This window comes from Meles meles, chromosome 5, assembly GCF_922984935.1.
Source record: "Meles meles chromosome 5, mMelMel3.1 paternal haplotype, whole genome shotgun sequence".
Classification (NCBI taxonomy): Eukaryota; Metazoa; Chordata; class Mammalia; order Carnivora; family Mustelidae; genus Meles; species Meles meles.
Window position 1 is genome coordinate 58,560,914 of NC_060070.1, and position 288,358 is coordinate 58,849,271.

Consider the following 288,358-nt stretch of genomic DNA (forward strand, 5'->3'; position numbering starts at 1 on the left):
GTCCTTTTTTTTTTTTTTTTTAAGGCAGTAGGTAGGTCTACTCCTTATTGTGAAACTCATTTGTGAAACATTAAAATGTACACGGTTGACAATTTCAACAATGTCCTATAGCAATACCTTTTATTTTACTTTAAATTCCCAGGGTCCCTTTCACTCCTCTGGGTGATTAAGCTACACAGATGATAGCTTTGCTCTGGAAGTCCACTACATGTATACTAGAGAAGAGAGCATTTTTGAGGAAACCTTTGATTCCTGGCATTCTCTGATTGCCACTGAAGTTTTAGATTTATTTCCTTGATAGGGCACTAAAAGAAGTCTATCTGAGGAGTTAGAACACAGGACAGAAAATGAAAATGGGGATAAGACGAAATGAGAGGAGTATACGTTTTGTTTAAGAAGTATCAAGTATTCATTAAGTATCTATAATATGCATGGTAGGATACTAGAGACTGAGGGGAGATACAAAAGAATGCAAAACATGCTTCTAGGGGGTTGAGATAATCTTTAAGCTGACCTATGTTTGAAAAACAGGTAATAGAGTCCTTGGGGCACAGGTCAAAGTGCTGAAAATAAATAGTATGAGCTAGAGAAACCTCTCACAAGAGGACATGGGGTTAGAGCTTAAGAGGCCAGAAGTTTAGGCACTAACTTACATGGGCACAGGTGACTTGAAATTGGACTGTGTGGTGTTGGGTGGAGGAAAAAAGGAAACTGATCAGGCTAGAATAAAAGATGTTCTTTGAGCAGTTGAAGGCAGGAGTTGAGACTTTACCCATGGACCTTAGTCATTATGGATATCTGAGTAAAGACATAACATTATGAAAAGGATGTCTTAGGAAGAACTATGTCAATAGTTCTTAGGAAGAACTATGACTGGTTTGAGGTGGGAAACACTGGAGGCAGAAAGACTGGTTAGGGACCAACAGAAGCCCAAATGTGCCTATGATGGTAACTGGGAATGAATGGGAAAGACAGGAAGAAAGGATTTTTCGTTTCGTTTTTTTTGTTTGTTTGTTTTTGGATTGTCTGGACATGGACAATTACTAAGATGGAAGGGGCAAAGAAGACTAAAGTTTACAGTCTGAATGACTCAGCCTGAGGGGGTGACCTAGTATCAACCAGGTGATTTAGTAAAGGGGAAAGCCCCAGATTTCAATAAGTACAATCATGGAATCCTGAGGTTTTAAAGCTAGAGAGGGCTCTAGGGATCATTTATTCTAGCCACTTCATCTCGTAGGAGGACAACTGAGGTCAAGGGCAGATATGTGACTCAATCCAGGATAGGAAGTAGGGGAAGGCAAGGCTGTAGCAGCACCCACCTGTTTCACTTCCCTTTCTGCCTACTTCTATCTCTCAAACTCGGGACTGAGGACCAGAGTCCATCTGGGGCCAAATTTGACAAAATAAGAAAAATAGATTGAATTTTTAAAAAAGCTAAATTTATTCATTTAAAGAACAGATCTTTATTCTGTGATTATGTCCTGGCTAATTGTATTAAAATCTCCTTTAATTTAGGAAATGAAGCATTAATAGAAGAGGTGCAATTTTTACTTCTTTCTTAGCACAATAAAAGGCTAGTTAGTAATCTAAGTTCTTTCTTCAGTTTTTTTTTTTTTTTGGTTTTTTATTTTGTTTTGCTTTATATATACTGGTCTTTAAAATCTAAAGGTCTGAGAGTCCACAGAAAAGATCACAAAGCACTGTTTTCTTGTCTCTACCCCCACACCCAAGGCCAGGATTAGAGCCATTTTCTTTGTCCTAGTTCTGTTGCACTGGTATTGAGAGGAGCCCACGGGATGGACACTGGTGCATGGGTGAGCGTACGAGAGATAACCCTCACCCAAGATTCTGAATCTCTCTATCCCGCCTGGGCTCCAATAAAGCTTCACGATGCTTGAATCCTGGTAGGAGCACAATCCCGGGTAGGTCGAACCCTACAAAGGATACTAAGCTACAGAATTCTGGTGCACTGAGTTAGCAGGCAGGAAGGCCTGCGGCAGCGATCTTCAAAGATCTTCAAAGAGAGCTGCCCCGCTTCCTCCTAAGTATGACCTAATGGGAAGAGCACCGCAGGAGAATTAAGGGATTTGGCTGCTTACCCTATAATTTAGGGAGAGAAACACGCCAGTCTGCAAGGGCCTGTTTCCTCAATTCCAAAACTACGGGTCTAGGATTCCTTCCAAGGATACAAGATGCTGAAGTCCAACAAGATTTGGTAGCACTGTCAGGGAGGGCACGTGGATCCCAGTGAAATCCCCTCGCTGGACACGCGAAGCCCAGAACTCCCAGACCCCACCCTCCTGTTTCTCTTGCAGCATTCGCGGGCGGTGTGCGCGTCCCCGCCGAACTCAGCGTGCGCGTCCCCGCCGGGCCCGGCGTGCGCGCTGGGTCCAGTGGGCGGGGCCGGGCCGAGCTGGGCGGGGCCGAGCTGGGCGGGGAGGGGCGGGGCACGCGAGGAGGGCGGCCGCCGGGGGAGGAGGCCGAAGAGCTGGACTGGAGGAGAAAAGGCGGCGGCCCGGCGCGGTGAGAGGCCAGTAGGAGGCGGACCGCAACGGGGGTGTGGGACGCCGAGCGGCCGGGACCGCGCGGACCAGCCGAGCACGGCGTCCTCGGCAGCCAAGGCCTGGGCCGCGGTTCGGCCGCGCCGGGCGGTGAGTGTCGGGAGGCCGGCGGGGGAGGCCACCGCGGCGCGGAGTGCGCCGAGGACAGAGGCGGCGGCCGGGCGGTACGAGGCCTGCAGCCGGGGCGGCGGCGGCGGCCGTGGGTCCCGCGGGCCGGGCCTGGGCGGAGTAAATAAGCAGCGTCCGCGGCGGCGCTGCGGGTCCCGGGCCGGCCGTCCTGGCCGTCCTGGCGCGCGGAGAGGGCGTCCGCCGCGTGGGCGTCCGCGGCGGCGGTCCTGCCTGGCTCGCCGTGAAGGCGGCGGGCAAATGGCGACCCACAGCCGGGGACCGACCCCCGTGTCACCTGGCTTGCGTGTCTGTCTGTATGCGGGGGGTGGGGGGTGGGGAGGTGGTGGCTGAAGCGGGAGGTAAACTTGGAAAGCCCTGAGAACCTTGAAAACGCGGGTTCTGTTTCCTTTTGCCTTTTAAGAACTTGGGGGTGTTTGGGGACAGATGGGTTAAAGTCACATTGGGAGACATCCTCCGCTGTCTTCCCGGGATGAGTGAAGTTAGTAACTTTTCCATTCATGGTAGTGAGCGGATCTTCGTCTTCGCCTCAGTCCTTATTAAAGAGAAACTTCCTGATTTTCTAGATCTGAGAGGTATGGCCATTTCCAAGTTATTTGTGTCCTGTCCCGTGGAACACTGCTTGGCAGGGGGCCATGGAGTGCACGCTGAATTCAAAGTAATCTCCTTTGAGTGTGTTTGTAACGTGTGTCTGCGTGAGACTAGAGAGAGACTGGCAGAGCAGTGTGTTGTTTACCATGGTTCTGGTACTCCATTCCCCTCTCTTGTTTTTCTTTCTGAGCCGTGTCGCAAGTCCCAGATAAAAGATGTTTGGGAAGGAATTGACCTTTTATTCCGTAATTACTCTGTTGACTCTGATCCAAGATGAAGCTATTTATGGGCATTCTGATATCAGTGTAGATGAACTTAAAACTGTTTAAACACTTTAAACATAAAACTTCCCAAACGTTTTGAACTTTAAAATTCTTTCTTTTCTTTCTTTCGCTGCATTTTAATACTGTGTTGTATCCTTTAGAGACACAAGTTATGGAAACAGATTTTGCATTTGTTCATATTAAGGTTTTAGAAAGCACTCCAGTTTTCGACTCAGGAAGGGGGAAAGAATAGCATAAAATGTATGTTTAGGATTTTTCTGAGGGTTCAGTTTTTCCAATATGCAGTTTTGGCTGAATCACTGTTCTATATGCTTAGTCACTGTTTCTTACTCCAGAAGCTTAATTAGGGATAACGTGGTGTTTTGGTAACTTTTAAGTTGCCATTTCGTTCTTATCTAGTACTTTAATGCAGTGACATAAGCTTTTTTTTGTGATTCTGGAGATGGAGGTGGGTGGAGTTTTTTGAAGGTTATCAGAGAACTGAAGTTTCCGATGTAGGCAAACTTTTATACATTCCAAGTGTGCTGGGTATTTAATTTCAACCCAATATTTTGCCATCTCTAGCATTGGAGACTTCTAAAAAATACAAAGTCCTAATAAAATGTTTATTAAAGGGCAGTAATATTTTGAGATAATGTATATACTTAGGTACTTTGAGGTCACCACATAGGTGTTGGTTAATGTGTGTTTACTATTTGATATACTATATTACTGAAATGTGACTTTTAATGGGATAAGCCCTATGCTATTTTTGTATGATTTTGGACACATCTTTTAACTAAGTTTCTATGATTGTTTCATTAAAAGGACATTGTATTTGTAGAATTCTTTGACAAAGTCCTCAATCAAAAGGCTATATAAAATATTTAATTTAAAATTCAGTTTGATGAAATACGTGAGATTGGCATTGGGCTAATGCTTTTTACAGTGTAGGTAGTTAGATAGTTAAATCAGAAAAGCATACCTCAATCAAAACCCAGTCTCTGAAAATCCTTTACAGAAAGGGTATGTCTGTCTATTTATTGAGTGGATACTTTTTTTTTTAGCATTTTTTAAAAAAATTTATTTTTTTCAGCGTAACAGTTGAGTGGATACTTTTAACATAGGTTACTTCCTCATACAGTTGCTTTTTATAAGCTTTATAAGTCTAAATGACCTGATAGAAAAAATAATTTTACATAAAGTTTTGGTTATGTTAACATGGCTGTTGGGTAAAGTGAAGTACATCCCTTTTCTGAGGAATGCATTGTATTCCATTGGACACGCACGTAAAATATAACCCAACCTTTGTAGAGTTCTAAGTTGTTTTCACAGTAGAGTAATTGCCTCAAGGTCACAAAGCTGAGATTCCTTGGAAGCCCATTCCCCAATGCCATGCTGCCCATTTTAATAAGTTGTATACCACCATTTGGGTGGATTATTTTTATCTGAGAATCAGTGCAAACAGGTTCTGGTCTGAGTATTAAATATTTATATTATTTTAATTTCTTTTGTAAGTCTGTAATAATTTCATTTATTTAGTGGAGAACATTGCAAGTAGTTAGAACTTTCACTTTGGAATAAGTTACTCATGACCCTATTTAGAATTAGAAGATATATGTTTTGATTGTGTCATAGCTGGAAGGGTGAAAAAGTTGACAAAATTTTCCATTTAATTAGGACGTCATTCTATTAAAAAGTCAGAACTATAATTTAATAAAAAGAATGTATACAGTGTAACCCATTTAGCCATTTTAGACTCACCAGGAGGGCATGTGCTTTGAGTGGAGTTTAATGATAGTGGATTTTAGATCTTGCCTAGTCACCATGATGCACAGCACCCCCCTCCCCCCGCCCCTTTTAAACCAGTTAAGATGTCCAGCTGAGGTTTATTATGGTCTTTAAAACTGATTGCACTTGATGAACAAATCAGCTAGGAGGTGTTTGTATTTAATATTAATTATACAGTTAGTTGTATTACTCTGACTAGTACCTCCGACTATACAAAAAGGATGAGACTTGCTTAGAGGAGCTTATAACTGATTGCTAAATGTAAAATTTCAGTTATGGACTTACTTTTGTTAACTAATTGAACAAGTCTGTCTATAGGTCCATTTCATCCTCACATTGAAGCAACATTTTATTGTTTAAGTGCAATTGCGTTTCATCTAGTACTATATGAACTGCAGTATTAAGCAGTCGGCTGATACCACTTCCTTTTTTGAGCTTCTTTTCTTAGCCCAGTACCTACTCAGGCACATGCACATGTGTGGACACCTTCACCTCTGCTTTTCTTTTTGAAGCTGATGCCTTCTATAGTCAAGTAACCAGTAAGTAGAGTGCAGAGTTGACTAGGGAGTTAAAATAGTGGAGCAATATACTGGTAAATGTTTACTTCTGTTCCTTTTATGACTATTTTTTAAGATTTTAAAATAATGGAAGGTTGAAATTACCTGTCTCTGACTTATTTTCCCTTTGACTTGCTTTTTTCATGGACAATTTATCTTAACTCTCTATATAATGCTTGGAACATATAGACTTAGGTACTCAGCAAATGTTTGAACACTATTGACTTTTTTTATAGCTGGTACAATAAAGTAATTTTGACTCAGTCTGATTGTGTAATACTAGGTCTGTAAGGTTGTATTTTTTTCATGAAGTGTGTAGTTTTCTATGAAATCAAAAACCTCGTTTTGTTTTGGCATCCATTTAGCTGTTTCTTATAGTATATATCTTTCATTTATTCATATTTCTAAAATAAATGATGCTCCAGTTAGGCACAGTCTGAAATATAGGAAACACAAGAATGGATGGATGAGACAAGAGATGGCCCTGCCTCCTTCATGGAGCTTATAGTTTTCCTGTGGGGTTAGATACTAAAGGATAGTGATTTACTTAGAGTTGTGACTAGTATTACAAGGAAAAATCCAATGTGTAATGAGCACACACCATAATATGGGATCCATACCTTGCCTTTGGTATGTGGAAAGTAACATTTAAACTGAGACTTAAGGATTCTAGGCAGCAGTTGTGGGGAAGGGGTGCTTGTGTGTATGCATGTATCTTGCTAACAGAGGCACAGATAGCAGCAAGCTGTGTTGAGTGCTTTGGATGACTTGACCTAGCATTTTTAACATCATGCTAAGTTGCAGTGCTTCATTTATTTATCTCCTTAATTATTTTAATGAATCTGGAAAAATAAGGAAATGATTTTTTGAAGGCATTATTTTTGTGTATAGATATAACTTCAAATGACAAGGCCTCCTTTCACTGTATGAGAAAATGCCATGTCTTAAAACTATTTTTACGGATTGCTTGCCACAGAGTATGAGTTGGCCAAGAATTTCTATTGGAGAAAATTGAAACTATTGTAAAGCATTTAATCATTTACACATATTTTCTAGTATAATGAGACTTTTCCCAGTCATTCAACTTTAAGTGTGAATTATAAAGATGTTATTTGGAGTGTTAAGATTCTTTTTCAAGAGGGTTTAAGAAAACTTAATATTGAGGAGTGCTATAATTAAGTTTATCTTGAACTTGAAGCCTCAATTTTAGCAACATGTTTTCTAATGGGCCTGCTGTGTCACTGATAAATCAGGGATGATGTTTTCAAACCCGTTTCACAGGATTTATGAGCAATTGTGAAATACCTAATGGAGGTATATTTAATCTGGTAATGATCTTGATTAGAAAAAGGATGGATCTGGAAGTTTTAACTTCTGAAGCTGAGGATTCTATCCCGAGAATACTCTGGTTATTATCTAGTGCTTTTTCTTAACTTACTTCTTAATATATTTACTTGTAAAATGGAATTAAACTTGATTCCTGCTTTATATTGCTGTTTGGAGAATTGCTAAATTTATATTCTTGTTCTGTAAGTTTATACTATTATAAATGCAAATTATTTTAAAAATAGTTTTAAATACTGACATTCAAAGCAACGTTATGTGCTATTGTAATTACAAAGGACCAAAATGACTTTCTTGACCACAGGGGTGATTAAGTGTTGGAATAAACTACAAGCAAAGTTGTGTAACCTCCATTCCTCAAATAACATCTTAAAATTGGATCACCAGTTACTGAAGTGCTGCCTGTTTTCTTAAACTTTTATGAGTAAACATATCTTCTGTTGTCCATTGATCAGATATAGATTGAAGTCCCAGCTCTGCCTCTTAACTAGGGAGATGACCTTAGGGGAGTCCCTTAAGCCTGTCTGAACCTCAGTTTCCTAAGGGTTGTTAAAGAGGATTAAGGGACACTAAGTGAAATATGGTGTATGTAAGGAGAAGACTGGTACATAATTAGTGTGCTTTTTTCCTTCCTAAGTCTACTTCAGTAAATCAATATCATAGGCTCATTGCTGTGAATGCTTTTATTTTTATTTTTTTAAAACATTTTTCTTATTCCAAGGGGAGTATGTGGAACTATTTTGAAGCTTGAGAGGCCTCTGTGTCTTCCTTTCAAAGTTGTTACTCTTTTGCATTTAACTTCATTGTAGCAGTTGCTGTTTTAAACAGTTTGAGTTAAGTGATGTTTTTGAATGTGTTCTGCCTGGAATTGTCATGTGATGTGCACATAACATAAAGTGTTCCTGCAAGTTATGAGAGTAGTGGTTACTTCTTTGGAACTGCTTGTATTTTTAGGTTCTCTCTTAGTAATAGTCAAGTTTATAACCCTCATCATGTGAGATGAACTCCCTCTATTTGTTGCAAAATAAGAAAGCTTCCGCTGTTTTCACAATCTAAGCACTCAGTAAAATTTGTCTTAATTCTTACTAACATTGCTCTTTGAACATTAGCTAATTTACAAATGTTTCTCATCATTAGTCTGTCATTCTTCTATTATGACTCTTAGCGTGTCTGTGTTTAACTTACAGGTTCTGTCTTAACCTATAAAATTTATGGGGTAAACATTCAGAAGTATCTAATTCATAATTTGTAATTTTTTAAATATAATAAAAAATACAGTTTTTTGTTAAATGCATGCCCTGTTCACCCTGCCTCCTCCATGCCCCCTAGCATCAGTAAGTGCCATAATATCAACTCAGAACTTTTCTACTTAATCAGTAGAGATCTGTTAGTATGAGGCAAGCTTTTTTGTTATTGTTTGAGGAAAATCATCCTGGATTGGACAAAAACAAATAGCAATTTCGGGAGTAATTAGTTTACTTTAGCCACCTGAAACCCAGATAGCATGTATGGAAAAATATGCAGAGAGCTAGTAATCTTTTATGCACTGAAGTGAATAAAATAGGCTAAGAATCTACTTCTTCCCCAGAAAATTATTACCTATTACCTAATTACAGTGCAATTTAATTTGGGAAGTGTTAATATGAGTTACTTGTCCCATATCGGGGTAGAGACGTATAATAAGTAATTGACTTATGGGTAGAGATCTGAAGTCTGGGAGAGGGATCTGGGCAAGAGGTAAGTTTTCAGCATATGGGTGGTAATTGAAGCTTTTGAGAAATTGAGAGCACCCAGAGGGAATGAATAGAATGAGCAAGAAATGACATGATCCCTGGAGAAGAGGACTATTTTAGAAAATATTAAGGATTAGAAAAGATTAAGGAATAGCCAAAAATAAAAATAAATATCGTAGGCTCATTGCTGTGAATGCTTTTATTTTTATGTTTTTAAAACATTAAAAAAGGGGGAAAAAAAAAAGGTAGGGAGAAAACCAGGGAAATGTAACATCCTAAGGAAAGAAAAATAGTTCAAAAAGGAGAGCCTGGTCAACATAATGAGGTAAATGGTCAAGGAAGATGAAGTCTGGAAAAAAATGCCCTTTGAATTTAGCACCAAGGATCTCAGAGCAGTTTTAATGACTGTTGGTCACAAGAAAGCCAGATTAGAGGACTGAAGAGTATATGGGAGGCATGAAGCCTATTTGTTGTTGTTTTTTCATTTCTTTTTTTTTCTGGAAGCTTGAAAATTTGGAAATTTTAGGGAGAAGAGTAGCCCCATGCAGGGCTCGATCCCGGGACCCTAGGATCATGACCTGAGCCGAAGGCAGAGGCTTTAACCCACTGAGCCACCCAGGCGCCCCTATTATTTAGGTTTTTAAAGATGAAATAGTTTAAGTTTTTACTGCTCATAGGGACAAGCCAATAAAGTAGTTGAAGGTTTTAGACAAAGATACATTGAATAGGATTAATAATTATAATTAAATCAGTATATTGTGCTGATGCTTTCTCTATTTTTGTATAAAATTTTTCCTGATAAAAGGAAGGACCATTAGGTATCTGTAAATCCCTCCTGTTATTTTATAGATACTATTTCTCTGCTCAAATCTTTATTAAATTCCTGTTACTTAAAGTCTGAACTCATAAGAGTAGTATATAGCACAGTCCTCATGATTTATTTCTGTCATCCAGCCCCATCTCTCAGAGCTACCTAGCATTTCACCTTGTGATTCAGCAACACTAGGAAACTTGAGGTTCCCTGAACATGTTTTGCCACTTGTTTTTTTCCATTTACATGTGTTGTTACTTCAGCACTGAGTACTTCCTTTTCAATTCTTCCCTCCTATGCTTAAGATTTCCCGTCTTTGAAGACTACTGTGAATTCTTCTGTAGCCCCTCCCCATAGTGATGATTATCTTCTCTGTGTTACCATTTTACTTCTGTCAGATTGGTCACATAATAATGAGACATGATTTTTACTGTTGTATCTGCTCCTTCAGAGGAGATACCATGTCTGACTAATCTTTATATTGCCACACCAAACACAGTGCCTGGTACATAGTAGTTAAACAATAAATAGGTGTTGAATGAGTAAACGGAAGGTGTAGCCCTCAGAAGTAAGTGATTTGCCCATAGCCATGAACCCATGAACTGGAGCTGGAACTTAGATTTTCTGGGTAAATTCCATGTATGTTTTAATTAAGGCTTACCATGTTGATTTGTTGTAGAAGGTATTAAGGCATATGTAGAAGGAATTATCAATAGATGAAATCTTAAATGAATTCCTATAGTTAGAGGATATATAAAGAAAACTTATAATAGTTTTAGTTAAGTATATTCATGAAATTCAGATCATTCTCTCAGGAATATGATGATGTCAGTGTACTATGGGGTGCTTCAGAGTTAGTTTAGTTGAAACTAAAAAAGTAAAAGCTAAAGCATTCTTTGAAATCTAAAAGTCAAATATGCATTAATTTGTATTTAACATCAATTTATATACTACATAGTATACTAGAATTGAAGCATTATATTTTGAAACATTTAGCCTCTTAGGCATATTATTATATGTAAAAAATGAACTTTTGCATTGTTATTTGAAATGAGTGCTTAAGTTGTTTCAAAATGAATTGATTATACGTAAAATAAACTTGTTAAGTATGCTTATTTTACATATATTTCTTTATGACTTGATTTTTGTTATTCAACAATTTTTAAAAATCAACCACTTTTTGCCTAACTTCTTTTCTTTTTCCCATCTCAACAACTAGAGCTGGACTGGCCATTATGGAGGAGGAGCTGCAGCACTCGCACTGTGTGAATTGTGTCAGTAGACGGTGTATGATCAGACCAGAGCCTGGGATTTCCTGTGACTTGATTGGTTGTCCGTTGGTGTGTGGAGCAGTTTTCCATTCTTGTAAAGCTGATGAACATCGACTTTTATGTCCATTTGAACGAGTGCCTTGCTTAAATAGTGACTTCGGATGTCCATTTACAATGGCTCGAAATAAAGTTGCTGAACATCTAGAAATGTGTCCTGCAAGTGTGGTGTGCTGTACTATGGAGTGGAACCGATGGCCAGTTAGTTATGCAGATCGGAAATCGTATGAAAATCTAAGCAGAGATGTTGATGAAGTGGCACAATTAGATATGGCCTTGGCCCTTCAAGACCAAAGGATGCTCTTAGAATCTCTCAAAGTAGCCACCATGATGTCAAAAGCGACTGATAAAGTATCAGAATCTAGAGAACAAATCTCAGTTAAATCAAGTGTCCCAGAAATACCACATACTAATGGTTTGGTGTCTGTCGATGAAGAATCTTATGGTGCACTTTATCAAGCTACTGTAGAAACAACCAGAAGTTTGGCTGCTGCTTTAGATATCCTGAATACTGCCACAAGAGACATTGGCATGTTGAGTACAAGTCTTTGTTCTTCCCCAAATGACATGAGTGAAGAGCAAGATCCCAGAGGAAGCTTGCAGAATAGACACTTAAAAGACCAGGACCATTTTTATGAGGATGAGATAGGAGCAGTAGGTGGAATTGACCATAATGACACAAGTCTGAATGTCCAGTCTGAACAAAATGGTTCAAGTGATTTATTGTGTGACCCGAATAGCAGTTCTTATGCCACTTCTGCTCTTTGTAATGGCTTTTCTTTGGAAAATATATGTACGCAGGCCATAGACCAAAATCAGAAATTACATGGTGATTCAAAACAAAGTAACTTAACAAATGGAGAATGTATCGCATCAGATGGCACTTCACAACCTTCCAGTTCACTTTCCGTAGCAGCACAACTTAGGGAAGTAATACCATCTGGTGCTTTGCCTAATGGCACAGTTCAGCATATCCTCATGCCAGATGATGAGGATGAAGGAGCATTGTGTTGGAGAAAAGTAGACTTAGGGGACTTGAGGAATGTGGATGTCTTATCTTTCAGTCATCCTCCTTCATTCAAATTTCTTTCTAACTCATGTTGGTCTAAACCAAAAGAAGATAAAGCAGTAGATACATCAGATTTGGAAGTTGCAGAAGATCCAATGGGCCTCCAAGGAATAGACCTAATCACAGCAGCATTGCTGTTTTGTCTAGGAGATTCTCCAGGTGGGAGGGGTATATCTGATAGTCGCATGGTTGATGTTTATCACGTTGACTTTGGGACTCAGACTTTTTCGCTTCCATCTGCAATATTAGCTACAAATACAATGGTTGGGGAAATAGCTTCAGCATCAGCTTGTGATCATGCCAACCCACAGCTTTCAAATCCAAGTCCTTTTCAGACTCTTGGGCTGGATTTAGTATTGGAATGTGTTGCTAGGTACCAACCCAAGCAGCGTTCAATGTTTACATTTGTTTGTGGACAATTATTTAGAAGAAAAGAATTTTCTTCACATTTTAAGAACGTGCATGGTGACATTCATGCTGGACTCAATGGCTGGATGGAACAGAGGTGTCCTTTAGCATATTATGGTTGTACCTATTCTCAGCGTAGATTTTGTCCATCAACACAAGGAGCAAAGATTATACATGACCGCCACTTGAGGTCATTTGGAGTTCAGCCATGTGTATCTACAATATTAGTAGAGCCTGCTAGAAACTGTGTGTTGGGATTGCATAGTGACCATCTAAGTAGTCTTCCTTTTGAGGTCCTACAACATATTGCAGGATTTCTAGATGGCTTCAGTTTATGCCAGCTCTCATGTGTATCCAGGTTAATGAGGGATGTGTGTGGCAGCCTGCTTCAGTCTCGTGGAATGGTCATACTGCAGTGGGGAAAAAGGAAGTATCCAGAAGGAAATTCATCATGGCAAATAAAAGAAAAGGTTAGTTTAATCTTAACCATATCACCCCCATATTTGACATATAGTAGACACTTAATGTTGTAGAATCAGTAAAATTAAGACCTTGTTGCAAAATTGATCGCCCTTAAAACCTACACTTTAATCTGACAGACATTTTTAAAAATAATGATTAATGAAAAACTGGGTTAGAGTAGTTTGTCATAATTATGTATTTATTGCAGACATCCTAACACTAGGTTCTAATCTAATATGGCTGCAGCCACTTCTGTTTTTTTCATACTGTTTTTCTATACTCAGTTCTTCTATAACAGTTCCTTTTGAGTCCATGTTAACCATCTTCCAGTTTGAGCTCCATCTGAGATGTTTTCATCATAGGACAATGGAGGAAGCAAGGAGAAGGTTTTCTGCTGCTTACAATTGGCAGTTTCTCTTAGAAATTTGCAGCTCTTAGAAATTGGCAGCTTTCTTAGAACTTAGTTATTTCAGGTAGAACTTAAACAGGGAGATAGAATAGTTATAACTGCTGCTACTAGTAAGTGAGCAGTGGAGTATTTGGAGACTAGAAAACATGATGGATGTGGATATGTGTTAGGTTGAAGTGAGGAAAGAATAGGATACTTGGATTTGATATTGGGGGGGGCTCTAGGTTAGAATGGTACAAGAGAGTGTTGCATATTGGAGGCTTGAACTGGAGATTTAGGCAGATCTGGGAGCAAGTCTTATGTCCACCATTTTACTTTTGTGAAAATCCACTTTTGCACTTATTATTATTATTATTATTAGTAGTAGTGGTATCATATTTATAAATAATCTCTACACCCAGCATGGGGCTCAAACTCACAATCCTGAGATCAAAATTTGCATGCTTTACTGACTGAGCTTGCCAGGCACCCTTGCTTTTGCCCACCTTATGTTTGAGGCACTGTCTAGTAGAAACTAGAAGACACTATAAATATCTTTTATTTCAGGAGTTTTTAATATTAGAACATTTATAATATGACATTTTGCATTTTATAAAGTAGAAAAAATTTGGTAAATTTCACCTTGATTGCACAAGGTTCATATTTCTGGATACTTTGTTCTTATCACTCTTAGATTTTCTCTGACTTTTATTCACTGCTCCAGTTCTTCAGAATTCTACATTTTCTGTGTTCTTCTGAAGCTTTCACCAACAAATTAATACCCTATTTATTTTATGATTTTTTTTTTCCAAATAGGAATTTCGGTGTTTCATACTTTCGTACTTGTTGTGTATATTTATATACATATACATACATATATGTGTATGTATACACATACAGAGGACTTGGTGTCTTTCTTCATTTGGGATGGGATACTCTGAGCATAGTATTATTTTTGTCCTTGTCCGCTAGTATTGACCTGTGGGGTGAAATGTTTTCTGGAGATTCTATTTCTGCAGAAAATCTCATCTACTCTTGAAGTTTAAATTGCCATCATTTATACATGTTACTTACACATCTATATCCTGGCCACTTTCTCCTGAATTCTGGAGGATTGTATATAAGTATCTGCTCTTGATTATCTCACTCAGCATGTCCAACCCACTTCACATCTTTATCCCCCCCTTTTTCTTTTAAGGTTTATTGATTTATTTTAGAGAGCTTACATGCACAGTAGAGAGGGGCAGGGGGAGAGAGAGAGAGAGGACTGGGTGTGGAGCCTGTTGTAGAGCTCAGTCTCACCACATTGAGATGACCTGAGCCAAAATCAAGAGTCAGATGGTCAACTGACTGAGCCACCCAGGTGCCTCTCTATCCCTCTTTATCTCAGCAAGTGGTGGGGTGCCTGGGTGGCTCAGTCAGTTAAGAGTCTTGGCTCAGGTCATGATCTCTGGATCCTGGGATTAAGCCCTGCATCAGATGTGTCAGACTTCCTGCTCAACGGGAGTCTGCTTCTCTCATTCTTTCTCTCTGTCTCCCCTCCTCTGCTGCTACCCACTGCTCATTTCTCTCTGTCCCTCTCTCAAATAAACAAAATCTTAAAAAGAGAAAAAAAGCTGGGAAAAAGCTTGATTAAAAAAAAAAAAATCTCAGCAAGTGGCATTATCTATCAAATTGTCTAAACTAAGAATTTGGGAATTAGGGTTGACTTCTTTTTTTTCCCCCTTTATTTTCATATCTAGATCTTCTTCAGGAGAGCCTTCTAGAACCCCACCCTGAAGCTTTCAGGGAGGTGTACGGCTCTGGTTCGTGTGGTGCCCTATTCTCTTCCCCTACTCTGTATACCCCTACTAGAGTACTCTCCATGCTGTTTGTAATTCACTTATGAATTACCGGTTTTGTTAGACTGTAAGTTCCTTGAAAAGTGAGACTCTCTGGGAACCAAAATAGCCACTGCCTAGAACAGCACTGCCATATAGTGGGCACTAAGTAAGTACTTGAGGAATACTTCTGAAAGAAAAATTGGCCCATTAATAAGAAGCCTTGCATCAGGAGATGGGAATCCTCCATTTTTTTCTGAGTTTGTTTCACCAGACTCTTGTGGAAATTGGGAGGCCATCTGTCACCATGGAATCGCTCATGAATTTTTTTCTGCTGAGGCTTAATAGAACTCCTCATTCTTCCTATAGTTTCATAGGTATAGGGATTGTAAGGGAAGCTAGCAATATTTGTAATCTGTTGGTAGCTACTCTCTAGACCTTCATGGACTTCTGAGAAAGAACTCCACAGGAGGCGTAATTGATGGATAACCCTAAGGAATATAGGGAGTAAGTACCCTTTGTGTGGAACAGTGGTGATATCGCCCGCTGAAAAATAAAAGTGTTCCCACAGAGTTCAAAGACATCTAGTCACCTTGGAAGGCATTGCCCTCCTTTCCTGAGAAGCTCTGAGTGCTGAGGGCTTTCCTCAAATTCACAGCCACTTTCTAGAGTATCTGCTGTTTACTGTGCATTTAGTGTGCTCTAACATTTCCTTGTTGATGAGCTTAGCTAGGATGCCTAGGCCTGATCTATCCCATTCATACTTGTTACTTGTGTCTGTCCTCCATTCATGCTTATTTCCTGTGTTCAGATAGCTTTATATTTAGAATTGTAAAGATGAGAAGGGGCCACAGCTGTCATTGCTGAACTAATAAGATGACATTGTTTCAAGGCTTGGAGCTGCTGAGTGGGTAAACGGGGAAGTAGCTCATATTTTTACCAACAGACACATGAATAGGGACAGCAGGTGAATTTTTGCCTAGAAATGCATTTTACAATGATTTAGAATTAAATACGATTCATTTTACAAAAGTGTTCTATGTAAATTTTCGGAAACATTTTGAATAAATTGAGTACCTGTATTCATGAATATTACTAAGTACCTTTGGTACTTATAAATAGTGGAATGATAAGGTACCTTGGTATAGTATTAGTGTATTTTTAAAAAAGATTTTACTTACTTGTTTGAGAGAGAGAGCGAGCCCTGGGGGGTGGGGCGGGGGAGTGAGGGAGTCATGTGAGTAGGGGGAGGGGCAAAGGGAGAGGGAGAAACAGAAACAGTCTGTGCTGAGCAGGAGCCCAATGCAGGGCTTGATCCCAGGACCCGGAGATCATGACCTGAGCCGAAAGCAGATGTTCAACTGACTGAGGCACCCAGGCATCCCTACAAGGTTATGATTTTTAAAGACTTGCTTAGGAGCAACTAGATGGCTCAGTTAGTTAAGCGTTTGACTTTGGCTCAGTTCTGGAATCGAGGTCTATACCGGGATCTGCGTGCTCAGCTGGGGAATCTTCTTGAGAGTGTCTCTCCCTCTCCCTCTACTCACATACTGTCTCTCTCTTTCTCTTCTCAAATAAATGAATAAAATCTTTTAAAAAATTGCTTAATAAGCCAAGTTGGATATAGTTTTTAATGTTGAGTTTTGCTTTTTATTTCTTTCTTTTTGGTTACTGCATTTATTGAAGTTATTAATGTCATAGAAGTGATTATCCTGCAAGTGTTTGATAAACAGATCTGCCTCCAAATGGATTTACTCCTTTTCAGTTTTGTAGCTAACTGCTTGGAACTTTATATTGGATATTTCTCAAACAGTAGAAATGTTTGCAGTTGGAGTAAGAAGTGTATTTTGATTCTTATAAATTGATTTGTTTAAATCTGAAGTAGAATTTTCTTTTAGGTATGGCGATTCAGTACTGCATTTTGTTCTGTTAATGAATGGAAATTTGCTGACATCCTAAGCATGGCTGACCACTTGAAGAAATGCAGTTACAATATTGTAGAGAAACGGGAGGAAGCAATCCCATTGCCGTGTATGTGTGTGACACGAGAACTCACTAAAGAGGGACGTTCACTTCGCTCAGTTTTAAAACCTGTACTTTAAAAACTGTAACTCCACTTGTGCATACATGCAAACACCTAGTATAATTTCTTTGTAATATGTGACACTTTATTAATGTATTAAAGATTACAACTAGCTAAATTTATTGCCACTATGTATATAATGTTTTGAAGTGACATATATTTTTATAAAGTACTGTTTAGTTGGAAACAAGTTGCCTTAATGTTTGAAATGTGTGAAATTTTTGGAACTTGCTGGACAGGGTGATTTTAATTTTTAGCTGCATAATTTCCAGAATTAGTATTTTTAATGGTGTGCATATTTTGGTTTTTGAATCTTTTGTTTCTTAAACTAACAAGATCCTGACCAAACATTTGTCCCTCATGTTTTCTGTGGGTTATAACCCACACATTCAGAAAGCAAAACTTAGATTCAAATTTTTTCAGCATAGGTTTTTCAGATAAGATATTCAATTGCTTAAGAACTGCCCTAAGATCATTATAAGATTTTTATTTTCTAGTGCTCCCCGTATATGATTGTGGATACCTAGATGATCTTTAATATGTATTTATGTAATATTTTAAATCATGAGTAATGTTTGGTAGTACATTTATCATGTTTTAAAAATACCCACAAAAGTGTTTTCACCTTATGTATTTGCAACTCTCATTCAGAGAGTGACCATGTGCAACTTCCTTTTTTCTTAGATGCCACATCCAAAGACTCACAGCAGTGTGTTTTATGACAGGTTAAAGTGAAAACTGACAAAAAGCCTGTGAATTTATTATAATTTGAAACTGTTCATGTTATGATATATTTGCAAGGTTTTTGATATTTGGAAAGAAAGAAATATACCTCATTTAAAGTTCAGATTGGGCATATTGTGTGAATAAATTTCAAATATTTAGAATGCAAGGGGCTTTCTTTCCTAAGTATTTAGAATTTTTGCCTTTTTATGTCTATAAAAATCACAACTATATTGTTTTAAGATGTTTAAGAATGTGAAATTTGGTATCTTTGTTAGATGACAGTCATGAAATAGAAAAACCTGTCTTGGTTGACAATCTCCTTAAAACATTTCCAGGTTTATTTCCCTTAGACTTCTCTACCAAGAGAGTAAGAATTGCATCTTTGTGTAAAGATCAAGATATAAGGGAAAAATATTCAAAGTCCTATTCTTGAAGTATTCTATTATAGTTTTCAAATTGATTTACACTATTATTAACCTGATGTGGTCAGTTAAAAAAATGAATATATCAGCTATTTAGAAATAAATTGCAAAGATGGGGAACACTTAAATAATTTGTTTTAAGTAACTTCTGGTATTTGGTAGTCTGAAATGGTGACAAGTTACCTTGCTATAAATTATCAAACTTCTAGTGTGTCTTCTCTTCCTACATTGGTCCCTGAGAATGCTTTTTGTTAACTAGGGTAATAATACTATGGCAGTCAGATTGGGCAGAGGTGTTCCTTGGGCAATAGAAGGGAACTCTGATTTGCTTTTGATTTCTTTTGTTGGATCAAGCCCTTATTATAGTTGAAAATATAGCATTAAAAACTAATCAATTGTTTTGCCTCTCCTATCATTTCAGTTACTAGGATAATTATTTCTCAGTGCTGAAACTTGGAACTGTGAGGTTGAATTATATAAATAATCTATTTCTGAAAAAGTCAAATAAGATCAAATACTGTAAAATATAACTGCCTTTTAAAGTTTTGCTGAAGAATGTGTCTGGTTAGGATAGCACAAACATTAACTTTGTTTTATGGTCGTGCTTCTTTGGTTTTTAAGTTCAGACTTCTTGTTTCTACACTGGATCATGATATATTTAACAGTTTTCCACCTTATATTTCTTTTACACATCTTTGGCTGTTTTCTTTTTTGTTTGTTGTGCCACCATACAATTTTGTTAAAATGTTTTCTTTGTGCAACATTTGTTCAAATTCTAATAAAATTAATATTTTCTCTTTATGTGGCTCAGTAACTTTAAAGGAAAAACTTTCATATAAATAAAAATTTAATACTTGTTTGACAGATCCCACACACAGTTTTTCTAAGTAAATTTTGTGCATGTAATTGGAGTTGTTTGTTGATTATCATTGCTCACCCATGTTTTACTGGTGAGCATTCATTTTTTTTTTTTAAATATGGAAAACTCATTAGTTACCTTTCTGTGCCCCTTTAGTGTTTTCCTGAAAGTCATCCCTTCTAGGGTATTGAAAGACTGACAAGTTTTTGGCAATATTGTTTTTCTAAAACTTGTAATGGGAACAATCTATCTAGCCTTTTTTTTTTTTTTTTTTTTTTAAGATTTTATTTATTTGGCAGAGAGAGATCCCTAGTAGGCAGAAGAAAGGGCAGGCAGAGAGAGAGGAGGAGAAGGAGGCTCTCTGCTGAGCAGAGAGCCCGATGCAGGGCTCAATCCCAGGACCCTGAGATCTTGACCTGAAGGCAGAGGCTTTAATCCACTGAGCCACCCAGGCGCCCCTCTAGCCTTTTAAGTGTGAAAAGGTTTGTATGTCAATTAAGTTAATTGTCATTTGAGAGGTCTTTGTTGATTTGTTAGTTGTTTTGTTTTAAGATTTTATTTATTCATTTGAGAGAGCACAGAGGGAGAGTGAGAAGGAGAAGCCTACTCCCTACTGAGCAGAGAACCTTCTGCAGGGCTTGATCCCAAGACCCTGGCTCAACAAACTGAGCCACCCAGGTGCCCCATGATCTCTTAGTTTTTTTCTAACCAGCAAGATAAAGGGCAAGTATTAGGATGGAAGACAGTGTCTGTATTCACTTTTATCTGCTGTCTCCTTTGCCAGAACCGCATGTCTTTCTCTCTTGAGAGTGGACTCTTGCCTATTCGCTCTCTCCCTCTCCCTCTTTTTCTCTCTCTCCCTCTCTTTTCATTAATTTAATAACTACAGTCTCCAGTGTCACCTTTTATATAATTTTCTCTCTTCTTTTCCCCTCTCTTCGTCTCTCTCTGCAATTGCCTTTTGAGACTCACAGATCCCTTACAGTAGCGGTTCCCAGAATGTGGTCCCTGAGCCAGTAGCATCAGCATCACCAGGGAATTTGTTAGAAATGCAGATTCTTGGGTCTCTCTGTAGACTTAACCAGAAATTTGGGTGGAAAACAGCAATCAGCTTTAACAAAGGCCTTCAGGGGATTCTGATGCACAGTGAAGTGTGAGAATTTAGAGAAGAGCCTAGGACATGCCAGTCCTCCTGAATGATGTGGTATTGGGGTGGGTATGTTTGTGTATATATACACATGTATATTACAAAATTAAGAGTAGTGGTAATTTATGAATGGTTATGATGTATGTTGTCTCAGTCCTACAGCTATATGAGAAAATACATTGGGTACCATGGTGGCTGGACATTTTTTTAAAAACTAGTATTTACTAGTATTTAAAATTTACTGTTATTACTAGTATTTCACTTGTATTTCTTCTTCTGTACTTCTGTTCAAAGTAAATTTCAGTGCAACTTATAGTTCATTAGCATTAAGCTTTAGATAGCCGTCATTCTCACTCTTGTTGAATGGTTGTAGAGTCGTGTGAACATATAGATTTCTAGGATAAAAAGAGTAGAAGTACACAAATACTGGGTTAAATCCTACAAAAGCATTTGTAAGAATCCTTCCAACTCAACCTAAAGGTTGAGTTTCTGGCTTATCAGAAGTATATGAGTATATAATCTGTTTTGGTCTTTGACCCTGTGCTGCATATCCTATCAATATAGTTGCTATTATTAACTATCCCCTGAGAACGGATATTGGGATCTTAGCAACTTTGAAGATAATGAAATTTTCAATAAAACATACATATCCCTTGAAAATATGGTAGCTTATATTACTATATTGATAACATATTGTTAACCTCTAGCAATCTAAATGTAGTTTTTGGCATTTAGAACCAAAATAGATTTCTTCATACATTGCATCCCAACTAAAGACATAGGATTTATTAATTTTAAATTTTTCCTAAGGAATAGTTATGCAAACATTAAAAAATGTGTTTCATGCATGTCACACCATATTAGAATATGATGTGTTCTAGGACCTCCAGAGACGGATGTTCAGAATTGCAGTAGAAGAAAACAATTGGCCCTCATTCTCTCAGTAGACTGGATGAAGTCTTCTGATGGAAAGAATTTCACTGATAGGTGTCCGGCTGGTTGTCTACTGCTGTAAGTAGTTTTACTTAACACACTTATGAGGCCTAGAAAGTAAGAGAATATTAGTTATCCCTTTAAAGAAAATCAACTCGTCAATGACTCGTCCACTGTATTTAATGTAATTCAGTGATGGGTTTAGTTAGGTTTTGATCTAAATCTGAATTTCAAATAAGTTTTGAGGTATGTTAGTAAGGATAGACTAACTTTAGTAAACTTTGTTCTAAATGAAAGAAGAAGGATGGTTTCTTCCTAGTGTCACCTTTTATGTAATTATTTTCTTTGATTTAAAAGATGAAAGTTCAAAAGATAAAAGCTATTTTAATGATGAAAAAACGGAGGCAGTCAACACTGAGGTACTGATGACTGGGGGTATTTCCAAGAAATGTTCACTTTTCTACTTTACTGATGAAAGAGAAGGGACAGTTAGATATAAGGAAATTACTTTGGAAAATATTGTTGCCTACAATACTTGATTCCTAATATGTATTTTGGAAAGAAATATTGGGTAATACCAAGAGGGAAAAAGGTAGAAATTAATTAAGTATGGGTGTTCTGAAAATCCTTCATAAAAACTGGGTCTTCTGCTGAGTTTTTACAAGTATTTTTTTGTATCTGTGATTGATAAAATTCTATAAATTTATTGTTTATTACATATATTTATTTGCATATATAATCTTCATATATTGGCTAAGTAGATTTTGGTATATCTTGAGATATATTAATGGAGATACATCTTCAGGTGCTTTTTTTGTATCTTAGAACATTTCAGAACTGACATTTTGTATTCAGAATGCTTGACATTCAAATGTGTTATTTGGGGAATGACTTTTCATTAATTTAATAACTACACAGAAATAGGTTATCAAGATGCTTCATGAATGTGCTCTATAGAAATACAGTAAAAGGTCATGATATGAATCTCCTAGTTTTATTTTTATTTTTATTTTTGACATGCTGGTCTGAGTACTGTTTACTATGAAGAAAAGCATTTCTGAAGCAAAACTAACAACATAAGTATGTTTCTTTTCACTAATACCAAAGATTTTAAGCATCCCCTAAATCATTTTTTAAATCTATTTGCATGCAAGTATTGTGACAGGAAATGGTTCTTCAATACATAGCTAGTCTAGTGGCGGTAATATTGTGTGTTTGAAAGTATTAAAACAGCATTTATGATGAACTCTTTAAGACTGACCAACTCACTAAGTCAAATTATCCTTTCCCAGGAAAAGCAAATTCATCAGGTTTAATTTTTATGTTTTTCTAATATAAATTGCTAGAATTATTTTTTTCTCAGACAAGATCCTTTAACAGATAAATAGGTTAATGTATGTGTTGGTTCATTCTTTGGCAAAGGAACTGAATAGAGTTGGCTTTCCTAGCCCCTTTCAGTCAAAGAGTAACATTGTTACATTATTATTCGCTGATCTAAGATAAAAACAGTAGCAATAATGTGTTACTGCTCAAAAGATTGAAGTTGAAGATAGGAGATCCTGCCCTTTGCTGCCTTCCTGGGATTTTATTTTCATTAAAATCCTCTTTTCCATGTTGATTGTCATTACTTCTTCTTTATGCTATGACTTCAATTTTCTGACCTGGTGATCAAAATAACCTAGGTGAAGTACACAGAGTTTTAAAAAACTTATTCTAATCAGCATATGTTGAATAGTTTTGGTCAGTAAGTTTAGATTTGATTAAATAACATATTCAGCTTCTTTTAAAGTCTCAGCTCACAAATTTGTAGTGTTAAAAAACTGAAGTATCAGCATTCAGGTTTAACTATTTGATTCAAAGAAATCAAGCTGTTGAAATGGAAACAATCATAAGTATAACATCTGTTCCAGAGTAGAATTACCCAGTGAATAATTATGTCAATTATGTCTTTTATATCAATTGATAACTTTAAAAACTATGACTTATATTAGATTTGAAGTAGAGAATGGTATTGATTCCCTACAACATTCCAATAGCTTTGTGATTAAAAACTCTGACATAAAGAAATAAACTGCTTTGAATGGTTAATAATTCAGTGGAAATGAATTCTTAAGATTCTTGCGCTGCATGTAAAATGTTAAAGTTATATTGTTCCCTTGATCAGTGTTTAAGCACCAATCAATCCTAAAAACTTGAATGCATTCTGAAAGGTAATTGCACTGACTCATTCACTTACCTCACATGTCATTTAGATTCTAGTATATCTGTTTTTCCCCTGATTTACATCAATAGTTGGTTTTTCCTTAAATGCTAAGGGATATAGTATTTCTTGAAAAATATGCTAAGTAAAAGAAGCTAGATACAAAAGCCACAAATTGTGATTCCATTTATGTGAAATATCCAGAATAGTTAAATCCATTGAGACAGGAATCAGATTAATGGTTGCTAGGGGCTGGTGGGGAGGGGTGGGGATTGTGGAAGTGACTGCTTAATGGGTACTGGTTTTGCTTTAGTAATGAAAATATTCTAGAACAAGATAATGTTGATTATACAACGTTGTGAATATACTAAATGCCACTGAATTGAACACTTTAAAATGGTAAGTTTTATGTTATATGTATTTAACTACAATTGCAAAGTGGAAGTAATTTGCAGTTATTTCAAAAGCCAAAAATTACCTTGTTCTCAAGGTTTGTGAAATGCTCAAGTATGGTTTAGAATTAATTTACAGCATTAGTAATGAGACGGATTTATTTAGGTAAAGGTCCTAATGAAATTCATGAATCCCATCACAGAAGTACGGCTAACAAAAGCAGAAATAAAGTTGTAATTCATCCCAATTTCTTTAATACAATTTGGACAGTGAGCAATTGACTTCCATGTCATTGTTCATATTTTACTTTTTACCTTATGATTCCTTGGGGAACTTCTCAATCACATTTTTTAAAGGTCTGTTTTTAAAATCATGCTTTGAAAAAACAATTTGTATAATTTTAAGGATCTTTTTTTATAGTTTTATACTTTGTGTTCCTTTTAAAGAGCAAATACAGTGATGTATTACATAAGACTAAATTAATAAATTGAGTCATTGTATACATTTTGTATTCTTTTGTATTATCTTATGGGAGAAACATTTGAATCTTGAGATTGGTAGGTACTTTAATGATCATTTAGTGTCTCATATTCTTTTTGGAGAAATCAAAGCTTGAGTTTATCAGTACGTGTGTTCGTTCAACAGGCCTTTGTTGACCACTCACACCAGGTACAGCTGAAGCTTGATTCTGGAAGGTTGTGATGTGCCTAAGGCTACACAGGGAACTGCTACTTCCTTCCCTTCCCCTCATCATCTTTCTCCACCTGCCCTTCCAAATCCTAAAATCAGGTAACTATGCCAGATACATGGACAAATGGAGAAGTTCCAGAGAAGGAAATGCTTTAGGTAGAGATTCACTTTAAATGGTTCTTTGCATAAATCTTCCCCACACACTTTAAAGAGATGTTCTTTTGTGCAGTAAAATAGACATGATCATGAAAAATCTATTACTTAAAGGACACAATTATTAATAATTAAATTTACTTTCATGACTTTGGGAAGAAGTATTTTCATATTACTTTAAGCCAATTATTTCCCACTATTTTCTAAGGAACTGGCTTTCGAAAACTATTGATTGCATTCTTGGTTTAAAAAAGTTAAGTTACTTTGCAAATAACTGTGCCTCTGATATGATTGGGGGCACATATGCCCCTTAAGGTATGTATATGCTCCAAGTTAAGTAAGTATAATAAAATTAACCAAATGAGGGGTGCCTGGGTGGCTCAGTTGGTTAAGTGTCAGACTCTTGATTTTGGCTCAGGTCATGATCTCCTGGGTCATGGAACCCTGGTCTAGTCAGGCTCCACACTCAGAAGGGAGTCTGATTCTCTCCTCCCTCTTCCTCTCCCCTCTGCACACACACGCTGTCTCTCTTCTAAGTAAATAAATAAATCTTTTTTTTTTTAATATTTTATTTTATTTATCAGAGAGAAGGAGAGAGAGAGAGCACACAGGCAGGCAGAGGTGGAGAGAGAAGCAGGCTCCCTGCCGAGCAAGGAGACCATGCGGGACTCGATCCCAGGACCCTGGGATCATGACCCGAGCCGAAGGCAGTGGCTTAACCCACTGAGCCACCCAGGCATCCCAGTAAATAAATAAATCTTAAAAAGAAACAAACAAAAAAAACTTTACAAATTAACTGAATGAGGCTGATGGTGTGAACTAAGCTATCAGAATAAACAGTAAATGAGACTTGCATTCTAATAGCTTTACTCATTGCAACATGGTCTAAAGTCAGAGAATGGGAGGAAGTGAAATAAATGCAATAATTCATACTATAATAATTGTGATATTTGACGATTTCTCATTAACTTGATTTTATAATATTTCTATAATAGTTGGGACTTATTGCCAGATGCATTATCTGACTATATTTCCTTAATCATCACTTCTTATTCCATCCCCTGGAGGCTACATTTCTGTACCATTTCCCAAACACATTATATACTTTCATGTCTCTCACCTTTACTTATCCCTTTCCTTTGTCTAGAGTGCCCTCCCCCAACTTCTTTGTCTGGCAAAACTTTAGTTCATTGGTGAGGATCCAATTCTGATGTCACCTGTTTCTTCCTAGACCATTCCAATCCACCGAGTCACTCTTGTCTATGACCTCCCTCCCCCTGTTTTTGCTTATACCTCTTTTCAGTATTTATCACACTGCACTGCTATTACCTGTTTGCTAGTACCTGTACACTTATATTTTGTGGATCCCTCTAGGTAGAAACCACGTCTTAACTTGGCTTTGGATCCCTCTGCTTGGCAGAGGCCCTTACACACATAGATGCCTGTTGAACTAATCATGAACAATGATTAAATAATTTTTAATGCTGTTTCAGTTAGCTTTTGCTGCATAACATGCCACCCCAAAACTTCATGGCTTGAAGCATGTTTAATTAATTCATGATTAGTTGGTTGGGCTCTTGTCTGACTTGACTTGGCTTGGTTGGCTCACATATCCATGGTCAGTTGATGGGTCAGCTGGGGGTTAGATGATCTAACAAAGCCTTACTGACATGTCTGGCAGTTGGTGATCTTTGGCTGGGGTCATGGGGATGATTAGGCTACATGTCTCTCATCATCTATCAGGACAGTCCCGGCTTATTTACATGAGAGTAGCAAGAACAGTAAGAGAGTAAGTCGCATTGTGCAAACCCACTTCAAATCACTGCTTGCCATATTTGTTGACGTCCCATTTTCCAAAGCGGTTACATGTCCAAGTCCACATTCAAGGGATGAAGAAATAGACTCTACCTCAATGGGAGGAGCAGCAAATTCATGTTGCAAATGAGTGTGTTTATGGGAATGGGGAGAATCATGTCCACTTTAGTCTACCACAAATGCTTAGGAAATGTTCCAGTTTGGCAGACTGTCCTTCCCTCTTTAGATTTTTCTTATAAAAACCCTTGAATATTTAAAACTAGGGACAATTAAAAATCAAAAGTATCCTCTGCTTTTTCTTTCTTTCTTTTTGCACACTGGAGAGAGTAAAAAAGTACTGAATTTTGTTCAGAGAAACTTCAGAATTTCTTGAGGGAGATGGAGTCAGAATAAAAGAATCACATTCTTGAAAGTCCTCTATGTTTCATTCCTCTAGGCTCAAGGGAGGATCAGGAAGTTACCAGATCTTATAGTTTCCCCATACTGGTCCACTGTGATGCAGAAATAGTGGCAAGATTTTCTCTCAAGGATGCTGGAGTAGTATGGGATAAACATGCAAGGCATAGAGAAAAAATACCAGAGCTGGAGAGTGGAGAAAAGTTTGGGCAACTTTGGGGTCCAGAGTATCAGAATGGTAGTAGAGATCTGGGGAAGAGAAGAAAGGTTGTTCTGAGAAATGTTAACGTTGGCTTATGTTGTGGAATTTGTTGATGTTCTTTGGCAGAGAAAAATAAAGCTTGGATTCTTATTCTGAAAACTCATGGACTCATGAATCATGCTTCCTTGAATGTAACTCAGTGTAATGACAACCACATTGAACACCAATTACGTTCAGTTTACAAAATTAGAATAATAGCCCTGGAGATATAACATTGACAAATTAGTAGGCTTCAGATGTATGTTATGAATTGGGGAATTTATGACCAAAATTCATGTATGGGACTAATTCTGAGTAGCAATGCATTTGGGGCTGGAGGGGACTTCATTCCTGAGGGCTGTCTTAGCAGCTGCAAATGGTAGGAGATGATGTGTTGTGGGACAAGGGACTCCTGAGCAGAGGAGCTAGCAGCAGGGAGAGCATTGTGTTAGGAAAGGGACTCATTATACTTGTGTTTACAGGATCTACAGTCATGGTCCATCTTTCATGGCTGATATTAGTAATTTGTGTATCCTTTTTTTTGTTTTTCTTTACCACTTTTGTTAGGGGATTATGAATTTATTAATTTTTTCTCAGAGAACCAATTTTGTCTTTCTTATCCCTTGTTTGTTACATGACACTGACTTTTGCCTCTTCTCATTATTTCCTTCATTTCTATCTTGTGTTTAATTTGCTCTTTTTAAAAAAATATTTATTTATTTATTTATTTATTTATTTATTTATTTATTTGAGAGAGAGAGGGAGCACATGTGTGCACAGGCAAGTGGGGGAGGGAGCAGAAGGAAAGAATCTGAGCAGACTCCCTGCTGAGTGGGAGCTTGATGTGGGACTTGCCATATCCCACCACGCTGAGATCATGACCTGAGCCAAAAGCAAGTGTGGGCTGCTGAACCAACTAAGCCACCCAGGTGCCTCTGATTTGCTCTTTTCCCAGCTTCTTATTGTGGAAACTTAGATCATTGATTTTAAACCTTTTTTCTTTTGTAATATAGGCATCAAAAGATGGAAAATTCCCTCAAATCACTGCTTCAGTGGCATCCCACAAATTTTGATGTTATTTCATTATCAGTTAGTTCAAAATACTTTTTCACTTCTCCTAGGATTCCTTCTTTTATTTATTTAGAAGTATGTTATTACATTTCCAAATTGGGGGAATTTTTTTTTTTTTAAAGATTTTATTTATTTATTTGACATAGAGAGATCATAAGTAGGCAGAGAGGCAGACAGAGAGAGTGAGAGGGAAGCAGGCTCCCTGCTGAGCAGAGAGCCCGATGTGGGACTCGATCCCAGGACTCTGAGATCATGACCTGAGCTGAAAGCAGCAGCTTAAACCACTGAGCCACCCAGGCGCCCCCCAAATTGGGGGAATTTTATAGATAATAGGTGCCCCTGATTTCTGATTCCATTGTGTTCAAACTTAAAACTTTTGAAATTTATTGTGACTTTTAAGGCCCAGCATGTGGCCAATGTTGATGGTAATCCGTGTGCACTTGGACAGAATGTGTATTCTGCAGTTTGGGCTGTAGCAGTGAATAAATGTCATGCAGATGTTTTATCTTCTTACTGATTTCTTTTAGCACTTGCTCTATTAGTGATTAAGAGAGGGGTGTTTTCTTCTCCAACTGTGATTGTGGATTTATTTCTGTTTTCAGTTCTATCAGTTTTTACTTCAGTATTTTGAAGTTCATCATAGGTGTACACTTTATTATTATGTCTTCTGATGAATTGACCTTTTTACTTTTACGAAATGTTTTGCTTGATCTCTGATAAAATATAGGCTATGGAAAGGAAACTCTATGGAAAATAAATAAAAATAGGAGAAAAGAATCAGGACGGAGGGGATGAGAGGCACTTCTCAATTAAAAAAAAGAAATGATCGGAGTAAGCCTTCTTAAGAAGACACCATTTGAGCAAAGACTTGAAGAAGTTAGCAGAGTGGCTATCTAGGGGAAAAGTGTAGTTAGCGGCAAGTACAGATACCCCCGAGACCCAGTGTGTTAAATAGCTTCAAGGAAGGACAAGAAAGCCAGTGTGGCTGGGGCGGAGTGAGTGGTGGGGAAAATAGCAGGGGAGACAGAGAGGTAATGGTGAGTAAGGAAAGGGTTAAGGTACAGGCAGGGAAAGGTAGGGGCCCCTAACTAGGCTCTGAATCTATTCCTGGCAGACAGAAGCACCAGGAGAGAGTGAAACAGAGATAAGTGAATAGACGGCCCCAGATTTGAGGGACTATTTTTCTTTGGGGGCTACAGTATGATCACAGAAAATGATCAGACCTCAAAGAAGTAAGTTATTAAGGATGTTACCATAGTCCTTGCTCAAACCAAGATGGTCCAAGATCTTAAGGCCTCAAGCTTCCTGGTCAAGTTTTCAATAAATGACAGCCACTAAAAGCCCATTTGGGACCACTCTCACTCAAGAGAACTTTTTCTTTCCTTTCTGCTCTCACCTTCACCTAATAAGCTTTCACTTCACTTCACCCTTTTGTGTCCATGAGATTCATTCTTCCACTCCGTGAGACAAGAACCCTACAATCCTGCAACACTGGGAGACCAGATCAAGGGCCTTGAAGGTTTTTGTGAGACTTTGGCTTTAGGAGAAGTGGGGAGCCAGTACACGGCTTTGAGTCCGACTTACTCTATGCTCTAATGTCCTTTTAAAGGGATCATTCTGGCTGCTGTATTGAGTCTAGGTTATAGTGGAGCAAGGAATAGAAACAAGATGAACACAGGGAGGAAAAAAAGGGAGGAGCAAACCAGAAAACAGTCTTTTAACTATAGACAACACACTGGGGTTTATTGACGGGGAGTTGGGCGGGGTGATGGGCTAAATGGGTGATCGGTGTCAAGGAGGGTGCTTGTGATGAACACTAAATTCTACTCCTGAGACTAATATTATACTGTTGGTTAACTTACTGAAATTTAAATAAAACCTTGAAAAAAAAAAAGAATAGCTGTTGTGATGGTTGTGTCCGTGGCTCTCAGATAGTAAAGGACTTTGGCCGAATGTGATAGAGGCACCGAGGGGATTTTTTTTTTTTTAAGTTTATTATTTATTTATTTATTCATTTGAGAGAGTGAGAGAGCAAGTTGGGGGTTGGGGGGAGATGGGCAAAGGGAGAGAGAGAAACAGGCCCCTGGCTGAGCAGAGATGCAGGGCTGGATCCCAGGACCCTGAGATCATGATCTGAGCTGAAGGCAGACGCTTAACTGACTGAGCCACACAGGCCCCCCATAAATTAAGTGAATTCTTTAGCTAGTAACAAAGGTGTCTGATAATATTTGTAAGATTACTTTAAAATCCATGCAGATTATACTACCAAAAGGATAATGGGATTTATAAAGCATCAGTCTCCCTCATGTGGTTCAGAGAAAATACATCATGCATAATGTAGGTATATTCGTGGGAAGTTTTGAAAATGAACACCATAAAATATGTGTTGTTAATGTGAGATCATGAGATAAACCTGCCATTCTAACAAGTAGATGTTTTAAAATGTTAAAAAGTAGTACATGTAAAGTCTAGGAAAATAGACAATATAGATAAAAATGAGAAATATTAACATCAAATTTCTATCATCCAATAGTAATCATACTTAACATTTTCTTTTTTATATTTCTAGATTTTTCCTAAGCATATTTCCCCCACATGATTCTATACTGGAGTTACTTCTCCCAATTAATGATTTCTATTTTCTATTTCAGTAAATTTTTGTCCCACCTATACCCAGGCCATATTCAATAATACCCAATTCTGCAAAATGTTCTTTATAGCTGGTTTGCCCCATGCAGTATCTAATCTAAGCCCACATAGTACATCTGGTTGTTATATATTATAAGTGTCTTTTTAAACTAGCACTGTCCTTTTTTATGACACTGACTTACTGAAAAATCCCGACCAGATTCTGTGAAAATCATCTGCTGCCTTTGTCTGATTACTTCCTCATTTAGCTTTTTCCTGCATCCCTTGTATTACCCGAAAATTGAAAGTTAGATTGAGTTAACCATTTCTGACTAGACTATATCTTAGCAGATATTATACTTATGATGCCTCTAATACTTTTTAAAAATATGATGACAATTATCATAAAAAATTACACATAAAGATAATCCAAATCTCTCATTTAGTCATCAGACTCAGTTCTATCTTCATGAAATTCTTTACCAAAGCAACCCGGGAAAAGTGAAAGATCAGTTTGAATTTTATATCCTTTGCTCTTCTTTTCTCTCTTTCTAATGGATGCATGTGAACAATGAAATTGTACACTGAAGGGCATCAAGAAGGAAAGAAGGAAAGCAAGGGATCTTTTCATTTACAAACTATATAATATATGCTGTTAGATCACAAATTTCATTATTTAAGATTTCAAAATATGAGAGGGACAATATTGAGAATATTAGAGTAAGAACCTCAAATATCCTCTTCTCCATAAGAATAATGAAAATACTGGCAATATAGTCAAAATTAGCTTTTTTTCCAAACTCAGGAAATTAACCAAAGACTTGCAAAAATCCAGGGAACATTTATTCAAGAAAAATGGCTGAATCTCAGTAAGAACAGCAAGCTTTGTGACATCGTCCTCTCTTAAGCTCCATGGAAATCTTGAAAACCAAGAGCTTATAATTATGGTGCAAACCAGCAGCTAGCAGCAACGGGAGGAGGCAGACTGGGTTTGGAGGGATTTCAAAGTCCCTTTCTCAGAGAAATGTAATGATTTAACTTATCCGGCAGTTCCCTGGCAAATTGCACTTGCAATGCATATTTTTATTTGATCTGAAAGATCCCCCAATGTGAACAGCCTTTATCCAAGGGCATTTATTGGAAATAACCAGTGATAGTTTAACGTTGTAGCTATGTGAGGCTGTGATAATAGCTGGGGCAAACAATAATCTAATGAAAATATTTAAAAGGAACGGCTGAGAAATGCTATGTCCATGGAGGGTTTTGCAAAGCTCTGATATATTATTGGGAATCTGTAAGGTTGCTTCAACATAAAATTATTTCATGTGATACACGATATTAATAGAATAAAGGACAAAACTCACATGATTAACTCAATAGCCATAGAAAAAGCATTTGACAAAATCCAACACTCTTTCATGATAAAACTACTCATTAAGGGGCACCTGAGTGGCTCAGTCATTAAGCATCTGCCTTCAACTCAGGTCATGTCTCAGGGTCCTGAGATCGAGCTCCCATCAGGCTCCCTGCTCAGTGGGAAGCCTGCTTCTCCCCCTTCCACTCCCCCTGCTTGTGTTCCCTCTCTCGCTGTCTCTCTCTCTGTCAAATAAATCAATAAAATCTTAAAAAAAAAAACAAAACCCAAAACACACACTCATCAAACAAAGAATTGAAAGGAATTTTCTCAACCTGTTAAAGGGTGTGTATAGAAAATCCACGTCTACTGTTAAACTTAATGGCAAAGACTAGAAGCTTTTCTCCTAAATTCAGGGACAAGACAAGAATGACTAGTCTCACCATTTCTATTCAACATTGTATTAGAGGACATACCAGAACAATTAGGGAAAAAAATTGAAAAGTTAAAAAAATAAGTTTTAAAAAAGAATTTGAAAGGAGTAAGTGGAATTCTCTATTTGCAGACTGATAGATCTAGTATATAAAAAATTCTAAGGAGTGTACTATAGAACTATTTGAATGAATGAGTTTACCAGGTTTGCAGAATAAATCGTCAATTTACTTCAGTTAAGTAAACTAAATAAAAAATTTAAAAATCAATTGTATTTCGGGGCGCCTGGGTGGCTCAGTGGATTAAGCCGCTGCCTTCAGCTCAGGTCATGATCTCAGGGGCCTGGGATCGAGCCCCGCATCAGGCTCTCTGCTCAGCAGGGAGCCTGCTTCCTCCTCTCTCTGCCTGCCTCTCTGCCTACTTGTGATCTCTCTCTCTGTCAGATAAATAAATAAAATCTTTAAAAAAAGAATCAATTGTATTTCTATAAGTGGCAACAAACAATCTGAAAATAAAATTAAGAAATCAGTTTAATTTATAGTAGCATTAAAATAAAAAAAACTTAATAAACTTAACCAAAGAAATACAGCCTACATGCTAAAAGCTACAAAATATTGTTAAAAGAAATTGAAGAAGATCTAAATAAACAGAAAAACATCCCATGAAGACTTAATATTGTTAAGATGGCAGTAGTCCCCAGATTGATCTATATAATCAATATAATTCCTATCAAATCTCCAAAATGTGTTTTTTACAGAAATGGACAAGCTGATCCTAACATTCATATGGAGATGCCAAAACAGTATAGCTGAAACAGTCTGGAAAAAGAACAAAGTTTTTTCTCAACTTTTCCACTTTTCAAGCTTACTATAAACCTAAATTAATCAAGACACTATGGTATCGACATAAAGACAGACATATAGATCAGTACAATTGAGAGTCCAGAAATCAACTTTTACATATATAAATTTTCAACAAGCATGCCAAGACAACTCAATGGGAGTAAAAATAGTTTTTTCAATAAATGGTTTTGGAACAACTGGATATTCACATAGTAGAGAAGGATGTTAGACACCTGCCTTATACTACACACAAAAATTCACTCAAAATGGACCAATAATCTAAATATAAGAGCTAAACTATAAAAACTTTAAGAAGAAAAAAAATAGGAATAAATATTTGTGATTTTGGATTAGGCAATGCTTTCTTATATATGACATCAAAAACTCAAGCCACAAAATTAAAAACAGATAAATTTGACTTCATCAAAATTTAAAAATTTTTATCTCTTGGCATTCTAGAAACCAAACATTTTAATATAATTAAACCATCCTTTGCTAGCACTAAATTTTCCAGCTTTAGATTCTTCAATTTACTTTTACTTAGCATTGTCATATATTCATTTTGCTTTTTCTCAAGTCATGTCAGAGCCTATAAGTAAGCCTTTCTTCTCATTTTTAAGTAGGCTCCACACCCATGGAAAAAAATTTATGTCAAAGTATACTTTGAAGAGAGAGAAAAGACAATCTACAGAATGAAAGAAAATATTTGCATATTATATATCTGATACCTGCAGTATCAAGAATATATAAAGAACCCAAAACTCAACTCTAAAAAGACAACCTGTACAAAAAACGGGGAACGGATTTCAACAGACACTTTTCTAAAGATGATACACAAACAGCCAGTAGCACATAGAAAGCTGCTCAAAATTCTTAGTCATGGGGCACCTGGGTGGCTCAGTCCTTAAGCATCTGCCTTCGGCTCAGGTCATGATACCAGGGTCCTGGGATCGAGACCCCCATCGGGCTCCCTGCTTGGTGGGAGGCCTGCTTCACGGTCTCCCACTCTCCTTGCTTGTGTTCCCTCTCTTGTTGTGTCTCTCTCTATCAGATAAATAAATAAACTCTTTTAAAAAATCCTTAGTCATTAGGGACATGCAAATCAAAACCGCAATGAGATAGCTCTTCGCATCCATTAGGATAGCTATAATTAAAAAGTAGAAAAGTAATGAGCATTGGCTCGTTCCAAGACATTGGAACACTCATACATTGCTGATGAGAATGGAAAATGTTGCAGGCATTCACAACTGGTAAAACTCTCTCTTAATTTTTTAAAAGATTTTCATTTTTAAAAGTTAAAAAGTAGAGCTATTGTACCACCTAGTAATTCCACTCCTAAGCATTTATACCTGAGAGCATTGTGAACATATGGTTACACAAAAACTTGGACACGGATGTTCATGGGAGCTTTATTTATATTTTCCAAAAAAGGAGAAACAACACAAATGTCTGTCAGTGGAGAGGGAGAGGCAGAATATGGTATATCCATACAGTGAAATGTTATTTGGCGATAAAAAGGGATGAATTACTAATACATTCTAAGACTTGGTTGCACCTTGAAACATTGTGTTACGTGAGAGAAGCCACTCATGGGGCCACATACTGCATTAGTCCATTTACACGAAATGTCTGGAATAGGCAAATCCATGCAGAAGGAAAGTTTATTAGTTGTTTCTAAGGACTGAGGTAAAAAAGGGTGGGGGGAGTTACTATTTATGGGTATTGGGCTTTGGGGATAGTGAAAATATTTTGTGAATACACTATAAAGCAGCAAATTTTCCATTAAAAAAATGAATTATATGGCACACCCTACAAATATGTCTCAATTTAAATGATCCAATATGGGGTACCTGGGTGGCTCAGTCGGTTAAGCATCAGACTCTTAATTTCAGCTCAGGTCATGATCTCAGGGTCATGAGATTAAGCCCCATGTCTGGCTTCCTGCTGGACATGGATCTGTTTGGGATTCTCTCTCTCCCTCTGCCTCCCTTTCCACACTTTCTCTCTCTCAAAAATAAAAACTAAAATATCCAATATGTAAAATTTACAGAATTTAATATTGTTAATTTAAAGAGAGTTTTGAAAATTTCACCTGGACCTTGTTTTGTCTGCTTTTCATTTGATCATCGACACTGTGTGTTGTTACAAACAGAAATGTTCAGAACATGAATCTCATTTGTGTGCGGCAAGGTTGATCTACCACTCATAATTTCCTCATTTATCCTTGTCTTTATCTGCATTAAAAATTTGCCCACGTGCAAAATTAAAAATAAAACAACCGATTGCAACATCACAACGCATAAGCACTTTCAATAATTCATTAATCCTGCAAGGGAAAAGGCTCAGCAGCCATTGTCACCCATTAATGAGCGTGGCACAGAAATAGACTTGGGCTATTTACCATTCCCTTCATGTTGACTCTAACATCCTCTCCATTCTTGCTCACTCAACCAAACATTTCTGCAAAGCCAGTGAGGGGGAGTGATGTTTGTACAGGGACGAACTTTAAGCAGTGTGTTCCTGTCAAACTTCGGATCTTTGACACTAATAGAAATTATTATAAGAGACACTGGAGGGGCGCCTGGGTGGCTCAGTCATTAAGTGTCTGCCTTTGGCTCAGGTCATGATCCCAGGGTCCTGCGATCGAGCCCCACATCAGGCTCCCTGCTTGGCGGGAAGCCTGCTTCTCTCACTCCTTCTGCTTGTGTTCCCTCTTTCGCTGTGTCTCTTTCTGTCAAATAAATAAATAAAATCTTAAAAAAAAAAAAAAGAGACACTGGAGTTGAGAGCTTGAGAACAACGCAAGTCTTGGGTTACTGAATATTAGCCTCCTAACATAGCCTCCTAAAATTAGTATCTCTTTTTTGGATGTATTCGTATTGCCACGCTACCATGATTCAGCTCGCTGTGACCTTCACTCAATGCTTTCTTGAAGTTGCAGTCGCCACCTTAGGGAGTTAAAGGTTGGCCTTAGGAAGTCCTGATATCAAAGGTTGTGTGGGGACTTACAGCTCATTGTTCTCATTGCCTGCCGTCAGGGTGCTGATAAGACTGAATGCCAAAAAAGTATTTTTTAGACAAAACACTAAAAGGAATGCAGAGCCACGCAGCTACTCTGCATTGTGATCCCCTTAGTGGGAATGTGCTCCGTTGAACAGCACTCGGTGCTCTGTACCTTCAAATTCTATCTCCGTACTGACTTTCCCTCAGTGTGGAAATAGGATTATCTTCTCCATCTAATGTTAAAGCAGAAACCCCCACCTGTGCTTCACTGCCCTCCTCACTTCCATCGATCCCATCCTATCTCCCAACTCTGTATGTTGAGTCTCTTGAAAGAGCTGTTGGTTCTCACTCTGCCTTAGCTCAGGTCTTATTCATTAAGCACCTTGAACAATTTGATTTCCCTTCAACACAGGCAAATAAATCACGTTCAGCAAAAACCTTTTGGATTATCAATTCCATTAGGATATTTTCATGTTCTTGTCTTACTCAAACTTGACACTTGAAACTCTTGCTCCTATATCTTTCCTTCTACTACACCCTCCTACTTTTCCTTGTATTTATTTTGGTTGCTCTTAGCTAGACTTTTTAAGTGCATGGAACACATCTTATTGCTCTTTCTATTATCAAGCTTAGTGTATCAGACAGAGCAAACACACAAATATCTGTCAAATAAGTGAATAAATGCTCCTTCTCCATCTCAAGACTCTTCTCTAATACCAGCGGACACCAGAGCTTCGTCCTTGGTCATCTTCTTCACACACATTCTGTCCATATAAATGGATAATCCCGTTTACTTTTCACCTTCAGGTATACCAGATTTGGTAGCTCCTAAATTTAAACCTCTTCTAAACTCCAAGTGATTGACCCATTTGTCTTCCAGTTAATGTCTCCTGGATGGCCTGCAAATATCAGAGTTCAACAGGTACAGAGCCTTCCTCATCTGCCTTACCAAAAGCACGCCTTAATAAAAGGGTTGATCAGTTATTAGCAGCAGAGATGCTGAGACTTCTGCTCCCATTTAGTTGTTCCTTAGGTGGGAGTGCTTTGGTTCTTTTCGTTCTCAAAGAGAAACCTTCATGAGAGAAAATTTTTTCTTACCAATAGACTGCTTTTTTATAGTATAACCTGAATGGCTCTCTGAATCTTTTCTCTTTGCCAAAGCCTTAGATTTTCTCTTTGATTATTCTAGTTTGGGATGGACTAGAGACTGAAGGAATTAGTGGGAAGCGGCCGTGTGCGCGAGCATGTGTGTGTGTGTGTGTGTGTACGTACGAGTTCCCATTACATGAAGAAATTTGTTAAGAAAAAAAGACAAAAATCCATTTTGCTACTTATATAAAAGAAATACCTTTAAAAATATTTTTATTTATCTGGAGATAGATACTGAGCATCAAAAAATTTAAAAATCTTGGGGCGCCTGGGTGGCTCAGTGGGTTGAGCCTCTGCCTTCAGCTCAGGTCATGGTCCCAGGGTCCTGGGATCAAGCCCCACATCGGGCTCTCTGCTCAGCGGGAAGCCTGCTTCCGCCTCTCTCTCTCTCTGCCTGCCTCTCCAACTACTTGAGACCTCTGTCTGTCAAATGAATAAAAATAAATAAAAATTAAAAAAAAAATTTAAAAATCTTTCAAGCACGAATGTTATTACATTTTATACCTAAAATCCCATAATTAACTCCTGACAATTGACAGTTACTAAATAATTTCATTTTCTAAAACCTATTCAGTTGCATGTCATTGACCTATCTGCTTGTCTAGAATTGCCTTAGATATTGATTATAAATAATGACGGTCTAATACTAATATACTCAAAGTTTTTATCACTTACTTGTTTAATTGAAAGGTAAATTCGGAAACAAGATGGGATTGGGAGGGAGACAAACCATAAGAGACTCTTAATCTCACAAAACAAACAACAAACTGGGGGTTGCCGGTGGTGGGTGGGGGGCTAGGGAGAGGGTGGTTGGGTTATGGGCATTGGGGAGAGCATGTGCTATGGTGAGTGCTGTGAAGTGTGTAAACCTGGTGATTCACAGGCCTGTACCCCTGGGGCTAATAATACATTATATGTCAATCAAAAAATAAAAAATATGTATATAAAAAGAAGGTAAATTTGTTCAGGGTCGTCTGGGTGTCTTAGTCAGTTAAGCTTCTGATTCTTGGTTTCTCAGGTCATGATCTCATGGGTCCTAGAATTGAGCCCTCTGTGGGGTTCTGTGCTCAGTGGGGAGTCTGCTTGAAAGATTCTCTCCCTCTGCCCCTCCCTCTGCTTTCTCTCTCTCTCACTCAAAAAATAAATAAATAAATCTTTTATTTTTCATTATTTTTTTAAAAGATTTTATTTATTTGATATATAGAGAGAGATCACAAGTAGATAGAGAGGCAAGTAGAGAGAGAGGGGGAAGCAGGCTCCCTGCTGAACAGAGAGCCCGATGTGGGGCTCGATCCCAGGACCCTGAGATCATGACCTGAGCCGAAGGCAGAGGCTTAACCCACTGAGCCACCCAGGCGCCCCTAAATAAATCTTTTAAAAAATAAATTTGTTCACAGCTTATAGATTTGTACAATGTATAGTTCAAATATGTTATTGGTTCTAGAATATTTTACTAGTTACGGCATTTTAATTTATCCAATAGCTTTTCGCTTTGATACTAAACCATCAAAATGTTAAAAATGAACAGATTAGTAATTATATGGCCACATTTATTTAATGTGAAATATACATATAATAATGCAAAAGATGGTTATGTAATGAGAAGTCAAGAGCAATGAAGAACACAATGAGTCTTATACTAGGATTCAGCATCTATTCATCTGTGTGAGATAGACAGTACAGGTACAGTGTAACTGTCGTTGCCCCTATAGTAAAGATGATGCAGCAGAGTCAGCATGACAGAAGCTGAGGATTCTGTAGGAGAATTCATGAGTAAGTAGTACTCCCCAAAGTACTTCAAAAGTATTCATCCAGGGCGCCGGGGTGGCTCAGTGGTTAATCCTCTGCCTTCGGCTCAGGTCATGATCAGGTCAGGTCAGGTCCTGGGATTGAGCCCTGCATCGGCCTCTCTGTTCAGCAGGGAGCCTGCTTCCCCACCCCCCCGCCTCTCTGCCTACTTGTGATCTCTGTCTGTCAAATAAATAAATAAAATCTTACCAAAAAAAAGTATTCATCCATTCTCTGGCTTCCATTTTTGCTATGAGGAAACAGCTGTCAGTCTAGTTATCTTTCCTTTGTATATTACCTTTTTTTATTTTTCCTCTGCCTCCTTTTAAGATAAATTCTTGGTCACTGGTGTTCTTTGTTTTCATTATGATAGATCTAGCTATGCATTATTTATTTGTCCCATTTGGGATTCATCATCATTCTTGAATCTGAAGATTTATATTTCTCAAGAAGACATACTGTAAGTCATATCAAAGAAATGTGAACAATAAATAAAGGAGATGGAGAAAGAGAGGTTTAGTTGGTTTGTTTCAAGATGAGAGAAATAGTAACATAAGTGTTACTGATGTATCTGATCCAGGAAAGAAAGAGAAATTGGTGGCACCATGGGGAAGGGCTATGTCATGCCCTTGAATAGCTGAGAGGAACTGAGATCATGCAGAGTTGGAGTTAGCCTTAGCCAGGAGGAATGACATATACTGTGAGAGAGGGAAGGCAGGGTGTATGAGTCCACATATATTTTATTGGGTAGAAAAGGGAGAAGCAACAGCATCTAGTCCTTTTCCTTTATTTATATACTTTCAATTAAAATTTCTTCAAATTGGATTTTTTATCTGTTGCTATGTAAGTCGACATGAAAGAGCAATTTTTGTCAGAAACTTGTAGGGAATTTAGAAAAATGACTCTTGTCTTGAGTCCTCGTTCTCAATCATGGGTGGTATGACATCCTGGGGGACATCTGGTGACATCTGGAGACATTTTGGTTGACACAACTGCAGATGTGCTGCTGGTATCTAGGGGGTAGAAGCCACAGATGCTGCTAAACTTCCTACAATGCACAGAAAAGCCCCACAAAATAAAGAATTACGTGGCCCCAGAGGTCAATAATGCTGAGGCAGAGAATAGCGCTGGTGTAGAGCAGTGGTGAACAAGCTTTTCTGGAAAGGGTAAGGTAGTAAACATTTCAGGCTTGGAGGCACGTTGGTTTCTGCTGCATGTCCTCAGCAATGCCAGGTTAGTGTGAAAGTAGATGAGGACAATATGCAAATGGATGAACCTTCCTGCGTTCAAACAAACATCATTTTCAAAAGCAGGTGAGTGTCCCATTGACTGTTTTCCTAACCCATGATCTAGTAGAAGCTTTTTTTTTTTTTTTTAAAGATTTTATTTATTTATCTGACAGATAGAGATCACAAGTAAGGAGAGAGGCAGGCAGAGAGAGAGAGAGGAGGAAGCAGGCTCCCCGCCAAGCAGAGAGCCCGATGCGGGGCTCGATCCCAGGACCCTGGGATCATGACCTGAGTGAAAGGCAGAGGCTTTAACCCACTGAGCCACCCAGGCGCCCCTAGTAGAAGCTTTTACTTCTGCTGCAAACACCTAAAACATAGAGGCAGAGTTTACACTAAGTTTCATTGGCAACAGCGATGAAAAGCTCTGCATTCCTGATGAATGTTGGTGCTGTTATCAGTTGGCCATGTGCCTAGTTGGTGCTTAGTGAATGTTTTCAAATCCAGACAAACAATTATAAGTTGGTAAGTCACCTGTTTATTTCAGACATTAAATATCTTCCTATCACTATTTTCTCTCCTGAGATGATCTCCTAGTAGCCACTGTCCTATCCACATCCTTGTGATTTGGGGCTTCTCATGTCTGCTTTTCGCCATGACTAGAGGGATCTCTCTCCTCTATCCCCAGACACATTAGTCTCTCTCTCTCTCTCTCTCTCACACACACACACACAGCCGGACTACATTGAAAGGTGTTTGTTTATTATTGACCTCATTACTCATCTAATGGTTTATTTTTCTTCTGATATTATTAATTAGCACAGGCATACATACTAAACAGATGCAGTTTTTCATTTTATTGAAAACGACTCACGATTCCTTTTAGGATTTGCCAATCCCAAGCATTATGATATTATAGTTTAACCGAATCTTTAAGTCATTCAGAATCAAATCTTCACTGATCAGGCATTGAAATGATATTCCTTATAGAATTATAAAATTAAATTTATTATTTTATAATTTTCAAAAATCAAGAAAAATGCTACCTTTCATCTTTTTTCAAAGTTGTATAAGTTTTATAGAAATCTATCATTCTTGATTTTGAGACACTAAGTTAGAATCATTATCCAGAGTTTTCTTCCTGTGTTATCTTTAGCTTAGCTAGCAATAAAAGAATCACATCTAGATAGAGAGTAGGAAAGTTATCTTGACATTTTTAATATTTTCCACTAAAGATGTGGCTTGTATTATGTTTGGGAACTTATATGTAATTCAACAGTTGAAATCTTTTCCCCTCATACCATAGTAATTAGCTTTGTATTTATTCTCAGCAAGACTAAAGTTCATAATACATATAGATCTTTAAAGTATGACCTTTTTTTTTCTAATAAAGGATCACTTTTAATGTACTGTGAAGGAAGAAATGCAGCTAACATTGTTCAGACATTTCAAAAGAATTTGCCAGAAGTTAAAAACTAAGATAATAAAAGAAGGTAGACCAGAGAGTGAGAAGATTGGAGGAAAATAATGATTAACGTATGGAAATTAGACGGAAGAGTAAAATAGAAAACAAAAGAATTCCTATGCATGATGGGCAATGAGAACCATGACAAAGAATATTTCTTAAAGCTTCTACTTTCAGTGTATCTTTTTTTTAATTAAAAAAATTTTTTTTATTAACATATAATGCATTATTAGCCCCAGGGGTACAGGTCTGTGAATCGCCCGGTTACACACTTCACAGCACTCACCATAGCACATGCCCTCCCCAATGTCCATAACCCCACCACCCTCTCCCTACCCCCCGGCCCCCAGCAACCCTCAGTTTGTTCTGCGAGATTAAGAGTCTCTAATGGTTTGTCTCCCTCCTGATCCCATCTTGTTTCATTTATTCTTTTCCTACCCCTCAAACCCCCAATGTTGCATCTCCACTTCCGTTGATCTCCGTATAATCATATGATAGTTCTCTTTCTCCGATTGACTTATTTCGCTAAGCATAATACCCTCTAGTTCCATCCATGTCGTCACAAATGGCAAGATTTCATTTCTTTTGGTGGCTGCATAGTACTCCATTGCATATATATACTACATCTTCTTTATCCATTCATCTGTTGGTAGACATCTAGGTTCTTTCCATAGTCTGGCTATTGTAGACATTGCTGCTATAAACATTCAGGTGCACGTGGCCCTTCAGATCACTACATTTGTATCTTTAGGGTAAATACCCAGTAGTGCAACTGCTGGGTCGTAGGGTAGTTCTATTTTCAACTTTTTGAGGATACTTTCAGTACATCTTGAAAAGGTTAGGTTACACAGGAGCATTACTCCAAAGATTTCAAGTTTTCTGCTTCAGAATAATACGAAACTCAGTATAAGGTGGTTTAAAAATTTCTCTACCAAAGTGTACTTTTTTCATAGGAAAAATTGGATAGACTTGAGAGGCAAACAGAAAATGTCTTACCTCTGTGAATTTGGGGGTTGAAGTCCTCCTACTTGATTACCTACATTATTGTACTGATTAATATCTACTTCCCCCCATGCCTTGACATTGCTTAAGTTGATTCCCAAGAATGTGAAATTCAACATTTAAAAAATAGTATTTTTATACTTCTTAGATTAAGTCAGCCTCTTTATTGTTAATATTACTTTTTTTTTAGTTTAGAAATACATTTTCAATGTAGGTATAACTTCTATTTTTTAAAGTGGGCCCCCAAATCTCTACTCACATTTTGAATTGTTTTGATAATATCCTCACGTCTCTGTACTATAATTGCGCTGTCAATTAATTTAATATCACTTGAACTGTAGCATTTTTTATGAGGTAGCAGTGAAATTAAAACCTCCAAATATTTTATAAAAAGTATAAGGCCTTTGGAGTCAAAAAGCTTTGGATTTCATACCAACTCAGCCACTTGCTAGCTTGTAACAGAGAAAAATTTAAGTAACCAGTTAAGTTTCAGTGTCTTAACCAGCAAAATGGAATCCTAATTTCTAGTTAAGAGAATTTTATTAGATAATATAACCAAAGTCTGAAGCTCAGTGACTGCAACAATGTAGTTCCCATTAAATGATCACTTCTATTATGACCAAACTATTTGAGATCATCCAAGTATTTTGAAGCAATTAGACTTTTTCCTAAATATTTTGCATTTTTATTCTGATGTTTTGCTTATCTAAACAATGAGATACATTATAGACTGTTCTGTATAAACAAATACTAACCCTGTGAAATTTCTTATGCCTAAAATAGTTTTGTTTTGCATATTTCTGCTTGTAGAAAAATGTCACACTTTCAGTTTTCCAAGTACAAGTTGTCAAACAGGTCCTATCTAAACAAGAGCTGTTTTCTGAAGCCAGTAAATGCAAGGGAATTTAGTAAACTTTTCCCAATTTTACCATTTTTCCATGTTACTTATCAACCAGCTAATACTTCAGAAAAATCTCCTTTTTGTACTAAATTGCCATTAAGATTTGTGTCTGTTGCCAAACTGAAGATCAAATTGGCAATCACAATTTCCCTAAAGGACACAGCTGAAACCTAGCTGATGTTACCTCATCGCCACTAAGAGCCCAATGTTTTCTGCCCATTCTATTTAGAAATACCATTATGTGTTGTTACTTGTGCATAATAAATTCATAATAAAACCTCTGAGACTGGGGCTATAAATGGGAACACATCATGTAGCAAACCGTGCCTCCTTAATATTTAATATGGGCCCGTCCTCCAGAAACTCTTTATTTGCTTTGAGAGCACATTAAATAAAGTATAATATGAGTAAGGTAACAGTACATTCTGTTTTGCCTGGCATGAATCTAGTTTACATCTACTGTAAATCAATTAACATTATTAATTATTTTAACACCTCTTTTCATTCTCAAAATTTATCAGCTTAAGACAATAAGTTACATGGTCACCCTGGGTCTGAAAAATTTGGAGGCAGTTCAGAAGAGACAATGGAAATAACTAGAGAAACAACTAAAGGAGTTGGATTTATTTATTGGTTGAAGAAAAGGGTAAACATAAGGAGATTACATTCTTCAAGGAGAAAATCCAGAAGAAGTTATTCCGAGAGGAATAAAAATCCTCAGCCTGCTTTCCAACTCAGGTCTCCATAGAATTAAAACTTTTACATTGAAGATATGCTGTGTAGAAAGTAGCAAAACAGAAGATGTACCAACTAGATTACACCCAGTAAAGGTTATTGTTCCCTATTTTTAATATTATTTAAAGAACAAATGGAATATGAACATACTTTATGGTTTAGCAATTCTACTTTTATAGAACAACTTATATAGTGATAGGTCCTAGAGAAATTAGTGCAAATGTACAACATGAAGTACATACTAGGCTGTTGATAGCTTTATGTTTATAATAGGGCCATACTGAAAACAATTCACCTTTTAACAATAAAATTTATAAAGCATAGGATATTCAGGCAATGAAATATGCTGCATATGAACAAAAATAATTAAGTTATACTTACATGCCACAACATGTATGTGTTTCAAAACCATAGTGTTGAGAAAAAGACTTCAGTTAGAAAAGAAAACATGCAGTATGGTTTCATTTTTATGAAATTCAAAAAAATAAGTGAAACTTTGTTTGTATGCGTGCCCTAGAAGCAAATCCTCAATCAAGGATTCTGGTTCAGGGATTAATTTGAAACTGATGAAACTACTGATAATCATTTGTGACCTACACAAATGCCAATTATGGTTCCATGAAATAGTTTATTCAGGAAGAAGAGCAGTAGAGGTGGGGAAACAGACAAGGATAGAAGCAGATCATATAGGGACTCTTTCCAAGGTAGTTACCACTGTGGATGACTAGAGCTTAATCCCCTCAGGGAAACTCAAGGGAGCCAGAATTCTGGACATACCAGAATTAACTTATTTTAGGCACAAAGAGGTTAAGATATTTATACATCATTTTCTGTTAATTTTTGTGGGGGGACATGCAGTGAGTACGATGTAGGGCAGATAATTCAGTCAACCCAAGAAGGACACGTGATATGAGTAAGACATACATGCTGGTGGTTTTAAGTCATGGATATTTTGAGGACCTTTGTTATCAAAGCATCACCTAAAAAAAAAAAAAAAAGCATCACCTAATCATGACTGAACACCTAGTGCTTCAGCCTTTTCCAAAAGGCCCACTTGAAGGGAGTGTGGAGAAAGGGAAAACAATGGGGAATATCTCATAGGTTGGAAATGGGGAGGAGAGAGTCAAGTCAAGGGGGTGTTGCAAGTGGTCTTCCAGCTGGGGAGATGAGGAACAGCAAGATCAATCCCCATTTTCTCGGAGGTCCTTGGGAGTGAGGGTGTTGTTCACCTGGAAGGTAAAGTAACATATAGTGAGAATGACATACCTCCATCTCCTGAGTATACAGATCAATGCATTATTTTATTGCAAAGTGTCAAGGACACTCTTCCTTTTTTGGACTGGTTAATTTGAAGGTAGTGCAATAAATTTCTGTACTCTAAAAAACATTAAGATTGCCCTTGAGCATAACCCAGGACAATATAGCTTCCTGAATGATCTCAAGAGAGGGAGTAGGTTTAAAATCCTGGTGATGAATGGAACCATCACATTAAAGACTAATTGAAGATATTCTAAAAAAGTTCTATAATCATATTGTTCACAAAACCAAAATATCACTAATATTTCTTTTCTTTTCTTTTTCTTTTTTTTTTTTTTAAGATTTATTTATTTATTTGACAGACAGAGATCACAAGGAGGCAGAGAGGCAGGCAGAGAGAGAGGAGGAAGCAGGCTCCCCACTGAGCAGAGAGCCCGATGCAGGGCCTGATTCCAGGACCCTGAGATCATGACCTGAGCCGAAGGTAGAGGCTTTAACCCGCTGAGCCACCCAGGCGCCCCACTAATATTTATTTTCTTGAGGAAAATCACTTTTCTCAACATTGGATCATGTATGTTCTGGTGGCTGTATCATTGACACTCAAGGTGACCATAGGAGAGGAATGACATGGAAACAAAAGGAAGTGTGTCTCTCTGATAATCCTTTATGTTTTAGAAAATTAGATGTATAGATGAAAACAAATACATGAGAAACTTAAAACATGTTTTTATAAGCATCCTAGTTCCCTCATATACCAAACAAAGGAACATGGATCTCCTTCTGGTTCTTAGAACTCTGCTGTTCCAAACACAATTGTTCTTTCTTTGGATTTTCTAACTCAGAGCAATGTGGGAAACCAACTATATTAAATTGATTGACCACTAAAGGCATTAATCTGGTGAAATAAATTATATTCTCATTTATTCTTTGGAAGAATTTCTAAATTGATCATAGAATCAATTGCTCCTCCACCTGGGACATACAAAGTTAATTAAACCACAGTATTTTTTTTTTTCAGGTGAATTTACTGGCCTTGCAATCACTATGTTAGAGCCGGACACTTATTGGAAATTAAAGATTCTGAAAAATCAATCCTTTCCTTAAAGTGATAATAAATCACACTTTCTAAAAAGAATGTTACTGCATTCCAAAGATATTTACTTAAAAAATGCAATCTCAGGTACCTAACATCATACTTCAGGAAGTTTGATAGCTAAATGAGATTATTAAATATATATTAGCTTTTCCATGATTAATACTGTTTGCCTGGTAAGCTGGCAGGTGGTGTACTCACATACTCACTGCCAAAGGTAGTAGCAAATAGATTATAACAATTTTCAGTACACTAATTTTTACTATTATAAAATAGCATAATTGAACTCATGTCTTCGTACTGAAACAAAGTGTATGAAATCTTTCACCTCTTGATTTTAATAAGTTTGATATTCTCTCTTTGGACAGTAAACACCCAACACATTTTCTTTTCTCTATTTCCCATTTCTTCATTATAGAACTACCATAATATGCTTGTTTCTCTATTATTATTATTATTTAAAGATTTTATTTCTTTATTTGACAGAGAGAGAGAGAGACATCACAAGTAGGTAGAGGCTGGCGGAGAGAGAGGGGGAAGCAGGCTTCTTGCTGAGCAGAGAACCCGATGTGGGACTCGATCCCAGGACCCTGAGATCATGACCTGAGCCAAAGGCTAGAGGCTTAACCCACTGAGCCACCCAGGCGCCCCTCTTTATTATTTTTAATAGAAATTGTGAAACATATAAGTAAGAATGCAGAACTAGTCTAACATGTAATTGATTAGTGCAGAATATGTCATATAGTTATCTGAGAAAAAACAATTTCTGGGATCTGTATCCTTTGTTAGTCCGACATTACATTAAACATGCTTTGAGATTTTTTGTGTCTCTGCTTTTGTTGCTGTGGTTACCGGTGTACCGGAGTACCAGTGTCCCTTCACCCCTACCTCTTTCTTGTCTTCTGTCCATTCCAAGCTCTGGTTGCAAGTCCTTCATGACCTGACACCAGACCCAACCTGTCCAGGTCCTTGGTGCTTCAATCCTTCTGCGACCTTTATGATGCCTGTTGCTAGTTGTTCATAGCTGCTTGGTGACAAGTAATTTATTATTGTTAAATTTGAAAACAATGATTTTTTGTGTTGTAACAGTTTTCATGTGTATTTCTTTCTAGCAACTATACTGATGAACTCTTTGAGAACAAGAATCATGTTTTATATTTGTTGGTGCGTTCCAAGTCACCTACCCAACGCTGTATACTTCAAAAGTATTTGTATACTGGGATGCCTGGGTGGCACAGTTGGTTGGAGAGACCAACTCTTGGTTTCAACTCAGGTCATGATCTCAGGGTCATGAGACCATCCCCATGTTGGGCTCTGTATCTGGGTTGGAGTCTGCTTAAGACTCTGCCCTTCTCTCTCTGCCCCTTCCCCCTATGCTTGCATTCTCTTTCTCTCTCAAATGAATAAATCTTCAAAAGTATTTGTGTATAGATTGTCTCTTGTGAAATGGTTATCACTTTTGGAAGAAGTTAAAAAAAATACGTACCATTGAAATTCTATGTACCATTGCAAATCAGTACCTCAGTGTATGCTGGAGGGAGCAAATCCTCCTCTTGCAGATTCTTAGGAATTGGGTTTATGTATATTTTCCTTTGAAAAACAGGGGTTCGAGATACCTGGGTGGCTCAGTCAGCTAAGCATCTGCCTTCAGCTCAGGTCATGGTCCCAGGGTCCTGAGATCCAACCTTGAGTTGGGCTCCCTGCTCAGGAGATGAATCTGTATTTTCCCTCTCTCTCTCTCTGACCCTGCTCATGTGCTCTCTCTTTCTCTCTCTCACTCACTCTTTTTCTCAAAGAAATAAATAAAATCTAAAACAAACAAACAAACAAAACAAAAAACCAGGGGTTCAAAACCCAAATGACTTCAAGAGGCCCACAGCTGTTCTAATAGTTGACCTGCTGTTTTTGGAACAGTTTTATTGAGATATTATTCATACAAGTCATCTATTTAAAGTGTACAATTCAATGGTTTTTAGTATATTCAGAGATTTGTGCAACCATCACTACAATCAATTTTAGAATATTTTTAACACTTCCTCTCCCAAACCCTATGCCTTTATCAGTCATTCCTCATTCCCTTCCCTATAGGTTCTGACCTGAGACAACCACAAACCTCCTTTCCATATAGGTAGATTTGCCTATTTGGGACATTTCATGTAGTTGCAATCACACAGTATGTGCTCTTTTGCAACTGGCCTTTTGACTCAGCATAACATTTTCAAAATCAAGCCATGTTATAACATACATTAGTACTTTATTTCTTTTTATGGCCAAATATAGCACATTTTGTTGATTTAGTCATCAGGTGATAGAAATTTGAGTTGTTTTCAATTTTTGGCTATTAGGAATAATGTTGCTATGTACATTCACTTACAAGTTCTGAATGGACATAGTTTTCCATATCTTGTGAAGGAGTGGGATTGCTAGGTCATACAGTAACACTATGTTTTACCTTTGGAGGAACTGTCAAATTGTTTTCCAAAGTGGCTGCACTATTTTGCATTTTCATCAACCTAAATAAAGGTTCCAGTATCTTCACATCATCACTACTTCCTTTTTAATGCTATCATGAAAACTAACAAACAAAAACTCTTGGTGTATCAGGATAAACAGCAACTTGGCCCCAATTTTAGGGAGACAGTGTGGGCATGGTGGAAACTGGAGTGTTGGGAGTTCAAGCCCATCCAAAGGGGGGAGACAGTCCCTTCTCAGCTCCACCCATTGTGTCTTGGAAGCTGTGGCCCCTTCTTGTCAAATCTGTTTTTTTTAAGAGAAGACAAAAATTTGGATATTCCTTTGAAATTTTCCAATATTTATATTTTGGCAAGGAATTAAACAGAAGCCCATGTATGTCTGTTGGTTGTGGTCTGCTGTTTTGTGGTCTCTGCTACAGAAAGTACCAGTGGTTTCTAAGATCCCAGACCAGGGATGTTGCAGCCAGTATGTTATTACCCACAGAGGGAATAACAGTTGCTCTTATAATTTCTGTATCTAGAGGAACTCCTCCCTACCCTTACCCCTACCCTGATTTTGTAAATTCTACAAGCTCTTTTTTGTGTAGAGGTACAGAGAGAATAACACCTCACTCTGGTCACATTTCTACCTGAAATGGAAGGGAAATGTGCTAAGTCAGATTAAGAAAACTTGTTTCTCTCATAATAGCAGTTTCTGGCCTCCTTCCAAGGAAGGAAGCTTTAGAATTTTGGTTTCCTGTTTCGTTCATCTCTTGGAGTTCCCTGCACTACCGAAGGGCTGTGGAGTTTCTGGTGAAGTTCATGCATAACAAAATCTTAGCAGAGAGTGCAGTCTCCCACAGGGCAGACCCCAAAGGCAGATGATATGGTCATAGTGAATGTATATAAAGTCTAGGGTACTATTCTAAATCTAGTTAGATTCATCTGTGTTTGTCCAGGCTGCTGCATATAATCTGTTTACAGCTATAATTTTACTGTGGTTTGCCAACTGGATCTAAACAACTGTAAATTTTTTTTTTTTTTTTTTTTTTTTACACTTTTAGAGTAGGGCTTTAGCTTATATATGCCTTTGCGAGAATTGGAAAAGTTCCCTGCTAGGAGAAGGAAATAGTGAAATGTGTTAGACCTGAGAGATGGCAGCCCCCAAGGCTCTATATGTAGATTTGCCTCGTGGCACTAGGCTTACCCTGGAGCAGACAGTTTATGGGAGGAGAAGGGCACCCAGAACAAAAGGCTTTGCAAGTGGAGCATGGATTGCATTTCAGCACCACCGCCTAGCCGCCCCCCCACCCCATCCCTTCTGCCTAGTGTTTCTGTGCACAACCATGTGCTGAGTCCTTGTCTGGAGAGGCTACTGAGTCAGGCATTCCTGTCTTTGTCATTTATTAGCTGTATGGCCTTAGGCAAATCAGTTAATGCTCAAACAATTTGTGGCTTTTTTGGATAATGGAGATCATAGTTACATCATGGAAATGTGGACAGAATTAGATAAGAGGTGTCTGACGCCCAGCACAGTGCCAAGCCCATTGTAGATAAGAGCTCAATAATCTGGATGTTATTATTGTTATTTTTATACACCGTACAGAAAAAGTACCCAAAACCTAGAATTGAGATATAAGGGTGACTGCCTGTCTTGCGTGTTGGAACAGTACCCTCAGTACCCTCCGAGTTATTTCATCCTCTCCAAGACTATTTGTGCCTGATTTATGTTGCTGTTTACTATTGGTTAGGGCCCTCCCTCCAAAAGCTATTTATTCAATATTGTAGATGTTTATCTGTCTAAAATGTAAGTCATTTCTGGGTGGTAGAATAGATGAATCCAAAGGTTATAGTTTTATTGCCCAGTAGGAAATTAATCAGTTTTGTATCTAATCTAGTAATCTATCAGTCTTTCCGAGTCTATACATATTAGATCAGGAATTCTTTTTGAACCATTTTTGCCATTCTGCTGGTTCCCTCATTAATATATATGAGAGTCATTTTGGAAAATTATACTTTGACAATGCCCATAGTGCATGCTTGGACAAGTATATAGTTTTGAGTAAGTGGTTACTTCCTTTAATTAAACATGAGTACAACTTCTCCCCAACTATTCTGCATTTCCGGGAATCCTTGAGTTCCTAGTATGAACTAGAGATTAGCGGGAGAAGCCCATGGTCTTTATGCAGTTCCTGCTTTACCCTTTCTTTCCTATCAAAGGTCAATGGGGTTTCATTTCAGGCTACTCCTTTCCAGCTATCACCAATCCTTGCTTTCCTTCTGGGATCCTCACCTTTGTCCAGGTGGTTGAAGTAAACCAATGTTTCCAGACCAACCTTCTGTTTGTCCTCCTTTCCCCACGCCAGACATAAGCATCCTAAATGGTGTCACATTTAAAATAGCTTTAGGCTTGATATAAACACATACAATGATTAGGAAAAATAAGCAAAGGATGAATTACAGTATTCAAATTCCTGAAAACTACTTGTCAGGCTTGCCTCCTGCCCCTCCCCTGCCCAGGCTGCCCTCCTTCCCCACCTCAGTCTCAGTTCTTCACTAAAGTATAAATGAGCCTGCTCTGTTTTCAGCTAACTCTATCCCTTTTCTCAAACTCCTCGAAAGTTCCCCTTGGAGTTTCAAATCATCCCTTCCAGCCACTACTCTTTTATTCATAGGGGATGAGTTATTGAGTCTTCTACCCTTTTTGAGAAAGTTGTTAATTAACCTGCCATTCAAATTACCCCAGACCTAGGAAGATCTTTTTCAATCTGAAGGAAGCTCTAAACTGGTATCCCTGAACTCAAGGTCCAGCTAACTGGCCTGGCCCTGTACTTTCGCTAGAAGGAGCCAGTTGGGGTCATTGCTTGACAGAAATCAGGCTCAACTGACCTGTTGAGAAGAGGCATTCAGTTCAGAAGTGCGGAGAGGAGGTGTGGGTTTTACAAAGCGGACAGCAGCCGGTGTGTATGTGTGTGTGTATGTGCGTGCCAGGAAAGGGGCAGGTCAATATCTTTTGAAAAGGCATATGCTTCACTGTAATTTTATACTTGGACCACTTAAAAAAATCAATATTTCTGGGACACCTGGGTGACTCGGTTGAGCGACTGCCTTTGGCTCTGGTCAATTTAAAAAAATCAATATTTCTATAGCATAAATTGCATAAAAATTTGTGACTGACTGTTGGTGATATACTAAAAATGCAGTTCTTGTCTGTATAGTGGGATGGGGTGGGAGGTGGAATTATTGGAATCTCCTGCAGATAGGAGATTTTTATATGTATCAGAAAGGAGCATGGATTTTTTAAATAGTTGAGAAATTGTGGAATTTTTGGACAAAGCTTGGGTATAGATCAAATCTGTCTATTGCTTCAGATCCTCAAAGGGATTTCAAGTAGCTTAACCTACAATTTTCCAACCCAGAAAAAAGTAAGATGCAATATGCAAATTTCTAAGCTATAATCAAATTCTTTCAGGAAGGTTTTGTTGTCTGTTTTTATTTTTTTTATTTTTTAAGCCACAGAATTGGAAATAGTGTATGTGGCACACTTAACTCTTAGTATGTTCTGACAAGTAATAAACTAATGCTTATAACAGTCCCTGAACTATTTGGATGAAATATGGTTTGCATAAATAGTGTGTGTATACATATACAATGTTATAAAGGAAGATTTATGATAACTCACTGACTAGTGAAAGATTTCTTCAGAAAACATAAATTACCATAGTTCTAAATAATGGCTTTCCCTGAGGGAGCTTTGAAAGAATTTACATTTGAATTGGATCCTGAAACTCTAAATGTGAATTTATCACCCATTCTTCAAGAAATATTGTAGTTTTATAAAAGATAGCACTATAGAAATGAAATTCAATGACAACAAATTAGTTTGGTCTTTTAAAAATTATTATCAAAATTATGTTTCTTTACTGAGCTGATTCTTGCTCTAAATTAAGCTTGTCTTTATATAGCATCAAGAATCTAACCTCAAATGGATTCCATAAATAATCACTTATAATAAATACCACAATTCTTTGAACTGTAAGAAGAGATCTGAGATGGAGATTTCAACCAGGAAAAAAAGCGGGGACTAACACAGCTTAATAACCAGCAAAATTCTTCACCTTGACTTTTCTTTCTTTCTTCTCTCTCTCTCTTTTTTTAAAGATTTTATTTATTTATTTGAGAGAGAGAGATCACACACAAGAGCCGAACTGGGGTCAGGGAGGGAGAGGGAGAAGCAGACTCCCTGCTGAGCAGGGAGCCAGACACAGGGCTCAATCCAGGAACCTCAGATCATGACTTAAGCCAAAGGCAGATGCTTAACCAACTGAGCCACCCAGGCGCCTTTTTACCTTGACTTTCCAAATCTGTATTTCCATTGTCAACAAGATAGGTGTATAAAGGCATAACAATGACCATTTTCTGGGGTCTGAGGTCAAATCCATTCTACGTACCAAAATATTTATGTCTTTATAGACTTGTCTATTAATTTAGATTTATCTATTTTGTCACTCCTAAGGATGAAATTGGTTACAGGAAATAATTATAGGAAGTTATTTTTCATTAAGAGCTAGTAGAGAATAACTCATTTAAATATGCTGGGATTGGGCGCCTGGGTGGCTCAGTGGGTTAGGCCACTGCCTTCGGCTCGGGTCATGATCTCAGGGTCCTGGGATCGAGTCCCGCATCGGGCTCTCTGCTTGGCAGGGAGCCTGCTTCTCTCTCTCTCTCTCTCTCTCTCTGCCTGCCTCTCTGCCTACTTGTGATCTCTCTATGTCAAATAAATAAATAAAATCTTTAAAAAAAAATAAATATGCTGGGATTTAAAGGTAGTCTGTAAGTGATTTTCCTAGAAATCAAATTAAAAAAAATATTTTATTTATTTGACAGAGAGAAATCACAACTAGGCAGAGAGGCAGGCAGAGAGAGAGGAGGAAGCAGGCTCCCTGTGGAGCAGAGAGCCTGATGCGGGGCTCGATCCCAGGACCCTGGGATCATGACCTGAGCCGAAGGCAGGCTTTAACCCACTGAGCTACCCAGGCGCCCCGAAATCAAATTTTTTATAATGTATATTATATATATCTTTAACTGTAAGCTGAATGGATGACTTTTAGCACTGGCTCCGTCCCTTCCTTGCTATGAGCTGCTTACTGAAACTTTCTGCACATTTTCCTCACATACAAAAATGGAGATACCATATTAGTTACTTCTTAGCATTGGTAACAGAATTAAATGAGACAATATGAGTTTGAAAACCACATGCTTAGTTCATAATAAGGGTTCAATGGCTATTATAATTTTTATGGTTAATAAGTTCAAATGATTGATGAAGTATGATTGAGGCTTTGGAATATGTCCTTTGGTCTTGTTCTTCTTTCCAATTGCATTTTACTTAGTGTACAATGTAGCTATCACATTTCTATTATATTTCAATCTATTCTGCAAAATACTACATATTTGGTTTGGGGATTAAGGGGATACTTCTGACTGTTAAAATTACTCAAGTCCTTTATGATAGAAAAGGAAGGGAAATAATGCCTCTTGATCAAATATATTGCCCCTTTTATCTCTTTCTCCTTCATCTTTCTTTTCTTCCTCCTCTCCCTCCCACTCTCCTTCCTTCCTTTTCTCCCACTCCTCCTTTTCTCCTTGTTTTATCTGCGGAATGGACAATACTCACCCTGGAAGAGTTGGTGGGAATAATGCCATTTGGAAAGCGTACACACAGGCTGCATAGAACAACACAAGAAAGTCCTGAACTGTCAGTTCCCAGGGTCCTTGCACTGCCAAACGACTCTTAATTTCCTAAAATTTGTCTAAGAATATTTTGTTAACAGCAATCTGAATAAGCTGACTCACATGCCACCATGATTTAATGTCTGCTTTGCTACTGAATCAGCCATGTTTGGCTAGCCTTGCTGTCTTCATTTTTCTTTGTGTTTATCCTTAAGCTTAGCAACCAACCAAACACTGAATAGAATATCAATATTTAAGAGTAAAGCATATTAGTTTACTAACTGTTCCACTAACAGACTCGTTTGTATGGCTTACATTTTGTATTTCTTTTTGTTTTACTTATGATATTCTCAATGCATGAAATTTTGACTCCCCCGCCCTATTTTTCACAAGCTTTCAAATACTGGTAAAAACATAAACTAGAGATATTTTGTGTGTCTCCGGTTTGCATAAGAGATTGTGAATATACAAATGTAAGAACAGGAGAACAATTTTATTAAAGAATCAAAAAATAACAAATATGCAAACAGGAAGGGTGGTTATCTTAAGCAAGTAACAAAAATTAAAGCCCTCTCCCCACCCATGCAAATAGGCTTTTCCTTTTGACCAAACCACTATAAATTTGTATTTCTTGACACAAAAGTGTTTGGTTTACTGAAAGCAAATTTTAAACATTTTTTATTTTTATGCTATTAAAAAAATAGTATCACACATTTGTAATCATAGAATTAGGGTCCTTATATTTTACCTCCAAAAGGACTTGAAAGTATTTACTCCCAACGCGTTTTACATATACTAAAAATAGAACATTTTTTGAAAAAATGAAAGCGATCATGTGTCATTTCAGGCATCGAATTGGACTAGGCGAGGGAAAGGTAACCAGTGTTTTTCTGCATCAGCTCTGGGCTCTGAATGGCATCTCTTCCACCAATTAGAGAAACCTTCGGAGTTAGCAGGGTCCTTCAAGATGGTTATTTTATACCTTCACGTTACAGATAAAGAAACCGGAGGTCCAGAGTAAGGGACCCGTTCAAGGGCCGGAGCTCTCCAGACACCGCGGCCAGGATCTTCCCCCAACTTCACTATTAATGTCACGTCATTTTTCTTTACGACCCACATAAACATCATTTCGAGTCTTTGGGAAAGATGACAGGAAAATTGCAGGATTTCTGGGCTGTTTTCTTCCCTCTCCTAACCCGTTTAGACTCCCTTTTGTCGCCTGCGCCGCGTCCCCAGCCGCCCCGCGGAGCCGCGCTGCGGGAAGAGGCGACCGGCCCGGGCAAGCGTCCTTCTCCGCGAGAGGACACTTGTCCCGCGCCCGCTTCCCGTTGCCCCAGACCCCGAGCTGGACCAGGCCCGGCTCCTAGGCCGCGTGATGCAGCCCAAAAAAGGTGCAGCCTCGCACGTGTCCCCGCAGGCGCCCAGGCCCCTGGCGCCCAGGCCTCCGGCGCCGCCGCCCAATCGCCGCGGCCGCTTCGCGCTCGGGCCACGTCCGCCCGCCGCCCGGCACCGACACCCGGAGCTGCGCCGCCCGCCGCCATGCGGTTCCGGTTCGGGGTGGTGGTGCCGGCCGCGGTGGCCGGGGCCGGGCCGGAGCTGCTGGTCGTGGGGTCGCGGCCGGAGTTGGGGCGTTGGGAGCCGCGCGGGGCCGTGCGCCTGAGGCCTGCGGGCACGGCGGCGGGCGCGGGGGCGCTGGCGCTGCAGGAGCCCGGCCTGTGGCTCGGAGAGGTGGAGCTGGCGCCCGGGGAGGCGGCGCAGGACGGGGCGGAGCCGGGCCGCGTGGACACGTTCTGGTACAAGTTCCTGAAGCGGGAACCCGGAGGAGAGCTCTCCTGGGAAGGTACTGGGAGCTGGCGTCCCCGCCCGAGCGCGCCCCGGGGACTGCGGCCTCGGCCTAGGCCTGGCGCGCCCGCCGGTGCCCGCTGCGCGCTCCCCGCGCGCTCTGCCCGTCTGCCCGGCTTCGAGAGCTGCCCCCGAAGTCCCCGGGCGCCCCGGCGGGCCAAACCGTGGCTGCCCGCCGCGCCTCGGGCTGGGGACGCGTCCTGAGATCCCTGCCGGGCTCCTGCGCGCCGGCCCGCCCCTTCGCTCCCTGACCCTCCGCCCTCTTTCCCACACGCCGGGTTCCCGGGACGTTTCCTGGCCTGTCGGCTTCGCGGCCGGGTTTCCTAAGTGACCGCCGCCCCGGGACACCCGTCCTCCCCGCGCGAGTCCCTGGCCGCCTGGCCCGCCCTGCGGCTCCCGGGTTCTCTCTTGAGCTCGGCCCCCACGCCAAAACTCTCTTGAATTTCGGCGTCCCCGTTTACCCCCTCGTCCCCGTTTACCCCCTCGTCCCATAAGAAATGACCCAACCGGTGAAGCTGCCTTGTTCCCTCATCCACGTGCTTGTGTATGGGGTTTTCTTTCCTTACATCTGCGAGCGAACCAATGCAAAGACATTGAGTCTTTCTCCTTTTGGATTTTTTAAATTTATTGAGATATATTCTGATTTCCTAAGATAGAAAAACAATATATGCTAGTTGTAAAAAACACAAAAAACATATTTCATGGTAAAAATTTCTTCCCTCCACTGCCTTCTGCCCAGTACATGTCTGTCTCTAGCTACCTATCGTGTACTTATCTCACGCACAGACAGCATAATATATGATTCTGTATCTAGCTTTTTCTTGATTAACGATATGTTGCCAATACTTTTTAGCGTCACTCCATATAGATGCATTTTATTTTTTAAAAGGCAAAATATTCTGCGTCTAACTAGTGCGCATTCAGGTGGTTTTCGTTTTCCTCTGTTTTAAACAGTAGTAGCTTAACTGAAAGTCTGTGTATGGAGTTATCTTTGAGTATTTGGGAGTGTTGCTGTATGGTAGGTTCTGAGAGGTGAACTTGTTAGGTCTGCGTGTGGCCACATTTTACATTTCAATAAGGACTGCCAAATAATATCCTGAAAAGGCTATACCAGTATAGACTCTGTCCCCACCCCCCCCACCTCCCCCAGTGAGGTGTGAATTTATACAACTCTTTCTTTAAATGTGGTGTGCAAGGTGGAGGATTGGAGTATGTGTGATCAACAGTTGTCCAAAGCTGATGAAATGAATGTTTCTTTAGAAGTTTATATGACAGAAATGGACCATTTAGTCCATAACGGTGTGGAAACAAAGAATCAGTAAAGAACATGAGTATTCTGTAATACGTTTATGTATTATCCTTCTTCCACTTGGTTTTATGAATGGGTGGCATTTATTCTCATTTCGTATTACTGTGCCTGAATGGAGGGGTGTCCTCACCAGTTTATGCCCTTCTTTACAGGATACAACTTTTATTAATAGTATTATATAATATTTTTAACAATAAAATATCTGCTAATTTTAATAAAAAATATGGACTAGTATTATATAATATTTTTAACAATAAAATAACTGCTAATTTTAATTAAAATTATGGACTTTCCCCTCCCTAGTTCTCCTCCTTTTCTGTTTTTAGCTTTTCTGATATTCCTCCCAAAGTTCTAAATAATTTGCTTCTGTTGCTATTTCTTAATGTATTACATGTAACTTTTCCGTTCTTAGATTTTGAGTTTCTATATAAATTATATATAACATTTTAAAATTAAAATTAGACAATATCTACTGACAGCAGCTGTGTATCCATAAATTTAACCATCATACTTGCTGTGAAATATGAGGAATTTAAATTAATTATCTCTCTGCTCCCTGCTGGTTTTTATATTATTATTTTATATAAAAATTATCTATGTATAATTGTTGACTTGCTATTATATAGAAAGTTCTGTGTTATCATAATTGTACTGTGCAGAAAGTTACCCCTGTATAAGAAGGTAAGAAAAATAGCTGACACACATTCTTTTCCCTCTCCTTACTTTGGTTATTTTCTCTTTACTGGTAAGTTTTGTATAATTTATATTGTGTTTTATAATTGTTACTATTCCTTCTTGTTTTGGATTGGTAAGTTGATTTTAAAAATGGCAAGTTAAAGAGCATTATGAGAAGCATCGTAGTCAGCATTTAAGAGTAAGGATTCTGGAGCCAGAATGCCTGTGTTCATCAACCCATGTGTGACCTTGGGCAAGTTACTTAACTTTACTGTGCTGTCTTTGTTTTTTGTTTTTTTTTTTAATTTTTTAAAGATTTTACTTATTTATTTGACAGACAGAGATCACAGTTGGCAGAGAGGCAGGCAGAGAGAGAAAGGGAAGCAGGCTCCTCGCTGAGCAGAGAGCCAGAAGCTGGGCTTGATCCCAGGACCCCAGGATCATGACCTGAGCCAAATGCAGAGGCTTTAACCCACTGAGCCACCCAGGCAACCTTACTGTGCTGCCTAATAAATCTAAAAGAATTAGAAGAGGACTTACATTAAGTGTTAAATAAATGTTAGTGATTGTTATCTTTACTGTTACAATTAGGAAATAATTATTGCAGAACCAAGTAGTGCAACTAGACTCATAAAAAAGGAAATGTAATCCTGTGACAGGCAACACAGGGAAGGGATTCTCTTCCCTTAACACTGTAAGTATTAAGATACGTGGGTTTGTGTTACTTCATATTTGGGTGGTAATGTTCTTCCACAACTTGTGTAAAATTTCTAGGTAATTTTTTTTAACACCAGAAGCAGCGCATTGATCATCAGAATTTCCTAGCTTGACTGCAGTATTTAATGAATGCAAACTTCTCAGTTTTTGGAAAATTTTTTGCCTTGAAAAATTGGGATTTTTGTTCTAATTTTCATTAATGTAGTGCGTTCAGAGCACAACTATCTGGGACTTTTTTGTTTTTAATTGAACTCCTGTGTTACATTGTTTTGGATGCCATGTCTTCCTCTTTCTTAAATATCTTACTCATTTTGTTGAGTTGAATCCTAAAATAATTTTGAAGAAACAGTAAATGGGAGATAAAATATCTGAATTCTCAGTTTCTTGAAAATGTTTATATTTTGCCCTCACACTTGACTGATCCTTTGGTATTCTAGTCTCAAATTAATTTTCCCTTTGAAACCTTTGCCTCAGTACCTTGTAGTACCCATTGTAATGGATAACTGTGATGTCAAACTAAGCCCATTCCTCTATAGGCAATCTGTTTTTTTTCCTCCCTCTTTTGAAGACAACCTTTCCTTAAATTATTTTACCAGGATGTATCTGAGTCTCTCTTGTTTATATCACTTGACAATGGGTCGGATCTTTCAATTTCAGTAATTGTTTCTTTTAACTCAGGGAGATATTTTATTATTTTATTTCCTCCCCTGTTTTCTCTGTTCTTTCCTCTGAAATGGCTGTTAGCCATATAATGTACCTTCTGCATACATGTGAGTATCTCTTTTCTCTTATATTTTCCGTGGTTTGTGTTTGGATGAATTTTCCTGACAATGTTTCCCAGATCACTGCTTGATTTTTAATACTAGCTATACCATCATTTAGTCCTTACACTGGATTTTTTTACTTTTGGCAATCATATTTTTAATCTGCATTTTTCTGTTATTCTCTGATTTCTTTTCTTCTTTTCATAGCTGCTTGTTCTTCCTGTATGGATACAATTAATACCTGAATCTTTCTGATGACATTAGATAGAATTCATTAAAAGTTGTTTCTGTCTTGCGTTAACTTTTTTCTCTATGGGCATTTTTTTTTATGCTGTAGGTTTTCCATAAATATTGGACAATCCTTGGATGACCATTCATTTTTATGAATAAAGTATATGTTGATTAGTATAGGCAGCTGGGCTGGTTTCTTGTTTAAGTTGTTTATCTTTACCCAAAATCTCCTCTAAGTGGGGGGACATGCATGGGATACTGTGTAGTGTGGCAGATTTCCTTCTTTAGGGTGTGAGGCTGGTGAGCCAGTGAGCTCCAGGTCCTTACAATTAGCAAGGAAAAACAAACAAGCAAATGAAACCACTATGGGGAAAGATATTTTAGCATATTTTATTCCTTAATGGAGTTGCCTTTTCTTTCTTTCCTTCTTTTTTTTCTCCTTTTCCTTCTCCTTCTTCTTCACCTTCAACTGTACTGGTAGATCCACAGACATCTCAAGATCTGTTCACCTAGGTCTCTAGTCCATACCCGCTGGGGCCCTTTCCAGGAAAACCCTTCCCTCCTATGTTTAGAGCACACTGAATTCGTGTTGAGGACACGTGGGCTGGAAGGAGGCATGTGGGAAACCTTTCTTTGCAATCTTCTCCAGGTTGGCATCTTGTTAGGTGTCTTACCTGTTGCTTTTTTAGAAGTCTTCCCTAACTCACCCCTTAATCTTTCTCATAGTGCTCTTCCTTTCCTCATCTCACAGTTTAAAAGCACATTAGTTATATTGGCCTAGACTCTTTGATTGCAAGTAGTAGAAATGGAGTGTGAACCAGCCTAAAAAAGAGAGATTATTATTAACTCATAGAAACAAACTAAAAGAGGGGCACCTGGGTGGCTCAGTGGGTTGAGCCGCTGCCTTCGGCTCAGGTCATGATCTCAGGGTCCTGGGATCGAGTCCCGCGTCGGGCTCTCTGCTCAGCGGAGAGCCTGCTTCCCTTCCTCTCTCTCTGCCTGCCTCTCTTGTGATTTCTCTCTGTCAAATAAATAAATAAAATCTAAAAAAAAAAAAAAAGAAACAAACTAAAAGAAACATGGAGTTTAACCTCTCTGCTCTCGCTTGCTCTCCAGCTGTCTCTCTTCCCCGTGGGTTTGCTTTACTCTGGTATTGACTCATTCCCTCAAGCAGACTCCACCAAGCTAGACTTCCCAACAGGGAGCTCCAGGCTTACATACTCAAACCCAGAGAAGGAAAAAAAAAAATCTTCCCTGACAGCTCTAGTTAGAAAAATGTGTGGGAGAAATGGGAATTTACCTTCCTGGAACCCAGTCATTCTTGCCAGAGAGGTGGGAGTACCATGAGTATTTCCAACAGCAAACACTTTTTGAAGTAGGGGAGGAACACTTCCCTCCCCAAAGTGACAGTTTCAGGGGCAGTTTAGAATACGGTGGGCTGTAAGTTCACAGAAAACACAACAAACAGTTGTTTAAACAGATGAAGGTTAATATTTCTGCTATGGAAAGTACATAGAGAGATGGTGATGGTAATGGCCCACAGCCCATGGATGTCTGGAGAGGTGTCATTGCATTTTCTTGGCTTTTCCCTCAAGACAACAGTCTAGTCATCACATCTACATCCAGTGGAATATGGGAGGAGAGAGAAGATTGGCAGTATCACCCGTGGGTGTCCCGTGTATCTGGAAAGCTGTAACTTCAGCAGAGTACTCCTCCCCACAACACACATACTTCCGTTCAGTTGGTGATTATGAATAAAGCTACTGCAAACAGTGATGGTCAAGTTTTTATGTAAACTTAAAGTTTTCAAATCAGTTGGGTAAATACCTAGGAATGGGTTTGCCAAAGCATATGAAACTGTATTGAGCTTTTTTTTTTTTTTTTTAAAGATTTAATTTATTTATTTGACAGAGAGACAGAGATCACAAGTAGGCAGAGAGGCAGGCAGAGAGAGAGGAAGGGAAGCAGGCTTGATGCGGGGCTCGATGCAGGGCTCGATGCGGGGCTTAATGCGGGGCTGGATCCCAGGACCCTGAGATCAGGCCTGAGCCAAAGGCAGAGGCTTTAACCCACTGAGCCACCCAGGCGCCCCATGTATTGAGCTTTTTAAGAAACTGTCAAACCATCTTCTGAAGTGGCCATGGCGTTTTTCGTTCCTACCAGCAATGAATGAAGTTTCCTGTTGTTACACATTCTCATTAACAATTGATTTTGCTCAGATTTTGGGTTTTAAGTATTCTTACAGTTGGGCGGTTGGTATCTGATTTTTTAAATTTGTGAAAATACATGATATTGCGCATCTTTTTATATGTCTATTTGCCATCCGTATATCTTTTTTAATTGGCTGTCTGCTCAGATCTTTCTTCCATTTTTTTAGTTAGGTTGTTTGTTTTCTTATTGCTGATTTTTAAGAGTTCTTTGAATATTCGGATACAAGTTCTAAAGAGATATGTGATCTGCAAATATTTCCTCACTGTTTGTGACTTGCCTTTTCATTCTCTTAACACTGTTATTTGCAATGTAAAACTTTTAGTTTTAATGAAGTCCATTCTATCATTTTTTTTTAATGGATTATGCCTTTTGTTTTGAATCAAAAAACTCATTTCTAAACCCAAGGTCATCTATTTTTTCTCCTGTGTTATCTTCTAGAAGCTTTTTATAATTTTGTGTGTTACATGTAGGTCTATAACCCATTTTGTGTTAATTTTTATCAGTGATACAAAGTCTGTGTCTAGATTCTTTTTTTAATGAGTATCTAATTGTCCCAGGACCATTTGTTGAAAATTCTTTCCTTCCTTTTTTGATGGGCCTTTATTAAAATTTAGATACTTGCACTGATCTATGTGCCCATTCGTTTACCCATGTCACACACTGTGTTGATTACTGTAGCTTTATGCTAATCTTGAAATATTAGTAGTATGAGTCCTCCATCTTTATTTTCTTCAGTATTGTGTTGGGTCTTTTTGGTGTTTACATTTACATTGTAGAATCAGTTTGTTGATATTACAAAACAACGTGATTTGATTGGGATTGCATTGAATATATATATATATATATATATCAAGTTCAGAAAAATCGACATCTTAACCATATCAAGTCTTTCAATCTATGAACCTGGAGTACATCTCCATTTAATTTCTTCTTTGATTTTCTTTGGTTTCTTTCATTAGTGTTTTGTAGTTCTCCACATACAGATCCTGTACATGTTCTGTTAAATTTATACATTTTTTGGGGGGGAAGGGTGCTAGCTTAAATAGCATATTTAAAACCTTTTTGATTATAGATTTCAATTGTTCATCACTGATACATAGGAAAGAAATTGACTTTCATATCTATTCATTTTTGTTTGGATGTTGGATATTGTAGTTTTTCATTTTAGAGTTGGAATCTTTTTTTTGGCAGTTAAGTTATTTGTGGATAAGTTTGTTACTTTTGAAGTTTGTTTTGAAGGTTTATAAGGACACGTCTATGGTAGCTTTTACTGTAGGACTAATTTAGCTCTACTACTAAGGAATGACCCTTCTGTGTTCCCTTTTAAATGCCCATATATTAAATAAGATCTCCTCATTCTGATGGAAATGCAAATGTTTCCCAATTCTGTGTGAACTCTGCCAATTCTTTGGCATACAATATTCAGAAATTTATTCTGTTTGTTTTTTGTATGGCTTGCTATTTGTTCTTTGTATGGCTCTATCAAATTTCATCTTATGCATCCACAGATTGGTATGAAGCCAAAGAATCTAAGAGACCTTTATGCAAGTTCATGGAACTTTCTCTTCAGGGCTTTTTCATTTCTGAAATTTGGTCCTACAAATTCCAATCACCCTATTCTCCCCAAACTTGGATTTCTGTTTTCTCAGTCATTGAGACCACTGAGTTCTACTTGAATCTCGTTTCTGCATCATGGTTCCGAAATTCTCTACAGGCAGAAATCCGTGGCATTCATATTGTTCACCTTGTTTCTTTTTCTTCTCTCAGAGATTATAGTCCTAGGCTGCTTTTTGTTCAACATTTAAAAACAATTGTTTCATACATTGTGCCATTTTTTTAGTTATTACTTTTATAGGCAGGAGAAGAAATCTTGGACTAATTTTTTAAAGTTTGCAGGTAGGTATTTTTCCAGCATATTTGTATAATTTTGCAAAAGAATTCCTGATTTTGTTATTTATTTATAATATATTTATACATATGTGTGTGTATGTATGTACATATATTCATACACAGACACACACACATACACAGTCTAATCTATATCTTTCTTGTTAAAATTAGGTTGTTTTCCTTGGGTGTATCTTCTAAAAGGGATGATGAATAACCACACTATGGTTGTTATAAGGACTAGTTTATAAAGTGCCTAGAACAGAGTAGTAGCTATGACTTTAAGATAGCCAACAATTGATGAAATTTATTGATCTTAAAGGTAGTTTATGTTCATAGAAGCAGCAGCAGCTTTATATAATATTGGAGTAATCCATACACTGACCCCAAACTATACCAGCGTTGCCAGTATATTCTAGATTATGCTGCAACCTCCCAGTAATTATTTGCCTTACCCATTTCTACTTCAGCTGTCCTGTACCTTGGTGAAGAGTGGGTTTGAGTGGAGGATAGAAGGACATGTACCACATAAGGGATGTCATCCACATTGCAGCTGAATTTTGTGGATAGAGAGCCTGTAACTTGTTTCTTCGTCTAATTGCAAAAATCTTTTATTTTTTAATCCTTTAAAAATTTAAATTCAATTTAATTAACATATATTGTATTACTAGTTTCAGAAGTAGAATTTAGTGATTCATCAGTTGTATAAAACTCCCAGTGTTCATCGCTTCAAGTGCTGTCCTTAAGGCCTATCACCAATTACGCCATTCTCCCACTCACCTCCCTTCTAACAACCCTCAGTTTGTTTCTTATAGTTAAGAGATGTGTTCTCAATTTTAATTGGATAAACTTTGACTAGAAGAAAGATCTCCTGAATACAAACTTAGTCCTTTGTTTCATCCATTATGCGGTGAGAGTCTTTCAAGAACACAGCTATGCTAACTACACTCAAAGGAATCATTAAAAAGGCAATATAAAGAAAGGGACCTAATTGAGAGTTACATGAGAATAACTTAATGAAATATGAATGACAAATATAAAGAAAACTTTAAAGAGTGACATATGACATGGCCAAGAAAGAAAAGTTTATTTTGGTAATAGTTTATTACTGTTGAATGAAAAATTCTGACTAAAAATCGTGAAAAATGAAATTTAACTGGTTCTTGGTCAGCTGAAATTACTGTATGATGATTTCATTTTGTGATGGGGAAAGTGGGTCCAAGAGAGGTTTAGCAAATATCCTAAGCCCGCACACTGTTAGCCTGTGGGAAACACTGGCTGTGGGAAGCACCTTTAGGCAAGTGTCATGAAAATTTGGTGAGTGAATTTTCATATTCCATACACAAACTCTAAATCAAAGACTTCATAGATGAGAAGGAGTTCACTCTGGCTGCATAAGATCCAGGATATCTCTGTATCATCAGTGAGAAGGGAATTGACAGAGAATGAGAAAAAATGGAGAGGTGAATGGAGACTGTTTACTCCAAAGGATCCTTCTCTTGGTATTCTCTCTTCCCTCCTCTCCACTCCTTTCTCTTCAGAGCATTCATTGAATGTGTTATATCAGCCCAAATGACCTGAAGTTTTAACAACATCAAGAAGGATATTCAAGCCAAAATGAAAGCATGTTTTCCCTCTCTTGGATCAAAACCAGTTGTATCAGACAGAGGAAAATAATCCAGGAGTAGATATTACTGCAGTTTCTTATTCCATCTCCCCCCATACCTGATCCTCCTTCATTTGCCAGAGAGATGATGGGAGCTGAAATGAAAGTGCTTGCTGTTTTTAGATGATTTGTTCATGTCCCCTAGAAGCAGAATGAGGTTCTAATTTTAGGAAAACTTATAGGAAATATTGTTGCATGCTCACATAATAAGGAAGGAGAAAAGTTAGGAACATTTTTTTTTTTCAAAAGGTGGTAAAGCAACTACGAACTTAGCAATGTTATTTGGTGCTCCTGTGTAGACAAAATAATCAGTTGGATAAGGCATTAAACAAGTATAATGTATTTTATGGTGTTTAATTGAAAGATAAAATGCATACAGTGGAGATTTTATACTTCATTAAATATGTTTCTTTGTGTAAAGATAAGGCTCATGAAGATTTGGGATGTGAGTGTGAATGAGGGAAAGATTTACAAATTGGATTTGTAGAAAGCCAGAGAATGGATGGATAGCTTAATGAGATGAGACAAGTCTGAGGAGATTTCAACTTTCTGTGAACGAGATGGGCTCAGCTGGCAGGTCAGGTCTGACTCGCTGAGCTCCCGCTAGGTGTGAGAGATGGCTCTGTGTCTTTGGGCGGGCTCTGGTGCCAGGGCTTCCAAATAGGCAAGCTCATTAAAATGTTTTATTATTCCAAGATCATCCTCAACTTTGAATATTGTTACCTGGAAAATGTTTTGTTTTCTGCTCTGATGGTGGATCCTGGGCTCTGTCCATCTAGCTCAGGTCTGTGTTATAGCCAATATACACTGAGAGAGAAGCTTGACATTTTCAGTTCTATGACCTTCATGTTTTTAAATGTTAAATCATAATGTCACATTAACATAACACAGAGCTTGATCCTGAATTTTTGCTAATTAAACCATAGAGAATTAGAGGAATGGTTACTATCAAATCATTTTCTTTTCAGTTTAGTTGTAAAAGGCTCTATATTATGTCCATGAGCAAAGAAAAATTTTATCAACATTTCACCCATGATGGCCAGCATTTCTGGATGTCATATTTATAGATTTTATGAACTATTAGTACCTTTGGCAAAAGTTAATATGACATTTAAATTCGTGTCTTTTGTCATAAATTATCAATTTATTACCTTCTTTATTGATTGAAATAATTTATCTGTTTGATGCATATGACAACCATTACCCAGAACGATTCCAGAGCTGGAGAAATTTTGAATTCCCATACACAGAAGACTATATTTGGGGGTTACACTACTATTTCCATGATCTTAGATTCGGGACTATTCTAAATATCGCCTATTGATTTCTGAGGTTATATAAATTTTGAGTGTGGGATACAAGAAGACATCGGTTTAAAGAGTTGCTTTAACATCTACTAGCTCAGAATAATTATGAGGAAGCATTGAGCCAATACATGTGAACATTCTTTGTAAATGGGAGTAATGATGATTTTTGTACTAAAGATATTGATAAGATTTTGTCATTGGCTTATTTATGTTTATCATTTTCTGGTGGTACTTCACATTTATTTGCAATGAAGGAGTATTCCATAAAAATTTTATTAGAAAAGCACTTTACCCCTGAGCTGTGTACACATTTTTGCAAAGGCTTGAGTTTTCACTTACTTAATCTGTTTAGAAATTTGAATCTGCAATTTTCACTTGATGATGTCTTTTAATTGAAGTTCAAGAGGTTTTACTATTTTTCAGAGAGATTCGCTTAGAATTCTTTAGTGAATCGGTCTAATCAGGTGTGAGGAATATACAGAGATATAACCCAAATCAATCTTTAAAAAAGGGAATTCTTTTAGGTAATCTGCTATTACAAAGGTGAACAAAATGCCATGAAAATAAAAATGTATTAAGTTCATTAAACCTCACATTTTACTATTAATTAAAACCTTATTTTGTTGTTAGCCCTTGAGAAAGGATGTCTATAACTTTCTGTTCCTCATTTAGGCACCCTAACAAATCAGAATACATATTTGATTCATCTTATCAACTCATTTTACACACAATTATGAGATTCAGTTATCCACCTGACATTGTGATAAGTGCTGGGAAACGATGAAAAATTCACAGCTCTTGAGTGTAAGAGATTTGTATTCTAGATGAGAAAAAAAAAGACTTTTTATCAAGGAAGGATTGTAACAGCAATCTGAAATTCTGTATACAGTGGCGTGGCAGAAGTTTATCTGGTCATCAGGAATGGGAGGGGGGTTAGGGAGTCTTTATGGAGGGGATAGTATTTTAAACTTGGTATTTAAAGGAAAGCAGGATCTTCCCTTGTTATTTTTTTCTGTAATTATGAAAATAAAAGCAACACATTTATTCTTTTTTAAAAAAAATTAACATATAATGTATTATTTGTTTCAGGGGTACAGGTCTGTCTGTGATTCATCAAACTTACACAATTCAGAGCACTCACCATTGCACATACCCTCCTCAGTGTCCATCACCCAGCCACCCCATCCCTCCCATCCCCCCCCCCCCCTCCAGAAACCTTCAGTTTCTTTCCTGAGATTAAGAGTCTCTTATGGCTTGTCTCCCTTGCTGGTTTCTGAAGCAACACAATTATTCCTAAGGATTTGTCTGATGTGAATCTAAGAGGAAAGTGGTGCTCTGACTTGATCTTCTATGAGTGAGAATCCTTGTTTTATTAAAGTGACCAGGGAAAAGCCAGAGTCTGGGGATTCAAAGACATTTAAGTGTTTAATCCTTTTGTGGTAGGACTCCTCTGGAGTCCTGTGATGGGGTGGCTGAGCTGTAGGGTTTTGGGGAAAGGAATGCTGAGGGAGAGTGCCGTCAGGCAGCTGATGAGGAAGGTGCGGATGGGAGGAAGGTGGGGAAGGGGACTACAGGAGACGGCGGGGTGGGGGTTATGCTTATGGGGTGGTGAGTAGGACCTTCTTTCTTGAGGCCTTGAGGACTGAGGCAGGGTCAGCCTCTCTCACTGCCCTGTTCATTTGGACCACTGCTGTTGGCATCTTTTCTTGTTCTTCAAATGTAACTCAGGTAACTCTAGCTAATTTTCTAGATATGCCAGTGATTCCCTAACCTGATTGAGCAGTAGGATCACCTAATTAGGATCACCTACTGCTCAGTCAGGTTAGGGAATCACTGGCATATCTTTAAAAACATACAGATTCTTGGGTCAGTCACAGACTTACAGAATCTCCAAAAATGGAGCCTGGAAATCTGTACTTTCAAAAAGAGTTTTATTGAGATATAATTCACATATCATAAAATTCACCCCTTTAAAGCATAAAACTGAGCGGTTTTTAGTATATTCACAAAGTCAGCATGACTTTGTGACCCAATATTTTCACCACTCCAAAAGGAAATTTTGTACTTGTTACTAATCAGTCCTTATTTCTTCCTTCCCTGTCCTCTGGCAAATGTAATAATGTACTTTCAGTCTCAGTGAATTTGTCCGTTCTGAATATTTCATATAAATGGAACCATATAACATGTGACTCCTTGTAACAGACTATACATGCTTCATTCATACTTTTATTGCTGAGTAATAATTCATTGTATGGATATACCACATTCCATTTATTTGTTCATCAGTTGATGGACATATGGATTGTTTTCACTTTTTGAATAATGATGCTATGAACTTTTGCACAGACATGTTTTTACATCTTTTTATTTGTTTGTTTGTTTTCACTTCTTTTGGGTATATATCCAGAAGTGGAATTGCTGAGTCATGGTTACTCTTTGGTTTTATCATTTGACAAATTGTCAAACTGTTTTCCAAAGTGACTCTCATTTTATATTCCCACCAACACTGCATGAGAGTTTCAATTTCTCCATATCCTTTACAACATCTGTTATTGTCTGCATTTTTAATTTTAGCCATTGCAGGAGTGTGAAGTATCTCATTATGGTCTTGATTTGCATTTCTCTAATACCTGATAATGTTGAACATCTTTTCCTGTGCTTATTGGTCATATGTCAACCAGAGGATACCCATTTGTGAGTGTATCTTCTTGGAGAAATATCTATTTATATCTCTGTCCATCTTTAATTGGGCTATTTGCCTTTCAGTTGCTGCATTATAAGGGTCCATGTGTTTTAAAACTCTCCTCTGGGGGCTATATAGATAGTACTTGGATGGGCAGTAGGAAATTAGGGTAGGAAGTTGACATACCTAACTTGGGTTGAACATTGAAGCCTTTACCTTGAAATGCATGAATTGGTTTTGTATAGTTCTTTACTTTGTTGTAAACAAGTAAGGCAATATGGTTTAATGGTGATTTAATGGAGTTATCTGTTAAATACATTTATCTTCCTTGGCCAACACTACTACCAAGTTCATCTCTTTGTGCACTACCATTAAGTGTAGGTGCTCTTTGAGCATCTTCCCTAAATCACCTCTTATCTCAGGCTACATTCTTCCTTTGAAGGATTGTCTCCAATCTTGTGATGATCGAGTCCTGACTCTAATCTCTCTTCTGGACTGATACATTCTATTGTCTATAGGACAATAGAATTTTTCATCTGGGTGTCCTGTTAGTACTGTAAGCTGAATATATCAAAACCTCAACTACTTACAAACCTTCACAAAGCTTTTTTTTTCTGTGTTCCTGATGTAAAGACACTAGCTCAGTCACTCAAGTGTGTGGAAGCATAACTTCTTCAGCTGAGCTGATTGCATGATGAATCCCTGAGGTATGCCAAGCCTTTCCTAGTCCACATCCTTAAGAGATTTTGATTTAATAGTTCTGGGATTGGCCAGGGAATAAGAATTTTACAGTTTCCCCAGGTGCTTTTGATAGCCAGCTGGTTTGGGAGGTCTCTGTAAGATTCTGTAAGCTGAAATATTTCAGTTCTCCCCCAACCCTACCCCCAGCTACCTCTTTTTATTTTCAACCTGCTGCCTTGGTTATGGTTTGTTTCCTTGGCATTTCAGTGGCCTTTTACATGATCTAACTCCTTTGTGTCCTTTCTTTATTCAATCCTTCTTCCACCTTGCTACCAGAATTTTCTTTTTAAAATACAGATTGGATAATGTCACATGTGCAATTAAGAATTCTTTGTCGAGGGGCACCTGGTTGGCTCAGTGGGTTAAAGCCTCTGCCTTCAGCTCCGGTCATGATCCCAGGGTCCTGGGATTGAGCCCCGCATGGGGCTCTCTGCTCAGCGGGGAGCCTGCTTCCTCCTCTCTCTGCCTGCCTCTCTGCCTACTTGTGAACTCTCTCTCTGTCAAATAAATAAATAAAATCTAAAAAAAAAAAAAAAAAAAAAGAATTCTTTGTCGAGTTCTTATTTCCTATAAAATAAGTCTAAACTTCTTACTATGACCTTTCAGGCTCCTCACAATTACCTACTTTTGTCTGCACTTCTGCCACTTCCTGAAAATAGTCTAAGTTTCAGCCACCCAGACTCTTATTTTGCCCCATCGTTTCATGCAGCTCTTTGATAGTGCTCCGCCCTTTCTTTGATTTCTGTCACAACTGTGGCAAACTTAGGTCTGCAATGAACCATCTACATTATTCCATTGGCTTTGGTGGAACAACATGAAAATGAATCAGAGGTAGCTTCTTCAAATAATTTGTATTTATTATACAATTTTTTTTTTTTTTGCTGTAATTTGCCATTAAGTTTTTTTTTTTTTCCCTTTTTATTTTTTTTTTTTTCAGCGTAACAGTATTCATTCTTTTTGCACAACACCCAGTGCTCCATGCAAAACGTGCCCTCCCCATCACCCACCACCTGTTCCCCCAACCTCCCACCCCTGACCCTTCAAAACCCTCAGGTTGTTTTTCAGAGTCCATAGTCTCTTATGGTTCGCCTCCCCTCCCCAATGTCCATAGCCCGCTCCCCCTCTCCCAATCCCACCTCCCCCCAGCAACCCCCAGTTTGTTTTGTGAGATTAAGAGTCATTTATGGTTGGTCTCCCTCCCAATCCCATCTTGTTTCATTTATTCTTCTCCTATCCCCCTACCCCCCCCATGTTGCTTCTCCATGTCCTCATATCAGGGAGATCATATGATAGTTGTCTTTCTCCGATTGACTTATTTCACTAAGCATGATACGCTCTAGTTCCATCCACGTCGTCGCAAATGGCAAGATTTCATTTCTTTTGATGGCTGCATAGTATTCCATTGTGTATATATACCACATCTTCTTGATCCATTCATCTGTTGATGGACATCTAGGTTCTTTCCATAGTCTGGCTATTGTAGACATTGCTGCTATAAACATTCGGGTACACGTGCCCCTTCGGATCACTATGTTTGTATCTTTAGGGTAAATACCCAGTAGTGCAATTGCTGGGTCATAGGGTAGTTCTAGTTTCAACATTTTGAGGAACCTCCATGCTGTTTTCCAGCGTGGTTGGACCAGCTTGCATTCCCACCAACAGTGGAGGAGGGTTCCCCTTTCTCCACATCCTCTCCAGCATCTGTCATTTCCTGACTTGTTAATTTTAGCCATTCTGACTGGTGTGAGGTGATATCTCATTGTGGTTTTGATTTGTATTTCCCTGATGCCGAGTGACGTGGAGCACTTTTTCATGTGTCTGTTGGCCATCTGGATGTCTTCTTTGCAGAAATGTCTGTTCATGTCCTCTGCCCATTTCTTGATTGGATTGTTTGTTCTTTGGGTGTTGAGTTTGCTAAGTGATTCTATAATGTGAAGTTATTGGATCTATCTAAACCAAACCTGATTAATGCAAAACACTCACACATGCACATACCTATTTCTTTGGATTAGGGATATACAGGGGATTAGTATCTTAATCTCCGTGGGTGTCTGTCATGGTCCATTAGTGGCATTGTAGGAAAGATCCCTTTCTTTTTTTGGGGGGGGCAGCTGCCGAGGCCATCAGTGTTGATTGGATTCAGTATGAAGGCTTTCGTTAGAACCTGTGGTCAGAGATTTAACCTTCCAGCATTAGCAGAGGGAAGGAATAGTATTCACCCATTCAGATGGAGTATGTCTTACTGAGCTACGAAAATAACACAGAGTTTAATGAACTAATATAGTTGGTCATATATATGACTAGTGCATGTGCTGCCTCTATTGCCACCCCCCCCCCACAACTGGTTGTGAGTTTTATATAGATTTAAGTTAGGCAACTAACGTGTTGAACCTAGATATAATTTGTGTACATCTGACTGTGAGGCCCTCAACCACATCGTTTTATTTATATGTACATCATATAATATACATATTTATAGTGCATCATTTATATTTACATGTACATGAAGCAACCCTGATACGTTTTTTCTGATCAGATGTGGTATCCTTCGTTGGACACAGGCAACTTTCCTGAGTTTTTACTGATAAAAATGCTATGTCAGTACTGGGATTTAGAGCCATAAGTCAAAGTTACAAACATTCTGAATACCTTTCTGTCTACTTGTTTAATTCATACCCATGTAGATCTCACATGTCTGATGCCTACACATTCCAAGTCCTCTAGCCTTCTATGATAGCCATTTCTTTTATCATTTAAGTAAAATTGTTTGAGTTCCTGTCTGGCATATGGAAAGATCTTACCTCTTTCCTCCATGTTACCTGGAATCACCTTTCCTCAGCATATTTGGAAAAGTTGGGGTGTGACACGCTCTTAGTTACCAGTGTCCCCAACCTCTCCCTGTGGGTGGATTATTCTTCTTTGCCCTGTTGAAGAAGAATATCTTTGTCATATGGCTTATTTTGGTTGATAATATGTAAGAGGAAATGATGTATGTCACTTCCTGTTGATTTGTTGCACTCTTTTCTCTCTGCCAAGAGGTTACTAGTGATGTTCCAAATAGTCACTGCTCTGACTGATGGTCGCAGCTTGAAGATGATGAAAATGTGAGGAATGACCCTTATTTAGCCAGTCTGCAGTGAACTCTAGTATGGACAAGAAGTAAACCTTTGTTCCTCTGTGCCACCTGATAACTGAGTTGTTTATTATCATAACATGTTCTATGATCTGAAATGCCTAACATTTGGCAGGTGTTCATTAAATACTTGAGGAATGAATGAACTTGAGAAAGACACTTTACAGGTGTCTCAAATTGGTATACTCATACCCTCTGTGTTCTCGTCTTCAATGTGGTTCTGGACTTGTGAGTTTGTAGACCAGGATAGAAAGGCATCATTGTCTTAAAGCAACATTTTTTTTCTAAAAGACATTTGAGGGGAAAAAAACCCCATTATTTAAAATTGAAGGAGACATGTGTATGATTTAGAATAGAACACAAACCTCACAGGAATTTTTATTTTTATTTTTTTTAAAGAATTTTTTTTTTTTTATTTGACAGACAGAAATCACAAGTAGGCAGAGAGGCAGGCAGAGAGAGAGAGAGGAGGAAGCAGGCTCCCTGCTGAGCAGAGAGCCCGATGTGGGGCTTGATCCCAGGACCCTGGAATCATGACTTGAGCTGAAGGCAGAGGCTTTAACCCACTGAGCCACCGAGGCGCCCCAGGAATTTTTATTTTTTTGGGTTTTATTTATTTATTTGACAGAGGGAGAGAGTACAGGCTGGGGGAGTGACAGACAGAGGACCTTGATCCCAGGACCCTGGGATCATGACCTGAGCTGAAGGCAGATGCTTAACAACTGAGCCACTCAGGCATCCTCTCACAGGATTTTTTTTTTTTTTTAAAGATTTTATTTATTTATTTGTCAGTGAGAGAGAGAGAGAGAGATATCACAAGCAGGCAGAGGTGGAGAGAGAAGCAGGCTCCCTGCTGAGCAGAGAGCCGGATGCGGGACTCGATCCCAGGACTCTGAGATCATGACCTGAGCCGAAGGCAGCAGCTGAACCCACTGAGCCACCCAGGCGTCCCTCTCACAGGATTTTTTAAAGGAAAAATACAAGTCTTCGAAGAATTTTCGTGACAGTAGGGTACTGCATCAAGCTATGTTCCCTAGACCCCCTGGAAATGTTGGAGATGCCTTGATAATCTTTGAGTCTCATATTTCTCTTCTCTGAATACAGTGTTTAGATGAGAGTAGTCAAAGGCTCTTTAGGAGGGGCTACCTGGTGTCAGCAGCAGCGAACTGGGAGCCAGCAGCCTTGGGCTCCAGTGCTTGCTTGTCATTTAATTGACTAGAACCTCAGACCAGGGAAAAGATGTAACCCACACCTCTGCCATCTGTACCCCTGCATTTTATTTTTGATGAGTAGTATATTTGAAAGTACTTTGAACATTATTAAGCTCTTTCATTCCAATTGAAAATTGGTAGGAAATTCTCATCTTTCCAAATTTGAAGATTTTATTTATGTTATAATTCCACTGGGTGGCAGTGTTTCACTTGTATTCTAATTCTGTAGTTTGTATACAATCTCAAAGAAAACAGTTTAAATCACAATCTCATTCTTTCAACCTTATCTCTCCACTTTCTCATCCTGTGCACTCCCTATCTCCCAAAACAATTCTGAAAAAGGTACCATCCGTTTAAAAAAGATTTAATGACATAAATGTGAAGATAGTCACTCTAAGACAGCAAGCAGTTTATCCAGAACTTCTGCTTCATTTGGAAGAAGTGTTAGATAGCTTAATTTTGCTCAGATGTAAGCAAATTACTTTAATGTAGGTAATTAAAACCAGTTAAAAATCACCTACAAAAATCTCGTCATTGGCTTTTTTGGTTAGTGCTTTCACAATTATTTTTTTCAATAAACTCATGTAGACGTTTTTGACTGATAATACCATAGATGCTTATTTTATCCTATGTATCATAAGATCATAAAGTAGTTGTGCTGATTCTTTTGATGTTTGTGATATGTTTGAGGACCACTCTGTCATGGTTCCGTATCAGTTAACTGTGCCAGAATTTTTTAGAGAATTAATTCTATAAGATGAGTTAAATAAGACAGTTTACCCTTATAAAGCTTGGTAAGTGATTCCTTGCTGACTTCTTTTGATATCGAGTCTTCAATGTAAGTGGTAGCTTGGGTCTACCAGAGTTGTCCTGTCCTGTAGCCTGGAAAAAATAAAAATTTTTTTAGCAACATAATGGAATGCTAGTTTTCACTTGTAAGGACACCATTGATGTGATTTTTAGGTGGACGAAATTACTATATTCTATACAAGAGAAAGTAGCTGCTTTGAAAAAATTAGGCTGTTCATAAGACTTGATGTAGATAGAGAAATCTTCATTTTTAAATGGTGACATTTGATAGCAAATTTTAATTTTGTGCCAAGTAAGTCTTTGTTGTTTTCAGGAAGGAAAAAAGAATAAGTTTAAGAAAAAAAGATGGTTGTCTAAACTTGAATTGATATGTTAATGAAAATTTCATCTCTTTCTCTGGCGGCCATAATTATAAAGCATAATTCCTTTTTTCTAGTATACATAATAATGATAAGCTATATGCACTGTGTGCATGAGCACTTATTTTTTTTAAAGATTTTATTTATTTGAAAGAGAGAGAGAGAGTACCAGCGGGATGAGGGGCAGAGGGAGAAGCAGACGTCCCACTGAGCAGGGACCCCGATGTTGGGCTCAATCCCAGGACTCTGGGACCATGACCCAAGCCAAAGGCAGACACCCAATTGACTGACCCAGCTGCATGAGCATTTAAACTATTTTTTTGAGAAAGAGTATCCATAGCCTTGCACTGATTCTCAAAGGGACTTATGATCCACAAAAAGTAAAAAAGAACCCTGATATTTCACCATCATTACATATTTTTATTTTTTTTTTAAGATTTTATTTATTTATTTGACAGACAGAGATCACAAGTAGGCAGAGAGGCAGGCAGAGAGAGAGAGGAAGGGAAGCAGGCTCTCCACTGAGCAGAGAGCCTGATGCGGGGCTTGTTCCCAGGGCGCTGGGATCCTGACCTGAGCTGAAGGCAGAGGCTTTAACCCACTGAGCCACCCAGGTGCCCCATTACATATTTTTAAGTAGCTGTAAATTTGCTTTAGAAGTCTTACCTTGTCAAATAACAATACTGATTTGGGTAAGAGGAAAAATGGAGGAATAATGCATCTTGATTTCATTAAAGAATTTTAGAAAAATCTCCCAATGTTTTTGTCCACAAGTTAGAAAGTGACATCTGGCTGATAGATTAGTTAGGTGGATACACACAAATTGAACAACTGAGCCTAATGTACCCAGATTGATGAACCAGTAGAACAGGAGGGTGAGGGCCAGTGGCTTTTCACAAGTCACTTTATTCTAGATCCTTTCCTGCTAAATCTTTTTATCAGTAGTTTAGGAAGCATGCTTATCAGATTTCCTGATAAGAGATAACTGGGAGAGGGCGCCTGGGTGGCTCAGCAGGTTAAGCCTCTGCCTTCCGCCCAGGTCATGATCTCAGGGTTCTGGGATCCAGCCCCGCATCGGGCTCTCTGCTCAGCAGGGAGCCTGCTTACCCCCCTCTCTCTCTCCTGCCTCTCTGTCTACTTGTGATCCCTCTCTGTCAAATAAATAAAATCTTAAAAAAAAAGATAACTGGGAGAGATAGTGACAGTTGTGTCTGAGAGAAGCAGTATTCGAAATATGAGGGCCCTGAAGTAGGAATAAACCAAAAAGAAAATAAAAGTCAGGTCTTAACATTTGTGTTGCTAAGGCATTGTATAAAAATAGAGGACTAGAAAAATTTGCCTTGAGAACAATTCAAAGTGAAAAGATTTGGGCGCTTCGGTTTGTTTTGGTTTTAGGGAGAAGCTAGTATGGTTTGAGCAGAAATTTGTTGGAATTTTTTAAGTGGGTAAGTTGCCAGAAAAGTCAGGGACCTTGTCTTTGGAACATGAGCCCATGTGGAGTTACTGTTATTGTAGTCTTGTCTTGAAACATACAGGTCTGAACAAAGCTGTTGTTGAAACAATTTGAGCTCAGTTTGCGATATACCTGTCCTGTAAGTCAGTGTACAGTTTGCAAACAGACAAGAAAGACTGGGAGAGAGATAAGAGAGGAATAATAGTAGTTAAGAGCTCTTATTGAACACCAGCTGTGGTAGGTCCTCTGTTAAATCCTTTAAATGGATAATCTAATAGACTTCCCTCACAAACACCCTGTGAAGTAGATAGTACCAGTATTCCTTTTTCAGAAATGAGACAATGGAAGCACACATTGCTTAAATGAATTAATCATTACTTTTTATAGTAAGTAGTAGAGCTTGGAATGGACTCCCAGTCTGGATCCTGAGCCCCTGCGTTTAATGGCTCTACTAGACTGCCTTCTGGAAGAGGAGTATTATGAAGCCAACAGGGGAAAGATTTAACAGAGAGTGGCTACAATCTTTAAATGCCGCAGGCAGGTAAAGAAAGATGAAAAATGAATCTGACAGGAGATGACTTCATTTCAAGTTTTTTGGGGGGAGTATTGAGGGCAGATGTCAAATTGTAGTGCCCAGAATAAATATTGAAGGAGGGTATATTTGGTGAGGACAGGTCTGGTCAGGGGAAAGATAAGGTTATAAGAGATGATGGCAGGGCAGTCCACAGGAAATCTGGAAGTAGAGGCATGGGGCAGGTTTATAGCTAGAAATGGAAGGAGAAGATTTTCTGTACAGTAAAGAGGTTCTACAAACCAAACATACCAGAAACTAGATGATTAATCTGTTCTCTCTCTGCCTTTTCAGCAATTTTCAAGAGTGTAAAGTACATTAAAATGCTTTTAGTTTTGGGGCACCTGGGTGGCTCAGTTGATGAAGCATCTGACTCTTGGGTTTTGGCTATGCTCATGATCAAGAGATCAAGCCTGAGTTGGGCTCTGTGCTCAGAGGGGAGTCCCTTGGGTTTCTCAACCTTTCCCACTGCCCCTCCCCACACCCGCTCACACACACACACACACACACACTCTCTCTTTCTAAAATAAATACGTGTCTTAAAAAAATGCTTTTAGGGGCACCTGGGTGGTTCAGTTGGTTAAGCATCTGCCTTCATCTCAGGTCATGATCCCAGGGTTTTGCGATCAAGTCCTGCATCTGACTCTTTTCTCAGCAGGGAGCCTGCTTCTCCCTCTGCTGCCACCCTGCCTTGTGTTTTTTTTTCTTCTCTGTCTCTCTATAAATAAATAAAAAATTTAAAAAATGCTTTTTGTTTTATTGTTGACTTATTTAAAAGTACTTTACAATTCACATTTAATGCATTGAGGACTTCTGAATGAAATCAAGTAGAGCCTTGATACCTAAAGAATACGGTTTTTCCTCTAAAATGGTTTGCTGGAGAAAGATGATATGCTCAGACCCATCATAATCACCTTCAGTGGCCTAATTAGCATTTATTCCCCCCTCCCTTCCCTTGTCTAACAGAATCCTGATTTGTTGTGGTAGCACTGGAGATGGATCATTATTGCTTTAATCTGTGTGATGCTCTCTTCTCCCAGGCTAGTGCTTGGTCTAAGGATAGCTGTGTAACCTAGTTCTGGCTAATGAGATGTAAGAAGTCCTCTAGGTGAGGTTCCCAGGAAAGCTGTCACTTTTCTCATGAAGAGGACCAGAGAGATTCTTTGTCCTTTTTCATGTCTAGGAAGCGGAGTGTCCAAATATGATGCCTAGAGTCACCCTTTGAGCAGTAGATGACAAGTGTGACAACAAGGTCAATGTGTGAAGGATGGCAAAGCAGACATTGGGAAAGCACTTGGTATTATATCAGTTTTGGGCTGCCAGGCTTTACACTTCTGGTTATGTGACAGATAGACCTGTATTCATTGAACTCACTGTTGTTCAGGTTTTGTGTTGCTTGCATCAGAAAAAGTCCTGAGACAAGCAAAATCCTGCTTCAGCTTTTTCTTGTACAGATGTAGTTTATGGCTTTGGTAACATCTAAGATAATCTTTCTGATTGAGCTCTTTTATTTTTTTTCAGCCTATAGTGTCTCATTAAAAGGATTGAAAACAATATGGCTTTTCAGTTTCAGAAACAATTTAGTCTTTAAAAATGATATCTGACCACTCTGTTCTCTATTTTAATTAGCTATGCATTTCTAGTTTTTTCCCCAGTAACTAGAGTAGTGCCTGCATGATGTTTGCACCAACTCTATCATATCATAAAATATTTGTGCTGTGGAAGAAACCAGTCATAAAGCCATTAGAGATGGTTTTCACTTCAGAACTAGGTCAGTTCAAGGGAATGTTTTATTAGATCATTTGTTTCACATTCTAGAAAATCTTAATTGAAGAGAGATTTTATGCCAAAACATTTGCTTACTATGAAACTGCCGAAATGTGTGTCTTTCTGGTTCAGAAGGGATTAAAAGGCAAATAATCCTCAACCTTCTTCAGAGTTCCTGGGATGAATAAGATTATTTTGTGTTCTCTGCATCTAAATATTCACACTCTTGGGATATGGCGGCTAGGGAAAGTTATCACCTTCTGCCTCTGCATTGTTTGGCTTAAAGTATGCAAAGATGGGTGACATGGGAGCTTTTGTAGTGGGCGTGAAGGTATGAAAAGTGAAGTTGTGAAATCTGATTGGAAGCATTTTCTTCATATAGTGAGTCTACTATTAATATAGATGCTTTATCTATTTTTAGAGTATGACTTGGATTTGTGTTCAGACGATGAAACACAGTGAAATTTCTAGTCAATTCGGAGAGTGCTATGGAGAGAAAAATTGACCTGCTCATATAAAACAACAAAAGTCTAGACACTACCATAAAAATTATTTAAATGACAGTGGGAAAATCAACATTAAAAATTATTAGAGCAATTAAACAAAAATTTATTAAACACATGAATAAACATCTCTGCATGTGACATAGAAAGGAAATGCAGTATCCAGCAAATACATCCAATTATGCAGAGATGAAGCATCTTAATATGCCGATCTTCTTGTTTAATCCCTTGAGTCATGGCATAGTTAGCTACAAAAAAAGATTTGATCCCTTCAATTCAGATGGTCAGATCTTTTGGTTTTGCTGTTGACTATCATCATATTGAATGAATTATTAATAATTCAGTCTTGGTGCTTTGAGTCAAGCCTAATAAGAACAATCTGAGTTTCAGATTTTCTCTAAAAATTGTATAAGGAGAGCTCTGTTATTGTATTTAATTGTATTTATTTATTTTTGAAGATTTTATTTATTTATTTGACAGAGAGAGAGTGAGCGAGCATGCACGGGGCCTGGGGTGGGGGTGAGTGGCAGGCAGATGGAGAGGGAGAAACAGGCTCCTTGCAGAGCCTGTGAAGCCTGATGTGGGACTTGATTACAGGACTTCAGGATCATGACCTGAGTCGAAAACAGTCCCTTAACCAACTGAGCCACCCTGGTGCCCTGTATTTAATTTTAAATGGAAGTATAATTTCCTGGTTATGCCATTGTTTGGGATCCTTTTCAAGTAAAGCTTCAATCCCTGAGATGCCTACCATTTTGAGACGTGGGTATCATCATGAATTACTAGTTAATATGAATCTTCCACATTAAAAAAAAAATCTGACTTCTTAAATAATGGCTAAAGAATTAGTAACTCTATTCTCTGGTTTTGCAAGTCAGTTGTTTTACGGTGCTTGCTTTAGAATTTGGTAAGTAATATGAACCCACAATGACTCTATATTCGGTAGTCACTCTACGTACTGGAACAGACAGATTTGTTGCTGTTATCTATTTCCTGCTTTGAATCATACTCATTCATACATTGCTGTGCCCTCTGTTATGTATTAGCATACCCTGTTGTCAGTCGCACCTTGAGAGCCGTCACCTTCATCACAGGTCCTGTCTTGAAAACTGTGGCTCACACTGATCCTGCCATCCTTGGTTTTCAGTCTTCTACATCCATGGACACATTATAAATCTATCATAGTTTTCTTTCCTAGTAAGTCAGTTGCTCCTTACAGTACATTTCAACATAGTATCAGTCACCATATGTTGAAAATGGCATCGGAAAGGAAGCCTATTTGCTATTCTTGAATATTCTGTTTATGTGTTAGTATTTTATCGTATGGTTTTACAGTTATTTTCATCATTTAAAGCAGCTTTATTTCATTCACTGATTGCTTTATGTAACCTTTGTCTAATGAAAATGCATTCATTCATGGTGGGAACCGTGTTTTAAATTTCTTTGTCAACCTCCCTCTACCATGGCACTGGTACATAAGTTCTCAGTAATATTTGAATATGAACTGGATTAAACTCTAGAATATTTCATGTGTATATGAGCACATTAGTCTGCTTGGGCTGCTACAGCCAAATATTATAGACTGGTGACATATGACAAACATTTATTTTCGCACAGTTCTGGAAGCAGAACGTCCCAGATCAGAGAGCCATCGACTTTGTTTTTTGGTGAGAAGTCTTTCAGGCTTGTGGATGGCTGCCTGCTCACTGTGTCCTCATGCGGATTGTATTCCTGGCCTGCATGGAGAGGCTCTGGTGTCCCTTCCCCTTCTGATTGTCTTCCTGGCCTGCATGGAGAGGCAGCTCTGGTGTCCCTTCCCCTAATCCAACCAGTCCTATTGGATTAGGGCCTCACCCTTCTGATTTTACCTCCGCAAAGGCCCCATTTCTAGGTATAATCCACACTAGGGTTTAGAGCTTCAATGTATAAATTTGGGGGAAACATAATTTAGTTCATAACAGTGAAGGTATTACATATTAGTAAATCTTTTAAGAAAAGAATTACTGAATTTTTCTTTTTATGTAAGTTCTTTTTTCCCCCCTCTTATATGTTTTCAACCTAACTTAGTGTAAGCTTCCATTTCACCCATATCTTTTCTGTAATCATGGAAATTTTTCCTAATTTCCACTTCTAATGTTTTCTCTATGGTTGGCAGCCGTTGATTTTTTTTTTTTTTCCTCCTAAAATTCTTAGCTGGAACCGATCAAGATTATCCTAGGAGTTTTACTTAAAAGATCTTCTCTGGAGGCCTGGCCGAGAGTGGGTCCAAGGTTAAGCTTTATTAATCATCCCTGCTGCACACAACAAGCTCACCTTTGAGAAGACCAACACATCATACCTACCTACCAAACAACTATGTCAAGGACTTTTGTTGATCATCTCATAGAATTTGAGGCATTCTCATAGAATTTGAATGGTCTTAAGTCTAGTTATTAATGAGAACAAAAGAGGCCAGGTCTATTATGTACAAAGGTATGAGCCTGCTGACTTGGAATTCCATCAAGTAATTGTCCTAGGCTGAGTGGCTCATTTTTGACTAAAAGAGTTAGGTAAGTTTCTATGTCCAGATATACTGAAGGGATGATGTTTATGTATCCCACATTTCAACTTATTTGCCATAAAAGTAGCAATCACCATTTATCAATATGTCTACTTGGAAAGACAATCACACAGTTGCACACGCATATATATACAATGCATACACAGGCACTTGCACGTATGTACACATACACACACCTGAGCACACAAACACACACGTGTTTGGTTCATTACCTTAATCACCTTGTCACGTTTGATGTTTTCTCTCTGGATGCTCCAAACTCTATCCTCCTTCACAAGTAATATTTTCATATCTACTGTAGAAAATCCTTGTTATCTTGAAGTCTAATTCCCGTTTTTGTCATTGCAATGGGCCACCTATTTGTGTTGGTATTTACTATTATTTTTAACCAAATCCCTCAGAGCTCTTCTCAAATTTGTTGGGTTACTTTGTACTGGATTTTTCTTAGGAGTTATTTCAGCTCTAACTGTAGCCATTGCACTCTTAACTATATAAACCTATCTTAGTGCAATAGTGTTACACAGGAATGGGGCTTTGTCCACCTGTCTTAGTTAGTATAGAATTGCCTTCATATCCTCCTGTGGTCAGTGATTTCCTAGTTTTAATTAGCCAAAAAACATTGTTTTTACCATTAGTAGAAGTGTTGTCTACTTACATTTTTCAATTAAGATTTGTGCATTTCTTTAATGAAATAAGATAAGAATCTTGTAAATGAAAATGTTCTATGTAAGTCTTGCATTGGTTATTTTTTTATTAGAGCTCATTTTTTTATTTCTTAACACTTCATTCTGTTTTGTGTGTGTAGAATATATATGTATTCATATGTATGCATTCATATATATATTCTCTTTATTCTACTATATATATGTAATTAGTCCCTATTCCTGTAGATTTGGGAGAATGGAACCTCTCTAAGATGCCTGTGTAAGCAAGGAAAGGTTTACATCCTCATGATCGTCCTTGACTTTGCTTTCTTGCTTCTGCTCTGCTTGTTCTACATCAAGTCAACATAGGCAAGGAATCTGGTTTTTAAATAAATTTTTATTAGTGGACTGTCTTCTCTCTCTCCACACAAGAAATTTTTGTGAGTGTATTAGGTTATATTGGCAGTTGGGAAAGAGGAGGAGAGAGGAAATAACAGAAGGACAGACAACGTCAAATTAAATATTGAAATGTTTGCCTTTACCTGCTCTTTGTTGTTCTCCTGACCAGCTTGTTTTGATGATCTGCTTTACCATTTGTAGTTTATTGCTACCTGAATCCTCTCTTCTCTTTCCTCTTTCTCCATCTTACCTTTCCTTCTGAATCTCAACATCCTTTTCCCCCATCCTCTCCTTCCTTGATTGCATCTGAGTCCCCTAGTTTACAAAGCAGTTCAGCTGTCTCCCGTCCCCAGCCCCAAACTCAGCTTTTTTCTACCTTTGCATATTGCAATTTATCGAAGTGCTCAACTCGAACAGGATCCACTCTTTAGAAAGGCAGTTGGTTGAGCAAAAAGAATTTTTCTATGTTTTATTTTATTTGCTTTTTTTTAAAAAAAGATTTTATTTATTTATTTGACAGACAGAGATCACAAGTAGGCAGAAAGGCAGGCAGAGAGAGAGGAAGGGAAGCAGGCTCCCCTCTGAGCAGAGAGCCCAATGTGGGGCTCAATCCCAGGACCCTGGGATGATGACCCGAGCCAAAGGCAGAGGCTTTTACCCACTGAGCCACCAAGGTGCCCCTTATTTTGCTTTTTGCCACTGGAACAGAATATCAAAATGCCAAAGAGTTGGTAATGATTATAGCATGTTTGTACAACTTAATGTGCCAGTAGCTTCTGAGGTAGTAATAGATGGGGCATGAGAAATTTGATTTGGGTGAATTACTAGCTAAAATTAGAGATTAATGTGTTAGGTTCAGATTTTATGTTCATGTGCTAGAAATAAAAACTTCAAACTAATTAAACTCCAAAGAGGATTGATTCAAATAAAATATCATGAATAATAATTAGAATTTTAATTTTAAGTGGACTGCACTATCCAATAGATTTTGCTTATGCAATATAACTTGAAAACTTCTGAGAAACAAACTGAGGGTTTTGGAGGGGAGAGGGGTTGGGGGGGTAGGGTGAGCCAAGTGGTGAGTATTAAGGAGAGCATAAATTGCATAGAGCACTGGGTGTGGTGTATAAACAATGAATTTTGGAACATTGAAATAAAATAAAATAAAATAAAATTTTTAAAAAACCTTCTGATTTTGTAAAAAATATACTTGTTTTAACCTGAACTTTCAAACTTGTAGAACTATTTGAAATAATATGTTGGTTAAGGTTTTAAATTCTGAGGCATCTTACTTCTCTGTTTTTTGTTTTTGTTTTTTTTTTTTTGGAGTGTCAGGAAGCAGGCCTCTTATTCTTTGACATTTCTACACTTTATTTTAACTTACCTATATTGCCTTGATGAACAAATAACATGATGGCCAAATTTGCTCTATGGAAAGAGGTGTTTATTGTTAATTAAATCAATCCATTTCCACTTTTCTGCCAATAACAGACTAGTTTATTCTACCTTAGTGAGCTGTTTGTTTATTTTAAATTAATACTAATGAATAATTGGCAATGGCCAGGTCCAATTTGGACAGATAATTCACTTCTACCTCCTCTCCTTCCCCACCTATTCCCCTGCCATAAAGTTACTCCTTTAACCTTCTTTTTTAAATTATTTAATTTAACTTTATTTTTTTTTTTCGGTGTTCCAAAATTCATTGTTTATGCACCATACCCAGTGCTCCATGCAATGCATGCCCTCCATAATACCCACCACTAGGTCACCCAGCCCCCTAGGGGCTCCAAAACCCTCAGTTTGTTTCTCAGAGTCCACAGTCTCTCATGGTTCATCTCCCCCTCCGATTTGCCACAATTCACTTTTCCTTTCCTTCTCCTAATGTCCTCCAGGTTATTCCTTATGCTTCACAAGTAAGTGAAACCATAAGATAATTGACTCTTTCTGCTTGACTTATTTCACTCAGTGTAATCTCCTCTAGTCCTGTCCATGTTGATACAAAAGTTGGGTATTTATCCTTTCTGATGGAGGCATAATACTCCATTGTATATACGGACCATATCTTCTCTATCCATTTGTCGTTGAAGGGCATCTTGGTTCTTTCCACAGTTTGGCAACTATGGCCATTCTGCTATGAACATTGGGGTATAGATGGTTCTTCTGTTCACTACATCTGTATCTTTGGGGTAAATACCCAGTAGTGCAATTGCAGGGTCATAGGGAAGCTCTATTTTTAATTTCTTAGGGAATCTCCACACTGTTTTCCAAAGTGGCTGCACCAACTTGCATTCCCACCGAGTGTAAGAGGGTTTCCCTTTCTTCACATCCTCTCCAACACTTGTTGTTTCCTGTCTTGTTAATTTTGGCCATTCTAACTGGTGTAAGGTGGTATCTCAATGTGGTTTTGATTTGACTCTCCCTGATGGCTAATGACAATGAACATTTTTTCACATGTCTAATAACCATTTGTATGTCTTCATTGGAGAAGTGTCTGTTCATGTCTTCTGCCCATTTTTGACATGATTATTTTGTGTGTGTTGAGTTTGAGGAGTTCTTTTTTTTTAAAATATTTTATTTATTTCTTTGACAGAGATCACAAGTAGGCAGAGAGGCAGTCAGAGAGAGGCGGGGGGAAGGAGGCCGCCTGCTGTGCAGATAGCCTGATGTGGGGCTCAATTACAGGAGTCTAGGATCATGACCTGAGCCGAAGGCAGAGGCTTAACCCACTGAGCCACCAAGTTGCGCACGTTTGTGGAGTTCTTTACAGATCTTCGATATCAGCCCTTTGTCTCTAGTGTCATTTGCAAATATCTTCTCCCATTCCGTGTGTTGCCTCTTTATTCTGTTGACTGTTTACTTTGCTGTGCAGAAACTTTTGATCTTCATGAAGTCCCCAAAATTCATTTTCACTTTTGTTTCCTTTGCCTTCGGAGACATATCTTGAAAGAAGTTGCTGTGGCTGGTATCGAAGAGGCTACTGCCTATGTTCTTCAATAGGATTCTGATGGATTCCTGTCTCACGTTGAGGTCTTTTATCCATTTCGAGTTTATCTTTGTGTATGGTGTAAGAGAATGGTTGAGTTTCATTCTTCTACACATAGCTGTCCAATTTTCCCAGCACCATTTATTGAAGCAACTGTCTTTTTTCCACTGTATATGTTTTCCTGCTTTTTTGAAGATTATTTGACCATAGAGTTCTTTTTTTTTTTTTTTAAGATTTTATTTATTTATTTGACAGATAGAGATCACAAGTAGGGAGAGAGGCAGGCAGAGAGAGAGAGAGGGGAGGAAGCAGGCTCCCTGCCAAGCAGAGAGCCCGAAGTGGGGCTCGATCCCAGGACCCTGGGATCATGACCTGAGCGAAAGGCAGAGGCTTTAACCCACTGAGCCACCCAGGCGCCCCGAGTTCTTTCTTTTGATTAATGTTTGCATGGTGTATCTTTTTCTACACTTTTACTTTCCACCTGCCTATAATTTGAAGTAAGTTTCTTCCAGACATCATACACTTGGTTCATATTTTTAAATATCTTTTTCAGATAATTCTAACATCTCTGTCATCTTGATGTTGGCATCTTGTAAGCATTTTTAATTTTTATTCAGTTTGAGATCTTTGTGATTTTTGATATAAGGATTTAAAACCTGAACATGTTGAGTATTATATAATGTGACCCTGGATCTTATTCAAATCTTCTGATTTAACTGGATTCCCCTAGCACTGCTCCAGTAGGAGGGTGGGGGTACCTCATTACCCAGGTTCCCCACCCATTGACAACTGAAGGGATTGACTTTATTACTACTGAGTGGGGTGGGAGTTCCAGTTCCAGTTCTCCATTTGGCCTCCACTGACACTTCCCTGTCTGAAAGAAATGGAAGTGTTTTGTTACTTCTCCTAAAACATGTATGTGCAAAAATGAATAATTTAAAAAACTAATTCTAGGAATGAAGAATTCTTAGGAAGTTGATGTTATGTAAATAATTTTTCTTGAACATTGTCATTTACATATATTTGAACTCCTCAGTAATTATATTTATTTAAGTTTTAACATTTAAATTGTCGTAAGTCTTGGGGCACCTGGGTGGCTCAGTCCGTTAAGTGTCCAATTTTTGGTTTTGTCTCAGGTCATGATCTCAGAGTTGTGAAATCAACCCCCCCCCCCCCCGCCAATCAGGCTCTGTGCTCAGCATGGAGTCTGCTTAGGTTTCTCTCTCTCTCTCTCTCTTATTCTCTGCTCCTCTTCTTGCTTGCATTCCCTGTCTCTTGCATGCTATGTGTTCTTTGTAAGCTCATCCTTCTTTATCCAGGTATCAAATGTTGGGATGCTTTCAGACTTGGTTCTAGAAACATTTTCTTCTATATCACTATTGTTTTTCTTTGTGACTCATCTATACAGCCTTGCCTCAATTGCCATTTATACTTAGATGACTCATAAATTTGTTTTTCTACTTCAGATCTCTGGTCTGAGTGTCAAACTGATAATGCTGACTCTGTACTTAATATTTCTTTTTGTATCTAAATGGCACCTCAAGTCCAAAAACTAGACTGGTGATCTTCCCGTCCAATGTATTACAGATTTCACATCTTAGTGTATGATACCACCATATATTGAGTTATATTTGCCAGAAGTCTAGAGTCATTGTTGCCTCCCTTTCTCCTTCACCTCCCATATCCAGTTAATCACCATGTCCTGTGGTTTTTTTCTTCCTGAATCTGCCCACTCTTTTCTACTTCTACCTCTAGGCTTTCATCATCTCCTGCTTGGGCTAGAGCAGTAGTTTCTTAAATGGACTTTTTGCTTTAATCTCATTGCATTTGAATTAAATTTTTACTCTATAACCAGAGAGATACTTTTAAAATAAAAATTTGGTGATGTTACCTGCCTACTTAAAATATTTCATTTTTTGTTGTTCCTACGGAAAATACCAAAATCCTTTACATGACTTAGCACAGTGTAGGTCATGTAGTTAACATTTAATAAGTATTTGTGGAAAAATGAATAGATGAACTTATATAGTTTAGAGTGTGTGCTATTAAAAGAGTATTATTCACACATGCATCTCTATGTATCTCTTTTATTCTTGTTATATTTCTATTTGATATGTTTATAGAACTGGAGTTGCTAGTACAGTTTGGTTTTCATCATCATTAATATTTAATATATCAAGGGTAAAGGACCACTTGGTGTAGTGCCTTGTAGCCATCAAGAGAAAAAGAGAAGTCTGATCTAGGAGGATCAGTGATGATTTATTAATGGAACCATCTTGTACCTCCTACCTGATGCAGGGGATTTATATCCTAAAGAATGGCCCAATGACTTATTTTTTTTGTTTTTGAGATTTTATGCCAAATAACTTTAGGTAAAATATTCTATAAGATAGATCAAGGAACAAATGAGTCTGATTTTTATATTTGTAACAAATGTGACTTATTCCTATTTTTGTTTTACTTATACTTTTTTGCTTTGAAGACAGTATATGAAAATTAGGTAGTTTAAGGAAAGGAATGATTTGAAATGAGGTGGGCACATAAGAAGGGCAAATAGAAATAATGTATGAGTTATAATTTCATAGAAGTCAAGGATCTGTTTACTAGTGTAGTGGATACTGGGCAGAATGTGACATAGGCAAATAGTGTTTTCAGAGACATGTTCTTCCATCTGTCTCTTTTGGTTCACTCCGTGGAGGGAGGATGGTGTGTGCTGGTGCCTGAAGCAGGCGGAAAACAACATGAAGGTATCAGGTGCCTGAAAGATGGGGATCTAGGGGTATCAGTTTGCTACTAGCTTGGCACTTACTAGTTTTGTGACCTTGGGCAATATAGCTAATCTTTGTGATAATTTCCCATCTGAAAATAGTACTAACCATTGATTTACAGGCAGACTAGTTTGGATGTGATCATTTGTTTTATTATTTATTAATGTATTTATTTTAAAAATTCATTTGTTGTTTGAGCTGATGCTAAAACACTTTATTACTGATTCTTTTTTATTACTGATTTTAGTTATGAATTTGCATACCAAAAAGATAAAAAGGTTGCAAAATGACTCACAACGGGTATTTAGGGCACTGAGAGGTACCATTAAATTCTGAGAGTTAGTATGCTCTTGGAAAAATACGCATGTATTCAAAGGGAGCACAAAACTCTATGAAATTTGTATGTAATTACAAATTTCTTCTGTTTTCCCCCTCTAGTCTATTTTTGTTCATACTGAAATGTGTGGATTAATCAGCTTTGTATTTATTTTCTTTTCTTTTTTTTTTTTTTAAGATTTTATTTATTTATTTGACAGAGAGAGAGATCACAAGTAGGCAGAGAGGCAGGCAGAGTGAGAGGAGGAAGCAGTCTCCCTGCAGAGCAGAGAGCCCGATGCGGGGCTCGATCCCAGGACCCTGAGGTCATGACCTGAGCCGAAGGCAGCGGCTTAATCCACTGAGCCACCCAGGCGCCCCGTATTTATTTTCTTCTTATTATTAATTTTGCATCAGCTACTCTGTGGCTGTTTAAGCAAAACATTGATTTAATTGCTCTGTTTGTCATTTCTTCTTGTTCCAGGCAATGGACCTCACCATGACCGTTGCTGTACCTATAATGAAAAGAACTTGGTGGATGGTGTTTATTGTCTCCCAATAGGACACTGGATTGAGGCCACTGGGCACACCAATGAGATGAAGCACACTACAGACTTCTATTTTAATATTGCAGGCCACCAAGCCATGCATTATTCAAGGTAAAAATAGTGCCATGTTTATAAGCATAGAAATAGGACACAAGGTAATATTAGGACAATGGAAGTGTTAACTGTGTTGAAAACAGCAGTATCTCCCTTTGGATGGGGCATATAGGCCTGCAGTACTTTAAGGAGATGAATTATAGTGAATCACTGTGCGAGCTTTTCTGGTTCTAAATGTGAAAGATCCTTTGTATAAAATTCTTTTACTAATTATACTCTCTGGCATCCACATATTTTGACCAGATTGTATTTAACCAGTCTTTGTACTTTCATAGCGGTTCCTAGGTCAGCGTTTATCTCTTATGCTACTGAACAACACTGAAGCAAAAACTGGTGTCTCTTTATAAAATTTTATGGAGGTAAATGTGTGAAAATGTAGACATAAAACTAGCTTAGATGTGATCATTTGCTCTGTTATTTAGTAATATATTTATTTTTATTTGTTTATATAATTGCTATGCCAGCAATATGTGCCATAATAAAAATGCAAACACTGACGAGGATGCTAACTGAAAAGTAAGGTTCAATACACTCACCTTCATTACCACTCATCGGAAGTAATTATTTCCAATGATTTTATGGTGAGTTTTTCTGGAGTTTAATTCCAAGTCTTAAATAATATCCATATACTTTATTTGTTAATGTATCAATTTAAAAATCACTATTGTTTCCCATCTGTGGCATTAGAGATATTAATTTCACTTAGACTTGTTTTCTTTCCCCACTCCCACTTCCTGCCAGCTCATTAAAAAAATTCTTTTTTTTATTTAACTTCATAAAAATTCTATTTCTTGACCTATTCATTTTTGACAGTGTTTCTTGATTTCCTACTGAGTAAGTAGGATATTTATTGTCCTTGTATTTTCCTCCACATCTACTTCCACCTGTTACCACCTGTTTTGCATTACTTTCACATTTTCAAGGTTTACAGAATTTACAATTAATTTAGAAAATTAAGTTTTTTATAGTTTGATAATTTGAGAATGGAAACCAATAACTCAACATTTAGAATAGCATGTGAGTGTCATTTACTGTAGAATGTGCAGTGTTTATCCCATGGACAAAGAGAGGCATTCTCATGTTCTTAAAACCTGCATTGCTTTGAATGAGAGATGTTATTAGTACAAACAGGGTAGTGAATGGTAGGAGAGAGGATGCAACTCCATTATAGTGTTAGGGAATTCATGTTCTTCTTGGACATACCATTCTTGTAAATCCATGCTAGATGTTGACCATGCTGATGGATTGGAGGTAGAACATGAGGAAGAGAGGAGTTCAGCATGACCTGTGATTTTGTAGCCTGAGCAACTGGATTAATGGTGTTCTCTTTTTTAGACAGGAAGACAAGGAGATGAGCAGTTTGGAATATGGATTGAGATGATATTCTATTGTAGATGTAATATATTTGAAATGTAAGTTAGATTGCAGAAAGGAAATCAATTTGATGTCTGGAGTTTTGTGGAGAGATTGTGAATGGACAGATAAAATTGGAGGTATCAATATATGGATGACATTCAAAGTAATGAGTCCATTATTTATTTATTTTTAAAGTGTGTGTGTTTTTTTTTTGTTTTTGTTTTTGTGGTTTTTTTTTTTTTTTGTTGTTGTTTTTTTAAGAGAGAGAGAGCGCACAAGTGGAGTAAGGGGCAGAGGGAACGAGAAAGAATCCTCAAACAGACTCTCTGCTGAGTGTGGAACCTGACAGGGGGCTCGATATCATGATCCTGAGCAGAAATTGAGGCAGTTGCTTTCCGACTGAGCCAACCAAGCACTCTCCAAAATGATGAGTTTAGATGAGATCATTTAGTGAATGAGTGAAATATAGCAAAGGAAAGAGGTGAAAATAATAAGCCCTCATGTCCATACAATTTAGAGATAAAGAGAAGAGGATTCAGAAAAAAGAATTGAAAAGAAGCACCCATTGAGATGTCCTGACCTTTAGTGAGGTCGTGTTTCTGAGTTATTTTTCATGTTTGGTGAACCACATTTGTTGAAGGGTCCTGTTGTAGGTTCTAGGGATTTTCTTCTACTATTTGATTATTGTTCTTTTTTTAAAAGATAGGTTTATTTTTTTATTTATTTACTTCTTTATTTGATAGCAATCACAAGTAGGCAGAGAGGCAGGCAGAGAGACAGGCAGAGAGGGGGGCAGAGTGGAGGGCATGGGGGAAGCAGGCTCCCCGCCTAGCAGAGAGCCTGATGTGGGGCTTGATCCCAGGACCCTGAGATCATGACTGGAGCTGAGAGGCGGAGGCTTTAACCCACTGAGCCACCCAGGTATTCTTTGTTCTGTTGTTAAAGATCCTCCTTAGATGGATGTTGGACCTTCTGGATTTATATCTTATTCTTGACTTAAAAAATTTCTTTTTTTCATCTCTAGGTTTTATTGCTTTACATTTTAGGAGACTTCTTTTTTTTTCTTCCAACTCAACTAATTTTTTCCCTTAAATTTCCCTTTAATTTTTCCCTTAATTTTGATAATTGTATCCTTATTTTTTCTGGATTCTTATTTTGTTATTCCCTTTTTGCACATTAGCTAATTCTGCTTTGTAAATGGATATATTCTTGAGTCTTTCTTACAATATTAATGAGAATGATTTTGAAGTCTTCTCTTACCGAAATTATTTGTTCCCTCCAGAATCAGTTGTCCTCTACGCATTTTGGTCTTTTTCTTTTTTGTTGTTGGTTTTAAATGTAACTGGAAATTCTCAGTTGTTCACATTTATTATTCAAAGGAGGAGGTTGATTATTAAATTCAGTGAACATGAGTTTCCTCTGCCATTACTAGCTTCTGTACCTCTAATGGCTTTGGCACGAGTGTGTGCATGTGGGCAGATCATGTCTCCCTGAAGAGAAAAGAAACAGTTAGCCTGGGTACTACTGCTACCTCACCCTGAACTGAAAGATGAGGAGGACCTGTGTAGGGCACACTTCTCACTCTGAGAGCCTTTGTTCTCTATGTACGTTCCAATATTTATTTATTTATTTTTTAAAAGATTTTATTTATTTAGTTGACAGAGGGAGAGTGAGCACAAGCAGGGTGAGCTGTGGGCAGAGGGAGAGGGAGAAGCAGGGAGCTTCTGAGCAGGGAGCTCAGAAGTGGGGCTCAATCCCAGGACCCTGAGATCATGACCTCAGCCAAAGGCAGATGCTTAACAACTGAGCCATCCTGGCACCCCTAGGTTTCAATTTTTAAAGAAGGCATTTCTTCAGCTTCATATATAGTATCATAGCTGTATGTGGGGTGAATATGAAACATGTACTCATAGTTCTTTCACAGTCATGCAAAGACAGCTAAATTTTTTTAAATAGGAAACCACAAGCTGCTTTCCAGATTTTTTTTTTTAAATATTTTATTTATTTAACAGAGAGAAATCACAACTAGGCAGAGAGGCAGGCAGAGAGAGAGGAGGAAGCAGGCTCCCTGCGGAGCAGAGAGCCTGACGTGGGGCTCGATCCCAGGACCCCGAGACCATGACCTGAGCCGAAGGCAGTGGCTTAATCCACTGAGCCACCCAGGTGCCCCCAAAGACAGCTAAATTTAAAAATTTTCCTTAAAGCAACTTAGTTTTACATCTAAGTCTTTATTCTACTGGATTTGCAGATAATTCAACCTGTTATTATCCTTTTAAGGTGTATATGGATTTTTTGTGTGTGTGTGTATCTGTATATGTGTACATGTATTTGTATATATATGTGTGTATATATATATTATACCCATTTGTTGAGAGTTATCATAAATGGATGTTGAATTTAGTCATGCCTTTTCATTTTCATTATATACATATAATATGAGTATATACATATACACACACACACACACAAATATACATATTTATACCTGAGAAGGATAATAATAGGTTGAAATGATATATAATGTATATGAATAGATATAATATCTAAGTAATACTTATCATATATAATAAGCATATGGTTATACCTGAGGTACTATATATATATATATATATATGTAACATAAAAATGCATACTATATACTTGGGATATATTTATAATGGGATAAAATCTCAGGTTTATCAGTTTTGGATTTAATAGTAGTATCCTTTGTTCCTCTATTTATCTCTATAACATAGATTACTGGGAACTTGGTAATAAATAATACTTGTTTATAGTGGACCTGGAGCCATATGTTTACTTTTAAGGTGTCCTGTTAACTTCCAAGATTTCTCACAGTCAGTCCCAAAGTCATCTACTTGAAAATCAGTTGGGTGGTGTGATTTTTTAAAAAAATTTTGAATTGAGGCATAATTGACATATAACATTATATTACTTTCAGGTTTACGACAATAATTCAGTATTGGTATACCCTGTGAAATGATCACCACAATAAGTCTAGTTTCCCTTGTCACTATATAAAGTTACATAATATACATATGGTATTATTGACTATAATCATCAAGCTGTATATTACATCTCTATGATTTGTGTATTTATGACTGTAAGTTTGCACCCTTTAACCCTTTCTCCCCCACATGCCCCACCTCTTATCCCCTTCCTATCTGGCAACCATCAATCTGTTCTCTTCGTCTATCAGTTTTGTTTTGTTTTTTAGATTCCACATATAATTGAAATCATATGGTGTCTTTTTCTCTTAGTTGTTTCACTCAGTATACTCTTAAGTTCTATCCATGTTGTTGCAAATGAAGGTTTGATTTTTAGTGGCTGAATAGTATTCCTGTGTGTGTGTGTGTGTGTGTGTGTGTGTGTGTGTGTGAGAGAGAGAGAGAGAGAGAGAGACAGACAGAGAGAGGACCACACAAATTTGCATTCCCACCAATAGTGAATGAGGGTTCCCTTTTCTCCTTATCCTTACCAACACTTGTTATTTCTTGTCTTTTTGATAGCAACCATTCTGATAGATGTTAGCATGATAACTCATTATGATTTTGATTTGCATTTCCCTGATGTTAGTGATGTCAAGCATCTTTTCATGTACCTCTTTGCCATTTGTATGGAGAAATGTTTATTCATATCCTCTGCTCATTTTTTTTTTCCCATTTTATTTATTTTTTTCAGCATAACAGTATTCATTGTTTTTGCACAACACCCAGTGCTCCATGCAAAACGTGCCCTCCCTATTACCCACCACCTGTTCCCCCAACCTCCCACCCCTGACCCTTCAAAACCCTCAGGTTGTTTTTCAGAGTCCATAGTCTCTTATGGTTCGCCTCCCCTCCCCAGTGTCCATAGCCCCCTCCCCCTCTCCCAATCCCACCTCCCCCCAGCAACCCCCAGTTTGTTTTGTGAGATTAAGAGTCATTTATGGTTTGTCTCCCTCCCAATCCCATCTTGTTTCATTTATTCTTCTCCTATCCCCCTAACCCCCCATGTTGCTTCTCCATGTCCTCATATCAGGGAGATCATATGACAGTTGTCTTTCTCCGATTGACTTATTTCACTAAGCATGATACGCTCTAGTTCCATCCACGTCGTCGCAAATGGCAAGATTTCATTTCTTTTGATGGCTGCATAGTATTCCATTGTGTATATATACCGCATCTTCTTTATCCATTCATCTGTTGATGGACATCTAGGTTCTTTCCATAGTTTGGCTATTGTAGACATTGCTGCTATAAACATTCGGGTACACGTGCCCCTTCGGATCACTACGTCTGTATCTTTAGGGTAAATACCCAGTAGTGCAATTGCTGGGTCATAGGGTAGTTCTATTTTCAACATTTATTCCAGGGCTGCAGGGTTGGTTCAACATCCGCAAATCAATCCATGTGATACAACACATTAATAAAAGAAAGAACAAGAACCATATGATACTCTCAATAGATGCTGAAAAAGCATTTGACAAAGTACAGCATCCCTTCCTGATCAAAACTCTTCAAAGTGTAGGGATAGAGGGCACATACCTCAATATTATCAAAGCCATCTATGAAAAACCCACCGCAAATATCATTCTCAATGGAGAAAAACTGAAAGCTTTTCCACTAAGGTCAGGAACACGGCAGGGATGTCCATTATCACCACTGCTATTCAACATAGTACTAGAAGTCCTAGCCTCAGCAATCAGACAACAAAAAGAAATTAAAGGCATCCAAATTGGTAAAGAAGAAGTCAAACTATCACTCTTCGCAGATGATATGATACTATATGTGGAAAACCCAAAAGACTCCACTCCAAAACTACTAGAACTTGTACAGGAATTCAGTAAAGTGTCAGGATATAAAATCAATGCACAGAAATCAGTTGCATTTCTGTACACCGACAACAAGACAGAAGAAAGAGAAATTAAGGAGTCAATCCCATTTACAATTGCACCCAAAACTATAAGATACCTAGGAATAAACCTAACCAAAGAGGCTAAGATCTATACACAGAAAATTATAAAGTACTTATGAAAGAAATTGAGGAAGACACAAAGAAATGGAAAAATGTTCCATGCTCCTGGATTGGAAGAATAAATATTGTGAAAATGTCCATGCTACCTAAAGCAATCTACACATTTAATGCAATCCCTATCAAAATACCATCCATTTTTTTCAAAGAAATGGAACAAATAATCCTCAAATTTATATGGAACCAGAAAAGACCTCGAATAGCCAAAGGAACGTTGAAAAAGAAAGCCAAAGTTGGTGGCATCACAATTCCGGACTTCAAGCTCTATTACAAAGCTTTCATCATCAAGACAACATGGTACTGGCACAAAAACAGACACATAGATCAGTGGAACAGAATAGAGAGCCCAGAAATCGACCCTCAACTCTATGGTCAACTAATCTTCGACAAAGCAGGAAAGAATGTCCAATGGAAAAAAGACAGCCTCTTCAATAAATGGTGCTGGGAAAATTGGACAGCCACATGCAGAAAAATGAAATTGGACCACTTCCTTACACCACACACGAAAATAGACTCCAAATGAATGAAGGACCTCAATGTGAGAAAGGAATCCATCCAAATCCTTGAGGAGAATGCAGGCAGCAACCTCTTCGACCTCAGCTGTAACAACATCTTCCTAGGAACAACGGCAAAGGCAAGGGAAGCAAGGGCAAAAATGAACTATTGGGATTTCATCAAGATCAAAAGCTTTTGCACAGCAAAGGAAACAGTTAACAAAACCAAAAGACAACTGACAGAATGGGAGAAGATATTTGCAAATGACATATCAGATAAAGGGCTAGTATCCAAAATCTATAAGGAACTTAGCAAACTCAACACCCAAAGAACAAACAATCCAATCAAGAAATGGGCAGAGGACATGAACAGACATTTCTGCAAAGAAGACATCCAGATGGCCAACAGACACATGAAAAAGTGCTCCACGTCACTCGGCATCAGGGAAATACAAATCAAAACCACAATGAGATATCACCTCACACCAGTCAGAATGGCTAAAATTAACAAGTCAGGAAATGACAGATGCTGGCGAGGATGCGGAGAAAGGGGAACCCTCCTCCACTGTTGGTGGGAATGCAAGCTGGTGCAACCACTCTGGAAAACAGCATGGAGGTTCCTCTGCTCATTTTTTAATTGGATTGTTTGAGTTCTTTATATATTTTGGATGTTAACTCCTTGTAAGATGATATGATTTGCAAATATTCCATTCAGTAGGTTGCCCTTTTATTTTGTTGATGGTTTCCTCTGTTGTGCAGAGGTTTTTAGTTTGATGTAAGCACATTTTGTTTATTATTGCTTTTGTTGACATTACCTTAGAGTCAGATCCAAAAAAAAAATTTCGCAAAGAACAATGACAAGGAGATAATTGCCCGTTTTTTCTTGTAGGAATTTTATGGTTTCAGGTCTTACATACAAGTATTCTAATCCATTTTGAGTTAAGTGTACTATACTTTGTATAGTGTAAGATAGGGGTCCAGTTTTATTCTTTTGCATAGGCAGTCCAGTTCTCCCAATACTGTTTATTGAAGACTCTCCTATCTTCATTATATATTCTTTACTTCTTTGTCATATATAAATTGTCCATACAGACAAAAGTTTATTTTTGGACTTCCTATTTTGTCGTATTGATCTATGTATCTGTCTTTATGCCAATCCATACTATTTTGGTTACTATAACTTTGTAATATAGTTTGAAATCAAGGAGTATGATTTTGCTTTGTTCTTCTTTCTCAAGATTGCTTTGGCTATTTGGGTTCTTTTGTGGTTCCATAGAAATTTTTAGGATTGTTCTATATTTTTGAAAATTGCCATTGGGATTTTGAATAGATTTCATTGACCCCATAGATTGCTTTGGATAATATGGACCTTTTAATAATATTAATTTTTAAATCCATGAGCACAGAATATTTTTCCATTTATTTGTGTATTCTTCAATTTCTTTTATTAGTGTCTTTTAGGTTTTTAGTGTGCAGGTTTTTCACCTTCTTGATTAAACTTATTCCTAGGTATTTTATTCTTTTCGATGCAACTGTAAATGGGATTGTTTTCTTGACTTCTGTGATAGTTTGTTGTTAGTGTATAAAATCTACAGATATTTGTATGTTGATATTGTATCCTGTAACTTTACTGAATTTGTGTTCTTACAGGGTTTTGTGTGTGTGTGTATGTATGTGTATGTCTCTGTGTGTGGAGTCTTTATAGAGTCTTCTCTATATAAAATCATGTTGTTTGCAAATAGTTTCAGCTTTACTTTTTCCTTTCCAATTTGGATACTTTTTATTTCTTTTTCTTGTGTAATTCTCCTGGCTGGGATTCTCTATACAGTGTTGAATAAAAGTGGAAAGAATTGGAAATCCTTGTCCTGTTCTTGATCTTAGAGAAGAAACTTTTAGCTTTTCACTGGTCAGTATGATGTTAGATGTAAGCTTGTCATATATGATCTTTATTATGTTGAGGTACATTCCCTTTATATCTACTTTGTTGAGAGTTTTTATCATAAATAGGTGTTGAATTTAGTCACATTCTTTTCACATGTCTACTGTGATGTCATATGATTTTTATCTTTTGTTAATATGGTATAAATCATGTTGACTGATTTGCAGATACTGAGCTGTCCTTTCATGCCCGAAACAAATCCCACTTGACCATGGTATATGATCTTCTTACTGTGGTGTTGAATTTGTGCTGCTAATATATATATATTTCATTTTTATTTGAGAGAGAGAGCAAGAGTGAGAGAGAGAACAAGTGAGCTGAAGGGCAGGGGGAGAAGCAGGCTCTTCACAGAGCAGGGAGCCAGATGTGGGGCTTGATCCTGTCACTCTGGGATCATGACCTGAGCTGAAGGCAGACGCTTAACCATCTGAGCCACCCAGATGCTCCTGGGCTGCTGGTATTTTATTGAGGATTTTTGCATTTGTGTTCATCAGAGATATTGGCTTGTAATTCTCTTTTTTGTGGTGTTCTTGTTTGGTTTTGGTACCAGGTTTATGCTGGCCTTGTAAAATGCTTTTGGAAGCATTCTTATATTTTCAGTTTTTTTAAGAAGAGTTTGAGGAGGATAGATATTGAAACTTCTTTGTGGGTCAGTTAAGCATCTGCCTTCAGCTCAAGTCATGATCCTCGGGTCCTGGGATTGAGCCCCATGTTGGGCTCCCTGCTTAGCGGGGGAGTCTGCTGCTGGTTCTCCCTCTCCCCTCCCACCCTGCCTGTGCTCTGTCTCTCTCAAATAAATAAATAAAATCTTAAGAAAAAGAAAACTTCTTTGAATATTTGGTAGAATTCAAAGTGAAGCAGATGAATCCTCTGGTCCTGGAATTTGTTGGGAGGTTTTTGATTACTGATTCATCTCCTTGCTAGTAATCAGTCTATTCAGATTTTCTATTTCTTCATGATTCAGTCATAATATTCTGTTTACCCATATTTTGGGTAAAATATTCTGTTAAAATATTCTGTTTACCCATTTTTTCTAGGTTGTTCAATTTGTTGGCATATAATTTTTCATAATAGTCCTTTGTGATTTTTTTGGTATTTCTTTAGTATCAGTTGTAACTTCCCCTCTTTAATTTCTGATGTTACTTATTTGAGCCTTCTCTCTCTTTTTTAAGGTGAGTCTAGCTAAATATTTATCAATTAAATTTTTTTTTTCAAAGAACCAGTTCTTAGTTTCTTTATTATTTCTATTGCCTTTTTAGTCTTTATTTCATTGATTTTTGTTCTGAGCTTTATTTCCTTCCATGTACTAACTGAGGCTTCATTTTTTCCCCCTCTTTTTCTAGCTATTTAGGTGTAATGTTTGATTATTTGAGGTTTTTCTTGTCTCTTGAGGGTTGCCTACCTTACTATGAATTTTCCTCCCAGAACTACTTTTGTTATACCCCATAGGTTTTGGTATATTGTATTATAATCTTCATTTGTCTCAAGGTATTTTTTTATATCTCCTTTGATTTCTTTCTTGAGTCATTTGTTCAGTAGCATGTTGGTTCTCCATATATTTGTGACTTTTTTCAGGTTTCTTTTTGTGTTTAATTTCTAGTTTTATATCGTTGTGGTCTGAAAAAACATTTTATATGACTTCATCTTCTTACATTTATTGAGTCTTGTTTTGCAGCCAAATTATGATCTATCCTGGAGAATACTCTTATGTACTTGAGAAGAATGTATCTTTTGTTGCTTTTAAATAGAATATTCTGTGTATAGTGGAGTATTAAATTCTCCTCTCATTATTGTATTATCTTCAGTTTCTCTCATAGGTCTGTTAATATTTGATTTACATATTTAGGTGCTCCTATGTTGAGCATATACATATTTATAAATGTTATATATTCTTGCCAGATTTATCCCTTTATCTTAAGTAATGCCCTTTCTTTTCTTTTATTTCATTCTTTGTTTTAAAGTTTATTTGTCTGCTATAAGCAGAGCTAGCTCAGGTTTCTTTTGGTTTCCATTTGCATAAAATACCCTTTTCTTTTCTTTTAGTTTCATTATGTGTATGTCCTTATATCTGAGGCTAGTCACTTGTAGGCAGCAAATAGAAGGGTCTTTTTTTGTTTGTTTGTTTGTTTTTTTAATCCATTCAGCCACTCTGTCTTTTTGTTAGAGAATTTATGTTAATTATAGGTAGATATGTACTTGTTGTCTTTGTTAATTGTTTTCTGGCTGTTTTATAGTTTCTTTCTGTTCCTTTCCTTTTTTCTTGCTCTCCTCCCTTGTGGTTTGATGACTTTCCATAGTATTATATTTAGATTCCCTTCTTATTATCTTTAACATCTTAATTTTCTTTTATTTTTTTCAGTGTTCCAAGATTCATTGTTTATGTACCACACCTAGTGCTCCATGCAATACATGCCCTCCTTAATTCCCACCACCAGGCTCACCCATTCCCCCACTACTTTACCTCAAAACCCTCAGTTTGTTTATTATTTTTTGTGTATTAGCTATTCGTTTTTGCTTTGTGGCTACAATGAGGCTTACACATATCAATCTATCTGGATCTATACCAGTCTATTTTAAGTTGATAGCCAAATAAGTTTGCATGCATTCTAAAAATTCTAAAAAAAAACTCTACAGTTTTACTACTACATTTTTACATACGTACTACTACTACATTACAGACTACATATGTTTTATGTTTTTGATGTCACACTTGACATTTTTACTTATTTATTTATTTAAAGGATTTACTTATTTATTTATTTAATTTTTAAATTAAATTAAGTTAAATTTTTAAAAATTAAATTAATTTTTTTTGTGTGTGTTCCAAAATTCATTGCTTATGTGCCACACCCAGTACTCCATGCAATACATGCCCTCCTTAATACCTACCACCAGGCTCACCCAACCCCCATCCCCTACCCTCCAAAACCCTCAGTTTGTTTCTCAGAGTCCACAGTCTCTAATGGTTTGTCTCTCCCTCCAGTATCTCCCAACTCACTTCTCTCCATCTCCCCATGTCCTCCGTGTTATTCCTTATGCTCCACAAGTAAGTGAAACTGTATGATAACTGACTCTCTCTGCTGGACTTATTTCACTCAGCATTATCTCCTGCAGTCCCTTCCATGTTGATGCAAAATTTGGGTATTCATCCTTTCTGATGGAGGCATAATACTCCATTGTATATATGGACCATATCTTCTTTATCCATTCATCCATTGAAGGGCATCTTGGTTCTTTCCACAGTTTGGCGACTGTGGCCATTGATGCTATGAACACTGGGGTACATATGGCTCTTCTTTTCACTATATCTGTATCTTTGGGGTAAATACCTAGTAGTGTAATTGCAAGGTCATAGGGAAGCTCTATTTTTAATTTCTTAAGGAATCTCCACACTGTTTTCCAAAGTGGCTGCACCAACTTGCATTCCCACCAAGAATGTAAGAGGGTTCCCCTTTCTCCACATCCTCTCCAACACTTGTTGTTTCCTGTCTTGTCGATTTTGGTCATTCTAACTGGTGGAAGGTGGTATCTCAACGTGGTTTTGATTTTAATCTCCCTGATGGCTAATGATGATGAACATTTTTTCATGTGTCTGTTAGCCATTTGTATGTCTTCATTGGAGAAGTGTCTGTTCATGTCTTCTGCCCATTTTTTGACATTATTATCTGTTTTTTGAGTGTTGAGTTTGAGTTCTTTGTAGATCTTGGATATCAGCCGTTTGTAGTGTCATTTGCAAATATCTTCTTTGCACGTGTGTGGTTTCCCTTGTATGTGACAAGTTATTTTTCTCTTGCTGCTTCTAGGATTCTCTTTTTGTCTTTTACTTTTATTTCATTAAAGTTAATTAACATTTTAATGATAATGTGTCTTGGTATGGATCTCTTCAGGTTCCTCGTAGTTGGGTATTTCTGAACTTCCTGGATCTGGATGTTTGTTTCCTTCGCTAGGATAAGGAAGTTTTTAGCCTTTATTTCTTCAAATAGGTTTTCTTTCTCTTTCTTTTCCTTCTGGGACTACTATGAGAAGAATGTTGTTCCATTTGATGTCCTGTAGGTTCCATAAGCTGTCTTCACCTTTTCAAATTCTTGTTTCTTTTTGCTGCTCTCCTTGGGTGAGTACCACAGCCCTGTTTTCCCTGTCAGTGGTCCTTCGTTCTGCTTCATCTGGTTTGCTGTTGACCCACTCTTGTGTATTTTTGACTCCAGTTATTGCATTCCGCAGCTCTGCAACTTTTGTTTGGCATGTTCTTCTGTTTTCCATCACTTACTTGAAGTTCTCTGTGTTCATCCATTCTTCTTCCAAGATTGGTAAGCATCTTTATGATCTCTTAATCAGGTGCTTTACTTATCTTTGTTTCTGTAAGTTTTTTTCCTGGGGTTTTATCTTGTTCTTTTTTTTGGAACATACTCCTATGTTTCTTAAGTTTGGCTAACTCTGTTTCCTTTTTTTAAAAAGATTTTATTTATTTTAGAGAGAGAGAGAGAAAGTGTGTGAGCAGGGGGAGGGGCAGAGAGGGAGAGAAAGAGAATGTCAAGCTGAGCACAGAGCCCAATGCAGGTCTTGATCCCAGACACTGAGATCATGACCTGAGGTGAAATCAAGAGTTGACCACTTAATGGACAGCCATCTGGAAGCCTTGACTCTTTTTTGTTTTTATGTATTAGGTGAAACATATCTTTTTCAGTGTTGAAGGAATGGTCACAGGAAGACTGGTGGTCTGTTTCAGTGTGCTTTCTGTACAGTTACCTCTAGAAGATAGCCTGCCAAGAACTATCTCTGATGTTTCATCTCTATGGGGCCCAGAAGGATAAGACCCACTGGCCACAAGTTGCAGGCATTCAAGGGGAGTCCTCTGTGTGGATGCTGTTGCTGGCTTTGGCAGGACTGTGGGGGTAGCACTGGGTTGGGGTTACCCACCTGCCAGGTTTAGCAGGGCAGAATTGTGGGGGGAACATTGGGCCCAGGACAAGACTGCCAACCAGGTTTAGCAGGGCAGGGTCACAGGAGAGTGTAGGGTGCTGGCAAGTAGTGCTAATGAGGTAGAGAGAGAGAGGGTACAAAAATGGTGCCTGCCAGGGCCAGCACTATTGAGGTTGAAGGAGAATGCACAAATGTTGCTTCTAGCACCTCTGTTCCCAGAGAGAGTTCCAGTAGACCACTGCCCCTTTGGCAGATGCTTTAAGATTATCCAATGACTCTCCTTCACTTATGGTCTAGTTGTGTTTCAACCTGATGCTTTTGCACTAGGATCCCAGGGTGAGTGAGTCTATGTATGACCACTTCAAGAGTTTCATCCACCCTCCCTTTTTTTCTTTTAAAGATTTTATTTATTTATTTGTTAGAGAGAGAGATAGAACACAAACAGAGGGAGTGGCACACAGAGGGAGAAACAGGTTCTCTGCTGAGCATGGCATCCAATGTGGGGCTCAATCCCAGGACCCTGAGATCATGACCTGAGCCAAAGGCAGATGCTTAACTTACTGAGACACCTAGGCATCCCAAGAATTTCTTTGGGTATCCTGGATGTAGCACTTGGTTTCAAAGCGGATGTTTGGCAGGCTCCTCTCTCAAGTGAAGATCCCAAGGGCTGGGGGAACTGAGGTGGGGCTTGAACCCATCACTTCAGGGATGTGCGAGGTGTTTGTGAGATCCCATCTGCTTGTGGGCTGCTGTTCAGGGGTGTGGTTCCTGCAAGACTATGTCCCTGCCTCTCTTACCCATATCAGTTTGGCTTTTTTTATCCTTTGTTGTAGAAGATCTGCTCAGCTAGTTTTCAGGTCTTTTTCAGAGTTGTATATGTAGCTGTAGATTTGATGTGTCTGTAGGAGGAAGTGAGTTCAGGGTCTCCCTACACTGCCATCCTGAACCTGTCTCATGACTTTTTAAAATACAGATTTGTGTGTCCCACTGAGTCCTGGGAACTTTTTTTTCCAACGTCTCCATATGATTCTTATGGGCACAAAACTTTGAGAATATGTGTGATTAGTCCAATAAAGATAGTAACTTTGAATTTAAAAAAGGAGTGTTTTATGTATCTTCAGTCATTTTAGCTCAACTCTCCTTATGAATTAATTCATCCTCATGTGAAACTGGGCAAGGTAAGAAAATGAGTTCAGTTTATAAGAAAAGAGTTGTAAAGACATTCATATATTTCATTATTAACTTGAAAACATCTAATTATTTGCTTGTTATATTCATCTGACTATAAGGTTAAAATAATCTGTGAATTTATTGTAGCTGTTGAAATAGACACACAATATGTTATATGTTTGAACTTAAGTAATAGTAGAGGTCTTCAAACTCATCTAACAATTTTGTAATCTCAAATTAGCATTCTGTAGTTTGAATATGGGAGTGGAATTATGCCTGCACTTTTTTTTAATGGTTGGGTTAAATCTTATCAGAACTGAGTTGTCACTATCCTTCATAATGACAGGACTTTCAAGAATACAATATCCAACAATTAGGTTTTATATAATGCAGCAAGTTCATTCACTCAGTGAGAATTGTGTGAGTTCTTGTTTGTAACCCCTATCTCCAGTGCTGGACAGTTGAAGACGGAGAGCCAATGATCTCTGCTAGTAGGAACTCATGTTCTCACAAAAATGTAAACAGCTACAATATAGTGAGAATCTTGTTACGCTGGAGTTGTATATGTGGTGCAATGAGGGATGGGAGGAGAAGTCTGTAGCTCAAGGAAATATTGATGAATAAAACTTGAATAGAAACATGAAGGAGCACATTTAGGGAAGGAAGTCAAGTAAGGACAATAGCAGGTGCAAATGTACGGAGGTGTGAGAGTAATATTCAGCTGACCAAATAATTTTGTCCATTTGGGATAATTTTGAGAGTAAAAAGAGGTAATTTTAATAATCACCATGCATAACACATTAAAATAGGACTGTTCTGGACACACCAGAACATAGGACTACCTAAAGAACATGTCAACCAGAAGAGAACCTTCTATACCTCATTCAGATCCAGAGAGTTACACTGATAAACACTCTGGGACTCCGGAAATTCTTTTATAGAAATCCACACCCATTATGTCATATAACTATGTTTAGGGGGTTTATTTGGTACATTTTAGTTCAAAAATTTAGTCAAGTTATACAAGTATTTAACAAATGCGGTAGGTCTACAAGGTTTATTATGAAAAGAAGAAGTCTGCCTATATACCTGTGTCTCCCCCAGTTTGGTCTTTACACAGGCAACCATTTTCACACTGTTAAGCTGATTATTTGCTAATTACCTTCAGGTAAATGAAAAATAATGTCATTATATTGCCACTTCTTTGTTTTAGTTTTAGGTATTACCTATTGGTCTCACACCACAAAATATGAAGATTTAGCTCTTTTGTTTTTGTCCCTTTCCCCTATGAACCTCAGTGACTTCCTTTCTATTGTTCAGTTTTCCCAGTATAGTTATACAGTAATTTTGATGAAATCATTATTTTACATATTTATGTGTAAGCCTGTGTAAATGCTATTTAACACCCAGACTCTTCACAAATGTCTACATTTCCTTTGAAGAATATATAGCTTTTAGGGTTGCTATTGAGAAATAAAGGCGTTATGGCTCTTGATCCTTTATGTTTTAATTGCTTCCTCTGCCCCCAGAAGTGTATAGAATCTTTTCATCTCCAATATTATGAAATTTCTTGATGGTATGTCTTGATATAGGGCTATTTCTATCTATTTTGCTGAGCTCTCAGTGAGTAGACTTTTTTAATTCTGCAAATTCAGGTACTTCTTTGAAAGTAAATTTCTTTTTTTTTTTTAATTAAAGATTTTACTTATTTATTTGACAGATAGAGATCACAAGTAGGCAGAGAGGCAGGGGCAGAGAGAGAGGAAGGGAAGCAGGCTCCCCGCTGAGTAGAGAGCCAGATGTGGGGCTCCATCCCAGGACCCTGGGATCATGACCTGAGCCAAAGGCAGAGGCTTTAACCCACTGAGCCACCCAGGCGCCCCAGAAAGTTAACTTCTTGAATTATTTCTTTGATGATTTCTTTTCCTTTCTTTTTGGAACTGCTATGTTCAAATATTGGAACCTTGGCCTGAGTCATTTTTATTTTGGGTAGCTCTGTCTTTTTTTTTTCTTCTAACATATTTTTTTCAATATTCTATCCTATCCTATTCGTCTGGCCCAGGTAAGGTGCTACCTGCTAGAATAAGATTTTAAAAATCAGCCACATTCAGGCTAAACTTGGTACCAAGCTACATCTTCCTCTTCAGTAGACTTATTTTTAATGCAAAAGAATGAATAGTTGCATTAAAGATACAGGTAACTAATTTAGTGATGCTTTTGTGGAAAGAGATTGTAATTTCTGTATCTTGAAAAACCTTATTGCCAAATAAACACATTTCACAAGACATAAATTAGACTTTATGAAAATCATTTTACATGCTTTTGAAAAGAGTTATAGTTCAGAAACTGTATTATGAAAACATGCTTTTACTTTGTAGCTTCTGTGGCTTATAAAGAAAAGATATACCATAATTTTCAAAACTCAAAATTATTTTAAACACTGTAGAACAATAGTTTTGCACATTATGCTGTTGTATCTAGCACATTTTCTAAAATGAATGAAATTAATTACTTTGGTGACAGAGTGAGGAACTTGGGTGCCATCCAGTTCTTTCATTTTCCCTGGGTAACCTTAGGAAAATCCTATAACAATTATGGATTTCAGTTGCCTAATTTGCAAAGTGAACTGGTTGAACTAGATGACTGTTAAAGGCAATTCTGCAAATAAACTGGGATAAAAAATAATTTAAAAAAGCTAAGGTTTATGCAACATTTTGCCAATATGTTACATTGGCCTATGACTACATTCCATACAAGCATTTCTGGTTTCAGATCCGGGGACCAAATGCCAGCAACAGTGTTTTCCTCTAGATGGTACTTTCATTTTTGTAGCCCAGGGTGTACATTCAGTTCAACTCCTGAAGCTATATTTAGGAATACATACATTTTATAGCCTGTATACAAATAATCATTAAGTATGTATATACTTAGAGCGTTTTTACATTGCTTATATTTGTAATCAAATTTTGACAAGAAATCTCTTTTGGAGTCAATAAAGAATAACCACAAAATTTGGTGTGCAATAGGAACCAATCTCATTGTCATTCTGCAGTTCATTATCAAGACATTATTGGTTAAAAGAAGAATCTAATTTCAATTGGCATTTACATCTGATTGAATGATTTGAGATTTTTCTAAACATTGAAGCTAGGATTGTAATTGTTCATCCTAGTAAGAGAAGAAAACAGCATAAAAATCCTTTTTCCTATAGAAATAAAGTTCATATTTTATAAGGACAAATTAATTAAGGGATATCTTCTTTTTCTTATGCTTAAAATATATTTAATATGAAACATATTTAATATGTTAAAGTAGATATTATATATATATGCTTATATTGGGATGATTTATTTTCAACATTGTATTGAAAAATATTGGTGAGAGATAATAGCATTCTAATGGTAGTACGGACAAATGCAAACGTACCCCTCAAATTTTGTTTCTTAGTAGTCACTTAAAACATATCTACTAAAATTTGTGGAGAAAAAAGTTTTTGCTGGTGTGCTGTTGTGGAATCATACAAGTATGAAAATAGTAGCTGGATTCTGTGCTGTCTTGAATATTATTGTGTTGTTATTTAACTTAGGATTGAAATGTCTTGGGCACTGCCAAATGAGAGAGAAGCTTGGTTGAAGGAAGAAACTTGATTATCAGATCTCAGCTTGTGTCTGAATGGTAGGAATCATAGTAAGAAAGAGGGAATATTCTATCATATATATTAAGCAAATTGGATTCCTAAGCCATTATGTAGGCAAAATATGAAAACTTTCCTTTAAAAATATGGATTTTTTACTACCAAAGAGAACAGAGAAATGAGGATATATAGGGTACTGGAGAGTAGTTTATTTTATTTTTTTTAAAGATTTTATTTATTTATTTGAGAGAGAGAAAGAATGAACAGGGGGAGAAGCAGAGGGAGATGGACAAGCTGACTCCATGCTGAGCACAGATCTGGTGCTCTGATGCTGGGCTTGATCTCACAACCCTGAGATCATGACCTAAGCTGAAATCAAGAGTTGGACGCTTAAACGATTGAGCCACCCAGGTGCCCCAGTGGAAGGTAATTTCTTAGATGGGTGGTACTGCAGAATGTCTTAATGTTAAAGAGTATTCCATAGATGTTTGAGAAAAATTAATGATTAAGAAAAAGGAGAGATGGGGCATCTGGGTGGCTTAGTTGTTAAGCATCAGCCTTCGGCTCCAGTCATGATCCCAGGATGATCCCAGGGTCCTGGGATTGAGCCCCCATGGGGCTCCCTGCTCTTCAGGAGGTTTGCTTCTCCCTTTCCCACTCTCTGTGCTTGTGTTCCCTCTATCACTCTCTCTCTTTCTCTGTCAAATAAATAAATAAAATCTTAAAAAAAAAAAAAAGGAAAAAGAAATATGAGAGTTGTAGGCACAAAAATCTTTGGGTAAGCAGGAGTGACCTCTATCCAGAACAGATAGTTCATCCATGGTCATGGGAGGAAGGCTGAGTATTTGGGCATTGATGCAGGTAGGTCAGTGTGATAGTGAGAACATGTGGAAGTTCAGTTTTTCATTGCTTCTATTTTCTTAGTAAAATAGGAAGCGAGGTCATCAGATCAGAGTGACAAGAGAGAGGAATTTTGGCTTTGAATGAGATATATACACCAGGTAACTAATGGAATGTAAATGTACTGACTCTTGAATTTTAATTTTTATAAGACTCTCCCAATTCCAATATTGTAGAGGCCATGACAACCTCAAAAGAGTTATTCTCTCATAATAAATGAATACAGAAGACAGTCAGAATATTTTTGACAAGCTGAGATAGAAAGGCTTTTTCTATGGTTTTCTGTGTGACTCTAACCTGATCAGAAAGGACTTCATTAAAATGGAGTCTTGGTAGGATGGGCTTATATTCCATGTTTTTGAAAGCTAGAATTAAATTGATTATGTTCAGCTGTTATGGAATGTCGACTTCAGGAAGACCAGTGAATTTATTTATATTAGAATCAGTGAATACATGAGGCAATTGTCTTGTTTTCAGAGGGTTGGATACCTAGATCCCATTGTCAATCATTGATTATGACCATATCTGACTAGTTTCTCAGATCACAGCCTCATCTTTGCTGAACAGAAGTGTTATCAAACCCACGGAGGAGGGATTAATTAAGAAATAATAGTCAAAATGCATATGTTACTATATATGAGAATCATACTATATATGAGAATTTTGCTGTTAGTTATTTTCATATCATAGAGACTCTATCATGACTTTCTGTGTACACTTTTCTTTTTGAAAAAGGAGATCTTTATTTTCATGCTGTGATCAATTATAAAATGCTACCCTCATCCTTTTCCTAGGTCTTTTAAAATTTTTTCTTTGAATGTCATGTAGATTTATTGTTCTTGATACATGAATCAATAGCAATAAACATATTAATTCATTTGAATGTGTAAATATACTCTGAAAAAATACAGCGTATCACACACACACATACATATACACACAATGTGTACTGGTAAAAGCTTTTCACAAGGATTGTATTGGGCAAGTAAAACCATCATAATGCTTTATAATTCTTGGCTACTTCTCAGTATGAGAGAACAGGACATGGCATCCTTTCATGTTACAGAGGAACTTAGTGGGAACCAAAGCTGCGTAACAGCTGACTCATTCCCAGATTCCCCTTCAGGCACCTGTTTTCTCCTCATAAGATGGGGCCTCCATTTTTCTTGTCCCAGAGCATTTGCTGTGAATCAAAACGCATTTCTGAATGCAAACACATGACCAAAAACCCACTTATTTTTGCTAATCAAATTTTATTTTTCTGAAATCTTTTATTTATTTATTTGAGAGAGAGAGAGAGAGATAGAGAGAGAGAGCGTGAATGGTGGTGGGGGAAGGGGCACAGGGAGAGGGAGAGTGAGAGAATCTCAAGCATACTCCTTGCTCACTCCCACACTTCTGAGATCACGACCTGAGCCCAATCCAAGAGTCAGATGCTTAACCAACTGAGTCGCCCATGACTAATCAAATTTTAAAATTTATAAAGTCCACATAAGTCTAGGTAAGTTAAATTAACTATAAGAAGAACCTGAAACCTTTTCCTTTCTCTCATCACCTTCATGCCATTTTTTGAAAAGCAGTATTTATTCAGCTCTTTGCCTTGTAACTCATTTGCTTGTCCCTTCCCACCTTATGGTCTTGAAGAATTGTGCCAGTTGCTTGTCTTGCTTCCTCTTTTCCTAGATGGCAGATCCTGTCCCAACACCCCTTTCTTCTTCAAGATTCCTTTGCTTGGCTTCTTTTGTTTTTCTCTGACAATTATTATTAATCTTCTGAAATTAGTCTCTGGCTTTCCCATAGCTACACCCATTATCCAGAATTTTATTGCACTTGCTGTTATGATTAGGGTGTATCAGTTTTAGAGGGAGGCATTTTATGAAAAGATAGTCCAGTATAAACAACGTCACATTGTTTTTCTACTGCTACTCCAGCTTCATTGTTGAGGTCTGATTCCTCACGTGCATTTTTATGGGGGCTGATTATATAAAGTCCCAACACTCAAAGGGACGTGTTTGCATTCAGTAGGCAGTCACCAGAGAATTTATTTAAATGGTGACCTCCCCAAGGATTTAAGAGGAAGAGAAACCTAAATCCAAAATTAATGATCAATCAGGAGTGAAACTGAACTCATGAATGGCAAATCAATAAGAAGGGGATCCAGTTGTTATAAAAATAATAGGTGCACACACATGAGAAGCCATTTTGTTGTGCAAAGTGAAGTGTGTCTGCATCTGTAAAGCTCCCTGTATGTTTAGTTACATCATAGAAAAAGTAGAAAAGAAGAAAAAAGAAGGAAGGACAGAGAAGATAGCAGGAGGGAAGAAGGCATATAGATTTTTTTGGCAGGGGAGGGTGTCTTGGCTACTTTCCATTCCATTTTTCTGGGATAGCAGGTGGCAACGTGGATTATTTTTTCAATCCCATTTCCTTCTGAAGCACGCTCTATCCCGTGAAAGTTCTTTCTGAATAGTCTTTTGTTTCTGGTGTTACCAGAGGTTTGGGCTTAGGGTTTCTAATATGTCTCACTGATTATAGCCATGATGATGAGTTTTTTTTATTACCAGGTCTTTTCAAAGAAAACAAAGCCCAGGGATGCAGTGAAAGAAAAAAGCATTTTCAGAGAGATCTGTGTTGATCAACGGTCCTCAGCCAGAATAATCACTCTTTACAGTTGCTGGGGTTTTGAGAGCTGTTCCTTAATTTGGGATATTCAAGACAGATATTGTTAATTGAGTCAAGGCAGAGTCGATAAAAATGGTATCACAAAAGCTGGAAATACATGTGGTTAATTGAACATCAGAACACCACATTTCAAAATACGTTTTTTTATGAACTTGTTAGCATTATCCCATACTTGAAAAGAAGTTTCATTTTGATTCTTTACCATGTACCCTGTATTGTGTTCTGTACTGTTAAATGTTTTCTGCTGAAATAATAATGACGTTATATGGCATTTATTTATATCACAGAAGCGTTCTTCACTTTGTGAAAAGATTTCCTTACATTTAGATGAGTAAACATTCCCAGGATAGAGCAGAGGAGAACAATACTCCCTGGCCTGATTTTTTTTTTTTTAAGATTTTATTTATTTACCTGACAGAGATCACAAGTAGGCAGAGAGGCAGACAGAGAGAGATGAGGAAGCAGGCTACCTGCTGAGCAGAGAGCCGGATGTGGGGCTCAACCCCAGGACCCCAGGATCATGACCTGAGCGGAAGGCAGGGGCTTTAACTCACTGAACCACCCAGACACGCCCCTGGCCTGAATTTAAAGCACCTGAGGAATGTTTGAGTCCTGGTCACTGTCACTATGACTAGAAGAAATTAAGAAAGAAGAAAAAAATTTTTTTTTTCAAAACTGTAAAAAGTAATAAGTGAGCTCATTCATATTTCAAAGATGAGTAAGGAGTTTAAGCTGAAATTCAGGCCCAGGTGAACTGCAGATGGCGGGATGGCATTTATAAAACTTTACATCCGAACCTACCTTTGTCTATCAGATTTTGCCTTTATTCTCTGCCACCTTTTCTATTTCTCTTTCATCTTGTATATTTCCAGTCTGCTTTTCTCCTGTTTTCCAACCTACTTTGCCTTCCACTGCTTGTCTCTTCTTCTGTGCCTGTTTCCCTGTTTATCTCTTACCCTTCCTCAGTTTTCTCCTATCTAACATCCTTCCTGTTTTTTTTTTCTTTTTTTAAAGATTTTATTTATTTGACAGAGAGAGAAATCACAAGTAGGCAGAGAGAGAATGGGAAGAAGGCTCTCTGCAGAGCAGAGAGCCTTATGTGTGGGGCTCAATTCCAGGACCCTGAGATCATGACTGGAGCTGAAGGCAGAGGCTTAACCCACTGAGCCACCCAGGCGCCCCTTCCTGTTTTCTTTATTTTCTTCTTGATACTTTATTAACTGGCCACACACAACATGAGATCGAAGTCCATCTTGGTTTATTATTTTTAGTGGAGGGGCGGACAGAGGGCAAAGAAGAGAAAGAATCTTAAACAGACTCCATACCCAGTGTGGAGCCCAACATGGGGCTCAGTCTCATAACCCTGAGATCATGAATGTTCCATTCATGCATTCAGCTGTTTTTTAGTGCCTTGTTTTGCCGGAAGCTAAATACTAGGGGAGCAAAGTTAAACATGACCTTGTGTCTCTCCTTCAGAAGCTAATAGTTCCATGATAGAGACAAAATAAGTATTACCAGGAAAGTATTAATCCAATTAACTTATTTTTACTTCTCTGTGATTTTTAACTTATTTTTTTTTAAGTAGCTTTGAGTAACATAATATCTTGAATTCCTGTTAAAATCTCTCTGTATTTAAAATGTGGGGCGCCTGGGTTGCTCAGTTGTTAAGCATCTGGCTTCTGCTTAGGTCATGATCCCAGTGTCCTGGGATTGAGCCCCATGTTGGTCTCCCTGCTCAGTGGGAAGCCTTCTTCTCCCTCTGCTACTCCCCCTGCTTGTGTTCCCTCTCTTCCTGTGTCTCTCTATGTCAAATAAAAAAAACCTTTAAAATGTCGACTTGCTTACAAAATCTTAATTTTTTTTAATAAAGGAAGGAGTCTATGGTATTTAACCTTTTATAAATTAAGGAAATTAGTAGCAGTTTTATTTACCTCACATTCTTATTTTCTTATCGTAATAAAATCTTTTCAATAATTACACTGATGAGTTACAGAAAAGATCTTCTGGGTAAAGCATAATGCTGTCTTAAAGTTGTGCTTTTAATTTTTATTATTATTAAAAAATAAAACTTCATGGAGGGTTGGGTAGAGGACCATTGCCTTGCACAACTATGGAGCATGTGATTCATATCATAGTCTCTGTGACAGCCCTTTCCCACTCCACTTGCTCTGTGCAGTGTGAGGGGCTTGGTTGGATAATAATTTTAAACATCATATAAAAATCTAGTTGGTGGGCCTTATCAATCTTTTCGGTTGATATATACTTTAAATTTGTGTAGTAGATTTGGGGCCCAAGATATAATAAGTTCTAAGAAGTTATCTGTATTCATCTTTTTTAGTTTGTTAGTCAAGTGACTGATACTCCATTGTATCTCCTTTGGGACTCTGCTTGAGGTAATGCCTCTTATGTTATTTAATCTTTAGGCACATCCAACTTCACATTGCTGAGGTTTAGAACATGCTGCCCCAAAATATGGCACCTTGGGATACTGAATATTTTAAGCTGACAGAATTCGAGAGACAGCATGTATAGAAAGGACTTTCTGATCTTCCTCCCAAGTCAATCAGAAGACCCTTGTGTGAGAAGTGCCTTCCTTTCATCTGGAGGAAGGAAACATCTGTATCTCTGAAGACTGAGAGGACTCCAAATGCATAGGCCTTGCTAAGTTTCTCCCAGTTTACTACCTCTAACTCATATCCCTTTGCCCTGTCACATTTTCCTACGACTTTTCACTCTTCATCAAACAGAGTATAAAAATGATCAGGTTTAACCTCTTCTTTAGGTCCTCATTTCCTTTTGAAGGCTTCCATGTCATGAAAACCGTATTAAATATTATATTAAATATATAAAGTTATATGTTAGTATAAATATATTTGTATACTTTTCTCTTGTGAATTAGCCTTTTGTCAGCCTAATTTACAGAGCCCTAGCCAGAGAACTTAGAAGGTTAGTAGGAAAAATAATTTTTTCCTTTACGATAACAATCTGAAAAATCTTTCTGGAGCTTATAGCGGGAGAAGTATCAAAACATAGAAATGTCTAGAAAATATTTCTAAATACAGTAGTAAAGTTGAGATTAAAAATTATATTAAGGCCTCAAGCTATTGATAAGATTAATAGTTAGCATCAATTTCATAAAAAATCACAACTACTTCTGGATTTTGAATTTAGAAAGAAGTTACGACTTTTCCCTGCTTTAAAAAGCAAAGTAGTTTTTTCTACATATTTAGGTTTTTGAAATAGCCTTATAATGCACGTGTCATCCTGGAGTAAATTTTTTATTGCTTAATTATGAATTGACTTTTAATGGAAATACCTTGTTTCGTTTGGAATTCATTGAACTGTGCCATTACAGAATAGGATTGAAATAAGATCTTTTAGTTGTATTTTAAGTGAAAAGAATAGGGAAGGCAATTTCTGGGATTTCTGCTTTTAGAAATAAAAGTAAGAAACAACTAACTCTGACTGAAACTATTTCAGAGTTCTATAATTGTAATAGGGACAAATAATGAGTTTAGGAGCAAAAGTCATCTATTTTGTGGTAAATAGTGAATCCAAACTACAGATCTTCATGAAAAATAATAAGACTGTAAAATTTTAAAATGCTGTAGAGTGAAGAACAGGTCAGTCACTTAATGGAATATATCTATAAATAAAATACAAAATAAAGAGAGGGGTAAAATATGACCGCATGCTTGGATAGATGCAGACAGCATTTACTATTGAACTTCAGCTTGAAGTATTTCATCTTATTGACTAATTGCTTCAACTTATTTAAAGATTTTTTTTTTTTGGGCTGCTTTCTTGCTAATGAAAATAGACTTGTTTGTTTTTGGAAAATCAAAATAGTAAAGACAGAGTGTACATAAAGGTATCTAGGGTACTGAGAAAAATTAAGGTAATGAAGCAAAGAGTTGAGGAAACAAACACAGTTTTAGGACATACTAAGCCAGTGGGAATTTGGCATTACAATTTTGGAGAAAGTTGAAGGGCAGTCCAATGAAGTGTGTCACCTGTGTGTCTATATGTCTGAGTTCAGCATACACTGGGCACAGAGATTGTAAGTCTTCAGATGTTTTCAGAGTGAAATGACAGTCTTTTAATTTGAGCATGACATTGGTCCTTAAAATGAACTTGAAATTTTTTTTTTTTTTTAAGATTTTATTTATTTGGCAGACAGATCACAAGTAGGCAGAGAGGCAGGCAGAGAAGCAGGGAAGCAGGCTCCCTGCTGAGCAGAGAGCCTGATGTGGGGCTTGATCCCAGACCCCTGGGATCATGACCTGAGCCGAAGGCAGAGGCTTTAACCCACTGAGCCACCCAGGTGCCCCTGAACTTGAAAATCTTAACAAAAGGCTGCTTCTTGGGGTGCCTGGGTGGCTCAGTCATTTAAGTGTCTGCCTTCGGCTCAGGTCACGAGCCCAGAGTCCTGGAATCTAGCCCCACATTGGGCTCCCTGCTTAGTGAGAGCCTGCTTCTCCCTCTCCTCTCTCGCTATCTCTGTCCCTGTCTGTCTCTCACTCAAATAAATAAAATCTCTCTCTCTCTTTTTTAAAAGTCTGCTTCATGTTATTCAACTTCTAATAAATACCTGCTCCATAAGAACCTCAGGATCCAACTGACCAAACAAGTTCTTACAAAAACGCCACTTATGTTGGAAATCCAATCCCTGGTATGGATCAAGTGTTTAAGAGAAGCTAGCATAGAGAGGGAAAGAGCACATGGGAGAAAAGGAAGAGAGAAGAATGTAAGTGAGAAAAAGCAAAGGTCAGAAAGAAAAACTAAATATATTCTAATGATAAGAATAAATCCTGTCACATGGGAAGTATAGTTTCCATAAAACAAAGAAATAAGCAAACAGCAAAAAAACCCTACAACACATACCTGGAAAAATAGACTCAGAAGAATTCAATTTCTTGAATCAAAAAAAAAAATGGAGCACATTCTTTTGTAGTTTATCACTCTTCAGATTTTATTGTTGATTCTAAACCTATTACATTGTCTAAAATGAATCCTACCTGATTTGAGTAGTAGACACAGAATACATTTCTAGCATTTCCCAATAATAAACCTAAGACCTATATAAATTTTTATCCCATCAGTGAAATATTGAATACTGTCCATTTTAATCTACAAAACAGGGCAAAATTCATGCTGCCAGGCTATGAAAGGAATGTTGAAGAGCCTTGTAGAGCAGGGAATTTTTTGTTTTTTTTTTTTGAGATATCAAATACTGTGCATAGTATTTTGTGAATAAGAACATAAGTAGTCACACTGGATCAGGAAACTGCCCCGTCCAGCTTCATGTGGCTCCTTTGGTAACCTTTGATAACCATGTCTACTCTTTTCCATTATGTGGACATTATGTCATCATATTGACATATGCTGCTATTGGCCAGGTCCTTTCTCTGGTGCCACCTCCCACAGATCCTTCTCTGGTAATGAGTGTAGAAACCTTGACTGTTTCATCCACTATTATATTCCCGGCCTTGCTTGTATTCTCTGCCCTTCGGTTATGTGTGCTTATTGATCACTTCTTATCTTAAGGGAGAGTTACTTAAAAATGCGTCCTAAGAAGAGGACCTATACTGCATCAGTGTAGGGTATGTCTAAATTCAGCTTGACATTTATTCACTGCCTTTTTTAAAAAAATTTTTTTATTTATTTCTTATTTTTTTATAAACATATAATGTATTTTATCCCCAGGGGTACAGGTCTGTGAATCGCCAGGTTTACACACTTCACAGCACTCACCTTAGCACATACCCTCCCCAATGTCCATAACCCCCCTCTCCCTCTCCCAACCCCCCTCCCCCCAGCAACCCTCAGTTTGTTTTGTGAGATTAAGAGTCACTTATGGTTTGTCTCCCTCCCAATCCCATCTTGTTTCATTTATTCTTCTCCTATCCCCCTAACCCCCCATGTTGCATCTCCACGTCCTCATATCAGGGAGATCATATGATAGTTGTCTTTCTCCGATTGACTTATTTCACTAAGCATGATACCCTCTAGTTCCATCCACGTCATCGCAAATGGCAAGATTTCATTTCTTTTGATGGCTGCATAGTATTCCATTGTGTATATATACCACCTCTTCTTTATCCATTCATCTGTTGATGGACACCTAGGTTCTTTCCATAGTTTGGCTATTGTAGACATTGCTGCTATAAACATTCGGGTACACGTGCCCCTTCGGATCACTACGTTTGTATCTTTAGGGTGAATACCCAGTAGTGCAATTGCTGGGTCATGGGGTAGTTCTATTTTCAACATTTTGAGGAACCTCCATGCTGTTTTCCAGAGTGGTTGCACCAGCTTGCATTCCCACCAACAGTGTAGGAGGGTTCCCCTTTCTCCGCATCCTCATTCAGTTCTTTGCCCCTCTACCCCACCCTATGGCACCACAGAAGACCTACTGATGAGTTTCCAAAGTTTGGGTAAGATGGCAAATAATAACGATCCATTAAAGTTCATGAAGTTCGTCATTCAGTGTACACATGTAACCATCAGTTATGTGCAAGGCATTGTACACATCAGTTATGTGCAAGGCATTGTGTTAAAAGCAGTGAATAGCTTTCAGAAATCAGCTGAGAACTGAATTGCTATGAAGTTATAGCTTGGCTACCATGAGGCACAATGCCTTCTTCTCTCTTTGACTCTCCAGAGGGCCAGAGAGTCTACCCTTGTGTTGTTAGTAATTCAGAGGGGATCTTTTTCAGAAGTAACTGATTTATGATAAGTACAAATTTCAGTGGATAGAGTAGGCCGATGGGCATAGAGAAAGGTGAAGAAATTGAAATTATAAGAAAATTATAAATAAAGTTGTAGAATGTTATGGGGCAATGTTACAGGGTCATAGAGGGAAACTCAGATCAAGGTGTTAAGTGTTTCATGTTCACTGAAGAGTAGGCCTGCGATTGCCTGTTCTTAGAAAAACCTGCTTGCAAGGTTGGCCCTTCTAGTATTCTCTGGAAATTTGGCAGTAATGGTAACCTGGACTGATGGAAAACTTTCCCTAAATGAAAATGGTGGCTCACTGTGCCTAAAATATGCAAAGAATGTACTTATGCTTAATTCCTGCCTGCCTTTTGGGAGTCCAGAATTTTGGTACATGCTTTGCAGGGAGTGCCTACAGAGCGGTAAATACCATTGGCAGTGTCTCTAATGAGCTCCCCTGTCAGATAATACTTCTTACTTATTGTCACAACTTGTTGCTAGAGGAATTAAGCACACCCTAGGAGGAGACTCTTGGAATGTGGCACCTGGTTTGATCCAAACTTCTTCCATGCACTTTTCCCCTTTGCTGATTTTGCTTTCTATCCTTTCATTGCAATAAATCTTAGCTGTGAACACAACTATATGCTGAGTCCTATGAGATCTTCTAGCAAATCATAGAAACTGGGGTGGTCCTGAGTGGCACACCCACTCTGTAGGACCCAGTCCAGCTAATGTCTTGAGCTGATGCTGGCCAGGACCGCAGGCTATCAGAAGTCTCATCACCACCAATCAGCAGGGGTGCAGGTAGCCTTTTTGCCTTAGACAAATATCTGGTCAGCTGGTAGGAATCCAAGGGACAGGTGTGCCTATGATGTGTGGCTTTTCCCACTATTTTTTAAAGTTAATTCCTGCTTATATAATGTGGTCCTTAAAAGCGTGTGCTCTCAGTTGGGCTGCCAGAGTTTGAGTTCCAGCTCTGCCACTTCCTGGCAGTAGGTCGTTACGTACCTTACTTAAGCGTTGTGCATCATCTGTAAGATAATGATAATAACAAAACTTACTTTGGTAGACTTGCCAGGCTTACATGAGTTAAGAAATGTGCTGATTCTTTTGACTTGGTTCAGTGGTTTTACATTTTGACCATTTCCTAAGGTTAGTAGTACAAGGTTGGGCTCTTCTCTTCGTTGCAGACCTGGTGATATATTCTTCACCCTGTTCACTTTGGGTTGGTTGTGTTTTGGGAGGAAGGTTTTGCAAGGCTGTGACCATGCTGCCATTTTTCATGGGAATAAATATACTTTTAAATGTTCAAAATTGATACCGTAAATGGAATGACAAGATGCTGAGATTTAGCCTTTTTTTTCTGAGATTTTTTAATTTTACTTATTTATTAATTATGTTCAATTAACCAGCATATAGTAGTACATCATTAGTTTTTGATGTAGTGTTCAAAGATTCATTAGTTGCATATAACACCCAGTGCTCATCACATTGCTTATGTATTTTTCTTAGTTCATGAGTAGCAGGAAAACACTTGAAAACATAGAAAATACCAACATTGCAAGTAAGTAAGTAAATAAAATTTTATGGAGCACCTACTACCTACTATTATATTGGTAACTACTTGCACTAATTCATCTTACTCTTCCAACACTTAATAACATGGGTGTTAATATCCACATTTTAATGATGAGGACCCTAAACCATGGAGAAGTTAAATGCTTTAACCCATAAATGTAGCCACTAAGTTGTAGGACTGGGATTCAAACACAAGACTTTTGGTTTTAAGGACTACTGTCCAAGTATTATGCTGTCTTATTAAAAACATAGTGAAAGTAAATACTAATGATCAGAAATAAAAATTAGGGAATGATGAAGAAGACTCCTATGTTTGCTATATATGCTTCTTTAAAAGCATATTTGGCCACATGAACATGGCCAAATTAGTCATACTTTTTGAGATTTCTATAGCAGAATTTATTGTGGTTTCTGTGGCTTCATTTTTTATCATCATAACTTTTGAAATCTAACACCTTAACTGATAACTTCCCTACCCTTTAGCATATTAGGTTTCTGGTTTTTCTCTGAATATTTCCTTTTCAATTACTGTAGGAAAAATAGATCTTGGCTGTATACTCAGACATCATTTTTGAGTCAAAGCCTAAACATATATGGCAGTAGCAACTCTTTTTAAAAATATTTTATTTTATTTTTTCATTGTTCCAAGATTCATTGTTTATGCACCATACCCAGTGCTCCATGCAATATGTGCCTCCTTACTACCCACCACCCGCTTCTCCCCTCCAAAACCCTCAGTTTTTTTCTGAGTCCACAGTCTCTCATGGTTTGTCTCTCCCTCCGATTTTACCCAATTCACTTCTCCTCTCCATCTCCTAATGTCCTCTGTGTTATTCCTTATGCTCCCCAAGTAAGTGAAACCGTATGATAACTGACTCTCTCTGCTGGACTTATTTCACTCAGCATTATCTCTTGCACTCCCTTCCATGTTGATGCAAAAGTTGGGTATTCATCCTTTCTGATGGAGGCATAATACTTCATTGTATATATGGACCATATCTTCTTTATCCATCCATCTGTTGAAGGGCATCTTGGTTCTTTCCACTGTTTGGCGACTATGGCCATTGCTGCTATGAACATTGGGGTACAGATGGCCCTTCTTTTCACTACATTTGTACTTTGGGGTAAATACCCAGTAGTGAAATTGCAGGGTCATAGTGTAACTCTATTTTTAATTTCTTAGGGAATCTCCACACTGTTTTCCAAAGTGGCTGCACCAACTTGCATTCCCACCAACAATGTAAGAGTGTTCCCTTTTCTCCACATCCTCTCCAACACTTGTTTCCTGTCTTGTTAATTTTGACCATTCTAACTGGTGTAAGGTGGTATCTCAGTGTGGTTTTGATTTGAATCTCCCTAATGGCTAATGATGATGAATATTTTTTCATGTGGCTGTTAGCCATTTGTATGTCTTCATTGAAATGTCTGTTCATGTCTTCTGCCCAATTTTTGACGTGATTATCTGTTTTTTAAGTGTTGAATTTGAGGAGTTCTTTATAGATCTTGGATATCAGCCCTTTGTCTGTATTGTCATTTGCAAATATCTTCTTCCATTCCGTGGGTTGCCTCTTTGTTTTGTTGACCGTTTCCTTTGCTGTGTAGAAGCTTTTGATCTTGATGAAGTCCCAAAAGTTCATTTTTGCTTTTGTTTCCTTTGCCTTTAGAGGCATATCTTTTTTTTTGTTTTAAATTATTTACAGCATAACAGTGTTCATTGTTTTGGCATCACACCCAGTGCTCCATGCAGTACGTGCCCTCCCTATTACCCACCACCTGGTTCCTCAACCTCCCATCCCTGCCCCTTCAAAACCCTCTGGTTGTTTTTCAGAGTCCATAGTCTCTCATGGTTCAGCTCCCCTTCCAGTTTCCCTCAACTCCCTCTCCTCTCCATCTCCCCATGTCCTCCATGTTATTTGTTATGCTCCACAAATAAGCGAGACCATATGATACTTGACTCTCTCTGCTTGACTTATTTCGCTCAGCATAATCTCTTCCAGTCCCGTCCCTGTTGCTACAAAAGTTGGGTATTCATCCTTTCTGATGGAGGCATAATACTCCATCGTGTATATGTACCACATCCTCCTTATCCATTCGTCCGTTGAAGGGCATCTTGGTTCTTTCCACAGTTTGGCGACCGTGGCCATTGCTGCAATAAACATTGGGGTACAGATGGCCCTTCTTTTCACTACATCTGTATCTTTGGGGTAAATACCCAGCAGTGCAATTGCAGGGTCATAGGGAAGCTCTATTCTTAATTTCTTCAGGAATCTCCACACTGTTCTCCAAAGTGGCTGCACTAACTTGCATTCCCACCAACAGTGGAAGAGGGTTCCCCTTTCTCCACATCCTCTCCAACACACTTGTTTCCTGTCTTACTAATTTTGGCCATTCTAACTGGTGTCAGGTGGTATCTCAATGTTGTTTTAATTTGAATCTCCCTGATGGCTAGTGATGATGAACATTTTTTTTTTCATGTGTCTGATAGCCATTTGTATGTCTTCATTGGAGAAGTGTCTGTTCATATCTTCTGCCCATTTTTTGATATGATTATCTGTTTTGTGTGTGTTGAGTTTGAGAAGTTCTTTATAGATCCTGGATATCAACCTTTTGTCTGTACTGCCATTTGCAAATATCTTCTTCCATTCTGTGGGTTGCCTCTTTGTTTTGTTGACCGTTTCCTTTGCTTTGTAGAAGCTTTTGATCTTGATGAAGTCCCAAAAGCTCATTTTTGTTTTTGTTTCCTTTGCCTTTAGAGGCATATCTTGAAAGAAATTGCTGTGGCTAATGTCAAAGAAGTTACTGTCTATGTTCTCCTCTAGGATTTTGATAGATTCCTGCCTCATGCTGAGGTCTTTTATCCATTTTGAGTTTATCTTTCTGTATATTGTAAGAGAATGATCAAATTTCATTCTTCTATACATAGCTGTCCAATTTTCCCAGCACCATTTATTGAAGAGACTCTCTTTTTTCCACTGTATATTTTTTCCTGCTTTGTTGAAGACTTTTTGACCATAGAGTTGCAGGTTCATATCTGGACTCTCTGCTCTGTTCCACTGGTCAATTTGTCTGTTTTTGTGCCAGTACCACAGCAGTAGCAACTCTTAAAAACATCTTCCCAACACTAAGGAGTAAGCTGGTTTTCTGCTTTGTGATATAATTAATTTTAATGATACAAATTTATGTATTTGTAATTTAACTTAGAAAACAATTTTTTAATTAGTCAATGTCAATGTTCTGTTTTCTCTTTTTTAAAAGTAGTATTTTTGTTTCATCAGAACCATTTCAATAGACCTACCAACCAAAAGATTTTTACCTATGCCAATACCTGAAGAAATTCTCTTTTAAAGATTTAGGGAGATCTAAAGCCTGACAAGCAACATTTTCATCAAGTAGCATATTTCTTGCAAATTTGGGTCCTTCTGATTTCAAGTAATTATTATTTTAAAAGTAATTTTGTTTTGTAAACTTGGAAGTAAGTTATGACTTCCACCTCTCATATATTATTTTAGAGGACTGATGTCACTATTTTGAGAGTGTTTTCATGTTAAGAACTGTATCTTATTTACAGCTCTATTCTTAACAACCGATTTCAATGGTTGGGTGCGGAGTGCATAGTCTGAAATACTAACAGTTCCTTGGATTGTTTTTTGCCTTGATCATTGTAGCTATACCTGAGTAACTTTTAAGCTATTTTCCACTTCTCTACCTATTTTGGACAATTTTTGTATGTACAATAATAGATGTTTAAGTGTTTAAACACATATGATATGATAGGATATATGGTAATAAACCATTAGGAGGGCCAGTCATGTTTTCACTTCACAGTAAAATATTGCTGTTTGGAATACCAGGTTTTTGGGACTTCCAAAAGTCCAGATTTGCTTTAGTGTGAATGTAGCATGCATGTGTGTTTGTGTGCACAAGCACGCACATACCCACAGATGCACACAACCAAACCAAATAAACCAAACAATACATCCAGTCTTGGGCAGTGGCGAAGTAATTCACAAAAGTAAGAATGTTACCTTCAAGGAGCTGACAGTCCAGAGGGGGAAATACACTTATAAACAGATTCAATCGTTGGTGGCAAAGTCTAACATTATACAAGTAATGTAAGGGATTCTGGAAACAGGAAGATATCCCAAAACTTTAGGAACTTTAGAAGACAATTTTTTTGAATATGAGACTCAAACTAAGCAGAAGTTGGTTTTAATATTAACAACTTAGTAGCTATTAATTAACAAATTATAAGCCAAATCCTCTGCTTCACTTTATTCTTAAACATTCAGTAACCAGGAAGTGATATCAGTGAGAAGAGATCACTCATCCCTTCCAGTGCTGGGGAAATAAAGAAGTGAGTTGGAATCTAGGTCAAGTGGTAATAAACTTGATAGACTTTGTAAAACTCTTAAGGCAACCTGTAATTTCTGGTGAACTCTGAGTATGGCAGATCAAAACTTTTTCTGTATTTCTGCAATCAAAATTTTCAGTAACATAGAAAGTTAAATATTTCTTGGTTTCTGCTTCCTGGTCCTGAAATAATTTTCTGCTTGTCTGTGCTTTTATGCAGTATTATAATTATAGAGCCTGTGCAGAAAATGGTAAAATTCACACTTTAAAAATATACCATTTGATCAAGAAATTTAGTGAGTTCTGAGAACAGGACAGTGGAGGACCAAAGAAATGTAGGAAAAGCTCCCTGACTTCTTGGAGCTTACTGCCCATTTAGAATGGGCAAGCATTAAATGCTTGAACATTTTAGTAACAGTATATAAATTAAACAAGTGAAGAGAACAATAGACTTGCTCCTAGAGGCAGCATGTGATACAATTCCATGATTATTAGTCTTATGTATGACCTAGGTTAAGTCACAGTACCCAGACATTTGGTCAAGTATTATTCTAGATGTTTTTGTGAAGATACTTCTCAGATGAGATTAACATTTAAATCAGTAGACTATGAGTAAAGTATATTATATTCCACAATGTAGGTGGGCCTTATCCAATCAGGTGAAGGCCAACTAGAAAAAGACTGACCTTCCCAAAAGTCTGCCAGCACGTGATCTTTTCTGGGTCTCCAGCCTGCTGGCCTACACTGTACACTTTGGACTTACCAGGCTTTAGTTGCTTGAGCCAATTCCGTAGAATAAATCTGTTTCTCTCTCTACATGCATATACAGTTCTTTGTATTTTGCTTCTTTGTAGAATGGTGACTAGAACAGTACCAATAGCTGTTGAGTGCTATGGTTTGAGTGGAAAAAAATTAGCTGAAAAACTGAGTATCATATATATTTTACTTCTTTTTTCTACATTTAATCTTTCTTCCTAAATGATGAACTCCTAGAGGTCAGTGCAAATAATATCAAAGGGCTAGTTTGGATAAAGACATTGAGGGAGAATAACCTTTAATTCTTATGTTTAAGGCAGCCAGAAATTAGTAAAAAAGCTCCACTGCGCTTAAGGATTTTACCCTTGACTGGTTATTCGGAGTCTTTTAGAGACAATAGGCAGTCCTGTGGAAAACATTGGGTAAGAAGTGTAGACTTCACTCTCTGAGAGCTGCATGGCATTATACAAATTGCCCTACGTCACCATGCCTCTGTGTCTGCTTATAGATGACACAAGATAATAGAAGTTCATGAACCCACCAAAAGAGGCAAAACTAATCTATGTGTCAAATGTCCAAATAGTGGCTATGCTTAATTTTTTTTAAGTTTAATTCCTGTGGAGTTAACATATAGTGTTATATTAGTTTCAGGTGTACACCATAGTGATTCCACAATTCTAACATATTATTCAATGATTATCAAGATAAGTGTACTTTTAATCCTCTTCCCCTATTTCACCCATCCCCCAACCTACCTCCCCTCTGTTCTCTTTAAGAGTCTATGTTTTGATTTGTGTCTCTTTTTTTTCTTCGTTCATTTGTCTTGTTTCTTAAATTCCACATATGAGTGGAATCATATGGTATTTTTCTTTCTTTGGCTTATTTTGCTTAGCATTATATTCTCTAGATCCATTCATCTTGTTGCAATGGCAAGATTCATTTATTAATGGACACTTAGGCTGCTTCTAATCTGGCTATTGTATATATGTATTTTTAAAGATTTTATTTGTTTATCTGAGAGAAAGAGAGAGAGACAGCACAAGCAGGTGGAGGGGCAGAGGGAAAGGGAGAAGCAGACTCCCCGGTGAGCAGGAAGCCTGATATGGGACTTGATCCCAGGACCCTCAGAGCCAGAGGCAGACACTTAAGTGACTGCGCAACCTAGGCACCCCTATCTTTTTTTTTTTAAGATTTCATTTTTAAATAATCTCTATACATGACAAGTGGTTCGAACTCATAACTGCAAGATCAAGAGTCTCACTCTTTACTGACAGAGCCAGCCAGGTGCCCCTAATTTGGCTATTGTAAGTAATGCTGCGATAACCATAGAGGTGCATATAACTTCTTGAATTGGTGTTTTCATTTTCTTAGCGTAAATACCTAGTAGTGCAATTACTGGATCATAGGGTAGCTCTATTTGTAACTTTTTGAGGAAACTCCATACTGTCTTTCACAGTGACTGCACCAGTTTGCATTCACACCAACAGTGCATGGGGGTCTTTTCTCCACATCCTTGCCAACACTTGTTGTTTTTTAAATTTTTTATTTTAGCCATTCTTACAGGTGTGAGGTGATATCTCACTGTGGTTTTCATTTGCATTTCCCTGATGATGGATGATGCTGAGCCTCTTTTCATGTGTCTGTTGACCATCTGTATATTTTCTTTGAAGAAACGTCTGTTCATGTCTTCTGCCCATTTTTAAGTTGGATTATTTGTTTTTTTTGGTGTTGAGTTGTATAAGTATTTTTGTATTTTTTGTTGTTGTTTTTTCTTGAGAGAGAGGGAAAGGGATCATGAGCAGGGGGAGGTGAAGAAGGAGAAGGGGAGAGAGAGGAATGTTGAGCAGGCTCCACTCTCAGCACAGAACCTGACGCTGGGCTTAATCTCAGGACACTGAGATCTTGACCTGAGCCAAAATTAAGTCAGACACTTAACTAACTGAACCACTAAGGTGCCCCTGTATAAGTTCTTCATATAATTTGGATAATAACCCTTTATTGAATATGTCATTTGCAAATATCTTCTCCCATTCAGTAGGTTGTCTTTCAATTTTGTTGGTGGCTTCCTTTGCTGTGCAGAAACCTTTTATTTGAGGTAGTCCAAATAATTTATTTTTTTGCTTTTGTTTCCCTTGCCTCAGGAGACATATCTAGAAAGATATTATGGCCAGTGTCAGTGAAGTTACCACCTATGCTGTATTCTAGGATTTTTATGGTTTTAGGTTATACATTTAGGTCTTTAATTCATCTTGAGTTTATTTATTTATTTTTAATTTTTATTTATTTTTTAAATTTCTTTTTGGTGTTCCAGAATTCATTGTTTATGTATCACACCCAGTGCTCCATCCAATATGTGCCCTCCTTAATACCCACCACCAGGCTCACCCAACCTCCCACCCCCCACCCCTCCAAACCCTCAGTTTGTTTTTTAGGGTCCACAGTCTCTCATGATTTGTCTCCCCCTCCAATTTCCTCCAACTCCCTTCTCCTCTCCATCTCCCCATGTCCTCTGTGTTATTTCTTATGCTTCACAAGTAAGTGAAACCATATGATAATTAACTTTCTCTGCTTCACTTATTTAACTCAGCATAATCTCTTCTAGTCCCATCCATGTTGATACAAAGGTTGGGTATTCATCCTTTCTGATGGAGGATAATACTCCATAGTATATATAGACCACATCTTCCTTATCCATTCATCCATTGAAAGGCGCCTTGGTTCTTTGCACAGTTTGGCAACTGTGGCCGTTGCTGCTATGAATATCGGGGTACAGATGGCCCTTCTTTTCACTACATGTATATCTTTGGGGTAAATACCTAGTAGTGAAATTGCAGGGTCACAGCGTAGCTCTATTTTTAATTTCTTAGGGAATCTCCACACTGTTTTCCAAAGCGGCTGCACCAACTTGCATTCCTTCCACCAATGTAAGAGGGTTCCCCTTTCTCCACATCCTCTCCGACACTTGTTGTTTTCTGTCTTGTTAATTTTGGCCATTCTAACTGGTATAAGGTGGTATATCAATGTGGTTTTGATTTTAATCTCCCTGATGGCTAATGATGATGAACATTTTTTCATGTGTCTTTTAGCCATTTGTATATCTTCATTGGAGAAGTGTCTGTTCATGTTTTCTGCCCATTTTTTGATGTAATTATCTGTTTTTTGAGTGTTGATTTTGAGGAGTTCTTTATAGATCTTGGCTATCAGCCCTTTGTCTGTATTGTCATTTGCAAACATCTTCTCCCATTCCGTGGGTTACCTCTTTGTTTTGTTGACTGTTTCCTTTGCTGTGCAGAAGCTTTTGATCTTGATGAAGTCCCAGAAGTTCATTTTTGCTTTTGTTTCCTTTGTCTTTGGAGAAGTAGCTTGAAAAAAGTTGCTGTGGCTAATGTCAAAGAGGTTATTGCCTATGTTTTCCTCTAGGATTCTGATGGATTCCTGTCTCATATTGATTTTATTTTGGTGTGTGGTGTGAGAAAGTGGTCCAGTTTCATTCTTTTGCATGTAGCTTTTCTTCAACAAACAAACCACTGTTTGTTGAAGAGACTCTTTTTCCTACTGCCTCTCCTTGTCTCCTTTGTAGAAGATTGATTGACCATGTAATTATGGGTTATTTCTAGGCTTTCTAGTCTGTTCTATTAATCAGTGTGTCTATTATTGTGCCAGTACCATATTACCATAAGTAATCTTGATTACTCCAGCTTTGTAATATAATTTGAAGTCCAGAATTGTGATACCTCCAGCTTTGTTTTTCTTTTTTGAGATTACATTGGCTATTCAGGGTCTTTGGTGGTTCCATACAAATTTTAGGATTATTTGTTCAAGCTCTGTGAAAAATGCTGTTGGTGTATTGATAGGGATTGCATTAAATGTGTAGATTGCTTTGGGTAGTATAGGCATTTTAACAATATCTGTACTTTCAACTCATAAGCATGGAATGCCTCTCTGTTTCTTTTTGTCATCTTCTATTTCTTTCATCAGTGTTTTATACTTTTCAGAGTACAGGTCTTTCATCTCTTTGGTTAAGTTTATTCCTAGGGTGCTTGCTTTGGCAGCACATATACTAAAATTGGAAAGTTTATTCCTAGGAATCTTATTATTTTTGGTGTAATTGTAAATGGGACTGTTTTCTTAATTTTTCTTTCTGCTACTTCATTATTGGTGTATAGAAATGCAGTGGATTCCTGTTCATTGAATTTTGTATCCTGCAACCTTACTGAAATCATTTATCAGTTCTAGTAGTTTTTTTGTGGAGTCTAGTGTTTTCTGTATATACAGTATCATGTCACCTACAAATAGTGAAAGTTTTACTTCTTTCTTATTAATCTGGATACATTTTATTCCTTTCTCTTGTCTGATTGCTGTATCCAGGACTTCCAATACTATGTTGAATAAAAGTGATAAGAGTGGACATCCTTGTCTTCTTGTTCCTGACCTTAGGGGAAAAGCTCTCAGTTTTTCACCATTGAGTATGATGTTAGTTGTGGGTTTTCCATATAAGGACTTTATTATGTTGAGGTATATTCCCTTTAAACCTACTTTGTTGAGGGTTTTTATTATGGATGGATGTTGTGCCTTGTCAAATGCTTTCTTTGTATCTATTGAAATGATCGTGTATGTGTGTGTGTGTTTAAAGATAGCATACTTGGTTTTACTTTTTTTTTTTAAGATTTTATTTATTTATTTGACAGACAGAGAGAGAGATCACAAGCAGGCAGAGGCAGTCAGAGAGAGAGGGGAAAGCAGGCTCCCCACCAAGCAGAGAGCCCGATGCGGGGCGTGATCCCAGGACCCTGACATCATGACCCAAGCCTAAGGCAGATGCTTAACCATCTGAGCCACCCAGGCACCCCAATCATCTGTTTTTTTTTTTTTTTTTCATGCTATATGACCTTTAATTAGGTATAAAGACTTCCAATCACATCACCTAGGGACCATTCTACCCGCTGCTCTGTTTGGCCGCCAGTCTCTTGTCTCTCTCTTCAGCAATGGTGAGGCGGATACCCTTTCCATGGGGAAGAGAAATCCATGGTTTGTTGCCTTTGCCAATAACAAAAATGTTGGAGAGTCGGCTGGCAAAGCTGTTGCCATTGGCATCTTTCACGTGAACCACATCAAACGAACCAGGATGTCTCTCTCTGTTGGTGATCACACCAATTCTTCCCAGGTTAGCACCCCCAGTCACCATACCCAGATTACCAATGTCAAACTTGATGAAATCAGTAATCTTTCCAGTTTCCAAATCAATCTGAATGGTGTCATTGACCTTGATGAGGGGATCAGGATAGCGGATGGTGCGAGCATCGTGAGTCACCAGATGGGGAATTCCTTTTGTCTCCACAAAGATCTTTCTCACTTTGCACAACTTGTACTTGGCCTCCTCGAGTGTAATCCGATGAACAGCAAAGCGACCCTTGGTATCATAGATCAGATAGAAATTCTCTCTGGTCTTGTCAATGCTGATGACATCCATAAAACCAGCAGGGTATGTTATGTTATATCAGTTCGGACCTTGCCATCAATCTTAATAAAACGCTGCATACAGATCTTCTTTACTTCATCTCCTGTTAGGGCATACTTAAGTCTGTTCCTTAGGAAAATGAAGAGAGGAAGACACTCTCAGCTTATGGGAGCCAGTAGATGGGCGAGGAGCGAACACACCAGTCAGTTTATCCAGCATCCAATGCTTTGGAGCTGCTACACGCTTCAGATGTTTCTTGGGACCACGAGCCATGGCTGCGCTAGGAACGAAAAGAGAACCGCCTTCTTCCGGTACCCGAGAAAAGAGGCAATCATGTGGTTTTTTAAAAAATTATTTAAATTCAATTCAGTTAACATTTTCTGTATTATTAATTTCAGAGGTAGAATCCATTGATTCATCAGTTGCATACAACACCCTGTGCTCATTACTTCAAGCGCCCTTTATAATGCCCTTCACCTTGTTACCCCATCCTCCCACCCACCACCCCTCCGGCAACCCTCAGTTTGTTCCCTATAGTCAAGAGTCTCTTATTGTTTATCTGCCTCCCTGTTTTCTTCTTGTTTTATTTTTCCTTCCCTTCTCCTATGTTCGTCTGTTTTTTTGTTTCTTAAATACCTTGTGAGTGAAATAATATGGTATTTATCTTTCTCTACTGACTTATTTCATCTAGCGTAATACCCTCTAGTTTCACCCATGTCATTGTAAATAACAAGATTTCATTCTTTTTGATTGCTTATTAATATTCCATTTTATGTATATATATACACACACACACACACACACACACACCCCACATCTTTTTGTTTATTTATTTATTTGACAGAGAGAGAGATCACTAGTAGGCAGAGAGGCAGGCAGAGAGAGGGGGAGAAGCAGGTTCTCTGCTGAGAACCTGAGCAGAGAACCGGATGCAGGGCTCAATCCCAGGACCCTGAGATCATGACCCAAGTGGAAGGCAGAGGCTTGAACCACTGAGCCACCCAGGCGCCCCATATACCACATCTTCTTTATCCGTTCATCTGTCGAAGTCAATGGACATTTGGGCTCTTTCCATATTTTCGCAATTGTGGACATTGCTGCTATAAACATTGGGGTGCAGGTGCCCTTTTGTATCACTTGATCATATCTTTTTTATCCTTTCTCTTATTGATGTAATGTATTATGTTGATTGATTTGTGAATATGGAATTACCCTTGTATTCCAGGAATAAATCCTACTTGATCATGGTGAATGACTTCTTAAATTTATTGTTAGATTTGGTTTTCTAATGTTTTGTGGAGGATTTTTGCATCTATGTTCATCAGAGATATTGGCCTGTACTGTTCTTTTTTTGGTTGTGTTTCTGTCTGGTTTTGGAATCAGGGTAATGCTGGCCTCATAGAATGAATTTGGAAGTTTGCCTTCCTCTTCTACTTTTTGGAAAAGTTTGGTAGAATTTGCCTATGAAGCCATCTGGTTCTGGACTTTGGTTTGTTGCGAGTTTTTTGATAACTAGTTCAATTCATTGCTGGTAATCAGTCTGTTCACATTTTTTATTTCTTAGATTTTTTATTTCAGTTTGGTAAGTTATATGTTTCTAGGAATTTATCCATTTCTATTAGGTTGTCCAATTTATTGGCATATAATTTTTCATAATCTCCTAACAATCCTTTGTATATGTGTGGTTTTGGTTGTTATTTCTCCTCTTTCATTTGTGATTTTGTTTGATTCCTCTCTCTTTCTTTTATCTCTTTTTTTGATGCATGTGGCTAAAGGTTTATTAATTTTGTTGATCTTTTAAAAGACCCAACTTTTGGTTTCATTGTTATGTTCTATTGTTTTTTTTTGGGTTTCCATGTAATTTATTTCTTCTCTAGTTTTTATTCCTTTCTTCTGCTGGTTTTGGGTTCTGTGCATTTTTCCTTTTCTAACTCCTTAGCTTTAAAATTAGATTGTGTGAGATTTTTTTTTGCTTCTGAGGTAGACCTATATTGCTATAAACTTCCCTCTTAGAACTGCTTTGGCTGCATCTCAGATATTTTGGACTGTTGTGTTTTCACTTTCGTTTGTTTACATGGATTTTTAATTTCCTCTTTGATTTCTTGGTTGACCCATTCATTGTCTAGTAGCATATTATCTAATCTCCAAGTATTTATGCCCTTTCCAGATTTCTTTTTTTTTCTTTAAAGATTTTATTTATTTATTTGACAGAGAGAAATCACAAGAGAGGCAGGCAGAGAGAGAGGAAGGGAAGCAGGCTCTCTGCTGAGCAGAGAGCCCGATGTGGGACTCGACCCCAGGACCCTGAGATCATGACCCAGCTGATTTTTAGTTTTAAAACATTGTGGTCAGAGGGGCGCCTGGGTGGCTCAGTGGGTTAAGCCGCTGCCTTCGGCTCAGGTCATGATCTCGGGGTCCTGGGATTGAGTCCCGCATCGGGCTCTCTGCTCAGCAGGGAGCCTGCTTCCCTCTCTCTCTCTCTCTCTGCCTACCTCTCTATCTACTTGTGATCTCTCTCTGTCAAATAAATAAAATCTTAAAGAAAAACAAACAAAAACAAAAAAAAACCATTGTGGTCAGAAAAGATGCATAGTAGATTTTGATCTTTTTGAATGTGTTGAGGCTTGTTTTGTGGCCTAATATATGATCTACTTTTGAGGATGTTCTTGTAAAGAATGTGTAGTCTGCTGTTTTAGGGTGGAATGTTCTGAATTTGTCTGATAATCCATCTGGTCCAGTGTGTCATTCAAAGCTACTATTTTCTTGTTGACTTTCTGTGATAGTCTGTCCACTGATGTAAGTGGGGTATGTAAGTGGGGGATGTAAAGTCCCCTACTATTATGTATTGTATTTTATTGTATTACTATCCATTAGTTCCTTTATGTTTGTCATTAACTTTTATGTATTTGGGTGGCTCCAATGTTGGATGCATAAATATTTACAATTGTTGAATCTTCTTGTTGGCTTGTCCCCTTTATTATTACATAACATTCTTCTTTGTCTCTTGTTACACTGTTTGTTTTTAGGTCTATTTTATTTAATGTGAGTATTGCTACTCCAGCTTTCTTTGATATCCATTTGCATGATTATTGTTTCTCCATTCCCTCACTTTCAATCTGCATATATCTTTAGGTCTGAAATTAATCTCTTGTAGGCAGCATATAGGTGGGTCTTGTTTTTGTTTTTTTGTTTTTTTTTTTTAAGATTTTATTTATTTATTTGACAGAGAGAGATCACAAGTAGGCAGAGAGGCAAGCAGAGAGAGTGAGAGGGAAGCAGGCTCCCTGCCGAGCAGAGAGCCCGATGCGGGACTCGATCCCAGGACCCTGAGATCATGACCTGAGCCGAAGGCAGTGGCCTAAACCACTGTGTCTTTTGATTGGGATGTTTAGTCCATTTATATTAGTTTGAATGGACTAAATGCCATTTACATTCAGAGTAATTATTGATAGATATTTACTGCCAGTTCCTAACTTGTTTTGTGGTTGTTTTTGTAGTTCTTCTCTGATCCTTTCTTCTTTTGCTCTTTTCTCTGATGGTTTGTGGTTTTTCTTTAGTGATATTCTTGCATATCTTTCTCTTTATTTTTCGAGTGTCTATTACTGGTTTTTTGATTTGTGGTTACTATTAGATTTGTATATGACATCTTCTGTCTATATTAAGTTGATGGTCACTTAAGTTTGAACCTATTCTTTACTCCTCTCCTCTCTGCATTTTAGGTATATGGTGTCTTTACATCCTTTTGTGAGTTCTTTGACTGATTTTTATAGATATGCTTATTTTTTTCTGCTGTTGTGCTTCGTACTTTTCTTACTTTTACTTATGGCCTTTCCTTTCCACTCAAACAGTCCCCTTAATACTTCCTGCAGGGCTGGTGTAGTGGTCATGACCTCCTTTAGCTTTTGTTTGTCTGGTAAGCTCTCTCTCTCTTATTCTGAAAGATGGGATAGTGGCTACGCTTGTAATGATTAGAATGGAGTAAAAGGAGAGTCTTCTAGGGTTTGTAGAAGTTCTGTTTCTGGATTTGGGTGCTGGCTATATGTTTATATTCAGTTTGTAAAAAGATTTAGTGAGCAGTCCACTTATGTATATTTTTAGTGTATATCATTTTCAATTGAAAGTTCTTAAAAGTTTATGTATTCAGTCTTGCAAATACTTAAAAAAATTGATAGAGTGAAACAAATCCTAATGTGTTACAAAGATAAACAACCAAAATGACTTAATGCAACTTTTCTCTTCAGTAGTTTCCATCAGAAAGTTAGGTTCTCATTCAAAGCAAGTAATTAGGGATGGTAAAATAAAAGGCAGAGAAAAACAATTTATTTTGAAGTCCATTAACTGAATTTCAGTAGATCCACTTAAATTGTGTTTTAGATTTCTGGTACTGTACTTGTTTTACTTGTTGATGTTTATCTCAAGAATGGGATAGGCCAAATTGTTGTATTTGTGAAAGTGCTTTCTGATGTTTGCTAAAGCACATTGGAAAAGCCAACCTAATAGCACTATAGCTTTTTATAGATCATAAAAGAAACACAGAAAGCCTCTTAAAAGTATATTTGAAGCTTTATGGGTCCTTGTCAGGAGATGGAATTATTTAGTGTTTCAGTAAAGCCAGAGGACTTATGTATCAAAGTATCATGCCAGCTGCCTACTTTCAATATCAACAAGAGGATGGATAGAATTTTCACACCTGAAATTTGCGTTGGAAACAATAAAGCATACATGAACATTTTCTACAGATCCCTTTGATCTATTTAATAAAATAACAGAATCTCAAATTATGAAAAATTTTAAGAAAAGCTCTTGAGTAGCTGAGGGGCATACTGTGGCAGGTATGTTGTTCAATAAGGTGGGGCATCGGTATTACTCAGGACCATCAATCACTGCCAAGCTCCCTCTTCTGTTGTGGTTATTTTGTATTCATGACCATTCTTCTTCCTTTCCTTATGTAAATATAAAAAAATCCACCACTTAATTCCTGATTCTGTTTGCTGGATAGAGAAGGCAATTCATTAATATATCACTCACTATTTCTCGCTGCAGACATGCTATGCATTGCTAGGCAGAGGTAAGGGCTCTCAGAAAAGCTTCCTTTACATTGATAGAAACAGGTGTTCTCTTTTAGTTGTCAAGTCAGCTCCCTTCTGAGAATCTTGGATAAGTGGTCCAAATTACATCTAAGAGGAAAATCCGCCCAAGCATAATTACTTTTCATCAGGGTGCCACAAATAACGAAAAGAACAGAACACTGAAAGTATATTGTAGTCTACTTAATCACCATCATTTAAAAAAGCTGATGTTGAATTCCTTACTTCAAGGCAAATTGTATAGCTTTGGTGGAAAATTAGGCATATTTTCTAAACACTAAATTATGTTTCTTCTAATTCACATTTGGGGAGGAAAGCTGGCTAGTCTTTGTAGCAACAGAATATAAGAGACAAGGTTTGCAGCTGCCATTTCAAACAGTGCATTTTTTTTTTTGTCTATTCTTTAATAGCTTCCTGTGTTGTTATTCGTATTGAATGAATCTCCTTCTTTATCTTTCCTGGTAGGATAAATTTCATCAGGGCTGCTATCTATGCAGGATGTAGGCAGATGCCTTATATTACCTTCCTTCTCCATCTCCTATTGTCCCTCACCCCCACCCAAGAGGGGAACTTGTGGAGAGCAAGAGATTATTAATATGGGTAAAAATAATAAAGCTTTTCCCGACGATAAACAATTATTGAGCACTGTGCCTAAGAAATCCTGGTCATCAGAATTTTAGATAGCATCTCTCTGCACTTAAAGGAAGTTCTAGAACTGAAAATCTTTGGTTGAGCATGATGGAAAATCTGAGACTAAAAAAGCTGATGTGTGACTACAAGCTCAAGCATTCATTAGATATGGGGAAGTTGCTTAAAAGTTTTCATGACTTGGTTTATTCATCTATAAAATTAGGATAATATCCTATAAGAATCAAAGAGCCTAAAAAATGTTTCTTTCCCCCTCAGGATTGTACTTGATTAATAGTAGTCTTTATAAACAAAAGCTAACATTTTGGGGAGTGTGTGCAGACTTTTGGAGAGATAGTGGGAGAGAGTGCCCATCATATGTTAGTACCTTCAGCCAGGGTGAGGGTGATTTAGGTGCTGAGAGAGAGGGGAGAGATGGAGATAAAGATCTGCTTATCCCATTTTTAAATTTTTTAAAAAGATTTATTTATTTATTTATTTACTTGACAGGCAGAGATCACAAGTAGGCAGAGAGGCAGGCAGAGAGAGAGAGGGGGAAGCAGGGTCCCTGCTGAGCAGAGAGCCTGATGCGGAGCTTGATCCCAGGACCTGAGCCGATGGCAGAGGCTTTAACCCACTGAGCCACCCAGGCGCACCTACCCCATTTTTTTAAAGTGAAAATAATTCCACCTTTTAAAAATCAAACATTTACCCACTGAGATGGAACTGGCTAGAAAAACCTGAATTGGAAAAAGGAAATTAGAAGTGATTACTCCCAATTGGGTTGATGGACTAAAAATGCCCATTCAGAAAATCAGATTTGTCTTGGTGATTAAGTTACTCTGGGCAGAGCTATAGGCTCCCCACTACATTACATACGTAAGGCAAGATTCTCAAGCTTTTCTGTAGAGGGTTGGGCAGTGTGTATTTTAGGCTTGCTGGGTCATATGGTTTCTGTTGCATGTAGTCAGCTCTTTTGTTGTAATGTGAAAGTAGATATAGACAATATGTCATCAAATGAGCATGGCAGTGTTCCACTGAAACTGTATTTACAAAAACAGATGGTGAGCTGGGTTTGGTCCATGGGCCATAGTTTTCTGCATCTCCAAGACACAGAGATGAATCACACGGTACCAGAGTATAAGGGACACAACAGTCATGTAATACAGCTTTCCCAAAAGTGTGCTCTATAGAGCATCAAATGTCAACTGGTCAAATATGTTTTTGAAATGCCGCATGATTTTTCCTCTTCTTAGAGGGTCATTGATGCATTAATACACTAAAGCCCTGATTTTTTTCAGGGGTGTAACATTAGTAATAAGAATGATAACTAATGCTTAAACAGTGTTACTATGTGCCGGGAACGGTTCTAAGTGCTCTGATGTATTATTTCATCTACTCTGCCTGTGAGTATTGTTAATGCCATTTTATAGTTGATGAAACTTGGGGCACTGGCAGGTTATCTGTCCAAGGTATAACAGAATAAGTGGAGCTGGGGTTCAGAGATAGACAGCCTGTCTCCAGAGTCTATGCCCTTGGCTGCCTTCACATCCATGTAACATCTGGTCATTGATGTACAGTCAGCACTGTGTGAGCTGGGAAGGTGCTTCTTTACTCCAGTTCTCTCAGTTTACACATTAGGAAGATGAGGTCTAGAGAGACACTAGTGACTTTGCAAGGGTCACAAGCATGATTAATAACTGAGATAAGTCTACAAATCAATTAAATCACTGCTTGTCACTTGAAGAAATGCTTAAATTAATCCTTTATAAAGACAGAAAATCCTTTTAAAAATAAGTAACCACCTCTAATTTCCTTTTTCCGATTCAGGTTTTTCTAGCCAGTTCCATTTCAGTGGGGTAAATGTTTGATTTTTGGAATTATTTTCACTTTAAAAAAATGGGATAGGCAGATCTTTATTTCTATCTCTTACTTGTCTCTCAGGTTCCAAATCAGCATTTCTAAGACTCAGAACACATCAGAATCAGTTGGGGTCCTTGGAAAAAATGATGCTGAGCCCTACCCCACCACCTTAGAAATTTATTTTTTTAAAAAGATTTATTTATTTATTTGAGAGAGAGAGAAAGAGCATTGGGGAGGCTGGAAGGAAGGGACAGAAGGAGAGAATCTTCAAGCAGACTTCCTGCTGAGTGCAGAACCCAACATGGGACTTGATCTCATGACCCTGAGATCATAACCTGAGCCGAAGGCAACCACTTAACTGATCGAGCCACCTGGGTGCCCCCCAAATTCTCTTTAATAGAGGATCTGGCCTAGGTATTTCTTTTCTTTTTTTTTCTTTTTACTTATTTAATTTTATTATATTTAAGATGTCTCCAAGGGATTCTAGTATGTGTCTAGTGTTGTGAATCACTGCTCTAGAATCACATTTGTTATGGTTTGCTAAATTTGTCTGCCGACCTTAACAGCTAACATTTAAAATACTGCATGGAATGAAACAAAACTTATGTGGGCTATGGGTTATAATTAATAAAAATGTTACCACATTCCAGGCATGAATAGAACTTTATTATTGCAGATAGATTGTGCTGGTGGCTATAATATTCAATCAGTTTTATGTGAGCGGGACCCTTAGATTGACAAGTGTACTGCAGAACCAGACTAACTCAAAACTCAAGGATTCGGGTAGGTTGCTACAAGTCTGTATGGCTCAAATAGAGGTTGTTCTCTACGTTTTACCTGTCTGTTTAATGCCTGGGATTTATGGTGGAAGAAACAAGTATTTTGGAGATTAGGTTCTGCCACAATTCTTCAACTACTTACAAATGTAATCATTTATGGTAGAAAACTTTAGAAAAGAAATGATGTATAGTAGAGGAGTTTAGCATAGAAACATACCACCTATGAGACCAAATGGGATTAAAATTATCAGGAGTTGAGATGGTCTGACTACTGCTATGAAACACTAAATTTGTCTTTAAGTTTTCTGGCAGTGAAGGCAGAAAAGGTAACATGTTAAGGGACATAGTTTTATATTTTGGCTGAAAACAGCTTCCACATTTGCAGAGAGAATGTTACTTTTGGACAAATTTCAACCAATAATTTAATATATATATATCTTTGGGATAACACAGTTAAAATATCTTTACCACAGTTTTGCAAAAGTCATAGAAATGCTGATCAGTTGACGATAGTTGAATGAATCCTCATATAGTTGAATTAACCAAATATCGTAAGTAAAAACATTTCTATATTTGGTCATTCATTCATTCATTTTTTCATTCAGTGCTAACAATATACTGGATATACTGTTAACTTCTGGGAATATGGTGCTCAGTAAGATCATTCTTTATTCTCAAGGAGCTCACAGTATAGAGGAGGAAATGCTCAGTACAACCAACATTTCAGAGTGAGAGTCCAGAGCTGGAAATAAAGGTGTATGGTCATTTATTTATGTTATGGGGACACAAAGAAGGAAGATGTAAGTGAGACTATGGGCAATCAGAGAAGACTGAATGGGCTTAATCAGATAGATGAGCACTAAAAATGCCTTTCAAAAGAAGAACATCAGGTTAAGCAGCAGAGAAAGAATATGGGGTATTCAGAAGAATTACAAATATCTCTCATAAATTGGAGGGTGGTGTTCACATGGAGATGTGGAATCAGAGATGTATGTAAGGGTCAGATTCCAAAGATCTGACCAAAGACTTACAGACTTTACTGAGCGTTGCTGGAGGCAGGGGGATAGTGTGGCTCGGTGATGAACATTGGGGAGTATGTGCTATGGTGAGTGCTGTGAATTGTATAAGACTGATGATTCACAGACCTGTACCCCTGAAACAAATAATACGTTATATGTTAATTTAAAAAAAGACTTATGGACTTTATATGAAGGTGATGGGTAGGCACCTAACTATTTTAGGTAGAGGAGTCAGATGGTCAGATTTCTGTTTCAGAAAGATTACTCTAGCTACAGTGTGGCAGGGAGACAGACTGGGAGGTCACTTAGGAGGCTGTTGGTGTAATTTACTTCTTAAGTGTTGAAGATCTGAAGGGAAGCAATGATAATGTAGACCAGGAGATAATGTAGACTAGAAAATGTAGACAGCTGTTTAGGAGATTGACTTATATGGGTTAATGACTGTAAGAAGGAGAAGAGAGAAAAATTAAATTTCCTGCCTTAGATGGGCAGCTGTGGGATAATTTACAGAGATCAAGAACACCAGAGGAAAATTAAGTTTTTGGGTAGGGAGCAAAGAGTGGAAGATGGTGAAGATGAGTTCAGTTGCTACTTATAGGACATTCAGTGGAGAATTCCAGTAGAGCATTGAGGTCTGAGCTAGAGGCACTAGCTTTGGAATTTACCAGGATGTAGATGACAGTTATATATGACGGTGTGTGTTTGGGAGATGACTTATACAGTCTGGAACTCTGAGAAACACTCACACTTAAAAGGTTTATAGAGGACGCAGGGTTTATGAAGGAGACAGAAGCACAGTAAAAATAAACTGGGTGTTTGTGTGGTAATGGAAGTGATCAAGAGGATACATGCTTCCACCTAGGGATGTAATCTGGAACAGAGATAGAACTGAGAGAGGAATACATAAACTGTCTGTGAATATCAGTTGTGCTAGATGGGACTTGATAGGTGTTGGATCTCTGACACAAACTGAATTCTCTAGTGGGAGCCTATGGGTGGTTCATACTGTTTAAGGGACATGTGCTTTAGATATCAAATATGTTTCAGCAGTTTGAGACCCTAACATTTCTCCATACACTTAAATCCAGTTGTGAATGCAGAGTAAATATCTTCAAAAGTCTTGAACAAAACCGAAGCACGTGCAAAGTGGAGATGACAATGTCCTGGGCTATGAAACATGGAAGAGGCAATTTTAGCTTAAAAAATTAAGGCCAATTTCTACCAATTAAGCACTTCAATGAGTGCTCAGTGGAGTGGATGATCTTAAATAAAGCTGTATTGTGAAGGTCTTGCCAGAACAAATTAGCTGCCAATAAAAGCACCATGTAACTGAATGCATTCTCTCCATGACTAGGGTTGCTTAAGATTACCAATTTAAATATAACAGTTTTGGTTGGGGTATGATTGGGACTTAGCCTGTTTGTGAATTGTATTAGACTGCATGTCTGACTGTTAAGGACCTTTCCTAGTTAGGGATAACATAAGGAGATGAAACATCACTAATTCCTGGCCTCTTTTCCCATAGCGGCGGACCTTCAGGATCTCTGGGTAACTTAAAACAGAGGTCTTTCCAATTTGCATATCCTTAGGAGCGTTTACCAGCTCTCATGACTTCTCTCTATACATTGTGAAATATACTGCATGTGCCTTGACTTCAGGCTAAATAAAAGAAGCAAAACGTGTCAGGGATTTTGTATGTCTCAATATTAGAATATTTGTGGTTTAACATCTCTCCCGTTCTCACCATCCTAACAACTAACATCTCACAGGGGAAGAGGAGGTGTTTTTTGTTTGTCCTTCTGAACCTTACCTAATTTCTAACACCCCAACACTGCTAATGGCATCTGAGTTTTCACCCATTTAATTCACTTCAGGCCCCATAAATTTCAAGTCTTATGTGAATTTTCCCTGATTTTCAGCATCTACATGTAAAAAATCTCCAACTACATTTTAAAAAGATAACACAAAAGGAAATTTTAGGTCTCTTTCATGAAGCTGATGAGCACTCCAACAAAAGAGAAAAGAGGAATGTTTTAGAGCCAAGGAAGGTTGTTATGTAAGATCATCATTTGGCTTGTTGCAGGACCTTCACTGGAAAAATCAAGAAAGAGGGCTAAAGAGATTTTAAAATATTCTGTAATTAGAATTAAAAAAAAATTCTTTCTGCACGGTTAATATTAGGCCTCTAATATAAGCATCAGTAGCAGAGATACAGTGCTTGTCTCTCTCTTTGCTCTTGCTGGAGGACCTTCTTTTACTCGTCAGTGTGCCTGAGTACTGAAGTACCGAGTACTGAATTGTAGTGAATTGTTGTGATGCATAATAAAATAATGATAGTATTTAGATTGAATACCATTAGTAGAGTACTCTTTTTTTTTTAAAGATTTTATTTATTTATTTGACAGACAGAGATCACAAGTAGGCAGAGAGGCAGGTAGAGAGAGAGAGGCGGAAGCAGGCTCCCTGCTGAGCAGAGAGCCCGATGTGGGGCTTGATGTGGGGCTCAATCCCAGGACCTTGAGATCATGACCTGAGCCGAAGGCAGAGCTTAACCCACTGAGCCACCCAGGCGCCCCTAGTAGAGAGTACTTTTTGCTACTGGGGCCAGCAGCCTTGGTCCTACAAGGAAGCTTGTGAAAATGCAGGATCTTAAGCTCTATCCCAGACTTACTGATTCACCATCTGCATCTTAAGATGATTCTCAGATGCTGCATGTCCGTGTTAATATTTGAGGAGCTCTGGTCTAGATGAACAGTAGCCATCCAACTATCTCACACTGTTTTTTTGGTCAAGAAAATCATAGTGTGAACACCTATTGTGTTCAAAGTACTGAATAGATTTTTTTTTTAATTTATTTATTTTTATTTGTTTATTTACAGCATACCAGTGTTCATTGTTTTGGCATCACACCCAGTGCTCCATGCAGTACGTGCCCTCCCCATTACCCACCACCTGGTCCCTCAACCTCCCAACCCCCCCACCCCCCTGCTGCCCCTTCATAGATTTTTTTTCATGCTAGGAATTCCTTGTAATTTTAATTAAGCAGATGATTGGCATTGAAGAATTAGTACAAAAAAGAAAAATGAGGTTTTTTTTTATTTGCTGTCATGTGTTTTAAATTCCTTTTTTTTTTTTTTAAAGATTTTATTTTATTTATTTGACAGAGAGAGAGATCACAAGTAGGCAGAGAGGCAGGCAGAGAGAGAGGAGGAAGCAGTCTCCCTGCAGAGCAGAGATGCGGGGCTCGATCCCAGGACCCTGAGATCATGACCTGAGCCGAAGGCAGCGGCTTAATCCACTGAGCCACCCAGGCGCCCCTTAAATTCCTTTTTTAAAAAATTCTAGAGCTGAAATGAAGACTCACATGTATAAAAAATAAATTTTAATAATATCTCTTTAGTGAATTGATTAAATAGTTTCCTGTGTATCACTTTGTCTACAGTGGATATTTCCTTGATATGAGATAAATCTAGTTGATAATCAACTTATTCTGTGTGCAAAGTTCATACATCAATAAAAATCCTATGTTATTAATATTTTAATAATGGATGTAATGATTTAAGTGGAAAACTGAAAGGAGGTTTGAATAGTTTGATATCATCAAGCCTTCAAGTATGTGGAAGCCATGAGCATGATGGCTGGTATATAAAATGTTGGTTAATCTGAAACTTGTAAAAACACATGGGAAACAAATTCAGGGAAACATAGGTTTCCACTGAAGGCAGACCTGGTTAAGAAACTGTAGATTATAATATCACATTAGTAAACTTGGGAGTCATTTTTGAATTTTCACTTTCTCTCCACTCTTTTATCTAATTAATGTGCATATCCTGCTGGTTCTACCTCTAAAGTGTATTTTGAGCTAATTCGTTTTTCTTTATCTGCACCAGTACCTGTATTCCAAGCCATCACTATCCCAAAGATCTTCCCTTAGTTCCCTGTTCCTGTTCTATCTTCTGCCCAATTTATTTTCTACTAACAGCTAGAGTCACCCTTTAAAAATGCTAAAACAAGTCCATGTAACTCCTCTACTTAAAAATCTGTCACTTTTTTCATTGCATTTGTAGTGTTAAACAAATTCCCTTGCATGTCAGTAAGGCCTGGTATGGTCTTCTCAACCTAACTCATGCCCTCCTCCTTTCTTTCTCACCTCACTCCATGTCTTTAGGCTTCTCTCAGTTCCTAAAGTCTACCTCGCTCTTTCTCACCATAGGAATGTTGAATGTCTCACTCCTTTTCCCACATCAGGTCTTGGTTTTAATATCACCTTTTCAGGGAGGCCCTTCCTCACTGTCTTATCTGAAGTCTAGCTTTCCTGTGATTCTCTGTGTTAACTCCCTGCTCATGTCCACAGTAGCACATTACAAATAAATTTCATACATTTTGCATATTTACTTGCTCACTGCTTGCCTTCCTCAAAGAATGTAGGCTTACAGGAGGGAATACCTTGACTCTCTCGCTCATCAATTGTTGAGTGCCTGCAAAAAGCAGGCATCGTTACCTATTTGTTAAAAAGATGGAATGACTTTAAAACAAATACAGAAAAAAACCTTACATTTAATTTTTAATTACTTCCTTGATCTTCCGTGGTTCCTAGTTCATTATGCAAGTGATTAATTTTAAAGGAATCTTTTCAAGTTCATTATGTGAGAAAGTATTAAATGTGACATTTTACTCTTTCAAGGAGTGCTCAGCTTTGGAAACAAAATTAACATGCCAAGAGGCTATTTTAATAGAACATTTTGTTGGAATTTGTATCACAGTAACCAACTGAGGCTACTTAGCCTGGTTATTTGCCTCAATCTTTGTGTTACCTTGACTGACTTTAAGAAAGTGAAGTGTGCCAGTTGCCTTATTTATTGCTATAATCTGTCAGTGTGGCATATAAGCCAAATTTCAGGACAACAAAGGCTCAAAACCAAGAAAGCCAAACTCTCCTAGACACAGAATTTTTTTTTTTTTTAAGATTTTATTTATTAGAGAGTGTGAGCACAAGCAGGGAGAGAGGTAGAGAGAGAGAGAAAGGGAGAAGCAGACTCTCTACTGAGCAGAGAGCCTGATGTGGGGCTTGATCCCAGAATACTGGGATCATGACCCGAGCTGAAGACAGATGCTTAACGGAGTGAGCCACCCAGGCATCCCTTGGACTCATAATCTTAAGAAGTTATGAGTCCAAAGAGTGTGCTCTTATACATTTCAGGTGATTATCCTTTGAGATCCATTCTCTGAAAGCCAAGCAAAGAGACTCAACACTGTATTGTATTTATCAAAACTAGGTATCTAGTTCTAAAATTCAGAACTTTGGAACTGGATTAGATTACAATTAATTTGGAATTAGATTAAGAAGGAAGCCCAAATAGCACAACCAGGGGCCTGCTGATCTTGTCTGCCATGTTGGAGATGCTCAAGTGCAGGACTGAAGGACATGAGTCAAGGAATGAGAGTGGCTAGTCCTATTGTGTAAGAGGACAACTGGGATGGTACAATCAAAAGTTAACGTAGAATTTCAGAGATCAGGGTGAAAGGTGAAAAATATCTATGAAAATGTTTTACTTTAAGTATACCTGATGGATGGATATTTGAAGAATCTGGATGATTGCATGTATATATTTTAAGTCTGGATGTTTAGACTTTATATTAGTTATAAATATAACTGGGGCTGCTCTCACAAAGTGCCATGAACTGGGGCAGTTTTTATTTTTTGTTTTTTAAAAATTGAAAAAAAAGATTTTATTTATTTGATACACAGAGAGAGAGGAGATCACAAGTAGGCAGAAGGGCAGGCAGAGAGAAAGGGGGAGGGAGGCTCCCTGCTGAGCAGAGAGCCCGTGCAGGGCTCAATTCCAGGACCTTGAGATCATCACCTGAGCAGAAGACAGAGGCATAACCCATCGAGCCACCCAGGTGCCCCTGGGGCAGTTTTTAACCAACAGAAAAATATTTGTCTCAGTTCCAGAGGCTAAAAGTTCAGGATCCATGTGTCTATAGCGTGGATTCATTCTGAAGGCTTTGAGAAAAGGATCTATTCCAAGGCTTTCTCCTTGCCTTGTAGACAACTGTCTTCTTTTATCTTCACATCGTCTTCTCTGTATGTGTCCATGTCCATATTTCCCCTTATAAGAATAACAGGCATACTGGATCAGAGCGTACCCTAATGGTTTCATTTTCACTTGATTACCTCTGTAGAGACCCTGTCTCCAAGTGAGGAGGTATCAAGGTGCTGGGGATTGGGACTTCAATTTGGAAATTTTGGGGAAACTCAATTCAATCCTTTTCAGACCTTAATAATTATTATATGGCATTTTTAATATAGAAAATAAAAACATATGTCAAAAATATTTGCTTCATGTGGCTATAAACTACATAGCACATCCAAAAAAAAATCCAAGAAACTAAGTGTACCTGTGAAAATTAACCTGTGCTCTCTGTATACTGTAGTGTATAACCCATAAGCAAACTATAATAAAACTTTTAAATAAGAAAATTAGAATCACTCTCTAAATTGAGATTTGTCTTTGTGTAGTCATTCAGCATTAACTAGAGTCTTTGGGGTAGAAGTTTGGTATTAATAACAACATTTAACACTAGAAGACAGATTTTTAGCAGGAGTTATATGTGCTAATGAAGCTTGGAGCTTACTGGAGGTTGATTTTAACATTTCTCTTGCTTTCCTACTAATGAGATCTAAATGATAGGACTAATAGACTTTTTTTCCTTTACCCATTATTTAAAAGCCAGATCAGATTTAATTTCACATTGAATTGCCCATAAAATATTAAATAAGGTAAATGTAACAAAATTATCCAACTTAGAAAATGTGCTAATCATTTTTTTTTTTTTTTTGCTCCTGAATCATTAGCTGGGTTTTATTTTTATTTTTTTTATTATTATTTTTAATATTTTTATTTATTTGGCAGAGAGAAATCACACCTAGGCAGAGAGGCAGGCAGAAAGAGAGGAGGAAGCAGGCTCCCCACGGAGCAGAGAGCCCGATGTGGGGCTTGATCCCAGGACCCTGGGATCATGACCTGAGCCGAAGGCAGAGGCTTTAACCCACTGAGCCACCCAGGCACCCCTCATTAGCTGGGTTTTATAAGGAACCTCAACAAAATCCATTTTCTCCCTCTTTGAAATGGTGCTGTTTTTATGGCTGGGAAGAAGGCACTGCCTTCAATAGCTGTGGTCTCCTGGGGTGATAAGAAATAAACAAATCCTATGTTCATACATTGATCCCATCATCCCTTGTTTCCTAACTTTTTTTTTTTTTCCTTATGGACAGAATATAATGCTAATTTTCACCTTCAGGAAAAGGTTATTCTGCCATTTTTCAAGGCCATTAGTGATGGAACTGAGATGTGGAGTCCATACTACTGGCTTATTTGCTGATATCTTCTGTTTCCCCCCATGCGCCTCCCTTCTGCCAATACCTGACGGTATTTTTTGCAAAGTGCTTGGATGCTCGTGATGTACGCATTATTGCCAGGAAGGCCTCCTTTGACTGACAGCAGAGATGGAACAAGTGGGCTCTGATTCATACGCTTCACTTGCTGTTGTAACAGGGGCCCTGGCCTGACAGGTGAAGTGAACAGTGTAGTATTGTGATGTAATTACCTGGGACCACAAATCCAGATTCACCCAAATGAGTGAAATTGATTTTGATTTGCCGTCCAACAAAGTAAGGTTCCAGAATGTCAGCCATCCACCCACCCCCTGTACCCCCGACCCCTGGTCTTAAGCTAAGCTGTGATCTTATTAGGATGGATTTTATTTAAACACCTTTTTGTTGAATCATGATAGCAATAGTCAATACTCAAAGGAATAAAACTTTTATTTGCAAAAGTACATTCTTTTTTTTAAGTACATTCTTAATGAATATTGCTATATTAAATATTTGTCATGACTCAGAAGTAGATGTAGTTTTGACTTTTTAGAAGATGCTACTCATTAAACACATAGACACACATCCTCATAGCTGCTTTCTCCTAACAGTTTCCCATTCCCCACTCTCTGTTTGGGAATCATTTTTAGTCTTAAAAGTATTTTTGGAGATGGGAAGGACTTAACTCTTCTGTACATGGGTAGGGCTAGCAATACATGCCCTTTCATTGCCATATTTTTTTGCTGCTATTAAAAGGTATTGAGGTCTCTATACTAACTTTTTTAAAAAAAGATTTTATTTATTTATTTGACAGAGAGATGACAAGTAGGCAGAGAGGCAGGCAGAGTGAGAGGGGTGAAGCAGGCTCACTGCCAAGCAGAGAGCCCGATGCCGGGCTTGATCCCGGAACTCCGGGATCATGACCTGTGCCGAAGGCAGAGTCTTTAACCCACTGAGCCACCCAGGCGCCCCGTTCTATACTAACTTTCTACACGTTTATTGGGATTGACCAGGCTAGTGGTTTTGGAATCTGGCTGCATAGGGAATATGTATGTATATATATATATATATATAAAACCTGGTTAATTTCCTGAAAAAAAAAAATCCACAGAATCATAGATCTCACTGCACAGCCACTTAATAACTACCTCTGGACTAGATGTTGGCAATATATGTTTTTATAAAAACTGATATGGCTTGAATGCAAAGTCAGATTTGAGAACATTTGAGTTGACTGAGTGTCCATACCCATTAGGTGCAGTGGTTTCCTCTGATCTTTCGAGATAATCTATAGTTGAGCTGCCAGAAATCTGATGTAACTCATGATCAAGAGTGTGCTATTCATAAAGTAATTCTCTGCAAGTTTTATAGTGTAATTTATAATATAACTTTGAACTATATATTTTTTATTTCATTATTTTATCTTTGAAGTTTTGTATGTCTTGCATTGAAACTACCTTTTACAGAGGATTTTTATTCCCCAGATCCCATATTTCAACAAGCTTCTTTTCACCTTAAAAAAAAAAAATCCAGATTTTTAAAACGGTTTAAAGTGTCATTGATGCTGAAAGAAGATTAAAAGTAAGATGAGATGAGTAAAAATTGATTTTTAATGGTGTCAAATCATTCTCTTTTGAATGGATAAGTAACAGTGTAATTACTGTTTAGAAAGTACACCATGCGTCTTATTACCTCCAGTGTATCATGTAACTAGAAATAATATCACCTGTTATTAGGGACAGTAAGCTGAGGTAGGATGCATAGGAAGGGCACTTAGGCTGTCTGAGGAAGCAGGATCCATTGATTTGTGTGTTTCCAACAAACTCCGTCCTCTGGCTCTATCTCTCTTATAACAGTTCAGTACTATTTACTTTATAGCTTTAATTTTCTATTCTTCAACACAGCACCTGTTTTTAGAATTTATCTTTAGTGATCTGTCTCCTAGGTTCAGCACTTACTGCTTAAAAAAATCAGGAATTTAAGAATTTATACTCATTTCTTCAGTATGGACTCTGACTTGTGGCACTTCTAGAGGAAGGACTGTTACCAAAAAGTCAGAAATCTCTGATTGAAAAGCTAGGGTTGATATGTGTGTGGGAATGTATGTAAGTGCGTCTTTCAAGGGCTTATTTCCATTAGAAACTGGATGTGGGAAAGGTACCAGCTTTGGGCCTGTTTACCTTTGAGCCGTTCTGAATTTCCTGAGGTCTCCAGTTAGATGAAGACCAGGTCTGAATGAGATGGCAGAGTAATACCTTCCCTTTTGTTGTTTTCGTTCCCAGCAACAGAGTATGATTCTATATACTGACGCTCGTTTGGCATTCTGATTTCTTATTTTGTCTGATTTGCTTTGTAGATCTCTGCTGAGCTGTTATTTTGTCTTTATTGAAATCTTGCTGCCAGGCACTTTTGGCATTTATTCTCTAGGTAGGGACTAAGGGCTACGGACTCAGAGAGCACTGTATTCAGGAGAACTCTGGGTAACATTTGGAATTTAGCATGCCTGTCATGAATTTCATTCATTTTAATATTTTACCAGTCCACTTCAAAATTTTACCAGTAAAAATGCATGGTTGTTCAAAGGTTATATTTCTTGGTTATACCTCTGGGGTTTTTATTGCCCTCTTTTCCAACTTTGGATACTTTAGTGTGCTCCGTTAGACCTCACAGCATAGTCTGACAACCCACCACGGCTGTCACTGGGTATCCAGCAGGGAACTGGAGGAGAAATCTTTAAGGGACAATGGAAGGGGGAGTGGAGCATTTAGATAGAGCTGGTCCCTGCTCTCACTTAGCAGCCAGAGGGAGGGGCCAATGTCCCAGGGTGTGCATCCTTTCCATTCCCATGAAGACTGAACACTCAGCTAACAATGTCCTGGTCAAGCGCATCCCTTAAGCACTCTCAGCGTGTCCCTGCTAATGACTTTTCTGTCAGCCCACTGGCCTAATGGAGTGTTTAGAGAATGCTTTAGGGTCAAGAATAAACTGAAAGGCCTTTGGATCCCATCCTCATCTTCACAATACCATTACGTCTTTTCTGAATATTTTCTGAATGTTTCTGAATATTCTCTCTCTTTTTTTTTTTAAGATTTTATTTATTTATTTGGCAGAGAGAGATCACAAGTAGATAGAGAGGCAGGCAGAGAGAGAGAGAGAGAGAGGGAAGCAGGCTCCCTGCTGAGCAGAGAACCCGATGCGGGACTTGATCCCAGGACCCCGAGATCATGACCTGAGCCGAAGGCAGTGGCTTAACCCACTGAGCCACCCAGGCGCCCCCTGAATATTCTCTTTATTTTAAATTTTGTTGCCTTTATTTTTTCCATAGTCATCTTCAGTAGCCCATAAGAAATGCCTAGTAAGCTATTAGACTTAAAGCCCAAGCATCAATAAAAAATTGTGTTATCTTCTGAAGGGTAATGGATTCAAGTTGTAGGTGAAGCTGGATCTTGAGAGGTATTTTCATCGTGGATGGGGAATACCCACGTTTGAGGATTAGTCCATTGGCTTCTTACGTTAGCATCAACAATGTCAACAACAGCCAAAAGGAAAAAAAAAAAAAGAACCAAAACACAGAGCAAGCTAGATTTCATTTAAGAAAATAGGATGAGTATTCTAAACTCTTTGGCGTTCTAGTGGCATTCACAGAACAATGGAAAACTATCTGGATAGTCAGTACAATACAAAATAAATTACTAAAGTAAGTAAATTATAACAAATAGACATAAACTCCACTTGCATTCATTGTACATCCATTAGAATCAGTCAGAATCAGTCCTATTCAAAATACCTTATTTAATTGTATTCACTTTCTGTGAATTAATTATTTTTAGACCCATTTTAGAGAGAAGCCCACCAAAGGCTTAGAGATGATAACTAACTTGGCCAAATAATAGATGGTTATTACCAAGTGCTTTAAAATTATCATGTTACGATTGGCATTTTTTCTTGCTTGTGTTGAGTGCCCTTTCCATTACACACCACTTAAAATGTTGTAGTGGTGTTCAACTATGTTATATTAGCCTTTTGCTTCACCCTCTATGTCTGTCTCTTTCTATACATACATAAATGTCTTAAAATATGACACGGGATACCATATTTTCATCAGAATGACATCACCAATGGGCCACGAACTGTGTCAGATATGTTGGTCTCATTCCTGTCTCGTATTCCCTTTCTTCCTACGTATAATAAGGAGTTCTCTTCCACTTTTATTGGCCTAAACAAGGCTTCTTAATCACAGCATTATTGACATTTTGGCCTCGATAATTCTTTGTTGTGGGAGCTGTCCTGTGCATTGTAGGATGGTTAGCAACGTCCCTGGTCTCCGTCTACCAGGGGCCATCAGCACCACCCAGCGCCACCATCTAAAATGCCTCCATAATCATTGCCAGATATCCCTTGGGACACAAAATTGTCCCCAGCTCAGAAGGACTCCTTTAAGCTCAATATGAAAATAGCTGAATAAAAGTGTAGGCCCTCTGCTCAACTTCTTTCCTGGCATTAAGGACTTTAAGGAATTAATTATGTAGGCATTGTAGTAAAACCGGTCAGATTACCCTGTGGGAACAAACATTGGCTTAACACAATGAGTCATCTGCTCTCTAGGGCAGCCGGCCTCCAGAGGTAGCTCACCATTCTAAGCTACGTCAGTCTTCTAGCAGCTTAGCATCCACATGTGTTTCCGAGATCGTCGTGGCAGGGAGAGACAGAGCATAGAGCATTGTGCGCGAGGTCTTAAATCTGTCCCTCTGGAAGGGACACATGTCTATTGATGTAAATCAGTCAGCTCTTTCAGGCAGAGAAGTAGTTTAGTCCTTCATGCTGGGAATACTGGTGAGGATCAAGTGATGTTTACCATCATCATCATTTCTGAATGCTTTATTTTGAGCCTAGTAAAGTTCTAGATGACATGATTCAAATAAAGTTGAAACAGAATATTACTTCTGGAGGAACCCATTAGTTCTGGAGAGGATGTACACATGTGAGATAGTGAGCAAGACAATATATACCACACATAACAAGTTGTAATAATGTGCATTACATTTATATGTTATTTGGAAAATATTTACATTTTTGTGTGGTATGGCTCTTGGGTTCTGGGACCCAATTTCAACATGTGTGGGGTGAGGGTATTTCCCCATCCATCCAACTAATTTTCTGGACACCAACTTGGTGTCTTACAATTCAGATTAATTCTAACACTATCCACCTAGAGATAACATCAGCTTCTGCAAGGTAAGAAGAATTCAGCCCTATAGGATGCTCCACCACTCTTCACTTCAGATGCCACGTGCAAACAAAGTTGTTACCCGTGCTTCTGATGGACTGGCTGTATCAGGGTACTATGACCCTTTCCTATTTTGGGTTTGATTAATTTCCTAGAGCAGTTCATAGAGCTCAGGAAACATTTTACTTGATTACTGGCTTATTTTAAGAAGGTATAATTCAAGAACAGCCAGATGGCATAGATGCACTGGGCAAGGAACGGGGGAATGGCATAGAGCTTTTATACCCTCTCAGGGAGCCCCACCCTTCCTGTATCGCCAACCTGGAAGCTCTTGGAATCCTGACCTTTTGGGTTTTATGGAAGCTTCATTACATAGGGATGATTGATTAAATCATTGGCCATTGGTGATTGGTTCAACCTCCAGCTCTCTTTGTCCTAGAAGCCAAGGGGTGGGACTGAAACTTCTGTCCTCTAGTCACAAAGTTGGTTCCTCTGGCAACCAGCCCATCAGATAGGTACCATCCAAATTACTCATGAATGTATAACAAAAGACACCTTTAAGCCTCTTATCACTCAGGAAACTGTGCTGGAAACTGAGATGAAGACCAAATACATATTTCTTATTGTAAATCATAATATCACAGTATGTCTGTCTATTATTTTTTTTCTTAATGTCCAATAAAATTTTATAAATCTTTCTGGTTAAATGTATTCCTAGATGTTCTATAATTTTGTTTTTATATTTGAATGAGAGTCACCTGCACTTCTGCATTTGTACCTGGCTATTGAGAATACAGAGAAAAGCTGTTTGATTTTTGTATATTTTCCCTCATCCAGGTATCTTAATACCTTTAATACTTTGCGTAGCTTTTGTAATTGAATCTTTTAGGGAGTGGTTCTCAGATTCTCAGGATGCAATGAACTAGCAGCATCAGTATTGCCTAAGAACTTGTTAGAATTCCAAATTCCTGGACTCTCAACCCAGGTCTACTGACTCAGAAATTTTGATGGTGGGGTCCAGCCTTTGGGATATTAGAAATAGAAACATACTTGAAAAAATATTGACAACATTTTCTTTCCTTTTTTTTTTTTTTTTTCAGACAGTTCTATTTCTTCTTAACTTAGAGCATTAGAGGAACTATATAGGACAGTGTTGGGCACTAATGTATATAAGCTTAACTTTGATTTTGTTTAAAAGGAGATTGTTAGCTTCTGGTGTTTAAAAGTTCTCCTACTTTTGAAAGTTGAAATGTAGAGTTTGAAATTTTTATGTAGAGTTTCAAACAGGAATAATGGCCGATTTTTGCAAATGCTTTCCAGAATTTACTGATCTAATCACTGGAGTTTTGCCTCTAACTTGTTAGTGTTTGAAATATGTTGATGAGTTTCCCAATGTTGAACCACATATACATTCAAGGAATAAATACATCTTAGTGGGCTTATTTTAATATGTTATAAGATTTAGCTTGCTAATGCTTATTTCCTAGCATTTTGGTTAATAGGATTATTTATTTCCCTAAAAATGACAGCCCCAGTATTTTTTCTTTCAATAATATTGTTATTATATCAATAATATTGTTATACCATCTAATATTATTACTGCAGCTTTTCCTGTGTCAGATTTAAAGGTTAATTGCATTTCATTACTAAATTTTATTACATTTTCTGCCGCTTCTCATATCTCAAGCCATGACAATAACAATAATAATAGTTGCTTCTATATATTCTCATTAGAATTCTACCAAATATCTGGCTGGGTAGCTGCCCTCGTCAAGTGGAACATATAACCATCAAACTGAAGCATGAATTGGGGATTACAGCTGTGATGAATTTTCAGACTGAATGGGATATCATACAGAATTCCTCAGGCTGTAACCGCTACCCAGAACCCATGACACCAGACACCATGATTAAGCTCTATAGGGAAGAAGGCTTGGTCTACATCTGGATGCCGACACCAGATATGAGCACTGAAGGTAAGCATCGGAAGAATCTTTCTGGCCTCTTGCTGAATGTGTTTCAGAGACGCCCTTGCTGTCTGTCCATCTGTCTACCTATCTACTTCCCTACATGCCTTTCTGTGTATAATTGAATGACTTAAACATGAATGGTGGAAATGGAATCAATATAAGGTTTCAATTTAACATACTTAATATATTTTGGCACCTTGCCTAAGATTCTGTTTAACATGGCTCCTTTGATTTAGTTATTGAACATGTATTTATTATGTATCTAAGGTATGTGTGGCATTATGCTGGCAGCTTGCTGAGGCAAGGCAGGTATAGCTCTTGTCCCCATGGAGCTTCTAGTCATCAAGAGAAGACATGCATCATCAAATGACCATAAAGAGAGATTTACAACTATGATGACGTTTTTGTCAGGAAGATACTGCTATGAGAGCATGCACAGGAAAGTCAGATGTAGGAAGAGAGTCAGGGAAGGTTTGCTTGGGTATGTTTGAGCTAAGTCTGAAGGCTAGTGGGGGTGAGGTGGGAGAGAGGATCCCAGCAAGAGGGCCGCCAGCTTGGGACGTCTCTGCGGCAGGAGACCGGAGAGTGTCACAGGAGGTAAAAGTTGGCACTGTGGACAAGGGATGGGAAATGGGCCCAGTGTGGATCTGGGGACCCCCATTAGGGGGTCACTGTAGTGGCTGAAGTGGGAGATCATGAGAGAGGACCCAGTTGGGGGCTGGATGGCAATAGCAAGGCTGTAATTTTTTTTTTTTAAAGATTTTATTTATTTTATTTGACAGAGAGAGATCACAAGTAGGCAGAGAGGCAGGCAGAGAGAGTGAGAGGGAAGCAGGCTCCCTGCCAAGCAGAGAGCCCGACATGGGACTCGATCCCAGGACCCTGAGATCATGACCTGAGCCGAAGGCAGCGGCCTAAACCACTGAGCCACCCAGGCGCCCAAGGCTGTAATTTTTTATGACATGGGTGCTGCTGGGGAAACAGGAGATGAATAAGGCAGAGTTTTGATCTCATAGCAATAGGTGGTAGGAGAAGTTCAAAACTAATTACAATACAGAGAAGAATGTACTGTGAGGAAGGAGTCAGGTGCTTCTGGTGGCTTATGGGGTGTTGGGGGGCAGCACAGGGAGGCTGTATCTGTTTCATGGCATTTGAAGTGGCCTGGTTTTGACAGGTCAGTGGGGAGGGAGGAAGAGTATGCCAGATGGAGGAAACAGCATCGGTGTAGCCCCAAGGCATGGGGTTTTACAGGAATGCTCTGTGTTTCAGCTTGGTGGTGGAGTAGGGTGCCTGAGGGGGTTGGGGGGGGTGGGATGGAGGAGGTATCCGACGCTGAGAACTGTTACACTACCAGTATCAACAAGATGTCAGCAGGGGGCAGCAGAGAGCTGTGGGACTGGCACAGGCTGAAGGAGTTTGGTGAATTGCTGTTCTGCGGGAAAGGAGGAAGGCAGTTGTGCCTAGTCAGAAACGACTCTACCATCTCCTGCACCCAAAGTACATAATGTATCAGACACTCTCTTAAGCGATTTCATGCCTTGCCTCATTTAATTCTGACAAGACTCCAGGCAGTTGCAGTTATCTCCATTTTGCCGAGGAAAAGACAGGTACAAAAATGTGAAGTAATGTGGCCATAGGAAAAGAGACACAGCCTGGATTTCAACAGAGGCAGTTAGACTCAGACCACGGCTGCAGACTCCGTGCTGTGACTCATGTCCCTGCATGCCCCCTCCGGCTCTGCGTGCACGTTCCACAGACCAGCGCCCTTGCAATCCCTGGTAGTCAGGATCACCTGGAGTTAGACAAGTTGTGAGTGGGCAGGGAGGTGGCTTGTCTCCCTGGAGTCAACAGTCCAGAACATGGGTGGGGACAGAAGAAAGATCTCAAGGATCCTAGGGAGCTGGACGTCGGCCACCTTGACTGTGAATCTCAAGTGATTCCCAGGCTGGACTGAACCATCACTAGGGAAGAGGTATAATTTTTACTTTTATTTTAATTTTTTTTTCCTGAGGGAAGAAATACTCCTCTTGGTAACAGTGGTCCAAAGAAACTTGATGTAGCTGTAACAGCTTTGCTCATTTTCAAGGAAAAAAAAAATAACTTCACTTGCATGGAAGATCATTGGTCAAATCTAGGCCCACTGTAGTTATGTTACGGTCTTTTTGGAGTCCCACTGCAGCATAACCGTGGGGCACCTTCCACACTGAGGCAGGTTGGCAGCACTCGTGGCAGTGGAAGGAGAGTCCTGCATTTGGAAAATGGGGTCGTCATTTCTGCTTTATGGGATCAAAACAACAGAGTAAGATGATTGATATGAAAGCGCTTTCTTTCTCTGGTTTCAAACCAGAAGATTGTTAGGTTCACCTGCCTATAGCTTCCAGAGAGCATTCTGATTCTTGCTTCCTTACTTCAGGTTTTATAGCATTGTTGCCCGTTGGAGTATAAGGTGAGACAAAGCTTAGCGTAGCTCACCTGCATCCCATCCCATCCCTGCACTGATTATCTGGGCGCCCTGGTGACCAACAGGTACTTGCCAGCTAGTTTGGGGTATGTAAAAAACCTGAGGGAAAAACCCCATCCCCAAAGGTACACCGCAGTTTGTTAAAACCCAGGGTCACCAGGTCCCATCCTAGTCACAGCAGCAGAGCACCTCCCACACGGAGGCACTATGGCAACAACCAGGACAGCAGAAGGAGCGTTCCCAGCTGCAAAAGGCCAAATGCGACTAAATGAAGACTTTTCTTTGGTTCAGCATGACCTGGGGAGTAATCAAAGGGTTAACGACCATTCCCCAGGCTCCAGGGAAGTTCTGACCACTGGATTAATCTGTGTGGCTGACAATATTAGCACAATGAACATATAGATTAATTCAGCTATTTTTGGAATGCTAGAGAAAAATCCATCTGGAAGTGTTTTGAGCTGTAACATAATGCTGTCAGATAAAGTCTGAGAAAGAAGACAGTGTGTTCGGACTGACTCTCACCACCAGTTGTCACAGACCCGTTACAATCAATTGTACTATCGATCCTTACTCTGGTACATTTTGTCACATGCCGAGGAGTTAGGTTTTTTTCTTTCCTTTTTTTTTTTTTTTTTTGTAAATTTTGGTTTGTACCTTTCACCTGAGACAAATCGGGCACTCACCTGACAAAAACCAAATGTGTTCATTAAAATTCCGTTTTCCTTCGTAAGAAGCACTCAGACTGTGTTTCAACCTCTGACAGGGCAGTGCTGGTGATAACATACGGTCTGCCCTTGCCTCCCAAGTGAGGGCATGTGCTTCCCCTTGGCTACCCCTCTGCTGTCACCCTCCATTCGTTCTCTGATTCAATAGCATGTGCAGCTCTGCCGTGATGCCGACACTGACCTTGGAGCCACGGCATGTGGGCTTGAGACTCGGTGTGTGGGCTTGAGCCTGGATGCCACGGCCTAGCTGTGTGATAGCGAGAGGGCTATTTCCTGCACTTAGAAAATGGGGTAATCATTTCTGCCTTGCAGGATTATAACAATAGAATAAGATGATTGATATGTAAGGGCTTTGAAAATCACCAAGTTGGGACTATATTTTTAGTCCCAACTTCTTAAGTTTCTACTGAAGGTTGTATTAGATAACATGGATTTTATCTATATTACATTGCAAAGGTGGAAAAGAAGATACGCTCAAATAAAATAATAATACATTCAGCCATAAATCTGCCTGGAGTGAAAAAAGAAGGGTGTGTGTGTGTGTGTGTGTGTGTGTGTGACACACACACACGCACACGTGTTAATCTTGGAAAGGCTGAAAGTCACTCCAGAAATAATGCCTTTCAAGGTCAACCTTAGGTAAAGGGCATCTTCAAGGCCTTTTCCACTCCTCTTCATGATTTCAGGCCCTAATGCCACAGGCTGTCCCCAACATGTCTGTGTCCCTCTTCTCCCAACCTTTGCTTGCTCAGTACATGCTTTCAGGAAACTTTTAATCATTCCAGAGTTGGATTAGCCTGGAGAAGGTGTGAGCCACAAGTTAGATTAGAGGAGTCCAGTAGTGTCTCAGATCTAATGAGTATTATTGGATTTTATTTCATTTTATTTTTTATTCATGGATTTAATGAATGCTTATTGAACATCTACTGAGAGCCAAGGCCTGTTTTATATTCCAAAATAAGAATCTCAAACAGTGAAATGTTTTGTTATACCTGCACAGGGTTTAAAATTTTCAACTTAGCTGTCAACAGTTAGAATTTGGAATATTTTATATAAAAATTCTGGATTTCTCTCTTGCCTTTAGGTATTATCATTTTTACGAATGGAAACTTTTTATCTAATTAAAGTCTGGATGGAGCCTAAATATATGAAATATAAAAAATTAGGGACTCGGGGCACCTGGGTGGCTCAGTGGGTTGGGGCCTCTGCCTTCGGCTCAGGTCATGATCTCGGGGTCCTAGGAACGAGCCCCACATCGGCCTCTCTGCTCGGCAGGGAGCCTGCTTCCCCCTCTCTCTTTCTGCCTGCCTCTCTGCCTACTTGTGATCTGTCAAATAAATAAATAAAATCTTAAAAAAAAATTAGGGGCTCTTGTTGATGTTGTGCAAGCTCTGATTCTGGGCACCCTTTATTTATTCCTTGGTGTGTTGTGTGTTAGCTCAGGCTCCCTAGAATGGGTTTTCTAGCAGAGGCACATGGCCTATTGGGCACAGGGAGCCCCTCTAGGGTAGGGGAGAGGAGCTAACACCCAGGAAGTTGTTACTCTCACCTGGGCTAACAGCAACTGTGTGACAGGGTAGGTAGGCTGTAGAGACTGACTAAGAACTCAGAATGAGAGCATGGCGGCCCACAAGTGCCCCTGGCCAGGCAGGTCAGGGAAGGGCACTAGTGCAGTGGTTAAGACCAGAGGCTTTGGAGTTGCACTTGCTGGGTTTCAATAGCCACTGGGGAATAACCTTGGGGAGGTCTCCTTCCCTCAGTTCCCTCAGATATAAACTGAGGATAAAAATAGTACCAACCTCATAGTTGTTAAAAGGTGATTGCCCATGACCAAAATTAGCAAGACAGGAAACAACGTGTGTTGGAGAGGATGTGGAGAAAGGGGAACCCTCTTCCACTTTTGGTGGGAATGCAAGTTGGTGCAGCCACTTTGGAGAACAGTGTGGAGATTCCTCAAGAAATTAAAAATAGAGCTTCCCTATGACCCTGCAATTGCACTGCTGGGTATTTACCCCAAAGATACAGATGTAGTGAAAAGAAGGGCCATCTGTACCCCAATGTTTATTGCAGCAATGGCCACGGTCGCCAAACTGTGGAAAGAACCAAGATGCCCTTCAACGGACGAATGGATAAGGAAGATGTGGTACATATACACGGTGGAGTATTATGCCTCCATCAGAAAGGATGAATACCCAACTTTTGTAGCAACATGGACGGGACTGGAAGAAATTATGCTGAGCGAAATAAGTCAGGCAGAGAGAGTCAAGTATCATATGGCCTCACTTATTTGTGGAGCATAACAAATAACATGGAGGACATAGGGAGATGGAGAGGAGAGGGAGTTGAGGGAAACTGGAAGGGGAGATGAACCATGAGAGACTATGGACTCTGAAAAACAACCTGAGGTTTTGAAGGGGCGGGTGTTGGGAGGTTGGGGAACCAGGGGGTGGGTAATAGGGAGGGCACATATTGCATGGAGCACTGGGTGTGGTGCAAAAACAATGAATACTGTTACGCTGAAAAGAAATTTAAAAAAAAAGTGAAAAAAATATAAAAAAAAAAAAAAAGGTGATTGCCAATGAACTATTGCCTGCACGGTGCTCAGAACAGCACTTGGCAGGTAGAAAGGGCTTAGTAAATGTGAGCTGTCATCAATCAACACAGAGTGATTTGTAGTCCCTAGAAATCAAAATAAGCAAGAGCTCCAGTGGAGGCCAGGCTAAGACAGGTGGGCATCCTGGCCCACGTCCTTGTCTGGCATCCTTTTTATGTTATTTAAATATTTGTTTGACAGTTCTTAAGTATAGCGGCTAAGTGATTCTAGGAGAAGACCACTGCGGGGTGAAACCTGTGTTTAAACCGGGAGCCTTCTGGAGCTTCCCAGTGGCAGCTGTCACTTACCTTCTAGGATTGCATGGCTGAGGTCATAGAATTCCAAGCTCACACATATCCCTTTTCAACTTCTAAACTGTGTGCATGCCTCTTGAAGAATCTTTTACAGATAAAAAGGAAAGGGAGAGATAGTGCGTCATTTGGGCCATTTGATGCAGATCCTTCCTCAGTGAATCTCTGGCCAGAGAGCAGGTGGGGGAAGGGATCCTGACAGGTTCATGTGAACCCCCGTTTGGGCAAGTCCCGTGACACTGAGGCTGCAGAAACTGAACCCTGGGGGCTGGGACTCAGCTTCTAGAAGCTCCTACCTCACTTGGCCACTGTGGTCTGTTTGTATACTGGGCATTTAATGAAAACCCATGTTAAAATACTTCTCGGGTATAAAAAGTACAGCACAGGGAATAGAGTCAATAACCTTGTAATAACGTCGTATGGTGACAGTTGGTGACTATACTTACTGTGCTGAGCATAGTGTATGGGATAGAATTGTTGGATCACTGCGTTGTACACCTGACAATGACATTGTATGTCCACTATATTTCAATTAAAAAATTTTTTTTCTGCTCATCTCCTGGCAATGTACATGGTAGCTGGAGAGGTATCTGTAACAGGAAACTTGGCCAGTGATGCCAGCCATGGCAGGAAGAACCCGACTTCCCAGTTTGATCAGCTGTCATTCCCTTCGCAGCTGGTCTTAGTGGGGCGACACCTCTCATACCCCTTCAGCAGAACAAAAAGCCTTGCCTGTGGGCAGGCCTCACCCATATTGGCAGGGTTGCTCAAACATACTTCGGAAGTTTTGCTTCCTCTGATCTCTCAGCTCAAATAGTGCATCAACTACATGGTAATCTCCCTGAGACAGACAGTGAGATGTCACTCTGGTACATAGGACCTTCTACACTTTGTTCCATTTCTATTGACATTTTACTGCCTCTGGGGCAGTGCCATGAACAACTGACTATGTGGCATACCCGTCTAGCTCTAACCTCAGAATACCCTGAAACCTACTGAGGAAGTGCAGATCTATGACAGTTTATGGCTGAATTTGGGCTCTGGGGAATCAAGCAGCACAGAAGAGCTAGTGGGGCTCCCCTTAGATGCCCTCAGAGATCAGGCAGGGAATATGAACACGGGGTGATAGCCAGCAGGGAGAGATGGAGCCTGAGGGATTGCTAAGTGTGCCCTGACCGAAGGCATTCCAATTACAAATGTCTCTACACTGCTGTGTGGGACCTGGGGCTTGAGGTGCGTTGGTGAAACAGAGGGATAGAGAACCAGCAGCAAAATTAGAATTTTATCTTGGCTTCAGTGTAGGTTTTCTGCTCCTAACTCAGAACAGGGTGAGCCTAAAGCTAAGGTAGACCCACCTAGGATGGAGTGGTAACTGAGAGGGCCTTCAAACACGGTGGAGTCTTGTAACCTCTGACCTTCTAAGGTACTGATGCCTGATTGCCATTTGTTGTGTTGGTCCTTAAGAAGCACTTACATTTTGGAAGAGGACAACTAAAGAGGGAAGTCTAAACTTACTTGAGTGATTCTCATGACCTCCTGGCTCCATTCCACCATGGGATTCTAGGCCTCAGGATCTGCAATGAAACCATCTCCCGTCATCCAGTGGGATGGCAGTGCGAAGCGCCATTGTGCGCGTGTGTGGTTGAGAGCACAGAGTAGCTAGTGAATGTCAAGTCATGGGCACATAATCCAGGACTCTCCATAGTTTCTCTCTTTCATCCCCTTTTGAAGTAATTTATATTGACCGTCGTCCACACCCCCACCAAACCCACTATCTTAGCTCTGAGAACCTGTGTGCAGAAGAAATTCCAGGCACCTAGGAGTCTGATGGCTTTAGGGTGATCTCTGCCTCACGAGACAAGAGAGTCTAACAGGCATGAGCAGAGCGTTGTGTATCCTCTCAATGTGTAAAGGAAAAGATAAATGATCACCTAATAATCAAAATAGTCATCATGAAGTAATGATAACTATAGTCACAATTGCCCAGTAAAGGAGAAATGGAATCATTTGAACACTCTCTGTATCATGAGGGAATAAAAAAATGATGGGTTATTGCATGCATGCCAATTAATGTTTGCCATCCCATTGGCCGAATGAAAATTGGCATATGTTGAGTGAATAAGATTGGCTCCTTTAACCAATATGGATTAATTGTCTGTTTTGCATTGATTTGGAAGATCCATTTGGATTAAGGAAAGTCCAGGTGAAATTTCTCTAAATCTCTGCCCCATCTGTATAAGCCCTTCTGATGGATGCAAAAATCCATTCTTCTGACCATAGGCAATGTTTAACTTTTCTTTGAAAGGAAATTTGCGCCGATACAGGAGTCACTCAGAGCAAAAACCAGGGAAAGTTCAGAGCTGACCCACTGCCTCTGGAGTGTTCTTTCTACTTTATTATTAGTAGGTTTTGACATTGTCTCACCCTTTCCCTCACAACAAAGGAGTGGCACAAACTTGCATACCCCTGCCCCTCCCTGCGTGGCTCTCATCTCACCAGGCACTGGAGGAGCTCTCATTAGTGGTGATGTTGGGGTTTCATTATTCATGTGTCTGTGCTGTGCTTTCTCAATCCCAGGCCGAGTACAGATGCTGCCCCAGGCGGTCTGTCTCCTGCACGCGCTGCTCGAGAATGGACACACCGTGTACGTTCACTGCAACGCCGGGGTCGGCCGGTCCACGGCGGTGGTGTGTGGCTGGCTCCAGTACGTGATGGGCTGGAATCAGAGGAAGGTGCAGTACTTCCTCATGGCCAGAAGGCCGGCTGTGTACATTGACGAAGACGCACTGGCCCGGGCAGAAGAAGACTTTTTTCAAAAGTTTGGGAAGGTTCATTCTTCCATCTGTGGTGTGTAGGTGGCCTGTCTGCTTCCCCACCCTCCCATTTTCCTTAGGAACCCAGTTTCCTTAGGTGATGTTAGTAGAATGACTTAGAAACAAAGATTCCACCAGAACTGAAAAGATTGGTCACTTGGCTTTGCCCGCAGCCTGCCCCCTCTTGTCTGGGGTTGACATTCTGTCATGCTTTGATTGGGCTGTATTTTCTTTGAAATTCTTTACGGTGGAAGCTGTGACTAACTGACACAGGAGAAAAAGCCACAAGCAATTGGACTGCACAGTGTTCTAGCATTGGACAGAAAGGTAATGCATGCATCTGTTGTATTACACCTTCTCATGGCACTGTAATGTGACCCACAGAACAAAAGATGGGGGATCCATAGATGGGACTGCTTGCACATTGATGCAGGCACACGTGCACAGCTTTTCTGCTCAACTGAACTGAAATGATACAACGAGAGCTGGTCAGTTGCCAAAGAAGGGAATATGGATAGAAGCATAGACTAAGACAGAGAAGGAGCTCTCATGACTGAAAGTTGATGGCTTTCTAGACTTGGTGTTGACATCCTGCTCCCCAGTTGTTCCAGTCGGTTCCAGGCACCACCTTCTCTACCCACAACCCTGTTTGACCACCACAGTACAGTTATTGTCTCTCTCTGGTGTACCTGAGGCTCAACGAGTGTAGACAGCTTGCCGCTGGTCTCATGGCTGGTCTGGGCCCAGCTGGTGTTTAAAGCCCACGTTTATGTGACTCAGTGCTTTCAACACAACTTGTTGGTTTTCCAGCACAATGTAGTGGATTCTGTGTCTTTCTCTTGGAATAAGGTCAGTTTTTCTGCAGCAGTTTCTACAGTGAGAAATGGAACAGCGTTCTGATTAGTTGCCAAGGAATTTAGGAAAGTAGTTCTATTTTGTGCCACCTGACTTAGAACATGGTGGGCTGTTCCAGCACCCGAGAGGCCTGAGCCATAGCTCACGAGAGGAGCCGTCCTACCAGAAGAGCCCGAGTCTGTAAATGATTGTTGCACAGCTCAGGAGCGGTCCTGTTTCATCCCTCAGTTTAAACTAGTATAGAGTTACTGTGCCCCCAGAATGTGAGGCTCACTACCCAGGGTTCTGTCGGAAATACAAAGATGAACAAGGCCCTGCCTTCGAAAAGCTCACAGCCCAGAAACAGCCGGGTGTTCAACCAGCCATCCTGCAGGATTGATCTATGATGATATGCCGGAGTGGGGAAAGGAGAAGTAGCTTTTGTCGGGTGCCTTGTATGTGCCAGGTGCTTTTCAATTTTAATTGAACCTTCACAGTAACCTATGAGGGCAGTTCATTACCTCCGATATAGAGCCGAGAAGATGAAGGATCAGACAGTTCAGTCAGCTGCCCAGCATCCATGGTGAAGAAATGGGTGAAATGAGAAAGCTAGGTTTGTTTAACTCAACACCCTTCTTCTATGACACTGCAATGTCTGCTTATTTTCCTGCTCCTTTTTTTTCTTCCGTAATTATTTATTGATAGATATGAGAGACTCTGAATTAGGAAGTATGGGGGATAAGAAGGACACAAGGTAAGTTCTACTGGAGTTCAGAGGAGGCAGGGACATCGTTACTGTGGGGATCAAGGGCGATGGCCTTTGATTTGTCAGAGAACGCTAGACAGCTCACGTTTCTCCTGCAGGTTTACCAAGTTAATTTATAAGGCAGGATTGAATATTATGAAATCTCGCTCCCTTGCTTAAAATAACTAGAGATTATTATATCTAAATAACCCATTTATGATCATAATGTGTTGCATAAAACTTAACCCTAAAAATGGAATATTTCTAACCAATTGTGTGTGTGTGTGTGTGTGTGTGTGTGTGTGAATTTTTTTAATGCCTAAGAAGCTCAGCTATGTAACCTCCACTATAGAAAGACCTTTCCAGGTGGATTTTTCTTTTTCCTCTGATAGGAAAAATCGGTTTAGGGCTATTAAAGAATGTTTTGGAATAACCTCTCTTGTCCTCAACAAATGGATGTCCAATGTATTTCAAAATTACCTGGAATTTTGCTGAATAAAAGCATTAAAATGACCTCTGATTATAGGATTAAAACTTTTTTTTATTAACTTAGTCTGAAATCTAAAAAACAGTTTCCTTGAAGAAGCAGTCAGCTGAGCTAAAATTGTTTTTCCTTGCACTCTTATTTTCTCAATTGCTGATGAAAACTGGCAGTTACAGGGCAAAAGGAAGACAAAGGTTAGGGCCCCGCAAAGAAGTGAGGATGAAAACCTCAAAAATGTGTCACAGAAAACCAAAGCAGGAATGACGTCATAAGCTACTTATCACTGGCATTAACAAAACTTTCTGGTTACAAATTTCTTAAAATCATGAAATCTCACTCATGGTTAAGAAATGGCCAAATAAGTTCATTTCTTCAAACGTGAATCATGGTCCCTGGAATACTTTGTGTGCAACATTAGGAAATATCTAGAAAAATAAACACATTCTTCTGACCAACTTACGGGTGGGTGAAAGCCACCTGGCTTTGCCTGAGAAATAATGATGAAAAAAATGCGCTGGGGGCCTTAGTAATAAGAGAGTAATGAAAGGCAGGCTCTGAAGACAAGTTACAGAGAAGAAAGAACTGGCTGTACAGGAAAAACACTGAGTCAATGTGTCCAAAAGTTACAACTGAGGATCTTTGCAGATAACCTGGGTATTTCCTTTATTGTTCAGAGGAGCAAACTGAGCCCCAGAGACGCCAAGCCACAATTCGTGTAGCAGGAGTTTTAATTGAGGCCCAGAGGGAAAGGAGAAGTGAGGAGGGGGATTTATTCAGATTTACTGAGGGGTCACAGCAGAATTCACGAGTGAGAACAGCCAGTACTGGGAGTGGGGAAGAATTGGTACGAGGATTAATGAAAATTGGAGTAAGCAGAAGAAAAATGGCTATAATGAGAAAAAGCAAAGGGCAGTGGAATGTCCAAAGGGAGAAAAGGCAGGGATTTCCTTTCACAAAGATAGTCTTGGGAGATTGAGAAGGCAGGTGTGACCATAGGAACAGAGATGACTTCAGGTTATGTTCCCCTGAGAGAAGGGCATGCTCTGTAGCAACTGCCTTCCCTTTGGGACTAGATTACAGCAGGAAAAAGGAGCAGCTATAAATAAGGCAAAGGTTAAAAAAAGGCGGCTGGTGCCTGGGGGGTTTAGTTGGTTAAGCATTTAATTTTGATTCAGGTCATGATCTCGGGGTCCTGGGATCGAGCCCTGTGTTGGGCTCTACACTCAGCGGGGAATCTGCTTCTCCCCCTGCTCATGCTCTGTCTCTAATAAATGAAATCTTTGAAGAAGGAGAAGGAGAAGGAGCTGAGCAGAATGTGCTGACAGAAGTTCCCACAGAAGATGGAATTGAGAATAAACAGGAAAGGGTAGATTAAGCTACCTCTCACTTTAATAATAATAATGGCAGTAATAGTAACAGGGAGAGGAGGGACAACTATAACAAAAATTCTAGCAAAAAATTCATTCATTCTAATAACAACAACAATCGTAGTAACAGGAAGAGGAAGGACAATGTTAGCAACTACTTCATTCATTCTAACAATAATAAAGGCAAAATACTACACATAAGGCAGGACACTGGTAATAACTTCATTCTCTCCTTCCCTAACCCATTGCTCCAAAAGACTTCCCTAATTTGAATAATGGAAGCATACATCCTCCGGCTTGGATTTGAACCTCAGAGTCATTCTTAACTCCTTTTTCATTCAGACATTACATTCAGTCCATTGGGTAAACATGTCACTTCTCTTGTCAAAGCACGTAAAACCTAATTATGTTTTAATCCCTCACTGACTAGACTCCAGAAACAGTGTTGTAACTTGGTTTCTCTGTTTTTTTCTTCTTCACATCTACTCTCACTTCGTGGCCAGTGTGAGCTATAAAAATGCCTGGTCAGATCATGTCATTCTTTGCTCAACACCTCCACTGACTTGCCATATCATTCAGGTGCAAGCCTAAGCCCTCCCAGGACATATCCACCTGCCCCCATCATATCTCTGACCTCCTCTCCCACCGCCTCCCACCTCATTTTGCTATAGCCACACTGGCCTTCCTGCCCTGTGAATATACAGGCTGGCTCCTACCACAGGCCATTTGTACTTGCTCTTCTGTCTGCCCGGTGTGTATCGGCTCGGTGTCTGCCCTCCTCCACGATGCCCCTCTGGACCAGCCTATCAGCAACTGCCACCCGAACCCCAGCCCTCCCCCTCCTCCTTCTCGGATTCATTTCTATTCATGGAGCTTAGTCCTGGCCAATATGTTACATAATTTCCTTATTTGTCTTATTGTCTGCATCCTTTCACTACAGTGTAAACGTGGGAAAGGCCAAAATTTATATCTGTTTGGTTTGGTGAGACACCTAGAGTGCCTGGCATATAGTCCAGTGAGTGCAGGACAAGAGCAGCTAATAACTATGAGAGCAGACGTGTTCCATGTAGTGTGCTCTTGTGCTTTCCATCAATCAGCTTATGTCGTCTTCCCAATAACGCTATGATAAATATCATTATTACCCCTATTTTTCAGATAATGGAAGAGGCATAGAGAAGATACTAACTTGTTCTCAGGCAATTAAGACAGTTTCACCCCTGGTTTGGGAAGTAAGCTCCTAATGACCTTCCTGTATAAACTCTGGGCATGGTGCAACGCATGTGCTGGTTTGCTAGGACAGCCGTAACATGCTGGGTGACTCAAATAGCAGAAATTTACTTCTTCAGTCTAGGCAGCTACAGGTATGAGGTCAAGGAATCAGCAGGGCTGGTTCCCTCTGAGGAATGTGAGGGAGGATCTGTTCCAGGCCCTCTCTGCTAGTTTCCTGGCAACCTTTGGCTTCCTTGGTTGATAGAAGCTTCACCCCTTCCTCTGCCTTCATCCTCACAGGGTGTTGTCCCTGTGTGTATGTCTGTGTGCAAATTCCCTCTGTTTGTAAGGATACAAGTCACTTTGGATTAAGGGTCCACTCAACTCCAGTGTGACATCTTAACTAGGTACATCCACAAAGACCTTTCTGAATAAGGTCTTATTCTGAGGTACTGGAAGTTAGGCCTTCAGCATATGAGTTTGGAGGCATTCAAACTGCAAAACTAGAGACAATATCCATCTGAAGTCTGTGGAGGGTGAAAAACCCAAGAAGGTTGGAGGAGAGTGGAAGTTTGGAGGAAGGAACCAGAATGGCTTGAGTTTCCTTTTTTCCCCCCATAGGGTTAGCCTGACGTCAGGCCACACTTAGAGTGTTGCTAAGGTAGTAAAACAACACTGACAGAAAACCTTCTCGTTTTTGGTTCAGGAACCCAGACTGGAGCAAAAAAATAAGGCTTTCCTTGGTGACAGAGATTGGTTGTAGAAAAAACGTGTTCTTTTCCAAGCCCTTGAGATACTGGATGAATTTCTGAGGGCTTCTGGATAAAGTTTTCTCACTCTGGAGGAAGAACTACAGGAAGAGATGCTCTTCCTTCCTTTGGTGGTGATTGTGTGTGGATGTGTGGTCCCCACTAGCAGAACCATCTTCCTACCAGCCTGGAAATACGCCCACACAGCAGAACGGAGGAAGCGACTGACGAAGCTGGAGCTACTCCAGAAGAGCCCTGAAGTCTGCTCACCTTCCCTACCTCTGTTGTGTAAAACAATTATTTCTTTATGTTTGAGCCAGTTAGAGTGGCGTTTTCTGTTGTTTACAGTGGAAGGCATTGTAATGGGTACCGCTACCAGCACATATATTGTAGTTTAAAAAACAGTATCTGTTTTTGTCATAACTTGTGGCATTAAAACACATTTTGATTTCTGATATCATTTGAACTGCTTGTGTTTACATTTTGCTTCCATTGGGAACAGTGCCTAAAAGTGGGTTTCCGAGGATGGTTCTTGAAAGGAAGATGGAGGCTCTTGAATGATGATCCGCAAATTCGAATTTTGTGACAGAGAAAAGGAATTTGTAGTGGATCTATTAGACTTCAGAACCTGTATATATTTGTGATTTCTTGTTATTGTCCTTTAAGCAGTGGTTCTTATTTAGCTAGCCGAAAGCTAACTCCAAATGAAAGTTATTGAGAAGACTCTCTCCATTTTTTTCTTGGCAATAAACAAATACACTCCACAGAATTACACCTTCAGGTGATCTCCAACCCTTATATGACACAGGTAATCTTAACATCTAGCCAAGCGGCTAACGAAAAATGAAATGGATGGGGAGGGCTTGGCGTTTATGACTTCTTTTCCCTACCTTTAGACAGAAATATATAAAGAATTTTTTTTTTAAGAAGTAGAAGAAGAAAAAGGAAAAGGTAAACTGCAGAGGAAGAAACAGTAAAAATAATAGACTTTTCAGAAATGGAACATTTATCCCCTGAGCATATTAAATTGGTTTTTCACATTTAAAAAGCAGAATTCTCAAGTAGAAATTTAAATGAGAGAAACTTAAGATGATTGCTATGACAATGTTCAGTGTTTCCAGTTGTACACTTACATTATAAACTCAGAACAAGTTCTTACCTGATGAAACGTATTAAAAAATCCACTACAATTCACATTCAAAATACTCTTTTGTTGAATAATTAGCTGTTTTTTTCTCATGTAAGGTCATTTAGAATGTGGTAAAAATGTATTTGTATGTTTTACATCATTGATCGTGTACTGAGGAGCTCTTTTATCACCTTTAAATGATGTCCTCTATAAATCATTTTTGTTTGTTTATCATTGATTCTTTAGCATTAATTTGGTGTTTACATGAAATATGTGGTTAATATACATTATAGTAGGAATGGAGTAGTTACACAGACATTGGGTTACTGTAGCTAGAGGATATGATTCCAGGAATCTGTCTGTAAGAGAAAGACTTTAGGCTTAATACAATCTGGACATTATCATTAGACCAAAGGATAGAAACCCAAGAATAAATTGCAGATAGCTGAAAGAGTACTTCAAGGCAGACAGAAAATATGGGGCCATTCAAATAAAAGACAGGATGAATTCCTGTACTGTGATTGTATCAAGCATTATGCCAATATTACTACAGGAAATAATACTTGGTATTCAGTGAATAGGATTGCTGTCATTTAAAACCTGAATTGTAAACAGTATTAAATGATCTGGCGTAGCATCTGAATGTGGTATGGATTACAAAGGAGAAATGCAGAAGAAAATGGATGGTGGAAGAATAGATAACTGGACCTTGAACAGAATAGAGTAGATAATTGTCATTGTCACACCTATCAAAGCTTTTCTCAGTTCTTAGTGAGAGAAAACTCAGAATTCACTGAATGCAATTTAGTTTGCTTTATATGGTTGTTGAATAAAATGAAATATATTTTCGTTCAATAGAGATCCTATTGTTCCTTTCTTAAAGTTAAATGACAAATCCAAAAGTGGATTTATGGTCCAGACAATTTCAGTAAATATTTTTGACCCATAGTGGGACAAACAAGGTAAGCATCCCCTATTTCTAACAGAATGATATTCAAACAAAGCTTGTCTGCCCAGCACCTCCCAGGTTCCAGGGACTTAAGCTATTTCTGTTTTTTTTTTTTTGGTGTGTGTGATTATTTGAGCTCATTTCTGTTTGTTTAGTTTTTATTTTAAAGTTGTTTTTGCTTTTTCTCTTTTCTCCTGTCTTGTTTTTATTTCTGATTTTAATTATTTCTTCTCCATTACAAGGAAAGAACTTTGACATTGACTTATATCCACTTGTTTTTACCTTCCTTTATGTTGACATTATTACAGTGATAATTACGGGATGTTTTTGATATACTTTCTCTTTTCTGTTGTTAGCTTTAAAAAAGAATCTGTTAGGGATGACAAAGAAAATGTTTGTGAGGACCTACTCCTCATTGCTAGACTTACAATTACCACACCATCCCATTTTTGATTTCTTACGTCTCCCAACTTCCATTATAATTGAGAACTTTAAGCCCAGTCACCCTGAGCATATTATTATCCACCTCCCCTGGGGTTCTGTGTCTTCCTCATTAGCCACAGCTTTCTTTCCTTTAGTTACTTCGTCCATCCATCAGCACACTTCCAAAAGCATTCTTTCATGCTGAAATATCTTATCTGCTGGGTAGTCCTTCTTACCTTTCTCTTCATTGTTGCAGGTAGATTTCTGTCTTCAAATTTTACATTGTAATTTCCATTTAGATGTCAGGAGGAATAGTGTGTTTGCCATTTTAAATCAGAATTTTCTCAATCATCATCTACAGCAGTGACACTCAAATCTCAGTCTCAATTCTAAAGCTTTCTTCCTTTCTTTTTTTTCTAAAGCTCTTTCTTGAGGTCTAGGACTATATATCAAAAATTTCTTATGAACATTTTTATTTGGACATCTCCCAGTCAGTACGCCATAAAAAGACGTTTCCTTTCTTTTGCCAAATCTCTCATTTTTGTTGTTGTTGTTGGGCAGACTATGGCAGCACTCTCTCCCCAGTTGCTCAAGTCAGGAAACCAAATGTCATTTCTGCCATCTCCTTCCCTTACCCCTCTTCTAATCACTCAACACGTTCTCTCAATTATATCTCCTACGCACCTCTTAAGTGTGTTCATTCCTAACTATCGACTCTGACAGTTTACTAAAGGATCCTGACTTTTCTTTCTGTTGCTATTCTTACCCCTTTCTGGGCACCAGAGAAGCCGTTCTAAAGGTCAGCTGTGATATTCTTCCTTGCTCGTCACTTCTCAATGGCTCCTCATTGTTCTTCGGAAAAAGTGTAAGAGTTCTTATTGCGACATATAAGGCACCTTATGATCTAGACCACACTTTCCCTCCAGTCTCTCTTGTCATTCCTAAATCCCCTGTGAGTACTCTTCAGTGATAGCTACTTACTGAAATGCTCTATGAACTTTGTATCCTTTGGTTTTTACCTATATTCTTTTCTCTGCCGGAGTCCTCTTTCCTCCCATCTGTGGCTGGCCAGCATTTCAACTCCTTCTACAGGTCTCCAAGGTGAGCCTCTCTGAGATATCTTGAGGAGTCTTCAAGTTTGCTCCTCCCAGGCTTTTTCATAGGACCCCATGTAGGCTGCTCTTGAAGCACTTAACACACTGCACTGTAGCCTCTTTAGGGAGGACTTGTAAATAGAGCTTAGCAGCATAGGCTTTTGCACACCCTTATATTATTGAAGCCAAATACTTTGGATCCTGTGCCAAGATCTAATTTATGTTTTATCTAAGAAAAATGTGGGAAATACATTTCATGAAAACTTAAAAAATATGTTAATGATTGGGGTAATTCATTAATGAAAATACTATCAAAGGCTTGCTTTTATTCTTTTTTTTGTGTTAAGCATTTTAATAACAATTTCTCTATATACTACTAGTATTTAATGGTATTGAATCACAACAAATATCATATATCAGAAAGCCATGATCCTATAAAATATCCTTTTGCATTTTCAACCCAATCTCTTGCTGACAATTGCATGTATTCAATTCCTCTTTGGTTTGCCATCATAGGCTAATACCAATGGCCTTGCAAAAAGAACATTCTTAGGAAATGCATTACTATATGCACTAAGAGTATTGTTGATTGTATTACATTGCACAGTATTCTCCCAGTGAGTGATCTCATGGAAGAAATTCCTTCTGGCCAAGGATTAAGCACAGTTGTTATTTTCCTGAGCAATAAAAAAAAACAATATTTTATGCAACTGTGAAGCTTACTAATAATTAGGTTTTCCTCTTCTCAGTAACAATTAGGATTATGTAGTATAAGCTTTTGAACTAACTTTACTCCCAGGCCTGCCTTTTATTTCTACCCATTTTTACCCCATTGCCTCATTTTCTTGTTTCAAATTTTATTTTCATTTTGCTGTATTGTTTGATACATTATAAAATGTTGTATTTAATTCCTTTGGGGGAAAGAGAGGTACAAATCAGTACACAAAATTGTTGCCACGCAATCTATAGATTCAATGCAATCTCTCTCAAAATACCAATAGTATTTTTCACAGAACTAGAACAAATAATCCTAAAATTTGTATGGAATCACAAAAGACCCCAAATAGCCAAAGCAGTCTTGAGAAAGAAGAACACAGCCGGAGGCATCACAATCTTAATATATCTTATGTTAATATATCAATACATCTTAATAGATATATACAAAGCTGTTGTAATCAAAATAGTATGATAATAGCACAAAAATAGACACATAGATCAATGAATAGTATAGAGACCCCAGAAACAAACCCATATTTATATGGTCAGTTAATCTATGACAAAGGAGGTAATAATATACAAGGGAGGAAAACAGTCTTTACAAATAAATTGTATTGGGGAAACTAGACAGCTATGTGCAAAGAATGAAACTGAACCACTTTCTAACACCATACAAAATAATAACCTCAAAATGGATTAAGGATCTAAATGTGAAACCTGAAACCATAAACCTAAAAGAAAGCATAAGCAGTAATTCTTTGACATCCACCATAGGAACATTTTTCTGGATGTCTCCTTAGGCAAGAGAAAAGCAAAAATAAACTGTTGGAACTACACAAAATAAAAAGCTTTTTCACAGCAAAGGAAACCACCAACAAAATGAAAGGGATCCTACTGATTAGGAGAGGATATTTGCAAATGATAGATCTGATAAGGGGTTAATATCCTAAATATATAAAGAGTATTGATAACTCAACATCAAAAAACTGAAAATCCAATTTAAAAAGTGGACAGATGACCTGAGTAGACATTCTTTCAAAGAAGACATAAAGATGGCCAAAAGACACATGAAAAGATGCTTAACATCACTAATCATCAGGGATCTGCAAATCAAAACTACAATGAGCTATTATTTCACACCAATCAGAATGGCTAAAATCAAAATGACAAGAAATAACAAGTGCTGGCAAGGATGTGGAGAAAAGGGAACATTTGTGTACTCTTGGTGGAATATAAACTGGTGCAGTCATTGTGGAAAATAATATGGAGGCCCCTCAAAAAACTAAAAATAGAAATACCATATGATCCAGTAATGCCATGACTGGGTATTTATCCAAAGAAACCAAAAACGCTAATTCAAATAGATATATGCACCCCTGTGTTTACTGCAGCATTATTTTCCATAGCCAAGATATGAAAGTGACCTAAGTGTCCATCAATAGATGTATGGATGAAGAAGATGTGGTATATATCCAGAGTGGAATATTATTCAACCACGAAAAAGAACGAGATCTTGCCATTTATGACCACATGGTTGGATACAGAGGGTGTTATGTTAAGTGAGCTAAGTCAGAAAAAGACACAAACCATATCATTTCACTTATTGTGGAATCTAAAAAACCAAAACAAATGAACAAAGACCAGAAACAGACTCATAAGTAGAACAAACTAATGGTTGCCAGAAGGGAGGGAGAATCTTGAAACTAATATTACACTGTGTGTTAACTAACTGGAATTTAAATAAAAACTTAAAGAAAGGGGGGATGGGCAATGAGTAAAATAGGTCAAGGAGGTTCCAGTCATAAGATAAATAAGTCATGAGGATGGAAAGTACAACATAGGCAATATAGTCAATAATGCTGTGATCATGTCATATGGTGACAGATGGTAACAATGCTTGTTGTGGTGAGCATTGCATAATGTATAGAATTGTCAAGTCACTATATTGTGCGCCTGAAACTAATATAACATTGTACCTCAACTGTAATTCAATAATAAAAATTAAAAAAAGAAACCAAAGAGCCTGAAAGAAAAATAACAAAGAGCAAACACTCTTAACATTTTGTCATAGTCTGTCCAACCCTTTGTTCATATCTGTGGGTGTGGATATATGTATATTTTGCAATATCAAAGTCATATTTTATATAAGAAATAATGAAGCACCTGCACCACAGAGAGGCTGACATTATGAATTTTATTGGTATAAATATCAAAAAAATGTGAAATTCATAAATGTTTCAGGGTAAAATTATAACTTTTGGAAATGAAGATACCCTGAAAATAGTATTATCCTTTAACCTTCACCTCATGGACACAAATATCAGAACATTTTCTCAAACCTACAGAATGTCTCCATACTTATGTATTAATTTGATTGATAGACGCATTCTCATGACTGAGCAAGAATGAACTAGAATTTAGGTCATCGTCCTAAGTTTCCTGCACATCGAGAATTTTACAGATGGAGGAGTGTGTTTTCCTTTTCTTTTTCTAACTAATCCAGCAATTTACTGAGTCTCTATAATTTCTCTTGTAATCAGTAGAGTAAATAATCTGTTGTGACCACCTGTTCTTCCTACATATTTATGCTGTTTTTCCTACATATAAACAGCTGTAGTCCTCAGAAAGTCATAAATAAAGCCCACAACTAAAAGATTAGGCAAACTTAGTGACCGGTTACATTTTTAGGTTTCTGAGTAGTGGAATTCTGTCTTCCAGAGCAAACTGTAGATTCTGTAGTCAAGTGTCATTACATTGTCAGTATTCCCTTTTAAAGTTGGCACTAAGTCTTAAATTTTTGCCTATTTATGGTATATTACTGTCTCCAACGATAGTGAAAATTTGTTAACTCATTCCTAAAAAGACTTATATTTAGGTACACAATAAAGTTTTGAGTATTTTTATTTTTATTTGTTTATTTAGCTTCAAGTTTTTATTTAAATTCATTAGTTAACATAGAGTATGTAATATTAATTTCAGGAGTAGAATTTGGTGATTCATCACTTACGTATAACACCCAGTGAAGTTTTCTTTTTCAAGTAGTCTCCATGCCCAATGAGGAGCCCAACATGGGGCTTTGACCTCATGACCCTGAGATCAAGATGGTCTCTAAGCTGAGGATGAGTCAGACACAACTTACTGAGCCACCCAGATGCCCTAAATATTTTCAGGATATTCAGCTGACGATTAGAAAATGGAGGTGACACTTTTTGGAAGACACTGGATCATTACATATATGAACCAAATTATAGAGGAGCCCTGCACGCTGGCAAGCAGGGATTGATTGGTGGAGTGTGCAAAGAAAAGTTATTTTATGTTTTAGAGAGCTACATCGTCCTGGATGTGCCTAAGGAATAACAAATCATATAAAACATGTTTCTTTTGCAAGATAATTTTGTAATGTCCTAAGCAAATGTCCTAGTTTAGTCTGAAGCATTTGCCAATTTTCTCTCTCCAAATATTATTTCCACGAAATTACTTGTGGTTAGTACAGAATATAACTTCTCTCTTAGCAGTCTCTCAAAGAAGGACTTTTTGACCTATGATATATAATTTTTGATCATCATTTTTTTTAAAAGATTTTATTTATTCATTTGACAGACAGAGATCTCAAGCAGGCAGAGAAGCAGGCAGAGAGAGAGGAAGGGAAGCAGGCTCCCCGCTGAGCAGAGAGCCCGATGCAGGGCTCGATCCCAGGAGCCTGGGACCATGACCCGAGCTGAAGGCAGCGGCTTTAACCCACTGAGCCACCCAGGCGCCCCTGATCATCATTTTTATGACAGAAATAAAGGACACATAAACCAAATCCATATTTTAGTCAGGAGTCAACCTTCCCACAGCTATGGTAGAAATGTTATCAATAAGATATTCTACAAAAACGTAAAAGAGAGAACCCCGGATTAGTAGTAGTTGAAGTGAAAACAATCTGGGTGTTTAAATGAGCCAGCCATTTGTTTTTGCTGCTAAGAAGGCTAACAATGATAGGCTGACTCATTATACACAAAAAAATACAAACAGAGTGCTCAGTCCTGACCACAAAAAATGCAAAACTCTGACTACTAATCAATTGAAGTATTATATTCAATTCTGTCAAGCTTGAAGTAGGAGATTGATATTTCCAGATTAGACAATTTTCTGAAAAGGACTTCTGATTTCTTCAGAAGTAGAGATGGAGAAAACAAGCCTCCAAGATCTTTTTGTACTGGCATTTCCATCTTTTGAACACCCATGCAAACACCTGTCTTCCAGGTGTGTGGGTTTTCACTCATTTAGCAATCATGGTGGGTTTGTTCAGTTAGATGTAATTATCAAAATATGTGGAAAGGAGCTTAGGAAGATTCACTTGGAGAAAAGGAGACTGTGGAAAGAAATGACACTTCTTAAATGTTTGAGGGATCAGTATATAAATAAGGCAATTAATTAACTTGTACTTGGTACTCCAGAGAGTGGAGGTAAGATCCATGGTCAAGAATTATAGGGTGGTAGATTTCTGCTTCCTTTAAGAAAGGATTCTCTAGGGGTGATTGGGTGGCTCAGTGGGTTAAGCCTCTGCCTTTGGCTCAGGTCATGATCTCAAGGTCTTGGGATAGAGCCCTGCATCGGGCTCTCTGCTAAGCAGGGAACCTTCTTTCCCCTCTCTCTTTGCCCACTTGTGATCTCTTTGTCTGTCAAATAAATAAATAAATAAAATAAAATAAAAAGGACTCTCTAAATAGACTTGGAAGATGGTAAAACAGATTTCTTTGTGAGATAATGAGCTTCCCATTACTAAATTAGTTTAAGCCAGAATTTAAAAAATTTCCATCCAAAAATGTTTTAAAGAGGATTGATTACTGGATGGAAGATTTGATCATATGACTTCTGAGATCCTTTTCATAATTAATAATCTATGCTTCAAATGATTGATTTAGGTCAGCTTTCGATTTCCTCTTTTTCCTTGAACATTAAAAGCTACAGACTAATATTTACCAAGGGAACCAAAGGACATGGGAGGAAGGTCCCAAAGTCCTACAATGCTCAAAGAGAAAACTTGATACTCACTCAGCTCTTGGCACTCCCCCGTGATGTTGGAGAAGACAGAGTAAAGAAAATATAACAACTTAAATAATTGTGAACATTCTGTAGCTTGGCAGAGGGTTTCACATTATGTGTTTAGGGACTACGTCAATAACATGTCTGGGCCAAATGGAGTGAGCTGAGGGTGTCTTCTCCATAGAGGACAAGGAGAGTCATAGCCTGCAGGAGAAAGAAATGGCTATCTTTGCCACCCGAGTCAGCCCCTGAAATCAGGCAGAGTTCACATAACTGGCTTGTTTGGGTGTAAGTCATCTTCTCCATGTACTTTCCATGTAAGATTTTTATTCAGAATTCTTTATGAAGATTTCACTTTAAACATGCCTGACGAAAATCCAATATGGCGTCAGTGAAACAAATTTGAATTTGATCCTTCTTGAAACCAGTTCTAGCTTACTGACTGACAATTCGTAGATTGTTGTTAGATTAGGTAGATGGACTGGTCAAGTCCTGCCTGTCTACCCATTTATTATTTTAACTTTAAGCCAACTATGGAGTCAGATCAAATTAAATTGACTCAGAGCACTGCTCAAGTGTATTAGACGTGTGTGGATTTTATTAGTTACTTAGTCTTCTGGCCAAATACCAGCCCTGCCCTCCCGTTGGAAGAGCTTGATTGCTTTTACTGTTTCATAAAACAAGAGCTGTTTGCTGTGATGATGTCTCAGCCAAGTACATTAAAGACAAGGATACTTGTGAATATGATCATATTTCTCAAATAATCTCCTGAGTTGTTTTCTCTCTGTTTCCCCTGCTGTTTAATTTCTTCCCTTTGACATAATTTGCTGCCTGTTCAGTTAAAGCAATTAGATATTTGTGTTAATTAGATGCTTGTTGTCTATCCCGAAGTGGAGGTACTTAGCTCGTGAGGGGAGCTGGCCCTTAGATGCTCGTTCTGAGAGTAAGTTGTTTTGTTTTGCTCTTTTCTCTTTGGCACACGTCTATCAATTTCTTCAGCGGTGTATGGCTCTCTCAAAATACACTAAACTTAAATGGACCTGCAAAGAATCATTTCCTCTGTGCTAGTCTGTTTAAAAAAGTGTTGACTATGCTCTTTTCTTCTTGTGTACCTCTGGAAAAGAGATGACCAACTGAGGAGGCAAAACGAACATTTCCTCTCACTTAGTAAGATCTTGAACTGCTTAGGAGGGGATACCTGTGAAAGGAGCTCAGGGGGTTAACAAAGATTTTTTTCCTGTGAGTAAGTGTGGAAAGCAAAGTCATTTTACAAAAGAAAATAACACAAAAAGGGCATTAATGAAATGGTTTAGTTCTGGTACTTCTGGCTTTGCAAGGTGTGTGCGTGTGGGCATGCATACCTCACTGTGTGTACACCAACTCTTTCTGAGTCCTGTGTACTCTCTGCCCCCCACGCTTAGGAACAATATGTCAAGTGTCCAGCCACTAGTCGTGACACAGGTCAGGGAGAGGAGAGAAGCAACAAAAGCTTACGAAAGCTGGTGCTGACCTCACAAGAAAGCAAGAGCTTTGAAGTACACATATGATTTTCCTTTTACTGGCTATTCCTTTTGGTTTATGTTACCCTGAGCATTGGTCAGCTTGGGATGGAGACAACATGCCAGTTGAAGATTGAAGAGCCCTTCCCTGTCCCCTCACCCTGTCTCTATCCTGTTCCACTGTCCATCAGAGCAGCGGTGCCATCCCCTTTCAAGCCACAAACTCGTGTCATTTTCACTTCCTCTGTCATCTTCATTCTGTTCATGCCCTTTACCGCTAGACCAAATTTCCTTTCATCTCATGCATCCCCTTTAGGTATGTCTCACCTTTTTCTCATGCCCATTGGCTAACAAACCTGTCCCAGATACTTTTTAGTTTTGTATCTTGATCAATGTCACTCTCCTCCTGGACATCTTCCCTATACCTTTTATGTTTAAATCATTGTCCCCCATGCAGTCTGTGTTGTTTTCTCCTCCCATCTCTGAGCCTCTCAACATTCTTCTTAAAACACCTATCCCTGTCTTCCCTCAAAGCCTTGTAGTGCATCGTCACTGGTTATGTTGTCCAGAATTCTAAGATGTACATACTGTACATCACAGCCTGTCAGGGACAAGCCTGGAACTTCGTTTCCTTAGTTTCCATTCATTGGTTCATGGGTCTTTTCTCATGTTAGACAAACCTGTCCCAAACACCCATAATACAGTCATTCCAGTCCAAATGCCAAGCATTTAAGGCAACAGCCTCATAAGCCTAGAGCAGTTTCTTCTTTTAAATCTCCCAGTTGTCTCTCTCCTGCCATTAAACTGCCAAGATCATTGTTCTTCCATGAAACCTTTCTAGTTTAACCAGAGGGGACCTGCACTTTTTCTTCAGGAATACAGGATTCCCAGTGACTTCAATGAGTATCTCAGCCAACACCTTTTTTTTTTTCCTTTCCTTTTTCACCTTTTGTCTTGTTTCTGATGTCAGCACAGCACATCTATAGAAGGTGTTCTTAATTGGATTATCACGGAGTTATACGTAAGCTGCTGTGTTACAGATTGTGTGTACATGTGTGTGTTGGCAAATTTTGAGAGGGCTCAGGCAGTGGATTCGTGTACATAGTGTCTGGCCAAACATGTGCTATGAGTGTACAGTTGATTCTTTGGGCTGATGATTAAAGCAATATCAAGATATCACTCTGGTACTAGACACAATAGTAGCAGTAATAGGTTAAAATGAATTTGGTTTCATAACAATTCTTTGATGGACTTACTAAGATTCTTTTTATTTGCTGATGAAGAGACTGAGGTACAGAGAAGTTAATACCTTTTGAAAGGCCACACAGTTTGTAAGTGTTCTACGTAGAATCAACATCAGGCTGTCTGATACCATAAATTCTACTCTCCACCGTTATGCCATGTTGCCTTATAGCTGATTTACTTTCAAATCTATATTGAAGGCAACCCAAATTCTATTTTCAAATAGAAAAATAACGTTTAAATATTTAATAAAAAAACTATGATGCAAATATTTATGTCTTGACATAGCTCCAATCTATTATGATTAGTAATTTAGAAATGTTTTCCACATGAAATTTTAATAATTTTTCATAAATATTTAAATATGAAAAATTAATATAAAATGTAAATACATGCTTTTAAGAGCATACATTTTTTTACTGATACCAGGTCGCTGAGGTTATTTTTCTATATGTAGAAAATACAAGTGGGGAAAAAAAGTGAAGATATCTAAGAAATTAATTACGCAGATATGCCAGATTAAATTTATGCATGTGTGCTGCCTACAGACGTTCATGCAGCATACTGAAACAGCTGAACAGGGAATGCAAGAACCATGAGCAATTGATTTCTTTTCATGTGGAGTCAGAATTTCCTGGATTTATTTCTGGATTTGGTTTTCATTTTCTTCCTTTTTTGTTGGAAGTGAAATTGAAAAAGAATCTGGACTGTTGGTAAAGAGGCTGTCAATTGGCATAAGTAAATTTCCATAGCCAGTCACATGGTTTGAGATGTATCCTGTAATAGGATAGAGAGCTGCAAAACGAGCAGGTAGGATTATATATGGCTTCTTTATCAATAAATCCAAAGTGTTGAGGGCAAGGGAGAGAGAGAATCCTCCCAGAAGAGCTCAACCTCATGATCTGAGGTCACGACCTGAGCTGAAATGTCAAGAGTCAGATGCTCAACAAACTAAGCCCCCCAGGCGCCCCTGAATATAAGTGTTCTTGAAAGACAGAGATGTTGGTCTTCCTCTGAGCCACATATATTCCTTTTGGGATTGGCAGGCAGCACAATCATACCCCCACCTTTCTCTGTGGTTGAACTTCAAAATGAAGAATTCCTATATACCACCCTGTTTCAGAGAAGAGAAAAGCTAATGGAACAGTTGAAGTACACACATCATGGTATCGGACCAAGTACCAGGCGTTAGTGATATCACAGTTAGGGCTAGTGTTCAAGCTAGTCAGAATATGTTTTTTATGTTTCTATAAAGAATAAGGAGCAGAAAAATCCTTTACACAGTGAGAACATGTTAAACCAAGGGAGTATTGTACTTATCAAGTATAGCATGTTGTTTTAATTATAATTGTTGAATAATTATTGCTGCTGGAAATTCTGAGCAGTCTTTCTCTCTCTCTCTCTCTCCCTCCCCCCCCCCCCCCCCAAAAAAGTACAGGTTGGCAGTTAAGGCCACTTTCTGATTTTCAGAAATTTTTCTGATTTTTTTGTGATAAACCATAAAACATATAATCTGTCCTGGCAAAGTTGTTATTTAACTTTCATTGTCATCTTGCTGTCTCTTTAGGTGTGTTACTCTTCTCCATCCATCCTTCCCTCTCCCAAATCCCCATGTGACAAGAGGTCACCATTATGAGTGCTAGGAATGCCTTACTGTGGCTCTGCGGCCTGCCTTCCTCAGGTATAGGCCATATCCCCTCTCTCTCCAAACTATCAAATGTTCCTTCTGCTTGTGACTTACTTTCAAGGTTGGGCTGTATTCTAAATTCTAGATGCAACATGATTAAGTAATAATAGTTGGATATATTTAATGCTGTCTCCAAAATCAGACACCAAAAAGAGACCTGCTTGCTCTGCAGAAATCCCTGAACAAAGAACCCTAAGTAGTGAAATCCCTGGCATTGGGATGGTCTAGGTGATCTTTAGAGGTCAGGGGTCCTTATTAGTGTTTTCCGGACTTTGACCTTTTAGCAAACCATCTACATACTTATGTTTAAGATTCTCATGATTATTTGAAAGGAGAAGTTGTAAGGAGTTGGAAGTAATGTGCTTTATTCTGTTTTTCCAAAAGGAAGTAATATTGTTAACTAAGGGATGTATTTTGCAGGAGAATATGAGAAATAAAACATCAGTCTGACTTACTTATTTTTCTCAAATTGTCTTCCTCTACTTTTCTCTTTCTTTGAAAAGATCTTTGTTTGAAAGATCATAATGAACTATTTGATTTATGAAAATTATTCTGGAGCAAATGATACTAAATACTGTGCACTTTTTACCAAATTAGTGTTCTTTAATTATATATTTTGAAGATCGTAATAGAACTAAATGGGGAAGATTTTCTTCATGGGGAAAGTATTATTTCATGTTGAATAGAGTATTTGCAGATATTCTTTTGTGCCTGGGTTAGATTTTCTAAAATAGTAGCTTTTTGTAGAGTCAATATAAAATTTACATTTGTAAGAGCAGGGTGAAGCTAAAACTGAATTATTTAAATATACATATGTTTTAGTCTCTACTAGAAATCAAGTTTGTTTAAAAGAGAATTATCCTAAGTGGTCCAGTGTACCCAAATGTCTAATATATTTTTCTTGAGTATGATAGTAAATTCCTAAAGGAAAGTTTCAAGTCTTTGTATACGGTAATATTATTCAGCAGGCATAATAACATTTCTCAAATTCCCAAGAAGTACAAACTACTTTATTTCCTAAAATGATAAGTTTTAAAAATATTTACACATTTTAGAGATTTTTCTGCATGACCCCCAAAGAACATAAACTCTTTATGGTTATCCAATTTGGATTTTGTGAATAAACATTTTATTGTTTATAATTCTGTTGGGTAAAAATCAGTCAACACATTTCCATCCTATATATTTTAATGAAAATTCTCCCCACATCTTCAAAGCTACCCTGAACGCTTTTTCCCCCCATTTAAATTACTTATGATCCCGTTAGTGGTTTGGGATATGAAAATGTATTTTGTATTTAGAATCACGTAACTTTCAGATTTTTTAACTGGAAGGGATTCTAGGAGATCATTTCTAGAATAACTTTTTCAGTCTACAGATTAAAAAAAAAGAATCTCAAAGAAGCTACATAGTCCACCTGAGATACCAGGCAGAAATACTAATTCCAGTTCAGGGCACAGGTCAGGTTAGCAAACATTTATTACTTACCAGGGACTTCTAAATAATTAGGAAATAATGTCAAACTTCTAGGAGCTATAATCATGTAGGGTATACAGACATGCAAATAGATAGTATCGATAGAATGTGTTAAACATGGTAATAAAGGCAAATACAGAACAAACATATAAAACAGGAAGAATTGATTCATTTGATAAGCGTTTTTATTTTTCTTGAACAAACATTTATTGGGCACTTACTAAACATCAAGTGATAAGTACTAATGAACTAAAATGGACACGATCCCTGATCTCAGTATTCTTAGTCTTTGTGGGGAGAGAAGCCAATGAATTATTCACATAAAAATGTAAATAGAAACTAAAATAGTGCCTTGACTCAGTTCTAGGAGGGCACAGAGCAAAAGAACCTGACTGGACTAGGGGTTCAGGAAAGGTTTCCTTCCCATCCAGTCACTGGGACAACCCACAAGTTGAAGGAGTCAGGCTCACTGACTTCAGCAGTCAGGTTTTAAAGAAAAAAAATTTTTTGAAAAAAATTTAGGAAAACTAACAGCTTCTTTTCTAGGTAGTTTAGTTTGCGCAGAAAAGGCATACACTAAAGGTATTTGCAGCTTCACAGGCTTGGGAGGGTCGCAGCTAGAAACGGTGCCTGCCATTGCACCAGTGGGCATGACTTCAGTGGCTGTTCTCTCCATGGCCAACCACAGAGACCCCAGACAGTCTACAGGGCATGGATGCCAGCAAGAACACTTCTGTTGCTCTGTCTCTGGACCCAAGATGTTTCAATCATTTGGTTAACAATTTTTTTGTCGTAAAATTTGGGAAAATAAGCAATTTCAATCTTAAGACATTTTTCCTACTCCAACGTCCCTTTCTCTTGCCTCAGATGATTGTGAAGTGGCTCCAGGAATTTATGAGACTTTTCTAAGAGGAAATGGAATTGAGGTATTGAACTTGCCTTGAATGGGATATGTTTGTGCAGTTTTCAGCCACTTTAAGGCAAAGTTAAAATATTGATAACCATCCTGATACAAGAATGTCTTCCTGAGATACTCCTCTTGCTCACTGTGCTGACTCCACCTGGCATTGTAACATGAAAGTACAGGGCCAGAGGTCATATCTTATTATGAATGTGACTTCCAGGGGCCAACACCACACATTTGTGAGAAATGGAGGAATACAAGATGTGAAAGGTACAGAGTCAGAAGCTAGTCTGTGGAAAATCCCTCCAAAGATCAGATCTGTAATACTCTTAGCAGACGATGTGGTTGTCATTGATGTCAAACCCAAAAGAAAGTCGTTCCTTGCTAGGTGTAACTTGATAAGGTTGCAAATATACTTGTCAATGCACTAAATTAAGTAAAATTAAATTACATTACATTAAACAAAAACAGGTAAAGTGAATTCTGAGAGATGTAGTCAGCACAGGTAAAGTGGTATCAAGAAGGCTGTATCACATCCGGTATTAGAGTCCAATCAGGAGACGCACATATCACACAGTAATGTAAATAGGGAAAGTTTAATATAAAAAAATATTAACTATTGCGGGATTATCTACTAAGGAGTAAAGAAAATATGAAGAAGGAGAGAACAATAGCAGACATGGGAAATAACTCCCCCTATAGGGCTGAGGTGGAGCATCCAAGGAAGAAAGGGATTTGGAAGGTAACTACCTTCCTCTCTCTTGCACACCGTGAGATTCAGACTTACCCTGGAGAATCTGCAACCATGACCCACTGTATGGTGGAGACCTTGCCAAAGTGCTGTCAGAACTTGATCCTCTGGTGTAGGGGAAGCGGTCCATGAAAAGGTGCCCCGCAGAAGAACTCACTGAGAGGCCACCTGCTGAGATATTGCTCTCTAGGGTACCAACGGGAGCTGCCTGTAGGTGGTCCTGGGCTGCAGATTGCTGTGGGAGCCAAGTGAGAAGAGCATAACCAGGCACCAGAAGAAAACCCCTTCAGTGTCCTTCTGGCACCTTCTTCTGCCCAAGCTTAACATCAGGCCACCTGGCAAGGGAAAACCATTCTAATTTCGCAAACAGGCAACGACAGGTGGATTTGGAACTGAGAAGCAATAAGTTGATGACTGAAACACTCCTTTTAGGAAATTATCATCGCCAATACGTACAAATCAGGTAGATGTTGCAAAACCCAGGGGTGAAAATTGAAAAATAAGGAAAACCATTCCTCTTGTATGTCTCTTCTACTCTCCATAGTCGACTACAGCACTGCTTTGTTTCTTACACTTCTGGTCACCAAATGTGTGATTTTTCTCCCCTTAGACCAAGCAATTTTGTGACACCTGCTGGGTGTCCTACAATTTAACTCAATTCTGACACTATCTACTTGGTGATTCCGTGAGTTCTTGCAGGTTAATGGCTCAGTCCCACAAGACTGCCCCCATGCCCCTGCTTCAGATGCCAATCCCAAGTCCAGGGCGCCACCTGTGCTTCCAACCTCTGGGCTATACACTGGAAGTTCCCACAACCCTTCCTTGGGGTTATTTAATTTGATCAATTTGCTAGAGCAGCTCACAGGACTCAGAGCAACATTTTACTTATTAGAGTACTAATTTGTTATAAAAAGATTTAAACCAGGAACAACTAGATGGAAGAAATGTATAGGGAAAAATATGTGGGAGAGACACAGCTTCCACGCCCTCTGTAGGCACCCCTATGTGTACACCAGTATGAAAGCTCTCCAAGCTTTGTCCTTTTGGGTTTTTAGGGAGGCTTCATTACATAGACACAGTTGATTAAATCAGTGGCCTTTAGTGACTGATTCAACCTCCAGACCCTCTTACCTCCTTGGAGGAGGGGTGCTGAAAGTTCCAACATTTAAATCACAAGTTGGTTCTCTTCACAACCAGTCTTCATCCTGTGAGCTTTCTGAAAGTTGTTTTGTTAACATGAACTCAGATGTGGTTGGAAGGGGCTTATGTAAGGAATAACAAAAAAAACTAATTTCACCTTTATCACTTAGGAACTATTTCAGGAATGAGGAAGAAACTAAATATTATGCCAAAGATGTTCCTTTTACCCTTATATAGGAAATGGCAAGGCTTCTAGGAGCTATGACCTAGGAACCACAGACAAAAAGTGGAATATACATTTTTCTTACTGGAAGTCACAATGTAACAAGTGTAGGTTGAAATGAAAACCCTCTAAGGGTAAGAGTGTGATTGGGAGGTTGGGGAATAGTGTAAGAGGTGGTCAGTGAAGAAACTTGTTGTTGTTGCATGGAAGGAATACAGTTTTCTCTTAGAAATGACAGAATTAGGCAGACACGATAGAAGAATTCTGTTAGAAACGTCAGTAGGGTTGAGATCTGGCCACAGATTGACATTTGCCTTCTTGCTGTGAATCTGTTCACTGTAGATAACAGTGTGCAGAGAACAGAGCTATTGACCTTAGGAGGAAAACAGCAGTTATTTTACCAGCAAAATGTCTTTATTTGGGAATAGAAGAGGAATTGCAATTTGGGACAGGAGAGCTACAGCAAAAACCATAGGCAGATCCCGAGAATAAAGGAGAGGAATGCTCTTTTGTGGAGGAGTGGGGAGTTGGGAAGGACGATTATAACAAAAAGTTCACTGGAGTAAACTGGGAATTTGAAGTATAGTGGCTTTTCATTGACTGAGCTCTGATAGTCTCTTGGCAACTGGGCTTGTTGCTAGGCAAGGAGAAAATCTTCCTCTTGCAGGAAGTGAAAAGTAAGCTTCTTTCTGAAAGGTATGCCTTTTCCTGGCTAAAAGAGGCTGTGAGTGGTACGATGTGAGAGCTCCTGCTTCTGGCTTCTGGCTTCCCAATTCCATTATTTATTTTCTTTCTTTCTTTCTTTCTTCCTTTCTCTCCCCCGCCCCCTTCTCTCTTTCTTTCTTAATGTCCAGTTAGCCAACATAAAGTACATCATTGATTTTTGATGTGTTCAATGATTCATTAGTTGCATATAACATCCAACTCCATTTTAAATGAGGTTTCCTTTATTCAGTTTCACAGTAGTGAGTGAATTCATTGATTACTATTAGGTGAAAATCTCGCCTTATTCATGGATAAGTAAAGAGAATAAAACAACAAGCATCTTATAAAATGTATAACACAACAGAAAAGTGTGTGTAAAAGGATGAAAATTGGGGTGACCTCAAACAATAAATATAAAGAGACAATGGTATTACAGCCAATATGATAAGATAAAAATGGAAATAACAAATGTAAGAAAGAAAATAAGGAAATAACATTGGTTTTGATGATATGATGGCTAAAAATAGAATAGAATATACAGGAACTTAGAAAAATTAAGAGTTCAGCAACGTTGCCAGTTGTAAGATCAACAGATAAAATTTGATAACATTTCTATATTCAGAAATAATAAATCAGAAAATATAATTTATAAAGAAAAATGTAACTTTTGTAACATAAAGAAAAAACTATAACTGAGATACTCTACCAAAAGGTTATATATGTAATTTGTGAAGAAAATTATAATACTTTATTGAGGAAAGTAAAAGGAAATTTATATACATAGAGGGCTATACCATGTTTACAGATGACACAGTTTGCTGTAAATATTTAAGTGGTTCATTAAAAAGAAAGGGTAGAATGGCCTAGAATGGAGTTTATCCACAAAGAACTATGATCATACATATAAGGCAGAGTCTAATGAGTTTTTTAATGTTTCACTCTTAAATATGTAAGAAAAGCTAAGGATTACCATGTAGTCTTCCAATGTATGTAAGAAGGATAGCAAAATATACAGAAATGGGTACAGATAATATGGAAAACAAATGAAAATTTCAAAGAAATTATAACTTACATTTAAAAAAAATTGTGGCACCCGTTAAAAAAAAGAAGAGGATGCTACAGAAAAGAATTAATAGAGTTATTGAAAACTAAAGATATAATAAGTGAAGTAAAAAATTCAATAGTGAGTTTGAAAGATAAAGAAATTTTCCACTAAGTAGAACATGACAAAAAATTGATAGGAAAGATAAGAAGATTCGAGGGGCTGCCTTGGTGGCTCAGTCAGTTAAGCATCTGCCTTCAGCTCAGGTCATGGATCTCAAGGTCCTGGGATGGAACTCTCTGTAGAGCTCCCTGCTTAGTGAGAGCCTGCTTCTCCCTTGTTCCTCCCTTCCCCACCCTGCTGGCTCCTGGTCTACCCCAAATAAATAAATAAAATCTTAAAAAAATATATTAGAGAACTAACTTCGGAAGTGTAGTATTTAAATAGTAGAAATTTCAGAAAGGGAGCATAGATAATACATTGGGGAGGAAATTATCAAAGATGTTGTAAAAGGAAATCATCCAAAAGTGAGGAATGTAAATTTCCATATTGAAAAAGTTTACTAGTTAGCACAATAACATTCAGTAAACTTTATTCCTGAATATTTAAAAATGATTAGAAAAGTCATATCAAGACCTTTAATCACACTATTTTAGAATACCAGAAGACCCTAAAAGTTACCCAAAATTAAAAAAACAGTTCAGATACAAAGGATCTGAGTGGCTCAAAATAAGTACTGGATGCTGGGAAACAAAAGGCCTTCTATTAGGAAAACAGTTCTATGTCCAGCCAAACTATCAATCAATATAAGTTCAGAATAAGATATTTTCAGACATAAAGTCTTTAAAAATTTATTTCCTGTGCAGCACTTCTTAAGAACCTAATGAAGAATGTGTTACTATCAAAATAAGTAAATAAAGCAAGAATGAGGAAGACCTAAGATCCAAGAAGCAGGATACAGCATAGAAGAAAGTAAAGAGGAATCCCAGGATGACAAGTCTGTTGAAGGCTTAGAGACAATCCGGTCCATACGATAGCCAGAAGGTAAGAGAGTTCCAGGAGGAGGAGAGATATCTTTAGTTCAAAAACGGAACTAATAACTTTTCAGTATGACAGTGTAGAAAAGTATTATGAGTGGTGTTTTTATAAGATTGTGAAGGGTGTAGGAAGCCATCAAATAGATTTAAAGAAATGAAAACAAATGAAATAAAAGAGAAGTAGTTTTTAATTCCAGGAAGAACCAGAAGAAACACGAGAAGAGGAATTAAGTCATAATATACTAAAGAGTAAAAAATATCTACATAGTTTTAATAAAAATATTCAATATATATACTATAAAAGTTGTGGTATAGCAATTTTGAGAAAATGGGAAGGGGGAAGAGGAAACCAGATTTTCATGTAACAGAATAATTAGGAGGAAGTCTGACATAGTTGACAGCATGCATTAGATGTACATTATGTAGAGATGTGGAGCAAATCCCAAAATAGCAAAAGCAATAGAAAGTGATTGTTTTGGGGTAGTGGGATGGGGGTGGAGATGTGGGAGAATATTTTTGTTTATGCTATATACTGCACATGTTGTAGTGTCTCCAAATAGGGTCATTATTGGCATTTTGGGTGCCAATGCTTTTCTTCTGGGGGGCATCCTATGCATTGTAGGATGTTTGGCTTACCTAATCTTTGGGTAAAGGATGGCAGTAGCCCCTCCTGGGACATGTGACTAATCTAAATCCTCCTATATTTTTCCTAAAGCCCTCTGAAGGAAAATGGCATTCCTTGTAGTTGAGAGCTATTATCTTTTTGATAAAGATAAAACTAATTCTAGAAAGAAATAGAACCTGTGGAATGTAGAGAACTGTATACTCAGAAGAAAATCCATAGTGCTAAAATAATTTCACTATAAGAAACAGACAATAAATGGAAACAAATTAAACATTCACTTCAAGAAACTTGAAAAAAATTAAAAAGAAAGAAAATAAAGAATAGATAGTTAAGATTTAAATAGAAATGAATGAATTAGAAGAAAAAAGTAGATTTGATACATATTAAGACCTAGCCCTGTGGAAAGATCAAAAGACCGGAAACTTCTGGCAATGTTAATCTAGGAAAAAACATCAGGAAAGTACAAATATATGGAAAATAAGTGGTGAAACTACAGATTAAAAGATTTTTTGAAAAAAATGGGAATATAATGCCATATATAAACATATTTGAACATTTTAATGAAACATGATTTTCTAGCACAATTAAAATTATAAAAAATGAGGGAAAAGGAATCTTGAAAAGAAAAGAAGAAATATGTTATATTCGAAACTTACCTTCAGGGGCTCCAGGGTGGCTCAGTTGGTTGAGTGTGTTTGGCTCAGGTCATGATCCCACCGTCCTGGGATCGAGCCCGATGTCGGGCTCTCTGCTCAGCGGAGATAATATGGAAATCTCAGCTTCTTCCTCTCCCTCTGTCTGCCGCTCTGCCTACTTGTGTTCTCTCTAAATCTGCCAATAAATAAATAAAAAATGTTGAGGAAAAAAAGTACTTTCAAAAAACCAAACACATTTAGAAAAATGCATTCAAAGTTTATATTACATAGAAGTTCTAGGAACCTCCAAGAAATAAACATTTCTACATCACTAGAACTATTCTATAAAAAGAATTGAAAGTTTTCCATATAACAAAAATATGAAAATGGAAGGTGTGAGCATACACATGCAAATCCTGAAGACCAATTTAATTTTTTTTTGCAAATAGTCAAATTTTAAATAAAATATTGGCAAATTTTATCCAGCAGTATAAAAAAGCACTAATAAGTTACACATTTTGTAAGGACCTACCATAAAGGAATGTTTCATCAGGAAATTTCTTAGTGAGTTTTATCAAAAGATAAAAATTATTTGTTAATCTCAAAAAACAGTAGTAAATGCATTTGATGAATCACAACATACATTATTCATATGTTGTTTTAAAACACTAGCAGGGACACTTTCTTGACTTTTAAGGAGTATTAGCATTTTGAAACAGTTAAGTTACCTGTATTATTGTTTTGAGCTAACATTTTGTTATTAATGCTCAGTTTTATCACACTGTGTTCTGAGAGGCCACTGGCTGGCATCATCAAATCGAGATACGGATGGGAGTGCTGATGATTGTTATTACGGGAGTGCTGATGATTGTTATTATTGCACACTGCTCTGCACATGCTACTCAAGGAACGAAAGATAAACAAAAAGAAGGTATAAAAAGTTTCATAAGCAAAACCAAAAACCATTGTTACTTGTAATACTTTAATGGCCTAACTAAAAAAACAAATCTGGAAATGAAGTAGCTGAAATGTGGCTGGCTTAAAAATCCATATGCAAAAAAAAACAACAACAATAGTTTTGCGCTCTATCTAGAATAAGTGGCTAAACACCAAAAGTTTAGAAGTTTATTTTTAAAAGCAATAAAAATGTGAAATAAAAAAACCTATGACACACATGTTACATCTTTGTATATTTGAACAAATGAGAAAGCATAATCTGTGGAAAGAGTGTGTCCTTAAAGAATATGTGACTCTCGGTCTTGGGGTTGTGAGTCTGAGCCCCATGTTGGGTGTACAAATTACTAAAACAAATAAATGTGAAAAGAGAAAAATGGCTCATTTCTGATGATATTAAAAAAAATCCGTATGAAACACTTTTCTGAGAACTTATTAAATAAATTTACATTTAATCTAGAAGAAGTATTAAAGTTATAAGGTAATACACAATTTCAATAATTAAAACAAGATGGTTCTGATGTCAGAAAAGATAGGCATATCAGAAGAATCAAATAAAATACAAAAAAGACTCCCAAGTTTCTAATTGAATAACTGTGATATTAAAAACTAAAATTGGTGGTGGAGAAGATTATTATTCCAGAACATACCATGAATTAAATATTTAGATATTTAATTGCATATGTGTTAAAAATACAAAAAACACCAAAAATGGAGGTAAAAGGCAAGGACAAACCAGGAATAATCAGTTACAAAATATGAAAAACTTGTATAAGTCCTTAATATATAAATTACTATGAAAAAAGTTGGGAAAAAACCAAATGGAAACAAAATTAAATCACTAGAGATGATATATTAATAGCTCAAATAGCCCTTAGGTTCTTGTATTAGATCAACTCTAATGTAGGTTTATTAAAATTCTTCAGGTTGTACACCCTGCAATTTAGCAATTCTAATTATAGGAATTTATCCTAAGGAAATAATTGAATAAGTATACAAAAATGTATGTACAAAGATATTGACCCAACTTGGTCATGGTGTATAATTTTTGTATATTTTAGGATTTAATTTGCTAATATTTCATTAAGGATTTTTCATGTATGTTTATGTGCAGTGGTAGCCTTTAGTTTTCCTTCCTTGTGATATCCTTCTGGTTTTGGAATTGTGGTGATGTGGGCATTATAGATTGAGTCAACAAGTGTTTCCTCTGTGTCTATTTCCTGGAAGAAATTGTGGAGAATCGGTATCAGTTCTTACCCAAGTATTTGATAGAACCCACCAGAGAAACTATCTGGGTATTGTGCTGTCTTTTTTCGAAGGTTACTAATTATTGATTTAATTCCTTTAATAGATATATTAATAGCTACATATTAAAATATATTTAGAATATATATTTCTCCTTGTGTGAGCTTTGGTAGTTTATATCTTTTAAGAAATTGGTCCATTTCATCTAAGTTATTGAACTTGTAGATACAGAATTATTTTTTAAGGTTCCTTTCTTATCGTTTTAATATATCCATAAGATTAGCAATAAGAATCCATTTTTTCTTTCTTATATTGGTAGTTTGTGTCCTCCTTTCTTCTTCCCCCATCCCTAATTTTAATAATTTTTTCTAAGAAAGAGCTTTTGGTTTTATTGATTATCACTGTTGTGTTCTTTTCATTTAGTTGATTCCCTCTCCAATTTTTATTATTTTCTTTTGAATGCTTTAGTCTTAAATTGTTCTTCTGTCTCTAATTTTCTAAGGAGGAAATTTAGATGATTGATTTTAGATATTTTTTCTTTTTAACGTATACGTTTAATGATGTTACAAATTTCCCTCTAAGCACTGCTTGTGCTGCTTCCACAAATTTTGTGATGTTTCAGGTTGAAATAATCATTAATTTGTCTTGAGACTGTCACTTTGACCCATGTGTTATTTAGAAGTGAGTTGTTTCATCTCCAGACGTTTGGAAGTTCCCACTTTCTTTCTGTTGCTAATTTCTAGCTTAATTCCATTGTAGTTTGAGAACATACTTTGTATAATTTCTGTTTTTTAAAATTTGGTAATGTGTGTTTTATGGCCCAGAATGTGGTTGTCTTGCTGAATGTTCATGGGATCCTGAGAAGAACGTGTACTCTGCTGTTACTGGATGGAGGAATTTGTAAATATCAAATAGAACAAGTTGATTGAGAGTGCTTTTCAGGTCAACAAAATCCTTACTGATTTTCTGTCTGCTTGATTTATCAGTTACTGAAAAAGTACATTGAAGTGGGTTTGTCTGTTTCTCCTTGCAGTTCCATCAGTTTTAGGCTCCCATATGTTGATGTTCTGTTGTTAGGTACATACAAATTAATGATTACTATGCCTTCTTGGAGAATGAGACACCTTTATCACATGTCATGTCCTTTTGCATTCCTGATGACTTACTTGCCTTGTTCTAAAGTCCACTGTGTCTTAAATTAATATAGCTACTCTAGGTAAGATTATTGTTAGCATGGCATATCTTTCTCTAGCCCCTTGCTTTAATCTGTCTGAGTTTTGATATTTAAAGTGAGTTACTTGTAGACAACTATAGCTCAGTCTTATTTTTATCCACTTTGATAATTCCTTTCTTTTAATTGGTGTATTCAGACCATTCACATTGAAAGTGATTATTGATGTGGCTGGATTGTGTTTGTTACCATTTGCTATTTGTTGTGCTTGCTCATTGTTTCTTCTTTCACCATCTTCTGGTGCAATCTCCGTTTTAATTGGGCCTTTTTTCATGGTCCATTTTATCTCCTCTCTTAGCATATCATTTAGGCTTCTTTATAAAAACTTTTTTATGGTTGCCATAGAGTTCAAAATGTGCATTTTTATCTAATCTAAATCCATCTGTAGATCACACTGTAGTGTTTTAGTGCAGTGCACATAACTCCTAACAGAATTTCCTAGTTCTTCCCTCCAGCCTCTTATGTTTCACTTTTCCATGAGGTATAATCATCTGATACATTGTTACTATTATTACTTTAAACAATAGGGACGCCTGGGTGGCTCAGTGTGTTAAGCCTCTACCTTCAGTTCAAGTCATGATCCCAGGGTCCTGGGAGTCCCAGGACTTGCTCTTGCTCAGTGGGAAACCTGCTTCTCCCTCTGCCTGCCACTCCCCCTGTTTGTGTTCTCTCTCTTAAATAAACAAAATCTAAAACAACAACAACAAATTATCTTTTAAATCAATTAAAAATAAAATATTTAATTTTACCTTAATGTATTCCTGTTTTCCTTTTTTTAATAGATCTGAATTTCTGACCTGTATTATTTTTCTTCTCCCTGAAGAACTTCTTTTAATATTTCTTGCAGGATAGGTCTGCTGCTGATGAATTCTCTGTTTCTGTTTGTCTGAGAAATTGTTTCTCTTTCACTTTTTTTTCTCTTTCATTTTCTTTTCTCTTTTTAAAGATAATATTGCTGCATGCAGAATTCTAGAATGGTATATTTTTCTTTCAACACCTTAAATATTTCACTGTGTTCTGTTTTTTGACTTGTGTGGTTTATGATGAGAATTCTGCTGTGATTCTTCTTTTTCTCCCTCTATAGGTAAAGCATTCCCATTCCCTGAGCTTCTTTTAGTAGTTTGTCTTTGGTTTTCTGCAGTTTGAAAATGATATGCCTCTGTGTTTTGATGTTTATCCTGTTAAATGTCTCTGACTTTCTTTAGTTTGTGATCTGGTATCAGTTACTAATTTGGGAAAATTCTCAGACATTATTACTTCCAATATTTATTCCAGAATATTTCCATTCTACTTTTTTTCTTAATGTTGTATTCCAAATATGTGCAATGTATGCCTTTTGGAATTTACTATAGTTCTTGAATATCCTATCTTTTTTTTTTTTTTTTCATTTTTTTCTTCTTTGCGTTTCAGTTTGAGTGTGTCTATTCACATATCTTCTAGCTCACTGATTCTTTCCTTGTCTGTGTCCAGTCTACTAATGAGCCCATCAAAAACATTCTTTGTTTCTATTATAATATTTTTGATTTTCAGCATTTCCTTTTGATTTTTAGAGTTTCCATCTCTGTGCTACATTGCTTATTTGTTTTTGCATGTTTTCTGTTTTCTATTAGATTCCTTAACATATTAATCATAGTTATTTTAAATACTCTAATATTAGAAGAACTATGTCATGACTATGAGTCTGGTTTTGGTGCTGGTTTTGAATCTTTAGACTGTGTTTTTTACTTTCAGTATGCCTTGTATTATTATTATTTATTATTACTTATATATATATATATAAAACTTGACATGATGTATTGGGTAATAAGAACTATGGTAAGTGGCCACTGGCGCGAGCTTTCATGTTGTTTAGCTGGCTAAGAGACAGGATATGTTTAATGTTTATTGTAGGTGTCAGTGGCTTCCAGTTCCTCCAATGTCCTTGTTCTGGTCTCCCCTTTGTGGTCAGGGTTCTCTAAGAACTCTTCCTAAAGTAGAGTCTGTGCCTTATAGCACTTTGGGCTGTCATACACTATTCTTATATTGAAGTCCTATTTTAACATGGTGTATTGGTGTGAGTGAGAGGAAGTATTTTATAATCTTAAGATTAAATTTCAGTCTTTTAACGGGTGGATGTCCTTGGGCTCCATAACAAAGGCTTTTCCCTTTGTTATGGAGACTATTCCAGCATATTTCAATATGACTATTTTCCCTACCTTCCACCAGGGACATGTGGAGACTCTCTCTTGGCTCCTCAAAATACCAACCTTGTGAGATTCCTGGAAGTAAAATCCACAGAAGTCTTTACTTTCTCAAAGATTGTGTCCCCCAGGAGTTTCTCATTCTCATTCAAATCCACACCCAGACTCCAGCAATTTGTCAAATTTGCCAATTTTGTGTACCTACAGTGCATGGCTCCAGCAACTTCGCTGCTGGATTGGCTGTGGTTTTCTGTATTTTCCTGTCTCCGAATTTCAGCATTAGAGTTTGCCCTATGACCTCAATTTTCTGATGGAGATTATTGTTTCAGTTTGTTTAGTGTTTTTTCTTAAGTTAAGAATGGCATTGACAGTTTCTAAGCATGTCATGTCAGAACTGAAATTGGATGTTGGGATTATTTTTTCGAAGTTTTATTTTGCTTCTGTCTCATTTCTTTCTTTTAAAATTTGAATGGTACAGTGACCATGCATTTCATGAGCAACCCAAATCTTAGTGATCTTCTCATCCATTCAAGCTGATCCTCTTTTGGCCTAACACCAATCAGTACATGTAACTCAGACCCTTTGCTGGTTTTCACATAAAATCCAATTCCACTTACCATTCATCATCATTCTTCTCTTCTTCTTAGTTTTGTAGTCTCTACTTAAGATTTATGGAGGCACTGGAATAGATGACAGTCACATGCTGCACATCATGCCCCAGACAAATCCCCATTAAACATATCTCTTACAAAGTGTCCTGTTGCTGCTTTATGTATTCTGCTTTGCTGTTCTCTGGACACCTGCATATCAACCCCAGCAATGATACTCATCTTCTATTGGATTCCATTAATGAAGTACCTGTTATTTTATGGAGGCAAGCACATAGGTAAATGAGAAGTTAGAGAGTGAAATGCTCTGTCCAGTAGCACCTTAGGTTATACTTTCCTTACCAACAGCCACTTCGATGTAGCTCTAATTCATCCCTACTCTCACAGTTGTAGCTGCTTTTGTAAACCACCTCCAGACTGCCCCACACATTCCAGAAACTTGGAAACTTGGGTTATTTCTACAGAACAACAATGTATCCTGTATCCTGATGGACCTGATCCATCTATTTGTCACAATATATTGTTCCTGAGTCTTTAGCTGCTTGTTTCCCTCTGATATTAGAAGTATAAGTTTGCAGAGTACAAAACATAAGTCCTCGAGTATGTTTTAGTCATCTTTTAATTTTATCATCTTGCATTACTCCTGGCATATGCCAAGTGCTCAAAAATAGTTTGGTAAGTGAATGAATGACTTAATTGGTGATGATTTTTTTCCATCAAAAAAGTGGAAATGTTTGTATTCATTTATAATATCAAAGGAAAAACAATTTAGAACAATGAGTGCTAATTAATATGATTTTCACTAAACTTTCAGACATTAAAATTTTCCTTAATAATTTGCCCAAATTTGAATTACCTTTGAATTAACTTGGGGATTACTAATGAAACTAGAATAAAGTTTCCTGAAGGGCATTTCTCAAAAATAACTCAATTATCCAAGTTAAGCATGTTCCACATGAGGAATTTTAATTCTGTTCTCTAAGGAATTATTCATGAATTGTATGATTTGTCCATTCTTATTAAAAGAAGAATCAATAGGCCTTTAATGTACAATTAATTTATTTCCCTATAGCACTCATAGTTTTTATTAGATTCTTTCCAATATTAAGGAATATTAAAACTGAGATTATATATATTTTTTACCAGAAGATAAACATGTCAATACTATACTCAATGAGGTCTACAAATCCTGTATTTGGCACTGAACACACATTATTAAGACACTGCAGTTGTCTGTGTAATTCATTGTGGTTCATCAGAGAAACATATCCTGAGGTCTTTGGTGTTCATTGTCAGCAATTGAAAAGCATGCCCTTAATATATTTTGCAGTTGAGTGAATGGCAGCTAAATATGTAAGTGATTTTCCAAGCAAACTCCTCTCTGATTTGTTCGTACATAACTTATATTTAATTCAGAGGGTTTGTTTATGAGATGTCACCAACATTGAGTTTTCATTTTCAAATCTTTTGGTAAATTGACTTATAGAGAATAGGATGGATTCTCTTCAAATGGCATACTCTTTAAAGTTTTAGATATTTTGTTATGTTTTATATATCATCAAATATTCCTTTAACCCAAATTCTTGTGTTTTTAAATTTTTTCTCCTCTTGGGAATGATGTAAGACTTGGGTAAAGTGAGAATTATGTTCAGTAATGACAATTAGAATATATGAATTAGGTACTCAATTTGTGTGATACATCCAAGGAATTGCAAATCATGTTTTGTCCCTGGCTTCACCTGTTTGAAAAAAATGAGTCTCTTCTTTCCCCAACTTGTGAGAGAATTCTTATCTACAGAAGTCAAGGAACAGCTGTTTACTAATGGATCACAGCAGGAGAATAAACACAGCAGTCTGGGCAGAGGATATTTTTCACTCTTGTGCAACTTGTTTCTCAATATTTTGTCCTCTGTTGTGGATTATAAAGTGTGTATGTGAGAGTAAACATCAGGCAATCACTCTTCCTCTCTCTGCATGAGGAATAACACTTCGAGGCATATTAGTAATTCATATATTCTGAGCCATGTGCAATGCAGTTCTTTATTGAATAAAATGAGTACAAAATAGAAACATGGATCGGGTTTACTTTTCTCATTAATCATAAGAACAGCAGAGTAAGATGAGAATGTTTCTTTCAAATGGGGCATCCCCGATTCGACTGTTTTTATATTTTGTTACATTGTGCTCCTACAAATTACTGCATGTTTTCCATAATTCCACAGCTATTGCATGAATCTAGGGGAGATGTTATGAGGGTGAACTAGCAAAGTGATTGGAATAAGAACATTTCAAGAAGATAAGAGTTTTCAAATACTTGAATGAGATCCTGTGTAAAAGGAAATGTAAAAAAATCCAACCCAATAGCATTTACTAGATTTGGCAATTAGGAAGTTTTGGTAATGTGGTAGTCAACTTGTAAGCCATACTACAAAGGATAAAGATTATATTAATTATTGAGTACTCTTTTAAGCATATTAGCATTAAGGACCATCAGAATTCATTTGAAGTTTTGTTTTAGATAAGGTGGGAAGTATGCATTTCTTTGGATTGGGGATGTATCTAGAATTATTTCTATTATGTTAAGTTCTAAAATTTTTTTCTTTGAAGGTTGGGTTTGGGTTGTGGAGGATGCTTAGAAATTACTATTAAATAAATGGGAATGGGAGGTCTTTCTACATGCTGGATAGGGTGCTGCCCAATTCATGGATTTATGAATAAAGTCAATTATGCCTTTAAATGTAACTAAACTAATGAATAGGAAAGATAATTTGGGGGGAGCACATAATCATTGCCACATTATACAAAGATCAAAATAAAGGAATGCATCTTTGAGTGTATATTTTGTGTATGACTTAACATATTTCTTTATTTTCAAATATAATGATATTCACTATTCTCTTCATTCATATTAACACTGCTCAAAAAATAGATGTTTGGGCTATAGACTCAATGACAAAGAGCAATCATGTAATTTCAAGGCATAAATAATTCTGACGGTGTATTTTGGTATTTGAGAGCACACTGCCATTATACCTGTGTGCTGCTTGCTTCCTCCCTGAGTGCCAAAGTTGAGCTCAGAAAAATAGTAGAAAGAATAAGATCAGAGGCGCCTGGGTGGCTCAGTGGGTTAAAGCCTCTGCCTTTGCCTCAGGTCATGATCCTAGGGTTCTGGGATCTGAGCCCTGCATCGGGGCTCTCTGCTCAGCAGGGAGCCTGCTTCCCTTCCTCTCTCTCTCTGCCTGCCTCTCTGCCTACTTGTGATCTCTGTCTGTCAAATAAATAAATAAAATCTTTAAAAAAAAAAAGAATAGGATCTCTATATTCATTTTTAAAAGACTTGAGTTTTTTGTTTTTTTTCTAAAGGATTGTGAAGATGATGTAACAGGAAAAAGATTTAGTATCCCACATTCAACAAGCAAAACACTGGAAAAAATATGTAAGACAATGATTTTTAAGACACAATGCATCAAGCAATAAAAGACCTTAAGTGATGAGAGACAAGTGACTGGAGCCCAGTGACTGTCCCAGTTTACTCTCTAGCAAGAAATTCCAGGGTGCTCCCAGGGAGGGGAAATCTAGGTTATCCCCTGAGGAGACTCCCTGAGGGTTTGGGTTGATGAAAGCAGCTAGAGTTTGCAGGACAGTGTCCTGAAGTGGTGAGAACTAGACTGAGAGAAAAAAAAAAAAAAAAAAAAAAAAAAAAAAAAGGAAGAGATTTGAAAGTTCCCAGCATTCACACAGGCCTGGAAATTGTGCCTGTTCCTACCAACCAGTCTGGAAAATCTAATTTATGGAAAATTTTGTAAGTATGTAAAAGGACTTTGCATCATAATTGAGGCAAAATTACCTTTAGCTAACATGTACTCTGGTCCTGCTTAATATATTTTAAATGCAAGACTCAAAAAAGATCAAACTCTTTCCAAGTAACTTAATTGTATGCCAAAACAAAACTAAAAAATGATGATGTATATCATAGTCATATAGCAGACTTACACTATGTGAAATGTTGAAGAACATCCTTTAGACAATGATACCAAATGGAAAATTGGATCTAACCAGGAATAAAGAGACATGAAATTTTTCCCTACATGGGAAAATTTATGACATTTTTATTATTAAAATATTTTTGAAAAAATGACTCTTCAAACAAAAATAACAACAGTGTGGTCTATGGTTTATAATCTAAACAAAAGTACAAATCTCAAAGACCAAGACAAGAAAATGGAAGCATACTATAAGGTTATTATATTATATATGAAGTGGTATAATATCATCTAAATATGGACTGTTGTAAGTTAGAGGTTTCTACTATAAACCTAAGGCAACCACTAAAGTAACAGTACAGAGAGTTACCACTAAAAAGCCACAAGATGAAATAAATTGAAAATAAAATTCAATTAATCCGAAAGTTAGAAGAAAAAGACAAAGGAAACACATGTGGCAAAAACCCCCCACAAATAGCAATAGTAAACATAGCCATATCAATAAGCACAACAAATGTAAAGGGTCTAAATATTCTAAATAAAGGGCACACATTGTCAGACCCAATTGTAAGCTGCCTAGAAGAAAGGTACTTTAAATTTGAAGACACTCCTAAGTAAAAAGTTAAAATATGAAATGTATACCATCCTAACACTACCAAAGAAAGCTGAAAGAAAACTGTAACAGCTGTATTTTATCGAAGTAGATATTAGAGCCAGGAATATTATGAGTGATAAACAAGGTCATTTCATAATATAAAAGGGTAAATGGGTCAAGAAGACATTATAATCCTTAATGTTTAATGGATCTAAAAATAGAGGTTCAAAATACATTAAGAGAAAGCTAATAGGATTGCAAGAAGAAACGAACAAATCCACAATTATAGCTGGAGATTTCAGTCTCTCTCTTGATAATTGATCCAGTAGTCAGAAAATCAACAAGAATGTAGAAAACATAAACAATGACACCAACTTGAGCCAATAGACATTTATAGATTATTCCACCCCAAATAGAATTCATATTCTTTTCAAGTGCACATGAATCATTTGCCAAGGCAGACCACATTCTGGGCCATAAGAAGAGTCTCAATAAACATCTTGAACTCAGTGAAAATCAAATTTAGCATACCAGATTTGTGGAATGTCTCTGAATTCATAGTTCACAGGAAATAAATAATACTAAGTGCCAGTGTTAGAAAAGAGGATCCCAAATCAATGACATCAGCTTACACTCTAAGAAAAAAAAAAGAGAGAAAATTAGGCCTAAATGCTAGAAGAAAGGAAATAATAGTATTATAGTGGAAATCAATGACATAGAAAACAGAAATATCCTACAGAAAAATTAATTAAACCAAAATACCTTCTTTGAGAAGGTCAATGAAATTGATAAATCTCTAGCCAGTGATCGGGGTGGGGGGCAGGGAGAAGGAACCAATTCGTCAGATCAGGAGTGAGAGTGGTGCATAATTATAAATTCTACAGATATTAGAAGGATAATAAGGAAACAACATAAGTTGACAAATAAGGATGCGTTTCTTAAAAGACAGACTACCAAAGTTCTTGCAATACCAAAGTTCATGTAAGAAATAGATAATCTGAGCAGTCCTTTATCAATTAACAAAATTTTGTAGATAGAAATTTTCCCACAAGGCAACTCCAGGGCCAGATGTCTTCATAGTTGTTTTCTACAGAAAATGCTTACTATAAAGCCACAGTTATCAAGACAGTGTATTATCGGCATAGAGAGGGATGGACAAATCAATGGACCAGAATAGTTGTCCAGAATTAGACTAACATATCTATGACAACTGATCTTTAACAATGTACACAGGTGATTCAGGAGAGAAAGTATGGTCTTTGCCACAAATACTGCTGGAACAGTTGGGTGTCTAGGGGGAAAAAAGCCCCAAAACAACAACAACAAAATCTTCAACTTATAGCTCACGCCATATAAAGAAATTAACTAAAAATTAGTTAATATGCCAAAGAAATTCTGAACATCTAAAACTCGCTAGAAGAAAACATGGGGAAAAAATTATTGTGATATTGAGCTAGACAAAGATTCCTTAGACATGACACCATATGCATGATCCATAAAAAAGAGAAATTGGATTTAACCAAAATTTAAAACTTCTGCATTTGAAAGACACTTTTAAGAGTATAAAGACATAAGTTATAGAGTGGGAGCAAATATTTTCAAATGATATATATGATACAGGACTTCCACCTAGGACATATAAAGAACTCAACACATAATAAAAAGTAAGCAACTCAATAAAAAAATGTGCAAGTTTTGAACAGACATTTCACCAAAGAAGATCTTCCAATGACAGGGAACATCAACACAGGAAAAGATGCTGAGCATCATTTGCCATTAACGAAATGCAAATTAAAACCCTAATAAAATATTGCTATACACCTATTAGAATGGCTGAACTTAAAAAGATTGACCATACCAAATACTGGAGAAGATGTGGAAGAAATGGAACTTTCATAGAATGGTGCTGGGAATATAAATGGTGCCCCCCCTTTAGGAAACAATTTGGTGCTGCCTTAAAATTTGAAACCTAGGGGCGCCTGGGTGGCTCAGTGGGTTAAAGCCTCTGCCTTCAGCTCACGTCATGATCCCGGGTCCTGGGATCAAGCCCCACATCGGGCTCTCTGCTCAGCAGGGAGCCTGCTTCCTCCTCTCTCTCCCTGCCTGCCTCTCTGACTAGTTGCAATCTCTGTCTATCAAATAAATAAATAAAATCTTAAAAAAAAAAATTTTGAAACCTAATACCCACCCTGTGATCCAGCCTTTCCACTCCCACATATTTACCCAGGAGAAATGAAAACATATAGCTATACAAAGACATCCATAAAGTTTTTTTTTTTTTAATATTTTATTTATTTACTTGACACAGAGAAAGAGAGATCACAAGTCGGCAGAGAGGCAGGCAGAGAGAGAGAGACGGGGACGCACCCTCCTGGCTGAGCAGAGAGCCCGATGTGGGGCTCAATCCCAGGGCCCTGAGATCATGACCCGAGCTGAAGGCAGAGGTTTTAACCCACTGAACCACCCAGGTGCCCCATTCATACAGTTTTATTTGTAATAGCTCCAAACTGGAAATAACCCAATATAATACTATATTTCCAATGGAAATAACCCAAACAACCCTATCCACCAACAGGTCAATGAAAAAATGGACTGCTGATATAGGCAATGACTCAAAATAATCATCATGCTCAGCACATGAAGCCAGACAAAAAAAAAGTACATTGTATGTGACTGATTCCATTTATATAAAAATGAATGAGTGATTGCCTGAGAATGGGGATCAGAGTAGGAGAAATAGATTGTGAAGGGAAATGAGGAAATTTGGGAGGTTAGTGGGTATGTTCACTGTCTTGATTGTGGTGATGGTGTCACAGAATTTACATGAATCAAAACTTAATCAAATTGTACATTTCAGTATGTGAAGTTTATATCAATTATATCTCAATAAAGTTGTTTTTAAGAAAAAGTTGCTATTTATTCCTGTTCATTGGCTTTTAAACTGCCATATTTGTACTTTGGGATATTGTATAAATGAGGAAAAAACTGCTACTGTGTTGTCTTAATGACAGTATTTCTTGTCCCTGAAACCTGATCCCTAGACTCTCCTATAAATCTCTCATTAATTGAACAACAAAAGGCGAAGGAAGTGCAGAAGAGGTAGGCCTTCCCCAGAAATCCATAACACCAGGGACTGATTCTTTCCATTCTCCTTGTAGCATTGCTTCTGAAGAACAGTTTTTTCGTTTTGGGGTGTGTGTGTGTGTGTGTTTGAGAGAAAGCAAGAAAGCGTGTGAGTGGGGGTGGGGTGTGGGAGAAGTGGGGATGTGGGGTAGGAGGACAGGCAGAGGAAGAGAGAGAACCTTAAGTGTTCCAGCTCATGATCCTGAGATCATGGCCTGAGCCAAAATCAAGAGTCAGACACTTACCTGACTGAGCCACGCAGGCACCCCTGGAGAAGTATTTTTAATCAGTCTGGGGAGATAGTCTTCCAGGGTGGGAATTGTGGGGTGGGAGGGAATAGAAAGCCACAGTATATTAAAATCTTTGGAGAATAGGGTGATGTATAGTTTAAAAACAAAGCAGATCTATGTCCTATTTGTGGTTTCTTTTCTGGTGATTTTTTCTTATTTTGATTTTTAAATAGTTTTAAAGAAGGGCATTGGATTTTTATGTAAATGAAAGAGAAGAAGGTTTATAAGATTAAGAAACACTATTTTAGGACATTTTTATTACTTTTTATTTAGTGACTCTTAACTTTTTGAAGAGTTTTGAGAGCTTTAAATCCTCTTCCTGGAAAAATGAATCCACACATAATGTTTTGTAGAAGTGTAAGGGGATCCACAGATCCAGCCCCCAAATGCCCACAGATTCCAGTCTCATAGCCTATATCTTCAATCATCCTGTTTTCAGATGTCCTCCGGGAAGCACCAGAAACTGTAGATACAGCATGTGCTTCTGGGAGTATTGTAAGAAATGTAGGATGCCTGGGGGGCTCAGTTGGTTAAGCATCTGCCTTTGGTTCAGGTCATGATCCCAGGACCCTGGGTTGGAGCCCTGTGTCAGACTCTGTGCTAAGCAGGGAGCCTGCTTCTCCATCTCCCTCTGTCTCTTCCCTCTGCTTATGCTCTGTCTTTCTTTCAAATAAATAAATAAAATCTTAAAAAAAGAATCTGGCTGGTAAATATTGGGATGATGAGATTAATCTGGCCTACAGCCTTTGGAGAAGAAGCAGGAGGTAAGCCTTGGCTAAGAATAGTAGCTTTATTTCCTGCTAGCTGTGTGATTTTGGGGAAAGCATGTAACTTCTCTGAACCTCACACTTCTTTTTTTTAAAATGTGCAGATAATAATATCTGTCCAGTTTACTTTACAAGCACTGTATGAGGCAAGCAAGACATGATTAAAATCTGTGTAAGTGTAAAAACTATGAAATGTAAATAATTATTACTTGGCATAAAAAAGTCAGAAACTACCTAAGTCAAAGGGGGCTTTTTTAAAAAAAAAAATTATTTATTTATTTATTTATTCGTCAGAGAGAGAGAGAGAGAGCACACAAGCAGGCAGAGTGGCAGGCAGAGGAAGAGAGAGAAGCAGGCTCCCTGCCGAGCAAGGAGCCCAATGGGGGACTCGATTCCAGCACCATGGGATCATGACCGGAGTCGAAGGCAGAGGCTTAAACGACTGAGCCACCCAGGCGCCCCCAAAGGGGGCTTTCAGACAATACACTTGAATATATGCTTTGAGATGGGACATAGATTTTCATCTATGATATTTACATAATACTCTTACAATCTCACATAGCTTCTTGATCATTCTAGAAATGAATGAAAATCAATCCACTTGTTTCCTATAGTGCATTTGCCATTGCCACTAGGGTGCATGAGTTTTCCATAACCTGATGCTTGATTCTGCCAGTGGGTAGCATGCCAGGGTTGGGGGAGGGTTATGAGGTCCCTTGAATGTTCTTGAACATTCCGTCCCTTCACATTATCATGGATTGCCCAGATAGTACAGTAGAATGATTCTAGTACCATTAAAGGGCAAAACACGTTTGTAAAATTCATGCTGCTTAACCAGGTGTGTGGTTTTTAATATCTGTCTAGGCTATTATTACAAAAGTAGATGTTGACTACACCAACCTTGCAGGAGTCGGGATAGAGTCAATGCTGAAGTGCCATTTTACCTTTTCCTTTTCAAAGTGTAAAGCTTTTAAAGAGGTGTAAATTTTCCTGAACAGCATTTCAGCAACTCATATATCACCTGGTTTTGAAAACTCCATGCCTGTGGCTGCCTCCGCCCCCTTCAATTCCATTGTATTGGCTACGTTGACACCTCCAGTGCAAACTCATTTACAGTCTGGGCGCCAGAACACTGGAGCTGCTTGAACACCCCGGGGGAGTAATTATTCCATCAGAGGACTCTTACTGTCCTCATCATGCCGCTAATTTCTGCATGATTTAAATGTGCATTTGCCGCCGCCTATTATTTGCCTGGTGGAGACACCACAGGTGCTATTATCAGCAAGGGCCTGGCTGTCCATCTTTTTCTTCCCTGCAGCGTCAGGTGGGTATTCTGACATTTGAAAAGAGAAAGAAAGCATGGAGGAGATTGGAATCTAGTTCTTGGCAAGCCCTGCACAAAGCACCTTGCATTGGATTGGGAGTCACAGATCTGGGCTCCTATTCTGGCTTTGCATTTACAGGTCATGTAAGCACAGATAAGTCATTCGGTCTCTGAGTTTCAGATTCCCGTTTGTGAGTAAGATGACAAAACAAGGAGTTTTGGCCTGTTGGAGAAGTCCATTTCCTGGCTATTATCTCATTTTTAGCCCCCTGGGAAAATCTGAAATGAAGAACAGGTATATTTATTATAGAGCTATAATAACAAGTTTAATTAATCTAATCTTAATAAACATAAAATGACATTAATTATGTGGCAGCCTTCCTTCATGCTGTCACATACTTGATCTCTAAGTCTGGATATACAAATATGAAGTGCTTCTAGTTGACAGCAAGGGTGAGTGGCCATACCACTAGGCTCTTTAAACATCCAGCCTATAATGAAGGAAAGTCACCTATTCTGGGCACTGCATAGAGAATGGGGGGCCAGATGTCAGACTCTGGGGGATGACCATTGGGCTCTCTCTGTATGATCATAGAAGCACAGGCACATTCCTTGGCATGATCTGGCTTTAGGATTCAATAGCCTTATGTTGGGTCAAATCATGGTATCTGGGGGCACCTGTGTGGCTAGGTGGATTAAGCCGCTGCCTTCGGCTCAGGTCATGATCTCAGGGTCCTGGGATCAAGCCCCGCATTGGGCTCTCTGCTCTGCAGGGAGACTGCTTCCTCCTCTCTCTCTGCCTGCCTCTCTGCCTACTTGTGATCTCTCTCTCTGTCAAATAAATAAATAAAATCTTAAAAAAAAAAAATCATGGTATCTGCCTCATCTTCCAGTCAGTGTGCTTGGCTGGGGAACCAGGGTGTGGCAGATACAGCTAAGTCTCATGTACTTTCTTACATTTTTCAGGCTCCCCTGCAGTTTCGTTGGGGGCCTGTGGCTAGTTCTGACCAATGAGCTAGGAGCAGATGTCTTGGTTCCTCTTGCAGACACAGGCAATAAGAATCAGTCTGCTCCCACCAATTTCTTTTATCCTCTCTTGGCAGCATGTTCTAGATGGTATAGCTCCATGATGGAACTGGCTGGTCAATTTGGATTGGACTTTACCTAAGCAAGAAATAAACCTTTGTTGTTTTAAGTCATCCAAGTTGGGGGGTTCTGTGTTGTAGTAGCTCGTGTTAATCATCCCATTTAAGAGAGGGTAGAAGGTATAAGAGATGGATGACAAATGTTTGAAAGTTATCTAGAAACAGTTTCAGTTCTCAAGGAAGAGTAGTCTAAGGAAACTTTTCAAAAATAGATTGGCCAAAAAAAGATACTGACCTTCCAATGAGTCAGCCGTGTCTGGGTCACCACGGTGTTTGAGAAGAGCTTGTGTGCACGGGGTGCTGTTAAATGGCTCCCGAGGTTCTCCTGCTGCACCTATTTCCCTGACAACCGGCAGACTCTCTAAGATGGCGCCTGTGAAGAGTTGCATGAGCCCGAGACAGTGTTAACTCACAAACGATGGGCTTACGGGGAGTGTCCTGAGCATGTTTCCCCTTGGCCAAAGTCAACTTGCTGTTTTGTGATTTCTAAGGAAGATTCCAGACTCTGTTTATTGGATTTTCACTGTCCTTTTATTGTACTACTAAACCAGAATGACTTTGACATAGGCACCAGGCACTTTTCTTTCCTAATTTACTAGATTTCTTCAGACCTTAGGCTACTTTTGCCTTAGGGTTGTTGCCAGGCAACAGCTGAAAGTCACTGGTCTAAAACACCTTAGAGAAAGTCTTCTTTTAAGAAATTTAATAGTTTCTTTTGGCCGGAGTGTACCACAAAAGGTTGGCTAGCATTTCGAAGGGTAGCCTGCAGTATCTTCTGAATGCTCTTCGCTGTTTTGGGTGTTGGTAATGGTTTTTGGCTTTCTTCCTCTCAGGCCACATAAAAACAGTTCCTCTTCAATAACCTTCACTGGTTAACACTTAAGAAAGGGGGTAAACAGGAGGTGCCTGGGAGGCTCAGTTGGTTGAGTGTCCAACTCTTGTTTTCAGCTCAGGTCATGATTTCAGGGTCATGGGATCGAGCCTGGCCTAGGGCTCTGTGCTCAGTGGGGAGTCTGCTTGGGATTCTCTTTCCCTCTCCCTCTTCCACTTTCCCAGCTCTCTCTCAAATAAATAAATAAATAAAATCTTAAAGAATCAAAACAAACAAAACAGAGATGGTCACTGGTGGGATGAAGCTGAAAGCTTCCTGAACTTATATTATCATAGCAGTGGTGATTTAAGCCTATCCTTTGGCACAAACACGGAAATAAGCTCCAGGCAAATTTAAAGGGCCGCGGGTTAGGTGAGCCACCTTCCATGTGACTGTAACACGGGCTTTGATGTTAGTTGGTCCTGTCAAGGTTCATACAAGGCTTCCCATCAACACACTCCACCACATACACATGCGCACCCTGTGTGTGTATGTTTTCGTCTTCATATCTGAGTAGTTACATATATGCCATTATACTTACTTTATGTATTTATGTATGAGTGCATATATATATACACACACACATATATATATGATCACATGAATTACAACGTGTACGCCCCCCCGCCCCCCCCCCCCCCACATCCACACCACACAGAAGCAGATTTTGCAGAGCTTGTGTCCTCTTCAGAGATTGGATGATTTTTCCTCTTCCTCCTTCTGTGCCCCGCCCACACCCCTCTTCCCCCATAGTCATCAGGATTCTTCTGTCACACACTTGCCTTGGGCGGTGTCATAGTTTCCAGACCTCAAGTACCCTCTATTCTCAAAACTTAACTGTTCCTGGTCCCATTTTCCTGAGAATCTTTTTGGTGAGTTTGAGTCTAGTCTAATAAACTAGTTCTCCGTGGTGGTTGCTCATGACTTCTGGTGTTATACTATTAGAGAATTTAGAGAATATAATCGTACGTTCACGTACAATGAGTCCTTCTGAGCCTTATCCCTAATGCGCTGCCTTCAGGGCCTAGAAGAGGGCGAGGTAGGTCAGGTGCCTAAATGGCAAAACTGAAAGAGGGGCTTGCACTACTCAGAGAGTGAGTGCCCCTTTAGATTTTGTGCCTGAGGAGCATGGTTACCACACCCTTGTTCAGGTCTGACTGCTGGTTGGAAGTGTAAAGCGCTGTGGCCAGCAAGAAGAGAGGCGCTTCTTTTCACCTCCAAAATCACATTCCATAAATATCTACTTGCTCTGAGCATTAACCCTGGGACAACTGAGGTTTTAAATTCATTTGCCAAAGTCAACGTATAAAAGCCCACATAAGACATGTCAGTTTGTCAGGGTATTCCTTGAAGATTGACAATTTTGAAACATAGCTTAAAAAAAAAAAAAAAGATTCTGGGTAATAACAACAGAGGAAGTTGAGCATAAAATGATAACTAATTTGGTACTGACATAGTTTTATTTTAGCAGAATAGAAATTCTGAAATTTTATGGTGTTAAGGATAAATTTAAGGCCTAGAATGAGACACAGTCAGTAAAAATGAAGTTTGCAAGGTCAGAAACATAGCTGTGTTTCTCAAATAGATTAATTGCCTTCAAAGGCAAAATTCACAGGATGCCCATTGGATGGGCACTGATGAGCATACCGCATCAGTGAGGAGGCTACTACCTATTTCCAGGTACAAATGGGTGGATATAATGCTGATGTTCAGTGACTTCCTATTGCCTCGCTTAAGTCACAGGTGCAAAGGTAATATTGTGATAATAAGGAATATGTAGTGCAATCATTTCGAAGGTTGTAGAAATCATTCTAATCATAAATGTTTCTCCAAATGAGAAATTAAATGAACAGGAAAATGTTACATTATATTCTTATTGAAGGAATAGTGGTTTTGAACAATTGCTTTTGAAGACAAATGGGTGATTATTTCGCGTCTATCACCAAGGGCTAGCTATATCAGCCAAAAATAAGTGATACAGGTTTTGTTGCAGGCATTCCTAAAGAAGCAATGGTACATGATTTTCTCTAGCAGGTGCGTGCTATTGATCTTGAGCTTCTGAAACTTCCTTCTAACTTCCAGTCATTCTTCTCCAAGGATACTTGATAGACTGGAGCTAAGGCATGTAACCATGGAGGGGGAAAGAAACACTGACGGAGCTGGACTGAAACTTGCCGTACATCTTTTCAATAGCATTAAAGAAGGGATGGTTACGTGTTTATTACCTTTCTATATCACCTACTTTTTTCTTATTTTCTACATTTGTGTTTAATGATTTATGTAGCACCATGGTGTGAGGGTAGGGGTGGTTAGAGAGATTTCTGCAGAGATTCAAAGCCTTTCTCAAACCCTTAGGCTAAACCCTTTGATGCAAGAGGATCAGGTTTATTTGGGTATACAATATCTAAGTGAAAAAAAAACAAAGATGTTTTATTGATTTTTCTATTTTTCCTCTTGTACCATATCCAGATCTCAGGTTTTCTCAGGCTTGCAGTAAAATTCTGACTTCTCCAATCTGCCATCTTGTAATAACTTCCTGTTGCTCTGGCCATCAAATTCAGACTCAGAGCCAGTAGTAAGCCCTGCATGAGAGGAACTCTTCTGGCCTCTCTACTCTTATCTTCCTCTACTCATCGTGTTCCATGCACATTGGCTTCATTCTATTCCTGAAACATTTACAACTTCGGATTTTTTGCATACATTCCCTCTCTCTGGGATTCTTTTCCTCCAGCTCTTCCCGTGGCTCTTCCATCCTTAGGTCCCAACTGAAATATCACCTTGTAATAGAGTCTGTCTCCATGTTTAATGCTTAACCATAGATAGCTACAAGGCCTGCTCCTCTGGGAAAGCCAATAAGAAAGTCTCTCACTCCCTTGGCACAGATACATGTTGGAATTTAAATTATGCAAGCCCCAACCCATTCATGGGAACACTCACCCTAACCCCAGCACCTAAACACAACCAAAAACCAAGCCACATGCCCCTCTTTTTGCTCATGTCATTTGAACGGGCTTGGATATCTATGGTTCTCCCTCAAAAGCCTCATTATGTAAGTAATAAACCTTTTCATACACTCTTAGTGCCTGAATGGCTTCATCAATCTCCATACTGAAACCAATTTTGAGTGGAAGGTTTGACTCACCCTTTATGGTGCAACCCCAACGCACAGTTCCTCAGAGAGGTCTTCTCTAACAATTATCCCAGGATAGCTTTGCCAATAATTCGCTATCTCAGTCTCCACTCCCCATGTTTTCCATGTCCCAGTCCTCAAAAATGTCATTAATGCATTCTGTTGTTTTCAAAACAAGTAAAATAGCAATGATCTGTCTTTTAATACTTCTACAAAGTGACCACTACATCTCCAAATATGTCTCTCCCTACTCTGTGAGCTCCCAAACAACTAGTCTTTACAGTTCTTTCTTGACTAGGATATGAGTATTTCCTCTCTACCTCTTTACTTACAATTCCACTTATTTGGAAAGCCCTGACTCTTCTCTGCTTGTTCAAGACTGATAGACCCCTCAAGTCTCATATTTGGGACTATTTCTTCCATGAACCCTGCTAAATAACTTTAAACAACAGCTTTTCCTGTGTTTGTAAAACCTTTATCCATTGAATTGATTAGATTAGTATGCTGGAGTAGCAGGGAAGAAAAGAGAGGGTCTTTGAGAGGAAGCCTGAGAAAGTGAAGCGTGTCCTCTGCAATGGGACAGGAGGAGAGAGCTATGAGGCTCACAGGGCAGTGGAGACTGGGCAGCAATTCCCAGGCAACATCCCAGGGTCAGGGGTGAACAGACAAGTAGTTCTGGGTATGCCAGAGAAGGAAGCACCTGAGGTGTCAGAACTCAGCCTCCCCCCAAATTACCAAGCCCTGAGTGGACCATCAAAGTGTCAGGGTCTTTGGTCCTGAAGAAATCATGCAGACTGTTGTCTCAAAATAACTCATGTGGACAGGTGATTGTGGCCTCCTCAGACCTGGATGCTCTATCAACTCAGGGAAATGAGCCCTTGGCATTGACTCAAATTGAATTTCCTTTCAATCTGGACCAGAAATGGGTTGGTCTAGAAAAGAAAGATATGTGCTGTTTTTTTGCACACCTGAATTTGTGAACTTATTATTTTATACCTGCTACTCTACTAATTTATTTAACTCATTAAATTAGCATGATATTCATCCTTCTTTTGTATTTGTGTTGTATGTATCCAGCTATATCAAAAGCTCCTGGAAAATTGTATAATTTCAGACTCTAGTAGAATTTTCTACATATAAGTAACAACTAGATTTTTGTGTACAGAAAAACTGGGGCCACTGTTTGGCACAGAGACTTTTAATTAGTCTCTTGGTAATCATGGTCCTCATAAATGGTCCAAGGGCTGGGAAATAGTTCACATGCATTCAGTAATCCAACTGTTATTATATAAATAAGAGAAGTGAGTCAGGGAGTGGGAGAAAAAATGATAGGTCAGTTGTTAGGGCTTGACTGACTCAGGGCTATAATTTGTAATAATAACTGCTGTTTGAATGTCCTTACTGGGCATGGCTGTGCCTCCACACCCCCCACTCCCTTTCTTCCAGTACTTGTGTTAGTAAAATGAGAAATGCTATTTTGAAATCAAAACTAAAAACGTGCTCATTAATAAAATAAGGCAGGACAAAATTATATATAGAATATTACTCTAGGGGTGTCTGCATGGCTCAATTGGTTAAGCATGCGCCTTCAGCCAAGGTCACGATTCCAGTGTCCTGGGTTCGAGCCTCCCTGCTCAAACAGAGTTCCCTGCTTGGCAGAGAGCTTGTTTCTCCCTCTCCCTCTGTCTGCCGCTCTGCCTACTTGTGCTCTCTATCTCTCTGTCAAATAAATAAATAAAATCTTAAAAAAAATTACTCTAATGTTGTTGTTTACATATCTGCATGTATATGTATTGGAGAATAGACACCCAACAATATGTTTATGGCTAGGAATGTAAATATATCTCTCTATGCCTGTATCTACACCTGTACACTCTAATCCTTGCTCTCTCTAGATGATGAGATCCCTGATGATTTTTATTTATTGTTTATAACTTCCTAAAATTTCAAAAATGAACATACATTTTTTAATATTCAGAAAAAATTAGGAGTGGTTCAGTTTTTTTTTTTTTAAGATTTTATTTATTTATTTGACAGAGAGAGAGATCACAAGTAGGCAGAGAGGCAGGCAGAGAGAGAGAGGAGGAAGCAGGCTCCCTGCGGAGCAGAGAGCCCGATGCGGGGCTCGATCCCAGGACCCTGAGATCATGACCCGAGCCGAAGGCAGCGGCTTAATCCACTGAGCCACTCAGGTGCCCCCAGTTTTTTATTTTTATTTTTTAAGTCTCTTAAAATTTATTTATTTTATTTATTTATTTTTTCAGTGTTCCAAGATTCATTGTTTATGCACCACACCTAGTGCTCCATGCAATACGTGCCCTCTATAACACCCACCACCAGACTCACCAATCCCCCCACTAACCTCCCCACCAAAACCCTCAGTTTGTTTCTCATTGTTCAGTCTTTCATGGTTTGTCTTCCCCTCTGATTTCCCCCAACTCACTTCTCTCCATCTCCCAGTGTCCTCTGTGTTATTCCTTATGCTCCACAAGTAAGTGAAACCATATGATAATTGACTCTCTCTGCTTGACTTATTTCACTCAGCATAATCTCCTCCAGTCCTGTCCAAGTTGATACAAAATTTGGGTATTCATCCTTTCTTATGGAGGCATAATACTTCATTGTATATATGGACCACATCTTCTTTATCCATTCTTCTGTTGAAGGGCATCCTGGCTCTTTCCACAGTTTGGCAACTGTGGTCATTGCTTCTATGAACATTGGGGTACAGATGGTCCTTCTTTTCAGTACACCTGTATCTTTGGGTAAATACCCAGTAGTGCAATTGCAGGGTCATAAGGTAGCTCTATTTTTAAATTCTTATGGAATCTCCTCACTGTTTTCCAAAGTGGCTGCACCAACTTGCATTCCCACCAACAGTGTAAGAGGGTTCCCCTTTCTCCACATCCTCTCCAACATTTGTTATTTACTGTCTTGTTGATTTTGGCCATTCTAACTGGTGTAAAGTGGTATCTCAATGTGGTTTTGATTTGAATCTCCCTGATGGCTAGTGATGATGAACATTTTTTCATGTGTCTGTTAGCCATTTATTTGTCTTCTTTGGAAAAGTGTCTGTTCATGTCTTCTGCCCAGGTTTGATGTGATTATCTGTTTTTTGAGTGTTGAGTTTGAGGAGTTCTTTTTTTTTTTTTTAAGATTTTATTCATTTACTTGACAGACAGAGATCACAAGCAGGCAGAGAGGCAGGCAGAGAGAGAGGAAGGGAAGCAAGCTCCATGTTGAGCAGAGAGCCCGATGCAGGGCTCCATGTTGAACAGAGAGCCCTATGTAGGGCTCGATCCCAGGACCCTGAGATCATGACCTGAGCTGAAGGCAGAGGCCTTAACCCACTGAGCCACCCAGGTGCCCCGAGGAGTTCTTTATAGATCTTGGATATCAGCCTTTTGTCTGTAATGTCATTTGTGAACATCTCCCATTCTGTGGGTTGCCTCTTTGTTTTGTTGACTCTTTCCTTTGCTGTGCAGAAGATTTTGATCTCGATGAAGTCCCAAAAGTTCATTTTTGCTTTTGTTTCCTTTGCCTTTGGAGATATGTCTTGAAAGAAGTTGCTGTGACTGATGTCGAAGAGGTTACTGCCTATGTTCTCCTCTAGGATTCTGATAGATTCCTGCCTCAGGTTCAGGTCTTTTATCCATTTCCAGTTTATCTTTGTGTATGGTGTAAGAGAATGGTCAAGTTTCATTCTCCTATACATAGCTGTCCAATTTTCCCAGCACTATTTATTGAAGTGATTGTCTTTTTTTCACTGTATATTTTTTCCTGCTTTGTCAAAGATTAGTTGACCATAGAGTTATGGGTCCATATTTGGGCTCTCTACTCAGTTCCACTCGTCTGTGTGTCTTTTTTCGTGCCAGTACCATACTGTCTTGGTGATCACAGCTTTGTAGTAAAGCTTGAAATCAGGAAACGTGATGGCCCCAGTTTTGTTTTTCTTTTTGAACATTTCCTTAGCAATTTGGGGTCTCTTCTGGTTCCATACAAATTTTAGGATTATTTGTTCTAATTCTTTGAAAAATGCTGTGGAATTTTGATAAGGATGGCATTGAAAGTATAGATTTCTCGGGGCGCCTGGGTGGCTCAGTGGGTTAAAGCCTCTGCCTTCAGCTCAGGTCATGATCCCAGGGTCCTAGGATCGAGCCCCACATCAGAATCTCTGCTCTGGGGGAGCCTGCTTCCTCCTCTCTCTCTCTCTGCCTGCCTCTCTGCCTAGTTGTGATTTCTCTCTGTCAAATAAATAAAATAAAAAAAAAAAAGAAAGTATAGATTTCTCTAGGCAGCATAGACATTTTAATAATGTTTATTGTTCCAATCCATGAACGTGGAATGCTTTTCCATCTTTTTGTGTCTTCTTCAATTTCTTTCATGAGTGTTCTGTAGTTCCTTGAGTACAGATCCTTTACCTCTTTGGTTAGGTTTATTCCCAGGAATCCTATGGTTCTTGGTGCTGTAGTAAATGGAATTGATTCTCTAATTTTCTTTTCTGTATTTTCATTATTAGTGTATAAGGAAGCAACTGATTTATGCACATTGATTTTGTATCCTGTCACATTACTGAATTGCTGTATGAGTTTTAATAGTTTGGGGATAGAGTCTTTTGGGTTTTCCATATAAAGTATGGAATTGCCAGTTTGAATAGCTTTTATTTCTCTGTGTTTTCTGATTGTTGTTGCTAGGACTTCTAGTACTATGTTGAACATCAGTGGCGCCAGTGGACATCCTTGTCATGTTCCTGATCTCAAAAGGAAGACTGTCAGTTTTCCTCATTGAGAATGATATTCGCTGTGGGTTTTTCATAGATAGATTTTATGGAGTTGAGGAATGTTCCCTCTATCCCTATACTTTGAAGCATTTTAATCAGGAATAGATACTGTATTTTGTCAAATGCTTTTTCTGCATCAGTTGAGAGGACCATGTGATTTTCTCTCTTACTGACTTGTTCTATTAATTGATTGATTTGTGAATGTTGAACCACACTTGCATCCTAGGGATAAATCCCACCTGGTCATGGTGGATAATCTTTGTAATGTACTGTTGGATCCTATTAGCTAGGATCTTGTTGAGAACCTTGCATCCATATTCATCAGGGATATTGGTCTGAAATTCTCCTTGTTGATGGGGTCTTTGCCTAGTTTGGAGATCAGGGTAATGCTGGCTTTATAGAAAAAGTCTGGAAGTTTCCCTTTTGTTTCTACTTTTTGAAACAGATTCAGGAGAATAGATATTATTTCTTCTTTGAATGTTTGGTAGAATTCTCCAGGGAATTCATCAGGTCCTAGGCTCTTGTTTTTTGGGAGATTTTCAATCACTGCTTCAGTCTTGTTACTAGATAATAGTCTATTCAGGTTGTCAATTTCTTCCCGATTCAGTTTTGGAAGTTTATAGGTTTCAAGGAATGCATCCATTTAATCTAAGTTGCTTAACTTACTGGCATATAACTGTTGATAATAATTTCTTATGATTGTTTCTATTTCCTTGGTGTTAGTCATGATCTCTCCCTTGTCATTCATAATTTTATTAATTTGGGTCCTCTCTCTTTTCTTTTGGATTAATTTGGCCAGTGGGTTTATTGATCTTATTGATTCTTTCAAAAAACCAGCTTCTAGTTTCATTGATCTCTGCTCTAAGCGTGATTACTTCCCTTCTTGTGCATCAGGTTGGCTTAATTTGTTGTTGACTTTCTAGTTCTTTAAGGTGTAAAGAGAGTTGGTGTATTCTGGGTTTTTCAGTTTTTTTTGAGTGAGGCTTGGATCGCTATGTATTCCCCCCTTAGGACCAACTTTGGCATATCCCATAGGTTTTTGACAAATGTGTCTTTATTCTCATTGGTTTCCATGAATTGTTTAAGTTCTTCTTTGATTTCCTGGTTGGTCCAAACATTTTTAAGCAGGGTGATCTTTACCTTCCAAGTGTTCGAATTCCTTCCAAACTTTATCTTGTGGTTGAGTTCCAGTTTCAATGCACTGTGGTCTGAGAATATGCAGGGTATAATTTCAATCTTTTTGTATCAGTTGAGCCCTGATTTGTGACCCAGTATGTGGAGACATTTCCATGTGTGCTCGAGAAGAATGAATATTCTGTTGTTTTAGGGTGGAATGGTCTGTATATATCTATGAGGTCCATCTGGTCCAATGTGTCATTCAATGTTCTTGTTTCTTTATTGATTTTCTGGTTTGATGATCTGTCTATTACTGAGAGTGTCATGTTAAGATCCCCTGCTATTAATGTATTCATATCAATATGAGTCCTTATCTTGATTAACAGTTGTCTTATGTAGTTGGCTACTCCTGTAATGGGGGCATAAATATTTACAATTGTTAGATCTTCTTGGTGAATAGACCCTTTAAGAATGAAGTAGTGTCCTTCTTTTTCTCTGACTATAGTCTTTAGTTTAAAATCTAATTTATCTGATATGAGAATCACTACTCCAGCTTTCTTTTGAGGCCTATTGGCATGAAAGATGCTTCTCCATCCCTTCACTTTCAGCCTGGATGTATCTTTAGGTTCCAAATGGGTCTCTTGTAGACAGCATATGGATGGATCCTGTTGTTTTATCTAATCTGCAACCCTGTGTTGTTTTATGGATGCATTTAGGCTGCTCATGTTGAGAGTGATTATTGAAAGATATGTTTTTATTGACATCATGTTGCCTGTGAAGTCCTTGTTTCTATAGATTGTCTCTGTAAATTTCTGCTCTATGTCACTCTTGGGTTCTTTCTTTTTTTATAGAACCCCCCCCTTAATATTTTTTGTAGTGCCAGCTTGGTGGGCACATACTCTTAAACCTTGCCAGTCTTTGACGCTCTTCATCTCTCCATCCATTTTGAATGTCAGTCTTGCTGGATAAAGTATTCTTGGCTGCATGTTCTTCTCATTTAGTGCCCTGAATATGTCTTGCCAGCCCTTTCTAGCTTCCCAGGTATGACATTATTCTGATGGACCTCCCTCTGTATGTAAGGAATCTCTTCCCCCTAGCTGCCCTCAGAAGCTCTTGTCTAAAATTATGATTCATCAGTCTCACAATCAGGTGTCTTGAGGTCTTTCTAGATTCATTGATTTTGGGGGATGTTCTTTCTGGACACGAACACTGGTTCCATTCCCCAGATTGGGAAAATTTTCATCCAGAATTTGTTTGACTATATCTTCTAGTCTTCTTTTTCCACCCACTCAGGGGTCCCAATAATTCTGATGTTGGAATGTTTCATGGTGTCATTTATCTCCCTAATTCTGTTTTCATGGCTTCTAAGCTCTTTCTTCCATGCCTTCTTCTGGTCCTTTTTATCTATCAATTTGTCCTCTAGATCACTAATTCTATCTTCTGCCTTAGTTACCCTAGCTGTTAGAGTATTTATGGCTCAGTTTTTTATAAAGGCAAGTGGATAGAGAGGCAAGGTGCATTACTTTTGTCCTGTGATTTATTTATAACAGACTTAACACAGTATTTATTCACTTGACATGTATCTGGGAAAAGAACTATGATTCTACATGTTTAATTATTGTCATCCCTTGACCCATGTTCTCTAGAATATTTTTAGTGAAATATTTTCTGAATTATATTACTAAAATCAATTTTAGAAATCAATAACCTTAATGTTCAGGATATACAACTTTTGGTTATAGCTCTGTGACTAATATATGAAGACAAAATTCAAAGTGATTATTTCAAAATGAAACCAAAGGTCAACTAAAAATATTTGACAAAGCTGACTGTTTATTAAATTTGTGGTTTTAGAACAGAAGAAGCATTAATAGAAGAGTCAGTGGTAGAGCTACTCCATGCTTTTTGTTTCCCAAATCTGACCAACACTTCCATCTGTCCATGCCTTGAGGGAAAGAGAGCTAACTTTTAGTCAACACCTCTCAAGGATGGGGTGTAGTCTTATGTGTACCCACGTCCACATAACCACCTGGGTAACAGGTGAACAAGAACCAGCAGATGATCTGACTTAATTTGCCAAGTGGTATTTTTTTAAACATTGATTAAACTAAGGAAACTTCACATAAAAAAACCAGATTTCCAGTTTTTCCTAAATTCCAAATGTTTAATAAGACCAGGCTCGCTTGCCTGCATGGCATGCCATGGGCCAGATATCATAGTCCCCACCTGCCTTGTTTCACACAATTTGTTTATCTGCCTGGATCCTGAAAGCATTTCAATTTACAACCTATGAAAGTCCTCTAAACCCAAGACGCCAAGGTTTGGGACTTTGCTTTAGAAAAAACATTAGATGACCTCCTAACCCCAAGTCACCTAGGTATCCCACAGTCCCTCATCATTATCTGGGACATGCAAGTGCTCAGAATGGCAAAAGTTTTGGCAGCACTCATTGGGCAGCTACCCTTGACCTAAACTGAAGTTAACCTTCTATAGCACTCATCAAATGTTTTTGTCTCCAGACTCCTTTCACTCTTTTTTTTTTTTTTAAAGATTTTATTTATTTATTTGACAGAGAGAGATCACAAGTAGACAGAGAGGCAGGCAGAGAGAGAGAGAGGGAAGCAGGCTCGCTGCTGAGCAGAGAGCCCGATGCGGGACTCGATCCCAGGACCCTGAGATCAGGACCTGAGCCAAAGGCAGTGGCTTAACCCACTGAGCCACCCAGGCGCCCCTAAGACTCCTTTCACTCTTGATTACTGTGGACCCCAATGGTCTTTTGCTTATGTGAGTTGTATTCATGAATGGTTATCATATTAGAAATAAAAATGAATATGCATTCATGCTTGTTCTCAAATAACAAGTCCATTAAATGTTAACAGAAATAATATATATGTTTTTATTTAAATTCAATTAGCCAACATACAGTACATCATTAATTTTTGGTGTACTGTTCCATGATTCATTAGTTAAGTATAACACCCAGTGCTCATCACATCATGTGCCCTCCTTAATGCCCATAACTGAGTTACCCCATTTCCTACCCACCTCTTTTTCCACAATCCTCAGTTTGTTTCCCAGAGTCAGGACAGAAATAATATTAAATGAAAATAACTATACTTTCCCAAACCAAATTTTAATAAGAGGAGTGGGATTATTTTATATCCTTACAAATCTCTTTATAAACTCACATAACATGAGACAGCCAGAGTCTTTTATCTGCTTCTACATTTAATCTGCCCTTAATATCACACATCATGGAACCCCTTGAAAACTTTACTATGCGTTCAGAAGAAAGGGAAAGTGAGAAAGTTAAGTGTCTTAGTATTTTTATGGAAATAATTTTGGCTTCATAGACCCTTTGAAAGTTTTGGAGATTCCCAGCTGTCCCTAAATCATACTTTGAGAACAGCGGGATTCTTATAATCTTTTATTTATCTCACTTGATAGGAATGCTCATATGTTTCACTGGAGAAATACTATGGTGTTTGATTACCTGGTGTGCTCCCAGACTTTGAAGGGAATGGGAACAAATAATATAGTATATACCCTACATGAATCTTGTAAAATATGAAAAATTCAAAATTTTCCCCCAAATCTATCCTTAAGGTGGGTAAATAATTATGTACCTCATATAGTTTCTCAAGCAAACTTATTGAAAATGTATATTAACACACATTAATAATAATAAAGGAAACCTCAGTATAGCACAGTGACAGATGTATTTTTGAGAATTTAAAAACTGGCAATCTCTGGAGATACAGCATGATTGAAGAACTATATCCCTATATTTTAACATATCTCTTTATTCATTCAACAAATAGTGTTTGACTGTCTACTATGAACACCTATGATAGTGTTAACTCTAAATTACTGATATTACTTGACATGGTGAAAAATCACATTCATTTGATGAAGTTTCCAACCAGAGAGAATGATACATGGGTATTTAATTTTATGGCATGATTTAGATGTTGATATAGAGTTTGCAAGGGTTAGTAAACTATGGCCTATGGCCTGGACCCTGCCCTATCCCTGTTCTTGTAAGCACACAGCTATGTTCTTTCATTTACATATAGTCCATGGTTGCTTTTGTGAGAATTGAGTCTGTATGACTCGGAAAGTCTAAAATATTTGCTATCTGGCTCTTTACAGAAAAAATTTGTCCACCCCATCCCAATCTTGAACACTGATCTGAAAGTCCCCTGAACAACTAGAAAATTGAGATCGAAGTTATTTATTATATGATGAGTGCTTTATGACTTTTATGTCTTAAGACATCTCCAATGATTTCAGTTCAAACAAAGTGTGGATTGTATCAGGAAGTTCTAAGTTAGTGGAATACATACTGAACAGAACTGATTTGCTGAGAGGAGAGTTACAATGGAGACAAATTGGTCTTTCTAGATGAATTTCACTGCTGACCTCACTCTTGCCTCCTGGGCTGATGTCCAAGGTCAGGATCTATCCACAGCACTTTCTTCCAGGTTGTCCAAGTATTTGATGTGGATAAGAATCAGCCAGATGGACAGTGGTTCTCCAGAAGTGGCCTTCGTATCACCTGTTCAGTATCAGGATCTTGTGTCATTCATGGATGGGACCTTTTATCATTTTGGATGATCAATTGGATGAAGCTACTTCTTGTTCTTCCTTTCACGCAATTACTTGGATTGCAAAACTAATCTTGGCTTTGTAAATTGTACATCTGAAGAGTTTGAGTTATGACCACAGAGAGAAGAGTAGATAATGCCGTCTTAACGTAATTATTGTGTCTGTCAGTCTCAGATTAGCTGTGGTGTAGAGATTTGCTTCTTATAAAGTCAGGATCAATTAATTTACTGTATCGATTTGGTGTTTACCTGTTAAAAGGCCATCCATTTTAGGGAGAGAATGTAGTTGGAGAGAGGGGCCATCCGCAGACAAAGTATGAAGGAATAAATTTCTCTGTCTCTCTTCTACTATCCTTTAAAAAAATTTCCCCTTTCTGGAGGTGATTATTTTTTTAATTGATGCTAATGGTATTGGATAACTGTAGTGGCTATTATAAATCATTTAAAACGGCTGCAAGTTAGTCTTTATCCATTATTTATTACCTACATATAAGCTTATGCTATATTTGTCAGAACTCTTATTATTTTGGTCACAGAAACTGAGATGAAGAAAGCGAAGGGACTTGACCCAAATCGCATAGTTAACAAGTAGGAAGTTGAGATGAACACTGGCTTTATTTATTTTTCCAAATCCTTTGCCCTTATTGTCTATAGTCTTCCCAGGACACCTACTCAATTCTAGTCCTTTTGGGTAATTCCGTAGGCTTTAGGCATTCCCTGTTCATGTCCCCTTCTTATTTCCCATGACAGCCAGCTCCCAGATAGATTGTGAATTGTAAGAAATGGGAAAAATAATTCACACTAGAACTAATTGGGATTGATTCATTTATATATTCTACAACAAATTATTGATGACTTCTGTTTACCACATATTTTGCCTGCATCTGGATTCTAAAAATGAAGACAATATGCCTGCTCTCAGGGAGCTCCTGGCTTGCAGATGTATATACTGGACAAATAATGACCACATATTACCTATCCTCCATTGTATATACATATACATATACATATACACACATATATATGTGTGTGTGTGTGTGTGTATGTGTGTGTGTATGTATGTGTGTATGTATATATATATATCTGCATTTTAAGCGGGATAGTGTTATAATGATGAAACTTTAGGCACTGGCCCACTGGCCTTATACAAGTGTATTGGGGGGGGGGGTGAGGGGTCCAGGGAACCTTAGGACCTGTAGTAGCTTCTACATAAGGATGATCCTATTAGAAAGTAGTCCAGTTTAGACTGCTACCATGCCTAAAATATTAGTACTTGGGAAGTTTATAAAGATTTATCTCTTATTTAAGTCTAAATTCTAAAATGCAGCCTAGTAAGTTATTATTCCTCAAGGACAATTTTGGCAAATCACAATTTTGTTGAAGAGGAAGGTGATGTGACCCTTTAGTCTTGATATTTTAGGTTTCTTTTCTTTTTTTTTTTTTAAGATTTATTTATTTATTTATTTGACAGACAAAGATCATAAGTAGGCAGAGAGGCAGGCAGGAGGTGGGGGAAACAGGCTCCCCACGGAGCAGGGAGCCTGATGTGGGGCTTGATCCCAGGACCCTGAGATCATGACCCGAGCTGAAGGCAGAGGCCCCAACCCACTGAGCCACCCAGGTGCCCCTTGATATTTTAGGTTCCTTGTTCCCTTCTCTCTATTCCTTCCTGCAGCCAGTCTAGAGAGTAGTGCTTGTAGTTCAGCCAGTCACTCTGGTGGGGTTCAGGATATACTACCCCCAAAATATGGCACTTTGATGTTATCAAATATCTCAAGCCAATGAAGTTTGAGAAAATAGTAGAAACAGAATGGTCACACCTCCCTACCATCTCACTTTCTTACCTGAATGCAAGAGATGAGTCTCCCATGTGGAAGTTGCCCTCCCTGTATCAGGAGAGGGGAGAACATTTTCATCATCAGAGACAGGGAATTTAGGAATGAGAAATCCCCAAAACCAACCTCATTAAACTAATACTTATCACCTAGTTTCTTCCCCATTATTTACTACGCCTAGTCCGGACCACTTTGTCCTAATTCTTCACCAATTTATTGTCTCTTCGTTTTAAAGACATGTAAACTCCCTGCTCTGGTGACTTTTTGAGGTCTTCCTTCTCTTGTGAAGGCTCCCATGTACATGTAAAAGTTCAATACAATTTGTACGCTTTCTTTTGTTAAGCTGTCTTTGACAGTTTAATTTTCAGACCCAGGCAAGAACCCTGAGAGGGTTGAAGAAAACTCCCCCCCCCGACTTCAGCTCTGTGAACTCCTGTCAGAAAATGGACAGATGGAAGATTACTCCCAAAATACATAATTTCTGAATTTAAAGATGTAATGAAACACTGCTGTAATGATACCATGCCTGCATATTTAGAGGAATTTTAAAAAGTTTTATTTATTTATTTTAGGGGGGGAAAGGGGAAAACAGAGAGAGAGAGAGAGAGAGAGAGCAGGGAGGGGGCAGAGAGAGAGAAGACAACTCCCCGCTGAGCATGGAGCCTCATGCAGATCTTGATCCCATGACCCTGAGATTGTGACCTGAGCTGAAATCAAGAGTTGGACACTCAACTGCCTGAGCCACTCAGGTGCCCCTAGGGACAACTTTTTTTCTGTGTGTATAGTGAAATAAACACAGATGAACTGTTAAAACTGCTATACTTTTATTTTCTATTTTTACATAGATGTAACATAACACTGGAGATAGAACAGACCTCAGGCATACCATGATTTGCTATGAGCAAAAGGTCTTTCTTGCTTTTTAACATGATTCTGTACAATATTTGCATATATACACCACCAGAGTTTCTTTGATTGCTATGAAAAAATATAACTACAAACACAAAAAGTCTCAATGAAAATCATCGTAAATACTTTGGATGTGTTCAAAGAAAGAACGGGAATCAGAGACGCAATCAGTTGCGTGGTATGGCTGCATATATTCTTAAGGAGAGGAAAGTCAGCTTTCTTCAGCAGACAGGTGACAGTCACCACAAGGAGAATACTGCTTGAGGATTAGCTGAGTGCTTCAAGTTGCCCTGCTGCTCAGTGTTTCCCAGAGAGCCTTTCCGAGAGCCTGATGCCAAAGGCTGCTCTCTAGAAAACGGGCTGACGCTTACTTCTTGTATGCACAATATTACTTTATAATTGTAAGTGCCTCTCCTCCTCCACTTGTTACCTCATTTCTCCAAGCTCTAAATCCTTTCTGCCTCCTAAATACTCTCTTATTAACCTCCAAGCTGTGGTGAGGCTGGCAGGGGAATTCGGAAGGACTATTCATCTTCGAGCTCAGAAAGTTCTATCATCTTGGGGTCGAGTCACTTGTAAGATCTCTGATCATCAGAAACACATTTAAACCTTCTGGCTTTGCATGAGGAGATGAGGGAAAAAAATAAAAACATGTCAGTGGTAGTCACCCAAAGGAAGAGAAGAGCATGTTCGCCAAGGCATTAGTTGAAGGTACCTCCACAAGTATACAGTTTGAGGTCTGGGCAATCATGGCAAGCTTTTTATATATTCTATTCACAACAAGAATTGTTTGTTAAAAATATAGTTCTGGGACAAAAATGCAATCTGTAAAACTCTGAGGTCCCTTGCCCGTCCCATTTAATTGAGTGGCTTTAGTTGTAGAATGCAAAGTACCAGCAGACACAAAAGTAATGGAATCTGGAAATAGATGATGTATGCATAAAACGCTATGACTGCAGAAAAAGGTTAATGTGTAGTTTAATTAATGTTCTCCATTACAGAGTCTTGTCTTTGCTAGACTGCACCTTCCTTAGGAAGCATGAGCTTAAGTTGTTTATATCAGAAAGGTCAGGGAACTACTTATGGGAGCATAAAAGAATAATCTAGAAGGCGGGAGGGGCAGAAAAAGGAAGTTAAGATTGTGAGGCAAGGCTAGCTTAGAGGAACATTTGGGCCATGGAGACAGCTCTGTGTGTGTGTGTGTGTGTGTGTGTGTGTGTGTGAGAGAGAGAGAGAGAGAGAGAGAGAGACTGAGAGAAAGAAAAGGAACTTTCGAGATTTCCTTTGTGGATTAAAAATGTAACACCCTCATTGATTTTTGATAGTTTTTAGATGTTATTCTGGAGTTTCTTTTTAAATGACACTGATAGTGTTACAAAGTAGTTTAGTTGTATTAAGTGGAACCTGTGAAATGGCTTATTTCTGTATATCAACGACAGTCAAATATTTCTGATTTTTCCTGGGCCACCTCGTGTGTGGAGTGAGTTAGTGTCTATACAAGGACTGGTGGAAGTGTTCCAGCCACCGGAGGTCACAGGCACAAAGGCAGTGGGGAGGAAAGGCAAGGCAGCGCCTGGGGCTGGTTCGTGGTTCCCTGGAGAGGAGTGGCAGGTCACCTGACGCTGAGGTTACCCCAGTGCTCCCTAGCACGCACTTTTTTCCAGACACCGTGCCCAGCGCTGATAGTACAGAGTCGAGTACAACCTCACAGGGGTCCTATGAGGCAGGTGTTATTAGTTGCGTCATTCTCATTGTTACCTGACTAATGAAGAAATGAGCCTGAGATGGTTAATTTTATGTGTCCACTTGACTGGGCTCTCTGCTCAGTTGATGTGATCAACATATAAACTATTAGACTTTGAGTAAAGCATATTACCCGCCATAGCTTGGGTGGTCCTCATCGCATCATTTGAAGGTGTTTAGAGAAAAGACTGAAGGCCCCTTATGAGGAAGGGATTCTGGCTCCAGATGGCTCCTGCCAGAATTTCAATTTAGACTTGTCAGCCCCCACAATCACATGAGCCAATTCCTTAGACTCAGTCTCTTGCTCTCTCTCTCCTCCTTTTCTCTTCCTTTTCCTGTCCCCCATATATACCATATATATATATACACATATATATATACACACACACACGTATATATATTCTCCACCCCTATACATACACACAGACATACCTTGTTCTGTTGTGCTTCACTGACTGAACTCTGCAGATCTTGTTTTTTACAGATCTTAAGGCTTGCAGCAGCCCTGCACTGAGCAAGCCAATCAGCACCATATTGCCAACAGCGTTTGCTTACTTTGTGTCTCTGTCACATTTTGGCAATTCTCTTAATATTTCAAAATATTTCATTATTTTATTTGTTATGGTTATCTGTAATTGGTGATTATAACTTGCTGAAGGCTCAGGTGATAGTTAACATTTTTAGCAATAAGGTATTTTTTAAATTAAATTGTGTGCATTATTCTTTTTAGATGTAATGCTATTATATACTTAACAGACTACAGTGTAGTGTAAGCATATTAACCTTATTATGTACTGGAAAACAAACAAACAAAAATCATTCGATGTGTTTTACTATGAATTTACCTTATTGCAAAGGTCTGGAACTGACCCTGTAATATCCCTAAGTTATGCCTGTATGTATATCTACATTTATATGAAAATATATGTTACATATAAGATATATTTGAAGTATATCAGATATATATTATATATAAGCATAAATAATAAATACTTATATATGATATACATATACATATCCTATTGGTTCTATTTCTCTGGAGAACCCTAACTAATACAGAGCCTTATTTAGGGAGCTGGAAAATTATAGAGCAGGGACAGGAACTCAAGGTTTTTCTGGTTCCAAAGTCCGTACTTTTAATCACTTCATCACACTGACCCCCCTTATTTTTCATTATGAAAGTGTCATCCTATGTTCCCATTATTTGTTTATGTGTCTGTTTCCTCTACTAAGCTATAAGCTCAAGGGAGCAAGAACTTTTATATCCCCAACATCTAGCACAATGCCTGTCACATGTCATTGCGAAATACATATTGTTTTAGAATCTGAGACAAAAGATTTATGGTAATGTGCTTTGATAACCATAAAGCACTATCAAAATATGAGACTTTATTGTTATGTGGCAACACATAATTCTTGTTCAATTATTTATAAGCAAATATAGAATGTGTGTACCTAAATAACCAGACTGTATATGCCTAAGCCAGTGTGAACATCTAAGCTGGTATTATTACTTGTTATAATTTTTACCCTGTGCCAGCAACCAGAAGTGAAGGAATATTTCTAGTATAAAAAATAAAATGACATTTCTCTCTGTAACAACTAAGGAAAGAAATAGCAATCACAGACTGTTTTCCATATAGAAAAAAGCCAGCAGCATTTAAGTTGGAAAAGGCAAGTAGGTTCAATGTTGAATGCTAGCTTTGAATGACTGGAGGGGCTGTCTACAACCCTTGAGAAGATTGTGAAGGCAGTTGGCCCCTCAGCAAAGAGTTCCATGATGAACTAACAAGGTCCACCCTGGGCAGAGGATTGGGGGATGGGCAACCCAAGTGCCATTTTGTCTTCCACCCTGATTTAAACAATACAAGAGTAGTCCCTTTGGTGTTTTTGTGAATTTGCAAGGCTCACTGTTCTGAAGGAGGACAGGAAGAAAGGTTCAACTTGAAAGGGAGCCAGAATGAATTTCTTGAATCAGGTAAAGCATTCTGAGTTCCTGGGTGAAGATTAATCTCCTTGGTGCTGTCTTTAACATAGAGTAAATTCCACGTTTTTTTCCTTGTAATCATCAAAATCATATAAAATCAAATTAACTATTTTTGGGGACATATTTGCTGGACTTGAAGAATAAGTTGTCAAAGCCCTGCCCAAAGGTAGGATAGCAGGATAGAAATATATACTATTATGGCACCTGGGTGGCTCAGTTAGTTAGTTAAGCATCCAACTGTTGATTTCAGCTCAGGTCATGATCTGAGGGTCACGAGATTGATCCTTGCATTGGGCTGCCTATGGAGCCTGCTTAAGATTCTCTCTCTCTCTCTCCCTCTGCCCCTCCTTTTTTTCTTTCTGGTGTGGTGGAAGAGAGGAGGAGAAGAAGAAGAAGAAGACGAAGACGAAGAAAGAAGAAGAAGAAGGAGGAGGAGGAGGAGGAGGAAGAGAAGGAGGAGGAGGAAAATTGTTATGGGGTATTTTACTTTTCACCCACATTTCACCATAAACTAGATGTTAATTTCATAGATTTATACAGTCACTGGTTGGTCAATGTCTTTGCACACTATTCCTTTTTGCATGTCAAATCTTCCATCTGGGATCACTTTATTTCTGTTTAAGATTTAGACATTGTTTAGAATCCATGGTAGTAGGGATCTTTTGGTGGTAAACTCACTTTTTATTCTGTTTGAAAATGTTTCTGTTTTCTCTTCATTCTTGAAAGATATTTTTGCTTGGTATGGAAATTTAGGTTGGCAGTGATTTTCCATCAGTCTGTATTTCTGCATTCTTCTGGTTTCCATCCTTAATGATGTGAAGTCAGCAAGCACTCTAATTATCTTTCTCTTGCATATAATCTGGTCTTATTCCTTAGAGTGTTTTAAATATATTTTTCTTTTGTCACTTCGCAGTGTCACTATTATGTGTCTAAAATTGAATTCGTTTTTATTTATTCTATTTGAGGTGTATTGAAGTCCTGCATCTGGAGTTCTTTCAATACTTCTTTAAAGTTCTCAGCCTTTTTATCTTCAAATATTATCTATTCCCAATTATTCATCTTTTTATGAATCTCTAATGAGGTATTATTATAGCCCTGTCACTCTATCCTCCATGTCTTTCAATCTGGTTTTCATACTTTACATCTAATTTCTTCATAGCTGTGTTTCAGTTCTGTGATTCTCAGTGAACATGCATCTCATCTGCTGTTTAATCACTCTTAAATTTCTAATTTGATCATTAAAGCTTTATTTATTTGTTTTTTATTTAAATATAATTTTTTGGTTTATTTGAGGTGTATTATTTAAAGATTATTTATTTATTTATTTATTTGAGAGAGAGAGACCACAAGTAGACAGAGAGGCAGGCAGAGAGAGAGAGAGAGAGAAGCAGGCTCCCCGCTGAGCAAAGAGCCCGATGTGGGACTCGATCCCAGGACCCTGAGATCATGACCTGAGCCGAAGGCAGCGGCCTAACCCACTGAGCCACCCAGGCACCCTGGGGTGTATTATTTAAATGCAGTTTTATTTGGTTCTTCATCAAATGTGGTCATTCTCTATCATGTCTTGTTCTTTGCTCATGGTTTCAAGTTTATTTAATTTTTAAAAATTATCTAAACATACTAAACATAATGATTTTGCTTTCTTTATTTAATAATTCTAATGTCTGAAATTATTTTTAATCTCTTTCTATGGTTTATTCCTTGTTTATAACTTGTTCATGTGAGTCTTTGGCTCTTGTAGGGTGAACTATTTATTGTCTTGGTCTGTATCTGTGTCGAGTCTTCGGTCAGAGTTGAAACTGACACTGTAAAAGCTGACTTAACGTTTATTTATGCCATTCTCTTTTGTGTGACACATCCAACTCAAAATGATCTCAAATTTATTTCTTACTTTTTGGACTAAAAAGCATGAACTTGTGCCCAAACCCATCTGAAGGGCAGGTTCTCAAGTTCTCAGGTAAGTGTTTTCTTCCAGGGTCATAATTAAGACATGCAAATATCCTTACTTTCTCCTTTAGTATCATTAGCGTCCCTGCTTTATACATGGTCTCCTTTTGGCTTCCCCATCTTCAGTGGGTACTAGACTTTTCCTACCTCCCTTCATGTACAAAGAAGCTAACAAATCAGAGGCTTAGCTTTCCATCATTCAGCAAAAACCTTTGGGATAAAAGCCAGTCTTGGTATTTCCTTAACTCTCTTAGTTACTATTACCCCTAATTTTTAGGATATTTTGATTCCTATTTTTTGTGTGTGCTAGTTCAGTAGTGCATTTAAAATGATTCCTAAGAAAATAGTTTATCTGTCTTATTCAGAAAAGCTCTTTGAGTTGTATAACCTGTTATATTACTAAAAAGTCAAAATCAAATTTTATTACACTGTGTTTTACTTAGACTTCTGCCAGGGCCATTTGACTAAAAGACATGAAATCTCTTCACGCACACAGAACCATAATCATTGAAGGTATTTAGGGGGTTCTCTGACTTGGGGGTTGAAAGCTATAAATGCATTTACCAATTTAGGTAGTTTTTGTTGTCCTGGACTCTACAATGTATGAATAAAAGGAAATACACATTAACTCTGGTTGGAAAGCTCCCGGAGTCATTTTAACTGCCGTCAGCTTATAGATGCATATTATAGATCATGTCCAGGCAGGTGATGGAGAATATTGAAGTACATGGTACATGAGGTAGTAGCAGAGAAACAGGGCCATATGGCTTAGCAAAATTTCCTATTATGCTGCACATACTCACCCTCTGGGATGGAGGACCCTGTGACCATAAGTTTGTGCTAGGAAGGGCAGGCTGCTCATCATAAGGCATCATCTGGGACAGCTTATCCAGATGCAATTTCCCTTAGCAATTTTCCTATGCTCAGCTCCATTACTATAATGGATAGATTTCTGTCGTCTGTTCCTTGGGAATATTTTGTAATATCAGTGTTTACAATGTTAGGATTTATAAAAAAATTTTTTGGGGGGAGGAGCAAGGAACTAAAGAGTGTAACAATTTATTGTCAGTGAATATGAAGAGTAAAATATTCCCTTGCTCTGAGCTCTTTGCTCAGTCCTCAATGTTATTTACACTAATTTTTTTTTTTTTAAGAGAGAGTGGGGGAGGGTTGGAGGGAGAGGGAGAGAAAGAAACTTAAGCAGGCTCCACACCCAGCTTGAGCTTGATATGGTGCTTGATCTCACGACCCTGAGATCATGACCTGAGCTGAAATCAAGAGCTAGACACCTAACTGGCTGAGCGACCCAGATGCCTCAAAGTAAAAATTCTTAATATAAGTCTACAGGGTATATTAGTCAACCCACTACACAGAAGTCTGAATATGAAAGCGTCTCTCCATTTTGTTGAATTAGAGGAGGTTTCTGAAGGACATGGCATTTAAATTGATCTTCAATGATGCATACTAGTATGGAGAACCCATGTTTTCTTAACAGTAGAATTTTCCTCTAGGAAGAGCCTTGTTTTATTTAATAAATACTCTGACAATTCTATTTGGGGGTGGGGTTCTGAGGCTGCGTAGGTCCAGGCTATGTACCAGACTTTTGATTTACTGGGTAGAACAAGTGAAGTGAGTGTGAGCTGAATTTAGCTCTTAGGAAACATATGGAAAACAAATGTGTTTTCAGGGAAGAGGTTTTGGGTGAGAAAAGGGAGATCAATGGGGAATCACATTGGGTTTGGGGTAGGTTTTGCTACCATGTGCATCCTTTTTAAAAGATTTTATTTATTTGAGAGAGAGAGAGAGCAAGTGAGAGAGAGCATGAACATGGGGAGGGACAGAGGGAGAGAGAGAAACAGATTCCCCACCAAGCAGGGAGCCTGTTGCGGGGCTCAATCCTAGGACCTTGGGATCATGACCTGAGCCGTAGGCAGATGCTTAACCGAATGAGCCACCCAGGTGCCCCTATGATGTGAATCTTCTTTCCCATATTACCATGACATATTTGGTAAAATATCCACTTATTTTAATGTATTCTGGAATTAGACCTACCAGCGTCCTACTTCAAGGGTGTTACCAGAGACCTAGTCTCTGATAACAAATGGATAGGGTTGTAATGAGAGTGGAAGGTAATTTTTTTCCTATTTGGGTTCTTAATCAAAGTTACAGAGAGGATGCTTGAGGGTATATTTTTTCTCAGGTGTTTGAAGTCCAAATAAACTGAACTCTTGATTAGGAGCTTATTAAAATACAATAGAGGGAAGAGGACAGAGAGTGAAGTTGGCAGGACTTTGTGGAAATTGAGGGCTCTTGCTCTTGGGAGACATCATTAAAGAAAAACTTTTCATATGGGAATATATGTGTGTGAGTGTATGTGTGCAAGTATGTGTTTATGTGAATGTATGTATGTGTTTTGAGTGTTCATAATGCAGAAACTTGAAGCTAAGAAAATAACACCCCCCCCCCCAGTAAGTACTATTTCTACAATCATGGAGCTTACAATTTTGCAAGGGAGATAATCATTAGACTGCCAAGTATCAATTAATTTCAACTGGGATAAGTGCCATAGGAGAGTTAGAAGGAGTTAATGTTTAATAAGGGGACCTGATCCAGTCTTGTTGGTCAGGGAAAATTTCTCAGAAGAAGTGACATCATTCAGATATAAGTTTCAATGAAGGAAAAGGGAGAGAATGTATTCCAGGCAGGAAGAGGGATTATGTTGAGCAAATTCCGAGGTGGGGGAGAGGTTGGCAGGGCAGAGGTTCAGTATGGCTATAGCCTAGAATGGAGGAGGAAGATAGATGGCAAGAGGTTTAGTCTGGAGTTGTAAGCAGGGGGTTTTTCTGCTGGATCCTGTAGGGCACGTCTTTGCAATTGGTAATACAGTCATTAAAGAGTATGGGAAGGGGAGTGGCACGTTTATTTGAATTTGTTTACTTAAAAGACCTTTCTAAGAAGTTTGATGGGAGAAGACACAATAGGTAGTGTGTTGTACTGCATTATCTTTTCCTCTTCTGCATTCCCTCCACAGTTGGAATAACAGATCCTTATTTTTTACCTTGTGACTTTGTACCCCTTCCCACTAGATGGGGAGAGCATATGTACATGCCTACGGGATGTTAGGCTTGGCAATAATACATGCATTGCCCAATGGAACGTTGGTGGAGGCTCTGGATGTGCTTCCAAGGTTTGTCTTGGCCTCTCGCTTCTCTGTCAGTCATGAGACTGCATGTCCATGTGCCGCTGGTCCCAGGATGAGACGGACAGACCTGAGCTAAGCCGACCCCCAGGCCTCAAGTCAGAAAAACAAATGCCTGGTGCCATAAGCCACTGAGATTTCACGGTGGGGTTTGCTAACACACAGGAGGGCATCAGAATGAAAGCAAGGAGACAAATTAATGGCTTAGGTAAGAGTTAATGGTGGATCGGACTGGGATAATGGCCGTGCAGAAATGACGGAAAGAACTGAATAGATTTCAGAGATATTTAGGCTTTTGGGTTGGTGATATGGATGACCAACTGAATACAGAGATAAGGGGAAAGAAAATGCCAAAGATGATATTTCAACCAAAGGTTTTTGCAGTATTCTCTAACCTTATGGTCCTAAAGATAATTGAATATGCTCAAAGCTTTCAAATGCTTTATGTCATTTTATTTGTGACTACAGAGATCATGATTTTGTGAAAAAATTCAATAGTTAAGACCCCTTCTCCTAGGAGCCTACGGGAGAGGCTGCAGGCTGCTGGCCATGCACTGTTCCTCTCACGGAGGTAATCCCAGCCCAGGCTTCAGAGGACCTGCGACCATGGGCTAGACAGAGCACAGGCCCTGACTTCTGACATGATTGGTCATCTAATGTCCTATTAAGGCTTTGGGGCTGTTACTGGCACGCCAACTTTTGCTTTTAGGAAACACTAAACCTTTCACTTTTACAAGGCAGCAAAAACAAACAAACAAACAAAAACCCCCAAACAAACAAAACCCCCAATGTATTATATTTTAGTGCAGGATGCTTGTCAGGCTTTCTGCCTGAGGCACACTTTATGCCTGAACTTGGATCCACAGCCTTGTAGCCTGCCCTTCCCCCACACAATTTCCCAATTCGTTCTGGGTAATTCTAATGGCTGGTTATTTTTTATTTTATTTTATTTTTTCAGAGAAGCAAGAAACTATTTTCTGTCCATTAGCGAGCTGCAAGCAGCCTGGTTTTCACTAACATAGTGAGAAGATAAATGTTAGCAGTTCAGTTGTTGCAAAAATGAGGCAGCAAACTGTACCAAGTCAAGAATCCAGGCTGATTGTGACTCACTCTGTCACTGAGCAGGCGGGGTTTCGTGGTCCGCAAGGGTGTGGAGACAGCAAGCTGGCTGTGTGGCTTTCCTGACAGAGGTTAGGGCATCACAACCGTTTGGGAGTCATTCATCAGGCAGTGTAGCCTGTTCGGTCTGATCTTCTCCATTCTGCCTGCTGCATTTTCCTCTGTTAGACTGAACTCCAGCTTAGCGGTTGGTCTCTCTTCTCCTTTCGTTGGGGTTCAGCCATTATAGGAATTACTTAAAAAAAAATGTATATATATACACACACAAATGTATATATATATTTTTATATGTGTGTATGTGTGTGTGTGTGTTTTGACACCAGAATTAGGAAGATTAATTACAATTAATACTTAAAAAAGTGTTTTAGTAAGTTGGTAAAACTGAGATGTGTAAGATCCCATTTGACCCCCCACACTCAACATTCCTTTAAGATTTCCACCGGAGCAGCTGATAAGGACTAAAATATACTGATATGTATTTCTACCTTTTTCATTTCATAGTTCTTGAAGTCTAGGGGAAATATGGCCCAATAAAGGGGAAGAACAAAAATCAATGTAGGAAGTGGTCTCAAAATCTCCAAGCCATGTCCTGAATAAAGTTCCTCCTTTTAGGTAAAACCAAAACAAGTATTTTTTTTCCTTTTTTTTTTCCTCCTTCAGATGTCAAAGATACTGTTTCGATAGAAGTGGCAGGAGATTTGGAGCCATTAAACTTTGTTTTTTTCTAGTTCTGACATTGCCAAAATTTATTGTATGGCCCTGGGCTAGTCATTTAATACTTCTGAGCTGCAGAATTCTCCTGTGGAAACAGATTTTCTTGGATGACCTCCATGAAGACCTTTGTAGACAAAAGTCTATGTTCTTCATTCTATGGATTAGCAGTTGATGCTAGCCTCGATCTATTATTTTATAATGATATTTTTGCTGGTGTAGACACCTTTCAGAATCCATGGATCATTCTTTGAATGGACAGTAATTTATTTTGACTGTATTGATTACCCTACTTGTCATTTATTCTTCATGATTAAGAAAAAAGAGCATCCTTTGTCTCCATCCTGTTTGTATTTTTTTCAAGGCTATATTTCTCATCCCTTTAATCTCATAAATCTATAAATCTCATAAATCTATAAATCTAGCAATGGAAAGTGCTAAGAAGTGCAAACACAATGAGCAAAATGAAATACAAAGACAAAATCAAGCACACAATTAAACCAACAAAAAATAAAAGCAAAATAATAGAGGCTGAAAAATCCAGAGCAAGATTTAAACTATCTAGAGAGATCTAGCTAGGACCTCTGACTTAAATTACCTACAAAATGACATCAGGTGAAGAGGATCTAACTGGCTTTGTAAAAATTGTTTTATTTCCAGGCTAATTTGCCTTTCAGTAAGATTTCTTTGCTCTAGCAGTTGACTTCATTATTTTCTGCATCTTCTCCACATACTGCTTTCACTTGTATAAGTTCCTTTCTTTCTTTCTTTTTTTTTTTAGATTTATTTATTTATTTGAGAGAAAGAGAGCACACATGTGAGTGGGGGGAGGGGCAGAGGGCGAGGGAGAAGAGAATCTCAAGCAGGCTTCCTGCCAAGCATGGAGCCTTGTGTAGGGCTTGATCCCAGGACCCTGAGATCGTGACCTGAGCTGAAACCAAGAGCTGGATGCTCAACTGACTGAGCCACCCAGGTGCCCCTGTGTAAGTTTCTTAAAATTGCTCTTCCATGGAAACCTCAAAGGACATTTCAGATAGAACTGAAGAGGACTTTGAGCAGTGCCCCCCTGGAATATGTGACAATTCACCCATTCCTATGAAGGAGTCCAGAATATGCCACCCCAAATTTTGCCACTTTGGCATATTTGATTATTTTGAGCTAAAGTCAGTTATGAAATGGCAGACACAAAAAGAGCTTCCTGGCCTCCCCCAATCTGTCTGAAAAGAGGGAGTAAATCCCCACCCCCCACCCCCACCTCATACCAGGACTAAGAGAGAGACATTTGTCATTGGAGATGGAGAGCTGGTACAGAGATCGGTCAGTGTGACAAACCTTACTAAGATAATGCCTATCTTCCACAATTAGCTCTCCCCTGTATTTCCTCCTCACTTCCCACAGTCTGCGAGTCCTGGCAGCCCAGACTCCTTTCTTTTCGAGTCATGTATCTGCAGTTCATTGCCATTTGCTAAAACGGTATGTAAGCCCCCGAGTCTAGCTGCTCCTTTGGGTTTTCACCTCTTCTCTGTGATGTCCCCATGCACACAAAATTTTAAATATTGACAAAATTTGTTTGCCTTTTCTGTCATACTGTTAGTCTACGTTTTGTTTAACTCTCGGGCCCCAGTCACTGAACTTGAGGGAAGAGGAAGAAGTGTTTTTCGCTCCCATATACCTGAATCCCACTCATCTGCCAGGAGAAGGTCAGGAGTCACTCTGCCAGCAAACGTAGCTGTGGCCTCTGATAGAGGAAGAGGAGTGAATTTGGACACTTGTAATGGCAGAGGGGATCAGGATGGTAGGATCCCCTTATCCCAAGTGGATTCAGCTAGTGGAGAATCCTTAATGGTCCCTCATGGTTAGAAAGTGGTCAGAACATTTGGAACCACATCCTTATTAAGATGTAGACTTGACTTTCAGATTGTTTTCCTTCCAGTCAATTGTTTTATAGTTTTATAGTCTGATAATGTTTTCTACGAATTGTACATTTGTCCTAGATTCCTTTGAAATAACTCTGTTTTATCTACGAAGACTTAGCCTTATTTACTGCCAGTGTCTCATATAGAAGGCTGAGTTTTTAAAGAAAAATAAATGTGTTTAAGGACAGAAAGTCTAAAGCATGGTGCGTGTTACTTGGAAATGTTCAATATTTTTGCCATTTAATGTCTTGTAACTTCCAAGGGGCAGAAACCAACCAGAATCCTATGTGGCTTGGGTGGATTTTTGTGCATAGTAATCTTCTCTAATACATCACACTTAGAGAAACTGATGTTAATTTGTCTAGCACGTACCCCTGGAGGATCTTTGGCATTTAATGGCTATCATTACAGTTGTATTCTTCATTCTCCTTTGTTCATTTATTAAAATACCTGTTTGGAACCTACAAGATGGCAGATACTGTGCCAGTGCTGAGGGCACAAAGATGAAAATCTGAGATGCCTACCTCACTCTGACTCCTTCGGCTGGCATTTTGGAGGCATCTGTTGAAAATTAGGTCAAGTACTTCTGAAATCTTTAATTTTTACGACTTAAATTCCATGGATTGTTTGCATGCAAAAGGGTCCCGGAAAATTTTGGCTTACAGAGTGAAAATAATTCAAAGTATTTTAATTTACAAGAATGGCTTTCCATTAAAGATTATTTTAATAAAGAACAACACCAAATATATATACTTTCTTAAATACAGTTAATACTTATTTTTAGTTCTTCACAAAACTGTTTTCAGGCACGCTTAATTTATTGGTCACAAAGAATCTGCTCACACCTTTAAAATAAAAAACAAAAATAAGTGTGTGTGTGTGTGTGTGTGTGTGTGTTGAGTGTTATATCTCCACATAGAGTCCAAAGTGGCTGCCAGTTCTTTTATAGGCCATAATTTGTATCTGACTTTGAACTGCTTAATTCTTATTTTGTAATGAAATAAAAATAAGAACAAATTTTGCATAATTATAGTTATTCTAAATTTTAATGCATTATTTTAAACAGAAATTAAAAATAATTTCCATCATAAACACCTGTCTTCTGAGTTACCATTATTTCTAAGTGACGTTAGGGCTCTGGATTTACCATAGACATAATTTTAAATCTTAGTGTTTACATTTTTTTTTTAAACTTCAGGACTTGCTCAACAGGAATTTCTAACAGCCTAAACATATAGGTTAGTTAGGTGTCAAGAGATCTTCTGAAAGGATGAATTTTTTTCACGCTGTTTTTTCATGTTTCTTCCCTTCCTGTCATGTATAATGTTTATTCTGTTAGGTGTGTCCTTAATACTGAAAAGAGAAATTTCCCTAAAGAGAAAAATGTTTTACCCTTTATCTACCACCCAGTTCAGATAATCACTACTGTGTGATTCTCACGGGGAATCCCTCGTGTTGTGAAAGCAAACTTAGGGGTTGATTTATTGGTTTGCTAATTCAACCAGGTAAAAGGAGAAGGGAGGTGTGTAATGCTGGGGGTGAGGCAAAGATATATCCAGGAGGGAGGACTTCCTGCCCCTCCGAGACTAAAGTAATTTTGGCTCAGCCCCAGCTCAGTGACTGAGAATTCTGAGCTCTTCTCACCACATAGGAACTTCTGACATATTTCTCCTTTGTGGTTTCCTCTGGATTTTTCCATTGTGTTTTAAAACATAGCGTATTAATAGAAAAGTTGAGGTAGAGTAAGGTCAACAGATAGGAAGATGATTGCCTTTGAAAAACTAGTTACTCACTACCCAAGAGGAGGAGTCATGCCAAGCCTTGTGGGCCTGCACCGGGAAGCACGAGAGTCAGCCTGAAGAGAGAAAGCAGGGGAAACGGGATCAAGGGCCTTCACTGTGTGTGTGTGTGTGTGTATGTGTGTGTGTGTGTGTGTGTGTGTGTTAATGTGCTTTAAAATTTCTGCTCTTCGCAAACTACTTCACAGACCTCTTTTTAAAAATTTAATTTTATTTTTTTCGGTGTTCCAAGATTTATTGTTTATGTGCCACACCCAGTGCTCCGTGCATACGTGCCCTCCTTAATACCTACTACCAGACTCACCCAACCCCTCACCCCGCCTCCCCTCCAAAACCCTTGGTTTGTTTCTCAGAGTTCACAGTCTTTCATGGTTCATCTCCCCCCTCTGATTTCCCCCAAGTCTTCTGCAGGAAGGAACAGGCAAGGCAGGGTAAGCAGGCTTGGGGTTGGCACATCAAACAATTTCATCAGGCTCAAGGGCATAGGAGCTGTCCTTCATTGTCTCAAGCGATGAGAGTAGGTGGAGAGTGGCCTAGAGTGTGAGCAAGAAAGGAGATGGTTGGAGGTGTATGCTCTGCCTTACTTGGTTTGCCTTTGAAGAGCTCTCTCCTAAGAGAGAGATGTCTCTCTCCTAAGACCCCAGATGTCAAAGCATCAGAATACATGCTTAAAAAGACAAGGTTCACACAACTAGGTCTCGCTCACTGTCTTGATCCTTCCTCCTATAGACTGAGACCGAGAATACCCTTCATCAGTGTCCACAGAAGTTCTAATCACAATCAGAATTTTATTAGTGCGGGCTTGAAGTGTTAGAGGAGAGCTACAAGGAGTTATAAACAACTGTGGGCGTTATCTCTTTTCCTGTCTTTGCCTGGCTCCTTCTTCCCTCTCCAGTGAAAACAATTTCCTCTCCTTGCCTCTGGCGGGCAAATTCTTACATTTAGTCCCTCCAAGGTCTTAGCTTCTACTCAACCAGAAGCTTCAAATAATTTTCTGAGCACTGGTGGATCTCTTCTTCTGATGATAAATGCTTCTGTCAACCGCTAAGAAAATAAAAATGTCCTATCTCACACTGATAACATCATAAACATATATAAACATCAAACTGATAAGATGGCTGGAGGAGAACTGAAAATAACAAAAGCAAGAAGTGATTTTATATTAACTATAAAGTTGAAATGAACATGGAGAATGTGGCACCATTGAATCGTAAGTGACAGTTTTGGCAGCAGCTTTGATAAACGTACCAAGGCTTTGCTCCCTGAGGCAGGATGTGATCTGTGAGCTTGTGTAGAAGGAATTTATCATATATGCTGGCATTATTACAAGGAAATTTGTATTATCATTTGGGAGGAACCAAGGATGGTTTGCTATACAGCATGAGAAAGGACTCCTGGGTGCCCAAAACCCTGGCCTCTGAGGGGTGAAGCTGTCTTTAGGACACGTGCCTCTGGTTATTCTGTGAAAATGACCTAGGAGCATCTTTAAATATCTGCTGTCACAGGACATGTGTGATGGTTAATTTCATGTGTTAACGTGAATGGGCTGCGGGATATCCAGAGAGCTGGTAAAACATTTCTGGGTGTGTCTGTGAGTGTTTCTAGAACAGAGAGTATGTGAATTAATAAACTGGGTAAAGATCACTCCCACTTTGTCAGTACGTGTCATGCACTCCTCTGAAGTCCTGCTGGAAACAAAAAGGCAGAGGGAGGGCGAATTTGTTCTCTGTTTGAGCTGAAATATTCATCTATTCGTCATTCACCTTCTCCTGTCTCCGACACTGGTGCTCCTGAATGTCGGGGGTCTAGATTTAGTCTGAATTACACACCCAGCTTTCCTGATTCCCTACTGATCACATTTCTTTGGAAAACTAATATAGTATGAGTAATAGCGAGCAAGGATTCTTGGTATGTGAAATAAAAGCTGTGCAATTTGTTTGTTGCATTCCCTTGGGTCTTTCTGGGGCTTGCATTCTTCTCATCTACAAAATGGGAATAATGTCTATATCCCATAAATGTGCAAATTCCTCTAAAGAATGTATTTAAGTGTTCATCCTTGACTTTAGTATTGGTGGTGGTTACCATTCTCTGGTTAAATGGATCTCAAGTACAACGAGAAACTAAATCTCAGCATAATATGACACTCTCATTTGCCTGAAACTAATTGACGTAATATTTGTTACCATGTTTGTATATTCTAAAAAAAAAGAAGTTGGACAGAAATGTACTTTTTAAGTATATATTGGCCTATGTGTTCTGATCAGCTACAGACGTCTTGAGTTGAACTGGAGGGGCAATCAAGTCCTAGAGTGTGGGATGCTCCTCCTGATGGAGCCCAGGATTTGACTGTTGCTCAGGCCTCATCATCAACAGGTAAGTGGCACTTCCAGGAACCAGAGAGAGAGAATGCAGAGTGAGACCATGAAGAGCTCTTGAAGAAGAGCTGCCAGAGGACTGCTCTCTGATTTGCATCCAGAGAAATCAGGAATATACCGCTCAGACACCTTGATTTTGCCATAGCTACTTCCTTCTTATTTCTAAGTAATGATGAAACATGTATTCAGCTCTCATAGTGCCTGGCACAAAACAAATAAAGACAGGCCAGGATCCTAGGACAGCTTCTACTTTTAAGCCTTTTTCTATCTTTAAATCCAAAGTTTAAGATTACCCAGAAATATGAGATCATAATAAAAGAAGTAGCTAATAGTATCCTTCTGGACCCATTCCCTAGTTGTTCTGCCTTATAGATATAAGTTATATTTAGTGAGTAAAAATATCAGTGTATTTGTGGCTAATCATTGTAGGCAGGAGGTGGGACAGATTGGAAAGCAGAGGATTGAATAGCCATCATAACCTGTATTCTGTTGGTCCAGAGAGACTGAATATATGAAGGGACAATGGCCAGACCATATATAAAGACAGAACTTTGACCCACACAACCTGTAGCAACCTGCCTGGGAAACCAACCCCTTATCTAAATAAACAATCCAGGAAGACAGCCTGCTGTAACTCAGACTTGAAGGAAGCCAGATTTCTATCTCTAGTGACAATTCAAGAAGCTAAATAATAATCTGCAATAGTTGGCCCCAAAGAGCCAAAACCTGATGAATAACTAACACTTTATTGGGGCGCCTGGGTGGCTCAGTCGGTTAAGTGTCTGCCTTTGACTGAGGTCATGATCCCCGGATCCTGGGATGGAGCCCCATTGGGCTCTCATCTCAGTGGGGAGTCTCCTTCTCCCTCTGCCTCTCTCCCCTGCTTGTGTTCTCTCATTTTCTCTCAAGCAAATAAACAGATAAATAAAATCTTTAAAAAATTAATTTAAAAAAGTAACTGACCTTCTCTATTTTTTTTTGCCCCCATGTCCAGTTTATGACCAACAAGAGAAAGCCCAATATGTATTCTTTTTTTTTTAACATTTTATTTATTTATTTGACATACACAGAGAGAGAGAGAGAGAACAAGCATGGGGAGACAGGGAGGGAGAAGCAGTCTCTCCCCCTGAGCAGGAATCCTGATGTGGGGCTCGATCCTAGGACCTTGGGATCATGACCTGAGCTGAAGGTACTAAACTGACTGAGCCACCCAAGCACCCTGCCAAATATGTATTTTTAACCAATCACGAAGCACATATAGTTAGCCCATCTGCAGCTTCCTTGTGCCAATAGCCTCCAATCAGGGCACCCTTGAAAGCTTACCTTTTTTACCTTAAAATTTCCAACTCCCCTACCTGTCTTTGAGTCTATACCCAAACACAAGTGCTAATGGCTGACTCCCTTACTATAGCTAGTTCAGAATAAATAGTCTTTTGTTTCCTCATTGATTGGTGCTCATTTATTTCCACAGTTCCGAGAAAGACCAGACCGCAGAGTGTGGGTGGCCCCGTACAAATCGCTCCCCACTGTGGGAGAACTCGGTGAGTGCCATGGGTCGGCAATGACATCTGTCTGTTAGTGGACAGTGGGTCTGTGTGTCAGTGAGTGATGGTAAAGACCTTGAGAGTGTACGGGCAACCAAACTTCACATCTTAGCAATGAACCTGAGGGACTGGGTATAGACATGGCAAAAACAAAACAGCACAGCCCTTCCAGAAGGAGTCTGAGAGGATTAGGTAGAAAGCCAATAGCTTGCAAAAACCCACAACATACAGACAGAGCTGTACTTTTAACTGCCCAATGTGCTGCTGTTAAATTTCAAAACATTATTTACTTTAGCAATTTTATGACAATATTTTTCTAACTTTTAAACTGCTTTTGACATAGCCTTGAAATTCATTTAAAAGGATTTCCCCCCCTACCTTAAACACATCAAAGCAGGGCTTCAGGCAAAGAAATAACTCAGGGAGTTTTACTCCTATGAAAGTCAATTTGGAAAAGGTAAATTCACAAAGTCAAAGTGAAGTTACCAAAAGTGTCATCAGAAGAAACAAAGCCCAACTGAAGCTATTATCAAGAGAGCGTTTTTACTGTTTCACTTACCAAAAATAACTGTACACGTGACACAATTGTGATTAAGACCTTGTAACTGTAGAATGAATCTTCCTCACCTCACCGGTTTCCAGTGCTAATTGAGATGTGTTTCTTCATTTGCTTTCTTGTTATTTATTATTTGTGTCCTCTCAGTTACAAAGGTCAGCACTGCAATGCCGGGAGCCCTCCCTGTCTCTTTAAGAATCTGGAGGTTTCTACTTACCTGCTTAGGGTGCTGGTTCTTCACAGTAGCAGCTCATTAGAACCATCCTACCTCAGACCAATTAAATCATAACCTCACAGCGAGTTTATAAAAATAGCTCCCCAGGTGAGTCAAACGTGCATAGAGTGTTGAAAAAACACTCCTAGAGGAGGCAAGATTTCCTTGACAGTGTCACCTTGAGCTGTGTTTGCTTTGTTTAAAGGTTGTCAAAATTTAATAAAGCAACTTTTACCTTGTCCATTTTGAAGCGATGGTAACACCGGTGTGACACGCTGGAGACTTGCCTGCCTTGTTCACTGCTGCTGTCCTAGGATCCAAGGTGGTGGTGGTCGTGGGGGTGGTCCTCACCAGACTTGGGGGAATGGGACAACAGAAGGCAGGTTCCTCTATTCCTTCTCGGTTGCCTCAGTTTTCGGTATGAAAATGATCAACTAGCTGGTGCAGGAGGCAAAGAGATGAAGCGCGGGCGTACGTCAGGTTGGTTGCATGACTCTTCAGTAAGGACATATGCTGGTTCTATCAGGAAGGAGAGTGTTCTGTCACAGTGACAGTGACCACCCAGAGGATACAGGGCCTATCAGTGTGGTGGCACCTTTGCACTAATGATTAGAGAGAGCCTTGAAAAACAGATTTGGAGGCCTGGACTCTGTGCCTTCCAGTCTCGGATTTCAATGCAGAAATAATACCGGGTGACTTCATATAAGGGACTTTGTTTTCTAGAATTCATGAGACCACAATTGAGGTACTAGACTTAAAAACGCTCAGTACCTGGGCAGTTAGAGGAGGAAAGCAGGAGTGTCGTCCCCGTTACCAGTCCGTGTTTGTGGAAGGTCTGGCCTCCCACCTTCTGCTGACTGGACCTTTCTTTGAACAGATATGTCTAGGGACAGCCTTTGGGGCCTCCTGACAGGCACATAACTTAGAAAGGCCTCTGCATTCCTGATTTACTTTGAACATGTTTTTGTAGAAATGACTGCTTTGACTAGTTTCTTAATTTCTTCTACTCCTCTTAATTGTTCTCATTGTTTTTAAACTTCTCATGGATTTAGGAGAAAAGAGATTCAGAATAATATGCACTCTCCTTCAAGTTAAATAAGTGCCTTAAATGTACCATTTTGTGCATGATCCCTTTCAGATCTGGGAGAGGGGCCCTGGTGGGCTGAATTGTACCTTTATTGCTGACCTTCTGATGACCATTTTTCCAAGAGCACAAAGTTCTTCTGTGAGTAAAGTTCACTCCAACATTATCCCTGGTTTCACCCTGTAGCAAATTCTCAATGACAATTGCTAGTGGCACAGAAGGCAAGTGAAGCCATAAAGAATACTAGAGTTAATTTTTTTTAGTTTAAAAAATTGTAATAGACTTCTTTGTAAGAGCAGTTTTAGGTTCATAGCAAAATTGAGTGAAAGTACAAAGATTTCCTATATACCTCCTGCCCCCAGCCCCCACATGCCTAGCTCTCCCATGATCACCATCCCCTACCAGGATAGAACATTTATTGCAATTTATAAACATACTTGACACGTGATTATCACCCCAAGTCCATAGTTTATACTAGGGTTTACTCTTGGTGTTGTACATTTTGTGGGTTGGGAGAAATTTATAATGACACCTGTCCATTGTCATACAGTGTCATACAGAGTCATACAGAGTCATTTCATGCACCAAGTCCTCTGTTCTCTGTCTATGTATCCTTCCCCCTCCCCTTTAATTTTAATTATTAAATCGAACAATTTCTCTTACCAAACACTTCCGGAACTATGTTCATCTATTGAGCAAATATTGTGTGAATGCTTGTGAAGTGCCACACACCGGTCTAGACACTGGAGATAGAGCAGTAAACAAGCTCGCAAGGGCTGGGCTCACCTGAGTCTTATATTTTGGAGGGAGAGGAATAAACAACGAGCAAGCACAAATTCAGAAAAGAATTAGTGTTGTGAAGAAGACAAGCGAGTGACATAATAGCAATTGGCGTGAGAGGGAATGCAGGGCTCCTCTATAATGGATGGTCGGGGCATCGCCTTTCTGAGATAGGGGCATTTGAACTGACATCTGAAATATGGGAAAGGCTGGGCCATGCAGAGATTGGGGGAAGTGTTGCATAGAGCAAAGAACAAAATCATTTTTTCCCCAAACAGGAATAACTTGCTACATTTGAGAAATGGAAAGAAGCCATTTGTGCTTGGGGCATTGTGAGTGAACTGGAGAGAGGAAGGAGAGAGGGGCAGAGAGGTAAGTGGGGCTGGACAGCACAAGGCTTCCTAGGTCATGGCAAGGCACTGAAGATTTTTTCCAAGTGAAAGGGGGAGGTATTGTAGTGTTAAAAAACGGGCATGCTGATTTTATGAAAATCGCTGTAATTACTTTGTGAAGACTAGTGGAATGTAGACAGAGCAGTGAACCTGAATTGGCAAGTGTGAGGTGGGTTAGGAGGCTATGCAAGGTCTAGCTGAGGGATGGCAGGGGTTGGCAGTAAAGATGGAGGGAAAGGAACAAGGAGGTTGAGTCCAGGGACTTGATGGATTAGAAACAGGGTGAAGGACCAAGGCCAAGCAAAGATGACTGTGGTACTGACATTTACAAGACAGGGAAGAATAAATAAGGAGCAAGTATTTTTGTTTTATTTTGTTTTGTTTTGTGGGGAGACTAGACAGGATTAGTAGTTGTGTTAGACCCATTAAGATTGGGAACCCTACTGATGTGTTCATGTCGAATCAGCAGTTGAATATCCAAGTTTGAAGATGTAAATTTGGGAGTCATCAGGGCATAAATTGTATTTAAAGTCAAGGGACTAGATGAGATCATCTAAGAGAAATGAGCAAGAAGCTGGAGGGAGTGGTGTAAGGTCAAGAGAAGATTGATTTGTTTCCTTTTACAGCAGAGTAGTTAGAGCATGTTCAATGGTTACAGAGGTGAATTGGTCAATGTTAGTGTCAAACAGCAAAATCTGGAGGCCTGGTTGTAAAGTCTTCCCTACTATGTGTTCCAGCAGGATTAATTATTCCCTTGTCTCTACTCGCATAGGGTTTGCTCAATAGTATTTAATAACATTTTATTATGGTAAGTTTTGTAAATTTCCGTCTCTCAGGTGGACAGTAAACTCTTTGGGAGAACAGGTATCATTTATTAATGTCAGCTCTGTCGTCTTTATTAGGCACATGATGTGTATGATCTTAGTTCCTCTTCACAATAGCCCTTTATGGAAGACATAATCTTCTCCCGTTTGCAGACGAAAAATTCAGGCTCAAGGAGACTGAGTAACCGACACACAATATTTTGGGTTGGAAGCAGAATTGAGATTCAAGGGCAGACCTGCCTGCCTCTCAGCCATACACTTCTTGCCACACTTCTATTTCAATGTGTTCTGCTATGTATCTTGGTGCCCGCTGAGCACAGTAACCCATCAGGCACCTGCTAACCTGAAATTCAGTAATGTTTGAGTGAAGTAAAACAAAGTTACAGTAATAAGCCTTAAAAACCTGTAATTCAATTACTCTCTCATTCTCATTTCTGATGTTATGCTCCATTTGTTGATGTAGGGGGAATATCCCAGAGTTTTCAAGCCTATGCTGGTCCTTCCCTGAAATCCTACATCTTGATCAGGAGAAAGAAACGGGGGAGCTGGTGCTGGAGGTTAGTTGCGTTGATGTCGGCCATTCGTGAAACTCCACTTGAGAACTGCCTGGGAAGAAGAGGCAGTGGAAAGGGGAGAACCATTGGCTAAGTAAGTGAACATGGTTTGCTGCAGTGTGGCAACTACACAAAGTCAGAATGTAAGTCTTTGTTTAACATCAAAATGGTTATTTCCTTTTGTTTGGCAGTTTTCCTTCTTAGGAAATTGTGCTAAATTTTCACATTATGGTGATAACCTCATGCAATTTACTTGCAAAAAAGATAGAAGGTTTTTTTGGGGGGGATCTTTGGTATTGATCACAGTCATCAAATATACTCATTTGTTAGTTTCATCTAAATTTGATATAGTGAAACAGTTGTCCAGTTGCCAGAATGGTAGCTACTGAGTCTAGAGGCAAATATTTGCTGTAACTGAATGAAACCTGTATATTGTACCTTGTCTGTGCTGTATTAGCCCACTGCACTCACTTGTGTTTTGTTCTAAGACAACTGAGGTCAGCTGGCCTGAGGGGGGATTTTGCAGGTCCTGACCCTGCTGCGTCACCAAGGGGAAAACTGCAGGACTTAATGCAGTTCACTGTTCACCAAGTGCTTGTTCTGTGTTGCTAACGTTTTCTATATACTTTGGGAGCTACAAGAGAATTACTGTCCTGAAGAAATTTCATGCAATGGAGATCTCAGGACTTGAACAGATATTTAAACCACCATAATGGCTGGATTCAATTAAGAACCAGTCTTTCATTTAGAAAGCCCATACTGTTTACCTATTATGGACCCAGACATTGTGTTAAGAACTACGGAAAGTTTAACTAAAAAAACCCACAATGTTCTGCCCTCAGTGAGCTCAGATTCAGAAGAGAAGCAGACAAATTAAAAATGACTAATTTATAGTAGGGAAGATGTCTCGATGTAGATAGGAAGAGGATGCTTTGGGAACACATAGGTGGAAATCCTAAACCCACTAAGAATCCCAGAGAAAGCTTTTCAGAAGGGGGCAAGATTGAGTTAACTGTAAAGAACGAGCAATAATTAGCTAGTTGAAAAGGTTGTGGAATGGGGAAGAGCATTCCTGGAAACAGAAACACGTTTGCAAAGGTAAAGAGTTGAGGAGTTGGCTGCAATTCTGTGTGGCTGGAGCAAAAGGTGATGGGGTGTGCTGAGAAGCAGTGAAATGTGAGGCTGGAGGCAGGCAGGCATGAGATAAGCCGCTGCCTGGCTTTGCCTGGGAGTGCGGATTTCATCCTGAAGGTAATATAAAGCCTCCACTGAGGCACTTTAAGCAGGTTTGCATTTAGGAAATAATACTCCAGAAGGAATGCGGATAATGGCTTTGAAAATGGACAAAACCATAGGAAAGAGCCTGGGAAGCTGCGTCAGTAATCCACTTTTGAAATGTTGAGGGTATAAATTTCAGCCTGTGAGAGTGGGACTGGAGAAAGAAGACAGCTTAAAATGTAGATGTAGGTGACGGAATCAACAGAGATTGTAAATTCTTTTAATGTTGCTGGTTAGGGAAGGAGGTCTAGTTAGTCCTGATTTTTGCCTTAGCTAGAAGAGACAAAGGACACATTGTCTGGGTGCATTCTCTGGGTCTGCTTGTGGAGGGGTAGGGAAAGGGTAAAACAATAAGTTAACCCCAGAGCATGTTAATTTTGAGGTATTTTTTCTGCATCCAAATGGAGATAGCCAACACGTAAAGAGTATCTTAGCTAGTAACATAGACAGGACATCATCTCAAAACATGCAATATTTAGGGCTAGAGTTAATGCAGAAAAGATGTAGAGACATGGATCCTCTACAAAATGATGTAGACCATTTTGTAGGTCTTAAATTCTTTGACAACTTGCTCACTCTCATGATCATACCCTAGATATTGTCCTTATTAATACATCTCATTCCTCCAAAATCTTAATTTCATCCATCCTACTCTCTGACCACTACTTCCTAAATTTATAGCTCATTCCCTCTAGTGTACTAACTCCAATGATGTGTCTATGCCTACCGGGGCCTACAATCCTGTGTTTACATTTTTTCATTAAATAGTATTTCACCATTTTTTTCACTATCCCTTAATCCTTCAATGCTCAGGATCCCTGCTAATGCACCTTAAATTTATGGTCATTCACTCTAATCACTTTCTTGCTCCCTCTTGCTTTGTTGTACTAACTTGACAAATAGTAACCCTGATTAAGTCCAGTCCTTTGCCTACCTTCAGTGCCTGTGCCTGTGCAACCCATTGTGATTGGAACACACACATGCACACACACACACACATGCACACACACACACACACACACACACACACACACAACCACATTACCTGGTCTCATTTTTATATTCTTGACCTTGAATTTCACGTAGGCCCTTCAAGTGCTACCTGGCAATCAGATAAGATATCTTTATCTCTTATTGTACCAGATGGCTATTTATACCTTCTTTCATGTCTTCAATCCCCCTTCCCCAAACAACACCTAATCTCTTCTTTACTCTCACGAGATGAATTTGCTTTCTATTTCACTGAGAAAATTAGATAATTGGAAAATTTACTGAAAACATAGACAGAATCCTTCCATCACCTTTATTCCCCATGAGAATCTAGCGCACATACTTTGCTTTCTTTTCCATTGCCAGAAGTAGTCTCCACATTCATATTGAAAGCCAGACATCCCAAATATGTATGCGCTAGATCCTGTGTCCTCTTGCCTACTCAAGGACATCATTTCAGCAGTCTCTCTCTATCTCATCCATTTTCCACTCTCTGCTCAACAGTTCTTATCAACACACAAACTGAAATAGTTCTCCATTAAAAATAACCTTCTGTCTCACCGTCATTTTGCTCCTCTTTGCTGCAACATTCCAGTTTCCCTCCTTCTGATCATTCTTAATCCTTTTTCAATCAGGTCTTCATCTCCACCAAAATTGCCCTTGTCAAAGTGACCAGGGACCTCCATGGAAACCAAAGCTCTCATTGTCCCTTTTTGTAGCCTTGACATAGCCGATAACTCCCTTCTCTTTGTTACTTCTTTTGGCTTCTGGCATCCCAGCTTTCTTTGTTTTTCTCCTCTATTGCTGATTCCTCCTTCTGAATTGCCATTGCTGGTGTCTTCCCTCTTAACATTTGATTGCCCTAGGTCTCAGTTTTTGGTCCTTTTCTATTTCCCATCAAAACTCATTTTCTTAGTCATATCATCCTGTTATATAACTTTAAATACTGGGTGTATGCTAATGACTCCTAAATTTATAACTTCTGTCTAGACCGTTCTTCTGAATCCCAGACTTATATATTCAACTGCTTCCTTAATATTTCCAGTTAGTTGTGTAGTAGACAATTCAAGCTTTCAGGTCCCAAACAGATCTTCCAACCATCTGTCTCCCCTCAACAATGTCTGCCCACAGTTTTCCTCATCCCAGGTGATGGCAACTCCATTCTTCTAGATACTAAGTTCTAGATATTGATTGTCCTTAACTCTTTTTTGTCTATTAGGAAATACTCTTGGGTATTGTATATAATTGGGTATTGGGTATAAATAGGAACTGACCACTTCTCACACATCAGCATTCTCATCCTGTATAAACCACTACCATCTCTTGTGCAGGTAACTGCAATAGCCTCCCTATTTGTCTCCTACTTCTACTCCTGCAAGTTTACATCCATCCTGACTATACCAGCCAGACTGATTCTTCTACACAAGCTACATAGCATAACTTCTAAGCTCAAAACCCTACAATGGCTGTTTATTTCACTCTGAGTAAAAATACAATAATCTAAAAATTCCTGCATGACCTGGTCACCATCATCTTTCTGAGCTCATCTTCTTACCATGCTCCCCTTTTCCCACTTTTGGTCCTTGCATTTCAAGTATGCTCATGCCTTAGGACCTTTGCACTTGCTGTTCCTTTTGCTTTACTTGTTACATACATGGCTAACTCCTCATGTCTTTCAAGTCTTTGAATAACCATTACCTTCTCAGTGAAATCTACCCTAACTACTGTATTTAGGCTTACCAGCTGCCTTCCCACTGTGCTGGCCCTTGTGATCCCTTTAACCTTGTTCTACGTTTTATGTAGCTCTTACCATTATTCGAATATTATATAATGTACTTATTTATTGTTTTCATAGCTTATTGCCTAATAGGAGTTTACAAGGATCTTTGCATTTTAAAAAATTTTCTTTTTCCATATTTTAATTTAAATTTTAGTCAGTTAACAGAGAGTGTAATACTATTCTCAGGTATAGAATTTAGTGATTCATCACTTACATATAACACTCAGTGCTCATCACAAGTGCCCTCCTTAATACCCATCACCCATTTAACCCACTCCCACTACTCCCCTCCAGTAACCCTCAATTTCTTCTCTGTGGTTCAGAATCTGTTTTCTGGTTTGCCCCTCTCTCCTCTCCACCCCTGTGTTCATTTGTTTTGTTTCTTAAGTTCCACACATAGGTGAAGTCATGTGATATTTGTCTTTCTCTGGCTGACTTATTTTACATAATATAATACTCTTTAGCTCCACCCACATCATCGCAAATGAAAAGATCTCATTCTTTTTATGATTGAGTAATACTCCATTCCATTGCATTCCATTGTGTATACACCAGTACATCTTCTTTATCCATTCATCAGTCAATAGACATTTGGACTCCTTCCATACTTTGGCTATTATTGATAATGTTGCCATAAACATCAGGGTGCATGTATACCTTCGAATAAGTATTATTGCACCCTCTCGGTAAATACCTAAGAGTACAATTGTTGTATCATAAGGTAGCTCTATCTTTAACTTTTTGAAGAACTTCCACGTTGTTTTCCAGAGTGGCTGTACCAGTTTGCATCCCCAACAACAGTGTAAGAGGTTCCCCTTTCTCCCCAACACCTGTTGTTTCCTGTGTTGTTAATTTTGCCCATGCTGACTGGTAGGAGGTGCTATCTCACTGTAGTTTTGATTTGTATTTCCCTAATGATGAGTGATGTTGAACATCATATCATGTATCTGTTAGCCATCTATATGTCTGTTTTTTGTTGTTGTTGTTTTTTGTTTTGTTTGTTTTTTAGATTTTGTGTCGTTTATTTCTCTTCTTCTGCTGGTTTTAGGCCTCATTTGTTTTTCTTTTTCTAGCTCCTTTAAGTGTAAGTTTAGGTACTTATTTGCGATTTTTCTTGCTTCTTGAGGTAGACTTGTCTTGCTATATTCTTCCCTTTGATGGTCGCTTTTGCTGCATCCAAAAGGTTTTGGGCCATTGATTTTCATTTTCACTATTTCCATGTATTTTTTTTTAAATTTCTTCTTTAATTTCCTGGTTGACCCATTCATTCTTTAGTGGCATGTTCTTTAACCTCTGTATGTTTGTGGTCTTTCCAAATTTTTTTCTTGTGGTTGCCTTCAAGTTTAATAGCATGTGGTCAGAGAAGGTGCATGGTGTGGTATTAATCTTTTTGTGCATTTTGAGGTCTCATTTGTGATCTAGTTTTGATCTATTTTGGAGAATGTCCCATGTGCACTTCAAAAGAATGTGTATTCTGCTGCTGTCAAATGAAATGTTCTGAATATATCTGTTAAGTCCATCTGGTCCAGTGTTTCTTTCAAATTCATTGTTTCCTTGTTGATTTTCTGTTTGGGTGATCTATCCACTGACGTAAGTGGGGTGTCAAAATCCCCTACTATTATTGTATTATTATCAATGAGTTCCTTTATGTTTGTTATTAGTTGTTTTATATATTTGGGTGTTCCCAAGTTGGGGGCATAAGTATTTACAATTGTTAGATCTTCTTGTTGGATAGACCCCTTTTTATGATGTATCCTTCTTCCTCTCTTGTTATAGTCTTTGGTTTAAAATCTAGTTTGTTTGGGGGCCCCTGGGTGGTACAGTCAGTTAAGTGTCTGACTTTTGGTTTCAACTCAGGTCTGATCTCAAAGTTGTGAGATCAAGTCCTACATCAGGCTCTGTGCTCAGCCCAGAGTCTGCATGGCTTTCTCTCTCCCTCTTCCTCTCTTCTTCCACCATGCCATCCCCAAAGTAAATAAATAAATAAATATCTAAAAAAACAATCAGTTTGTCTGGGGTGTCTGGGTGGCTCAGTCACTTAGGTGTCCACCTATTGATCTCAGCTCAGGTCTTGATCTCTGGCTCATGACTTCAAGCCCTACACTGGGCTCCACGATCGGTGTGTAGCCTACTTAATTAAAAAAAAAAATCTAGTTTGTCTGATGTAAGTATCACAACTCTGGCTTTCTTTTGACATCCATTTGCATGACAAATGGTATTCCCTCACTTTCAATCTGCAGGTGTCTTTGGGTCTGAAATAAGTGTCTTGTAGGCAGCATATATATGGCTATTGTTTTTTAATCCACTCTGACACCCTGTGTGTTTTGCTTAGAGCATTTAGTCCATTTACTTCAGAGTCATTATTGATAGATCGGTATTTGTGTCATTTTTCACTTGTGTCATTTCTGGACATTTTCTCTGTTCTTTTCTTATATTTGTCACTTTGGGTCTTTTCTTCTATGTTTTTTTTTTTTTTTTCTTTTAAGTTCCCTTATTTCAAGAACCTAGAAGAGCACCTAACACAATGCAGATCCTCTACAAATACTTATGGAAGTAAATAATACTGAATGAGAGAATCCTTTGCTCAGAAAAATATGTACATATACAAAATAATTTGTAGTCATTACAGGAGGCTGCCTTACGAGCATATGAGGCTTATCTAATGACTCTAGGATAAGTACCCATGTAGAAATTAAGAACAGCAGAAACCAATGGGCACATAAGCATCTTAGGAATGGCTGAAAAAAGAGGAATATAGGAAGGAGATAGATGGAGGGTCAGAGATGCAAGTATGAAGCCAAGTCTAAGATGCCACAGAGGCAGAGGTGGGTCCTTGTGAACAGTGTCAGATGCTACAGAGGAAACAATTTTTGAGGTGAAGGCTGATGGTGACTGTTGAGTATTGGGATTAGGAGGATATCACAGAGCAAGGTAGAACAATAGGCAGAAAAATGAATACATAAGAGGGCAGAAAGTACAGGCAGCATTTCAAGACAGTTGATTAGAAACAAATGGAATTAGGAAAACATAGTTGAAGAAGATACCTTGTTATAAAAATGGGCAAGATCTGATTATGTTTATATATTGAAGGGACAGAACTTTAAACAGTCTATGAGGGATGTGGAATTCAGAGTGGGAGACATCAGTGTAGTTTGGGAGAGGAAAAATGAATCTTAAGAGATGGGTAAGGTTTAGCTGTGTGAGGATTCATTCAGTCTCAAAATATAAGACAAAAGTTTGTATTATACTGGTTGAGATTATGCCCCCAGTAGTTAGAGTTAGTATTGTAATCCTGCTTTGCAACTTGCTAGATATGTGACATTAGAGATGACTCTTGGTCTGAATTTCCTCATGTGCAGAATACAGCTAATAACAGAATCTTCCTCATACAGATTATTATGAGGATTGAATGAGATGGTTTCTGTACTTAGATGTCAACCTGAGATCTACCTGCCTCTCAAGTTCTAGGGCAATATGGCTTACACTTTTGTTGGTTTTACAATATTCAAAAGTCTAAAAGCTTTCTCCAAATCTCTTTACCCTCTTGGATTTTACATTCTTCAGTCACTTGGTTTCCCTCTTCTGTGTGCTCCTTAGCGGCTTCTGTGTATGCTGTACTCACTCTAAGGGACCTCTCTTCTTTCTGTGGCTTCCTTAAAAAAAAAAAAAAAATTAAAATATAACTAAAAAGCCACCATCAAAAAATCATTCAATGATTTTTGTGGAAAATTGGTAGTCAGCAACACCCCTCCCATACTATTTCTCTGCTGGATTTCACATTCTTGGAGTATTGAGTCTTTCCCCATGCTGCTCTCCCTCCCTCTCATCTCTTCTTTCTCCTGTTCACGTGCTGGAGTCAAATCTCCATGGTGGATTATGTAAGGAAGCTTTCTCCTCTGAAGTCTAGAAGACACTCAAAAACAGAGCTTTAATTGGAGCTTTCCCCCCAATCACTTAATAAGATTCCTCCAGAGGAAAACAATTCTTTTAGGAGAAATTCAGGAACTGGCTATTTAAATAATAAAATTTTCTTTCTCCTGCAACATTTGTAAAGTACTTGAGTAAGCACATCTAGCTATTATTGTTAAAAAGAAAATGAGCATTTAGTTCTCATCTAAATCTGGGCTCTGGCAGCGGAGTATGGAAGATTTGGAACACTTGATTTCATGTTTGCTGTGTGTAGACACTCCATCTTTAACGTTCTCTGACACTCCAGCCCTGCCTTTCCAGCAGCCAACTTAGTCTCTACCTCCGATTATCAGGTTAGCATCTCATAGTTACACCATTTGTTTCAATAGCATGGACCATCCTTTATGCTGTGTCAGAGCCCTGGACTGTTACTCTGAGGTCACAGTATAGGCTAACATGGTGGTTGATGGCCCGGGGCAAAATGAGAAGAGGAATGATTAATTTCTCCTACCTTAAGATAAATATGTGGTATTCTTAATTTCTTCTACTCAAAGAAGCCCGTTAGTCAATTTTGGTCGCAGAAAGCGATTAGTAGACTTACTATGTTATAACCTTTATTTTTGTGAGTTTCATACAATCTGGAGCTGATCCCTGGGTAAATGTCATTCTGATTCCATTAAGGTTAAATTTCAAACAGACAGTAAAGGGCAAAGCAAGAGCTGAAAGTAATTACAGAGAAGAGTGCACATCTGCTCTACTAGAGTGTCCATCTTGCTGCTGATGCTGAAATGGATTAGTCCTTTCTCAGAACTGGCTGAGCAGCTAGAATGGTAGGATGTTATTAAATGACAAGATGAGTCCATTTTGGAATGAAGTCTAAAACTCAAGGTGCCCAAAAAATGACACCAATAACAAAGTACATTTCTCCACTTCTCTGGAATCAGCTGAAGTTCTCTTGCTGAGAACACAAAACACTGACCTTTATCCTAACGAAAACCTTCTAATGTAAGTAACTAGGATATTGGAAAAATGATATATGGTTCATTACCATATTCACCTTCATGTTAGGTCATTCTCTAGTAGTAAGTTGTGATTTTAAGACAATTTACAAAGTCCTTCAAGCCTTTGGAAAAACATTGAGTTAGTGTTATAGTACATGAAAATAGTAGGTAAATCTTTTAAGTGGTTTATCAGTTGGAGTAGCCTCAGGGACTTCTCCATGGGATGCCAAAATGACTTTTTATAAAGTGAGTGTTCTAAGTTTTATTTTTGTATCTCATAGATGATGTAGAAATCTAATTGTGGTAGTGTAGCACATGATTCTGTAGGAGACACCACCTAATGGGTTTATGATAATCCACCAGAATCCTAGAAGACCCATATTTCTGTCCAAATAGGACATGGAATTTTTTAATGTGCATCTTTAAGTGCCTGCCTGACTCTGGGGGATAATACACTACCCACTTAGTGCTTCATTGTCTCCCTTCCACAGATGCTGCTGAAGTGAGCATATTAAAGATTTTGCCTACCAATCATATAAATTAGGTAGTGTTTTTGCAATGACAGAAATAATTTATATCTATTGCCATTTAAATAGTTCCTACATTATGCCTTTTGAAGCTCTGTTGCTTGTGATAATGGGTTATATGAAAATAATAAAGTCTTTGGGAATGTCACTTCTGGGCAGCTCTGTTTATAATAACATGAGATATTCCTTGGGGAGCCTCCAAGCACAGGGTTCCTTTTTAGATAGGTATACATTGCTACTTGCCTAAGTCAACCCTTTTATACCCCTTCCTGAGAGACAAGACTATCTGAAGCTCAGACCTTTGGAACCGAAGTTCATTGCTTATTTTTTTTTCTTCCTCCCTCCTTTCCTTCCTTCCTTCCTTCCTTCCTTCCTTCCTTCCTTCCTTCCTTCCTTCCCTCCTTCCTTCCCTTCGATTTATGTATTTATTTGAGAGTATGCATGCGTGAGCAGACTGGGGGTGGGGGGAAGGGAGAGGGAGAAAGAAGCTTAAGCAGACTCCCCACTGAGCATGGAGTCTAGTGCAGGGTTTGAATTCATGAACCCGAAATCATGAGCTGAACCAAGAATCCCCAAAATTGGCCACTTAACCAACTCTGCCACCCAGGTGCCCCTATTGCCTGTTTTTTCTTATCTGGCCACATAATTCCCTATTACAGCCTCACAGAGACTCTATACATATATATTTATTTTTTGCAGGTGAGAGAATCTCTGGGTACACATTAGATACACTTAAGTGAGCCCTATGTTCTCACAGTCCTACGATGGTGGTACAAATTTAAAGTGGCATTAATCTCTTTGATGCTTTCCGTTGTTCTGTCCTCACTATGATTTTAGGGATAACTATTGTTTTCTGACCATCCCTACCCCTCCTTAATTTTATCACTAATTATGGACTGGGTTCTTAGCTGATCTAGGCTTGTAGGTCCTCAGAAAGCCAAGGAGAGTTTCTAGTCAGGTCTCTGAAATATTCTACTTGGTTACAGGTTCAGTTCCTCTCCTGGAAATTCTTTCACCTTCTCCAGGACTTTGCCTGGAGAACAATACCTATAATTGCAGTCACCACCTGATTGGATTTATGATACTTCACCATCAATATCAAAAACTCATTCATACGTTCAGTTAGGTGAGTTCATGGCACTGTGTTAGGAATCACCATCCATGCAGCTTGCAAGTCATTGATAGTGGCAGTAGTCACTGCAGTTGTCCTGGGAATGCGGTAACATTTGGTCGGCTATCCCGTTAGGAAAGGGAGTTGTAACTGGGCTCTGTGAACCTCCACTCGGATTAACAACTATTGGATCATTAAGTGTTTGAGTGTCCGTTCAGGACCAATGCTCAAGAAACCTCAAAAATATTAGTATGTCCCCTTTCACCTATGCATAGTCTCCTGGGAAATGGATGCAAGTTCCTTTGGGAAGCCTAGGAGGCCGTTTATACAGCCTACTGTGTAAACATGTGGCAGTGCCTTTGGTTCCTTCCTCAAGGTAGCCTGGCTGTAGTGTGAGAATTCGGTGAAAGGCTGGAAAAACCAGGACCTCAGTCTCAGCTGTGTTTACAGTAGCTCGCATTTTTGGTGTCTACAAACTGAGCAATTATTTTAGAAGTCTGCCCTCAATTTCAGTCCTAGACATGACAATCAGTTGTAGTCACTACCAGATCCCCGATTTTTGCCCCAGTCCTGCCGCCCCATTCATACCCATGCCCTCTCTTTCTCCGGCTATCAAGTAACATCTGCACTACAGGATCCCAGCCACACTGATATTAGGAAGCCTCTCTCAGGGGCGCCTGGGTGGCTCAGTGGGTCAAAGTCTCTGCCTTCAGCTCGGGTCGTGATTCCATGGTCCTGGGATCGAGTCCCACATCGGGCTCTCTGCGAGGCAGGGAGCCTGCTTCCCTCTTTCTCTCTCTGCCTGCCTTTCTGCCTGCTTGTGATCTCTGTCTGTCAAATCAATAAATAAAATCTCTAAAAAACAACAACAACAACAACGAAAGGAAGCCCTCTCAGTGGCAATCTGTCCCTTCGTCATTGCCAGTTGTCAGAAGATAGCCCGTGCAGAGCTTTACCAAATATCCCATGCTCCCAGCATCGTATTCCTTAATGCCTTGGAGTAGGCAGTGTCTTCTGGGCCATCCTAGGGGACATGGTTAGAAATAAATAGGTGTTCTCCATGATAAATCTACTCTAACCTCTTCATTGCTTCCCAATTTCACTAACCTTCCAAATTTCTCTATAATTAGGATTTCTCAACCTTGGCATGACTGATATTCTGGATCAAATAATTCTTTGTTGTGAGGGGCTGCCATGTGCCTTGCAGGATATTTGTCAACATTCCTGGCCTCTACCAACTAGATGCCAGTAGCTCCTCCCTTCCATTTATGACAATCAAAATTATCTCGAGACATTGACAAATGTCCCATGAGGAAGATCCAGGGGAGCAAAATATTCCCTGGTTGAGAAATACTGCTCTTTTTATTGAAGGAAATTATGGTTGAATCCAGGTATCAAAGAAAAAAATATTACAGCAAATTGTTAAAAATATCTGGCTGTTTCAGTTAACACACCGAATCCAGATTTTTTCAGTAAATGTATGTCTATCAACAAATTTGACTTAATACATCATGTTTGTTCTTGCCTGTTATACTACACTTAGAGTTCATTCCTATCATACTCCCTATATATTTTTTTGATATTGTTTGGCATAATCTTTCAATTTTTTCCACCTAGAACCTGTTTCTCTTTGGTTGAAATTTGTAATCAAGGCTTTGAGGTTTGTTGGTATCTGACTCTAGTTATGGAATCCAGAGGCAGTCTGGAGGGCTGTAGGTAGGTCCAGAGAAACATTATTACTCCCTTGTAAGGAAACTGCTTCTGGTGATGTGGAAGAGATATTTTTTTCTCACTAAACATCTCTGTGCCCTATCATACTTTTTAGTCACCTTGCAACAATGGTGTTCCTAGTTCTGGTAAATGTGCTATGAACAGAAGTGTTGGAAGAGGTCACTGTGAGGACATGACCTCTGGTTGGCCCATGAGCTGCACTTGGGCAATCAGATGCTCCTCATCCCCTTCCCTGTCCTTGGAATGTACCCTCTGCCTACTGTTCTGCAAGTGGGAGCTGCCCAATGACACACCCTTGAGATAGTAAGGTAATGTTGGGATCACCTGGACAGTATATATAATCAAACCCAGTTAAGGCCACTATATAAACTTTTAAGATTCTGGCATGTGAGTGAGGAGATCTACTCATCTTGTGGCCACCTGAGACAAACCTCATGAGTAAGTTCCCTTGCTTATTAAACCTGCCACCTACCAATCTGGAGTGGTCTTCCTCTTCCTTTGGCCTCTCCCTACCCTCCTTGTAAGGAGCTGGTTTTAGATTTCTGATTTCCTGAGGTTGTGAACTAACAAGGAGGACTATGTGACATTTTTAGACTGAGGCATTTGAGAGCTGGTTTGGGAATCTCCCTTTGCCTCTTCCCCGCCAATGGCTACCATATGCTCCACCAGTCCAGCTGCAAGTTGATTGAACTTCAGCTAATCTGGGGCTGTAGACATCTATGTGGAACAAAGTCCCTGCTATCTGCACGGGACAGGTAACATGAAAGAGAAACACACTCTTGTTATGCTAAGTCAGTAAAGTCTTATGGTTGTTGTTACTACATCATAGCCCATCCTGTCCCTATGAATTCAGTGAGGCATTAGAGGGTTTTCAGTTATGGGGGTGGCAGCCCCATCAGATAGAGGAGAGGGCTAGCTTCTGTTGACAAATGAGTTTTTCAAGTAGGTATTTTCTTCCTGGAAACTACAGTTGATAATTTAACTAAGTACTTTGGCACTTGCATGCCATGAACGATCAATATTCATATTTCTTCTGGCACTGAAGTCATCATTTCCTTCAAATCTAACTAGGTTAGATAAACAGTCCTAGGTGCCTAAATCTGATGGTCTACTTCCCAGAATCCCTTCTAATACCAAATATTTATGGTCAGGGGAAGCAACCTTCATTTAAGGAATCCTGCTGGCAAAGAATTCTGGGAGAAGAAATGGTTCCCAGACTTCTGAAACTTTCTAGATCAGAGATGGAATTGACTTGCCAAAAGAAATCCAACCTTTGCCACCTGTGTATTCTGCTCTAGGCTTATTGTGAATACCAGTTGTTTACTTTCCTGCATCTATTGATGTGTGAATTGCTGTTAAAATCTTATTGACTGGGAGAAAGCTTTAGATATTAAATGCTTGCTGTACATGATAAAAATGATTGATGTGGAGGATGTTTTATGCTTAGGATTGTTGCCATCTTACGCTAGGTTCTTCTCAAGGATAATGACTTGCCTATTTCACTCCCAAGTTCACAGTGTAATGAACAGTGCCTGGAATATGATGTGTTCACTAAAATTTATTGAATGACTGACTAAATAAATGTGTACTTCGGCACCTTAGAAAGATGAGGGATCACTGTAGGCCAGATCTGGGCTACAGTACAAGGAATAAAGAAGACCCTAAGGAATTATAGAAAGAGAGTAGGGGGAAAAGTTATAAACACAAATTTTGAATGCATTGTATACAGGGAGCCATCAGAATGCAGAAGCAGCCCAAACTATATCTGATCCGAGTCTTGAAAAATTGGCAGGAAGTTTTCAGGTAAAGTGGGGTGGGAAAAGAGGGTATTGCTCTAGGAAGAGGAAATACCATAATGCCCTAGAGAAATTACATGGAGTTCAGAAGTTTTGGAGAATAATGTTGGAAGGTGAAAAGGGCAAGGTGCTAGGCTGGAGAAGCAAGCAGAAGTTGTTCTCCCCATTGGAGCTCAGTGCACTGGTCTGTGCTTTCCAACTGTATTTAACTCTCTGACCCTCTTCTCCACCACATAGTAAAATCCAACCTAGAACGCCAAGTATGTAAACCCAATAAAAATGAAATGTTATTAGTATATTTTAAAATGTTTGACATAAATATAATTAAGAAGACAGTGAGAATAATGTGTATTTTTATGAAACAGAAACTTTCATATAAGAAACTGTATGTAAGATATTTGCTTGTGCATTTTTAGTAGTTTAAAATATTTTAAATTTATGTATGTGTTCATGTCAGATCAAGTGGTGGAAAAATTTACTTCTACCAAATAATAGGGGCTTAAAAAGTTCTACTCTAGATAATACACAAGTATTTAAAATATTTTTTTTTAAAGATTTTATTTATTTATTTGACAGAGAGACACACATTGAGAGAGGGAACACAGGCAGGGGCAGTGGGAGAGGGAGAAGCAGGCTTCCCGCCAAACAGGGAGCCAGAGGCGGAGCTCAATCCCAGGACCCTGGGACCATGACCTGAGCTGAAGGCAGAGGCCTAACAACTGAGCCACCCAGGCGCCCCCCCAAATTTTTTTGTAATCCAGGAAAGACCTACCCAGTCAGCTTGCATTTTAGAGAGAAGTCTAGCAGCAGTGTGGAGGGGGAGATTTAAGACAGAAGAGAGGAGACTGTAGTGGGTACCTGATGCTTACTGGATGCCCATAGGTGCCCCTCGCTTCCTCACTTCCTGGCCTCCTTTTCATTTAGGTTAGGACCATGTGACTATGACCAGTTTGGGTCAACTTTGTGACTTCCAGGCTGAATCAGAAAAAAATGAGTGCAGTTTCTCTATCCTATCTCTTCCCTTTCTGCAGAGAAGTTATGGGTACCACTGTTGAGATGAAATTCTCCCAAGGTGAAAGCAGCCTGAACTGTTGTCATGACACGGAGGACAGCAACAATAGAAAATTAACTCTGGCCCTCGTGCGTGAGACAAATAAACCTGTACTCTCTTATGTCAAGGAGATTTCAGACTTAGTTTCTTACCCAGCCTAGCCTAGAGCCAACTGACTCATAAGATAATGAGGGATGCAAAATAGGGATGAAAAAGAAAGGGAAAATTGGAAAAAAATTAATATCAAATTGGCAGCAATTTGTAATTGATTTAATTGAAGGATTAGGAAAAGGGAGCTTATGAATGGCTGTAGATGTTAGGCTCGAGCAAGTATGCGTGGCATATAATCAAAATACAGAAATAGAATACGGTATTAAATGAGATTGTATTTATATTTCATTTGTGAAAGTACTTTTCTCAGTTCCAGCTGCATAGTAACTCAATAGATAATTTTTTTCTTTTATTCTTACAATTCACATCATTTTATATACCATAAAGACATTTAGCAAAGGGCTAATTTTCTTAAATCTTTTATAAATTATTATTATAAAACTAATAATTGTTCTGCCTTGAAAATTGGAACATAATAAAAACAGGGAAAAGTTATTTGCAACACCAACCCTGTCTATCAAGCTTCTGTATCTATAAACAAGCTCAACAATTTCACCCACCCAGCACTTAAGGCCACTCTTTGTGGTATTAGAGGGAAGTGTCCTGGAGCCTACTTTCTTGTTTCTGATTTGCTTCCTCTTCCTCTATTTCACAAAGCCAGGAACTGGAGACTAGGTGAGTTTGAAAGGAGATCAGAAATGCTCTGGGTGGTAAGGCCCCTCGGGCTAATCCCTGCTCATGGCCAGTGGAGGGTTTGGACAAGCCAGGCACCACCCCTGTTAGCAGGTGGACTTATTTTCCAATGCCTGTTTTGTTTTTCATATGCTTGAGATCATGTTATATATTCAATTTTGAAACTAATTTTTACTCTATTTCTCAACCTATATGCTTTCCATTGCTACTGTCTTTTTACTTAATACTCTTTATTTATATCTGTATCCCACTTTTATCTTACAATATATAATAACTTGCCTTGCCTTTCCTGTACTTTTAAACTTTTAGGTTTTCTTTTTTTCCCTTGGCTGTTTTTGTTTTAGTTTTTTATTTTTTTTACTACTGTTGGTCATGAGGTAATGAACAACTTTGTGTCTAAGGTTTTGCTGTAATTAAGATTATTTTAAGCCACCTTGGTGGCCCAGTTGGTTAGGTGCCCTACACTTGGTTTTGGCTCAGGTCATTATCTCAGGGTTGTGAGATCAAGCCCTGAGGAGGGGCTGCTCAGCATGGAGTCAGCTTGAGATTCTCTCTTCCTTCCCCCTCTGTCCCTCCCCCGACTCACACACGCTCTTTCTCTCTGTCTCTCTCAAATAAATAAATAAATAAAATCTTAAAAAGAGAGAGAGAGAAGACTATTTTGGGGTAAGAATGTCAGGAGTGGAATTTCTGGATCAAGGGATAAGGCTGATGCATAAATATTGCAAGTTCTCTCTGAAAGTGATCTGATAATTCCTATGCCAAAATCAGTGACTCGAGTCCCCTCTTCATACTACAAGGAATTCATTAAAAAGCAAAAATAAACATCACCTTCTACATGCTGCTAAAGCACGAATCATGCCATGTTGATGGTGCTGGAAGTTATTTCACCATTCTGGTGTGAAGTGTGCTGCCACTGGGCCTGTTGCATTTTCCATCAGTCTTCTTGAGGGTAGGTTGCACATGGTAAGTAGTAACGCCATGGGTAGGAAGCTGATTTCATGGCAGAGGTCAAAGCCAACCTACTCCTCGTGTGATCTCTTTCCAGTGGGCCTTTGTCCATGTAATTCTTTCTCACTTACCTTTAGCCAACTAGATATTTATGTTAGATTTTTGAAAAGGATTTTGTCTCTAGAAGCAGATGATAATTTGAAATGTTTAAAAATAAAGTAGCATCATCAAATTTTAATTACTTTGTCATGCATCATTACAACCACACTTATTAATGGAGGGAGGGACTCAATCAAAATAATGTTTTGAGATTTTTATTAGGAAATGATCACATTGCTTAACATTTCAATCACTTATATGGTCCTCCAATGATACCTGATTGAATCCCATTTTATATTAATCCACATGTTTCTGAGAGAGATATAATATGTAACTAAGACTTTTTTAAATGAAGGTAAGCGTTCATTTTTTCTTCTGCTTTTTAGGTAGTAATGGGACAGCTGGTAAAATATAAATAAAGTCTGAAGATTTGATAATAGTAATTGATTAATATTCTGTTAATGTCCTGATTTTAGTAATTATAGTGGTTATTTAAGGAGTTGTAACTTACTCTGACATGGTTCAGAAAAGCAGTAATTTGTACATATATACATATATGTACATACACATACATGTATACAGGGAGAGATGAAGTGCATATGGTAAAAGTTTAACAGTTGGGGAATATGGGTACAGGATATACAGGAATTTTTGTACTATTCTTGCAAATTTTCTGAAATTATTTCAAAATAAAAATTACAAAGAAAATAATCAATGATCAGAAATAAAAACCTCTCCCACACTGACGTTTTCCTCTACCTATCATTTGTATAATTTTAATACTAGTATTTATTTAATAGTTCTAGTAGAAATGATATATGATAGTCTGCAATAAAGATTTTTATTTATAAGTTATGTGCTATCATGATAATGGGAGCATCACTAGAAACATTTAAATGAGATGTGACAAGGCTAAAGCTTAAATTAATTGTCCTTGCATTTAGAATCAGTGCTCTGTGAAATAATTATGCATTCAGAAATCATTGTAATGCATATTAGTAGTGAATATTACCACAAATCTGCATTAAAATCATTGTTCAATTCAATGTAACGCTTATTCAGTGAAATCCTGAAAATCTCAAGACGCTAATTTTCTTATTTATTTGCACATTCAGTGTGTGTCGGACGTATATATTAATAGTCAGGGTTTATGTGGGGTTCATTGACTTTTATTAAGCACTTCCAATTTGCTCAGTGCTACATACATGATAGGAGACAGTCACTGTTTATTTTCAAGGTGCTTTCCAAAGACTGAATATTGAAGACAGCTTGAGCAAGGCTGGCGCTGCGCCAGGCTTTAATAAGGCTACCACCCCTCTCCTCCTTCTTCCAGGTGGGGAGGAGGGGGCGGAGGACATGTGTTGCTTGGGGACGTATGAAGAGAGCGCAGGTGAGCGTGCGTGCACCTCCTCCCTGTGAGCAGCTTCCTCGGCTGGCTGTCATCTCTTCTTCAGGAAAGTCATTTATTTGGGGCTGTGCGTCATTTAGAGGACACTGCTCTGTGGCTTGCCTCCAGATGACTTTGCAAAAGCAAGGAACTCTGGAAAAGATGCCGGCTGAGTTTGGCCTCTGGAGCTGTGTGGCAGCTGGCAGCTATGAAAGGCAAGAGGGTTGGCCCTGCTCAGTCTGGCTGGCAACCCTGGACAGCAAGGAGATGCTCAGATAGCAGAGGGATTCCCTTCTCTCTCTCCTGGCCATCTTAATCTAGCCTGACACTTACTGACTCCAAAGTTTTCCCTGAATCATCTCAATTCACAGCTGCTCCTCCTTTCACTGACTCTCAAGGCTTTCCCTGTGGGCTTTATCCTACTCTCAAAGGCTTACCTTGACCTGTATTCATGCGTTTGTTGCCTTGCTTGGAGGGCGGCTGCCTCAGTGCTAAATCAGGTAATAAAAATCTTCTTTTTTCAGAGACCAGGGGGCAAGAGTTCTGTGGTTCAGGGTTCAGCTCCAAATTCTTTCTGCTACTCCAGCTCGAAGACCTTGGGCAAGTATTTAAGTTCTTTCAGCCCAAGCTTCCACATCTGTAAAATAAAAATAAGTTTTTATTACAACAGTTACTTCTACCTATTCCTCTCTTCTTTAGGACCTTGCACTTGGATCAGACACAAGTAAACTAAGCTGACTCAGTAAACAACTGGGAGATTTCACTGACCTTGTTATATGTCTCAGAAGGCAGGTGATAGGCGGTGATAGCTACAGGCTCCCACAGAGTGGAAAACTTTCATAAGCCCTGTGTAGATATGTTCCTACCAAACAGAACAAAGCCTCTCACTAAGCCTTCCTCCTCTACTCTTTGCCACTCTATAATAATAGGCACCCTGTAAATAATTGTAACCAAATGGAAAGTTACTCCTCCAGAGTTTCTGGAGTGAAGTTCAACTTTGTGCTTTTGGACAGATGGGTCTACAGTTACCTCAATTTTATGTATCAGTATGGCCAGAGGCAATGGCTCTGAGTTCCACCAGATGGCCACAATATACTACAGGCAGAAGCTTCTCAGGAAGTAAGATAATTAGGACAACAAAGAGGACAAGAGGAAGGGGAACGCGTGACTCTTCCTGGCTATTCTACCTTAAAATACATGGCCACACAGGTTGAGTGTTGCACATGGCCCTAGGAATGTTGCCAGATCCGTAATTTGGACACAAAGGGATGTTTCAGGGTTTTTTGTTGTTGTTGTTGTTGATCAGGTTCGTTCCAAATTCATTTGAATGTTAAAAATTTTGTGATTCTTATTAGGACTCAGTAGTCACAGGAGTCTGAATTGTTGTGTTGTTAGATACAACATCCACTTAGAAAAGTTAAGGGACAAATACTACAGTGCCTGTGCTCAGAAAACGTGAGCTGTTCTTATTAAATGTCATATGCATCCCTGAATCCTGCCACATGTGAAATTGACTCCTCCCGAAGCTTGATGAACCCAGTGAGAACACTCTAGCATCCTTAGTTACACAGTTACCAATAAATTGAGTTTGCATATCTCAGCTACTTAACGTTTCCCACAAACCAAACGTGTGCCAGCCCCAGTCATCAAGAGCTAGCTTACCAATTCAGGCTACACAGATTACATCTGGTAGAACCGCGTGACGATTCTGTACTTTGAATGCTTTCATCAAAGTCAGCCTACTCTGATTTTTCCTTTGTTTCCTTTCTGTTGATCTTTACAAAGAAGTGGAGCGGCAGGTATGGGACCTTTCTAAGTTTTTCAGCCTTATTAGAATTAAGGATCTTTGCTACAAGGGAGAAGGCAAGTCAAGGCAAACTGTGTGAGCAACTAATTTTTGAGTTCAAGTTCCCACATTCCACTACGCTTGGCTCCACTATAAGTTAAAGTCATTTTCTCCCATGCCGGATTAAACTTTATAAATTCTGTTCATTCTTAGAAGATAGGAGTCTGAGCCTGTAGGAGCCAGGGGAGGGCTCCAGAAATATCTATCACAGAAGGTCCGGAGATCTCGGGAGCCAGGTGTTTACATAAGCAGATTTAAAGTACTTTCCACAGAAACAACTGACAAAACAACTTCCTCTTCTCATCCTCCTCTTGTCTACTGACTAGTCTGGTAAATACTACTGCATCACCTGGGAGCTGATCAGGACATGTGTTGGACAGTAGTCCTGTGTGTCTTTGCTGGTGGCCGAGCCTGTTCCACAGGTCTGAGTATCATTACCTGATAATCAGATCTGTCTTTAGCCAGCCTCACTACTTAGATGGTGTAGCTGGAGGCATAACTTCGAAGCATTTTCCTCTATAGTTTTCTCAGGCTTGCCTGGGCTTTAACATCAAAATGCAAGCCATAGAAAATCAAACAGAGCAGGATTTACATGTTCTGGAACAAGACTGTTGCTCCTGTTTTATTTTCTTCACTCAAAGCATTTTGATGAGGGATGTTTTGATGACTGTTTCTCTGAACAGTTGGAACATCCGTATAAATGATTGTTCTACAGCTTTAAAGGAAATTCTGTCATACAAGCTCGCAAGTTCTTTTCCCCCAGCTCTAATTACATAAATTGTTATATAAACAGATGTCTGTTACACTAAAGTTGACTTCACTTGGGAACTCAAATTTTTCTGAGTTCATATGCCAGCGGGCTAAAAGAAGTATCTTTTGATGTTACCAAGGAACATTTTATGCCATCAGGATGTGAGCAGAAAGGCACTCATCAATCAAGCTCCTTTGCCTTCATGCTCCAAGGAACAGAGAGAAAAGACCAAGAAGAGAGAGCACACTACAAGTCTCAGCTTGATCCCTAACGGAACTCTTTATCTTGGTTAAATTAATTCCTTTTCCCAAAGTACACACTTTTGTCAGTGTCTTCTCTGTAACCGTGATAAAGACAATAATATATAAAAGACTTTCCTCTGTTGAGTTTTATTGATCTTCATAAGAAAGTCATGAAATAGGAAAAGGAGAAACTGTGCTCTTGCATTAGGTAAAGACTCCGATCTCAAAGTCATGGTGCTAACACCGATTCATCCATTCATTCATTCATTCATTCACTCCCTTATTCATTCCTGCATGCATGCATGAAACAAATATTTCTGATTGTTTACTATGCACCAGGCACTGTTTGTGCTTCTACAGAATGAAGACCAAAAACAGACCTGAGCATTGCTCTCAAAAAACCTTGTAGTCCAGTTGAAGAGACAAACATTAATCAATTAATAATAAAAGTTGATGGGTACAGGGTGGCTCAGCTGGTTAAGTGTCTGACTCTTGATTTCAGTTTAGGTCATTATCTCAGGGTTGTGAGATTGCACCCTGAATCTGGCTCTGTGCTGAGCATAGAGCCTGTTTAAGATTCTCTATCTTTCCCTCTGCCCTTCCCCCCTACTCTAAAAAAAACAATAATAAAAGTTGATAATTATAAGCCATGGTAAACTTATGATTTGAAAGTATAGGGATTATAAGAGTATATGGGAAAAGTACTGAAAACATTCCCTTCAAGAAATGAATTTTGGGTTTAATCTGAATAATGCGTAGGGTTTGCTTAGGGCAGAGCTGGTCGAGAGAACACATGAGGTAGGGCAAAAACACACTATGCTTTGTGATCCTGAAGAAGACCAACTTGATAGGAACTTCGCCAGGGAGGAGGCAGGGGGTAAGACAGGAAAGGGGTCAGAGGCAAAGCGTCAGATTGTGAATAACCTTGCATGTCATGTTCAGGTTTTTTCTAAGAGCAACGTGACAATTATATGTATATTTATATAATTATGTATATATATATTTTTTTCAAAAAGACACATAACCAGACTTGTATATTTAAAAAATAAATCTGACTATAGTGTAACTCATTAGTAGGAGGCATTAAAAGTGGATGGGAATTACTAGTGAGGAGGCATTTTGTAGTCAGTTGTCTATCGAAAGGAAGACCGGAGTTTTGACTAGGTCTGGGTAGAGAGAAGTTTATGGAATTTTATGGATATTTAGAAGATAAAGTTTAGAGGAAAGTATCCTTAGTATCTCCCACCTCCAAAACCAGGACAGAGTCCTCTTTTGGAATATTTCCTACCACAACCTGCTGGACCTGACCATCTTCAGCTTTATCTCTGGGTAACCTCTCAGTAATGCTCTCTTTGGAGCCCCAGACACTGGCTGCAGTTGTTGCCTTGGCCCATGCATTAGTAGACACTTAAAAACTCTGAGCCCACCTGACACTTGCAAGCATGACGTTTCTTGGCATCTATCTCCAAATCTGTCAATTTTTGTCTACCTATTACCCGGCCCCCCATCATAATCTCGGGAGCAGAAACATCCTTTTAATTGCTCAAGGTTGACCTGGGCTTCCTAGGCAAGGCCAAGGGAGCACACGTTCTGTGTCCATTCTCTTCTCCTGCAAGTCATTCCCATTCAGTTTTCCACCACCTCACTAACAATGTCCTGGATTCCAAATATGCTCTGTAATCATCAGAACATGTTTTTGAATAATTCCTCAGCATTTGACATTATTAATGTCAAATTCTCCTCCTTTTCCTCTCTGGGTTTCCACAACACTACTCTCTGCTGGTTGCATCTTTTCTCTCTGATCCTTCCTTCCTAGGCTTCTCCAACTTTCCTGTTGTGAATTCCTTATTTGTCCAAGGTTCCATCCCAGGGAACCTCTCATTCCCCTGCTGAGACATGTGCTGCTGCATTGGTTTTGACTATCACACATGATAGTACTCACCAAAGGAAATTTCTAGCCTATTCCTCATCCTCAATGCTAGTGTTTTCTTTGTAATGTGAATCACACACCTATACCTGAACACCAAAGAACCCAAAACCAAATAAACAAAACCAAAATACAAACCCCCCAAACTCTTAGGCCATATATTTAAGATATTAATGATAAGAAGTGAACTGTCTTATCTTTTTCACTGTATGTATTCAAGGTGAGTATAGACAACCATACCTACAATATCCCCAATGTCTTGAGGATATGGTTGTCTATACTATGTCTATACCAATGTCTTGGGGATATTGTAGAGAAAATCCGAACATTGAGAAGGGGGTAGGGTTAAATAAAACCTTCTTTAAGGACTCATGCAACTTGGGATTTAATGATTCAAATGACATTCACATGGACATGGTGAATGCGATACATTTGGCATTCACATATTTAGTTTTATTAATCCTCTGAACATTCCTGTCATTTAAGTATTAGGTCTCTATTTTTTGTGTGAACAGAAAGAAGACAATTTGTCTATAATCACATAATAGAATATAGGTGGCAGAGCTGAGATTTGGATATTTAATTCATGTCTTGACTCTAAACCCCATACCTTTCACATGATAACAGATGGTTCTTTGATGTGCATTAATTCTTCAAGAGGACAGTTATCTTTTGGAGAAGGAGAAACATAGACATTTATTATATTAATCCCTTAGGACACTTCATCACTGTACTGGGTACAGAGGTAGATTTAGATTTATGGGGATTGAAGCTTATAAAAAGTTTGGGGTGTCCTCTTAGAAACAATGTATAAAATTCTGAAGATACCTTCTGTGGCTTTGGCAGGGACCCATACATTTGGGGTCCCTGAAACTTAAATCTCATTAGTCCATTTACATGAATTGCAGAATTTAACACTTTTTACCTAAATGCAATGATCTCTATCCTAAATCATTACAGAAAATAGCAGAAATGTCTATTTGCTTTTTACAATTACTCTAACCATTTTTTAGCTGTTTCTGATCAGTAATGTGATACTTTGGGTGGTTTCCAAAGGAATTAGCCAATTTGTGTAAAAGCTGAAGCCCTTCAGGAGTATGGAAAACTGGCATTCAACAGAGTAGATTGATTTGTTAATATTTTTATGCCATTGTAAGGCATATCCTCATTAGAAAGATATATTTGTGAGTTTAACTTCCGAATGCTTCTTATACATCTCAGACAGACTTAGAAACCCAAGCAGAACTGTTGTCCCTGTTAAGATAGTTTCTATGAGATAAACCTCCAATGAGCAGATGTGAAAGATATCTTGACAACAAGGGAAGGGTGAGGGATTTGATCACAATGATGGCTGGAAGCATGAAAGATAAACTCGGTACAAAGCAAGGAAGTTATTAAGAAGCAAGTGTCTTTAAGACCATTGAAATATGTGCTCAGGTACCCTTGTTTACCATTACATCTTGTTATTGACCAATATAGAATTGCTCGCTTTTCTCTGGAGCTCTGATCCAAAGTCACCATGAAACGGAGCAACAAATTTTATGCCTGGATGATTCACTTCCTTAACAGCGTGAGGTCTTTTTTGTCATTACTGTAGGTAAGAGGATGAATGAAGTAATACCACCAGTAGTATTTCAGTCTCCAGGGAAATGGTGGATTGTTGGTTCTCTTGCTCTTTAAATTCCAACTTCAAAAATAGGAAGCTGAAAAAACCCTTACTTAAGTCTCCATCCTTGTTTTAAGAGGAAAGAAAACAAATTAGCTGTCTTTGTTCAAAAAAGGTGTAGAAACAATCTTCAGTGATAACCAGCTAAAGATTGAGTGAGCTACCCTTGTTTATGGAGAGTCAGCTACACTGAGGAGTTCGAACCTGGACTAGCTAGACACATAGCTTATGCATCTACAGAAAGGGTTCAAACACTAGTGTGCATTGGTGGTTTAGCAGTGAGCATAGCTGCCTTCCAAATACCAATGAGTAGGTTTAACTGGATTATCTTCAAAGCAACTTTCAACCTGTGATATAGATTTAAATGACTATTCCAAGCTAAGAGACAAAGCTTTGATTTTAAAAAGAATAGGAGAAAGATACTTTGATGAGCTTTTGTTCTTCTGACAGTTCCCATTGTGCCAGTACTGTACCAACATATAGCAAATAAACTGATGAGGATTATGTTAGCTCAGATCATGAGAGATACTAAGACGTGTGCCAAGGCAACACACAGTTTTATTTTGTATGGAGCTGTCCATGCATTGCCAAGTAACGTATTCAGACATTGCTCTTTACACTTGCCCTTGAAATAATTTTTAAACCACAGGATAAAGAAGAAGGGATAGCTATAATTTACAACCTACAATAATCAATGCAATGAGACAAAGAGTATGGATAGTGACAAATGAAGGCAAGAAAGCTGACTATAGGTATTAGTGCTGATCTAAAACAAAAAGATTCATAAAACAAAATGGGTACTTCTTGTATTTTCTGTCTTCAGGCTTCAGTAAATTTCTGCTTTCAATAGCTGCACAGTCTTTTCTCCAAGTGCATGTGAGGTTTTCAAGCACTATGCCTACTAATGGACCAGAGTTCCTTGTTTTGTCCAAGTAAAGATTATGTAGAATATTTTTTCCATTTTACACTAGCAGCAGTTACTTTAAGTAAATAGAAAAAATAAGTAGAGGGTATCTTCTTCGATATTGTGAACCAGGATTAAACATATCACCTTTTAACAGCATTTATTGTCACCTGCCTGCTTTAATGAAAAGTAGATCAAGCAAAGTAAGTGAGTTCCATTTCAAAAATTGTTATATATTCCAAGCATTAACGATAATCATTACATTCCACTTGAATAAGACATTTTAAATCTCATGCAAACTATTATATTTTTCCAACATGATTTCTTTTAAGCCTGAAAATTCATGCTGGGAAAAATTGCTGAATGATATTCTGTTAACTAATGATATTATTTATTACTATTACCTAGCTGATAGCGCTACTTGAAATCACAGTGAACATGAAGTTACCATTTGTAAATCCTGTAGTGCTCTGTTATCCAAGAGAAAAAAATGTAAATGTGTGCACATAAGACACAGGAACTCTGTCGATGGGATGTTCATAGTTCCCCAAAGAGAAGAAAGATGAGAAACATGTTTATCAGTTCTTATAGTGCCTCTCCTCACAGGGAATATAAATATTTCTCTTGAATCAGGCATAAGATTTGCTACGGAGCATCTGTTTGATGGCCTCAGTGAATGCTCATGGTTTGGTCTGTATGTATTTATTCATCCAAATATGTTGCTTATGGTCTGATTACATTACCCATAAAGAAACTAGAGCATCAGACTGATTTCAATTTAGAGACAATATACACACATTTTCTGTTAGGAAAAAAATAATAGATCCTAATTTCTAACTATGAAATTTTGTATACTATCATCTCTGTTTCATAAATGATCCCAAACTTAGCAGTTTAGGACAACAACAAGCAATTATCTCACTGTTTCTGTGTGTCGTGAATTCAGGAGTGGCAGAGTTGGGCAGTTTTGGTTCAGTGTCTCTCATGAGCTATCATCAGATCCTGGCTTTGGGCAGCAGTCATCTGAAGGCTTGACTGGGGCTGGAGGATTTATTATTAAGGTGCTCACTACAGTGAATGGTAATAATTAGGTTACTCTTAGGTTAATATTAGGTTACTACTGTGAATATCTCTGATGGGCAGAACCTAGGATTTGACAAGCTTCTCAAGGGGAGCTACCTAGTATGCTTTTTCTGAAACAATACTCTGTTTTATCCTTGAATTAGTGTGATATTTAGGAATCAGTAATTTTAGACATTCTCTGAAGATTCCTTGTTTTTATAAAAAACAAACAAGCAAAAAAGTAATTTCTATCTGGATAAAATAGGCCTTTAAATTCATTTCTGATCTCACAGTAAGAAGTGAAGGAAATCTTTTGTGGCATTCTGCACAGCTACCCAAAGGGTATAAAGGATCAGTGGACAAGAAGCAATCACAGATAGCCAAAGTTGCTCTGAGGACAATGATTATTTTAGCTCTATCATCTATTAGGAGACTAAATCTCTGACAGTTACAAGATAGAAAAGCTGACACTGGGAATTTTTCATTAGCTCACACAACTTTAAGGGACTAGATTGGTCCCTGAACACAAATTCTTTTAACTTCTTATAGAAGTAAAAGTAAATTTTCTCTGGCTCCTGCTCAGTATTAGGAACAAAGAAAGACACATAATTAGAAATATAGATATTTAAAACACAGTGAGTATTATGAGGGACTGAAGGCTGCCAATTTTGAAAATTTATGAAAAGGAAAAATTCCATAAATAATAGAATCTGTCCAGAACAGACTCAAAAAACATGTTGAAATTGTCCTATAACCATTAAGTGAATTGAATCAGTAAATAAAAATTCCCAACAAAGAAAATACTAGGACTCAACAGTTTTGCAAATGAGTATTAAATTCAATCATAACATTATGATTGGTCTATGAGGTCAGTTTTTTTTTTATATCAGACTTGGCTCTTATGCTTCTGTTATTGCCACAAAAGGACCTTCAGCAGTTAGCCTGCTAATTCAGGGAGGATGAGAGACATGTGGGACAGACCAGATTCCACCCCTAGCATGGAGTCAAGTACACCTTGATCCTTCTTAGATCATTTTGACTATAGCCTACCCACAGATACATGATAGTGTATAAATAATTATTGTGTTAAGACACTGAGTTTTGGGGATGGTTTTTTATGCATTTTTTTAAAGAAGCTACCTTATTCACTGTAGAAAAAGCATTTGATAAAATTTGACAACTATTCATGTAAGACTATTAATAAGCTATGAATCAAAGAGAATTTCCTTTTTTGTGTAAAGTGTATCTCCCATAAAATCATATGAGGTATTATGAAAATTTGGACATTCACAATCCCCATGCACTACAAATTTCATTTCTAAGAAATACCCTAGAGAAACTCTCATACATATGCAACAAAAGGGATATGAAGTCATCTTGTAGCATTATTATTAATATTGTAGAAAAACAGAAACAACCCCAAATGTCTATAAAATGAAAATAAGTTGCTGCACATTTATTTAATAGAACATTAAATAGCAGTACACATGAATAAACTATAATAATATGCAACAACACAGATAAATCTTACCCACATAATACTCAGAATGGCAAAATGTTTAGGACTGCATACATCATGAATTAATTTGTATAAATCTCAAAAAATGGAAGCTCTTAAGTTGAATATGGCTTCATAGTAGTTATTTTGCTATTATAATTCAAATTTGTATATCTGTTGAATATATCTATTTGTATCTATCAATATGATATAAAATATGATCATGTGAAAAATATAATAGAGATTTATGTCAAAATGACATTATTATAATAATTTCAGTTGGTCAGTCAATAAAAATTTATTAGAGACACCATATTTTAGCATTAGTGGCTTTTATGAGGAACAGACAATGTGCAAAGATGGAAGTGATTTGAAGTATTGCTGATTTGCACAGTATTATATTTTGTGGTTATTTTTGCAGCTATAGAAATGCAAATGTCCCCTGAATAAAACAGGTGACAGGAAATTTGAAGCTTTGGAGTATTATGTCTTATTTATTTGTGAATGGCCATTATGCGGTCAGGATGAATATGATAGTATCTATTCTCAACACTACTATTCAAAATTTTATAAAGACTGAATATAAATGGGACACACATGCTCAAATGTATGCATTAGTTAGGAAAGGATAAAACTGTCATTTGTATACAATGTAATCATCTACCTAGAAAATCCAAGAGAACCAATTGAAAAAAACTATTAAAATTAAGAAGGTACTTGTATACAAAATTCAGTACATAATAGCTTTTCTATATAGGGCAATAGCCAATTAGGTCGTATCATGGAAAAACATCAAATCACAATAGTAACAGAAACCAAAAAAATACACAGTGAGAATTAAACCTAGTAAGAGGTCTAAAAGACCATTATAAAAAACAATGTAACAATTTCTAAAGGATACATAAACCAACCTAAATAAATGCAGGGACATAACCTGTTCCTGGAAGAGAATACTTAACATTTAAAAGATGTTAGTTCTTTCCAAATTAATCTGTAAATTTAATGCAATCCCATATAAAATCCTAAAAGAACTATTTTTGGAGATTGACAGATTAAACTTAAAGTTCAATTGAAGATGAAAATATAATAGCTAAGAATATTTTGAAAAAGACCAAAGGGTGGTATTTGCTCATTCATGTTAAAAATACCTAGTGTAAATCTATGGTAGCTAAACTCCTATGTAATTGTTCAGGATTGATGGTTTGATTATGTAGAAAAGGGTAGTGCAAGATCAAATCCAGCAACCTAGGGAAATTTCATATATGACAAAGGCATTGTCATATGTTATCTTGGGAATTTAGTGGGGAAAGGAATATGTTGTTTAATAAAAAAGTCATGGGACAATTAACTGACAATTTGAAAAAAAAAAGGTGTTGCCTTATTTCATACCCTCACAAAATTGTTTGAAATATATCAAGTAATTATACATAAATAACAAATATAAAATTATGTTGAGAAAATAAAGAGAATATTCACTTGTAATTTAGGGTCTGAAAGAGTTTCCCGAGAAAGGTTCTAAATTCAGGAATCATAAAGAAGAAAGTTGTCACATTTGCCTACATAAAATTACAAAGTTTAAAATGGTGAGAGTCACAAGAATTAGAAGACAAGTAACACATAGGGAGAAGTAACTCCCTTTTGCCCACAGATGGAAATACAAGGGTTTGATAGCAATGAAAGACTGGAATCAACCTATGCATCCATTGTCCTAGATTAGTTGACCCCTGGGATTTCTGCAGTATGATGTAATCATATAGGACTACATATAATAATTATTTAAGCAGATGACTGTTTAAAGTAAAATTATGTGTAGATATATATGTGTATAAAAGTGCATACCTGTATATATGTGTATCTATATTGCATAGAAAATGAGCTGGAAGAATTGACAACCTTCAGTTAACCCTGGTGACCCATGAAAGGGGAAGGAGATCCCGGTACATGGACAGAAAGTGACACTGCACTATCTGGTCATCCAGTGTAATATTTTTGTAGCTTGAGCTATTTTTACAAAATATATTTTCTTGTATAATCAAAAACAAACCTAAAAAGATAAAGAAAGAGAGCTGAAAATACAAGTAAAAGAATATGATATTTTAATATCTCTGTAGAAATTTTGGCATTGAATCACCTGTGGCTCAAGGAACATACTACTTCCTTCGGCCTACTTGCTTTGTATTTGAAGCAAAAGTAAGAATCCTTTTTACCAACAAGTCATTAATGGTGGTAAATTGATGGACCTAGCAATTTCTTGTGTTAGATTTTAGGGAGATGGGTTGACATTGCATATATGCTTACGGGAGAGTGAGTGAAGAATAGCCTTTGACACACACACTTGCTCAGTTCTGGTTGTATTGATGTTGTTCCCAACTTAATAAAAAGTCTAACAGACATCTGTGGGGTTATAGCCGAGTTGAACACCAAGCTATATTTTAAGTTATGAGTAACATACATTGCTTTGAATTGGTTGCTAAAGGTAGGTGTGTGATAAAATATTCTATATAAAAATGCTTATGGATGAGTAAGCTAGTAATATCTAATATTTTGAAAGTTGAGGAAAGTCAGGAACTTTTCCTTGGGAAAAAATGCTGAAGTGTAAAATTTTGTATATAGTGTCTCTTCAGTAAATTTCCTGCTTGACTTCATGCAAAGAGGGCGTGACATATTTGCTGCACAGGGTTCAAGATTTATTTATTTATTAGAGAGAGAGAGAGCACACGAGCTGGGGGTTGGGTAGTGGGAGAGGGAGAGAGAGAGAGACAGTGAGTCTCAAGCAGATTCCCTGCTAAGGGTGGAGCCTAAGGTAGGGCTTGATCTCATGACTCTGAGACCACTACCTGAGTCAAAACCAAGAGTCAGGTACTCAATCGACTGAGCCACCCAGGCTCCCCGTATAGTTTATTAAATAAAATATAATACACATGAAATAATAAAACAACATAAATTTGTTGGTTGGTATTTTACTAGTATGTATTACGTACATACTAATGCCAAGCTCTCTTCCAGGAGAAAATGGGAAGCTAAGGTACTTGCCTATGGTCCCACAGCTGGTGGCAGAGCTGGGATTTGAACCCAGGCAGTGTGGCTCCCAAGTCTATGCCTTTCAGTACTATGATATATGGACTATCAAGTCCCATGTTTTTCATGATGTGGGACACAGAGCCAGAAGAATAATTATTAAATTTCCTTACCTACTGATAAGCCCTTGAAATGGACAAAGTGACCCTCACCTTGAGGCTTTGCTAAGGGCAAAGGACAATCCTAGCCTGACCAACACCTTACCCCAACCAGGATCCTGTAAGTCTATTTTAACAATTCCTTTAGGAAACTTTATCTCTAAACCTCCAAGGTAGTGTCGACAATCATTCCCAAGCATATGGTCCACTGATAGACATCTAAAGGGTCTCATGAGAAGGTTTTATTGCTGGTAATGAATAACCTTTCCCCCAGATAATAGCTAGCCCCTCAAGGTCCTAGAAACCTTGCTTCCAAAATTCCTTAGAGACTTACGCCATCCCTAACCCCCTCCCAACTTACAAGTATATAATAGAGCGCTCCTCATATCCCCAGGGCAGCAGCTCTTCCTGCCCATAGGTCCTGTCCCTGTGCTTTAATAAACCACCATTTTGTACCAAAGATGTCTCAAGAATTCTTTCTTGGTTATCGGCACTGGACCTCACCCCACCGAACCTCACCTATGTTCTAGAACTTCATCATTTTTATACCCATATCCTGTCTTTAAGGTCATGGGAGGTCTTTCATATGTAGGTTTGTTATGGCTGAGCTTCCATTTGTCCTTGAAGATTCTCTTTCTTCAAGGGTCCCTCTGAAATGCCTGCCCCAATTCCTGAAGGACTTCATGTGCTTACTCCTAGCTAGAGCTCATCATCACCCAGACGCCAACATTTTGCTGGGACTAAGAGAAACCAATTTATTGTTGCTTGCATTGTGTCCTCTGTTTGAGAGACTTTATCTCTCCTTTTCTCTCCTCCAGAAAGTTACTTCCAGTCTCCTCAGGAGACCTTTTCTCTTCAGACAACAGACTCTTTCTTAGGACACCTCATACAACATACATGCATTCACTGGGTTTTCTCCTTATTGCTCTATCATTACTGTAAATGTACATAGGAATGGAGCTTAAGCCAGTACAGAAGAACGGGTTGTGTCTGGTCTTTAATCTGGTCATCTTTATTTCATTCCCTGCTTTTCTCCTAGGCTGGCTGGCACTTTGTTATACACAACTGTGGCACTGCCTTTTAGAATTGCTCCCTGAATGTGAAAACCTCCCAGCTGCCTCCTATTCATATGCATTCTCCAATCCTAACTGTATTGACTGCAGAGCATTCAAAGGAAAGCAAAGCCCATCACCCCCTTCAATTAAACCCAGATGACTAAACTTTCTACACAAAAACGGACTCATTGCTTATGATTTTTGCTCAGCTTCTCAAATTTGTCAGGAGTATTTCTTTGGGATAGGAATATTTTCCAGTTTTCTAAGTAGACTTAGATCCCAATTTAAAAGAAAGAGCATAGTGATAACAGTTGGAAACAGAAATGGGATTTAAAATGCTCACTCGGGCTGGTGAATGAGTGGATTGCTGAGAAAGGGGGGGATAAGGCCCTAAAAGTGTTTGATACTTTTTGAGAAAGGCCTTGAATGAAGACTACAAACTGCTAATTACCAGTTTTATATTACTATTTCATGTTGGTGTATTCATATTGGACATTTGATACACCAAATCTACATAAAGTTTAGAGGTTTTCTTGAGAGAACATGTCTGGATTTGACTCTTAAAAGTTAAATTATATTGGTGACTTGTTAAAGAGAATATTGCTTCTATTAGATGGATAGACATTTTTATAAACTTATTTTGTGTGGTTTTCCCCCTAGGATACAAATGGGATATGCTAAAACCCTAACAAGGTAAGGAGTGGATAATTGATCACAGTCTGCTCTCAAATGCTCACCTGCCCATTTAGTCTCCCCATTCCCCCGACCCAGTTCTTATCTTCCAACTCACACCAGAAGGAAGGAAGGAAACAGGGAAGTAACGAAGGCAAGATGGAAGGAAAAAAGGAAGAGTAAGGAGGAAAGCCAGAAAATGGGTTAACTTTATTTTAAGGATTTACTGTGCACTAGCCCAGTGTGAACTGCTTTCTTTGTATATGCTAATTTATCCACCCATCCAGTTTAATGCACAAAATAAACCAGCATTTCCAGTGTAAGCGAGCTAGGTACTGATCTTTCATCTTATTTTATAGATTAGGAGACTGTGGGGTTGAGGAAGAAACTGCCCAAGAAGAAATTGCCCAATGGGTTAGTGACAATGTCAGGAAAAGGGTACAGATCTCTCAGCTCCAGGTTTAAGGGTTTTCCTAACACTCCTATTCATCTTTGAATAGGACTCACAAACTTAACATACTCAGTGGTAGTTTCAGATCCTACAAGGCTCTAGAAACTCCTCAGTCCAGCCAATATCATATCAACTCTTTCTTAGCTAAAGACAGTGGCAACTATAGGTTCACTAGCCATTCATATGTCTTCTTTGGAGAAGTGTCTGCTCATGTCTTCTTCCCATTTTTTGACTTGATTATTTGTTTTTTGGGTGTTGAGTTTTTTACAGATCTTGGATATCAACCCAAGTGTTATCTGCAAATATTAAGTTATTATTAGTTATAATTATAATTATAATTATATTATAATTATATTAGTTATTATTATAATATTAGTGTTATCTGCAAATATTAAGGAGGGCATATATTGCATGGAGCACTGGGTGTTATACATAAACAGTGAATCTTGGGTCACTACATCAAAAAGTAATGACATACTATATAATATAATATAATATAATAACATAATATAACATATAATAATATAACATAATATAATAATAACAAAACACAATATAATAAAAATAAGAATAATTAAACAACAACAACAACAACAAAAGACACTGGCAACCAGTCCTTACCTGTCTCTTCTGAGAGGAGCAGGAGGAAATGGTATTTCTTGGGATGTTCTACCCAGGCCTTAAAAAATTCATAATTATGACTATTTTAACATAAAGAAGGATGTTAAACTTAAAATACGAAAGCCTAAGTTTAGCTTACTATTAGCTACCTAAATTTAATTAAATCACTAACTAATCTGGATCCTGGTTTCCCGAATTGTTAAATGAGGGGTTGGAAGAGACAACCATTAAATACTTTTCCAGCTGCAGCAATACTTACACATTAGGGACACCATTTCCAACCAAAGTACATTACAATGGATGAGACAGATTTATTTTCCCCAGTTCCTTTTTCTAAATGAATGACCATGTAATAAATCGGTAAGTTTACAGATAAAGATAGGAAGGGAGAGGTATAGTAGAGCAAGATATAAAATGGGAAGGTAGCCATCATTTATAAAATCATAGCTAAGGGCATGGATATTTTGGGGGGGAAGATCCAGAGATAATTACTGTCAAATTATTTAAATATTATGATTTTCATACTTCCCAATTTCAACATGTTTTATGACTTTTTCAAAAAAAGTCACAAATTAACACATTTTGAAAATGAGCTGATCAGAAAGTTACCACTTGAGTAAATTGGATGAATACATATTGAAGTGCAATAAACAAACAGTCTCTCTACATTTTAGAGATTTCAAAGTGTGGTTCTCAAAGCCTAAGTGTAACTGGTTAGTGAGCTCCATTCTTGGCATTGCCCTCAGCTACTGACAACACTCCTTCCATGACCAAATTTTGATCATGCTTTTCTGAACCCTCTTCTTAATTATGTTTTTTTGACCTTGCCTGACTTAAGCAAGAATCCTGTCTGCCCCAGTGCTTAATATCTCCTCTAAATGATTTTCTATCCATCAACCCCCTCTCTCTGCCCCTTGGTTGTAAATCCCCCATTCAACCCTATCGTATTCAGAGTTGAGTTCATTCTCTCTCCCCTATTGCCATGGTGCTGACCCCTATTGTGGTAGTAGTGAATGAAGATTTCTGTACCATTTTAACAAATGGTGAATAATTTTCTATGTCATGATTCTATGTGGGATGCTGAAAAGGAAACGCCTCTCCTGGCTCAGGGACCCACTTGCGTGGTGGAGCACAAGTAAGGTTTACCTACAAGACACATGGGAGGCCCACTGCAAGCCTATAAAGAATGTTTGGGGACACGGAACTTTGATGGTTTGTGATCGAAAACTTTGCAGCCTCTTGATTTCTTTCCAAGAAAATGTATCTTTGGCTCCTTTTAGTTAATGTCCTGCTACTTACTGTCTAACAATATTGCAGTGAATGAATTGGCTGCTGCGATAAGACGGCTGGAGAGAATATCTATGAAACTTTCGGTCCCATGCATGTAAATGGGTGCTCTGACTGGGCAGGACTGGTGGATAAATTTGTCCTGTGAAACTGGATGAATCCTGTTCCCTGTCTTCCTCACACTTCACCCTCACTTCCCCACAGTGTGTCTTTCCCACACTGATTAACTAGGGTTTCAACTGTGGGGAAATCTTTCTAACTGCTACTGTGATTGGTGTGAGGCAAGACTGAATCTAAGAGGGAATTTTCCAATGCCTAGAGAGAAAAATTCATCCCAAGAGAAGAGAAGAAAAATTCATTCCAGTCTTGCTTGGTAAATCTAGCACAGGGACAAACCACTGTATTTGTTCTGGGCATGTGAGCACCTGGGGAGAAGAATGGCTATGGATGAAAATAGATTCCCCTTTTTTTCAAGTTTGGCAATACTGTGGAGCAAAATAACTTTGGGCTTCCCCTAACTGAGCCCAACACAGGGGGAAAGGTCACATCCCCCAACTCCTTTACAGCATTTATTATCGCCTGGAAAGAATTGTCATGGACTGGCTTCAAGCAATGGTGTTTGATTACTACTAGCAAATGACTGATGGACGATAAACCAAGAAGTCAAATGAGAGTAATTCCCAGTGAGACTTTAAGAACAGGAGCTCCAAAAAAGTCTGGGCTTCCCACATATGCTCGTGAAGCACTGGAGCTCTCTGGATTTGAGTATTAGGATTAATGAAATCATAATTGCATTTGCAGGTTTGAAATATTCTAGGAAAGGCATCACGATTCAAGTTACACAGATTTTATAAGCATTGTGTAATGTTTCTTGTTTTCTGTATTCTACTCAGTACTTTGTTTATATTAAATAGACTTCAGTAATTTTTTCTGTTCAGAAAATTTGTCATGTCAGACATCACAGACAAGCCTGTCTCAATGTATGAATCACACACCTCTGGCTGCTAAGAAAAATGAGTCCACATTAGAGATCAGCAAAAGAGAGTCCATATCCTGCTTCAGACTCATCTGTTTGTACCTCCATAAGTCACCTCATCTCTCTTGCCCCAGGTTCTTACTGGCCTTTTAGGACATTTATCACTCTTCTATATTTACAATAAAAAATTAAGTGAATGGATTAGCTGATCTAAATGGAGAAGGGAGGCACCAGTGGCAGCTTTTTTAGCGCATGAAGACAGAATTGCCTCATTTGAATCCTAATTCTACTATAAGTAGTAGAACTTAGGGCAAATCATTTAATTTTGTGCCTCTGTTATCTGTAAAATAGAAACAAAAATTATATATTTTTAAAAAAGATTTTATTTATTTATTTGACAGAGGGAGAGAGATCACAAGTAGGCAGAGAGGCAGGCAGAGAGTGAGGGGGAAGCAGGCTCCCAGCTGAGCAGGGAGCCCGATGCAGGGCTTGATCCCAGGACCCTGTGATCATGACCTGGGCTGAAGGCAGAGGCTTAACCCACTGAGCCACCCAGGTGCCCCAGGAACAAAAATTCTACTTAACTTGGCTTGTTGTGAGCATTAAATGAAATAATACGTACTAAGTTAAGCTCTAATAAACCTCAGGGCATAATAAACAAACATGTTTGAGCTTCAAAACTTTTGTTTTCTTAGAGTCCATTTGAATATTTCCATTTTATAATGTCTTATAATCTCTTGATATCATGTATAAAGTGATTCAAAATTAGAAAGGTGTAAAATATATATGTTAAAAATTTCAAGATTGTCTATATTTGAGTAGATATTTGAATAAACATAATTTAGAATGCTACTTGCCCAAAAAAGTATAACTTAATAGGAAAAATAAGAATCAATATATTTGCTCTTATTTCCTTTTCTTTTGTTCATATGATTATGTACCATATTTTTATAAATAAAATTAATTTCCTTTCAATCCTCATCCTCATTTTCTCTGCCTTTAACTTAATCTTTTCCTGTTTGACACATAGTAAGCCCCTAATCGGTTAAGAGAAGAAAGTATATAATTGAAATGATCAACTAAAAGAATGTAGGTTTGGGGGCAGAAGGAGTGCACTATGGATTTTTCATTAAATGGAAAATCCTCTTCATGTGGAAAGGGGTTACTTTCTTAATCTATGTCTCTCTCCACCCTCCTCCCTTATTCCTTCCCCTTATTAAAAAGATTTAGAGAGGTTGCAGATGG

General features: G+C 38.4%; 2 protein-coding genes and 1 pseudogene across 5 annotated transcripts; 2 read left to right on the forward strand and 1 right to left on the reverse strand.

Annotated features, from left to right (window-relative positions):
- Positions 1-2,490: 2,490 nt before the first annotated feature.
- Positions 2,491-19,278, forward strand: FBXO30 (F-box protein 30). The gene is made up of 3 exons (XM_046004356.1): positions 2,491-2,651; positions 10,997-13,052; positions 17,151-19,278. Exons 2-3 carry the CDS (start codon positions 11,013-11,015, stop codon positions 17,352-17,354), a joined length of 2,244 nt encoding a protein of 747 aa, XP_045860312.1. The 5' UTR covers positions 2,491-2,651; positions 10,997-11,012; the 3' UTR covers positions 17,355-19,278.
- A 2,176-nt stretch (positions 19,279-21,454) lies between these two features.
- Positions 21,455-172,118, forward strand: EPM2A (EPM2A glucan phosphatase, laforin). Of its 4 annotated transcripts, none has more exons than XR_006818261.1 (5): positions 55,947-57,282; positions 91,436-91,610; positions 156,292-156,533; positions 165,195-166,279; positions 170,776-172,118. XR_006818261.1 is itself a non-coding variant. In XM_046004358.1 (4 exons), exons 1-4 carry the CDS (start codon positions 21,455-21,457, stop codon positions 165,470-165,472), a joined length of 741 nt encoding a protein of 246 aa, XP_045860314.1. In that variant the 3' UTR covers positions 165,473-167,523. The 4 variants fall into 4 exon arrangements, 2 of the variants coding, with proteins under 2 accessions (XP_045860314.1, XP_045860313.1); XR_006818262.1 differs by having other exon boundaries at positions 165,195-165,757; XM_046004358.1 differs by lacking the exons at positions 55,947-57,282; positions 170,776-172,118 and adding an exon at positions 21,455-21,500 and having other exon boundaries at positions 165,195-167,523.
- LOC123941332 lies at positions 131,993-132,899 on the reverse strand (annotated as a pseudogene).
- Positions 172,119-288,358: the final 116,240 nt, after the last annotated feature.

Excerpts from the sequence above, each read along its gene's own strand:
- EPM2A (XM_046004357.1), top strand. The coding sequence starts at position 56,589 with ATGACAGGAAAATTGCAGGATTTCTGGGCTGTTTTCTTCCCTCTCCTA. Across the intron at positions 91,611-156,291 it reads CAAGCCATGCATTATTCAAG|AATTCTACCAAATATCTGGC; the intron begins GTAAAAATAGTG and ends TATTCTCATTAG. Across the intron at positions 156,534-165,194 it reads ACCAGATATGAGCACTGAAG|GCCGAGTACAGATGCTGCCC; the intron begins GTAAGCATCGGA and ends TCTCAATCCCAG.
- FBXO30 (XM_046004356.1), top strand. The coding sequence starts at position 11,013 with ATGGAGGAGGAGCTGCAGCACTCGCACTGTGTGAATTGTGTCAGTAGA. Across the intron at positions 13,053-17,150 it reads CATGGCAAATAAAAGAAAAG|GTATGGCGATTCAGTACTGC; the intron begins GTTAGTTTAATC and ends ATTTTCTTTTAG.